The sequence below is a fragment of the Dendropsophus ebraccatus genome, chromosome 3 (assembly GCF_027789765.1).
Source record: "Dendropsophus ebraccatus isolate aDenEbr1 chromosome 3, aDenEbr1.pat, whole genome shotgun sequence".
Taxonomy (NCBI): domain Eukaryota; kingdom Metazoa; phylum Chordata; class Amphibia; order Anura; family Hylidae; genus Dendropsophus; species Dendropsophus ebraccatus.
Genome location: NC_091456.1, coordinates 60,411,698 through 60,700,055, shown reverse-complemented (window position 1 = coordinate 60,700,055; position 288,358 = coordinate 60,411,698). Strand labels below are relative to the sequence as shown.

The 288,358-nt window shown below is 42.0% G+C and overlaps 1 protein-coding gene across 3 annotated transcripts; it reads right to left on the bottom strand.

Moving 5' to 3' along the window:
- Positions 1 to 71,824: 71,824 nt before the first annotated feature.
- TRPM3 (transient receptor potential cation channel subfamily M member 3) lies at positions 71,825 to 219,538 on the bottom strand. Of its 3 annotated transcripts, XM_069961856.1 has the most exons (24): positions 219,464 to 219,538; positions 218,198 to 218,411; positions 210,382 to 210,506; positions 208,668 to 208,839; positions 196,285 to 196,459; positions 182,038 to 182,161; positions 171,818 to 171,890; positions 167,345 to 167,445; positions 164,400 to 164,534; positions 159,181 to 159,231; positions 143,359 to 143,499; positions 142,316 to 142,345; positions 138,188 to 138,480; positions 134,160 to 134,388; positions 133,122 to 133,289; positions 132,461 to 132,541; positions 123,270 to 123,410; positions 122,087 to 122,215; positions 108,843 to 109,094; positions 97,190 to 97,364; positions 81,012 to 81,162; positions 77,472 to 77,671; positions 74,809 to 74,941; positions 71,825 to 74,067 (listed from the first exon to the last, which is right to left on the bottom strand). In XM_069961856.1, the coding sequence occupies exons 1-24, from the start codon at positions 219,464 to 219,466 to the stop codon at positions 72,651 to 72,653; spliced, it is 4,713 nt and encodes a 1,570-aa protein (XP_069817957.1). In that variant the 5' UTR covers positions 219,467 to 219,538; the 3' UTR covers positions 71,825 to 72,650. The 3 variants fall into 3 exon arrangements, with proteins under 3 accessions (XP_069817957.1, XP_069817958.1, XP_069817959.1); XM_069961857.1 differs by lacking the exon at positions 132,461 to 132,541; XM_069961858.1 differs by lacking the exons at positions 196,285 to 196,459; positions 208,668 to 208,839; positions 210,382 to 210,506; positions 218,198 to 218,411; positions 219,464 to 219,538 and adding an exon at positions 187,088 to 187,167.
- Positions 219,539 to 288,358: the final 68,820 nt, after the last annotated feature.

Here is a 288,358-nt window from a genome sequence, read left to right as displayed (position 1 = left end):
GAATAGAAAACTTATTGTTGCAGATGTCTAAAAGCAAGCCTCCCGAAAAGAATGGAAGATGGTGGCGGACCCACAATATTATGAATACATGTGATACCTATCTATCTATCTATCTATCTATCTGTCTGTCTGTCTGTCTGTCTGTCTGTCTGTCTATCTTTCTATCTATAGAAAAGATTGACATGCAACCAACAGCCTGAATGGTTGCCATGAGGAGCAATAGATTTATGAATACATATGGAATATGCCAGGTTTCCCAGCCTTCAGCTGTTCAGTTTTGGTAAGACAGTGGGGTTCCCAGGAATGGAGACCATTGTGGTCATACAACTACTTGAGACTGTTGTGAATGAAGACACATGTGTTGTAGCCATAGCAACTGCTTTGGGGCCCATAGATTTAGGGGGCCTACTCAGGTGCAAGAACACTGTACTTTTATTGTTGGGAATAATAAGGTGGTGGCTTTTTCCACCATGTGGATCCTGAGATATATATTATCCATACTTTTATAGCATACCTGTCACAGTGCTGCTACTACAATGTTTAGAAGCAGCTGACTAAGGTAATGGGGCTCATGCATGTTACCTGCTGAAGTGTAGGACATTTCTACGGCGACCCGAACTTCAGCTGTCAGCTGTGTCCACACACAGAAATTTTAAAGGCTGTAGTGTGACAGGTACACTTTAATTGTTACTATTTCACTAGTAGATGGTGGGGGCCTGTCTTATTTTGCTATGGGGTCCTAATGCATTCTAGTTACCGTACTAGAATAAAACAACCCTATCTGACACAAATAACCATTCCACAGTTACTTAGTTCAAATGTCATACCTATTCTTATGTCGTGTACAAATAGTGTGTCGTAGCTATAAGGGTTGCAGAGGTAGCAGCTCCAGGTCCTGGTGCCTCAGCAGTCAACAGTGCATTATACAGCAGGTGATATTTGGTTGGCCAAGGATCAGGTTATACAGTCAGGCTTTAGGCCCTGTTCACACTACGGAATCGGCACCGAGATTCCATGAGAATCTCGCCTTGAATCTGTTTGTGCACCTTCGCTCTCTGTGCCTCTCCGCTCAAAGAATCGACATGTCAATTCTTTGAGTGGAGAGGCGCAGAGACGCGCAAGTGCTCCCATTCAATGTGAATGGGGCCTTAAAATAATAAAATATACCTCGGGATGTGACAGTAGGTTCACAGAGTATCACAAGGAATTTTGTAAAGTTCTTCACAATATATAGTACATGTTTTACATTGTTTCATTCTCCTTTAGATTTTAAACTACTTGCATGAAAGTCTTTTTTTTATTTTGTGTTAGTTCTCCTACCATACATGTATTTGTGTCTTGATTTGGTAAATTTGATAATCAAGTAATAGAACTGTTACTTGAATGCATGCATGTTCCATACTGTGCTTGCATGTAAAGTTATATAAAGTTTCTCTAGGTGCAGTTTCATGATTGTGTGTGGACTATGCCAAAGTACACACTCTGACTGCCAATGTCAGGCATTCTCTCCTCCCTTGTGTTAAGCTTTTACAGCTTAGGTTATCCAACCCATGTACATAATTTATTGGGAGATGTGAAAACAAGAAATAATGTTTATTTTTGTGGTCAGCTGAGGGAGAATAGATATGACACTAAGTCGTAGCATGTATAAATAATAAACTCATCAGATGTATTGGCCGTATACACTAAGTGGCAAAATGGTCAAAAGATTTCTTCATACTGAGAACAGTTTTCTATTGTAATTTAATGCCCCACAACTGAGTGAACAGAAAACTATTTACAGAGCTCTCTTATGCCACATGCTGCTCTGAAGTGCACAAAGAATACAGAATGCCATTCACATCCACAATACAAACTCATATTGTAATTTGCGTGGCTGTCTCCATGCGCCTCCATGTGTCTCAGAATTCTCTCCAATACTGTACTTAAAGCATCAAATGATAAGCATGTAGATTTTTTTTCTTTTTACATAAATACAGCCTAATAATATAGCCTCATACAACAGGGATCCCATATATGCTGGTATGCCTGAGCCTTCAGGCTGGATTCTCACATAGGTCATCACATCAAAACCATCTCGGGCTTGTTGCCCATCACAACCAATCAGTAATTTCATTATTATTTTAAAAACTGCACTGTGAAAATTATACATGGGTTTAAAGCGACTATGTACCCACAATCTGACCCCCCCCCCCCAAACTGCTTGTACCTTCGGATAGCAGCTTTTAATCCAAGATCTGTCCTGGGGTCCGCTCGGCAGGTGATGCAGTTATTGTCCTAAAAAACAACTTTTAAACTTGCAGCCCGTGCCAAACGGGAGTATCTGTGCCCTAACTTTGCACCCCCCCTCCGTCCCTCCTCCCCACCCTCCTCATCATTAGGAATGCTCCAGGCAGATTGCCTCCTATTCCCCACCTGTGGCAGCCCGGCACATGGGCTGGATTGTTAAGGACCTGTGCAATGTTCAGCATGGAGAAAATGTTCCAGTGGCATTCCTAATGATAAAGAGGGTGGGGAGGAAAGACGGAGGGGTGGTGCAAAGTTAGGGCACAGATACTCCTGTTTGGCACAGACTGCAAGTTTAAAAGTTGTTTTTTAGGACAATAACTGCATCACCTGCCAAAAGAGTCACTTTAATTGGCGGATGCAGCCTTTCTTGAAAAAAGTTTTGACACTAGAGGCCCATAAGTACTACAGTAACAGGGTTTTCAGCAGTATATTCTTTCCTTTTCTTGTTAAAAAAACAAAAAACAACTAAGGTGAACAATACAGTTCCCAGAAATAACTAGCTTTTATACAGGTAATGCGTTCAAACAGGTGCAACAATATAGGACTTTTTATAAAAAACTAAGGGTCCTTTTACATACACAGATATCTCAACCATGGTGGCAAACAAGTGACGATCACAAGATTGGCGGCTTGTTTGCTGTGCCTCTACACAGCATAAGAAATTGAGAATGTGGGCTGCATGAATGATTCTTGTATTGTTCATCCACCCTTGGAAACTGACAGCACAGATATGTATATATCCATGCTGTCAGCTTTCAGAACACACGCAGTCTATACTTGCGAGCCATGCTGTTTGTGATCCAGCATCTGTCCCGATTCTCACACCAGCTGATTTTTCAGGCTCTGCCTTTTCCAACTGTTAATCATATGGGAGGTGGCAGCCTGAAGTTCCAGCGGAGGACCAAAGAACCAGATGCCGGATCACAAGCAGCATAGTTAGTATAGACTGCTTGTGATCTGGAAACTTTGAAGTTTGTGCTTCTCTGTGCTATTCCCTAGGTGCCTGGAAAATTTGCCGGATCCAGTCCTGGGAAACTTCTCCCAGTTTTCCAGGACTGGATCCAGCTTTTCCCGGCACCCAGAGCAGAGCGGCATGGCACAGACTTCAAAGGCAACAGGCTGATAAGCCGACTGCTGATATAGTTTATACATACCTCTCCACGCTCCCCGGTGCTTCTGCCTCCTCCCTGGTGTCTTCCTGGTATCTGCCTGCTCCCTGCAGCCACCAGTGACAGTCCGCTCAGCTAATCACTGGCCGAGACATGACAGTGCCACGGCCAGTGTTTGGCTGAACGGCCTGACACTGGGGAGTGGCAAAAAGCCAGGATGACATCGTACATCGGAGCATGGACAGGTATGTACATACTTTATTATTTTTCACTGCAAGCCAAGGGCTGCATGGACATCGCCGATGATATATAAACACAGCCCTTGCTAGTCGAGCTGTGTCAGGGCCATATTAACAGCTGCTGCTGTCCTAGGCACTAAACCTGAAGATGCCCCATCTTGGGGAGCGTGGGGGACAGTGGTTTCGACCACATGTATTTCTCTACATGTAGAAACATTGTCTGCATCGCGTTTTTCATGGTTTTTAGCTGCTTAAACAAACAAATTAATCGTCACATTTCACACCTCCACACCAGACCTAAACAATACCTCCTACTGTAACTGGATAACACTGCCATACCAGACCTGAATAATTTCACCATACACCCCCCCACCTTTGAAAAGACACCAGATTTACTGTCAAGTCTGAATGTTTTCTTCCCCCTGTTCCCTGGTGCTGCCCCCCTAAAAGGTGCTGCCCTAGGCACCGGACCACGGGTGCCTAGTGGTAAATACGGCCCTGAGCTGTGTAAGAGGCTCAGTAAACGAGCGCTGATCTAGCAGTTCGACACTCGTTTACATTACAGGGTCGTGAAATATGGCACTAAGAAACATCTCTGCAATCATCTGCACAGACAGCAATCCTTAAAGGTCCACAGCAGTCATCTCCAGCAGCTCATCACTCTCTCATGGCCCAGCATGACACTCTGCTCCCAAGCTGGCGGTCTAAAAGCCGTCAGAAACCCTCCCATTACAGTGACACAGTCACTTTACCATCAATCAGCTCCTAGCTAAGGAGTTCTCCATGCGGGCACCTGCTGTCTTCTAGCTGGAATACTCCAGCACCATCTCACTGTCCATTAAAATAAAAACTAGAAAATTAATAATCTGAAAACTGGCAGTTGGGGAATGGACAAGGCCGGCTCCAGGTTTTTCTGGGCCTTTGGGCGACAGAGCCTCAGCAGGCCCCTTTGTGGAGCAAATCATGTGGTGACAGTAATACTAACATCCCCTGTACAAATATCAGTATAACCCATACACCGACCCATTTGGAGGTAGATAGAAACCTCCTCTTAAGGGGCCATCTACTACGGATGGCCCCCAGTATATCTCCCTTCCATGGCCTCCCTTCCCTGACTGTGCACGCCTGCGGGGGTGGTGGTCACTGACCGGCACAGTGTGGACTTAGTGTAGGGACCCATGTGTATCAGATACCTGCACGCGGTACATGGGGCAGTGGGGCTTGATCAATTCATACTCAAAATTCTGATGTTTTTTATGCAGCCGAGAGGCACTAGTGTCAGCCATAGGTGTGAGGTGCAGCGCTCTTTTCTCTCCTGTATCGCATTTTGCTTTCTTTCTTTCTTAGTGTTTTGCACTCCTAGTAAGACCCGCATGACCGCAATTAGCAGGAGACACCTGAGTGCACATGCTTTTAATCCCTCCTGTCTTTTCCCATTCTATCTGCAGTAGCTATGGTGAGCGCAATACCTCATCCAGACTCGTGCTGCTTGGGGGCAACCTTCTCCGCCGGCGGTGCTGGCCGGGTTCTGGCGTGGCATTTTTGGGTCTGGTCCTGTGATATGGGGGTCTCAGGGCCATTCCATGGCCTCCCTTCCCTGACTGTGCACGCCTGCGGGGGTGGTGGTCACTGACCGGCACAGTGTGGACTTAGTGTAGGGACCCATGTGTATCAGATACCTGCACGTGGTACATGGGGTAGTGTGGCTTGATCAATTCATACACAAAATTCTGATGTTTTTTTATGCAGCCGAGAGGCACTAGTGTCAGCCATAGGTGTGAGGTGCAGCGCTCTTTTCTCTCCTGTATTGTATCTCCCTTTAGAAGATTGCCTCCAGTCAGTAGATGGCCCCCACTGTAGCTGCACACCACTTGGGTTCCCATGAATCATCTGGTAGGCCCGTAGTTGTGTGCAGCTGCAGTGAGATCAGATGCTGACAGTTTGGATGCCCGGCCCCCCACATTTTAATCCACCACTGGTGGGCCCCTAGTGGCGTATTTGGCCCAAGCACTTTCCCAAGTAAGCTGGGTGGTGACACCGGCCCTGGGAATGGATACACAGTAGTTACATGATTTCCCATGTTTCATACTTTTTACCTGCAAGCTTGTGTGCAGGTAAAAAGAAGACCCTAGCCCAACCAGCCATTCTTTTCACATTGCTTGTTGCAGCAGTTGCGAAACACCTTCCAACATCTGGTGTGACACGTTCCCCATTCTGTGGTAACTCAGCGACATCAGCGTGTAAATGAGTTATTCACACTGACCACCTACTTGGGGGTCAGGTTGAATATCCGTTCTGTAGCTTAGCTAGAATCAAATGACTGCTAGAAAAAATCCTGCAGTCCTCAGCATTCTGAGCATACATAAGCCATGGAATAAGGAGCGATCAGTCAATGACCTCCCTTCCATTATCAGCAAGAACAAGATGGGTGAACAAGCAGTTGGGTGGACATGATAAATATCAGGACTGTTTTGCTGTAATGTCTCAGTCTAACAGGGCCAATAGTGCAACCTCACATCTGACAGTATTCCTATCTCCAGCATATTATTATTTATTAGGTTTTCCATAAGGCTTTTCCCAGTACTTAATATATTATATGCTGAATATTCCTTAGTTCATTGTAATATTTTGGCACTTTAAATTTACAGGTATGTGTGGTCCATATAGGCAACATTGTATTCACTACTAGAGCAGCAAAAGCTGAGGATGGGGGATTAGTAAAATTCCATATCTTTTATACAAAAGAGGAGTCCGTGGAGCCTCATTGAAGAGTCTCAAAACACAGGGCTAGCCAGATATCCCTCCGGGAAGGACCCAGCCAAGTGGCAGCTCCTCTTAGGAAACCACCAAATCCACCATATTAAGTGGCCCTATAAGTCAGTGTAATGACTAGGGATAAACCAAGGCTAGGTAACCATCCACAGACAGCTGTTTCGGGGTGTTGCCCCTCATCAGTGTGGAGCAGGATTCTGGCTAGGTGGGAGCAATGCCTAGTAGAGCCATAAGAGAAACAGATTGCTGAACTCAGGGAGAACAGCCAAATGACAACACTGCCGGCTGCTAATGAAAGCACTCAATGCAGTGAAGTCCTAGGTGCATTGCCCCCTGGGAAACATGAGTATGCAAAAGAGGAGTCCGTGGAGCCTCATTGAAGAGTCTCAAAACACAGGACTAGCCAGATATCCCTCCGGGAAGGACCCAGCCAAGTGGCAGCTCCTGTTAGGAAACCACCAAATCCACCATATTAAGTGGCCCTATAAGTCAGTGTAATGACTAGGGATAAACCAAGGCTAGGTAACCATCCACAGACAGCTGTTTCGGGGTGTTGCCCCTCATCAGTGTGGAGCAGGATTCTGGCTAGGTGGGAGCAATGCCTAGTAGAGCCATAAGAGAAACAGATTGCTGAACTCAGGGAGAACAGCCAAATGACAACACTGCCGGCTGCTAATGAAAGCGCTCAATGCAGTGAAGTCCTAGGTGCATTGTTCCCTGGGAAACATGAGTATGCAAAAGAGGAGTCCGTGGAGCCTCATTGAAGAGTCTCAAAACACAGGACTAGCCAGATATCCCTCCGGGAAGGACCCAGCCAAGTGGCAGCTCCTGTTAGGAAACCACCAAATCCACCATATTAAGTGGCCCTATAAGTCAGTGTAATGACTAGGGATAAACCAAGGCTAGGTAACCATCCACAGACAGCTGTTTCGGGGTGTTGCCCCTCATCAGTGTGGAGCAGGATTCTGGCTAGGTGGGAGCAATGCCTAGTAGAGCCATAAGAGAAACAGATTGCTGAACTCAGGGAGAACAGCCAAATGACAACACTGCCGGCTGCTAATGAAAGCACTCAATGCAGTGAAGTCCTAGGTGCATTGCCCCCTGGGAAACATGAGTATGCAAAAGAGGAGTCCGTGGAGCCTCATTGAAGAGTCTCAAAACACAGGACTAGCCAGATATCCCTCCGGGAAGGACCCAGCCAAGTGGCAGCTCCTGTTAGGAAACCACCAAATCCACCATATTAAGTGGCCCTATAAGTCAGTGTAATGACTAGGGATAAACCAAGGCTAGGTAACCATCCACAGACAGCTGTTTCGGGGTGTTGCCCCTCATCAGTGTGGAGCAGGATTCTGGCTAGGTGGGAGCAATGCCTAGTAGAGCCATAAGAGAAACAGATTGCTGAACTCAGGGAGAACAGCCAAATGACAACACTGCCGGCTGCTAATGAAAGCGCTCAATGCAGTGAAGTCCTAGGTGCATTGCCCCCTGGGAAACATGAGTATGCAAAAGAGGAGTCCGTGGAGCCTCACTGAAGAGTCTCAAAACACAGGACTAGCCAGATATCCCTCCGGGAAGGACCCAGCCAAGTGGCAGCTCCTGTTAGGAAACCACCAAATCCACCATATTAAGTGGCCCTATAAGTCAGTGTAATGACTAGGGATAAACCAAGGCTAGGTAACCATCCACAGACAGCTGTTTCGGGGTGTTGCCCCTCATCAGTGTGGAGCAGGATTCTGGCTAGGTGGGAGCAATGCCTAGTAGAGCCATAAGAGAAACAGATTGCTGAACTCAGGGAGAACAGCCAAATGACAACACTGCCGGCTGCTAATGAAAGCGCTCAATGCAGTAAAGTCCTAGGTGCATTGCCCCCTGGGAAACATGAGTATGCAAAAGAGGAGTCCGTGGAGCCTCATTGAAGAGTCTCAAAACACAGGACTAGCCAGATATCCCTCCGGGAAGGACCCAGCCAAGTGGCAGCTCCTGTTAGGAAACCACCAAATCCACCATATTAAGTGGCCCTATAAGTCAGTGTAATGACTAGGGATAAACCAAGGCTAGGTAACCATCCACAGACAGCTGTTTCAGGGTGTTGCCCCTCATCAGTGTGGAGCAGGATTCTGGCTAGGTGGGAGCAATGCCTAGTAGAGCCATAAGAGAAACAGATTGCTGAACTCAGGGAGAACAGCCAAATGACAACACTGCCGGCTGCTAATGAAAGCGCTCAATGCAGTGAAGTCCTAGGTGCATTGCCCCCTGGGAAACATGAGTATGCAAAAGAGGAGTCCGTGGAGCCTCATTGAAGAGTCTCAAAACACAGGACTAGCCAGATATCCCTCCGGGAAGGACCCAGCCAAGTGGCAGCTCCTGTTAGGAAACCACCAAATCCACCATATTAAGTGGCCCTATAAGTCAGTGTAATGACTAGGGATAAACCAAGGCTAGGTAACCATCCACAGACAGCTGTTTCTGGGTGTTGCCCCTCATCAGTGTGGAGCAGGATTCTGGCTAGGTGGGAGCAATGCCTAGTAGAGCCTTAATATATTATATGCTGAATATTCCTTAGTTCATTGTAATATTTTGGCACTTTAAATTTACAGGTATGTGTGGTCCATATAGGCAACATTGTATTCACTACTAGAGCAGCAAAAGCTGAGGATGGGGGATTAGTAAAATTCCATATCTTTTATAGATATCTTCCCTGACTATGTGGGTGGTTATGAATTATGGAGCCAGGGCAATAAATACTGGGGTAGACAAGTTCAAGGGCAGTACTAAATGGAAATACTACTATGCCGAGGTCAGGCCCGGAGCATGCCGACCACGCTTTCCCTGGTTCATGACTCAGGCAGTTTTTAATCAGAGCACATAATTTGCATTTTCCATCCAATTTCTGCTGTGTTCCATGAACATTGATTCATTTCTAGTGCCAACAGTACAGCATGTCTCTCTCTGTACCTACTTGGAAAATAACATCCCATTACATTTCATCATCTACAAGCTCACCAGATAGCCAGACACAATAACAAAGCACAAGTACTTTTACTGCTCATTTTGAGACTTTTCAGTTACCACGAATTTCTATTACTTTAGCCTATCACAAAAATAGTACACGGCTTCTATTCCAGGAAAAGAATGACCCTGATCACTCTGTACTAGTGCTGCCTCATTGTTTGCTTTAAGAAACAGAGGGGAAAAAAAGAATAGTCACGCACAAGAAGTGAGAGGGTGTGAGCAGAGGAGGCGAACGAGGGAGGGATGCCTGTGCATGGCTAGTGACGGCACAACCCACCGCCTGCAGGAGATGGTACCAAGGGCTAGGGCCATCAGGCAAGGACTCAATGTACTTTCATATGTACTTTAATGGTGGGCGTTGCTGCATAATAGAGAGGCTTCAGGAAATGTTGTCTGCCTCCTCTGCATGTTTATCCTCCTGTTGATTCTCTGGCCCCCACTCCCTCCCTCCTTTTCTTTTTCCCTGTACTAATAACAGCTGCAGTGTGCTAAGAAAAAACATTAGTCACAAGACTTCTCAGAATGAATACACTGCTTATCACTTCTCCTGAACTGAAGGGGGTGTGTGCAGCAGGTGGATTCTAGTGTGAATGTGAATGTATAGATGTGGCATACACTTTCAACTGCGTAGTCACAAATATTGCAGTCATTCTGGCCTGATCACTTATATGAAATACAAAAAAAAAGATTATTTATATATTGTGGTCTTATACTGTATTATTATTTTTCTCTGAAAAAAGGGCCAAGGCATACTTTGGGGGTTGGTCGTATTTTTGGAGAAACACAGATGCCCCTACACTGTAGCCCCATTCTTTATGGTAGTGAGCCGCCATACTGTATGTCCCACTGTTGTTAGACTCCTATACTGTAAGTTCCCCTGAATTTAGGCCTCCACACTTTATACATGCCCTCTGTGCAGGTGTCCCCTATACTTTATACCTCCCGTCCCCTCTGTAGTTGCTCCCCATACTGTATACATCCTCCCTCTGCAGTAAGGCCCTCCCAATACTGTATACCGTCCTCCTCCCTCTGTAGTTGTCCCTCCATACTGTATAGAGTATCATGGGGGAAAAAAGTTTTTTTTTTTACATGAAATTCACTGTTTTGCTCCAAATGATCACATTAAAATACTTTTACTGAATTACTTTATGATTTTTTTTTTCATTAGTTGTGCAATCGGCCCCCTGCAGAGTGTAACATAAAAAAATATACTTTTCTTTTACTAGCAGATGGAGAGCTGCATATTAAACCAATATTTCTGGTAAAAATCTATTTGTCCTCTCTTTGGGGATGGATTGTGTAACTGATTCAATTGAGGCATATACAATAATAGTGGTTGTGTGTCTAGAGCATTACAAAGTGCTGTATGTATACAATAAAGTAAATGTCCATAATCAATACATATAAAGTTTGCAATCTTTGCTACTACTCTATGGGGGAGATTAATCAAACATGGTGTAAAGTGAAACTGGCTCAGTTGCCCCTAGCAACCAATCAGATTCCAACTTTCATTTTCCAAAGAGTCTGTGAGGAATGAAAGGGGGAATCTGATTGGTTGCTAGGGGCAACTGAGCCAGTTTCACTTTACACCATGTTTGGTAAATCTCCCTCTATGTCTCTGGATTTAAAGCACGGAAATGCAGTCCCCACTCCCTGAAATAAAGACTGACACCATTTTGCTAAAAAATTGGCCATGGCACTTTAATAAGGGTTAGCATAAAACATAACTGTTAAGCAACCATAATTAAATAATTAAAATCTCAATAATAAATAAACCATTAAGGGTATATTCACACAGGCGGGCTCGCAGCGAGATTCTCGCTGCGAGCCTTGCAGGTCCTGGCAGTTCCCACACACTACATACTTGCTGCCGTCTAAACGACCGCAGCGAGTATGTAATTATACCGCCCTTAACCCCTTCTGCTCCCGCCCGGCTCCCCCGCTGTAAGCATACTTTACCTGTCCTCACTGCACGGGGTCTCGGCGTCCTGCTCTCCGGTCCGGCCAATTAGTGTGTTGCCCAGCTGCAGCCACTGATTGGCCGGACGGGAGAGCAGGACGCCGGACCCGTGCAGCGAGGACAGGTAATGTATGCTTACAGCAGGGGAGCCGGCCGGGAGCAGGAGGGGTTAAGGGCGGCAGAATTACATACTCGCTGCGGTCATTTAGACCGCAGCAAGTATGTAGTGTATGGGAACTGCCAGGACCTGCCCGCCCGTGTGAATATACCCTAAAAGCCTAAGGCCCCATTCACACGTCCCTGTCAGTTTTTACTGTCAGGAAATCCTGATCAGGACACCTCAAATGTCATCAGGAAAGTATCAGGAAAGTAACAGGATTTCCTGACAGTAATCAGTTTTTACTGTCAGGAAACCATCAGGAAAAGCCTTCAGGATTTCCTGATCAGAAGAAAAGAATAGGACATGATGGGAGATGAAGTTCTGCAAACTGGATGGTCACAGCTTGCAGAACTACAACTCCCATCATGCCCGGCTGACATGTCATGATGGGAATTGAACTTCTGCAGTCTGTGGCCACCCAGGTTGCAGGTCATGATGGGAGTTGGAATTTCAAACCTGGATGGCCACAGGCTGCAGAAGTACAACTCCCATCATGGCCTGTCAGCAGGGCATGATGGGAGTTGTCCTTCTGCAACCTGGATGGCCAAATGCTGCAGAAGTACAACTCCCATCATGGCCTGTTAGCAGGGCATGATGGGAGTTGTACTTCTGCAACCTGGATGGCCTCAGTGCAGAAGTACAACTCCCATCATGACCTGTCAGCAGGGGAGGGAGTTTGGCGTGGTGCGGTGATCGTCGGGCAGTGAGGGCAGAGGTGCTGCGCTGAGGTCCGGGGGGTGTTTCGGCCGGCGCTGCCGGGCGGATGTGCAGGGGTGCCGGCGGCAGAAGATTGATGAGTTCCGGGAAAGGGGGGATGGCGGCACGGCGGGGTGATCGGCGGGCAGCCCTGTGCTGGTGTTCGGGTGCAGGGAAGAACAGTGGAACAGTGGTGAGGTCGGTAAGGTGATCAGCGGGCAGCGAGGGCAGAGGTGCTGGGCTGAGTTCCGGGGGGGCTGGAATCAAACAATCCGGAATCCCGGGCACTTTCCTGTACATGTACATCAGGAAAGTGCCCGTGGTTCAGGCGCTCCTATAGGCTTCTATGGGGGCGTCCGGGCCGGAATTCCGGACAAAAATAGGACGTCCTATTTTTTCCGGATCTATTTTCTGGAACGGACACACTTCCGGAAAAATCCGGAAGGGTGTCCATGACCAATTAAAGTCTATGGGTCCGGAAATCTGAAAATGTTTTTTCCGGACGTGTGAAGGGGGCCTAACAGTTCCAAGGACCATGCCCGCCCCGCAAAGCAGGGCGCCAATACCCCCACTACCAAAGTGCCACCTCAGTCCATGAGCCATAACATTAGGGCGGGAGGGCGGGGAACTTGCTTCTTCTTTACAGCTCACACGCTGACTGTTTAGCACCACAGGGACCTCTCCTATAAATCAGCTATGTGTCTTCCCACTCCAGCGGGCTGGACCAATCATAACGCTGTTCCCTTTCTATTTTTAGGCCTTCAATTTCCCGCTCTCGGATCTCCTCCAATCAGCAGGCTGCACATCAGCTGACTCAGAAGAAACATCTGGAATGGTAAGACCATCTGTGAACACAAGAGGGCGAGAAAAAGGGGGGGAGAGAGACAACAGAGGAACATACCATCTAACTACCTATACCTCACCATTAACAAAATGGGGGGGGGGGAAGGGGGGACGCAATTCCGTGTGTCCCCCCTTCTATTCAAATGGGGGGGGCCCTTGCAGAATACCTCTATTAGGCAGCGCTGCCAGTTCTGTGAATGACTTGGAAACGATCTGTAGTTGAAGACAAGATCACTTTCTATTGAAATTCTCTGCCTTCTGCATTTGTATGATGTCATACAAAGTGTATATGAACTGTTCCATAATTCAACATGTCTCATAGGAATTGTGGCTTATACGGGTATTTGGACAACATATAAGGCTTACATATTGCCTAATTTCCATATTTGTCCAATATTGCCCACTTGACCTGGTTAGTAGTTAGTGGTGTATGGCTGAACATGCTCCAACATATTCAGCAGCTAAAATACTACATTCTCCTGCAAACCCTAAATCTTCAGAGGGTTTGCAACAATTTGGCATAGGAACCTTTGCAACAATTTTGCCCAGGACGCCTGTTACGCTACGTGCACACGGAGCAAACGTGGCGGAATTCTCCACCGCGGAATGCCACCAGCCTCCCTGTCATAATGACATCACTTTCCGACCGGTACATCAGGAGAGTAGGGAGGGGGTGTGGAGGGGGCAGAACGGAGGGTGCGGACTCTGAGCTGGCGTAGGTTTCCTGGCGCGCGCACTGGTGCGCACGGGATTTATGTAGAAGCAGTGCGCCTCTACATAAACCTCTGTAGTGTCGGTGCTGCAGGGTCATTTTTTTTTAAATAAATGTCCCCCATAGTATACACTCCGGCCAGGATCCCTAGCGGCGCCGCAAACAACCGACATGTCAGTTTTCTGTGGCCGCTATTCATTGAATAGCGGCCGCAGAAAACCCTTTCAGTGCACACTATGGAGTGAGCGGCTCCGGCCACTGGCTCTATAGTGTACAGTGGAGAGTTTTGATGCAGGCACGCACGGACGCGCCCGCATCAGAACTCTGCGGCCCTAAAGATGATCTTTTCAGAGACCGGCCGTTCTGTGACCCGACTGGGTCACGGAACGGCTGGTCTCATACGTTGTGTTAACATAGTGTATGGAGCCAGGTTAGGATGTTACTAGCATAGGTGCTAATGTTTGAAAATTCTTTCTCTGGACATTTTGGCTTTGACATGTATGTTTTATCAGGGTGTGCCTTGCTGAAGGGCAGGGTTTGTTGGGACGTGGTTTGCAAGAATATGTTCTTTTTTTCCAGTAATTTCCAGTAATTGTCCTCAGACTCCTCACTGTAAGAACCTTATGGCCCTATTACATGGGCCAATATTAAAGGGGTAGTGCTGCGCTAAACATTTATTCACAAAATAACACACATTACAAGGTTATACAACTTTATAATGTGTGTTATTTATATGTTTATTCTCCGCGTTCCCCCCACCCACGCTATACCCAGAAGTGTGGTGCATTATACTTACCACATCTCGTGTGGACCCCCGGCCGCCACCTTGTGACAATGATGTCATCTTCGGAAGGCTGGTCCAGCCGTCCCTCATGCTGGCCCCCCGATTGGCTGATCATAACTGTACCCAGCCAATCGTGGCTGAGCAGCTGATGATGCCGCAGAGGGGGGCTGGCATGAGGGATGGATGGAGCGGTCCGGTCGGCCTCCCGAAGATGACATTATTGTCACAAGATGGCGGCCGGGGGTGGACACGAATAGTATAGTATAATGCACCACACTTCCGAGTCTAGCGTGGGTGGGGGGAACATGGGGAAGGGGGCCATTTACATACATAACACACATTACAAAGTTGTATAACTTTGTAATGTGTGTTATTTTGTGAATAAATGTTTAGCGCCGCACTACCCCTTTAAAGGAGTAAGCGAGTATCCTTGCTTGCTGTTGGTGCTATTACAGGCACTGACAGCGAGTGGGAAGGAGCGGTGGAGCTGCACGGGGGGGGGGGGGGTCCTGCCCTCTGGGCTGGTGCAATAGGACAGTTTATAGCACAGATGGGGAACCTGGTGCCCTCCAGCTGTTGCAAACCAAACTTCCCATCATGCCCGGACAACCAAGCGTGATTCCCCACCACTGGTACAGAGTTAGGGGATTTCCCACAACAGTGATCACCATTTGTTGGTAAAATGTTTTTTTTTTTTTAATAAAACCAGAATATCCCCTTTAGTCCAAAAAAGACTTCCAAATTATTCAAACCCATAAAATTACCCCAGAGAAGACTCTAATGTTTAGAGCTCAGACACCAGACCACATTCTGACCTCAAACTCCCAATTCAACACCAGATGAGACGCTTTTAATTACCCAACTATCCTTGCTCTTGGCTCATCTTCTGTAGGCCAGGCTTCTGTTTGGCTCTGGATGTTAACACAAATCATGTCCTGACATTTGCCAGTGCTAAGAAGTTGGATGTCATGAATATCAAACTCTGGTGCCAAAGAGATATAGGCGTAACAAAGAACAGGGAGAGGTGAGTACCATAATTAATATTAGCCATTACCAATTGGGTTAGTATAATAGGTATTAGCCAATAAAGAACTGCTGCCCCTTCATTTGTAGGACAGTGACAGGGACAAGTATCTGCCAGGAGTGCTCCTAAAAAGTTTCACCTAATTTTAGAATGTTTGCAGCTATATACCTGAACCTCACTTTTACCACCCTTACTTTATCATACAATCTCTAACAGATTTGGTGATGCAGAACTTACTTCTGCCACACATTGCATTAGTCTTGCTTAAATGCATGTGTAAAAATAGTACGTTTGATAAATGTGTTTTGTAACTTAAATGGGCATTGACCAATTGGAGAATGAGCCAGGAGAAAAACAGGTTTAGCGTATTCTTAGTGCATAAGTCTTTAAGGCTGTCTCTCTCATATGGACACAGAACGAAGAGAGAGAGAGGCCTGAACAAACTTAGGAAAACTTTTGACATGTCTGGTTGACCATATATTTCAGATAACTGTTGGCTCATCACTCAGCAGCTATTTCTTTCTATCCCGACATATACATGTATGCTTGACACCCAAACCTGTATGTATTTAGAATGGGGTGAGAGGAAAGCTCAGAAGCCCAGGGAGATTGTAGTAAATGCCCAGGTAAGTCCAGCCCATGTCCTCTTATTCACCGCCACTGTACCTGCTTGCATCTGCCTATGCTATTTGACTAGATGAAGTTGACATGAGCTGGACTAGGCTTTTTCCATGCTAGGGAACACCCCATGAGCTTTTCAGTCACATTTTCATAATAACAAAAAGGCTTAAATCTCATCTCAGTGCTGTAAAGGTCTATAGAGATAAAAGGTATGTCCAGAATCCTGACTGGAAGCCATATGTAGCCATGAGTTTACTTACACCTCTGTTTTCCTGATTACAGATCTGCCTTGAAAGTGCCCACAGTGACAGTATAAAATCTGTATTTACTTGCTTCTGATACTCTGGATGAGCTGTTCTGATGGTGCCAGTCTCTTCACTTGTGTTCTCTGTCCTGCCATGTAGGAAAAGCCTGTTCAGCCAATCACTGGCTGCAGTGGTGACCAGCCTCAGACAGTCATAGGTGGAGCAGGCATTTCCTGTGTCCTAAGAGAGGAAACAATAGGTAGATGGAAGTTAGTGCCTTGTGTGATACTGTGATGTGTAAGAGGAATTACCTATGATTCCCAATTCAAGATTGAACTGTTATCTTTGACATATCGCATCAGTTAGGACAGAGTCTGATCGACCTCCGTAGTTATCACATCAGAGGCCTAAAGTGAGGCCGCTGGTCGTCATGACTTCCATGGGGACTCTGCCATCACTTCCAAGAGGCCCGATGGAGCACTGATTGCAGAATTTAAAGGGTCCAAACAGTTGCAGCGGGTGCCCACCTATGATTGACAGCTGGGACCCCCTGCGGATGGCACAGGCACAGCTCCTTTTGCTGCTTCATCCATGGACATGCTAGCACGTTCATATGCGGGAAGGGATTAAGGTAATATGAACATGTGTGGCCCCTAACTATAATGTACATTAAATTTTAAAAACACCATTCATAATATGAACTTTGACTCTCAGGTCATACCCAGGGAGCTTCAGTGTTGGCTCTTTGGATTATAATTCACTAAAGAACAATTCTACAGCTCCATTATAATACACTGTCATGCTAACAAAATTATTACAACTTTTGTTCTTTATATATTATATTTGTGAAAGCCACTTCCCCGGCACTTTTACAGTTTCTTGGAGGCTTATCTATAGCGGCATTTCCACCTTAATAGAGAACAGCCAGTTAACTTTTTTTTATCAGTGTAGCAGGAAAAACTATGATTGTCACAGGACAAAGTTCAAGCCATTGTGTCACCAGCATTATAGGATTACCTTCTGAGAATTGTAGCTCTGTTCCAGGTATTTTGACATTATCGTTTTCACAATTACTTGGAATTTCTATCTTCATATCAGTATAGGAAGTACAAACATTTTCAAAATAATCATTAACTATCAAAAATATACATAGGAAAATATATAAACTGAGTGTTGCAAACAGAAGCTTATTTAATATTCTGCACTTTGTATAGTGTGACAAATGGTGTTAAAATATTATGTGTTTATTTTGTTCATCTTACCAGTATACAAGGAGGATAAGTATTTATCCTCAGTTCAGCCGCTCTCTGCAAGGGTGCTGCTCACATTAGCCCCACATTGGCCTATATTACAGTTCATAGGTCAGCAGTCTCTTCCATCCAGCTTTATGCCTCTTGGCCCATGTGCCACACATAGAGCACGTAAGAGATACCCCCTGTACACTAGGGTCATAGTATACAAGAAAAGAGACGGTTCTCTCCATTAAATAATATTATTGATTTATTTTCATGCATTTAAAAATACCAATATTATGGTAAAAAACATGAAAATAAAGCAATGGGATTATTTTAAAGAGCTGGAGTGAACCGTTTTTTTTTCTTGGCCTATAAATGTCTTCTTGTGTATTGTGATTGTTACATGTCAGTAGTATTATACGCCATTTTGTATGTATAATTAATTTATACTGGTCCCTTAAGTTACAATATAAATACAATCCAGATTGATCATGGTAGGTTAATAGTGTTATAACTTTAGATAATTTTGTAACGATAGAAAACAAGTAATTGGTATTAAATCCATTAGGGGTGTTGCTAGCACTGGGTACCTGAGGCAAAAGCCCCAGATTTTTGTCTAGGTAGTCTGGATCTCTGGGCTGCTCCACCACTCACTTGTATAGTTTGCAGTGTGACCCCTGCACTTGGCCACTGCAATGATATCACATCATCACGTTTGCCTAGCAATTCTGTCCCTGTGCCTGGTGTAGGCAGGAAATTATAGCTTTTTTTTCTAATTGGCTGCAGTAAGGAAGGGGGCATTATTACCTATATGGTAATAATGCCCCCTGCCTTATTGCGGCCAATTGAAAAAAAATTGATACCATGCAAGAGGGCATTATTATATGAGGGCACAGGAGGATAATACTTAATCAGGGCGCAGGACGGCATTATCACTATATGGAGGTGCAGAGGGACATTATCCATGTATGGGGGCACAGGGGATATTATTACTACATAGGGAGGTGGGATAGGGCATTATTACCATATGGGGGCACAGAAGGACATTATCACTACTTAAGGACACAGGAGGGAATTGTCACTACATGGCGGTACAGGAGCGAAGTGTCACTACATGGGCGCACAGGAGGGCATTTTTACTATATTGGAGCACAGGGGGCATTATTAACATATGGGGCACATGAGGGCTTTATTATCATTTAGGGTCACAGAAGGGCATCAACATTGGTATATAAGGGCACAGGAGGGCATTATTATTCTATGGGAGCACAGGAGAGCTTTATTAACATATACAGGGCCATATTACCTGCTGCTGCTGCCCTAGGCACTACACGTGAGGACGCCCCATCCTCACTCACCAATTATCATTATGATTTTCTAGTTTCTGAACATGATATTGATATCTGATCAGTCTTAGGCCGCGTTCCCACATTTACTGTACGTTACCACATGCAGCCAAAACTAGACACTCATGCGGTATCCAATAGGGGTATGGCCACTAATCCTGGTAACAGCACTACTGGTGGGAGAAATGGGAGTGTGGCTTCGGCCACATGCATTTCTCACCAGATGTGCTGGCAAGTCTGAACAGGATGGTATTATTACTATATGGGAGCACAGGAGGACTTTATTACCATGTAGAGGTATAGGAGGGCTTTATCACTGCACTGGCCCACAGAAGGGCATTATTACCACATGAGGTACAGGGGGTATTGTTAATACAGACAGACAGACACGGTGGACATTATTACTATAGAGGGCATAACACATAACCTGAGGACAGGTGAGATGCTTTTTTTGGAAATAAGTAGCTATCTTTTTCTAATTCTGGATAACCCCTTCTAATTCTGGATAACCCCTTCTAATTCTGGATAACCCCCTTCTAATTCTGGATAACCCCCTTCTAATTCTGGATAACCCCTTCTAATTCTGGATAACATGCAAGCTGAAATAGTTGTGGTTTGGTCACCAACTAAAACTCCGGACTTCCCCATAAACATGAATTATTTGCTGAGCTTGCATGGTTATTTTAGAAGAGAGAATGGAGATAAGACCAGGGCAGTAAAGGATTGGACATAATAAAACCCAGCATGCCCAGTTCTCCTGATAGCAGATGGTAATGACTGTATTTCATTATATCCTGATACACATTAGACTGTCACACAACTCTTTAAAATAAGTAGGAGTTTGCTGACATGTAACTAATGAGTATGTGCAGTTGTTTGTCCAGTGTGATCTACAAGGCACCATACCACTCAGTGAAGGGTCTATAGGCTGTTAACATTCTTTATCTGATAGATATGTCACTCATTGTGATGTCCTCCTCCTGTCTCTTGCTGTAAATTTTAAAGCTTTTTGCATGAACAATTGACTACAGGTGAGTTGCTATGGCTACTGGCCAAGTGTCCTGTGCGGAATACCATGCTGACGGTGTTTCATATCTCTAGGTCTCTTATAGCTAGTTAATAATTCTATAAATCTATCAAATGTATCTAAATATGTTCTGCTTTTAAAATCAAACTGGCCCAGGGGTCTAGCTATTGGGACCCTTGTTATTGCTAAATGATGGAACACAATGGCTCCAAGTGTTTAAGGCATGGACCATCCCAAAAAACAATATAACTGCCAACTGCACACAGGTAAACGGATCCTTTAAACTTTAGTATTCCTATCTCAGCTTGTTAAGTCCTATCCATAAGGAATGTGGCCCCATAGAGAATAGAACATGAGATAATGATATGACATGTGTGGCTCTGCTGTGCCCAAAGCTCAAAGAAGGTATCTAGCTTGTAAAGATTGATGGTTTATTCCCATTAATATTAAATCAACAGGGGCCCTACCCCTGGCACCTCTGCCAAAAAGCAGTGGCCACTGCAACTTGAGTCAAATTGTTCCCCATTAGGCTTATTGCCTATGGCTGTATCCATGTTTTCTGTGAACACAGCCTTAAAGGGGTATTTCATTACAAATGTTGCTGCCCATATGGATAACATAATAGCGTATACTTACCCTTAGACAAGTCCATTTCGGAAGTGGAGGAAGGATTACTCAGCCAGGGACCCAAAGATGATGTAGGAGGACACTGGTGAAGCACAGAAAGGTAAGTTGTACTGTTTGTTAATGTTATCTTTATGGGCCGCAACATATGAAAAGTAAAAGAAAACCCCTTTAAATTCCTCCCTTTTTGCTGTCCTCGAATAATTCTGTGCAGCTGTTCCTCTGTTTCTGGAAAAGCTGGGTAATAACCAATATGGTTCCTGTTACAGCTCCCCAGGGGGTTATAACCTAGGTTTCCTTGACTTGTGAAAGGCTAATGATGTGTTAAATTTACTACATGTTATTATTTACATGGTCCTGTGTTTGTTACTGAACTATTTTGTATGAGCGTTGTAGACCAAATACAAAACCTCCATTCACATTCTCCAGTCTTAATACTCCTACCTAAACTGCTCAGTTTTCGTTGGCACTGTGCTTTTTCATGAATACGGTTCCCATCTAATAAAAAGCAGTAATATTTTAGCTTGGCTTTTCCAGGCTCAGATGCTATAACTCAAACCAGAAACAGAGGGGAAAGTAAAGCATCTTATAGGAAAGTTTTCTGTGCACGTATTCACCTCATTTGACCCGCAGATTGGTTTCAGCAAAGTCTGGAACATTACCTTGTGTGCACAGGGAGAATAACCGCTCTGCTTTGTCATCACATGTGCTTGTGTTATGATCGTGCTACCTTAGATAATGAAACACAATTGCAGTATTTATTTCCTGTGTTTATGCTTCCCCATGGTATTCTGAGATGTCTGCGTTGATCATTTACTATTCACATGGTTGAAGACTGTGAAAACAGAGTTCTGACTAATTTTCTTAATGTATAGTCTTAATTGCTTTGTCTACAATTGCCAGTGCAACTGTTCCAAAGTGATATCAGCAATAATCATGTAGTGATCAAATCATGCTCAGTAGAGATGAGCGAACCGGGTTCGGGTTCAAGTCGATCCGAACCCGAACGTTCGGCATTTGATTAGTGGTGGCTGCTGAACTTGGATAAAGCTCTAAGATTGTCTGGAAAACATGGATACAGCCAATGACTATATCCATGATTTCCACATAGCCTTAGGGCATTATCCAAGTTCAGCAGCCATCACTAATCAAATGCCGAAAGTTCAGGTTCAGATCGACTCGAGCATGCTTGAGGTTCGCTCATCTCTAATGCTCAGCCGAGTAGCAGAGAGGTATCAGAACTAATGCAATGAAAAAGTGGAGTAGTTACCCATGGCAGCCGATGAAGTCACTGCTCAAAGAAAAATAAGAGGTGGAATCCGATTCACTGCTCCACTTTTTCATTGCATCACTTTTAATACATTTCTATTGTCCTCAAATAGTTGCTAGACTTATGTTATGTTCATTTAATATACAGTCAGTTAATAAATGGCTTATTGGCTACTTTGTGTAGTTTACTGGCTTAGAAGAAAACACAATAAATAATGAATCATATATTTTGAACATATATTGACTATGAATATATGTTTAAATATGATTTATGATTGATAAAGATGTAGCTTATTATTGTGACTAGGGATGGTCCGAACCCTCCGAGGTTCGGGTTTGTATGAACCCGAACGCTCGGCATCATATTCCTGCTGTCTGCCTGCTCCGTGGAGCGGGTGGATACAGCGGGAGGACCGCCTGGAAAACTGGGATACAGCCTATGGCTATGACTGTATCCCAGTTTTTTCAGGCGGTCCTCCCGCTGGATTTGCCTGCTGCATGGAGCGGGCAGACAGCGGGAATCATTACCGAGAGCCGAATCAGAACCGAACTCGGTTCGGACCATCCCTAATTGTGACATCAGTGTTGGTGTCAATTGCTAATGAAAAAAATTCCTGAGATTTTCCTAAATGGGGGAAATCACATAAATTAACTGAATATACTATGTCTATGCTTGTTTGATGTGCCCATGTGCATGACCAGCTCTACTGTAGTTTGGAAGAGTTTTCCTCCATTTTCATAAGTTTGTTAGAACTTTGCAAGTTGGCAATACCTCTTTAAAGCGTAACTGTCATTTCAGGGTCATTTTTTTGAAAACATTAAATATCAACAGTACAAGCGATTTTAAGAAACTCTGTAATAGGTTTTATAAACCAAAAGAGTTTCCTTCTTTACTGAAAAAGCAATCTCCCAGCCTCCCCCCTCACATCAGAAGAAGCAGGATTTCTGTCTCCATTATGTGGCTATGGAGAGGGGAGGGGCTGTTAGGAGTGATGGAGCATGGAGCAGTCCTGCAAAGCACAACACCCTGCAATCTTCTCAGTAAGTTCATAGATAAGTACTGACTTTTCTGACCCCAGAATCCAGCGTTTTAGGTGCCCAGACAGTCTACAAACAGCAGACCTTCATGTCACCTCTTCCTGCTCCCTCATCTCCCTCGGCCCCTCCCCCCTCCATAAGGATAGAATGGAGAGCGCAGAGCCCGTCTTCACTGGCTTCTCTGTAATGAAGACGTGTTTGCCTGATAATGCACAGATAAGAAGTCGGGGGGGAGGCTGGGAAATTGCTTCTTGAGTACAGAAGGAGGCTTTTTTGGCTGATAAAACCTATTATAGAGTTTCTTAAAATCGCTTATACTACTGATTTCTGCAATAAAAAGAAATATGACAGATACGCTTTAAACCCTTCACTGCTGACGGCAATACCTGACACAGAATGATTTCATACAAAACCAAGCACTACCAGTCCCAACCTTACAACCCACAGGGATCCTAGTAGGACACTTTTAGGCCAAAAATGTACAACAAAGACAGTGCATTTTGTACATTTAAGCCAAGCCTGTCTATCAGGGGCTGGCTGGCGAATTTTAGCCTGGGGGGCAAGCATACAGCACTGGCCCATGAGTAGCCGGCTAGCGGCCCATCCTTCAAGGACCACTCTAGGCCCTCACTTATTACACTCCCCACATCAGTGCAGGGAAGGTAGATGCCACCCACTCCAATACTTTCTCCAGTAGCACTGTTCTCACACTTCGGATAACACATTCAGCCCTTCCAGTCATTTGTAAACAGGGAATTCCTACTGCTCGCTGTGACGGGGTCGGGGATCTCTTTACTGTATAAGTATATGGGACGGCTCAGCGCTGACACGGAACCACCCCATAGACTTACATTGACAAGGTGACTTCTGGCCCCTTCACACAGAGCAGTAGGAATTCCCTGTCACAAATTACCAGAAGGGATGGAGACGTTACCCCAATGGTTGGAACATCGCCGCTGGCAGAAGTACAGTCCCGGGGTGCCATCTACCGCCCCTGCACTGATGTGGGGAGGGTAATAATAGGTAAGGGCTGGAGTGTTACTTAAAGGGAACCAATTATCACAAATGTGATGATATGGTTTTCAGCTGCACAGTATAGATATACTATGCATTTCCCCGAGGCTACCAGCCACTGAGTATAAGATGGTGGGAAAGCTGGGTGACCTCCATCTTACTGAGTATAAGATGGTGGGAAAGCTGGGTGACCATAAAATACTGAGTATAAAATGGTGGGAAAGCTGGGTGACCATATTATACTGAGTGAAAGATATTGGGGAAGCTGGGTGACCTCCATTTTACTGACTACAAGATGCTGGGAAAGCTGGGTGACCTCCAACATACTGACTACTATACAATATGCTCCAAAATACCCAACAAAATGTGCATATTGTTCTGTATCGGTGTGTATTGTTCTGTATGAGTGTGTATTGTTCTGTATGGGTGTATATTGTTCTGTATGGGTGTATATTGTACTGTATGGTTCTGTATGGGTGTATATGGTTCTGTATAGGTGTATATTGTTCTGTATGGTTTTGTATAGGTGTATATTGTTCTGTATTGGTGTATATTGTTCTGTATGGTTGTATATTGTTCTGTATGGTTCTGTATGGGTGTATATTGTTCTGTATGGTTCTGTATGGGTGCGTATTGTTCTGTATGGGTGTATATTGTACTGTATGGTTCTGTATGAGTGTAAATTGTTCTGTATGGGAGTATATTGTTCTGTATGGGAGTATATTGTTCTGTATGGTTCTGTATAGGTGTATATTGTTCTGTATTGGTGTATGTTGTTCTGTATGAGTGTATATTGTTCTGTATGGGTGTATATTGTTCTGTATGGTTCTGTATGAGTGCATATTGTTCTATATGGGTGTATATTGTACTGTATGGGTGTATATTGCACTGTATGGTTCTGTATGGGTGTATATTGTTCTGTATGGGTGTATATTGTTCTGTATAGTTCTTTATGGGTTTATATTCTGTATGGGTGTATATTGTTCTGTATGGGTGCATATTGTTCTGTATGGTTCTGTATGGGTGTAAATTGTTCTGTATGGGTGTATATTGTTCTGTATGGTTCTGTATGGGTGTATATTGTACTGTATATTGTTCTGTATGGGTGTAAATTGTTCTGCATGGTTCTTTATGGGTGTATATTCTGTATGGGTGTATATTGTTCTGTATGGGTGCGTATTGTTCTGTATGGGTGTATATTGTTCTGTATGGGTGTATATTGTTCTGTATGGGTGTATATTGTTCTGTATGGTTCTGTACAGGTGTATATTGTTCTGTATAGGTGTATATTGTTCTGTATGGGTGTATATTGTTCTGTATGGTTCTGTATGAGTGCGTATTGTTCTGTATGGGTGTATATTGTTCTGTATGAGTGCGTATTGTTCTGTATGAGTGTATATTGTTCTGTATGAGTGCATATTGTTCTGTATGGGTGTATATTGTACTGTATGGGTGTATATTGCACTGTATGGTTCTGTATGGGTGTATATTGTTCTGTATGGGTGTATATTGTTCTGTATGGTTCTTTATGGGTGTATATTCGGTATGGGTGTATATTGTTCTGTATGGGTGCGTATTGTTCTGTATGGGTGTATATTGCACTGTATGGTTCTGTATGGGTGTATATTGCACTGTATGGTTCTGTATGGGTGTATATTGTTCTGTATGGTTCTGTATGAGTGTAAATTGTTCTGTATGGGTGTATATTGTTCTGTATGAGTGCGTATTGTCCTGTATGGGTGTATATTACACTGTATGGTTCTGTATGGGTGTATATTGTTCTGTATGGGTGTAAATTGTTCTGCATGGTTCTTTATGGGTGTATATTCTGTATGGGTGTATATTGTTCTGTATGGGTGCATATTGTTCTGTATGGGTGTATATTGTACTGTATGGTTCTGTATGAGTGTAAATTGTTCAGTATGGGTGTATATTGTTCTGTATGGTTGTGTATTGTTCTGTATGGGTGTATATTGTACTGTATAGTTCTGTATGGGTTTATATTGCACTGTATGGTTCTGTATGGGTGTATATTGTTCTGTATGGTTCTGTATGAGTGTAAATTGTTCTGTATGGGTGTATATTGTTCTGTATGGGTGTATATTGTTCTGTATGGGTGCGTATTGTTCTGTATGGGTGTATATTGCACTGTATGGTTCTGTATGGGTGTATATTGTACTGTATGGTTCTGTATGGGTGTATATTGCACTGTATGGTTCTGTATGGGTGTATATTGTTCTGTATGGGTGTATATTGTTCTGTATGGTTCTGTACAGGTATATATTGTTCTGTATAGGTGTATATTGTTCTGTATGGGTGTATAATGTTCTGTATGGTTCTGTATGAGTGCGTATTGTTCTGTATGAGTGAATATTGTTCTGTATGAGTGCGTATTGTTCTGTATGAGTGTATATTGTACTGTATGGGTGTATATTGTTCTGTATGGTTCTGTATGAGTGCGTATTGTTCTGTATGAGTGTTTATTGTTCTGTATGAGTGCGTATTGTTCTGTATGGGTGTATATTGTTCTGTATGGGTGTTTATTGTTCTGTATGGGTGTTTATTGTTCTGTATGGTTCTGTATGAGTGCGTATTGTTCTGTATGGGTGTATATTGTTCTGTATGAGTGCGTATTGTTCTGTATGGGTGTATATTGTTCTGTATGGGTGTATATTGTTCTGTATGGTTCTGTATGAGTGCGTATTGTTCTGTATGGGTGTATATTGTTCTGTATGAGTGCGTATTGTTCTGTATGGGTGCATATTGTTCTGTATAGGTGTATATTGTTCTTTATGGGTGTATATTGTTCTGTATGGGTGCATATTGTTCTGTATGAGTGCGTATTGTTCTGTATGGGTGTATATTGTTCTGTATGGGTGTATATTGTTCTGTATGGTTCTGTATGAGTGCGTATTGTTCTGTATGGGTGTATATTGTTCTGTATGAGTGCATATTGTTCTGTATGGGTGTATATTGTTCTGTATGGGTGTATATTGTTCTGTATGGTTGCGTGTTGTTCTGTATGGGTGTATATTGTTCTGTATGGGTGTATATTGTTCTGTATGGGTGCGTGTTGTTCTGTATGGGTGTATATTGTTCTGTATGGGTGTATATTGTTCTGTATGGTTCTGTATGAGTGCGTATTGTTCTGTATGGGTGTATATTGTTCTGTATGGGTGTATATTGTTCTGTATGAGTGCATATTGTTCTGTATGGGTGTATATTGTTCTGTATGGTTGCGTGTTGTTCTGTATGGGTGCGTGTTGTTCTGTATGGGTGTATATTGTTCTGTATGGGTGCATATTGTTCTGTATGGGTGCGTATTGTTCTGTATGGGTGCGTGTTGTTCTGTATGGGTGCGTGTAGTTCTGTATGGGTGAGTTCTGTTCTGTATGGTTCTGTATGACCGTATATTGTTCTCTATGAGTGTGTATCATTCTGTGTGTGGGGGCACAGCAGTCGGAAGTGTGTGTGTGTGTGTGTGTGTGGGGGGGGGGGGGGCAAAGCAGCCTGAAGGGGGGGCACAGCAGCCTGAAAGGGGGGGAGGGGCACAGCAGCCTGAAGGGGCTGCAGTCTGGGGGGAAGCAGCAGCCTTAGGAGGTACATATCAACTACAGGTGCAAAGGGCCAATGCAGCCTGTGGAAGAGGGTGCAGCTATAGGGGGTAAAGGGCAGCAGCTACAGGGGGTTGGGGGAACAGATGCTAGTGTGTGTGTGTTTGCCTCTGTCAGCCCAGCTCAGCAGACAGCCCTCTCCTCTCTGTCCTGACCTCCCTCCTATCTACAACCCGAAGTACCTGCATTTATAGCTGCTGAGCACAGAGGACACTACGGGGGATGGTCAGGAAGCAGGAGCCTGTAGCTGGAAGTTAGCAGCCAGCCCAGCCTCCTCCTCTCCACACTGTGTTATACAGGAAGTCCCGGGCCAGGAGGAACATGGGACAGTCCACAGGGGGCGGGGCTTAACGGGGGCTGGGAGCAGCTTCAGCTGCCACTGGCATCACAGACCGGCCCTGCAGCACAGGCAGAGATGAGAGCGCTGGGGCGGTAAGCAGCCTCAGCGCGGCCCTGTAATCTACTGGGGAAGGCCGGCCCCCCCGCCCAGCCCGCCCCTGCTGTCTATAAAGCCATACCTGCTTTCTGGTAAGCCATGTCCCCTTGTTGAGGAGGTTTACTAAAGGTATACTAAAAAATTGACAAAGAATATTTTCTTTTTGGACTAGCCGGGGGTTTGCCACAGCTTTGTTTAGAAACTTAAAGAGGTTATTCCTTGAATTAAGCTACAAAATGTGTATATATGCTCATTGTGCTTAATGTTCAGAAACACTTTCTTGTTAAGTGTCCTGGCATACTCCCTCCACCACTCCTCCTAGCAGTCTTTAAGAATGCAATGGTTCTACAACAATACAGGAACAGTATATAGAGATCTGTGGGTGGGTATTCAGTGCAGCGCAAGAACAGCTTGGCGGCCTCCATCATTGTCTATTATAATAACAGCACATGCGCTATTGTAAAGTGGCCCTTGGGCAGGGAGTGATGCTGCTGACCTGCGTAACGGCTGTAGGAAGGCTAAAGAGGGCCCTGGGTGGGCTAGCTCTCCTTAGATAGTTACCTTACCTATAATGGGTCTACCATAATGACTTTGCATCATCACATGATAGATGGACAGCACCTGATATACAAGAAAACCAGACGACTGCTCTGGAGGCCATGGGACTGGATTCTGCAGCACCAAAATGATATGGAGCTTTAAATACCTGTAAATTACCAGTTAAGGAGGTTGCCATAGGGGGTTTATGATTGAGGGTATATGCACACTAAGGAAATCACTCAGATAACTGGGATTTCATCACTCGCCGCCCCCCCCCTTTATCTCTCCGCCCATCCTATAGACTCCATTCTATACGCAGGCAGATTCCGCTGTCCGCTCAAAGAATTGCAATGGAGTCTATGTGGAAAGAGAAGTGGTGTGTGTGTGTGTGCAAACAACGGAGTTATCGGTGTATTTTCTATAGTGTGCATATACCGTTAAAAGAAAGAGGAAAAATTAAGAAAACCCTGTTAAGTAGTTTTCAAAAATCCCTATATCAGTGATAGAAATGACCAGTCTATGTTCTCACAGCGTCTTCTGATCGGCCTTGCCGTTATCAGGGCTGGTCAACAAGAACACCATGCCTTGCTGCCATCTACAGTGGTCCTGATTATGGCAAGGACAAACAGCCAATATAGGGGCAGGAGCACTGGCACAGTTGGCGCAGGTATTCCACGCTCTCTCAGCATCTGCCAGTGACAGGCACCTATAATTGTCACCAGCATTTCTATTGTATTTTTCTTCTCCTTCTGACTGTTTGCCTGCCTGCTCTTGACTTCTTTGGGACTTCCCGGATTGTCATGGGGGTTATTCTGGTGTTGTCTCTGTTTCTGATTTTGTACTTGTACAGTATGTCCTGGTTTTGACCCCATGGCATGTTTCAGGCTTTGCCTATGTGCAGTAGTGGAGTATAATAGGGGCGTTTCGGACGGCAGCCCAGGGCCCCGAGCTCCTGGGGGGCCCATGACCACCCAAAAAGACTTATACTTTCAGTGGTGTACTGTCTCCTGGCTACAATTCTGCCATGATTTGCAAAAAAATCACTGTTTTTTTATGGCAATTTTGCACAAATCAGGACATCATGACATTATCTGTTCTGTACTGTGAACGCCAGGCTAGTGCTGCCATAGTTACAATGGGGTGGGGGCCCAGGCTTGGTGAACAGCCCGGGGCCTATGGTAAAGTTAATCCGCCCCTGCCTATGTGTTTCCATTTGGCCCTTGGTGTTACAGGTTGGTCTTGGCCTGGACTGTTTGACTTCATCTTTCTCCCCTGACTGCCCATTTCACTTAGTAGTGTAGGGCCTGTTGCCGACTTGGGAGCTGCCATTTAGGGCAGGTCATCCAAGCAGGCAGGGACAGTGGACTGGGTTCAGTTGACTGTTCCTCTCCAGTTACTTCTATTTTTGCTAATTATTTCAGGATTTCATTTATTATTTTCTTGTATACTATTTATGGGGTTGTCTGGAAAAAGTTTGCTTCTTGGCTTGGGGCTGTATAACAATAATAAACATGCACTAATACTATTGTATAATCTCACCAAGGAGGGAATCACCACGGCACACACAAGGTCCTTAGAACAGACCACTGTTTTTAAAACAGAATGGTGGTTGGTAACCTAGGCAAGGAGCTGTCAACAATTGAAAGAGGAGCACATCCGGAGATGGAGACATGTTTTCTAGATGATTGTATTTGCAAAAATTTTTAACTTGGCGAGCTCTACAAGTGTAACTATATTAGAATGATGGAGCGTCTCGTAATAATAATTTTATAAGAAGATTGTACAAAGGATGTTGCATAGGTTAGCATCAAGGTGCTAGCATTATGTTCTGTCAAATTAATGCAGCCTAATATATAGCAAAGTAGTTATAAAAGACAAAAAACAACAATAAAGAAGACCAATGGTAAATGTTATTGACTATAATAGATGCATAATATACTGTTTTACTCATATTTTGGCATGAATAAGCCATAGATGTCCCAACCTTGCCACTATGATGTAGAATATTCTTTGAACACAAGACATGCCACAGGCTGACAAAGATAAGGATATTGCTCACAGCTGTGTATACATTCTACATATGCATGTATTTAGCTGAATAAGTCTTTGTCCTTACAAGTTCTTAAGGCTGTGTTTTGTCACAACTTTGCTGAGATTGAGGAAAAGTGCATCAAAAACACAACAATGTATAAACACAGCCTAAGGGCCATCTTAAACGGAACGATTCGAAAATCGTTAGATCATTCGGATTTAAATTGTTTTGTGTAGTAGCAGGCAACAATTAAACGACCAACGAGAAATCGTTGATCGTTTGATCGAATCTGGACCTATTTTCATTGTTGATCATTAACAATTCGTTTGAACATCGTCTGGTGAAATAACACGTTGTTCGGTCATTCCCTTGTCTATCAGCCAGGAAAGGACGAGCACAAGAATGACCGTAAGTAACGATCATTGTCCTGTTTAATAGGGTGAACGATTTAGGATAGTTTGTCACAGAGGTCGTTTGAGATCATTTATCGTTAATCGACCAAAAATCATCCAGTGTAATACCACCCTAACACCTCCACAAAAAAGCAAGGATAGTTAAAAGTTGACAGACTTCCCAGAGTCAGCTGCTTGCAGTCAGGGTGCCTTTAGCCTACACCACTTAGGTGATGGTCCACAAGGAAAACTACAAGCCATCCACTTCCACAATCGGCCCCTCAGTAGCACCAGGATAGTAGAGTCACACTGTCTGTCCTGTGATGACCAGGCTCCACTTGACAAAGCAGCTTCTTCTCTGCACAGGTGACCCTCTTGCACAAATTTACACTGGCTTCTCCTGTCTCCCAATCCAACAATGTCTTTCCAGCTTCTCTAGTCCACCTGCCTGTCCTGCAGAGTAGTAAGGTTCTAATGTCCAAGCACCAGGCCTACTTCACAGCACACGACTAGTAACTCCTACTGACACCTAACAAGGATGTTGACCTCCTGTCAGATGGGGATGGTACAAATTCTAGCCAAGGACTGGCCACAGACCACCCAACAAATACTAAGCTGGCTGCCCAGGTGCTGCGCCTGGCCCTTTAACTGTATGCATGATGAGCAGCCGCTAGTTAAATGCATTGCTCAGGCAAAGTGAAGAGCATTAGCTTTCCGCCCTGCCAATCACTGCGTCTTCGTACTGCAGGAATTTAACTACCGGGGGAGAGGAATTACCTACAGGCCAATGCTACTCACGGGTGGGGGGCTCAGGATGCTATCACACAAAGCAGTTTGCTTTGGAAAACTGCCACTGCAGTTTTTGAGACAAAACCAGAAGTGGATTCAGCAGAAAGCCCTTCCTTTATATGTCCCATTACTTTTAAATCCACTCATAGTTTTGGCTCAAAAGTTGGAGTGGCAGCTCTCCAAAAAAGAGCCGTAAGGTGTGACAACACAGTAAATAGGAATTCCTTGTTCACTGCTGACCTTCTGGCTTAACTACTTGCAAAATATAGCAGGATTCATGGTTCATTACCAGATGTAGGGTTGGGGATTTTATATTTTTCCTTATACCTATTATTACAACACAAAAATACTTAGGATCATCATCTGGACTTTGTACTAACAACTGTTGCAAATAGATTTTCAGGAACTGTTGGGAAAGTATTTAGACTTGGCATGAAATATGTAAATATTAAAAAAAAAAAAGTAAACCGAAATGGTTGGCTCGCACATCCAGTCCCTGCATCTGATGTTTACTCTGAATTGTTTCCATTTGGTAACTTATCACACAATGAACGTAAGAGCTATAAGACTTTAAAGTACACGTACCTGGCATTTTAGTTAGTGGAAAGTACAAATGTGTATAAAAGGGGCTCACATTGTTTTTGTGTTCCTTCCCATAATCAACCTATCATTTCTTTGGGTGAAAAGCCTCTGTTAAGCACTTTTTCCCAACCTGTGGTTCTTCAGCTAGCCTGAAACTACAACCCCCATTATGTCACCTGCAAGCTGACGAAAACAGCCCTTGGCTACAACCACACAACATATTGTTTTGGCCCTTTTATGGAAGGACGCCCGTCATTTCATACCCAAATAATGGCCCATATTTCAAAACAATGGTCATTATTCCAGAAATAATGGACGTTATTTGGGGATGAAATGTCGGTTCAAAAAGAACAGCCAAAAAAGACGTTATGTGGTCATGGCCTTAAAGACGCATAGACAGTTATAAGACAACCTAGAGTAAATTGACTACTACTGCCTCATGCCTTTTTTATGTGCTGGAAAACATGTGTCTGCCAGTGGTCGCATAAAGTTATCACAATAGCAATCCTGGTAAATCCAAGTCATTGTGGTTTCAGACACGTTCTTCGAGTGGAGAATGATGGAAGCGGAGGAGCGCAAGCTCTCCCATAGAGACACTGTGGGACACTGAGGCAGGCAGGACTCTCCGCCACGGAATTCCACTGCTGAACATACCCTTACAGTTCAAGCGAATATATTTGAATACTTAAAATCTCCCATTATCATCACAGCACCCTCCTGGACAGCCCACTATCTCCTCAGTAATGGTGGCAGGTCTATAGGTTACATCAAAAATATTTTCTTTATTGTTTATTTCCCTATGTAAAACTACTCATAGGGTAGCTTCACACTTACCGTATCGCTGCGTATTTAACGCTGCGTATTTATCGCTGCGTGTTTGGTGCGATTTTTACATGCGAGTTTTGATTTTTACATAAAAATCATGTGAAAATCAAAACTCGCATGTAAAAATCACACCAAACACGCAGCGTTAAATACGCAGCGATACAGTACGTGTGAAGGCGCCCTTAAAGTGAATGTACCATCAGGTACATTCGCTTTAACATGACCCACGGATAGATCGGCGCAGGGAAGCCAGTGCCGCGGTCCATTTTTTTAACCGCAGCCCGATTCCTGTGTACGGCGCTGTTCTATCCACGGGTATTGCAATGGAGCCGCGTCATAGAGGGGCAGGGGATTCTTCCCACTGGGGGCAGCCCGACCCACCTCCATTGCTTCAGCCCCGGCCTGGTACTGGTGGATAGAACAGCTTAGTACACGGGAACTGGGCCGCGGTTCAAAAAGTGGATCGCGGCACCGGCTTTCCTGTGTTGGCACCGATCTATCCGTGGGTCATGTTAAAGCAAATGTACCTGATGGTACGCTTTAGGGCTTCAAAATCCCTACAATTGTCACCCACTTTGCATCTTTCACAATTACTTTTATTCCTCTTATGGAAGATGAGATCAGGAGAGAGAAGGATTGGAAGAATGTTGGATTTCAACTGTTTTTTTTTTTTTTGTTTTTTTTGTGAGATAAGTTGCCAGAGCAGTCTGGCATCAACCCTAAGAATTCATGTGTATGGAGGGATTAGGGAAAACTATCTATCGCATGTATATGGGCGGCTTTAGTCCTCTGATACCTCTCCTAGTCTCTATGCATTTACATTTGCTCATGAGTATTTCTTTGCACTCGTTTGACTTAAAGGATTCAGTAATGCCTAATCGAAAACATTTCAAAACAAGTCATATAAGAGGACAGAAAGGTCAAACGAGTACAAAATGTGTTTTCTGCCTTGGGCAAAATACACCTAGCGATTAGACAAAGAAAACAAAGCTGGGTCTTGTTATCGTGTCTGTTATGCAAAAGTTTAAGTGCTTAAGGGCAGGGGCCTTGTTAATACCTAAAAGCAGAAAAGAGGGATCAAAATAGCTGCAAAGCCAGGTTCATTTTTAGGAAGACCGTACATTTTCTAAACAGTTGAAGGTTCAGTTGGGTCAGCAAAATGCAACAATAAATCATTGTGTACATTTATAGCTCGGAGTATTAGAGTGGGGAGAGGCACGCCTTCCACTTGACAACAGGCAAACTTCTCAGGGGGTGTACTGAGCACTTGACATAAGTATTATACACAGGGAACAGGCTGTGACGTTAATTGTAGCAGTTGTGTCTGCCTATACTGCCAGCAAGTGTTTCTGAAGGATCAAGGAGGAATGCCTTCTCATTTATAATTATTACTGCGCAATGTAAACACATACTCTGAAGATCACTGTAAATATCAATTGAATATTAACTTTTACTGTTTTACTGATCTTATTTTTTCTGTCATTTACATTATAAACAATTATTACACTCAGGGATCAGTTCATACCTTTGGGGTGTAAGACCTGTGCGACCATACAGGGCATGTCAAGACATCAGTCAGAAGGGGGCACCAACAGTGTTCCCTTTAAGTTGCATGCGGGCGCAGCCACACAGCTTAAGGGGAAGCCCCGCTCACTGAAGCTCACTCAGGATCCCATACCTGCAACCAGATTGGAGAGCGCAATGTGTCTGTTGAATATTGTCTTTTTATTATTGACATTGGGGCTGCACAGAGGAGGACAATACTATATGGGGAAGCAGGGGTGGACACAGACTGCAAAGGGCCCCTGTGCAAAAAATGTGTTTGTGCCCCCATAACCTATTCTTTTCTCCACCTTTCTGTCTTAAAGGTGCATACATATGTACGCCCAGGTATCCGATACGCCCATGTGTCCTGGTTTCTCAGGAGTATCCTACAGCGCAGCACAGATGCCAGGGCCCACTAAAGGACTGTACTGCAGTCTGTGCAAGCCCCAGTGTGGGACTTAGTTACCTGTGGCCAACTATTAGAACTGATCATGGGGGGCACCCAAATAAAGAACCCGTCAGAAGTGACATGCTGACCTGGTCCCATTTGGACTGATGTATCTGTGACCACAACTCCCAGAATAACAATAACTACAACTCTCAGAATGCCTTACACTTATGGACAGTTGTTGTTTCCGAGAGGGCAACCCCTTGAGTCATCTGCTCATTTGTACTTCAAACCCCAGCATATCCTGAGGGCTGAAGTAAATGCTGGGTGTTGTAGTGTTTGCAGCTGTTGTACTTGGAGGGTCCTAAGTACATTGTACACTGGATGCTGTGTGGGGGATGAGAGTGTGGAAGTGACCCCAGAACAGAACTAATAGGGGATAGAATAAATGGGCCCTTAATCACTGTTGGGGCACAGGTGGGAGACATATACTGTATGTGGCTACTTAGGGGGGAGATGAAAGAGAAAAACAACCATGCTGCAGGGTGGAGGGGGGCACAGTTATTGGCATAAACTTACAATCAAACATCAGCATCCGAGGGTGGGGGGCTCTGTGCTTTCTCTTACACAGTCCACCCTCTATCCTACAACTTCCAGCAGCCTGACAGACACACTGACAATAATCACTCACTGTCAGAGCTGCTGCTGTTGCTCCTCTTCACAGTCCTGTCCCTGGCAGCCATAACCCTGCAGGATCCCTCCAGCCCCTGTCACCACATGCTCTCTGTTTTCTCCTCCTCACACAAGGTATGCTGGACAGTGGAGTGCAGGAGGGGCTGTTAGCCGTAGCGTGCAGGAGAAGAGAGAACAACCAGCTCCGGCTAGGCACAGCATCCAGTCACTAAGTGGGCCCCACAGGTGCAGGGGGCCCGCACTTCCTGGGTGCTGATTCCTCCTGGGGGACTCACTACAGACATGTGCCATGCTGACCTGACACTTTAGAGTCTGTGCCTGGTGGGCCCCTCTATTGGCCTGGAACCCTGTGCAGATGAACAGGCTGCTCAAGTGATATGTCTGCCTTTGTGGGGGAGGCTGCACAGATGGGGCTATATTATATAGAAGAAGGCTGCACAGAAGTAGCCTATACTTTATAGTGGTGGGCTGTACAGAGGGGACCTATACGATATTGATGGGGGGCACAGAGGGGGCCTATACTATATGGGGGCTGCACAGTGGAGCCTATACTATGTGAGGGCTGAACATAAAGGGTCTATACTATATGGGGGTGCGCAGAGAAGCCTTACACTATATGAGGACTACACAGAGGGACCTATACTATATAGGGACCTTACTACTATATAATGGCCCAGAGCATACCTATTATGTGGGGGGAACGGGGGGGGGGGGGGGGGGGCTAAAATTATACACAGAGGTACATAACTACTTTATGAACTGTCAAAACAGCACTACCTACATGAGCATAGAGTCATTCACAATTATATATATTAAAAAATATATTTTATTGACAATTTAAATAATTAAATGTAAGGTACCTAATATATAAACATACATAAAACTTACATGGTTCAATTATTGTTGGACAGTGCATGGCCACACAATTGATTACCAGAGGATCATTCCTGCTCTTCTCCCTTACATCATTATTGAGAGCTTCCTCTTCATTGGCTGATTGTTGTTTTTTTTACATGGGGCAATAATTGGACGATTTGGTTAATATTTGACCTGTGTAAAGGTTTGAGAATTAAACAATATTAGCAAATATGGTCCATTGTGTTCTCTGCATAATAAGAAACAGAATGAGGCAATACTAGCGTGAACGACCCATTTGCCTTTAAATGTGTACTGTTGTTTCAAACAACTTCCCTCCATTTCATAGCATATATAATTCTTACATAATTGTAGATCACTTCATTTACTAAAAAAATATTATTTACCCCAGAAATACAGCTTTAGGTCTTGGCCACTCTTAGGGTGGTATTACACAGGCCGAGCAGGGCCCGATAATACCTGTAAACGAGCAGCGACCTGCTAGATCGTTGCTCGTTTACTGGACCTATTACACGGCCCGATAATCGTTTGACAAGAGCTGCAAGGACATCGTTACCGATGTCCTTGCAGCCCTTGCTAAACTGGCATACATTACCCATCCACATTCCAGGGCTGCTCCTGCGTCCGCTTCTCCCGGGGGTCCCGCGCGCTCTCTAGCGTCACAGCAGCCTGTCAGCTGGTAGGCCGCTCAGCCAATCACAGGCCGGGACCGCCGCGGCCTGTGATTGGCTGAGCGGCCTATCAGCTGACAGGCCTCTGTGACGCTAGAGCGCGCGCGGGACGCAGGGAGAAGCGGACGGCAGGAGCAGCCCTGGAACGTGGATGGGTAATGTATATCGTTAGTCGCCGGCCACGCACCGCTATTACACGCAGCGGTGCGCGGTCGGCGCCCGACGAAAATAGGTTCTAACCTATATCAACGATCAGCCGATGATCGTTGTCATCGGCTGATCGTTGCATTTATTACACGGAGCAATAATCGGCCGAATCGGGCCAATTCGGCCGATTATCGTTCCGTGTAATACCACCCTTAGTATCTCCCTTCTTTGCAGTCTGTAATGCAGTTTGGCAATACAAAAGAGAGAGAGAACTTGAAAAAGCCTGGGTTGAGTGCTTGCAAACTCTTAGGCCCTATTACACCAACAGATCTGACAACAGATTATCTGCCAAAGATTTTAAGCCAAACCCAGGAACAGACTATAAACAGAGAGCAGGTCATAAAGAAAAGACTGGATTTCTCCTCTTTTCAAATCCACTCCTGGGTTTGGCTTCAAATCTTTGTCAGATAATCTGTCATCAGATCTGTTGGTGTAATAGGCTGCATTCACACGTCTGCAATTTTGGAGGAAGTGCTTATGTGTACTACTGGCAAACAGCTCAACCCTTGTTCTGCCCCTTAGAATGTAGACAAAAATAGCACCATGAAAAGGGCTCTCAGGAGCTCAGTAATAGAAGTGAGAGCACTAAAATTGCCAATCTAAGGTCCTCATCTAACCAAAACACTACTGACAGAGGCTGCTCCCCCAGGTGTGATGTCTACTTTAATGCTAACATACATTAGTGTGGTGTCCCACTAGGAAAGTTACTGTTGTTCACACCCATCGCAAAAGTCTGTACTTTTGTGGCCTTATTGCAGCCAAAGTAGTATTAAGAGATGACCACTAGATGTTGCTATATTATTTATTAAAGTCTAGTAGCTGCACAGCTGAAGTGTCTCAAAGAGTTATTGTGTTTGTGTGCACCAGAATCTGTGAACCAGTAGGATCTTTACTTTCTTCTGTCCTATCACCTCTTCTCTTTCTACTCTTCTGTTGCACTCTTTCCACCCAACCACAGCACGTCTTACAAGCTGGATTGGAAGTTAGTCCCTTGGGTGAAGGAGGAGTCTTAGACGAGATTCTGTGGAGAAAGGGCGCAGACCAGATAACTCTCAACAGTGGTCCTACCTGGGCCCTTGCCCTCTGCCAGGTCCCCTCTAAAGAAGAGGAGTAGTCTTAGTGCCCCGCATGGGTAGGACGCAGGACAGTGGTCTCTTACAAACTTCTCCCTTAGTGCCTATACCCTGCATGATGCAGTGTTAAACCTCTCAGGAGAGGACTAGCCAACAGACAACCTCAACCCATGCCGCGGACTCGGAGAAACAACAGTGTAGTACAGTATCCACTAAAGAGCCCAAGAGCTAGGAACTGAACTACGAACTCCATCTCGCAGCGTGAGTGTCAGCCAGGGAACCCTCAGCACTCTGCTAATCCCAGGTAACAAGGTCTGGGGCCCGTGTCACCAATTAGTACGGTTCAGCCAACGCTAGTGGCCATCAGGTGGTGTGAAGACTCTAGAAAGGTCAATACCCAGGCACGGGTTTTCTCATTCTTCTTCTACAAGTATTCTTCTCTACAATCCAACATCCCGGAAGAGCACATTACTACTTGGGTTGAGACTTTCACGGCACCCTCCTCTCTACTACGCTATCTCAGTACAACTCTACCAACTCCACTATATCCTACTCAGCACTTATCACACAGATCTGGTGATTCTACGTTTAAGTATTTATTGGAACTTTATCTAATGTATATATATGCCCATCTGTATTACCTGTTGCACATTTGCCAATAGTAAATCAACGTTATCCACAGAGTCTGTGAGTATTCACTACCACCTACACAGCATATACACCACAACCTTGGGACATCTCCCCTTTCTGTGGGTGGCGGGTCCTATACCATCTATACTATCGATACTATACCATCCGTGACTACACTATCCCAAGGGACCCGGTAGCAACCCAACAGGACACCGACCACAGGGGAAAAAGGTACAACCAGCCTTACTCCTTAAAAGCAGGCATGCCATCACACCTGTGTGCCCACCAGGTACTGGCGTCATGGGACAAGATCTTAAGATCCGGCTGTATCTTGGCCATCCACCACAGAAGTGGCGTCACACTTCCATCTAGCAAGTGTCTGGCCGTCCCACCACTATAACACCATCCGGGAGCTCACCACATTAGAATAGACATCAGAGGAGGCTTAGTATTTCTATTGCTGCTGCATATGCAACTGTCGGACTTGGCTATTGATGATAGCAGAGGGGCTAAGTCGCCCTTAACTGCTACCACTAGAGTGTAAGGCCGGGTTCACACTCAGTATAACAGGGTCATTCTGTGACACGGCTGTATCTCAGAATGGCCGCTGTCTGTGAAGTTCATCCCGGCTGGTACTGCAGTATCGGCCGGATGAACTTCATTTCTTTTGAATTGGAATGTGGTTGTGCCCGCACTCTAATTAACCATAGCACATATTGGATAGTAGGGCTGGAGGCTGTACTATCCATTGTGAACAAAGACTATTTTGTGCGGCTGCAATTCAGTGAATTGCCTAAGTGTGGCCTAAAAATGTAAAAAAAAAATTTTATGTTTTCTCAGTAAAGTTGTATTACAAAGTTATATAACTTTATTAAAGAAATAAAAAAAATGATTTGCCTGAATTCCCCCTTAACTAAAGGGTAGGTATAACACAATGAGAGGTATTTATGAAAACTGTCTGAAAAAGAAAAAGGACTTGGTTGTCCATAATAACCAATCACAGCTCAGCTTATACTTTTATTCTATTCCTCCAGTTTTACTTGGAACCTAATGTTCCTTTAAGAAACACTCCCATATAATGCAAACTCACCACCATTATTCCTGCATTGTCATCTGTTTCATCCCAACTCTGCTGCATTCATTGGGCAAGAAAGAAAGTTTTCCTTTTAGACAGATGTTCTAAGTCAGTACCAGTTTTACTTGGCAGTGCTCCTTTAAAAAAAGGGCTCCAAGATTCTTTTTCTGTTCATATAATGCACACTCACCACCATGTTTCCTGCTGTGTCCTATGTTTCATCTAAGCTCTGCTACATCCAAATGTTTAGTTATTGTAGCAGAGTTATATGACTTCTAATTAGAGAGGAGGCAAAGAAGATCCTAAATAATCCTAAAGCCTCAAAAGATGAAGCTGCTTGGAATAAATAGATGTGGTTGATAAATCTACAGTACCTTAATCTAAACATGCCTGGGATAAACATATATCTTTCGTAAGATAGTAAATTAAAAAAATAAATAATATAAGGCCAGACTAGATGGAGCAGATGCTCTTTTTAGGATGACAATCTTCTATACTTCTATGTTTCTATGAATCAGGCTTAGGGGAGTCAATATAAGGCTATGGGGGCAGGTACATTTCCCTTAGGCACACTCCCACAGAGCCTAGTATCCACACCCCCTTTTAAATGAAGTTCACACCCATCTTACTATTCAGGGCAAAATGAAGTTAGTTAACCAAATAGTAAAATATCTTGGGGACTGGGAATTGTTTAGCAACAAAAAATAAAACAGTGTTGGAATCAGGCACCAGAGGCTACAAAAATAGAAATCTTTATACTGACCATAAGCCCTTCTCAACCTCCCAAATATTTACTTTTGCCCTACATTTTCTTCCTTCTTACTTTCTTAGACCCCTAACGGTTGAATGAGGTTTTATTTTTGAGGGACAAGTTTTCTTTTTTACTGGTACCCCTTATAATGTAAGGCGCAGCCAGAAAAAAATATTTGCAGGGACGCAAGGGGTTCCCTTTAATTTCATATGTCAGTAAGGAGTTTTGGGCATGTGGGGTGGTCCTGCAACCCTCAATGCATTGATCCGCCCCAGCCGACCCACCCCAATGTTCATTACCCAATATTAAGACTACTAAATGAACCTCTAATATCCTGAAAACGACGCTGAGGATGAAGGTGAAATGCTTCTAACCTGCTGATAGCTTCCCCATAAGGTTTCCATACAAATCATATGGTTGGTTGGGCCATTTGTTTAAAGCAACATTCATTTTTTTAAATTAGGGCAGTCCAATAAAAACAGCCATCATTTCAATGGTGTATGAACATATCTTTAAAGTAAACCGAGGAACACAAATAATTATAGCACAGTTATCAGAAAAAATCTTTACCCTCAGCTAAGGGCCCTTTTACACAGAAAGATTATCTGACAGATTATCAAAGATTTGAAGGCAAAACCAGGAACAGACTATAAACAGAGATCAAGTCATAAAGGAAAGCCTGAGATTTCTCCTCTTTTCAATTCCATTCCTGGCTTTGGCTTCAAATCTTTGGCAGATAATCTGTCAGATAATCTTTCTGTGTAAAAGGGCCCTAAATGTGGAATACAATATTATTACTTATGAGTCTGTTTATAGCATAAGGTATAGGCAAGCAAAGTAGAAAACAAGTTGGCGTGAGCATTGCACAACACGTAAACTTGCTAAGAACGTGTGCTATTTCTGGTAACAGCTGTGTTGTGTCCAGGAGAGAAGTAGGGGCTTTCTTAGAAAGTAGGATATAAGTCATTGCTGTCATAGTGTGACCATGGACGTGTGCCAGAAGTAAAAAGAATAAAGATGAGGTCCTAGGAATTGTTTCCATTAAAATGTTAGACATTACATTTCAAAATGTGCTCCTGTGGTCACACAGATACATGGCTTGTTACAGGAGAGAAGGGAACACGAGCTGTTCACTATTGTTAGAAGCACGAGCCAGGTAGCTTTCCAGGCTTTGGCCACTTTCACACGGGAGAACTTTGGTCAGTGTTTTGCATTAGTATTCAAAAACCAAAACCAAAAGTGGAAAATAAGCAGGAAAAACTATCATGGGAAGATCTGCACCTATTCTACATTTTGGACTCACCCCTAACCAAATGTTCCCACTCACTGACAGTAATCACAGATCTTTAACTCTTTTCCATGATGTACAGCTGAGAGTTGCCACTCCTAAATGCACATTTATGTCATGAAGATCTCAGGGGTACTGTCAGTTCCCCTGCACTGGGGGCAGGGCTGCAGTATACAACCCAGCTCTTGCCATAACTGCTGGACACACTCCAATTCTACCAGTAAGCCTCTTCAGTGCTGAAAGGGCCACCTTGTATTCCCCCTTGTAATATTTGCAGGGTAATACTTGCAGGGTATTTCTATGCACAGGTGCAATATGCTGGTATGCAGAGATATAAAAATATACATGTTGCTCCCTACTTCTCAGCATGCTCTGGGGTGTTGCTAGGATTTATAGGCCCCATACAGAAAACTGTACGGGGGCCCCCTCCCCTATGCACAATGCAAAGCACTATATTATACTATAATGATGTGGCCAAAAATAAAATCTCTTGTGGTCAGAGCCACAAGAGTGACTGGCAGAGCAGAGAGCCAATGGCTGCTTGTTCTGTCAGTCCACTGTATTTAACTATAAGAGACTATTAGGAGCCCTTATGGTTAAATACATAGGTGCAGGAGCAGAGTACCTTCGGCCTAACCCCTTATGTTCAGCAGTGTGTAAGTGATCCAAAGTTCACTTACATGCTGCAACACAAAAAAGGGTTAATAAGCAGAAGAAAATATCTCTGCTGCACTGCTCCAGCAGTGATAAGCCCTGGCCTCTGCACAAAGGTAAGCACATTTTCCTACTTGATTGTAGAAGCAGAGAACAGAGGTCAGGAGTTATCAAAGCAGTGAAGCAGAGATCTTCTTGTCTTTTGCTTTTTAATCCTTTTTTGTGTAGCAGCATGTAAGTCAGTGATGGCTAACCTTGACACTCCAGCTGTTGCAAAACTACAACTCCCATCATGCCTGAGCAGCAAAATCCATATCTTTGGTTGTTCAGGCATGATGGGAATTGTAGTTTTGCAACAGCTGGAGTGTCAAGCTTAGCCATTACTGATGTAAGTAAACATTGGGTCACTTACACACTGCAGTACATAAGAGATTAAGCAGAAGGACACAGGACGACTCTTACCTTCCCTGTGCATCTCTGGGCCCCCCCCTCCCGTACGTGCCCCATAGAAGCTGCGTGGCCTGCCTCTTTGGTAACTATACCACTGTGCTCTCCCCTTCTGAGCACCGTGTGAATACATAAGGCTTGGTAAGTGGAGTAATTGGCCAATCCAACCAGAGCACAGCAGAAACAACTCACTCACATACTACTCACTCACATTCCCAGTGTCTATTGCTAATAAATATATATAATAAAATGCAACAAATGGTGAAAAGTAAAGGTTTACTTTCTACCATAGCATTCAGCTAGCTCAGTCAGTTGCCCTTGTTGTGTTGCTGTCTTTGGGCTGGTGTTGTTGATCTTGTTTTACAGCAGCGATAGAAGCTTCAGTCCTGCCTGTTGTGATCGAGAACAGAATGTTCTCTTCCCTGAACTGAGACTGAACTTCTGCAACCTCAGTGTGTCACAGGAACCACAGAGGTACAGCACACACGCCATAAGCAAGACCAGGACTTAAACACAAGGTTCAGCTGCCCTCCTGCTGCACAACCACTTCACTCTGAACTATAGTTACCTAGCTCTGCCTGTGCGTGTTCGAAGGAACAGAATGCAAACTTTTCGAAAAGAGAGATTAATAGGTTTATATGTCTGCAGTGATTTCTTATAGCACATGACTTCTCTGGAAAATAACCCTCTATATTGTTATACAACTAGTTACCAAGAAGCAGCATCGGTTTTGAAGAGACCAAGTGGAAAAATACAGTTTTTACAGGAAGTGTAGTTTCAGATCATTTCTGCACATGTTGCTACATAGTTGTTTAGTAATACATGAAATCATACGTGTAGGTTATGAAATGTTGTCGACTATGGGGTGCACCTGTGCCCAGGGCATAGATTATAGAACATTTCACAAGGACTGTGGGCGGAGCCAGAAAGAACTGGAAAACCTATCTAATAGGACCCTCAACCTATTGTGCTCTGTATCACAGAGCCCCCAGCATCATGTATCATTATATTCACTTCCAGTTAGTAGTAGTTGTCATAGAAAATATGCATTATAAAATCATTACTACATCCTTGATCCATAAAGTGGACCTCCATGATAGACCTTTGTTAGTGCCACTGATTATAGAATTGTCTTGATCATGACCCAGGGCTTTCATTTACCCTCCCTTCGAGATCTTTCCTTAGTTTATACGTACTTTGGCAGAGCATTATGTTTCATCATGCTTGTTAAACAATTCAGTAAGTGATGGACTTCATACCGATACACAGAATCCAGGGGAATATGATGCAAAACACTGCCACCTATTAGGTAAAGATTATACTTACACTGAGTGTCGGTATAGCAAAACCTTTCTATAAAAACATTCTGGCCTGACTTTGCTGTGCAGTCAGTACCAGGAGAGCTAGCACCAGGGCTCTCTGTTGGCATAATATACTATAATTTGGATATAGGTCGGCCTTGTGTTCAAGTTTGATACTCTTCAGACTTTTCATCAAACTCTTCATGTCATCAAAGTAAGACGCCATATTCCAGAGATTGACATTACTTGCATCAGTCTCTGTGAGGCTTACAATCTGAGTTCACTGTTTAAATACACACAAGGTCAATGTCATCAGAAGCCATTTAACCACTAGGTATATTTTAGGAGCCTGGAAGGAAACTGGAGGAAACATCCGGAAACAAAGAGCAAGCACAGATGGCACAATGTAGGGAGACCTGTAGGAATGCATAGGGTAGTGAACCTTACATTGGTCGGGGTCACTATGGTCCCAGTGGTTAGACAGGAAGTCCCACATTCCTTGGACTTGCACAGTGATGGGGGTTGTATATAGGGTGGTATCTGTAGTTCCCCCAGTTTCTTTGCTGATGATGTTTGGAATGCCATTGGTGAGGAGGTAAGGGGATAAGTGAGAGATTGGGGGGAAAGGGGGGAGTCAGACCTCTGTACCCCCCGCCGATATCCACATTGTCCCTCGGTTTCTTTGCTATGAATACAACCGTGGGTACAGCACATGACCTGCAGCTCTATTTATTTTTATGGAGATGCCGGAGAGTTCTGTACTCAGCTCTTCCTGGCAGTTTTATAGAGAATGAAGTGAGACTCCAGAGAGAGCTGACTACAGCACTCGGTTCTTTCTTACAGCTCCATAAGAATGAATAGAGCCACGTCGGCCCCTGTCTTCTTTTTTTATGAATACAGCCGCAGGTATGGGTCACCCACTGGTGTATTCATAACAAAGAAGCCATGGCCCGATCTGGAGATCACCTGGGGTACAGAGATTGGACCCTCTGCGATCTCTTACTTGTCCCCTATCCTGTGGAATCCTGAGGTAAACCCTAGCTCTAAACCTTGCCTGATAAAATTCACAGTTTCAGTGGCATAACATGATAAAACGCTATAAAATCCAGTGCATATTAAATAAGGCACATAAAACATAGGACATGTAACATATGATACCCAACCACAGGTCCTGCAAAGATCTTAGTGGATCTGCAAACACAATAATTTACGGGGAGAATGTACAAATGCCTTAAATATGTTGCCATTGATCAGCTCAAACCCCAGACTCTAGTGCTGTGAGGCCATAATTCTATCTATGTGAAAAAATCTGATCCTTTCTTTGTGGTGTCCCACTAGGGGTGTTGCAGTTGTATTACACACTTCTCAAAAGTCTGTAATTATTGTTATTAACGTGATGAAAGTAGTTCCAAAGTTCACCACTAGATATCGCTATATTGTGTATATGTATATGGAAACTGCACCGCTGAAGGATTGCCAAGGGTTATTGTTTTAGTGTGTGACCAGAATCTGTAGACCAGTAGGAGTTCTGCTTTCTTCTTTCCTATTATCTCCTCTCTATTTTTTCTTCTATTGCACTCTTTCACCCAATGACAGAGCACCTTACACGCTGGGGAGGAGTCACACAGGAGACAGGAAGGGAAGGAGTCTTTTCGTTATGGACATTGTAGAGAAAGGACATACGCTAGATAGCTCTCCACAGTGGTCCTATCTGGGCCCTGGCCCTCTGTCAGGTCCCCGTTCAGTCTTAGTCAGTACCCCGCATGGGAAGGACACAAGACAGCACGCCTCTCACAACTTCTTCACTAGTAACACTACAAAGCACTATGCACTGTTAAACCCCTCTTAAGAGAGGACAAGCCAGAGACGACAACAACCCACGCCTTGAACTAGGAGTCACAGAGCAGGACAGTATCCACTACAGAGCCAAAGAGCCAGGAACTGATCCGGACAGAGCAAAGTTGCTAGGAGCCTATGAACTCTGTTTCGCAGCGCGGGTGTTAGTAGGGAACCCTCAGCATTAAGCTTAACCCAGGTAACAAGGTCAGGGGCCAGTGTCACCCATTAGGAAGGTTCAGCCAAGTCTAGTGCGCATAAGGTGGTGTGAAGACTGAAGTCAAAGGTGTTCTTCTTATTCTACTGATTCTTCTTATTCTTCTAAGTATTCTACATCATCCTCCAAAATCCCAGCAGAGCACAGTACTACATGGGTTGAGACTCTCATGGCATCCTCCTCTCTGCTACTCTACTATACTACAGTAGAGTAGTGGTCGTTATTCTGTCAAGTGTTTATTGGAACTTTATCAAGTGTGTCTCAGAGACTTTATCCATGGAAACCTCATATTGTCTATTCTGTATTACCTGCTGCACATTTACAAGTAATAAACCAACTCAACTATATTCTCAGACTCTGTGATTATTCACCACCACCACAGCACACAACGCAACCTTGAGACATTCTCCCCTTTCTGTGGGTGGCGGGTCATACTATCCGGGAGGGTCACTATACCACTCTGGCCATCCATGACATAACTCCAAGGGACCCAGTAGCAACTGGCAGGACACTGACCACAGGGGAAAAGGTTACAACCGACCTAATAAAATAAAAACAGATGTGCCATCACACCTGTGTGCCCTCCAGGCACTGGCATCACGTGACAAAATCCCAAGGTCCGGCTGTATCTCGGCCATCCACCATAGAAGTGGTGTCACACTACAACACCTAGCAAGTGACCGGCCGCTCCTCCGATATAACATCACACTGGGGGTAAACCACATCTTTGCACTAAATGTACAGCTGTACACAGAACTGCTGTTACAAGTGGGTGTAATGACAACTCAGCAAATAAGAGGTGGGACCTTTATGTGTGAGCGCTGCTTTCAATTGTGTGACTGCAATGCTCAACCCAAATACAATGTCGTGATATTTGGTAATTGTATATCTATTATTTAGAGGTGTACTAAAATATCTTTATTTAACCTAGCAATGCCATAGCATAGTAGAGGCCTTTAAGACTCTACTTACACCAATGGTTAAGACCAGATGTGCTTGGCTGTATTTGAGATTTTGGGATTATAATGTGTCCATATTTAAAGCACCCAGGGTTGTATTTACCAGGGGGGCAGCACAAGGGAGCAGGGGGAAGGAAACAACTTTTTTTTTTAGTCTCCCACCTCCAGTTCAGACTTGCCAGTAAATCTAGTGTCTTTTCGAGGGGTATGGTGCTATTGGTCAGGTCTGGTATGGCAGTGTTACCCAGTCACAGTTTGGTGGTAATGTTCAGGTCTGGTGTGGGGGTGTTATCCAGTCACAGTATGGTGGTATTGTTCAGGTCTGTTATGGCAGTGTTATACAGTCACAGTATGGTGGTATTGTTCAGGTCTGGTATGGCTGTGTTATCCAGTCACAGTATGGTGGTATTGGTCTTGTCTGGTATGGCGGTGTTATCCAGTCACAGTATGGTGATTTTGTTCAGGCCTCGTATGGCAGTGTTATCCAGTCACAGTATGGCGGTGTTGTTCAGGCCTGGTATAGCGCTGTTATCCAGGCTCAGTATGGTGGTTTTTCAGGTCTGGTGTTGCAGTGGTAAATGTGACGCCTTGAGCTATTAGCTACCAATCTACCAATCCTGTGGTAAGAATTCCATTAGACAATATGCAGACTGCTCTAACCATTGATTCAATGTGGAAATTTCTTTATGTTTTAAGCAGTTATAAACCATGAAAAACGTGATTCAGGCAAGGTTTCTACATGTAGAGAAATGCATGTGGCCGAAATCACACTCCCATTTCTTCCCCAGTAGTCTTGTGCTGTTACCAGGATTACTGGCCATATGCCTATTGGTTACCACATGAGGGTCTGGTTTTGGCTGTGTGGTGAGCCCCTGGTGTGGTGTTATATCGGAGGATCGGCCGTTCACTTGCTAGGTGGTCAGGTGTGACTCCACGCCGGAGGTGTTTGGCCGAGATACAGCCGGACCTTAGATTGTTGTTTCGTGACGCCAGTGCCCGTGGGGCACACAGGTGTGATGGCACGCCTGCTTTGAGTGTTGAAGGCTGGTTGTACCCTTTTCTGCTGTGGTCGGTATCCTGCTGGGTTGCTACAGAGTCACTTGGGTTAAAGTGATCATGGATGGCCAGAGTGGTATAGTGACCTTCCCAGAATGTAGGACCCGCCACCCACAGAAAGGGAAAATATGACACAAGACTGCGGTGTGTGCTGTGTCAGTGGTTTACGAGGAATCACAGAGTCTCTTTAGTGTCAGAAAGGCTGGTTTACTGTTTGCAAATGTGCAGCAGGTCATACAAAGGTAACAGTATGAAGTTTTTCTGGAACTAGTACTGGACAACACACTTGACAATAGTTCCCAATAAATACTCAACAATACAGGAACCTGATCAATAGTAGAAGTGCAGTGTAGGATACAGTCGTGCTGACTGGATAGTGCGTTGAGTAATACGAAGAAAACAGAGTAGTAGAGAGGAGGATGCCTTCAGAGTCCCAACCCATGTAGTACTGTGCTCTGCCAGGATGTTGGAGGATGAGGTAGAATAATAATAAGAAGAACACCTGTGCCTGTGTATTGACTTTTACTTATTCTTTACACCACCGTATGGCCCACTAGACTTGGCTGAACCTTCCTAGAGGATGACACAGGCCCCAGACCTTGTTACCTGGGATGAGCAGAATGCTGAGGGTTCCCTGCTAGATTTCATAGGCTTACTGCAACTTTGCTCTATCTAGATCAGTTCCTAGCTCCTCGGCTTTTGTGGATATTGTCCTGCTTCGTGACACTGCTTGTTCTCAGCGGGGGTTTAGGTTGTCTCTGGCTTGTCCTCTCCTAAGAGGGGTTTAACGGTGCATAGCGCTGTGTAGGGTTACTTGTGAGAAAGTTGTTAGAAGTGTACTGTCTTGCGTCCTTCCTATACGGGGTTCTGACTAAGAGTGACTTACTCTTCCTGTCTTCCATGTGACTTACTTCCCAGCGTGACTAGCGTGCGCTGTGAGTGGGTGAAGAGTGCAACAGAAGAAATAAGGAGAGAGGTGATAGGAAAGAAGAAAACAAGGTCTACCCTTTACATCCTTCAGCTGTGCAGCTTCAAAATACATATACATAAGACAGTGACATCTAGTGGCGAACTTTAGTACTACTTTCATCACCACACAAGTACAATAAGTACAGACTTTTGCAAAGGGTGTATACAACTGCAACACCCGTGGTAGGACACCACAGCTGCATGTGGTGACGTACAGTAAATGAGGGAATGCTGCCTAAGGGTCCTATTCCACGGGCCGAGGAGGGCCCGATCAACGATGTAAACGAGCGGCGATCTGCTAGATTGCCGCTCATTTACTGGGCCTATTCCACGGCCCAATGATCGTTGAGCGAGGGGCCTATTTAGCTTGCAATATTCTTAAGGATCTTGTATAGGAAAATAACAGGCAGGGCCTATAGTTTTTAGTCTCCCAACTCAGGGCCGGCGTCAGCGCAGGGCTTACCTGGGCAAGTGCCGAGGCCCACAACACCTCTAGGGGCCCAGAGAGTTGAACCTGCACAGTGAGAGAAAAGGGTGAAGGACCTGATCACATGACCTGAATGTGATGACCTCCTGTGGTGTTATGGAGGAGGTATGGCCGGTCACTTGCCAGATAGTTAGACGGGACACCACTCCCGTGGTGGTTGGCCAAAATATTGCCAGGCCCAAAGATGTTGTGTCGTGTCGCCAGTGCCAGTTGGGCACACAGGTATGGTGGCACACCTGCTTTTATTTTAGAGGGCTGGCTATACCTTGCTCCCCTGTGGTCAGTGACCAGCCGAGTTGTTGCGGCGTCCCTTGGGTTGTAGTCATGGTGGTCCGGAGTGGAGCAATAACCCACCCTGCCACCCACAGAAAGGAGTGTTGTGTACTGTGTTGGTGTGGGGTGAGAAATCACAGAGTCTCTTTATCATAAATAAGGTCTGCTTTACTTGGGAGACACTTGTGTGTAGTAGGTTATACAGCTTTGCCTTGAAACAATACTTCACGCTTAATAAGACACTTGATAAGTTAGGATCCAGATTTGTAGTGAGTGGAGAAGGAGCAGTACAGTCGTGTGGACTGAGTTGCGTGCTGAGAGTATAGGAGTCAGAGGAGTAGAGAGGAGGATGTTGTGAGAGTCCCAACCCAATTAGTACTGTGCCCTGCTGGGATTTTGGAGGATGAGGTAGAAGAATACTTGAGAAGAAAGAGAGAATACTTGTGCACGTGTTTTTACCTTTGGGTCTTCGCACCAACTATTGCCCTTCCAGTGTTGTGGGACCCGTCTTAGTGGGTGACACAAGCCCCAGACCTTGTTACCATGCTGCAAGATAGAGTTCATAGGCTTCTAGCAACTTTGCTTTATCCAGATCAGCCTTCTGCTTTGAGGATACTGTCCTGCACTGTGACTCTCCTTGTCCACGGCGTGGGTTGAGATGATGATCTCTGACTTGTCCTCTCTAAGGAAGAGTTTAACACTGCATAGTGACGTGGGGAGTTACTTGAGGAGAATAGGTTAGCTGCATCTTGTCTGTACACCGAGACTGGGGAACTGGCAGAGGGCCAGGGCCCAACTAGGCTGCTATAGAGAGTGTTCTGGCTTGTGTCCTTCCTCTACAGAGCCCAGTGACAAAAGACCTCTACACTTCCTCTACCCATGTGACTTCCTATCTACAGCCTCTCTAAGGTGTGCTGTGAATGGGTGAAGAGTGCATACAGAAGAAGTAAGGAGAGAAGGGATAGGACAGAAGAAGAGAACATGCTCATTGGTCTACAGATCCATGTGACATACCAATAAACAATAACCCTTACAGTTCTACAGCTGTGCTTCAACTAAGTATATACACTTACAATAGCAACATCTTGTGGCGAAACTATAACACTACTTCATCCCCACTAACACACAAAAAGTACAGGCTTTTGCAAAGGATGTAACTACAAGCAACACCCGTGGTGGGACACCGCACGGAGGTCCTCAAATTTACAGTGTGGAGAGCGGCCTGTGGAGAGGATGAGGGAGAAGACTGAGCTATAAGTGCTGTGTGTCAGTGTCTGAGTCTCTCTGTATCAGTCAGTGTCTGTGTCAGTCTGTCAGAGTCTTTCAGTGTCAGTAATGTGTGTTTGTGTATGTTAGTGGTGTCTCAAGTGATTGTGCATAGTGTGTGGATGGTGGGTGCATAGTGGATGGATGAGGGGCCCACTGAGGCTCTTTCGCCTGAGGACCCACAAAAACCTAATGCCGGCCCTGCTCCAACTTATACTGAAAGGGCAATGCTGACGTTGCAGAACCAGCTAATGATAGGCTGAAACAGAGACATAAACAGAGACAGTCACTGGCATACAGTAATCGTCTCAAATTCCTCTGTTACCAAACATTACGTAGGATATTTCAAGTGTTTGTGTCACTGAATACCCTAGAGTACATGACTCAGCGTTCACCTATGTCCTCATACTGTACCTGCAACGAAGGGTGCTGTGAGGACTCTATTATGTCTGCTGTGCTTTCTAAGGTAATGTTACTGGTGATGTCTGGGGACAGAAGAGATGTAGATTGCAGTTGTTTTACTGTAATGTGATGTTACTCTGGCCAACAGAAAATTCCTGAAATGATAAGTCTGACCTGAGATCATCTTTTTACATAAAACATGCATACAGTATGTATGCTGTCTGTTACAAGACGTTTAGTTCCAATGCTTTACACTTTTATATATGTTTCCAGACTATGCCAAGGAAATAGCAAATAATAAATGCATCAATCATAAAGGTTAGGAAATATTATGAATGCTCATAAATGACAACTGCTAACAGCAAACAGAACACCACATATGTCTGTTCAACAACCGGCTCTGACCACCTGCTATGATTTATAGCCACAAAATAGAAATATTATGAAAGTATAGGCATCTAAACGCCTCAAACATTGGGGTCCAAATGTGGCAGGATGGTTTAAAAAAAAAAAATTCCTGACTCGAGTGGATATATACAGTACCATTGTTCCCTTTTATCAGCCATTATTACAACTGGCCCTAATTAGGCATACACATGCATGGACCGTTAAACCCCAATTTTGGCACAGAGGTACATTGGGTGCCTAGGAAGGTTTATGTAAACATCCTGACTGTCCTTGATGTATACCGCCAGGGGCATAACTGAAATGGCTGGGCCCCATAGCAAACTTTTGATTGGCCCTTCCCCCTGAGTGACCACTACGCCAACAACACACCCAGCTCTACATAGGTTCTGTACTCCAAACAAATTACAGTGCAGTTATATTAAGTGACTCACAGGGGACGTCTTCTCTGATCAGAGTTTTCTTTTCATTTTCTTCTCCATCTGCCCTGGGCCATTTATGAGAACTTCACTGAGCCACGAATCCACAGAATCTGCCAGACGAACATATTAGGATCCTCAGGCTGGCACATCCTCTTCTCTTTTGCCCCTTTACACCTATTTAGTGGGTTTGGCTGACTCTATGTGATGCCCCTTATAGTATATGCCCCCCTCTGTGAAGCCACCTTATAGATGGCTCCTTGTTCAGTCTTCCATATAGATGGCCCCATGTGCATTTCCTTGTTAGCCCCCCCTCTTTGTAGTCCCCCTTTAGTAGATGACATCCTATGTGCATCGCCTATAGTATATGGCCCATCTCTCTGTAGCCCCCCCTATAGATGGCCGCTCTGTGTAGTCCACTATAGTAAATTCCCCCCTCTGTGCATGCGCTATTGTATACACCCCTCTGTGTAGTCCCCCTTATATATGGCTCCTCTGTGTAGTCCACTATAGTAGATGCCCCCCACTGTGCATCCCCTATTGCATACGCCCCTTCCAGTGTAGTCCTCTGTATAGCTGGCCCCCTTGTTTTCCCCTTATAAATGGTCCCCCTCTGTATATCCCCTATAGTATATGCCCCCCTCTGTGTATTCCCACTTATCGATGCAGCCACCTATGTAGTGTGTAGTGCCCCATATATATGGCCCCCTATGTATAGTCTCTCTTATATATGGCCCCCTTCTGTGTAGTCTCCCTTACAGATGGCTCCATTGTGTATTCCCTCTTTTAAATGCCCCCCTTTGTGTATTCCACCTGATAGATGGCCCCTCTGTGTAGTCCCCCTTACAAATGCCCATCTATGTTGTCCTCCTTTGCCCTCCTTATAGATGGCCCCCCTATGTTGTCCCCTTTATAAATGCCCCCCTGTGTTGTCCATCCCCCTTATAGATGTCCCCTTATGTTGTCCCCCTTTAGATGACTCCCTTATGTTGTCCCCCTTATAGATGCCCCCCCCCCTGTGTTGACTATCCCTCTTATAGATGCCCCCTTATGTTGCCCCCCTTGTGTTGGCCCCCTTATGGATGGCCTCCCTATGTTGGCCCCCTTAAGTTGTCCTCCTTATAGATGACCCCCTTATAGATGCCCCCGTGTTGTCCCACTTATAGATGCCCCCCGTGTTGTTAACCTTATAGATGGCCCCCTTATAGATGGCCCCTCTATAGATGCCCCCTTATGTTACCCCCTTATAGATGGCCCCCTCTGCAAAGCAGATAAAAAAAAAAAAACACAACTCACCTACAAACTCGCTCCCCCGTCGAGGCTGTCTTCTCCTCTTCTTCCTCAGCTGATCCACAGTTCCCTCTGGGTTTCCTGGGGATTCCTGGGCAGCGCAGGTACCAGTGAGCTCAGTGTCCACCTGAGCTCACTGCTGCTGGCGCACACTTAGCTAAGCTCACTGGTGCCTGCGCTGCCCGGGGATAGGACGGGATGGCAGTGCAGTGGCAAGGGGGCCCTCTCCCCATAGGTGTCCCATTCTATCCCTGTGTGGGGCCCTGTGTGGGGCCCTCTCCCCATAGGTGTCCCAGATGCTCCCTGTGCGGGAAGTACCAGCCCCGGCGGACACTGAGTTTGCAGGTACCTGCGCTGCCGGGGAATCCCCTAGGGGACACCCCCACCTCTGGACCCCAAACAGCTGTAGCACCTGGAAACAATGGCACATATGTACATAAGCCGGCTCTGTCATTACAGCGTGGGGCATATCTGTACAGTTCCCCCACTCCCAACAGCATATTAGAGATGCTGCCGTGTGGGGGACAGACTCTGGTATAGGCCTTCCACGTTATAGTTCCATACAGAACGTGTGAATGCAACCTTTGTCTGGTGCAATCACCATGAACCCAAGCGTCTAAGTAGTTTTTTTTATTTTTAGGTTTTTATCTGGCAGAAGAAGTAGTGCACTTTACTACATAATCCTTGGTGGGAAGGTACAGTGAAGCCATTGCACATAGCAACAAGTCCCATTACTACTTTCATTTTCAGCTGGACCTTTCATTGATGAAAGCTGGCATGGGGCTGATTGCTGGCAGAAAATGCCTGACTGTTCTTTTACACAAGTTCAGAGAAATAATCACTTTTATGAGATTACAGTTTCCAGATAACCTATCTTTTACAATGACAATAAATAAGGTCCAAGGCCAATCACTGCAGGCGGCTGACATAAACATGGATGTTGTGTGTTCCCCACATAAGCAATTGTAAGTTACATTGCTGCACCTGGCAATAAAACTGCCAATATTATCAATCACTAGGCTCTGCCATAGGCTACGTTCACACAGAGCAAAAGGAGCGGATTACGCAAGGAAATATTTCCGCCTGAAATCAACTGACGCTGAATTCCGAGCAGAATATAAGCAGAATGCAAGCAGAATCCCTGCGTATTCTGCTAGGAAAGTGTTCAGCTCGTAATCAGCTCTTGACAAATTCAGCGCGGAATACTCGAGGAATCCGCGCTGAATCCGCATGCATTCAGCGCTGAAATTCAGCGAGTATTTGGCGAGTAAACTAGACTATACCAGAACATATACTAGAATCCTCCTCCCCCCCTTTTCCCCATTTCCGCGCTGATTCAGCGAGTAATTTCCGCTTGTATTACGCTTGTATTCCGCGCTGAATCCGCGCTGAATCCGCGCTGAAACAGAAAATCAGAGCCCCATTGATTTGTATAGGCTTCCGCTAGCGGAAGAATGAACATGTTCATTCTTCTGGCGGAAAGCGGATTAGTTCAGTGCGGAAATTCCACTGTGTGAACTGCAGAGCAGAATTTCCATTCAACACAATGGAAATTAGCTCTGCACCTATTTTAACGGCTGAAATTTCAGCGCTGATTCAGCGCAGAAATTCAGCTGCTTTTGCTCAGTGGGAACGAGCCCATAGAGTCCTATCAATTCATATCCTACCAGTTTGGCTGTTTGACTGCGCATTCCTTTATACTGTGAGGTCATAAGTAAAAAGGGACAGAATGGTTTGTGTTTTGATAATGAAGTGATGTCACAGAGTGAATGCTTGGCCTTTAGCATTGTGTCTGTTAAAGACTGTGGTGTCATGACTATTGTGCACATAGAGTATGCAGTCTTTTTATCAGATTCGTCTCTGGAAGGTCCCAAACTAAGAAAAGCAATGGGTTGATGGTGTATTACAGTCACTGTTGCTCCTTGATTAATGCACAATTTGAATAACTCCTCCCTCTTTTTGGAAACTTCCCTGTAACATAAAACAACAGCAGTAATTTAAGCAGCCTGTAGGTGGCACTGTTGTCTAAACAGCTAGGTATATCAGTGTGAAAAGAACTTTCTCTGCCTGCCTGCCAGCTACACTGGAAAAGATACAACGCACAACACTATAACACATTTTAGCTTTAAGCTACACACATTACAAATTTATAGAACTGTAATGTGTGTTAATAAGTTATCTAGCCCCCCCCCCCCCCCCCGGAAGAGAAAGAAAGTATACATACCCAATAACTGTTGACCATGTCCTCTTCTCTCGGCCGCCAACTTGTGTCCATGTCGGCAGGGGGGACTACCTGGTCTTCTTCCTCCTCTGCGTCTCCCACAGCTGTATATGGGAGAGGAAAAGGCTTTTCTCTTACATTGACTGCTCTGCAACCCGGAAGTGAGGGAGATCTGAGGATGGTGGACAGAGATGACGAGGATGCGGCCGGCGGGAGTTTCAAGCTGCGATCATTACTGGAGGGATTGTAAATCTATAAACTGTGTGTCTGTGTTTTTTTTTGGGGGGGGGGGGGTTTCGAGCCAACGGAGTTGTCCTTCAAGCCCAGCCACATGCTCTAGGACACTGCAGAAGCAAATTTGAGTTTTGTTCGGCAAGGGTCTTTGTTAGCTCATGGCAGCAACTGGAATGTGCCAGGGCCAACTATGTCAGAAGAGACTGTTTTTCTTCCTTCAGGGGGTATTCCCATCTAGACAAGTCATGTCCTATGCACATTATCGACAGGATAAGGCAATACTAAGAGATCAGAGGGGGGCTGACCCTTTACTGTCTGTAGAGACCCTGGGGACAGATGAATGCAGCTTTTTGCCCTCTTAGGTGGCTCTGAAGAGGATTCAGCAGAGATTTTGGGTCATTGTGCTACTAAAGCTGTGGTCCCAGTGGTAAGACCCCCACCATCAACTAGGTGTGCCCCATCCTTTACATATATTTATATGTTCCATATATATTACTTACATGTTACTATATGTTCCATAATTAATCCATAATTAATGACTTATATGTTCTGTTATGTTGAATGTAAGCACTGGATCACTTATCCGCAGAAGATAACTAGGAGTGAACGAGCATTTTTAGGTTTTCCTAGCTGATTTGCTAGCCTTTAGACTCTCTTTCCCCCATAAGCATATGAGCCTAATTGATAATACAGTATTAAAAGATACCTCTTCTCAGACTTTCCATATAATTAATACTCTCCCTACTGGCCAATATATCTGATGTGTTCCTTTGTAGAAGAATATAAATTCTATGCTAAATACTTAACCTATAAACTGAGTTTATGAGGTTATAAAGAATAGAATGAGAAAATGAGTATGAAGCGCCCGTATGCAGGAAGGGATTTGAGTTATTCCATGGTAAATGCTGTAGGAGCAGTCATAATAATAAATGTCACCCTATCATTACCTTGGGTGCTCACATGCTGTAATACATTATATTGTAACAGTGACACATCATTTCACACAATCCTGTTTGTAATTTAATAAATTCAGTCTCAAATCATATGTAAGGTAATGTATAAATAAAATTAAATAAAGCCAAGAAAACATTTATAATTCCATGAAAGGTCAAATTGTGGTTTACTGCTGTGAATACTGTGAAATTATAGCAAAATAAAGTGGTTTTGCCACATAATCATGACAATAAAGGGAAAAGACTGCACCATATGAATAGACCCTAATTGTTAATTATAGTGTGCTATATATTTGGTTCACCACTAGAGGGCGCTGGAGGTTAAGTAACCTACAACCTTATTAGGGCAGGGTGACACAAGGTGATAAAAAAGCAGTTAAAATGCATGTCTAACAGTTTTGCTGCAATTTTAGGGAAATATATCCTTGTAAGGCTGCGTTCACACTACGTATATTTCAGTCAGTATTGTGGTCCTCATATTGCAACCAAAACCAGGAGTGGATTAAAAGCACAGAAAGGCTCTGTTCACACAATGTTGAAATTGAGTGGATTTAGTGGCAAATTTAGTGGCAAATTTAGTGGCAAATATTTGCTGTTATTTTAAAACAACGGCTGTTGTATTGAAATAATGGCCGTTATTTACTGTTATATGGCGGCCATCCACTCAATTACAACATTGTATGAACAGAGCCTTTCTGTGTTTTTAATCTACTCCTGGTTTTGGTTGCTATGAGGACCACAATACTGACTGAAATATACGTAGTGTGAACCCAGCTTAAATATACATATGTTAATACATACATATGCATCTCTCTCACTTGTAGCATCAACTGTATTGACCATAACATAATAAAGCTTTATAGGTAGTAATATGTTGTTCTGTCTTTCACCATTGCAGTGCTGTTTTGCATTTTATGTAATTTTGGAATTTGCTTATTTCGGCACAGTTATAGCTCAGGTGGTTAGTGTAGGGGCAGTGCCAATGAATACTGTGAAGGTCCAAAACTGGACAAAAGGAGGACCAGCCTAAGTTAAAGGGGTTGTCCAGCGAAAATCATTTTTTTTTCAAATCAACTGGTGTCAGAAAGTTATATAGATTTGTAATTTACTACTATTAAAAGATCTCAAGTCTTCCCATACTTATTAGTTACTATATACCTTGCAGGAAATGTTTTATTTTCAGTCTGACACAGTGTTCTCTGCTGACATCTCTGGCCCAGACAGGAACTATGAATCCCCATAGAAAACCTCTCCTGCTCTGGACAGTTCCTGTCTCGGCCAGAGATGTCAGCAGAGAGCACAGTGTTGGACTAAAAATAAACAAGATGATATATAGTAGCTGATAAGTATGGGAAGGGACTTGAGATTTTTTAATAGAAGTAAATTACAAATCTTTATAACTTTCTGACACCAGTTGATTTGAAAGAAAAAGATTTTCGCTGGACAACCCCTTTAAGTACCTATCTATATGCACCAGGACATCTAGTGCAACCTTAAGACACATTAACCTTACAGCTTCTTTTCTGCAGGAGTCCCGTTAGTTGACCACATGTCTTGGGAACTTTAGACTTTGTTGAATTTTACAGGAAAAGTCTGTTTTTTTTCCCGTTTTCTCTGGTGTGCTAGTTGTTTGTGGAGGTCATGAAAGCTTTAGGTTTGTACATTGTATGTTTATGTATTACATTTTTGATAGATAGAAAAATGTCCCAATAAAGTTTAGTTATCAACATTGACCTGAGTCATCTGCAGTTATTTTAGTATCACACCCTTCAAATCTTTGGCACCCATCTACAATCTTAGGCATGTTTATCATTATATTTTATATTCTTGCCTTTTGCTTTCCAGTGAGTTAAACATCATTGTGAAGCCAATATTTACCAAGGGAATAAGTCAGTGAAGCACAGTTGAAAGTTATCTGTAGTGGTGGACTGACTAGCCTGAAAACGGGTCTCATATCCCCTCATGTATAATTAGAGTCTTTTTAAATCTTGAGGTAAGGGCCCTATTCCATGGAGCCATAATCTGTCGAATCACTTAGTGAAATAGAGACAATGATCAGCCAATGACAACGATCATTGGCTGATCATTGATTTAGGTATGGACCTAAAATCGTTGGGCACCAACTGCGCATCCCTACGTGTAATAGCGATGCGCGGCCAATGGCTAACGATTGCCCAAACACCTTACCTTTCCCCGCGCCCAGTCTTCTCTCCTGTGCTCCGCAGCTTCCCGATCCTGGTGGCTGCAGCATCTGAGTGTCCTGTCAGCTGACAGGCCGCTCAGCCAATCACAGGCCGCGGTGGTCTCGCCTGTGATTGGCTGAGTGGCCTGTCAGCTGACAGGCTGCTTAGACGCTGCTGGCGACGGAACTGGGCAGCTGAAGAGCACAGGAGAGAAGACTGGGAGCGGGGAAAGGTAAGATGTCAGGTATTTGGTCAAGGGCTGCATCGCCAAAGCTAATTATGTCCATACAGCCCTTGCTGCCCAATTATTGAGCTGTGTATTAGGTCCAGTAAACTGCTTATAGAGTGTGCCACAGGCAGTCTCAATGAGTAGAGAGCCTATTACACTGATCAATGCTATGCCTATGGATCAGAGTATGCAATCTTATGATTGCTTGTAAAAAGTGTAAAAAAAAAGTAAAAATGTTTTTAAAAATACCCCAAAGCCCCTCCCCTGAATAAAGAATAAAATCTCCCCCCTATCCCATTATACAAATAAAATATATAAAAATAATTAATCTATTCGATCTAATAAAATAAAACAATTGTCATCACGTACGGTGAACGGCGTAACAAAAAGAGGGGAAAAAGCGACAGGAATACTGATTTTTTTGTTACATTATACATATAAAAAATTTATAAAAAGTGATCAAAACGTCCGATCTACACAAATGGGGTGATAATAAAAACTAGAGACCATGGCGCAAAAAATTACACCCCATACAGCCCCGTAGGTGGAAAACTAAACCCGTTATAGGAGTCACAAAAGGGCCATCTTATTTATAACTAATTGCAAAAAAAATTTAAATCTGTGAAAACCGACACATGGTTGTGTTCGGACTGACCTATAGAATAATAATATCATGTCGCTTTTACCATATAGTGCATTACGTAGACACAGGAACCCCCCAAACGTTACCATATTGAATTCTTGTTTCTCAATTTCACCAATTTATATTTTCATAAATAATAATTTTGGGGTTCCATCATACATGTTATGGTAGAATGAAACACGCCATTACAAAGTACAACTATTCCTGTAAAAAACAAGCACTTACATTGCCTTGTAGATAGAAAATGAAAGTGCTAGAGCTCTTAGAAGGGGAGGAGGGAAAAACAAGAACACAAAAATCTAAATTGGTGCAGTCATTTATGTCATTTTGGGCCTGGTCCTCAAGGGGTTAAGCGAGGTGTCTTTCTTTGCATAAGGGCGCAAAGGACTTCCTGTGTTTAGTCTCTTGTTTTGAACAGAAAAAAGACCAATTTTTGGCACAGAGAAAACATGGACAACAGTTTGGCCATATTTATAACATTGATTTAAACATAGAAAACTTTAGAAAAAAGCAAGGATATTGCAAAACTTCTTCCAATGACAACCCTGCATGGACAATGCTAACGATGCTTGGGCAACCCTTGCCATGTGATTCTTAAGCCGTGTAATACAGAGTGTAAGCAAGCGCTGATCTAGCAGATCGGCCCTCACTTGCTATGATCTTTGGGCCATGTAATACCACACTATTTAAGAGTTGGGCAATGCTTAGTTTAACCAGTTTACCCCTAGAAAATATAAAATTTTCTCCTGGACAACCCTTTTTAGGGAAAACTTACACACCCCAGATCCGCAACGGATTTCACGCTGTGAATTCGCAGCGAAATGCGCTGCAGATTCCTTGCCTGTAATTTTCAATCAGATTACATACTCGCAGTGAGATTGACATCCCGCTGCGAGTATGTAAGTGACAGCCCCCTCAACCTCCGCCGGCGGGAGCATACATTACCTGCTCCATGCTCCGGCTTGCTTCGGGGGCACCCGGCATCTGGATGTCCCGCTCAGCCAATCAGTGCCCTGTGGCAGGGCAGCGCACTGATTGGCTGCGAATTCGCAGCATGAAATCCGCTGCAGATCCAGTGTGTGTGGGTTTACCTTTAGGCTAAGTTCACACAATGTAAATTTTCAAGTTAAATTTACGTTGCACTGCAGTCAATGGGATCCTGGTTGGAGTGTATACACATACATTGAATAGCGGCTGCACAAGCCTGACAGGTCACACAATGGAAAGTGCAGCTCTGGCCGCACGCTCCATTGTGTGCTATGGTGAATTGGGATGCACAGGATGAGCCCACATCACAATTCAGCACAAATTAAGTTAATCCGACCGATACTGCAATACCGGCCGGGATGATTTTCACAGACACCGGCTGTTCTGTGACACGGCTGGATCACAGAGCGGCCAGAGTCTTACGCTGTGTGAACCCGGCCTTAAACTTATTTTCGCTGAAAGCATTTGCCAACCAGTCAGGAAATCCTAAATAAAAAGTTTATTTTTTTTAAAGCTTTTATATTAAAATACTAGTCCTAACTTTTAAATCCGCTACAGCACTGGTCTAGGCGTATATCATTCTTCAGTGTACATGGAGATTCTGCTTTTTACATGAAATATTCAGCAGGTTCTGTACTAAAGTTTGTGTACAGTGATTTACAGAGATATGAAAGGCAAATAGTTGGTTGTGGATTTTATATGCCCACATTTTGTTTTTCAATTTAAAAGATTCCTTTTTTATAGTGGCAAGCTCCAGCACATATATGAGCCATATACCTATGGCTCTCCTGAGCCTCACAATATCATGCTGTAGTAAAACATCTTGTTTCAGTATTAAGTTCAGCGTCTGCTAGAAGAACATATCAAGGGGACCTGTCATGTGCAAAATGTATAATAAGCCTTAAAGGGGAAGTCCGGGCAAAATAATTTTAAGATATGTTATTGAGTATGAGTATTCAAAAGTTATGAATATAAGTAATAGACACTTATTATGGGAAATGCACCTATAGTGCATTTTCCCTGCACTTACTACAGCATGGCGTGTTCAGGTCTCTGTAATGTTGGTGATGTCACGTCACATAAACTGCCGACACCTGCTGCAGCGGTGGGACAGACTGGAGCAGCAGGAGTTTATGTGACGGGGTATCAATAACTTTACAGAGACCTGAACACGCCATGCTGTGCAGGAAAAATGCACTAGAGGTACATTTCCCATAATAAGTGTCTATTAGTAATTTTCATATCTTTTGTTGGGCAATAACATATCTTAAAATTATTTTGCCCGGACTTCCCCTTTAACTCTGGCTAGAGTGTTCTTATAGTGCACATTATTAGGTGTTAATGGGGTCTTTATGAGGGATACAAAGGATGATAACTGTACCTTACTTTGGGCCATGGGTGTACACTACTTTTCCAAGCTTCTTTATAGCTGTAAATTGGACTGCCTCCTCTCTCCCCCCTCACTGCTTGATTGACACCTGGAAGCTTAGTCCCAAGCACAGTCAGATATGGATGGGGGGAAAAGAGGTGTTCCGGTTTGATGAATTTCAGGAGCTTGGGAAAGTAATTTCATCTATGAACTATCAACTGTTTCAACTTACTAAAATAAAATCATTTTTCTACATTCTGGAAGCACAGACAGATATATGAAAGGTAGTACCATATGTCTCCTTGTCCTAACAGCTATCTAACAGTGTTAGCAGTTTGGAAAATGATCTGCAGCTGACAGATTCCCTTTAAGAAGGCCTTTTATTTAGTGTGTTTAGATGATAGTATTGTTCTGACTTTAGAGAAAACCTTGAAAGTGAATGTACCATCAGAACATAGAACATTTGCTTTAATGGTTGTATATCAATAGAACAACCAGTATTGGATTATAATAGGGCGTTTCAGGCGGCAGCCTGGGGCCCTGAGCTCCTGGGGGGCCCATGACCACCCAAAAAGACTTATACTTTCAGTGGTATATTGTCTCCTGGTTACACTTCCGCCATAATTTGCAAAAAAATCACAGTTTTTTTAATGGCAATTTTGCACAAATCAGGACATCATGACATTATTTGTCCTGTACTATGAATGCAAGGCTAGTGCCGCCATAGTTACAGTGGGGTGGGGGGCCCAGGCTTGGTGAACAGCCCGGGGCCTATGGTAAAGTTAATCCGCCCCTGAGAACAACGCTGGCGCAGGTAAGCCCGTGCTGCGGTAAACCGCAGCCCAGTTCCTGTGCACGTGCCAGTCTATTACCAAGTACCGGCCGGAGCTGAGGCACTGGGGGCAGGCCGCCCCCAGTGGGATGAAACCCCCTCCCCACTGTGCGTGAGAACTGGGCTGCAGTTCAAAAAAGGACCACCGCAACGGCTTTTCTGCGTCGATGCCGTTCTATTGATATTCAACCCTTAAAGCAAATGTAGCTAATGGTACATTTGCTTTAAAGACATAATCAACACAGCATAATCTCTACTTTTCGGATCTGTCCCCCATTGCAATTAATAAGATGTTATAAGATTATTTATTAGTTTGTATTGAATGAATGAGCCACAGGCAACAACAAACTTTTTAAACACATCCTTTTTTATTGCAAAACATTTGTTACATAAAGTCCCGAAATGTCTACAGCGGTATTACTCATCTCTAAACACACAACCTAAAAGTGCATTGTGAATCCAGTAAACCATTTAAAAGTAATCTCTCTGTAAAATAGTTCTATATTTACACAGTCATTCCATGAAGCAGTTTACAGCTTGCCACAGTCATTTGTTATAGCATATTCAGAGCAATATAATACACATGGCACGGACTGCTCTGTGGAATAACTGCATATGTACATGACATGTAGCTATTCAACACAACAAACAGCTAGAAATATTGTAAGGGGATGCCCTTAGTACATCCTCCATTCCCTTTTCCTTAAAAGCTATTGATCATCATCATCATCATCATCATCATCATAAATAAAATCCTAGTTACTATGAAATAGTATTGCAAACACTGTTCCAGACAGCAGTAGCAGCAATGGTTCTCCTTGTCTATGGCCTGGAGAACAAGACACTCACACCTTGAAGCATCACTTCATAGTCAATGACTCCACACGTTATGATTGAGCAATGGCCAATAGCTCATACTGTCACATCTCTCATCCACATACAGCAGCTCTTCTCTTGTAATCCCTTGCTGATGTTTCATGACATAAGGACTATTATCACAACATAACAATGGTATAGACAATAATATAAGTGGGAAGTAGTCACATTTTCTAGGGCCAATCTTTCATGGGATTGTTCCATTTTCTTTTGGCTCTCCCTCAAATGAGAACTAACTGGTTATAATACTCTAGAATCCAGCTCCAGGTCCAATTCTGTAGGGCAGGGGTAGGGAGCCTTGGCTTTTCAGCTGTTGCAAAACTACAACTCCCATCATGCCTGGAGAGCCAAAGCTTTAGCTGTCCAGGCATGATAGGAGTTGTAGTTTTGCAACAGCTGGAGAGCCAAGGTACCCTACGCCTGTTGTAGGGCAATGTAAAGAAACATTTTATACAGCTTCCTACATGCATCATATTAAATTGATAGGCCGACAATGAAATAAATTTTTAACCGTTTAATGATTAAAAATATATTGGTAAGTACAGTACAGTCTAGCCAGGATTTCAGCCAACTTTTATCTCCCTCCCAGTATACTTTCTTGACTATAACATTTCCTACAAGGTGGGAGGGAAATAAAGGTGGCTAAGTTCTTGGCTAGAAATGAAAGCAGAAATGTAGTCAAATATTTTCATTTCACATTACAGCTCCATATAGGTAATGTACAGAGCTGCAGAAAAACATCCATACTGCCACATCTATATGCCACTAATTTCTTACATGATATTGCCCCAGATTGCCTAACAAGCCATATAATGCAGATATTTATTGCAATGTGATGTATGGGGATATTACATAGGCCTTGAGAATGGGGACCTGAGTCTTCTGAAATAGGCTGGAATAACTCTTTGATGGGAAAGTAGTTTATAGTATTTTCTGGTTTACAATAACTTATAATGCATTTTTGATATATTTGATGAGTAAAATGTAGTGGTCATAAATAAAGAATACAAATATATTCTTGATTGTGCTATTTTTCGATTGCCTATGGTATTGCATCTTAGTTTTATTAAGTCACTATGGCTAAACTACAATATCAGAAAGGAACAGGTTTTTATCAGACAGTAGTAGAATTTTTTTTATATAATCTTCAGAGGGGGATATATATATATATATATATATATATATATGACTGTTGCATGTGAGTGACCTACCATATAGAATATGCCAATCATGTACAATATTTCTACAATAAAGAAGAGAAAACTCCAGGCATACAATATCATTGATTGCTCACAGCCACCTTAGACAAATGATTATATTACAGTGTTTTTGGTCCTGCTCTTACTGTACATAGCTAACAAGTATAGGCACACGCACCTGAGCACATGGACCATATCACTTCTGTAAAGATTAATAGCAATTTGTAGCTAACTGTATAAAACTAACATAGAAACGTAGAAAATTAACATAGTTTTCATCAAAAGTGCCAATTCAGAGTTCTGTACTATATTTTCAGATGTGCACTGAATTCATAGTTATTACATGTATATGTGAAAGATATATATATATATATATATATATATATATATTTATTAGTATGGTCTACTGTTACCAGTATTAGGCCATTAAAGTCCTATTAAGCAAAAAAGGGAAATTCCCAATATAACATTGTAAGGTTATGTTCACACACCGACAAAATGAAGTCTGTTTTTATTGGACAGCTGTGAATAACGGCCATTGTTTGAAAGCCTTATAATGTGAATAACGGAAGTTTTAAAACTATTTCTTTGCACTGTCAGTTATTATTATGCTAATTGTATATTGTGTATGTATATGTATTTCTTGATCGATGGCATAATTTGCAGATTTTCTGGTTATTTATTTCCCTTCCTTACCCTCTTTTTTTCTGTACCCCTGAAATCTTCTTTAAGAAATTTAAATATGAAATAATAATAATAATTTCTTTGATCTGAGGTATGGGTTGGAAGAACTTCTGATATATAACTGATGGATGGGTGCATCATAGTGGGTTGTATTGCCTGCTCCCAGAAAGGGAAGTCTCAGGGAAGCACTGATGACTGTCTATATATGCTCAGTCTATATATGGTGACTGGATGGACATCATTGGGTTTACATGGGAAAACAGTAGTTTGGCTGTGTAGAAAGTCTTCCTCTCCTCCTCTGAACACTCTGTAGAGCAGTAGTGCTGCTGACTGCTACCTGACACACATTAATAATGCAAAATCTGTGCCTGGGACTATCTGCAGTACCACCTAGAGTGGGTGCAAGAGAGGAAGGAGTTCCCTAAACTACTTCTGTTAAGTATTTTTGGGACTGCATGCAACCTTCCAACTACTGCAAATGTATGTATAAAGACATGTGGTCTGAGAAGTCTAATAATGGCAATCCCCTCCCATGACCAACACACTATGGAATGTTAATAAGTGATATAAAGATATTGAAATAGACTACATGCATTTCTGCATATGTAGCATATTTTAGTTTTATGTAAGTCCCTAGCTTTAATAAACATGTGGGAACAATCCCTTAAAGCGAATGTCCCACTAAGTACATCGCTATTGGATTTTTACATGAACAGACCAGTGCAGGCACGGGGATCCTGGTGGTGCAGTCCTTTTTGTTGAACAGCCACCCGGTTCCTGCACATGGCAAATATTTATTCCCGAGCACCAGCTGGGCATGATGCACTCCCCTCTGTGATTCTAATGGAGCTGCATTAATGAGGGGAGTGGTTGTCGTTACACTGGTGGCCGGGAATAGACTGGCGCCGTGCACTAGAACCAGACGTGGGGGCTCAAAAAAAGGACGCGCCACCGGCATCCCTGTGTTGGCGCCGGTGTGTTCATGTAAGAAGCCCATAGCAATGGACCAAGTGCTACATTCGCTTTAAATAGATTAAAGGGTTAAAATAGGTTCAGGTGGCAAGAGTTTTTGGCAAGAAACCAAACACAAGCACAAGGGGGCACAATTTGAGGTCAGTTGGAGGGGGGGGGGATTAGAAGTAATGACAGGAAATATTATTTTACTTAATTAGTAGTGGATGCCTGGAATAAATGTCCTATGGATGTGATTGGTAAATCCACAGTAAGAATTAAAAGGTGTATTCTGGGATTTAAAACTTTTCCATATGTTGCTAGGGGGCTACTAAAAATAACAAAAAAAGTTGCATTTTTTTATTTAGCTTTTTTATTTTTTATTTCAGAAGCCCTATAGCACCATTTTTTAAATCAGCCTATTCATGGTATGACCCTTATGTACACTAAAGTATTATATTGATATATAATAATACGACCTATACTATGAGCCTGCTAGCCTGCTTGTAGATACTTTCCAGGTAGCAGCAAGATATTTATTCTACAATGCACAAAGTAAGAACTCATGGCACTTGACAACAGTAAAAAAGAAAAAAAACTAAACAAAAAAAAGTTTAAAAATGTGTAAAAGCCTATTTTCTCATATCTTTATAACTTTTTAGCACTAACACATTTACCCCAAATCTTTAAAAAATATATATTTTTTTATATTTGCCTCATTTCATTTTTAGTAACATTAACAGATAAAAAGTGACAATAAAATACAGACTTTCAATACTGAAACAAAAAACAAAACCTGTGTGTAAAAATAGCCTGAAACTCATGGGCCCCAATGTAAAATCACCTACTTTTTGCTTTTGTATTAGGCCAGGGATGGGGAAGCTGAAGCTAAAGCTTATTACCGTATTACCTTATGGTAATCCCTGGTAACTCACCCCACCCACCTTCTTTCTGTCAATACCAGGCAGGTAAAAGCATATTCTAAAATATCAGCTACACCAGCTAGATATAACCTACTGATCTAACCATAATGGCAAGCTGTTTTACAGGGACATGGTGGTATGCCTGGACCATGACTTTATTTCTGCCCTGTGTGAATATATGACCACCACAGTGACTGGTGTCTCCTCTGACCTGCAAATCGTGGATTTACTGAAATGATTTGAAGGTGAATTTTTTTTTTTAATTAAATAGTGAAAATAAAAATGAAATTTCTACTGCTGGGCAATTACATAATAGTAATATGTGAACAAAGGAGAACGGGAATAGTAACTGATTTCCCACCGCTTTCATAAATTACTACACACTATTTACCAGGGTACTGTGCTATAATTCTGCGTTTATGCTTCAGCATTAAATCTCCCTTTCTATTTTCTACTCTGAACATAAAGCATGCCTGATGCATGGACTCTATTTCATATAGAGGCTCATTTTACAATAGTATCTTCTCGTATCAGTAATCGGTGCTCTTGGGATAGCTGCCTCTATGTCCATTCTGTGGTTCCCTGCTTACCACTATTTCTCTTCGATCTTTATACTATCCACCTATACTCTACAGTGCAAATCCTTGAATTAGCATAGCTGAGGTTATGTACTGTGCATATATGCTGGATATGATCTATCTGACAGCATATCAGCATTGAACATCAGCCTTCTCATCTCCAGCTAAATTTATTGCACAGTTATATTGCACTTCTTTCTTATGGGTAAATCAGTTTATTCTATAATATGCTTTTGTAAGCATTAGTGGCACCTATACACCACGCTTCCCCCATGTGGTGTAATAGCTGTAAAACTGAAGCTATATATGACTGATATAGTTTCATATGATTAAAATAATAAATATAATATATTCAGACAGTAAACATAACATTAACGTATTTGTCTATGGTCTGAACAATGTTTTCAGGCTCATTACCATTTGGTTTTATGGTTTGGAGTGTTTCCAAAGCTATTTCTATCTTCTTTATATACTCTAAATAAGGCAGTATTATAACAGTTACCGTAGCTCAGAAAATCTTTATTTTTCTTAGTGTGGCAAGGATATAGTTCTGATAGTAAGTATTAAACTTTGCTGCTCTATCCAGTTTGTGCAGGAAAAAGATTCTATAGTAAGTCTATGGACCCTGCCCCCTGCAAGGAGTAGGATAGAGGAATGAACTGGGAAGTAACTCATTTAGCTGTGTACTTCTTCTGGCTCCATGTAGCGATCAGTAGGGGTCAGCACACCCAGACCTTGGAAATCAAAACTTTTGACACATGAGATGTCAAAAGTTTTGTAAAGTGAAAGAAACATGTATTAGGTTATATATAGAGATGAGCGAACCGGGTTCGGGTTCGAGTCGATCCGAACCTGAACATTCGGTATTTGATTAGCGGTGGCTACTGAACTTGGATAAACCTCTAAGGTTGTCTGGAAAACATGGATACAGCCAATGACTATATCCATGATTTTCACATAGCCTTAGGGCTTTATCCAAGTTCAGCAGCCACCGCTAATCAAATGCAGAAAGTTCGGGTTCGGATCGACTCAGGCATGCTCAAGGTTCGCTCATCTCTAGTTATATATAGTACATTTTATACAAACAAACACTGGGTTTTAGTTTTTAAAAAAATATATATATATGATTTTTATTATGTATACATTGGTACCAAATACAAAATATTTCTCATAAGAAAAAAGTTTAAAAATGACCACAATAAAAAAATGCAATACCATAAAAAGCTGGTGTCAATTTTTTTATTGTGGTCATTTTTAAACTTTTTTCTTATGAGAAATATTTTGTATTTGGTACCAATGTATACATAATAAAAATCATATATATATTTTTAAAAAAAAACTAAAACCCAGTGTTTGTTTGTATAAATTTTAGTGTGGGTTGTTTTTTCGATAAGGGGACATCTGGTGGTGCAGGGTGGTACTGCAGCCTGAGTTGTGAGATTACCCCGTTCCCCTTATCTCAAACCTTGTGTGTAATTATATATAGTACATGCCTATTATTTCCAAACGCTGTCCACCAAACAGTGTCCGGAAATAATAGCTGTTCACACAATGTAAAGTCGGTCGGTGGCCACACTTTACATTGAAGTAAATGGCAAATTGTTTTGCAGGCACGGTTCCCACAAGTCAATTGTAAAAAAAAGAATGTTCTGCAGCCGATACAGAAACGTGCTGAATGCAACCTGGCGGGTGGCAGTTTAACAGCATCTGTTGCTATGCAACGGACGCTGTTGAACGTAGTGTGAACATAGTCTAAAGGTGTAAGATATGATCGATTTGGATTGCAGTGCATAGATGAAAACCATGGAATGGAGAACTGATAAGCTATGAGAAAATGGAAGTTCTGTACAAAGGAAAATTGAGATTTCAATAAGAACCTAATACCTTTACTATATGATGCATGTACTGTTCTTTGGTGCTTATATAAGAAAGGAATCTCTTAGAATACCAAGATTACCACATATGTACTTTGGGGGGGGGGGGGGGGGGCTTATATGGTTGGCTGTGTGTACACACATTGTAAAGTATGCATACATTGTGACCTGCATGTTGTCCAGTGAAAGGCATAGGGAAATATACAGTGTTCATAGGCAAGGTTACTGTGGTCTTATACTTTTATACTGTTTCAGAACTCTGATAGGATAAATAGCTCTTTACAAAATGCACAAAGTGTATATCTGTATTATTGACCTCTTAAATGACTTTCTATCTCTTCAATGTGGGAAAAACATTCTCATTTACGTGCCCTGAAAGAACCATTTCTCTGCCCTGTGACTTTACACTGGATAAGTTACCAGAAAGAAAAATATATATTTACATTGGTTGATTATAGTGCATTATTGTAAAACATTAACAAAAAGGTCCATATATGAAATTAAAAGTAACTACAAATATTCCTATTCAATGGGTTTTTTTTGTGTGTGTATCGGCACCGTAACAATGATATAAACTGGCAGTGAATGCGAAGTACAGAACCTACCATAGAAAAATGAAAACCACTGAAACAAAGCAGTGAAAGTTAGCATACCATACTCCCCACACAAGCATATATCATCTTATTATTACTGCTTTATAAGCATGCATTTACTGAGGCAACTGCATTGACAACATATTGTATAAAAATATATATTACATTACACCATGAAATTACATTCATCCTGAGCTTGCTTGACTGTGCTAGAATGCCCATGAAACACAAACAGAATATTTGGATAAATATTTTATAGAATAAAGTTCTTTTCTTGTTTGTGATACAAAAGGCATATTTTCCTTTAATAAAAAAAAAAAAGAAAAAAAAAAAGGAGAGACGCACCGTCATGTGGCACTGGAAGCTAATACAGAACAGACAGGCCAGAAGTCATGCCACAATTATGTTGTCATGTTTGTTCTTCGGTCATGATCAACAGCCTTGTTGGCAGAGCAAGATTCAGACCTGAGAGCTCCTGTTGTGGAATACATTGAACAGGACGAGAGAGGCTTCTTAACAAAGAGTAAACACAAAGAGATATCAAGTACATTTTATACAGTGTGTGCTCCAATAGAAAGGTCCCTCTGCAGCGTGCAAATTAATAAACTCTTCCTAGTAAATCAGGAAGAACTCATCCCATGAATTCAACATTTCAATTTAGTATAACAAAAACCTGGGAAAGAGGCCTTATACAGTATATAAGTCGAATGACATTAAATGCAAATGTATCCTATTATCTTGTCCCAATCCAGAAGCTATTTTGCTGCCAGGTTAAACAAAGTGATTGCTTGGCAAGTGGTTAGTGGTGGTTTCTGTTCATGGTCCACATTGTGAGGTCACTGTATGGTGAGAAAAATGCTGTGGGTGGGAAACTTTTTAACATAAATATATATCCAAAGAAAAGAGTTTTAGATCTAACTATGCTTGCTTTCAAAACTACGGAAGGCCGATGTTCTCGAGAGTCTTCTCATGGATAAGGTGTCACCTCGACTTTCAGGTCTTGATGACTTACTCCTTTGGAATGGATTTCTAAGGCTTGTAGTGTTACGTTGCCTATCAAGTTTATCGCTTATTGAATAACTCATCTTTGTGTGTTGGTACAACACATGGGGCTCCTCTGCGGTATAACTATTTGCCCTTTCTATTTTTGGGAATGAGAGGTTATTCGAAAATGTTTTTGAAGTTGAACTTTCATGAGAAGGTAGACCTTTGCTTTTTCCTTCTGTATCATGTTCTTCATTATCTGAACTTGGATGACTTAGCTCAGCTTCTCTTTCCGGATGACAACCGATAAGATCTTCTACTTTTTCTCTGACACATCCTGGAGATGTTGACCTCTCTGCAGTGGCCTGTGGAGTGTTGCTTACACACCTTGTATCAATACAGTCTGTAATACTTGTGTATTCCGCAGACTTTACAGGTACACAAAGATTACTATAGTAGCTTCTAGATGGAGAAAACATAAAGCTTTGAGATTTTACTATAGGTGTCTCTTCTAAAACAAAAGGAGCTGTGGCAAGTAAACGGCTGCTTTTTGAACGCTCTAATGCATGGTATGTAGGAGGGTCCGAATCCCAGGGATTTTGGCCACTTAGTACACCTGTGTGTTCGGGAAGATACCCAATTGTGTCCATTGTTGTTCCTTCCTCATAACTAGGATTACGACTACAACTACTTCCACAATGGGAATAGGAACTACAGCCTCGACCTGCTCCACTTACATCACTACATCCAGCAGTCATTGAGCTTTCTCCACAGTCCATACCAAACTGTGCCTCATCCATAGCGGAAACATAAATATCTATGCATGATGACGGCCTTCTAGAGTCTGGAGCTACTGATAAAGAATTAAGTGGGGAAGAAGGAGGCTTTATATCTTTTGATATAGAATGTGAGCTAATAGCTCTGTGCAGATTTACTGTCCTCTCTTTAAAAAAACCTTCAAATTTTTCCAACCCACTCCTGTCTTTCAAGTTTGTTGCATAAAATGATTGACTTCTCATTCGAGGCAAAAGGGTTGGAGATGTAGGAGACAATGGCTCTTCTCCAACTGGGTCTATAATATCATGCAATTTATAAGTGTTCCCTTCTTGGCTGTTAAAACTACTCTGCCTGATAATATAGGCGGCATCAGTGCAATCTGAGGAAGTTCTAGATCTTGCTTTAGTTGTCTCTACTCTTTCCACTCCAGCAAGCTTTTCCATGGCTGTAGCCATTCTTCCCAGCATCTCTTCAAGCTGAGCCAGCCTTATATCCACTGTCTGAAGGGATGCCTTCATGAAATGTTCCCGTTCATTGACTTCCTCAAGGCGCATGGCCATATTTTCCACTCTAAAAAAAAAGACGTTATAAACTAAATTAGAGCGAAGTCCACATAAAATATAAGATAAACAGCAAACATTGCATTATTCTTAAACGATTTTAATGAAGAGCCTTTTTCAAGCAAGGCACTTTGTTATAACATGCTTGAGAAAGGCTCCGTTATATTTAGGTGCTGAAATGTGTTGCGCTTATTAATAAATTATTTGTGCTCCTGAATTGATGGTTCATCTCTACTGCGTCTATCACAGACTGTGATAACCACTCACCTGTGCTTGGGATTTCATAGAGGATCAAGTGGCACGATAGGTCTGGATCGAGCCGTTCTGTCTTACATATTCCTGACACCAGTGAACATGGGTGGTGATCCCTCTTCCTTTGAGCTGCGTCGACTTATGTATACCACAAGACACTTCTATAGAGTTGTCCCTATTTCTGCACAACTCGACTAGGTGAGTTCATTTCAATACAATTTTCTGTGTGCTCATCCTTTGCTGATTGTATTGCACTAGGAAGCTCCATCTTGTTTGTTTTTTATAGATGCCTTTTTCTGTATCACATAGGGATATCATTTTTTTTACTTGTGAGATTACTAGTCCTGAAGTCCTCAAGCGAATAGTATACTCAAACAAGTATACTGCTCATCTCCATACATAACTGGTCTGACTGTGGTGTTAATTGCTATTTGTAAATCCAGACTTACACAATTACAGCACAAGGTGGAAAATTAGATTGTTACAAAAACTTTCTTACCTCTCTGCAGTTACTCGAATTCTTTCATCATTAGAAGAATTAAATCGATCATCCTTTTCTCTAAAATACTCCTCTATGCACTGTTCTTCAAAATCATGTACTTTCTTAAGTTCATCTTCAGTTATAAACAATTCTGTTGTGGAGAGAGCACAGACAATGCTCATTGTGGTTTCTCAAAACTTTTTGGTGTAGAATTTACCATTAGTAAGCAGTATTTTATTATATTTAGCATGTGGTTATACTGGCCTTAGAACCATCTAATGAGATAAGAGTGCATTTGTACATGTAAGTGAGGTAAACTTTATTCCACCCTTCCAGTATTTTTTATATTCTTCTCATATTTACTCCACTTTTATGTGCCTACCTGTGTGTTTCTGTGGTGTATGCCTGCTTTGCTTTCTGTACAGTGATGTACTGTATGGCTGGCCACTTTATGTTACACTCTGACAATTTCAGAGCGCTGGGTAAGTATTAGAATGAGTATCATCCCATGTGAGAGTACCTTCTACTCATCACTAGTTTGCTACATCAATCATACATCTGCCATACATACATACGTCAGCAATACCCACTGAAGTACCAGAGAACCCGCTATTCATTATGACTTGACGTCCCTGGATAATCATCGAGCACCTCTATACTTTTTCATACCATACATCCCTTTACTTTTCCTTTGTTAATCACCCCTCCTTTCAAGATGGTAGACACCATCTGGCTCTTATGGGTAACAAGGGGCCTCTCATGTTTTTAACGCTAATATTTCTCTCCTTTTCTTATACACATTTAACTTTTTGTGACCCCATCTTTTATTTTCTCCAAGCACAAAAGCATTTACAAAAATTCCACATACATGTTGAACTTATCCAGCTTCTTTATAATTGCATTCAGTGCTGTATATGTTGTCACAAATATCCATTGAATACAGTCAGACAATAAACACCTTAGTCTGTTATTCAGTAGAATGTGAAGACAAGGTCAGAATGACAATTAACAGAGCAATAGTAGTCTCGCTGTGCATGACACCTGGCATTCAGAGTCAATACAGATGACACAAAAAGGACACACTGCGTCTGGATGTTATTCATTTACTGCTGTCTGAAGACAAAATGACGACAGCTACTTTATCTCCACTTCAAAACTCTTCTTTTATTAGGCTTCTGGTTTATAATACAATCAGTAACAATATTGGTGTGTGCTATGGAGCATTGGCTGGTACACACTGTTCTACATGTAGCAAACATGAATTAAAGCCTTCAAAAGCCCCGCAGTAGCTATTTAAACATGGACAAAAAAAATCAATATAGAGGTCTGTTCAATTATCTGTTTACACCCACATTCACTAAAAAAAGGACTTTTTATTTTTTTTTACTAGCTATGAGACTGTGTAACTTTGTGCCAGAGGAAGTTGTGAAGCTGAGATGTATAAGGGCTCAGCCTACATGGAATCCTTCATAACAAGGATGTGGTAAAGACATTTAGTGGTGTTTCATAAATAGGGAAAGAAGCCAGGACTAGGGGCATAAAACAAAACAAAAAAAATAAAAAAATCTTTTAAATCAACCAGAAAATACTAGAAAGTGCCTGAGATTTGTAATTTACTTCTATGAAAAAATCTCAAGTCGTCCAGTACTTATCAGTTGCTGTATGTGTAGTGTCCCAGTACAGGGGTCACTAAGTTTTAACCGCCTGTCAGAATGTAACTCTCTCAGGTGTCACACCAAGTGCTGTCAGCTGTGATTTCCACTTCAGCCACTAGGTGTCTCACTCTCCCCAGCTGCAGTGTGTGTAAAGGTTTTAGCTTTGTATCTGTATGTTTGTCCAATCACAGGTGCCTTCACTCTACCCCGCTTACACTGTCTGACCCTCTTGGGCACACTGTACAGCCTTAATCGAAAGACAATGTAGTATGCTGAAACTGCAGTGAAAGTGGTAAGTCTTTACTGTAAACAAGAATGAATGTGACCTGATCATTACGCAATAGGAATACCACTACCAGTATATCCTAACTAAAGTTAAGTAAAATGACATAGTACTGTATTTCTTTAGCCTTACAATAATAATAGGGCTTAAAATGATAGCATAACTTTGGGGTAAGACATTACTTTGTAATGAGTAGGGGGTCTGACTTTCAAAACTACGGAAGGCCGATGTTCTCGAGAGTCTTCTCATGGATAAGGTGTCACCTCGACTTTCAGGTCTTGATGACTTACTCCTTTGGAATGGATTTCTAAGGCTTGTAGTGTTACGTTGCCTATCAAGTTTATCGCTTGTTGAATGAGTGTTGTGGACCCTTCATAGTTGCAGCCCAGGTCTATTGAAGCCAGTGCAGCTCCCTGTACAAACAGGTGAATGGGAAAACTGCTGTTCAGTGAAAAACGCGGAGGGGGCTGCAGCACTAAATCAGCATTGTGGTGCTTTCTTTCTAAGGTTTTTTGGAGGTCCCAGACATTACGATCTTCTCACTCATAAAGTGATGTCACATCCAAGCAATCTCCCATCACTCTATGGGATGTGAATACACCTTTAAACAAATATTTGCTATCGCTAAGTGATTCCCTATTATGTTTTGAAGACTTTAGACTCCATATCCCAATCTTTGAATGTTTTCCTATATTGTTATGTGAACAGTGGTATGTAAATGTGGTATATAGTACAAGTCTTACTTAATCCATAGTCTCTTTCATCTTGGTCACTTTCATGTTTCCTCCAGCGACAACAAAGGTGTTTGCAAATCATAGTAAAATGGCTAAAAATAATTAAAGGAGGTGGCAAGACAGGCCGTTCATGAAATGTCATAATCAGCTGGTATCGCTGGAATTTCCAAACCTGGTTTGAGATGGACTTGACTTCAAAGAATGTGTTACTGGAAAGAAATGCAAGGGAGACAGTCAGAAGTTTATGGTAACCACAAGAAATATAACACACATATACATGCCATGAATACACGTTTATGCAGGCAATCGTGTCTTAGACTAGAGTATAAAAAAGCTATAAAAAAAGAAAACATTTGCTTTGATGAAAGAATCACATTCCTGGTAGCAACTTCACAGTAAGCTGCACCTTTGCAGCTGAAGGCTATGGGGGAGATTTATCAAACGTCTAAGTCAATATACAACTAACCATGTAGTATATCCACACAGCCTCGGATGGCTAACAACAATGTCAGCCCATACCCGCAAATACTTAGAATAGTCTAATAAGACGCTTACCCATCGTGGTGTCTGTCATCAATAACCCCGACGCACGTTTCGCGTACAGGTCGCTTTATCAAGGGGCGTATCTAACTCCTGTCTGTATAAACAATGGCTGTTCCCCATGAGTATGTGAATTACTCCTAAGAGCCATGTTTAAATGTTAAATGAGTAAATGTTTATTATTTATATTTAAAAGAAAAGAAAAAAAAAAAAGAAAAGAAAAAAGTGATGGAACACAGCATCAAATCTGCTGCAGAACCTGTACATGTGCACGGACCCTTAAAGGGGTTAACCAGGATTAGAAAAAAATTGCTTTCTTCCAGAAACAGCACAACGCTTCAGGTTATGTGTGGTTTTGCAATTAAGCTCCATTCACTTTAATAGACCTGAGTTGCAAACCACACCCAAACTGCAGACAAAAGTGGTGCTGTTTATGAAAGAAAATAGCCATATTTTCTTAAGTCTGATTTCAGGCCCGGACCAAAAGATATGATCAGCTGATTATCGTTGTCATCGGCTGATTATTGTCTTTATTACATTGAGCGATAATCTGTCGAATTGGTCTGATTTAGCAGATTATCACTCCGTCTAATAGGGCCCTTACATGGGGTCCTTATAAAGGAGGCACAAAGTCTCCCCAATGATTTTAGTAAGAAGACATGCACTAACCAACCAAAAGAAAGAAACTGAACCTCAAAAAGAATTATCACAAAATGAAAAAACTTTATTGATTAAGAACATACATGGAAACAACAAAAGACAAGCAACAATGAATTGTGACTGGAAAGATGTTAAAAAAAACCACAACGACAACGAACATAAAAGTAGGGGGAAATGCAGGTGGACTACATAGGGCGTGAAAGCAGTCTAGCTGTATTCTTTCTATTCTGGATATGAAAACACACACCTATAGACTTGTGTAGCAATAAATAGAAAGTGCTACTATGAATAAAGGTATATTACCAATGTACAGATGAAGTGTGATGTCCACCGGCGGCCCCCACAACATACCAATTTTTTTTCTGATGGGTTCTTAGAGATGAGAGAACCTGGAGCATGCTCGAGTCGATCCGAACACGAACTTTCAGCATTTGATTAGCGGTGGCTGCTGAACTTGGATAAAGCCCTAAGGCTATGTGAAAATCATTGATATGGTCATTGGCTGTATCCATGTTTTCCAGACAACCTTAGAGCTTTATCCAAGTTCAGCAGCCCCCGCTAATCAAATACCGAACGTTCGGGTTCGGATGGACTCGAACCCGAACCCGGTTCGCTCATCTCTAGTTCTTACAAAATCCATGTAAAAAATATCAACCAAACCTGTGTGTGCTTACACACAAAATATAAGGGGCACAGAGGAACAGTATGGCCCATAGAGGGCCGTGTGTATGAGACTTAAGTCTGCTCACTGATTTACTAGGCAGCTATGTACTTAAATAATTTACTTCTCTATTGGTGATATTCTGATAATATTATATAAGGAGAGTCATATTTAAAGGAGTATTCCCATCTCAAATAATATAGTTACACTTGTAGGGCACATCAAGTAAAATGTTTTAGCAAATATATTAATTTAGAAAACGTGTCTCCTTCTTCTGATATGCCCTGATACATACTAGTCAGACCACTGCTTTTAGAGTAGAGCAGTGGTCGGTAACCTAGACAATGGGCCGCCAACAATGGAAGAAAAAGAGAAGCATATCAAGAGAAGGAGGCAAGTTAGCTAAATAAATGTTTAAAGAAGAAGTTCAGTGAAATTTTAAAAAGGGAGTTAGGCAGTATTTGCAAAAGTATTTGAAGGAAAAGTTCAGTGGAATTGAAAAAAGGGAGGAAGGAAGGGGGTGCTGGGTCCCGTTGACAGCCGCCAGTTACCTGTTGCTCCTTCCGCTGCAATGTCACATACCCAGGTGATTGATTGCCCACTTAGCCAATCAGTGACTGGAGTGGGATACTGACTGGCTGAGCGGGCAATCGCTTTGCTGGGCCTTACATTTCAGCTGGAAGAGCCGGGTATGTGATGTACCCCGATTCAGGCCCAAAATGACATCCGGTGGCCATCAGGTGCACAGGGATAGGTAGGTTTACTTTGTTTATTAATTTTCTGCACCACCCTGCCTTCCTCCCTTTTTTTTTTAATTCATGGGACTTCTTAAACTTGATGTGCCCTACAAGTGTAACTATGCTAGTTGAGAAAGGAATGCCCCTTTAACTGATGGATATGGATTCTTATCAAAGGTAAACCTGCCCTTTCAGACACATGGCAGTCTTTTTTAACATTATGTAAAAAAAAAAAGTGAAAATCCTTGAATACCACTTTTACACAAAATGTAGTGTCATAGTATATTCAGATGAAAACCAACTAGAGACTATTTATCAGTAAATATAATAAGCATTCTAAATCCAGTTATATGCGCTCCAGTCATGCACAGCTTTCTGGCAATATTACTTCACACACTCATTGCAATGTATACAGCTTAAAGGGGTTGTCCAGCGAAAAATCTTTTTCTTTCAATCCAACTGGTGTCAGACAGTTATATAGATTTGTCATTTATTCCTAGTAAAAATCTCAAGTCTTCCCATGCTTATCAGCTGCTGTATGTCCTGCAGGAAAAGTTGTTTTATTTTCAGTCTGACACAGTGCTCTCTGCTGACATCTCTGGCCGGGACAGGAACTGTCCAGAGCAGGAGAGGTTTTCTCTGGGGATTCGTAGAAAACCGAGACAGAGTTCCTGTCTCAGCCAGAGATTTCAGCAGAGAGCAGTGTCAGACTGAAAATAAAACATTTCCTGCATGACATACAGCAGCTGATAAGTATGGGAAGACTTGAGATTTTTCAATAGAAGTAAATTATAAATCTATATAACTTTTTGATATTAGTTGATTGGAAACAAAAAAGATTTTCGTTCGACAACCCCTTTAATATTAACAAAGTTATTCAAAATTTGATGTAGGTTGTACTGGTGGAATATTGTAAGGAACAGTGTAATGATATCAGAAATGCTAACTTACTTGAATACTGCTATGAGAAGGTTTACTAGAAGAATATTGGCCACTAAGAGGTAACAAGCCATGATTGCAGGGACAATCCATGCTCCCGTCTTGCATGGAGGAAGCTGAACTATTTTCCCATCTTCTCCAGTCTCATTATATCCGCAGGGAGCTAAAAGAAATTATAACAGAGTCAGCCTTAGATTTATTGTGTCTTGTCCAATCAGGCGTAAGAAGATTTTCTGGGGAATGAAGTCACAAACTTCTAGCAAGGCCTCCATGCTGTATTCATGCACCAGTCACATTTATTTACAGCTCAGACTCTGATATGACACTGTAGATGGCCACCTCCTGAATGGAATGTATGAGAGGCAGTGACTTATATGAACAAAATCAGTATTCACCATGAGAGGCATCTCGTGGGACAAACTAAAATAAATGGGATTTCTCCAGCAGACAGCAATATGTTTCCATCTCCACATCAATAAATATCCCTGCTTACATACACCTGATCTAGCATAAAAGAGTACATTGCCATATTTCTCAATTGCCACAAGCATGTACAATCTGTCAGTCCAGAGTGTAAGATATTTGAACCTAGATGCATATCTGGAGATAAGCAAACTGCACTGTGTTATACTGTCTATTCAGCAGAGCAAACTGCCTCTGGATAGGTTAGGCACTACTTTTACTTATAGAAGTAATTTCTCCCAATTGGAACCAAGAGGAAACAACACTATAAATCTATTATTTCAATTCTTTCTTTTCTCCCAGCCACCAGTTTCAAACAGGTATGTGTTATATCTAGGTTGTAATGGTGTTTTACCCATAGTACCATAATGCAGAGATATAGCTAGGCCTTCTATTTTTCAGTTTAGTGCCATTATCCTATATATAAATACCTTGGCCAAGGCATAGTGCAGTGTCCCAGAGAGGGTGTCCACTGCTATTGTAGCAGCATGTATAGGACGGTACTGTGCGTTATAGACTCCGGAGCTGTAGAGTTCTGCTCCCACCACCAGATGTCACTGTATTCTTTGCACAGCTGAAGGTTAAAACTATGTAAGGGTTAACTGATTGCTCTATTATGTGTATTTCATGCCAATGTCTCCTGATTTCTGATTAGCCAATCTCTGAGCCTACAGGGGATACTGCTCTATCACATAGGGTTATTATGTCTCTTGCCCAATCAGACCATCCCTATAGTGGGGTTGGGACTGAGTTGAGTTAGGGAGAGTGTGTAGTCTGTGTATGAGAAGCAACACTACTTCAGAGAGCCTGCTGAGGGATTCTTCCTGGGCCTGGCTAGGTTGCCAGGCCCCATGAACGGGACTATTATCTTTCTTCTATATCCTAATACCCTAGCCATGTCCGGCTAGAGCACTCCGAGTAAGGGGTTGTCGACCTCCGGGACTAAATCCTATCCTTGCTGGGCTGCTGTTTTATTCTTTCTTTTATGTGTATTGTGTATTAGGGACCCACAGTACAAAACTTTCTCTTTTTTCTCTCTTAATAACATTCAGCCACCGCAGCCCTTAAACTGCGCTGGGGGGGGGGGGGACTTGCCCGAGGGGCATATTCCACCGTGTCCCTCATCCCACCCCTGCAGAATAGTCTGGATAGGATCTCATGTTCACCCCCGTCAGACCCCAGTGTACCCATACCACAGGGACACGGGGCACTGGGGGCAATAGAGATGAGAGATGAGTAAGTACTTTGGAAGTGTCTTATTACTAACAAATCACAATGGTTCTTTTGAATCCCTCTAGATTACAGACAACCTCTCAAAAGTATTAGTTCGGGTAGCTTCACACGTACCGTATCGCAGCTGATCTTCTGCTGCGGATCCGCAGCAGATTTGTCTAAATGAATGAACACAGCATTAATTCCGCACTATAAAATCTGCTGCGGATCTGCAGCAGATTTGATGGTGCAGATTTGATACTGTGTTCATTCACTTAGTCAAATCTGCTGCGGATCTGCTGCGGAAAATCAGCTGTGATACGCTACGTGTGAAGCTACCCTTATAGAGAAAATCTGAGCTTAAAGTGTCTTGCTGGTACACAAGCTGCAATATTTACATCCCCTAAAATGTTTTTACTAGTGGATCAGGGAAAGTAGATAGAGGCCTTTTAACATCCAAGGAAGATCTGATTTGTGTAGGCGAACCATAGGCCACTGTAAACTGTGGTTTAAAGCCTGTGAAGAAGCTTCGAGGGCAGCCAGAAGAATTAGATTTTTCCATGGCTCGTACTGGAACTTGCTCCATGATCTTAAATTCAACTTCCTAATGTATTAGCCTGTGTACCTCTAAATCAAACATAGTCCCCGAGAAACCCTGAGTTTATTGGATAGAGCACATAATAAGCTCCCTTACCAGCATGCAACTCAATAGACTGTACTGAATTGTGTATTTTCCGAAGAAACCCTTAAATGTGCTACATATATGAATATAGCAGAGATGGGCTCTCTAACCTGCACTATAAAATAGCTGCTACATTCTGATTGGTTGTTATGAACCAGTTTACACACAATACAGTGAAAGGAGAAGTCCCATGACCTAAATACAAAAACAGAAAGGGGGGTGGGAGTGGGGTTTGGGGGTGGAAGTGGATAATAATAAAAAGTTTACTTAGGGCCCTATTACACCAACAGGTTATCTGACAGATTTTTTTGAGCCAAAGCCAGGAATGGACTATAAACAGAGAACAGGTCATAAAGAAAAGACTGTTATTTCTCCTCTTTCCAAATCCATTCCTGCCTTTGGCTTAAAAAAACCTGTCAGATAATCTGTTGATGTAATAGGGCCCTAACCTATCCTCTTGCCACCAGCCGCAACATCATGTACCAGGCTGACACCGTCCCAGTCAAGGACTGGCTAAGTTGGCAATTGCTCAGCCAAGCCGTGACATTGCTGCTGGAAGAACAGAAAATGACAGCCAGTGGCCACCAGTGGGAGCGGCACTAAGGAAGCATGGGGACAGGTAAGTATATATAGTTTAATAATTAAATGCACCCCCCTGCTGGGCTGCCTGTTTTTATTCATGGTACCTCCCATTTAAGTTTACTATTTTATTTGTTTTAACTAATGATGTCATATTAACTTAAGGTCAATGGTTCTATATCCCCATTGAAGGAACAAAAGCTGCTTCAAATATCATGTATTTATCATGTTTTACATATGATTGTTCCATATTTTGCTAGTTGATGTTTGTGCACGTGTACAGGACATTTACACTATATAAAATGAAACATATACATGTCCTTTTCTGTTAGTTTGTTAAATATTGTAGTATTGTAATGCAGGGTTGAAAATTTGATGGACTTTATTTTACAGGCAATTATAATTTTTTTAATATAAGTGAAAACGCAAGTTAAAATAATCCTATCAACATTGTAATTTCATTATAGAAGCTTTTCAGTAAATTTGCTGTCTTTGGAACCATTTATTTTATAGAAGGATTTTAATGGTATGATTTATGTAGGGTTTTAAGTTTCTGGTATGAACCACAAGGTAATAGCATTCTTATAGCTGTAGGCTACTGGAGCACTTCATGGTGAAGCAAACCCTGCTCATTTAGTTTAGGATGATTATGCATTATTAGAAGTGATCCTCTTTTTTTCTTCACCAGAATTTTAGAGTATTTAGAGCAAAATAAAATTGTCTTGTGCCACATTTACTGAGTTTTAGACACCTTTTTGTAACTTCAGAAAAGGAGGTGTGGCTTCACAAAAGGGGTGTGGCTTAATATATGACCCACTGCACCAAAAATACACCAAAAATCTGGCACAATATGCAGACAAAATTTTAGGCTTTGTTTCACTCAGTATTTTGCAATCCAAACCAGGAGTGGATTGAAAACACAAAAAGGCTCTGTTCACACATTGTTGAAATTAAGTGGATGGCCGCCATTTAACAGAAAATAACGCCCGTTATAACAAAACAACTGCCTATGTTTTAAAAAAACGGCAATTATGTGTTTTCAATCCACTCCTGGTTTTGGTTGCAAAATACTGACCAAATACTGTGTGGGAACATATCTTAAAGCAAGCAATAATCACTAAATAAACTTAGCAATAATCACAAAAAAATTTTCAACTAGACAGTCTAATAGTATGACAAATTTATCAAACAAAGTCTGATACACTTGGATAAATCTGGAGCAATCTTAGACCGTCTAGTATAATAATTGTAGATCTGCAACTACGGACAGGATTACAGATGTGTATTCGTAACCACTGTATGTGTATACATAGTATGATCACAGAATCCATCCTGGATCTGTAAATACTATAAATGTGTGTATGGGGCCATATCCATGGATCTAAAATCTGTACACAACTGCTGATCAGCAATGACAGACAGAATATGTTGATGTGTTTAAGGGACCTAATAATTAAACAGTTTTGGTAAATCTGGGCCTATGTTCCTTCAAAGCAAAAAAACAAAACTATTTTGAGAAATGGATGATTTTTGACCGTATTGTCAGACAGTTTTTGGGCTGCAGAAAAAGCTATATCCAAAAAGTAAATGTCATTTTTCAATTTTCATGTGTTAAATTATGTGCCAAAATACAGCTGTAACACCACCAGGTGGCATCTGTTGCAGTTACAATGCTTTCCACCTGCACTATTCTGATTCCGGTCCTGAAACCACCCATCACCACCTTGGGCTCAGTACTGCCCCCTCCTCCACCACACTCCTTGTTGGTCCAGGGTCTGCTGGTGTCCACCGATGTCTTCACCTCTTCCAGTCTCAGCTGTTGGCTTCCAGCAGCCACAGCAATGACGCCCCCATCCACTAGGGTGCACACAGCCGCTTTTCTGAGATTTAAAGGGCCAAAGTGTCCATATCTATTTCTGTCCAGACCAATCCTGTTCTATCTGCACCAGGTTAGAGATCCTCCGCCTGTTCCCCCTTGCCTAAGTGTTATTGAGCAAAGGTTTGTCCTGTGTTTGTTATTGAGCAGCTGTTCTGTGATTTCTGATCAGTGCCTGTTCCTCAGATTATGCTTGCCTGTCTCACCCTTTCTAAACCATTTGCCTCTCCTGTTGCGGACTCGGACTGTCTGACCTGCATCCCAATCTGCCTCCCATAACAGCTGCTCATTACAACAGCCATATCTTAGCACACAAACAGCTGTAAAAAGAAGTCCCACACCTAATTTTACAGCCACAACAAATATGGCACTAAAGTTAATATAAGTAAGCATTGGGGCCATTTTTTTTATTGAGTGCAATAGTACGAAAAAAGTGGCCAAAGAAAACTCATAAAGGACATGACCTGAGGACCTATAAAAAAATATATATGTAGAGTATACGTCCCATATACAGGCATGACTGGACATTTGGATTCATAAAACAAAAACAAGTAGATAAAAAAATATGTGCATCATTCCAAAATCTTGCTGGATTATTTTTAGTTAAAAAATATAGTGTTGTATAAAGCAATACAACTGTATATATTATATAGTTTAAAGGGGTACTCCAGAGAAAAGTTTTTTTTCCCAGTAATTGAAACACATTACAAACTTATATAACTTTGTAATATGCTTCAATCACCTATCTGCCCCCCTTCCCTATCTTTTCCCCCCTCAATCCCCCACCAGGAAGTGTAGCAAACTCATTCTTACCTAATGACTGTTGACCCCAGGCTGTTCTGTGGCAGCCATTTTGTGACAATGATATCATCAAGAGGGAGGAGGGTCTAAGCCCTGTTAAGCCAGCCTCTTTGTCAGATGACACAGGTTGCTCAGCTCTGATTGGCTGAGCAAGATGTAATCCATCTAACAGTTTTAGAGAGTCAGTTAGACATCACAGGAGACAAAGTGCATCTTGGGAAAACCCAAACCAGGAGGCAAAGAAAAAATTAAGACACCAACTGGAGCTTCAGGGACCTGTAAACAGCGGGAAATTCAAACGGAGACAGACTCAGGAGGGATAGTAAGTGTGAAAACTATGTTTATGATTGATTCATTTTTTTTTTTATCAGCGCCGGAGTACCCCTTTAATACAGTGTCAATGTTCACCCACACAAAGGTGACCAGCTTTATATGCCCACTGGTTAATAGATAACAGAAGACATTTTGTAGTGATAAGTGATAAGTCTTAATTAGCTTATAAAAGAACGCTGGTTGACCTCATGGAGATCAACTAAAACAACACGGAGACACCATTACATGTTTCTCAACTTTAGGGAATCTAGGACATTGCCCCCTGGGAAATCAAATATGCAAAAATACTGTGGAAACACAACGTCAATGGGCTAGTCAGACCTTCCTCCGAAAAGGAACAACCAAGCCAAGAATGGTCTCCAGTCAAGGAAACCACCCCAGCAAGATATCCAAGATATCCACAGACAGCTTTTTCGGGTATTTGCCCCTCATCAGTGTGGAGCAGGATTCTGGCTAGTAGGAACAAAGCCTAGTAAGTGCATGCAAAAGAATGCTGGTTGACCTCAGGGAGATCAACCAAAACACCTACAAAAAACCTACTCCACACTGACATGGGGCGAATACCCCGAAACAGCGGTCGTCGATGGATACCTTGCTGGGGTGGTTTCCTTGACTGGAGACCATACTTGGCTTGGTTGTTCTGTGGTGTCCCTAGCCTTTACACCCTTCGCAAAAGTCTGCACTCTAAAGCAGAAGTGGTAATGAAGTAGTACCCAAGTTTTTCCATTAGATGTCACTGTTATGTGTATTATGTCCCTAGGTATTGTACGGCTGGATGTAACTAAAGGCTTATTGTTTTAGGATCTGTGCACCAATGGGAGTTCTTTCTCTTTTCCTCCTATCTCTATCCTTGTCTTTCTCTTGCACTCTCTTCTAACCCACTCACAGCACACCTTATAACTGCTGTAGAAGGAAGTCACATGGGGAGAGAAAGTGTAACTACACCTTAGTGAGTCTTACTCTGGTCTTTGTAGTGAACGGATGCACATGAGACACCTTAGCACTCTTTCCTTGAAAACAGCACTTCCACACACTATGCAGTGCTGAACGCACTCTTAGAGAGGACAAGCCAGGAATCACCCCAACCCATGCCAAGAACCAGTCTAAAAGAGCAGGACAGTACCCAGCAGAAGAAAGAAACTGATCTAGATACAGCAAAGTTGCTAGGAGCCTACATACTCTATCTCGCAGCGTGGGTGTTATTGGAAAATTCTGACCTGTCTGTTTATCCCAGGTAACAAGGTCTGGGGCTTGTGTCACCCTCTAGGATGGGTTGCCCAACACAGGTTGGCAAAAGGTGGTACAAAGACCAAAGAGTCAAAACACGGGCACAAGTATTCTCTCTACTCTCAAGTATTCTACTTATTCTCCTTTTAAAGTTCCGGCAGAGCACACTTCTACCCTGGGTTGGGTCTCTCTCGACATCCTCCTCTCTACTTCTCAGAACTTTTACTACCTCTCAGCGTGCAACTCAGTCAGCACGACTGTATCTCTGTCTCATAACTTCCCAGCACAGTTCGAGTTACTAAAGATATTAACAAGTCAAGATCCTAATATATATCACTATATTAAGTCTTCCTACAGTAAGGCTGGGTTCACACATTGGGAGGCATTTATTAAGTCCGGCGTTTTTACGCCGGACGTAAAAATGCCCCCGCAGCTCCAGGGCGCTACAGAGATTTATGTAGAGGCGGACTGCCTCTACATAAATCCCGTGCGCGCCGTTGCGCACCACCGAAAACCTACGCCAGCTGAGGACTGGAGTAGGTTTTCGGTGTACATTTTGGCGGAACGGATGATAAATCCCGCGGACTGTGAGTCCGCGCCCTCCGTTCCGCCCACTTTCCGCCCCCTTTCCGCCCCCTGGCGTACTCGGCAGAAAGTGCCGATTTGCGAATATTTTATTTGCAAATCGGCCATTTGCGTATAAAAAAATACGCAAATCGGCACTTTCCACCGAAAATCAGCCGTTCGCCGGATGATACATGTGGCCCTATGTATATTTGAGGCTGTATTTGGTCCTCATGTCAGGTCCTCATAGCAACCAAAACCAGTAGTGGATTCAAAACACAGAAAGGCTCTGTTCACATAATGTTGTAATTGAGTGGATGGCCGCCATATAACGGTAAATAACTGCCATTATTTCAATACAACAGCCGTTGTTTTAAAATAACAGCACATATTTGCCATTAAATGACGGCCATCCACTCAATTTCAACATTATGTGAACAGAGCCTTTCTGTGTTTTCAATCCACTCCTTGTTTTGGTTGCTATACAGCCTCAAATATACAGCCTCAAATATACGTAGTGTGAACATAGCCTAAAGAAGAGTTTATTTATCTTAACTGGACTGGACACCTACACAGCCAATGCTTCCTACTTGGGTCATATGCCCCTTTCTGTGGGTGGCTGTACCAATAGTCCGAGTTGGTCATAACTACACTCCGGATCACCGTGATGAGCACCCAATGAACCCGCTTGCATCCCAGCAGGTCACCGACCACAGGGGAAAAGATATAGCCAGCCCCTTTAAAGTAAAAGCAGGTGTGCTAGCATACTTGTGTGCCCAACCGGGTCATGACAACCTAACATCTGGCTGAGCTTTATTCCGACCAACCACCATAGAACTGGCATCACCCTTTACCAACTAGCAAGTAACTGGTCGAGCGTACACCACAGTTCCTTCAAGAGGAAGGTCTGGCTAGCCCACTAATGTGAGAAACATGTGACGGTGTCTCCGCAGTATTTTTGCATATTTGATTTCCCAGGGGGCAATGTCCTAGATTCACTGACGTTGAGAAACACGCAATGGTGTCTCCGCAGTGTTTTGGTTGATCTCCCTGAGGTCAACCAACGTTCTTTTGCATGCACTTACTAGGCTTTGCTCCCACTAGCCAGAATCCTACTCCACACTGATGAGGGGCAAATACCGTTTATTCAATATTGAATTTTGGGCCAAACCCCCCTTTACATGTGTTTCAGTCCATCATTGTTCCTAGGACACCTAGCCAAAATTTCAGATAATTTTATTTGCATGCCTGTATTTTATAAGTTACTGTTAATACCTCTTATATTTTATATCACGTGCACAGTTTTATCTGACCAAAGAACGAAATAAAATACACTGAAGCTTCTTGTTTTATAAATGATTCAGCTGAAATACACAGGAAGTAATATAGTAAAGGTAACATACCCGTGGCCTATGATAACGCTCAGTTTTGCTACCTGTACAGTGTCTGGAACACAATGTATCATCTTCCCTATCTGTTATTTATTGCACACTATCACAGCATGTGCTGTCCACTTTATTCTGGAGGATTGCTTCTTATAAGTAATGATGCAATGGGTCACAATGGATGCACTTATGTGTTTTACTGCCAGATTTAACATTTGGTTTTGTAAAATCACATAAATTATGTAATGATGAACCAGTTTAACTGTATACTTAAAAGTAAAGTTCAGTGCTGTGTAGAAATGGAAAAATCAGACTTAGTAGGAAATTCAAGCTGTCGGGTGTATATATATGTATATATATCTAAATGTCAGGGCAGGTCAGCATGAGTGCATGCTTAGTTATTTAGAGTATGTACAGGATAAAACAAGAAAATGCAATTGTTAGCATACCATATGTGAACTGTACATTTCTCAAATACACACGGTTTTTATCTGTAACAAATGCAACCACATTAGAAAGACAGATTTACTGCAATAGAACAGCATTGAATGAATATGTTGTACATCAAATTTATTTTCTGATGTCCCTTTACTTAAATAGCAACAATTTATGAGTAAAGATCTAAAGAACAAATAAAATTATATCAATGCTAAAGTAAAGGGTTCTCTGCTGTTCCCAATGCCTTTTGTGACAGGTATCACCAATACCTTGATCACTTATAATCTTAGTAAAGGAACCTGGCAGCAAGTGTTCAATTCCCAGAGGGGATATGAAACATTAGACAGTGCCCATGGAAACTGATAGACAGACCATGTAATGTGTGGATACAGGGCCATAATGACATCGCGTGCTGCCCTAGGCAGTGCGACTGAATGCGTCTCCCCCCCCCCCAGCCCCCCATTTACATTTAACAATTCTCAAGATTTTTTTTCCCTTCTAAGCAATCGTACTGATAATCATTTTAGTGGTACAAATGGTAAATCTAAATCCTGCTCATAGTGACCTTTACAAAAGGCATTATTGCCTAGCGCAAAGCCTGGTGGCCAGTGGTGTCGACTGTGTTCCCAAATACTTGTGGGTTCTAGAAGGTAATACTGAGTAGCCCATTCCCTAAAGTAGTAACTACTCAGACTAGCACCTGGTTAGCCCCTACTGGATAATACCCCCACATTGTTGTAACACCACCATATTTGTATTGAAAAACACCACCATACCATGACTGGATAATACCCCCATATTGTTGTTGAGTAACATCTCCATATTTGTATTGAATACCACCATACCATGACTGGATAATACCCATTAGATGCAGATCGGAATCTTCGTGGTTATCCACGGCCGCCTAGGGCCGGCTGATGCAAGTATTGTAGGTAGGGACAGTTGGTGGGTTCCGCATTAGAGCTCACTGTGGTGTCTTGTCCCTGCCTCCCCTGTCCTGACAGGACCCAGGAGAACGCGGGGGGAGCGCGGTGAGGCAAGAATAGGATGTTTATTCTTTTTTTTAATATTTAATGTTTTTTATTTAATATAGTTTTAAAACTATACAGTAAACACTACAAACAGTGCGCTAACATGAACCGCCAACAAATGTAAAATAACATAGAGGATACTAATATTAGTCCATTACAAATACAGAGTGGTCACTCTTGTGTAGTGCATACATTTCAATGTTTTGTCTTGGTATGAACTGAATGTTTACTTACCCATGCTCCTTTCCCCTGCATTTTCTGCTCCCCGTAGCTGCCTCTGACAGTTCTGGCCCCACCTCACAGTTCCGTGGCCAGTGATTGGCTGAATGGCCTGTCAGTTCAGATACGGGGTCAGAAATGTCAAAGGCAGCTGAGAGAAGAAGGAAATGCAGGTTAAATGCTGCAGTAGCGGTACACCTAGCGGGAAACCTAGACACGTAAGTATAAACGTTATTAGTTTCCTTACAGTGTCATCAGCCGCCGTCCGTGCATCGCTATTACACATATCGATGGGCGGTTGGCGGGCAATCATTTTTCAACATGTTGAAAGACAACAATTGGCCAATTGCCCTGATTCAACATATTATCACTCTGTGTAATAGGGCCTTAAGCCTATATTCACTCTGCTGTAGATGGCTTTCCTTTAAGGCCCTAGTACACAAAACGATTATCGTTCGTATCGTTCGTATTGTAATAGAAGACACCAATCAGCCGACATAAACAATGTCGGCTGATTGTTGCTATCGTTTGTCTTTCAACATGTTGAAAGACAAACGATTAATATAGCAATGATTTGCTGCCGTCACTCCGTGGAACAATCAAGCGATCACCTGGGCAACCTTCCCGAAGGGAATCAGGAGCAAGAGAGCGCTGACAGCGCTAGTTTGCTTCTGTTCGTCGCCCAGTGTAATAGAACAGATAAGTGATGGGGGGGGGGGGGTGCTTTGTAAGTTTACAAGGAGGCTCTTTTGTCTAATAAGATATATAAGAGTTTATACTTTCACTTGTGCTATTGATTTCTGCAAAGCTGTTGGGGATGGAAGTTACATTTGTCAACTTTATATTTTCTGTGCCATTCCATCAATAGACGGAAGTTGTAAAGTGGTAAAGGGGTCAGAGCAGGATGCAATATAATGCAGGACTAAAAATAATAGAGAGTTAAAAGAGACTTTTAAAAGCTGGCTTTAGACTAAAGGGAGAAAAGGGATAATATGGGAATATACAGGGCATAGAATATGGTGCTTGTTTCTGGCAAACAACATCACATATGACAACATACATAATATTGTATCAAGCTTACCGAGTGCCTGCCATTTATGAAATGAAATATAGCCCCGTGCAGATGTCTCTCTTCTACCTGTCTGTATATATTTTACAAAGAGCAGCCAAGAATGCTCTGCCTGGTCCATCTGTACCTTAATAACCCACAAAAAGCTCCTGTTTTCACCTCTCAGCACATTGGCTTCTTGCCTTTATTCCCTGTCGTCATTACCAGGTACATTGTGCCCTCTTTTCTTCTAAAGGTCTGTACAACCTGCTATGATGACCTAGATTAATGTCGTAGTTATTATATGTTGACATTTCACAAGTTCTTGCCAGGAGACCTTGTCCTGCAGTAACTATGTGGAGCAAAACAGATCCAGACTACAATGTTAGCACTACATTCATTTCATTCAGATGATTGTCTAGGAAACATCTTACTCCTGGTGTTCTGACTGCATAAAGTATATACAGGTGTTTTATGGCATACACAAGCTGTTACTGTAAGGCATGGCGTTTACACGCTTTTGCAAGGATCTTTAAATTTTTCTTGCTCAGCAACATACCGCAGCATGATACAGCCATGTAACTAACTCTGGATATTTGGGTCTGTAACAAACATGTTTACCTTGTAAAAGGGCTATTTTAAGATATGTTCTCCTAATAAAGCTGAAAGTAAAACACCCGTCTCCTATAGCACATGCTACCATGTTCTACCATGTTCCAACTACAAAGCATGACTGTTCACTGTTAGACCATGTTCACACTATGTATATGTTCAATAAATAACGTCCGTTGTTGCAGATTGCAACACCGGCCGCTATTTATTGATAGTGTGAAATAACGTTAGTTTCAATAGAACAACGGCCATAGTGTATACACACTACATACACTACGGCTGTTGTTCCATGCGGCCGCACAAAAAACTCACATGTCTGTTTTGCGCTGCCGCTATTCAGTGAATAGCGGCCGCACACAATAGGCTGTGCACACAGCGTAAAGCTCGGCTCCTGGCTGTACTTTACATTGTGTGCTATGGTTAATTTGTGCACGAGCACACCTGAATATGTCTGCATTCCAATTACAATTCTACATTGTTTTTCAGAAAAACCTCTAGCTCTGGCCAGAGAAGTGTGAGGCTGTCTTCCAGCTCTGCTTTTGAGCAGATAATCAGTTTTAGTCCTAGCCTTTGCCAGTAAAGAAGCTCCTGAGCACTTCTCTCCTCCAGCATGTTTACTGTGCAGAATGCTGGTTACCCTAAAACCAGTCCAGTCATTAATCTGCTACTCAAGTTATCCCTAGGTTGTTCATTGTGAATCTTAGGTGTAGAATAAATTATATACCCAGAAGCTGCATACAATGTATGTTGAGGGGATATATACTATGAATGAGAGGGAGAATATTGTCAGAAGTGACAAGAAAAGAACAATTGCCTTCTAATAGGTCCCTTACTCTACTCAAGTAATGCCTACTACCTACACTCCAAGCACCCAAGCAAAGTCTTCGGTGTTGTCCATCAAGGGAAAGGACATTTTCTATTTTTTGAGATTATCTTTTTGTGCATTTCATTCTTTAAGCTTTATTGCACTGAAGATTTCTAAGTAAAGTGTTATCCTGGTTAAAGAGTCACTGTCGTACTTTTTTTTTTTTTGCAGAAATCAATAGTCCAGGCGATTTTAAGAAACTTTGTAATTGGGTTTATTAGCCAAATATGCATTTATCTGCATGTAAAAAGCCTTTTCCCAGGTCCCCCCCCTCCCTCCTCTTTTCCATCCACTGCAAAAAATCTGAAAATTGTGACTTGTTGCATCAGACATACTCTGTCTGTTCTAGGGAGAGGGGAGGGGGGAGGAGGAAGGAGGGAGTTAGCCGGCAGCAGAAAGCAGATAACAGAGGATTACAGGCAAGGAGCTGGGTGACAGCTGTAATAAGAGCTCAGAGAGGTCAGTGGTGACTGTCAGAGGAGATAATGGGTAAGGGATTTGTAGATTAACTCTTTGTTGTCCTGTTTTGGTCTTTTCTTTAGCTCTCTCCATAGGAGAACAATGAAGACAGGGGGGAGAGCTTCAAACTGCTTTTTCATGATAAAAATGCATTTTTTGGCTAATAAACCTAATTACAACGTTTCTTAAAATCACCTGGACTATTGATTTCTGCAAAAAAAATTTCACGACAGTGACTCTTTAACCCTTTGAGGACCAGGCCCAAAATGACCCAGTGGACCGCGCAAATTTTGATCTTAGTGTTTTCGTTTTTCCCTCCTCCCCTTCTAAGAACTCTAGCACTCTCAGTTTTCTATCTACAAGGCCATGTAAGTGCTTGTTTTTTACAGGAATAGTTGTACTGTGTAATGGCGTCTTTCATTTTACCATAACATGTATGACGGAATCCCAAATATATTATTTATGAAGATATAAATTTGTGAAATCGTAAAAAAGAATGCAATATGGTAACGTTTGGGGGGTTCCTGTGTCTACGTAATGTACTATATGGTAAAGGCGACATTATACAATTATTCTATAGGTCAGCCCGAACACAACCACATGCAGGTTACACAGATTCTCTAATGTTATATATATTTTTTAAATGAAATCCTTTTTTTTTTGGCAATTATTTATAAATAAAATGGGCCTATTGTGACGCTTATAACAGTTTTATTTTTTCACCTACGGGGCTGTATGGGGTGTCATTTTTTCCGCCATGAACTCTAGTTTTTATTAATACCATATTTGTGAAGATCGGACGTTTTGATCACTTTTTATAAATTTTTTTATATATATAATGTAACATAAAATCGGTAATCCGCGCACATTTTTCCCTCTTTTCGTGTACGCCGTTTACCGTTCGTAATGACTCTTATTATATTTTAATAGATCGGACAATTACGCACGCTACGGTATATTATATGTTTATTTGTTTATTTATTTTTATATGTTTTATTTATATAATGGGAAAGGGGAGTGATTTCAGCTTTTATTGGGGGAGGGGTTTTGGGGTAGTGGGTTAGTGTTTTTGACTTTTTTTTTTTTTACACATTTGAAGTCCCTTTGGGGGACTTTTACATCCAGTACTTTGATTTTCACACTGATCATTGCTATGCCATAGGCATAGCATTGATCAGTGTTATCGGCGCTCTGCTCATTGAGCCTGCCTGTGCCGATCGGACCGCACGGAGGCAGGTGAGAGACCTCCGGCGGTCCGTTTTACCGATCGTTACTGTTTTACCGTTTTACCGTTTTACTGCGGGGAACCCGATCGGTAAGTGACAGGGGACTCCCCCTGTCATTTACACTTAAACGCCGCCATCGCGGCGTTTAAGGAGTTAATGACACGCGGCAGCGCGATCGCTGCAGCGTTTCATTACCGGTGAGGCCCCCACCTGCTATGAAGCGCGCTCCGCTCCGGAGCACGCTTCATAGCGGGAGAAACACCCAGGGCGTACAGTTACGCCCTAGGTCGTCTGGGGACAGACTTCCATGGCGTAACTATACGCCCTGGGTCATCTAAGGGTTAAGTACTGGACTCTAAGCTCATTTTGCTCTGTACCTGCACCCACACACACCTGGTTCTACCTTTTCAGAGCCTAGTGCTAGTATACCCAGGGGTGAGCATAGCACTCCTGGCCACCATGACAAGTGCCTAGTAAGTACACCCCAACACCTAGCCCACTGCTAACAACACCTTGCAACCCCAGGTTACTGCACAGGCATTTTCTATTTGGTGTACTTTAAATCCCTAAGGTCCCTCGCCAAGCATAATACTGTAAATTGTAAATTTCACTCAACGTCCCCCTATCAGATAAAAAGTTTTCCTGTTTTTGCAACTTATGAGCATTCTGAGACTCTTGGATGTACTTTCAATATGCCATTAATGTCTCAAATGGGGATACCCCTTTATTATTGTGGCCCCTATGTGGTTCAATGGTTCAATCTGACAGTATGGTTCCTCAACCAGCAAAGGCCTGATTTAGGTGAAGGGTGAGCCCTCCTCTGTTAGGCCTAAGGACCTCTACTCTAACACTGCGCAGAAGAAATTAGGGTAGTGGGAGATCTACCTTGAACCTAGTATAGAAGAGACTGTATAAGCTTTGTTGATCCCTGGACCCTTTAAGAGATCTTCCTACATCTCAAGCTTGCACAGTATACCTTTCTGGATTATTTCAACCAAAAAGTCTGATAAAATGAGACAAATAATACACTGAGGAAAGATTATGTTCTCATCAGCAATGAGAACTAATATTGTACATAAGAAAATGAAAATATACCTTCTTATGTAACGTCCTCTTTGCTTGAACAATTTTAAATACCTGAATAGTTAGCTAGAAATCATGAAAGACTTACGGTCTATCTGGTCAGCAAAGACTTCACCGTAGATCATCCAGTAAGGCATGTAAAAAATGTTCTTAGCCAGTTTCCATGATGGTTCTTCATTGGGAAAGAGAATGGATTGTCTTGCCACACCGAAACTCATCAGCACCACCAACATAATGATCACAAAGTACATCATGTCTATCATCTGTAAAGTAAGAGAACATAAAAAAAAATAGATAATGACCAGCAGAGAATGAGAAGAACAACAAGGTAAACAAGATTTAAAGTGGTTACCGACAGTTAAAGGGGAACCCTATTTAAAAATCTCATGTCCTGCAGAAAGTGAAGCATTCTTTCCAGTCTGTTGCAGTGCTCTCTGCTGCCACCTTTGTCTCAGGAGATGTTTTCTATGGGGACCTGCTCCTGCTTTGGACAGATACTGTCACGGACAATGGTTAGTCTGGAGAAGAACACTCCACTTCCTTCAGGACATATAGCAGCTGATAATTACTGGAAGACTTGAGATTTTTAAATAGAATTCAATTAAATCTATATAGTTTTATGACACTAGTTGATTTAAATGTAAAAACATTTTTTTTAGCAAAAATAAACAACAAAACAAAAATTCATAGCTGTTTTGATTAGAAGTGCTCAGATGATGTCGCATACATCAGTATTTTGCTGTATGTATGTACATGTGTGCTGAAGCCAGTGTTTACCTGCAGCATCACATGCATGAGCCAATCTAAAATCCCTTTTAAAGGAGAAGACTGTTTATTTTTAAAATCTGGCAGGGGGAATTTGATCAGGAGTAGGAACTTACCTCTTTCCGTGCCTGCGGTGAGCGGCGGAACTGGCCTAGTGACCCCGCCGGATATGATGACATCACAACTTGGGGGAAAATGCCTGTCCCGACTGATGGAACTGGCCGCTCAGCCAATTCCTCCCAGTCACTGACTGGCTGAGCGGCCAGTCCATCAGCCGGGTTGTGACGTGTCAGCTCAGGAGATGCTGCAGCCCAGCAGGGGTCCCGAGGTCGGTTGCACCACTCACCACGGGGAGAGGTAAGTTCCTACTCCTGACCAATCTTTATCCTCTCTTTGTTCTTCTTCACACTCATTTAATGAACCTTTTAAGGGCCTTTAACATGGGGTGATTATTGGCCATGCAGGCCAATTACTGACCTGTGTAAGGGTCGTATTACACGGCCCGATAAGTGTAGCAAGGGCCTTCACGGACATTGTTAGCGATGTCTGTGCAGCCCTTGATTTCACAAAGAAAATAATAAGGTTTATACTTACCTGTGCTCCCCTGGTGTCCTGGTGTACTTTTCCTGCTCCCCACAGCCACCTCTGACACTTCTGGTCTTATCTCTTCAATGACTGGCCACTCAGCCAATCACTGCCCGAGTTGGGACAGCTCTGCAGCCAGTGATTGGCTGAGCGGCCTGTCAGTACAGATACAGGGACAGAAGTGTCAGAGGTGGCTGCAGGTAGTAGGAAACACAGGGTAGAGGCTGCAGGAGACCACGGGAACCTGAACATGTGAGTATAAACTTTACTATTTTCCTTACAGTGTCATCAGCCGCTGTCCATGCATCGCTATTACATGTAGTGATGTGCGGTCGGTGGCCGATGATTTTCAAACTTGCTAAAAGATAACATCAGCCAATGATCGGCTCTTCGGCTGATCGTTTTGTTTATTACACAAAGGGATAATCTGCCGAATCAGCTGATGGTTTTTAGAGTCACATGATCACAGCAATCAGCCGACGATTGCTTATTTACACAGGGCAAAAATTGCTCTGTTCAGCGGATAATCATCCCAAATATAAGGTCCGTGTTTGAAAGCCTTTTTCCCATTGAAATTTCAGATGTCAGTCATCATTAGTGGTCATTGATGGATGCTTTACATTATAGAACTGACTTGTATTTTAAAAAAAGTTATTGAAAGGTCAGCAATAAATCTGCAACTGCTTTCAGGCGAAGCATCAATCTACAAGGTTAGATGCTTAAAATGTTATTAACCATGAAGAATAGATCCTGACAACGCAGCCCTTATGCTGCACCCTGCATCTTCACATTTGTTTAGTTGACAAAGACTACTTTCTCTTCTTTTTTCTGATCATACTTGTTAAAAGGTGTGAATTTAGCACTGTGTTTAAGAGACTGGCAGAACTAGTGTGGTGTAATGTGTGGGCTCTGATGACTTTGAGATGTGTGGGCTCTCACAGTGATACAGTTTATGTAGGAAGAGAACTTGATGTCACGTATATGTAAATCCTACTCCTATCTGATGACTCCTTGTGATTAATGTCTGAGATCAGAAGCTAAAATCTGTGAAAGAAAACAGTAAATCCTAAAAAGTTATATTTAGTGATGAGCGAGTACTAAAATGCTCGAGTGCTCGTTACTCGAGGCAAATATCTCCCGACACTCGAGTGCTCGTTTCGAGTAACAAACTCCATTGAAGTCAATGGGAAACTTGAGCATTTTTGCAAGGGACTCAAGGTCGGTATAGGGAAGGTCGTGTGAAAACCTGTCGACCTCAGAAAATGATGAACACTTCTTAGGGGTCTGTGTCAGTAGCGAAATTTGGTGGGGGCAAGGGGGGCGGTCGCTCCCGGGCCCACTCAGACAGGGGCCCACTGAGGTCTCAGACAGTTAATGCTATCTGCAAAAGCTATTGCTTTTGCAGACAGCATTAACACGTCAGTAGTGGCCGGAACTGTATGCGCTCGCACTTCTAATGAGCGCATACGGTTCCGACTGGGCCAGGATGTGATTGACACAGCATCAGGAGCCATTGGCTCCCGGCTGTGTCAATCATTCTTGTGGCCGGAGGCAGCGTTATGCCTCCAGCCACAAGAGGCTGCGCTCCGCATCGGTGCATGCCCCCTGAACTGCAGCGCCCACCCCCTCCTTTATACCTCTCTTGCGACCGCAAGCACGGTCTTGCTTGCGGCCGCAAGAGGCAATCTTGCCCCCGCCTGATGCGTCGCTTCCTGGGGGATTCCCAGGCAGCGCACGTATCATTAACCTTAGTGCGCGTCGCTGGGACTTCCTGTACCGACACTCAGCTTCCTGGTGTGTGCACTGCCCGGGAATCCCCCAGGGAGCGACGCATCATCCGGGGGAAGAAGAAGAGAGGACAGCAGCGACAGGGGAGCGCTTGTTAGGTGAGTTGTGTGTTTGTTTTTTTTAATCTGCTGTGCAGGGGGCAAACTATACAGGGGAGGGGAGCCATCTATAAGGGGGGGATACAGGGGGGGGGGAGCCATCTATAAGGGGGAATACAGGGGAGGGGAGCCATCTATAAGGGGGGGATACAGGGGGGGGAGCCATCTATAAGGGGGAATACAGGGGAGGGGAGCCATCTATAAGGGGGGGATACAGGGGGGGGAGCCATCTATAAGGGGGAATACAGGGGAGGGGAGCTATCTATAAGGGGGGATACAGGGGGGGAGCCATCTATAAGGGGGAATACAGGGGAGGGGAGCCATCTATAAGGGGGGATACAGGGGGGGCATCTATAAGGGGGAATACAGGGGAGGGGAGCCATCTATAAGGGGGGGATACAGGGGAGGGGAGCCATCTATAAGGGGGGGATACAGGGGAGGGGAGCCATCTATAAGGGGGGGATACAGGGGGGGGAGCCATCTATAAGGAGGAATACAGGGGAGGGGAGCCATCTATAAGGGGGGAATACAGGGGAGGGAAGCCATCTGTAAGGGGGGGAATACAGGGGGGGCCATCTATAAGGGGGGAATACAGGGGAGGGGAGCCATCTATTAGGGAAGATACAGGGGAGGGTAGCCATCTATAAGGGGGGGATACAGGGGGGGAGCCATCTATAAGAGGGGGATACAGGGGAGGGTAGCCATCTATAAGGGGGGGATACAGGGGGGGAGCCATCTATAAGGGGGAATACAGGGGAGGGGAGCCATCTATAAGGGGGGAATACAGGGGAGGGAAGCCATCTATAAGGGGGAGCCATCTATAAGGGGGGGAATACAGGGGGGGGCATCTATAAGGGGGGATTACAGGGGAGGGGAGCCATCTATCAGGGGGGATACAGGGGGGGAGCCATCTATAAGGGGGGGATACAGGGGGGGAGCCATCTATAAGGGGGGAATACAGGGGAGGGAAGCCATCTATAAGGGGGAAATACAGGGGAGGGGAGCCATCTATAAGGGAGGGATACAGGGGAGGGAAGCCATCTATAAGGGGGGAATACAGGGGAGGGAAGCCATCTATAAGGGGGGAATACAGGGGAGGGGAGCCATCTATAAGAGGGGAATACAGGGGAGGGAAGCCATCTATAAGGGGGGATACAGGGGGGAGCCATCTATAAGGGGGAATACAGGAGAGGGGAGCCATCTATAAGGGGGGGAATACAGGGGGATAAAGGGGGGAGCCATCTATAAGGGGGGAATACAGGGGAGGGGAGCCATCTATAAGGGGGGATACAGGGGAGGGGAGCCATCTATAAGGGGGGATACAGGGGGGAGCCATCTACAAGGGGGGAATACAGGGGAGGGAAGCCATCTATAAGGGGGGAATACAGGGGAGGGGAGCCATCTATAAGAGGGGAATACAGGGGAGGGAAGCCATCTATAAGGGGGCATACAGGGGGGAGCCATCTATAAGGGGGAATACAGGAGAGGGGAGCCATCTATAAGGGGGGAATACAGGGGGGATACAGGGGGAGCCATCTATAAGGGGGAATGCAGGGGAGGGGAGCCATCTATAAGGGGGAATACAGGGGAGGGGAGCCATCTATCTGGGGGGGGGGGATACAGGGGGAGCCATCTATAAGGGGGAATACAGGGGAGGGGAGCCATCTATAAGGGGGGATACAGGGGGAGCCATCTATAAGGGGGTAATCCGGGGGGGGGGGACATCTATAAGGGGGCAATACAGGGGGGAGCCATCTGTAAGAGTCAGCCTACCCACTAAACAAGGGTGTAAAGTGGCCAATACAGATGTGCAGTATGTAGAGAGATGAGGATGATGACAGAGTTTGGAGACTAATATGTCTGTCTGGCAGATTCTGCGGATTCGTTGATCGGAGAAGTTCTCATAATGGCCCAGGACAGATGGAGAAGAAGATAAAAAGGGAAGAACTCCGTTCAGAGAAGACATCCCCTGTGAGTCACTAAATATATATGCACTGTAATGTATATGATGTATAGAACCTGTGTAGAGCTAGGGCTACCGCTAAATGACTGGAAGAGGTGATATTGGTCTGTGTACAGTGGATTATTCAGTAGCAGCGGTGGGGTTAGTCAGTATGTGGTGGTATTAGTCAGTATCTGGTGGTATTAGTCAGTATGTGGTGGTGTTAGTCAGTAAGTAGTGGTGTTATTTGTTACTTGTAATCTGGTACTGTGTTTTATTGGATTTAGTATAGAGGATTTAGTCAGTAACAATATGGTGGTGATGGTAGTGGTTGTGGCAATAATATTTCCCCCTTGTATACTGGTATTATTGGTAATACCATATATATATACCAGTAGCATGCACTTGGTCGAGGAAGGGGGGCTCCAGGTTGACAGTCTGCAGCCCTCAGGGTATGCTGGGAGTTGTAGTACAGTAGTACAATCCTACGATACCTGCCGCTGTAGACAGATGTATTGCTGGAACTTCAGGGCTGATGGTTGTCACCCACAGGTTGCAGCCACCAGGAGAATCAAACTGAGGACAAGAGTGGTGCTGTCTGTGGAAGAAGGCAGCTATATTTTTCTAATCTTAAGCACTTTTTTGTGGCTCTATATTCCAGATGTAGAAGCCTCTTACACTGCTCTTTATCCTTATTCACTATAAAAAATGTAGAAGAATATTCCCTTTATTATTCAAAAAAATCCTTGTCACCTGCTGGGGTTCCCTATGGGTAACGTTGGTTGGGGGCCCACTCAGCCTCACTCGCCCCCCCTAGGCTGAACCCCTAGCTACGCCCCTGGTCTGTGTGCAACACCTAATGTCCCCTTTCTGCAGCAGCCGATCACCACAGTGTACTGCTGAAATCGTGGTAGCTGCACTGCAAGTCCCAGCCAGCAGTCTGTAGTAATACAATTTAAAAACGATTTGAAGCCCTGAAAAGGGCTGTGTGTATTGCTAGTATTCCCTGCCTACTTAAATGCTAATTCCCTCCCTAATGCTCTCCCTGACCAGCAGCAGCTCTGTCCCTGATCTCTCACAGCATGCGTCTGAAGCGAGCACTGCCGGCCGCGATTTTTATATGGCAGGGTCACAGGGGCGGATTAACTTTACCATAGGCCCCGGGCTGTTCACCAAGCCTGGGCCCCCCCACCCCACTGTAACTATGGAAGCACTAGCCTGGCGTTCATAGTACAGGACAGATAATGTCATGATGTCCTGATTTGTGCAAAATTGCCATAAAAAAAAATGTGTTTTTTTGCAATTCATGGCAGAAGTGTAGTCAGGAGACAGTACACCATTGAAAGTACAAGTCTTTTTGGGTGATCATGGGCCCCCCAGGAGCTCAGGGCCCCAGGCTGCCGCCCCAAACGCCCCTATTATAAGCCACTACTGCAGGGTCATCTGATCTGGCCAACCAATCGCTGCTATCGACATGGATGGGTCCCACGTGATCGCAGGATGTACCAAAGAGTCTCCTGCATGTTTATCAGATGAGAAAAAGCGCCCAAACTTACAGGAAATGGATGATGAGATTTTCTCGAGTATCCCGAGATGCTCGTCCGAGTAATGAGTACCATCGATTACCCTAATACTCGATCGAGTACCAAGCTCGGACGAGCATGTTTGCTCATCACTAGTTATACTGCATATCCTTTAATTTTTTTTTATGTAGAAGTTCTATGTATCAAAGCTATATATGTATCAAAGCATTACACTTTATCCCTATCTACTATTCTGCTTACTAATTGTCTTTATTACATATTCTTGTAATAATGAAATGTGTTTATTAATATTAGCTTTAATGTATCACGTCATGCAAAGCACTGATTAAATAAATATAAGGGGGCAGGGCAAATCAGTGCACCAAACCACCTACTTTACATTATGATTAAATGAAGATTTATTGAAAATCGCACTAAGGTAAGAAATTTTCCTTCAGTCTTACAGTTCCATGAACTATTTACAAGCAAGAAGAAAGCGTTTATAGGGAAAATATGGATATTCTTTATTTAAAGTTAAAAAAGATATAAACACACACACACACACACCTAAACCGGGGTCTGTGTAATGTCACATGTAAAGAATTCATTACAAATCGGACACATATGACCACATGAATGCAAAAAAATGGGATACCTAGGCTCACAGGTTTGTGGCAGGGGACGTGTGAAAGGTGTACTGGGCCTTACAGTTAACCACTCCCTCCTTATGCTGTTGCATATTTTATATATTTTTTCTTCCACAAGTTACTGTTTATTGGCTGTGTTACTCATTTGAGCCGTGTTACTTAGAGCACTTGCATTAAAACTGTATATATACTTTTTTCTCTATTTTGTGTGTTGGGGGGAACAGTGTACAATGGCAACATCACTATGCAAAGCATATTCATTTAGAGGTGTCTTGGTATTTTTGCATTCATGTGGTCATATGTGTCGGATTTGTAATTAATTCTTTCCATTACACAGACACCGGTTTAGGTGTCTGGGTGTGTGTGTGAGTGTGTGTTTTTACATCGTTTTAAACATTAAATAAAGAATATCCATATTTTATTGTGAATGTTGAATTGTGCATTGGGATTTTTTTATTGCATTGGGGATTTTTACTTTTTTTGTTAATTAAGTTCCATGCACTATACAAACATAAAAGGAGGTTAGAGTCTTCTAACCTACTTTTAGTTTTCCTTGAACTGTCAATGCTGCCAGCTTGTCTGTTTTAGTAAATTCATGTATTTCTTGCAAATTAATTCTGAAGCACCATGTTCAGAACTTTATGTTGTACCAGTTTTCTCTTATTCCTTCTAGAAAATTTAATAAACAAAATGACAACTGGGTGTTGTATGAAGTTGGAGTGTGGTTTAGCCATCTGCTATGCGCAGTTGTCAGAACTCGGTGATACGGGGCTGTGCAGGGACTACAAAAAGTGCCAATCAGTGAGATTCGTGCTTGTTAGCCTTAAAGAGTCACTGTCGTATTTTTATTTTTTGCAGAAATCAATATTCCAGGCGATTTTAAGAAACTTTGTAATTGGGTTTATTAGCCAAATATGCCATTATCTGCATTTAAAAAGCCTTTTCCCAGGTCCCCCCTCCTTCCTCTTTTCCATCCACTGCAAAAAAATCTGAAAATTGTGATTTGTTGCATGAGTCACACTCTGTCTTTTCTAGGGAGAGGGGAGGGGGGAGGAGGAAGGAGGGAGTTAGCCGGCAGCAGAAAGCAGATAACAGAGGATTACAGGCAGGGAGCTGGGTGACAGCTGTAATCAGAGCTCAGACAGGTCAGTGGTGACTGTCAGAGGAGATAGAGGGTGAGGTATTTGTAGATTAACTCTTTGTTGTCCTGTTTTGGTCTTTTATTTAGCTCTCTCCATAGGAGAACAATGAAGACAGGGGGGAGAGTTTCAAACTGCTTTTTCATGATAAAAATGCATTTTTCGGCTAATAAACCCAATTACAAAGTTTCTTAAAATCGCCTGGACTATTGATTTCTGCAAAAAAAAATTCACGACAGTGACACTTTAAGAATTCTCTACTATTTGCACAGCTGGGCTGCACAAATGATCGCTGTATCATTTGTGCAGGCATTTAAATATTTTTGCTATTGGCCGCTCATCCTTTTTACACAGGGAGATATGTGGTTGATAGTGATAACATTTTCCTTTGCACAAAAGATGCACTCCTCTCCAAGGGGCAATGTTCTGCAGCTGTGATCTCTCCAGGCTTGTGACCACACCCAGGGAGACGTTTTGCTAGAGGTTTCAGAAGTAAAAGGTGAAAAGCCCCTTTAAACCTGTTTGTGTCTGTTTGCTGTGCCTATGATTGTCATACAGTTGCTGACTAGCATTCCACAAAAAATGTTGCTGCCACAAAAATGTAACACTAATGAAAGGTCCAAATAAATTAAAAAACACTCTTACTTTAGCTACATTACTATTAAGTATTCTTTCTTTGCCATCAATTAATCTCATGAACCCAAGGGCTGTTTAGATCATCTCTATTTACAGCACTACTAGACCACAAGGCAGTTGGGAACTATGTTGCCTCTAACTGATTGCTTAAAGGGAAACTCTGGATAGGGAAAATGATTTTCTATTAAAAAATACATTGAAAGTTATATATAATAATTGTTTCTATATAATATATTACGCAGTTCTGCCGCACTGTTAGTTGAATAACATTTAGGAAGTGAAGATAACTGGTCTATGTGCAATCCACTCTGTCTCCTGCTTCCTCTGCTCTCCTTCCGCAGGAGACACAGATCATGTGACCACTGCCTCACATTCAGTTTGTTTGCTGAGCACAGACTGAGAATGCAGATGTGTCACGGGACAAAGAGGGGTTGAGAGTTGTGGGACATGGGCGGTAGAGCCCTGGGAGGGGCATGGGCAGGAGAGGCGGGGTTATGGGGTGGGAGAAATAGGACATTCTGCGCAGTGCACAGGAAGAGGAACAGCAAGAGAGACAGAGCAGGCAGAAAGCTGCATCAGAGGAGAAGGACTACTGTACAACCGCATGAAGAATGTTAGGAGGAGGCATTGTATTGTTTGGAAGTTGTTTTTTTTTTTTTTCTAACAATGCTGTCTGGAGTTCCTCTTTAAGGTTATGTCTCTATTTTGTTTTTTTTTGGGTTGGAAGAATAAATCTAATTTAACCTCAATTATTTCTTCAGCTCAGTCGGTTGTGCTTAAATTTAAGCAGAGAAGAAGAAGCATTTGTTTAGGAGTGCCACTGTCATTTCATTTCATGGTGTCAACTTTATTCTTTGACACTGCTCATGTGAAATAGAAACTGGCACCAGAAGGTAAAAATAAAGTCGTAAACCTAAGCTTAACCGTGTTTCCCACACCTTAGATCTCAGCTAAACGTACCCAAGCTGATTTGCTAATAGCATGATCCTTAGGTCTTTAGGCTGCTGTATTTTTCATAAACCTTAAAGTGTGAGGTCCCCTAAACCTTTACACTTTTGCCAATTACCCCTTTAACCCTTAGAGGACCCGGCCAATTTCAATTTTTGCATTTTTGTTTTTCCCTCCTTGTGCTTAAAAGGCCATAGCACTTGTATTTTTTCACCTAGAAACCCACATGAGCCCAATGACGGGCTGAATTTTATCATAAAGTACACTGCGAAACCAGAAAAAAATTCAATGCGTGGTGAAATTGAAAAAACCCTACATTTCTTTTATTTGGCGGGTATTTGTTTGTACGCCATTCACCGTGGGATAAAACATGTTATGTTATGCATGTTCCTCAAGTCGTTACGATTACAACGATATATAACATGTATAACTTATATTGTATCTGATGGCCTGTAAAAAATTCAAACCATTGTTAACAAATATATGTTCCTTAAATTCGCTCCATTCCCAGGCTTATAGTGTTTTTATCCTTTGGTCTATGGGGCTGTGTGAGGTGTAATTTTTTGCGCCATGATGTGTTCTTTCTATTGGTACCTTGACTGCGCATATGTAACTTTTTGATCGCTTTTTATTACAATTTTTCTGGATTTGATGCGACCAAAAATGCGCAATTTTGCACTTTGGGATTTTTTGGCGCTTACGCCATTTACCGTGCAAGATCAGGAATGTGATTAATTAATAGTTTGGGCAATTATGCACGCGGTGATACCAAACATGTTTATTTACATATTTATTTATTTTTATTTATAACATGGGGGGGTTATTCAAACTTTTATTAATAGCAACACATTTTTTTTTGTTTAACACTTATACTAGAAGCCCCCCTGGGGGATATCTAGTATACGTACTCTGATCTCTCATTGAGATCTATGCTGCATAGATATGCATCATAGATCAATGAGATAGGCACATTGATTGCACCCGGCTGCTGCAGCCGTTACGGAGCAGACCCTGGACGGCGTAAGATGTGTGGATCGCTCCTCCGGGACAATGTCCCCTACTAGACACCAGGGATCGGCTGCATCAAGTAATCGGATGCAGCTGTCAACTTTGACAGCTGCATCCGATTACTTTATTAGCGGGCACGGCGATCGGACGGTGCCTGCTAATAGCCGCGGCCCCCGGCTACCAGCGGCACCCGGGACCGCGGCAGTTCAGAACGCGGCTGGCACGCGGCCCCGCTCTGAACACATGGAGGCGGCCCTGGACGTACGGGCATGTCCAGGGTCGCCTAAGGGTTAAAAACACAAGAGGACAATCCAAGTACCCTTCACTCATGTTGTGTACCTAATAGAAAAAAAAAGACAAATTTGATCAGCTCCCCTAGAACACTATTCACACTAGGCAGGAGCACGTTGCGATGGATGAAATTGCAAACACACAAAAACACTGAGAAATGCAACAGCTCACCGCAAAAGCATTTGTGTTTATACGCATACAGTAGCACACCGTTGTCACTTAGCCCTTAGATCAGTGTTATATGTGAAGGTTCTTATTCTGGTTTCCTGATTTATATTACTGGCTTTAGGTTATTCTAAACTTTAGATTAAAAACTTTGAATGTTCAGAATGAACCCCATTATGCTCATAAATGTGAGAGATCCTGCTCACCATTTTGCCAATCATCATAACATAGGGTCCAAGGTACTTATTCACACCGAAGATGTCTAGCAGACGAATATACCAGTAGATAATGTTAACACAGTATATTACTCTCCCGTAACTGCTGAAGGGCTGCTCTTGTAAGCGAAGTATCATGCCAATGGAGAACAGCAGGATGGAGATGAGGTCCGTAACATTCCAGTATTCCTGCAACCATACTTTAAACTTCTGTAGCAACTTTCCTGGTTCAGACATCAAGATCTGTAAGATATTAAGAAAAAAAATATTGGGGCAAACATCAGCAAATAACCTAATTCTTTGTCAGATTTAGATAATACTTTGCAAGTATAAGGTTTAATAGCATTGTTTTTGCACACAATGAGGTGAGTTATGAAAATTAATTTTTTTTTTATTTAAAAAATCCATTGGTGTATACATGACACATACAGGCAATTCTTTGTTGGAAAAAGGTAGACTTATCTTCAAGCTTCCGATAGAAAAGAGACTTTGCCCTCTGGAGATGAGCTAACATCTTTAAGCTGGGTTCACACGCTGTAACTGTGCGGCTGTATTTTTTATGCGGCTGTAAATGTGCGGATGAAACTACGGCCGTGGGAAAAAATAGACATGCGGCTCAAAACATACGGTCATTTACTTGGAAATCTGGTTCAACTAAAAATAACAAATAAAATGTTAAGAAAGTGATGCAAACACCTCTGGATGCATCTGGGAAAGCAGGGAACACAGTTTACATGAATCGCTATTACCGGGGTTTGCGATCCTCTGCACTATAGCCGATGTCTCTCATGGTTAATATATTGAATTAATAAAACACATTTTCTGTCTAATAAAGTCCCTTTTATTGTTCAATAATTAAATGTAAACGATTCCATCATTTTGCAATTAAATATACTGTTAAAATAAATATATATATAAATAAATGTATATTTATATATATATTTATTTTTTGACAGTATATTGAATTGCACAATGATGGATTCGTTAGAATTAAATTATTGAACAAAGAAACTGTATTTATTTAAACGAAAATGTGTTTTCTTAATTAAATATTAATTAGTACAGGAAGCTCTATAAGCCGGTAATTCATATTCCCGGCAATAGAGCATTCTGTACTAATCATCACTTTACTTTACTCAAAACATCAAATGTTTCTTCTAATTATGTTGTGACAATAACATTATTAGAAGAAACATTTAGAATTATATGTGCGCTCAGCTGATTGGCTGATCGGCTCAGCGCACATATAATAAACCGGTCCGCAGTACAGTGACTTCATTGTGCTGCGGACCAGCGAAGAGGACACATCGGGGTGAGTATAGAGCTCTCCACACCCCCTCCCCAGCACTGCACCCCTCCCAGCAAGGAAGGGGGGTCAGTTAACCCCTTCCTTGCTGGGATGGGTGCAGTCTGAAATCAGTCTGGCCCCCCGGGGGTTAAGGGGGATGCAATACATCCTCCCTTAACCCCTTGGGGGTCAGACTGTAAGCAGCGATCTGTAAAGATGCTGCATACTGTAAGGAGCACAACACCGCTCACAATGATGGGTGTTGTGCTCCTGTTTGTGTGCTTTTTGTGTGTTTCTCCCTTTTTGTTTTTCAGATATCGGTATCCTGGGGATTACGTCGGATTCCATGGACTACGTCGATGACCAGCGGTTGTTCTTTGAATTTTTTAAATAAAATGGTCAATGAGGGGTGTGGGGGTGTTTTTATTTGAATAAAAAAATTTTTAAACTTGTGTCTTGTCTTTATTTCTTTACTTTTTAGACTTAGTAGTGGAAGCCGTCTAATAGACGGAATCCATTACTAAGTTGGGGCCTAGTGTTAGCCGGTATAAAATGGCTAACACTAACCCCCCATTATTACCCCAGTACCCAATGCCACCAGGGGTACTGGGAAGAGCCGGGTGCCAGTGGTCCCGGAGCGTCAAAATTGGCGCTCCTGGACCGGGCGGCAGCAGGCTGGTAAGATTTAGGCTGGGGAGGGCCTAAACCAATGGCTCTTCCCACCCTGGTGTTACCAGGCTGCTGTCGTTTGGTTTTTAACCGGCTGGTTATAAAAATAGGGGGAACCCTATGCGTTTTTTTTAAATTATTTATTTATTTAAAAAAAAAACGCATAGGGTCCCCCCTATTTTTATAACCAGCCGGGTTAAAAACCAAACGACAGCAGCCTGGTAACACCAGGGTGGGAAGAGCCATTGTTTTAGGCCCTCCCCAGCCTAAATATTACCAGCCTGCTGCCGCCCGGTCCAGGAGCGCCAATTTTGACGCTCCGGGACCACTGGCACCCGGCTCTTCCCAGTACCCCTGGTGGCATTGGGTACTGGGGTAATAATAGGGGGTTAGTGTTAGCCATTTTATACCGGCTAACACTAGGCCCCAACTTAGTAATGGATTCCGTCTATTAGACGGCTTCCACTACTAAGTCTAAAAAGTAAAGAAATAAAGACAAGACACAAGTTTAAAAATTTTTTTATTCAAATAAAAACACCCCCACACCCCTCATTGACCATTTTATTTAAAAAATTCAAAGAACAACCGCTGGTCATCGACGTAGTCCATGGAATCCGACGTAATCCCTAGGATACCGATATCTGAAAAACAAAAAGGGAGAAACACACAAAAAAAACACAAACAGGAGCACAACACCCATCATTGTGAGCGGTGTTGTGCTCCTTACAGTATGCAGCATCTTTACAGATCGCTGCTTACAGTCTGACCCCCAAGGGGTTAAGGGAGGATGTATTGCATCCCCCTTAACCCCCGGGGGGCCAGACTGATGTCAGACTGCACCCATCCCAGCAAGGAAGGGGTTAACTGACCCCCCCTTCCTTGCTGGGAGGGGTGCAGTGCTGGGGAGGGGGTGTGGAGAGCTCTATACTCACCCCGATGTGTCCTCTTCGCTGGTCCGCAGCACAATGAAGTCACTGTGCTGCGGACCGGCTCATTATATGTGCGCTCAGCCGAACAGCCAATCAGCTGAGCGCACATATAATTCTAAATGTTTCTTCTAATAATGCTATTGTCATAACATAATTAGAAGAAACATTTGATGTTTTCATTAAAGTAAAGTGATGATTAGTACAGAATGCTCTATTGCGGGAATATGAATTCACGGCTTATAGAGCTTCCTGTACTAATTAATATTTAATGAATAAAACACATTTTCTTGGAAATAAATTCAGTTTCGTTGGTCAATAATTTAATTCTAACGAATCCATCATTGTGCAATTCAATATACTGTCAAAAAATAAATATATAGATAAATATACATTTATTTATATATCTATTTTTTTAACAGTATATTTAATTGCAAAATGATGGATTCCTTAGAAATAAATTATTGATCAACGAAAGTGTCTTGATTACAAATAAAATGTCTTTGATTAATTTAATATATTAACTATTAGAGGCATCGGCATTCGGCATCATTGCCAGCTATTTTTGAAGTACTCCGTACGGACCGCCTGTCAATCCACGGCCGCATGTCCAGCCGCAAACAATGGTCTTGTTCATTTTTTACGGGTCCGTTTACGATAGGGCCGTAGATTCAGACATAGTGTGCTTCCCAGCATACACACGAACCATCAAAAATACCGCCGCACAATTACAGCCGCACATACAGCCGCACTCTTACAACGTGTGAACCGAGCCCCCACATGAAAACAAACAAACCAATGGTTTAAATTACCTTTCAGCTACATTGCTGGCAATGATATCTCTAAAAAACGTATTAGACGGCCTGACCAGTGGGGTTAGGCGTGGTTCACACTGCGTTTTTGCAATATGTTCAATGTATCCCTTTTTAATTGGTTAACGCACAGAAAAAAATAGTCAATGCTACTTTTGTGTCCGTTAAAAAAAACAAAAAACAAAAACAGCATCCATTTTTATCCCTTTTTTTTCTTTATGATGGGAGTCAGTGGAAAATGGATTCAAATGGATGACACGCAATTGCATCTGTTTTTGCATCCGTTTTTCCATTTAACGTATACTTTAAACGGATTGCAAAAACACAGTGTGAACCCAGCCTTAGCAGTAAGCAGTAAGCCATATATATGGCAAGTATTTTTTTGCACAAAAATTTGTGACCTTTGGCCCTCCTGCACTGCACTCATTAATTTCAATAAAAAAGGTGAGTCAAATTGGCACAAATTACATCTGAAAGCTATGCCAGGCATGCACCTGTTCACCTGACCGATGATTTTCACTGCCGCCGAATTCGGATGTGGGCGCATCAGTGGCAAGGGAAATTCAAATTCCCCACTGCCAATGAATAGCGGCCGCAGAAAACTGACATGGAGTTTGAAAGGGATGGGTTCCTGGATCTAGTTTAGTCACTTAGTTTATACTTACCGTTTAGTGACTTGTAGATATAAAGATAAAAAGATACAGATAAATATTCCAATCTGTAAATCAGGATTGTAGGTAAGAAAAATACTTGTGCATATATTATCTGTAACTGTCTTCTTGTTAATGCTAAAACATACTTGTTATAGCAGGTGTCCTTTGTTGTTTCATATCAATCAGAAGCTGAACAGTTAGAGGTGTGACGCTGCTTCCAGGTCAGCCAATTACATGCACATTGTAGAGAAATGTATAATTCCACCTTAACAGATGCAGTTCACATTATAAGCACTAATGCACAAAAAATAACCAGGAATAAGGGTAAAAAGGGACAGAGTACTTTTGCAATCTGTCCAGTCTCCATAGACACAAATTATATTGTATTATTTAGTGGCACATATTAGGCATTGCATATACTTGGTAGGCCTGTATTTGCATTTCTGTGACTAATTTCCATCAGAGTTATTCAGTACATATCCACAGGAAATGCAATAAATGGATTCCCTTCAGCATCAGGGATCTATAAAGTTACTGTAAATGTGGTGGATAACTCTGTGGGAATTATGCCGCTCGTCCCCGCACGCTTGGCTCTCTGTCCGCCCCATAGGCTCCATTCTATGGTCAGGGGGATTCCGCTGTCAGCCTAAAGAATTGACATGTCAATGTAATCCCCCATATTTACTCAGTGTGCATATACTCATATACATATATGTGCTGTCAATTTTCTTTTATCATTATTGGGCTCACATTACCCTGTTTACAGAGGGAAATGTTTGCCTGACATGAAGACCAGATCAACCAAGGATCAGACATTTTCCCCATCCTCGGCTGATATGTGTCACTCTTACACTGGCTTGTTATTAGTGTTTCTAGCTAGTGTTACATGGCCTGATGAGCAGTGTAAGCGAGCGCCAATCTGGTAATTAAGCGCTTGCTTAATGAACCTATTGACGGCTTGACAATCATATAGCAAGGGCTGCACGGATATCATTAGCGATGTCCATGCAGCTCTTGCTTTCAGAGAAAAAATAATAAAGTTTATACTTACCCATGTTTACTGTGTTTACTGCTCCCTGCAGCCGACGCTTACACTTCTGGCCCCGTCTGTTCAGTGACAGGCTACTCAGCCAATCACTGCCATGGCACAGACATGCCATGGCCAGTGATTGGCCGAATGGCCTCTCACTGAAGAGATGGGACTAGAAGTGTCAGAGGTGGTTGCAGGGTGCAAACTTTATTATTTCCCTTATTGCAGAATCATCAGCCGTTGGTCGTGCATTGCTATTACACATAGCGATGCATGGTCAGTGGACGATGATTTTTAAACTGGCTAAAAGACAACGATGACATCTTGCTAAAAGACATCGACATCAGTTGATGATCAGCTCCTCTGCTGATTGTTCTCTTTATTACACGGAGGAATAATCTGCCGAACTGGTCTAATTCGGCAGTATATTGCTCTGTGTGATAGGGCCCTGAAAGGCCCTTTACAGCTCAGCAGCACTTATACATGCTGAGGGGCATAATCACCACAGTCACAGAGGGTGCATCTGTAGTATCCCAGCACAGGGTGCTGTCCTTATGCACCTGTGTAAAGTTTTCACTCAGTTTTACAGAGTTGGAGATGCTGTAACTATATTCTATGTTTTCCCCTACTAGGTGTCACTACTGTGTTTGTTTGCAACCTATTACTATGCACAGCTGAAGTCTTCCTAGGGTTAACTATTGTATGTCACATGTTGCCTTTTGTCCACTTACAGGTGCAGGTGCTTCCCTCCTTTCTCCAGCCTATCCTATCCTTCCTTTCTCTCTGCACACACACACAGCTCACCAATCACAGTCAGGGTTAGACAAACCCCTGTAGTTAGGAATTAGTTCCTGGTGGGTGGAGTCAGTCTGTAGTCTGGTTTCAGCGAGAAAGGTAGCACGACAAACAGGTATCTGCAGAAGCCAAGCCAGGGCTTGGCTTTGGCCAGATCCTCAAACAGGGACACAACAAGACAAGCCAGTTTTCTTCTGATGAGCACCAGAACAGCTATGCAGTTCTAGAACCCTATAGGGGGGAGAAACCAAACAGGGATCACCTTGTCCATGCTAGTGGGTCCCACACCACTCCAGGCTACCATGACAAGTGCCCAAGTGACCCTAGACCCACTCAGCCATCACACCACTGTACCAGCTGGCCCAGCAGGGAGACCACCAACACCAACCTCCCTCAGGCCCGCGCACCACACATCTATGACTGGGTCCTGCAGTGAGGGGTACCCCTGAGCACAAACACAATTGAAAACTATTAGGGTTATGGAATCAGAAAGCCAATGGCTCTTTGCCCTGTGATTTGCGCCATTTGTGGTATACACAAGAAGCTTAGGATTGTGGATAGGAAAAGTTTTTTAATGCACTTTTAATGGAGAGCTAATTATGAGTATGGGGGCACAGAGCAGGCCTTAATAAAGTGTTGGGGCATAGAAGGGCTTACGTATAATGTGGGGGCATTTCCCATTTGGGGAGCTGTGGGTGGAAAGGATGCTATAAATGAAAAGGGCCTAAGAGACTGGAAGAAATCTTTATGGCAAGATGGAGATGATGAAAAAGACAAATCGAGTCAGAAAAGATGTCACTTACAGTCACTGAATGTAACTGTACTATAATATTTTATATGGTCTGCGGAGCCTGTGAAGAACTGGCATCTATCAATATAGTGTATGTTTACTTTAAAACGGTGGTATAATTCAATAAGTCCATTAGACTGGTTCAATGGGTTTTATTAAGGTTTTTTGAATAACGAAAACAGTAGTAAACAATCAGTATACAAGAAAACGGTATACACATGAGATGTACTGTTAAAAGTATACATCAATTTTCTTAACATTATATAAAAACTTTCTGCTATTTTAAGCAGAGAAATAACAATAACAACAATAATTTACACCCACAATGAGTAGCATGCTCACACATGCATCAATTAGCTTCCACCTGCAGGGCTCCCCATGATAGCCGCTGCTACCTTCATAACAGCAGTATGGCGTATGAGATGGCAAATGTCAACCGCACATCAAGTAGGGCACGGTAGTTATAAGAGCTGCAACCCTAGGAACATTTGTCACAAGATCTTTCTTTTAACCTATTGGATTGATTTGCAGCACCTGATAACTACACACAAGTTATTCTGCAATAATATAAAGTATACTGACATTGCACTCACAAGCATGGGAATGCATTACCTAGAGCAATAAATCATGGCTCAATAACTGGCAGTGGCATCCTGATGGATAATGGTTAATATTACAGATGCTGGATATGTTTTGAGGATAAAGAATAATGATCTTGGACTGTATTTCATGCTGCGGATTGGGCCAGTGAAGGGAAATCTTGCTACTTTTATACCGTATGTACTTTTAACTCTGTAACAGATTGCTTGAAGGCCCTTTCTTGTCCAACTTGATGGATTCCCTCTTCACAAAGAGAACTTTAAAGGAAACGGGTCAACTGTTTCATGCTGCTTAAGCCACAGGCAGCATGACAATTACAATGAGCTATGATTTTCTCTGAAAGGCTTTAGAGATGGCTTTCCTTTGCATCTCCCCATCTTTTTAGGCTTGACTGACAGGTCTCTTCACATGTACATATGTATTAGGAGAGAGCCGTCAGTCAAACCAAGTGAGGGCGGAGCAGTAGAACAATCCTGGGCTTTTCCTTGTCAATATAAAAATTTTATAACCCCAGGTACCCTTATTCCGGAATCGGTGTTAATCTATATTTGCTTGACCTGTCTGTAGATTTTAGTGACTAGTCAGATGGGCAGGAACTTTATTGCACAAAGAGGTGTGAATGCTAGGCCATATTGATGTGATTATCACAGGTCCTCTTTATAACTATGATTTCTCTGATATACTGCAGCATTTCAGAGTAGTCATGGTGCAGTATAGTGAGGGTGTCCTTGACTATTTCATACTTCCCATGGTTGGTAGCAGGGGCGGACACAGACTACAAAGGGCCCCGTGCAAAAAATGTGTTTGGGGCCCCATAGCCTATTCATATTTGTATCTTTCTGCCTCAAAATCGCAAACATATTTACCAGGTATCTGGTACATGTGTCCTGGTTTCTAAGGAGGGTCCTACAGCACAGATACCAGGGCCCACTAAAGGACTGTACTGCAGTCTGTGCAGGCCCCAGGTGGGACTGGGGTACCTGTGGCCACCCAATAGAACTAATCATGGGGGCACCCAAATAAAGAACCTGTCAGAAGCGACATACTGACCTGGTCCCATCCTGCATGGATGTATCTGTGACCATAACTCCCAGAATAACAATAACTACAACTCTCAGAATGCCTTACACTTTTGAAGCTTTCAGAGAATGCTGGACGTTGTAGTTTTCGAGAGGACAACCCCTTAAGTTGTCTACTTAATAGTACTTCAAATCCCAGCATAAGCTGAGTGCTGCAGGCTGTCAGTAAATGCTGGGAGTTGTAGTGTTTGCAGATTTTGTACTTTGAGGGTCCTGGATGCATTATACACTGGATGCTTTGTGGGGGATGAAAATATACTGTATAACTCAGAGTCTGGAAGTGACCCCAGAACAGCACTAATAGGGAAAAGAACAAATTGGCCCTTTTGTTACATGGGCCCTTACATGTACTGTATGTTGCAGCACAGGTGGGATACATGTACTGTATGTGGCTGCACAGGTGGGATACATGTACTGTATGTGGCAGCACAGATGGGATACATGTACTGTATGTGGCTGCACAGGTGGGATACATGTACTGTATGTGGCAGCACAGATGGGATACATGTACTGTATGTGGCTGCACAGGTGGGATACATGTACTGTATGTGGCTGCACAGATGGGATACATGTACTGTATGTGGCAGCACAGATGGGATTCATGTACTGTATGTGGCAGCACAGATGGGATACATGTACTGTATGTGGCTACACAGGTGGGATACATGTACTGTATGTGGCAGCACAGATGGGACACATGTACTGTATGTGGCAGCACAGATGGGATACATGTACTGTATGTGGCTGCACAGGTGAGATACATGTACTGTATGTAGCTGCCTAGGCAGGAGATGAAAGAAAACAACAACAACCATGCTGCAGGGGGGGGGGGGGGGGCACAGTTATTGCCAAAAAAGATATAAACTTACAATCAAACATCAGCATCCGAGGGTGGGGGGCTCTGTGCTTTCTCTTACACAGTCCACCCTCTATCCTACAACTTCCAGCAGCCTGACAGACACACTGACAATAATCACTCACTGTCAGAGCTGCTGCTGTTGCTCCTCTTCACAGTCCTGTCTCTGGCAGCCATAACCCTGCAGGATCCATCCAGCCCCTGTCACCAGAGAGAGAAGAGAAGAACCAGCCCCAGCTGGGCATAGCATCCATTGACTAAGTGGCCCCCCAGGAGTAGGGGGCCCGCACTTCCTGGGTGCTGATGTCGCCTGGGGGGGGCCACTATAGACATGTGTTATGCTGAGCTGACACTTAAGAGTCTGAGCCTGGCGGGCCCCTCTATTGGCCTGGGCAACTGAACAGGCTGCACAAGTGATGTCCGCCACTGGTTGGTAGGTTCCCTTAAGAATTATTTATATGTTGCTGCTACAGCCCTGTATGTTGCCTATTAAAGCAGCAAAATGAAAGGTTCACTATGTCCCATTTGTATGTAATGTTAAGGTGTCTACAAATTTTAACCATGTACTGTAGCTAGGGGTTCTTTCCAGGCACGCTGTCTCCAGAATCATTTATGGTTATCTGGAGTCCTCTAGTGGTCAATCTGGAAACTTCAGCAAGCCTTTGTCACTACTCTGATATAATAACAATAGTAATGTATAAAGGTACAATTTTAAACAATAGGCAAGGTAAAATTTTATTTGCTTATGGAGAGTACAAAACCAACATTAAACATCCCCTTTTGAGGATGTTAAATACAATAAAAAATCACTTTTGTGATGTCCCACACTTCAGCCTAGTCCATAAGCAAAAGCTGATTGCAACAATTACAAACAATAATTATTTCCAACAATTTAAATAACAAATTACCAATTCAAAAAGGTGAGTAAATAGATTCATGGTAAATGCAGCCAGCAGAAACTATGGATCCATATCTCCCCCAAAGAAGTACTGAAAATTAAGTCTGTGGCTATGTTCACACTACGTAAATCTACGGCCGTAGTTCTCGTTGCAGAACTACAGCCATAGATTTGCGTGGTGGAACATAGCATTGTTTGCTATGGGATCCTGGCCGGAGCGTACAGACATCGTATACGCTCCGGCCGGTTCCCATGCGGCGCCGCAAACAACTGACAGGTCCATTATTTGCGGACGGAATTCAATGAATTCCGTCCGCAGATGGACCTGGCAGTTCACACAGTGAAGCGAGCGGCTCGGGCCGCTCGCTTCACTGTGGGCTATGGGAAGCTCTGATGCGGGCGCGTGCTGATGCGCCCGCATCAGAGCTCCACGGAGGAAAGATCATCCGGCTGTGATGATCCAGGCTAAGACCGGCCGTTCCGTGACCCGGTCGGGGTCACGGAACGGGCGGATGTTCACGTAGTGTGAACATAGCCTAAACCTGGGAATCAGTATTGCAGATCAGCACTAATAGACTTAAATGCCTGTGATGCAAATATATATATATATATACTTTTTATTGCCTGATCCTTGTAACTTGTACTTTTTCCGGTAATACATTTGTTCAGTTTTCTTCAGTTCAGTATTTTGGCACAATAGAAACTATTTTCTTGAGAAAAAACAAACAAACAAACAAAACTCTCACTACATTCAAAGATCCATAGCTTTCTGATATTTCTCATGATGGATCTGATTGTGGCTCATTTTTTGTGGAAGGATGTACTGTATATTTTTTATTGATATAATTTTTTATTTACTTATATATGACTTTTTGTTCTCTTGTATGTTTTTTTTTATTGAATTGATTAAATACAGCAATTGGTGCTGCATTTTTACTGCATTTTTTTTTACTCTCCTGTATAAATATTGGTATACTTTTACTTTTTTTGTACTTAGAAATTTAAGCAAGTTGGAGGGGAAATTTAAAAAAAATTTTTTTTTTTTTTGGCAGATATTCTAGTTTAATAATTTTTTCCTCTAACACAGCAAATACTAACTTAGAAATACCACTCACTATTGATTCCCCTTATTTCAATGTTTCTAGAAATCCCCTATATGTGGCTGCAGTGCATCACCAGACTCCAGACATGACAGAGACCTGGTGAATTTTGGGGCCTTTTTTTATTTTTTTTTAACCATTATACCATGTCACAGAAGCCTTGCGGTGCCAAAATATTTGTGTAAGACAAGTTGACGTTTCCATCGGTACAATTCTGGGGGACATGTGACACCCTCATCATTTTTTATTAAACTTTTTATAAGGTGGTATGAATAAAAAACACCATTTAGAAGCTGTTTTTCATCATTTTTTTGTATGCAGTTTACTATATGTTACATATTACATGTTATCATTATTCATCTGGTCGGTACGATTACAGTGATATCCATTTTATATAGCTTTTGTTATAGTTTATGGCATTTATACTATAATAACTGTTTGTGTCTTGCATATTATTAGAGGAGTAATATTTTTATTTTTTAGCCAATGGAGTTATGTGAGGGCTTCTATTGTGGCATAAGCTGATGCTCGCGCGGCTTCGAGGGGGGGGGGGGGTGAAGGGGGGTCGGAGGGAGCAGATCTCCCTCTGGATTCCCCATAGATGCTGCTTTACCATGGACCGCCGCTGCTTTACCATGGCGCCTATGGGGACAGTCTCCTCCCACTGCCCGATCGTCGTTAGGGACATTGGGGGAGGCAGGGACAGCATCACGTTAGGGAAATGTCATGTTGTAGGAACTACCTGCATTACATGACGTTTCCCAAACGTCATTTTGCGGCAAGGGGTTAATCTAACCAGAGCAGAGGATACAGTGGGATCCTGGCTGTTAATCCTGGTCGGTTTAAAATAAAAATCTGGTGGCGTGTAGTGTGCATTTATTTGTATTGAGTCTCCTCTACTCTCATCCTCCTAAATAAAATCCAGTGAGACCAATCCCCTTGAGAAGTCTACAGCTACAACTACAGCTGTTCTGTGGGGACTCAGAGGTTTGTTAGAAAACATTAGCGATCAAACAACATCTTAAAAACTAAAGAACACATCAGACAGGTCAGGGATTGAAGAGGTTGTCCACCTTAAACTAACTTGTCGCTTATCCACAGGATAGGGGACAAGTTGGAGATCATTAGGGGTCCAACCTCTGTACCTCCCGCCAATCTCCAGAAGGGCCCCCTTCAATATCAAGGGGGCATATTTTGGGTATTGTGAGCTTTTAGGCACATTTATTATATGCAACGTTTATAAGGCGCAACCTCACTCCACAAATTTTGTGCAACTGAAACTGACAAAAAAAAGAGACAGTGTAAGCTTAAAAGAAGGTGTGAAAAAGACACAAATGATGAATTCTCTCCCCTGTATCCCACATGGGAGTAAGCACTTGTGTGGCAGTGGCAGCGATGCTTTTTTCCACTTAAGTAAAAATGTCTACCCCTGGTTTCGAGTGATACTGTAATAAACAATTACTGTAGCTGTACACAACAATCACTAGGTCCGCTTGACTCTCTGTTCACTGAGAGCAAGCAGAGGTACTTCATAACTCTTCATCACATTTTACATAAAATAAGGCCACAGTCTCACATACTGCAGATAATAGGTCTCATATATAGTTTTTAGTTGATATGTTGTATACCTTCAGCTCCAAGGCTTCAAAAACCCTTGAGAAAAAAGTCAGCAAAATGTGGCAATGTACAGTATCTATGAATAGCTAGAAACAAAAGAACATCTGATTTCTGTATATTACCTCTCTCATTTTTTCTATTCCCAGTGTGAATATGTATGAGATGACAATCCACTCCTGTGTTGAAGGCCACCGATCCATTTTTACCAGAACAATGTAGTTGAAGAGCATAAGGTAGCCCATGTAAGCCATCTGTAGAAACAGAAATATAAGAATATTGGTTGTAGTCTCATCCACACATTGGTGTGACCTTTTTATGTTGTACCATGTAACCCCTCGTTCACAGGAGGATTTGGTACGGAGAAGTGGTTAGGTGTGTATTCTGCTGCTTCATAAACACTTTATGAGAGTAAGGTTCATATCCGAGCAGGGGCGGATTAACTTTACCATAGGCCCCGGGCTGTTCACCATGCTTGGGCCCCTCCACCCCACTATAACTATGGCAGCACTAGGGTGGTGTTCATAGAGGATAGATAATATCATGATGTCCTGATTTGTGATAAAAAATTGCGGCAAAAAAGCAGTGATTTTTTTTTTGCAATTCGTGGCAGAAATGTAGCCAGGAGACAGAACACAACTAAAAATATATGTCTTTTTGGGTGGCCATGGGTCCCCCAGGAGCTCAGGGCCCCGGGCTACCTCCCAAAAAGACCCTATTATAGTCCGCTACTGTATCCAAGCTTAGAGTTCTATAAATAGAAAGAATGCCACACTAAACAGCCCAGCATAAAGCAATTCTTAAGCATCAAAAATATCTGACACCATGACGGTAACCTGATGATCCAATGGTCCATGAGGCGATTGGTTGTCCATTGGGCACACTAGGTAACTGATATGCAGGGAATCTCACTAGTGACAGTTTTGTTAATTGGCTCCTATGACAGAACAGAACAGCAGCACATGCTGCTTTTGGTGAAAATTTTTCTGACACAATTAAGCATATAGAATAAAGTGGCACACAGGCTTCATAAATAAGCTGTTCAACTAAATTCAATGCTTAAAATGCCATAGGCTGTATCCATCTTTTCATGGCAGCCCTAGGGTCGAACCCAACTTTTCCAGATGCCAGGAGTCAAATGCCAAGTGTTTGGGTTTAGAGAATGTTGCCGAACCTGAACAGTTCGGCAAGTCTGCTCAATACTATTCGGGACCACTGTAGGGGATCAAAGATAATATATATTCTAGCGATGTACACCTGCTAGGTCTTTGTACTAAGCTTTTATCTGATAGTTGGCAGGTCACTTACTGTATAGAACCAGAATTTAACAATTGGAGCATTGTAGAATTCATAGATCTTTCTCCCCAGCGGTATCAGTCGATGACGATGTGGTTGTTCATCATCTTCCTTCTTTCGGACTGTATCACCATTGCCTCTGGCCAACATTGCCTATAAATGGTGGAACACTGTTATCTTTGTATTTTTTAGACAAGTTATTCATTGCTTAAACCTCAAGACAATAACATAAAGTGGACTTTCTAAGCAAACAGTTATAACTCTATAAATATAATGGGTCTGAAACAAAGAAGTTAGCAATTTCAGCATCAAATTTGGCAACTGTGCTGATTCAATGCTACGTGTATATAAAGCACCAAATATAAAGAATATTATATCTACTTAAAGGCTGTTATAAATATTTAGCATTGTGTATGTCGCTTATTTAGAAATTGTTTATTACCTAAGAACCCCCCCAACACATACTGTACATGTGATATGTGTGAGTGTGTGTATATGTCTGTGTCTGTGTACATCTCTACCTATCTGTTCGGTGAAACCCCTGTTAACCATCTTTTCTTTAGGGCATATGAATTTCATAAGGAAAAACGCTATATGGAAAAAAGCTAATGGGGCATCTATACAGTCAAGTTCTTCCACACCAGAGTCACCCAACCATGCTTTTATGGACGTTGATTTGCCCATAGAGAAAGTCATGCTGGGACAAAATGGTCCTTCCCCACACTGTTCTAGCAAAGATGGGAGCATACAATTGTTCAAAATGTTTTACTTTTATGAAGCATTAAGATTTTCTTTTACTGGATTTATGGAGCCTAAACCAACCATAACATTATCCCTCCTTCACCAAACTTTGCACTTGGTACATTGCAGTCAGACATGTAACATTCTCCTGGAATTCACCAAATCCAGACTCATCCATCAGATTACCATAGAAACATAGAAGATTATTGCAGAAAAAGACCACTGGGTCCATCTAGTCTGCCCTTTTATTATTTCCCTTACTATTATCTTAGGATACATATATGTTTATCCCAGGCATGTTTACATTCTGTTATTGTAGATTTACCTACCACATCTGCTGGAAGATTGTTCCAAGCATCTACTACTCTTCAGGAAAGTAATATTTTTTCACGTTGCTTCTGATCTTTCCCCCAGATAACCTCTCACTGTGTCCTTTTGTTCTTGAATTTAGTTTTTTTCTAAAAACACTTCCCTCCTGAACCTTATTTAGTCCTTTAACATCGATCATGTCCCCCTTTTCTTTTCTTTCCTTCAGACTATACAGATTCAAATTCTTAAGTCTTTCCTGATATGTTTTATGCCCCACACCCTCCACCATTTTTGTAGCCCGTCTTTAGACTCGTTCTATTTTATCAATATCCTTTTGTAGGTGAGGTTTCCAGAACTGGACACAGTATTCCAGATGTGGTGTTACTAGAGCTCTATGCAGCGGGATCACTATCTCCCTCTTCCTACTGGTTATACGTCTAGCTATACAGCCCAGCAAACGATTATGTATATACAGCCCAGCATACAATTATGTATATACAGCCCAGCATACAATCTGCTTTCCCCACCGCCTGGTTGCACTGGTGACTCATTTTAAGGCTGTCAGAAATCACTTCCCCTAAATCCTTCTCCTCTGAAGTCTTTGCCAACACAGAACTGCCGATATAATACTCGGATAGAGGATTCCTCCTCCCCAAGTGCATTATTTTACATTTGGAAACATTGAACATCAGTTTTCATTGTTTGGCCACTTATCTAGCAAAGCTAAATCATTTTCCATATTGCAGACACCTCCAGGAATATCAACTCTATTGAAGACTTTTGTGTCATCAGCAAACAGACAAACCTTACCTACCAAACCTTCTCCTATGTCACTTACACACATATTTTAACCCCTTAAGGTCAAAGCCAATTTTCGTTTTTGCACTTTTGCCTTTTCCACTTTATGCCCTTATTTTTTGCGAAACCAATTGTACTTTGCAATGACAGGCATTATTTTTTCTGACAATGCAACTTTATTAGTAGACCATCTTTCTGCTTTAGAGCCCCACATGCAGTATTCACTAAACTTATGTTTTAGACAGCCCCCTGGTTCATTTTGGTCATGAGCTGCTCCCCTGAATTGTTTCAATCTACCCTTTTGCACCTTTGTAGCTGACGTTCATCAGTGGCATGAAGTGCTCTGTAATTTCCATACTGCTTATATGACACATAGATAGAAGAAAACAATGTTACAGTGGGCGTAAGAGAAGTGATCATGGATTGTAGATGGCAGCTCTTTGACTAAGGATTGCTGTAATAGAACATATAACGATGACATCTGAAGAAAACAATTACATTCCCCCACTCTTTCATGATATAGGGGCTGCATGTCAGGTAAAGAAGCAGGGGGAATAGAAATCATTTCCTCAACAGTCAATACACATATAATAATAATCTTACCACAAAGCAAAGAAAGATAAAGCATTTCTTTGGGAAAAGTGTATCGGCAAGTGCAGGAAGTCTAGAACTCTTGAAAATATATGGTGGAAATGAAAAAACAATTAATGACAAGGCGCCATTCTGCAAAACTGATCTGTCAACCTCTCTTTGAGAATACTAGAATCGGGTTTGATTATTTATTTACTATGATGTAAAAAAATTATTGGGTGAACATCCTCTATGTGTGATGATTCCATATTTTTCCTGCCATGGGTTGTACTTAGAATGGAGAGCTGCTGCAAAGAGTATCTCTTAATATGGGTGACATAAATATATATATATATATATATATATATATATATATATATATATATGTATATATATATATATATATATATATATAAACATATATGTTCCTCCTTGTTATGTGTTCCCAAAGTCAGGTCTCCAGTGTCAAGAAACAAATACTGGACTTTTTTCAAACAGGCATCTTTTGCCTGCCTTCTCTAGCAATAACGTATCCAAGATTGCAATATTTCAGTATAATCTATAGTGTAGAGACATTAGAATTTCTTCTGACCTGCACCGTCATGGGGCCACCTGCCAATATGTATGTGATAATAATATTTGACACCACTTGTAAACAGCATTTATGCATATTCCCGCAGGAACATGTGCATCATATACAGATTCATCTATTTCTTCCCTAACAAACTAATTTAATTCTGACTAAGGCTGATGGGTTCAGTTTGAGTGGTAGAATGTTCGTCTTTTGACAAGCTCTCCGGTCTGTTTTGGTTTGTTGTGCCGCCTGTGATCAGTGTAGTATAATATTAATCATTACCTTGTAATTGAACAATTTCAGCGTAAACATTGATTTCATTGTTCTTTTTTTCAATTTTGCACTGAATGAAAATTCTGACAAGTATTATTTTATAAAATGAGCTTTGTGTTGTGCTGAAAGGGGTCTATGCATTTCATTAATTCTAATTACTGCCTGACACATCCTTAGTATAACAGAATTTACATTGTAAATCAGCCCAGAACTACTTGCAGAGAATTAGCCTGATTTCCACCTTATTTGCAGCTTTTTCATTTTATAATTTTAGTGTTAGTTTGTAAATTATGTAATAAGTTTTTTTTTTTACAATTTTGCTGGAAAAAAGCAAGCCATATAATTACAGAATGGAGCTGAATCAATGTATTTAGCTTAGAAAATTTACCTTTATCACAAATGTTATACTTTATTTCGTTTTAGAAGTTACTTCAGTATTTTAGCTTACATGACACCAAGGCTATAAGCAAAGGTGTAACAATATGGGGAGCAAAGTGTCACATCCGTGGGGAGCAGTAAGCCCTAACTGAACCTAACATACTGTCCCTGCTTACTTGAACGTACAGCCCTAGACAGCAGTCTCCAACTGGGCAACAGCCCCTATAGTGCTGTGTACAAGAGAGAAGTCAACAGTCTATGTCACAACAATCGGTAATGTCACAGCCACAAATCAGAACTGAAAGAAAGGTCAGAACCAGGGGGGAAACCGTAAACAAGCCAAGGTAAAACACAGACAGGAACGCAGGACAAAGGGAGAGACAGGTTGAAGGGTCAGAGGTAACAGGGACACAGAGGAAACACTATAGAATGTGGGTGATACAGTTCTAGACTAACAATCACTGGTGTCTGCTGTATGTATACACCACTTTAAACACCCCCCACCATTACCCTGCTGGAGCGCTGGGCCGCTAGTGATTAGCCCAGTGCTCCTGAGGGTGGTGGTGGTGGGACTATAAATGTAATATTTTCACTTTTGTAGCTTTTATTGGTACCATTTAGAGGTACATACAATTTATTGTCACTAGAGATGAGCGAATAGTGAAATTTAGAATTCAATTCGAATAGCTCGCGATATTTGTATATTGGAACGAATATCGAATATGGGAGAAAAATACTTGAGACCTGGAAATCAATATTCGACCACTAGGAGGTTACCAAGTGCACAATGACACCTCAGGAAATGATGCCAACACCTCTGGAATGCATAAAGGACAGCAGGGAAAGCATGGCCAGGTGCATCTAACACTAGTGATGAGCGAACCTCCCAGTTTTCCCAAGTGTACGCTATAGATTCACGAACAAATTATGAACGTAAAGTAGAAGTGTAGGTTTTGGTCTAGCAGTACGCACTTATACGCATACGTATCAGGTCAGGTGCAGTTTAAACTACGTAATAACGAAAATTAACGATAACTACAAATCAGTAGTAGCAAGATAACTGGTATTATCCCACACTCACAGTATACAGCCGTATACCGGATATATAATTAGTTTTTAAAATAATAAAATTAAAGGGCTTGTCAACTCCTTTCCAGGACGCAGACTGCGCAAATCATTAGTAGCAAGATAACAGGTATTTTCCCCCACTCACAGTATACGGCTATGTTCACACAACGTATATTTTCGTAAAACCACGGCCGTCGTACAACGGCTGGGATTATTATGGAAATATACGTTACATAGCCATCTATGGGATACACATAGTATAGGCTCCGGCTGGGATTCCTCACAGCGCCGCAAAAAACTGACATTCACTAAATAGCGGCCGTAGAAAACCATGTCAGTGCACACTATTTAATGAACGGCTGCGGCCGCACACTCAATAGTGTGCAGTGGAGAGTTTGAATCAGAACTCTGCGGCAGGAAAGATCATCCGGACAGTACTGCAGTACTGGCCGGGATGATCTTTTCAGAGACCAGCAGTTCCGTGACCCAACTGGGTCATGGAGCACCCGGTCTCTTACTGCATGTGAACATGGCTAACAGCTGTATACACTATCAGTAGATGTCTGAACACACAGCCTGTCTCTTCTAAATATATGGTTTTTATACTTTTGAGAAGGGCTTTTGGGGGTCCCTTCCTACCTGACTTTACCTAAAAGCTTTCTCTACCTGGTGAACAGTCTGTCCCTCTCTAGCTCCAACCAGCAAGTGACACGAATCTGAAATCATTATTCTTATATTCAGGAGGTGACGTAGTTTAGCTAGCCAAAAACAGTTAGAGTTTTTTTTTTAAAGTCCTGCCTATTCCTAGTGCCTGTCCCTCCCCCCTGCATGTTTATTGGCTGGAAAAAAGCGCCAGGGGATGTGGGAGGGCGAATCGAATTTTTACTGCATTGGCGTTTGAATATTCGAATGCATTCGAATAACTCGAATAGCGTACTATTTGATCGAATAGCTATTCGATCGAATAGTATTTGCTCATCACTAATTATCACCTTTTATTTCATTTGCAGGAAAAATAACATGATATTTTTAATAGTTCAGAAATTTCCAGACATGAAAATGGCAATTATGTTTTTTTTTTTTCTGTTCAATATTAGTGTGTTTAATTTTTCTTTTTCAAAAACTTTATGAAACTTTTCCCACTAAGGGACTAAAACATAGTGTTCTGATGATGTTGCTCGAGATCAAGTCAGGCCAGAAATGAAAAGAAAGGCGGGACTAAGATAAGAGAAGGCTTGCGGCGACTGGGGGAGGATATGTTGGTGCACCGGGGGCTCTGGGCTTTCCTCCTGTACACCGACCTCATTTCCACGATCTTGGGAACGTGTTGGACCATTTGAAAAAGGGCCACACCAAAGTAATTAGTGCAGCCACAACACCCTTTAGGTCATAAGACAAGCTTATTATGCAGATTGACCTGGTATATTTGCTTTAAGGGCATATTCTGTTTACTCTAAATCTTCTGAACCTGGCAGAATAAGTTTTTCCAGGTTAGTGTCATGGTCCATGGTTTTGTAACCAGGGAAAGTGCATTTCTCAATACAGTAATGATTAATGGTCAGGAAAAGACTTCAAGATAGCCTGGGCTGGATTAAGAGGTAAATGAAAAGTGAACAATGCTCATCAGAGAAGACTCCCCCTGTGAGTCACTGGATGTAACTGTAGGATGTGTCCTGCTGATTCTGAGATTTTGGTAGCGCTTGCGTCGGGGTGTGTGTTGGGTACATCGGGGGGGGGGGGGGGGGGGGGTGGGGGGTGATGAAATCAAATTCTGCCTACCTGGTTATCAGTCTACCCCGATCTAAACTTAAGTAGCCTTCTGCAGTTCCATCTATTTCTTAATGTTTTTGTTAGCCAATAAGGTGATGGGACATACTAAACCCTTAAAAAACTGATATTCTATGATATGGCCGTGTTACAGAACAGCCGTTGTCTTACACAGTGTGAAGGTGGCCATATGGTACAAAGAAACAGCTTAAAGAGAATGTGTCACCTATATTTTTTACTATTTAAGGCCAAGTTCACACGCTGTATAACAGCGGCCTTTCTGTGACACGGCCGTGTCAAAGAACTGCCACTGTCTGTGAAGTTATTCGGCTGTGCCCATCATTCGGCTGTGCCTGCACTTCAATTAACCATAGCACACAGAGTGTAAACAGTGCGACTGGTGTTCCATAGAAACAAATGCAGCTGGCCACAGTCAATGAACAACGGCTGTTGTTTAAAGTTGTGTGAACTCAATCAGTTATTTTCTCATCTATTTCTGTACACACCTATTGGGAAGTCATCCAGTCTGAGTTGCTGTTAACAGCATTAAGATATGTCCTTACATTAACCACATGGCCTAGAGCAGGGGTGTCAAACTCAAATAGACAGTGGGCCAAAATTAAAAACTTGGGCAAAGTCGCGGCCCAACCATGATATTAATTGAAGCACAAAAGCAACATATCTGGAACTTTAAGAGGGAGTGCAGTGGCACTGTCTGAACGTTATGTGTCACCAAGCACTTTGCACTACAATAAATTATATGGTAAATTCCCACAATAGTGTCCCACATAATAGCCCCCACAATGGTGCTGCATATAGAAGTCATCCCCCCTCAATAGTTTTCCATATAGTGCCACACATAGTAGCCATCCCATACAAGTGTCCCATATAGTAGCCATCACCCCACAATAGTGCCCCATATAGTAGCCATCACCCCACAATAGTGCCCCATATAGCAGCCATCACCCCACAATAGTGTCCCATATAGTAGCCATGACCACACAATAGTGCCCCATATAATAGCCATCCCCCACAATAGTGCCCCATATAGTAGCCATCACCCCACAATAGTGTCCCATAAAATAGCCATCCCCCACAATAGTGCCCCTTATAGAAGCCAGCCTGTGCCCTGAACATCACTGATACCTCTGATGTTGGGGACAGGGGCACAGTTGGTCCTCTTGCCAGTGGTGAAGGGCCATGGTGATGGCATGCTGCGGCCGCTCCTAGCGTGGTCTCTGGTGCCCGGTGTGCACAACAGCCAGACGCTGCCAGAGACAGTAAGGGTCCTCGCGCGGTACTGCAGTGGTTTATCTCCTGCACGGAGCTTTGGCTCACATGCCTGGAGGGGAGGAGACGGCTCTGCCTGCGGCCTAAAAGTTAAGGGAACCTGCCACCCCTGAACGGCACCCGGAAGCCACCCTATCCCTGCATAAGGCCCCCATGCTTACCCCATTCTGCCAGTGCCGCTGCGGAGATACGGCCGCCTACTCATCTGACATCCGTATGTCAGCGGCGGCACCTGCAGGATGGGGTAAGCATGGGGGCCTTGTGCAGGGGTAGGGTGGCTTCCGGGTGCCGTTCAGGGGTGACAGGTTCCCTTAACTTTTAGGCCGCAGGCAGACCCGTCTCCTCCCCTCCAGGCATGTGAGCCAAAGCTCCGTGCAGGAGATAAACCACTGCAATACCGCGCGAGGACCCTTACTGTCTCTGGCAGCATCTGGCTGTTGTACCGCCGCAGACATACGGATGTCAGATGAGCAGGCGGCCGTATCTCCGCAGCGGCACTGGCAGGATGGGGTAAGCATGGGGGCCTTATGCAGGGGTAGAGTGGCTTCCAGGTGCTGTTCAGGGGTGACAGGTTTCCGGCGCACATCGCATCAGATTATAATATGGGCGGTTCAGAAAACCGCCCATATTATAATCTGTTGTGATGTCCTATCGGCGGGCCAGCTCTAGGGAATCAATCGATTTCCTAGGCGGGCCAAAAATAATGACGCCGCGGCCCAGATTTGGCCCGCGGGCCAGAGTTTGACATGTCTGGCCTAGAGTATCCTGTGAACAGGAGCTGACTTTTATGGGAGACTATTCTGAACATGCTAATTAACTTTGGCATAGGACATTGTGCAGGAAGGGGAACTCTGACTATCACCTGTTGTGAGTGGTGGGGAGATTTATCAAGACTGGCATCCTCATACACCAGTCTTAAATAAAGCCCTGCCCCATTTACCTGTTCGGATTTACAAAGAGGTAGGATTTACTAAGAGGCGGACCTGTGCCTGAGGCAGGGTTGTGCAGAAATCTACACGCTTCTAGACATAAACATGACAAATTAGGCACTGGGTGGAGTCTACGCCTCCTCCACGCCTTGCTGCCCCCCCCCCCCTTGTGTTGTGAAAAAAAACCTGTTAAATAAACAAAAATGTAAAACATTAAAAGAGATTGATTTTAAACAATAGATCATTTTCTGCTAACACATTCCCTTTACGTTACATTAATTATTCAAGGTTTATAAAAAATGTCCATATTTTATTTTGAAATGTTCATCAATAATAACATTTTGTTCTCATATGGTGAAGGATGGGAAAAAGATAAGGATGTGTAATGATCTGGGTAATATCATCAAAACACTGGGTCAGGGCAGTGAAGGAATGATACGAGGAATTAGGGCAGTTATCCATCCTGCTCATTCTCTGGCCATACCCTTGGGTTTCCAGGTACTTACAGCATTTAATTTTGTCTTGAAGTCCACCATTCTTTCTTGAATTGTTTCCTCAGGTGGGCGATTCCACACCCTCACCACTCCCTGTGTAAAAAAGTTGTGTTTTAAACTGCCCATCCCTTAGAGTTATACTTATTATCCTTCATGTAGATCTTGAAATACTGTAAATACCTCTACATTAAAACAAATGTTGTCTGCTCCAGAAATCTAACATAGGGGCTCAAATAGAGATAGATTGGGGATATAATATATCATTTATAGGATAAGCACAAAAATGGATACAATTGATTTTTGGAGAAAGTTGTGACACTAAGTCATTTATAAACTAATTCACCAAAAAATATACAAAATCTCATGATAAAATTGATAAAATGTTTGAAAACTCAATTTCAATGCATGAAGGGGAATGAATTCAAGACACATACAATAAAGGATTCAGTATTAGAAGCGTACAAGACAATTTGTTTTGAAAAGGGTATTAGTAGACTTCAACGTGTTCAAGGAGAGAAGTGAGGGACTGAGCAGGATGGTTAAGTGTGGATGAAACATGTAGGTAAGATGACTGGACATGTGATAAGTTGCAACCTTTATCTAGACTGACATTTTATTAAATATCTAGGGAAGATATACTCTAAACAAGAGTCTACTGATGTCTCAATCATACCGTCAGCTCCATATCATCATCTTCTTTGTCTTTCACAGTCTTTTCTGGCTCTTCCACTTCCTTCTCCTGCAGATCTATTTCATTTGCCTGAGACATATATGGCATCTCATCTTTGTTTTTGAATTCTAGACTAAGAATTGAAGGAGGGAGGAGAATTCCTAGAATCACCTTAAAGAAGAAAAAAAAGGTTGAAAGACATGGAAAAAGTATTCCGGAAAAGTATGGAATTCATTTTGTCGGCTAAGAAGACTTCAGAATTTATGAAACTAAAGATCACAAATTTGTTGGTTTGCATTTTTTTTTAAGCCAGGGCAAGACCACAGGTGGGAAGTGATTGTTGTCACAATTGGGCAATAATGTCTGAGAATCTTAAACATCTGCCAGTTTTTTTCTCCTCTCTCGCATTTTTTTTTTGGCTCTGTGGCCGTTTTTTCCAAAATGCAACATGGTGAGAGTTTGGCATTTTTTGTGCGCAAACTGTGGCGTTTCAATTGAATTTTTTGTGTTCTTTTCAAAAACGCCAAAGGCAAAAAAAAGCCAGTTACACCTAAAGTCAAAGACCCTAGCAAAGAAAGTCCAGGTAAACTGGCAGTTTTTGGGTGTTTTTGGAGGCCAGAAAAACAACACAAAAAGCTGTGTCTGGGGGCACCCATACAGCTGTTTCTTTTGTTAATAAATAAAAGACCTTTAACACCTAACTTACTGTCTACAATGTAATGAAAGGCCATCCTTATTACCATAATTCCTCCTACTCCTTTAGAGCTCATTTTGTCCTTCAATAGCTACATGGCTACAGAATGTATAAGGAGAAAATGGGGAATTCAAATTGCCCCAACCATAATCATACGATCAGTGCTCACAGTGTCAATCTCTGTAGGAGCACACCTATTAACATGGTAACAAACAGTTGTTATTTATACATTTCCACAATGCCAAGTTCCAAGGAACTGTCCCCCAGATTTGTTACTTTATGCCAGTATTTACTTTAACGGACAAATCCTATGTAGTGGAATATGAAAGTTAACAACAATTTATTACCTTAAGACCAGAATTCTTACGCATCCGGAGTCGGCCCATCCACATATCTGTCAGAAGCATTTGGCTGCACGTGTGAGCAATGAAGTCCCGATGCTTGGCTGCCACTGCAAGCTGCAAGCACGTGGCATTGCTCCAGTTCTTAAGTTCATAGGTCAGCAGTTTCATTGCCAGATGCTCATCCTGCTTGTACGACTGGTCCAATAACTCCACAGCCAGCTGCCCAAACTCCCTGAAACATAATGCTCTTGTTTACATATTACATTTAATCACAGAAGGCTTTGCTTTAAATGCCTGTTGTTACAGAGCTAGATGTCGCCAATGAAAACAGATAAGAAGCAGGTACAAGAGAAATAACAGCCAGGATCAGTGTGTAGTGATGTTAACCTTTAAATGGCCAAGCCTCATTTGGTGTCAAGGACTGCACAATCTCTCCACATTTTGTATTTAGAACAGTAATATATTATTACTTTTTTTTCACTTTTCTGTCACTGTACACAGTTGAGTGACATTATTGTGAATAGTTCCTACTTTTGATGTCAGGAGCATATAGCTCATTAAGGAAGTTATGTGTGGTGAGCTGGGTGGCTATAATTACGAAACTGCAGTTTGTGAACTGTTGGCACGTGGTTGTGGTGAAAGTGTATGGTGTGTAGACAAATGGCACGAGTGCAAATAAGTGGTATGGAAACTATGGAGCACCACCTGCCACTGATGTGAAAGCTGAATGTTGGCTACAAAGGTGTGGGAGGATGACACAACACGCTACAGTACAGTAGCTCATCTCCAAAATGAACCAGGGAGTTGAACCCTTTTACCTATTAATAGTGAGACTGGAATACTGTGTGCAGTATTGGGCTATGTTCACACTACGTATATGTCCGGCCGCATATTTTTCGCGGCCGGACATATACGTGTAAAACTCCGGCCGGGATTTACGCAAGTTGCGGCCGGCTACGTACGGTCCGCGAATTTACGCCCGTAATCTATGTACGCTTCCCGGGCGGCGTACGTAGCGATCTGAACGCGGTCTTTTCCTTTGAAATCTTCGGCTAGCCCCGGACACCCCACAGAACCTTTTGGATCGGCAAATCAAAGTGTAAAAATCAAGAAATCACCACTCCGTCCGGGACCGCATGTTACGCTACGGGCGTAAGTTACAGCATTTCCGTCCCGAAACAATGGTCTGGTTCTTTTTTTAAGGCGCCGCATACGATCCTGGCGTAAGTTCTTACGTAGTGTGAACTGTGCAGCCGTAGATCCTATACTTTCCATTGTACGCAAACTACGTAAATCTCCGGCCGCTTATTCACGGAGCGCGCTATGGCCGGAAACTTACGTAGTGTGAACATAGCCTTGGGATGGGTGCACTGCAGTACACGTTGAGCATCTTTCTAGGCACTGCAGTAGATGGATTTTCAAAAGTGGGTTTATTTTTCTTAAAAAAGACAGCTTAGGCGTGTCCTACTAACTATGTATAAATATATCAAAGTTCAAAGCAAAGATCTGACCTTACTTCTAAAGGAGCATGGAGGCAATTTCTTTGCTGGAAGAGCAGTGAAACTATTGAAACAAGTGAAACTTTCTCTGCCTGGTGAATTTGTAAGATGTGATGACCATTGTGGACATTGGACAGAATCTTTTATTTAAACTTGACATCTCCAGATTAATGGGTGAACTGTTGTGGTGTAACTGGTCCCACTGAGGCTTGTAGATCTCAACCATTATGGAAGGTTCTACTGGAGTTCATCCATGCCTAGACACTCATCTATAACAACCATTGTGTCTCTGCACATCACTGAGGAGAGGGGAGGCAAGCCATTACTAGTGTCTTGCCATTAAAATCCAACAAGTTTTAACAATCTAAGGATTCTAATCCAATCATATTTAAGCCCATTGGTTTGCTGCAGCCACTCCTATTAGCTTCCGTTCACATGGAGTAAAACTGGTGTGTCATACTGGGAGTCTATGGGAGGCTTGCGTGCCTCCTCTCTCCACACTGAAGAATGGACATGTCTCTTCAGTGCGGAAAGGCACAGAGAGAGGAGGCGTACAAGCCTCCCATAGACTCCCAGTATGACACGGAGGCTGGCTGGATTCTCCGCCGCGGAATTCTGGCAGTTTTACTCCGTGTGAATGGAGCCTTACACAGAATGACGCCCATCAGACCGTTGCTGACATATTCGTAATCTTTCAGCATGTTGAAAGACCACAATCAGCTAACATTCTGCATGTTGGCTGATTGTTGCTTTTCAACTTGCGCTGTTACACTAATCATTATCAGCCTGAACGTCTGGTTATCGGGCAAGTAAGGCCGAAAGTTGTTTCGTGTAATAGGGCCTGTACTCTAAGTGCTTGTTCTGTTTCAGACTTATCATAGTTGTAACTTCAGCTAAGAATAGGGCCCCAAGTCATTCAGGCAGTCTACTGGTTCTGATTGACCGACCTCTCACCATACACAAATAAAGAGGGATCTGTCAGTCAGGGCTGGTGGACCGACAGGGGCTCAAACCCTGGTCTGGGTCAAAGTTACAACAATAATTACTCTGAAACAGCACAGCTGTTCTGAGTGAATCATAGATTGTTGTAATAAGTAAATCTGACAGGTTCCTTTAAATAAATACTGGTGACACCCGCAAATTATATTAAACTGTTCATTATGCAATAAATATTATTTATTTGAACCTGGAATAAACATTTAGGTGGGTCTGACAGATATTACAGTATTTTCTGTGGCTTCCAAATTATTTGCCAATCATAGATTAAAAGGCCATATAGATTGCTCGGATGCGGTCAGATGCAGCAAATTATTGTCGCATCAGTGCTCTGCATATCAACTAAATACACAAGGCTGAATACCACACTATGCATCTCACACATCCTGGCAGGTAGGCCTCCTCAGTAGCCAAGGATATTTGAGATACATACTTTTTGCAAGGACCAGTGGTTGCCATCTGCTGATGTGTGGCTTGGTCACAGGGAATTTCCATCCGCCCCCTATCACTAACCACATAATATGTCGGTGGTCGTTTGGGAGAGCCCCATATAGAGATGAGCCCTTGCACAGCCAATCACCTCTCTACATCTAATCAGGCGTTTATCACAAAGTTATGTGAACAACATGTCAAGACAAATGTAATTTTCATGTTGCCTGTTTAGGAATTGTACAGATTTTTCAGGTATACTTTCTTGTTTCTTTAATTGTATAGGTTTTCACGCTTATAATTTTTTTTTTTTTTTCTAAGATTACAGCCCTAAAACAGACTTTTGGTATTCAGTTCAGTTCTGGTGATTTAATGAAGATATGTGCATGCACTATCTTGGCCTGAGAGGGATACAAATTGGACTGTGATTTTTTTTTTTGGTCACATTTGCATCCATGGATATAAATTTGATGCCTTTACATATAAACTGCTGGATGGCATTTTTACACAGGCATTGGTGTTTATCATTATTATTATTATTTATTTATTTTGTAATTTAGGTTGCTACTGTATATGAGGTTAAAGGGCTGAAGGGGTTAAAGCCAATGTACCATAAGGTACATCACTTTTTTTTAATCTGAATAGATTAGTGCCAGCATGCCAGTAGCACATTCCTTTTTTGCACCACCATGTGGTTACTGTGCATGGCGTCGATCTATTCCTGAGCACTGGCATGTAGCACTGGGGCGGGCCTGCCAGCCCCTAGTATGATTATCTTTCTTCTCCTCTGTGACTCGGCTCCATTAGAATCAATGGAGCCGTGTTACAGAGGGGGTTTTGCTACACCGCGGGCTGGCGGGCTTGCCACAGTGCTTCATGCCGGGCTGGTGCTCAGGAATAGACCGATGCCATGCGAAGAAACCGGGTGGCGGTTCAAAAAAAGGACTGTGCTACTGGCATCCCCCGCCAGCGCCAATCTATTTAGGTAAAAAAACAAAGCGATGTACCTGATGGTACATTCACTTTAAATAAAACTTATGTCAGAAACATAGCATTCTATCACAATTCTTCATACAATAATTCTTCACAGCTTATTACAATATGAACCTGGAGTTGTGATTCAGCTCCTGTGATATGTCATCAACCATATCATTTTCAGATGCCTCATGCGCCATTGCTTTGCAGAGCTTGCATGCCACCAGAGCTTTGGCCATTGCCTCTTCTCCATGCTGCCAAAAGAATAAAGCCATCTTCTGCCTCTTCATCAGAACTGCCCATACCATCAGCTCATGGAATGGGAATGGAAAATGATTGATTTCTGGATCATCCAAGTCAATGTCTACCTCCTCTTCTCTCTTCTTGGTGGTAGTCTTCCTTCCTCTTCTCATTGGTATGTCATCCTGTTATAGAAACCCAAATTATTTGCATGGATTACAGGGTAAGACTATGTTCCCACATCTTTTTTTTTTCCCTTTAAAATTCCAAATAACGGGCATTATTTCATAATAACATCCAGGTTTGTACAAATTACTGCAGTCATGAAATAACGGCTGCAAAAAAGACCTTGTGGTAGCATAGTCTAATAGTTGTAAGTACAATGTGCACAGAATCTGTAAGGCACTCATTGGGTCCCTACCTACCTATGTTATGAACATGGTCTCCATGTGCTCTGGCCTCTGTTAATCACTTACCTCTATAAGAAGGTATATTACATTTTCTTAGAGGGATGTGACTGACTCACACTATGTGTGTACGTGTAAGTGTATGCTAATGCATAACCAGGATGAAGTGCAAATAGAGTGAAACAGACAATTCTGAGCCAGTTTAAGGCTATTTTCACACAACCTTTTTCAACTAACCTCATTTGATACTCATAATGACGGCCATTATTTTGAGTATCAACTAACGGCCGTTGTTTACCATACTTTGGAGGCCATCATTGCAATGACGAACGTTGATACATTATTTAGTTTACGTTGAATGATGGCTGCTTTCAACACCCTTTTGAGTGTGGTTATTTCTAAAGGTACATTGAATTTTTTTTAAATGACAGTAAAAGGACGGCCAAATAAATAAATATTTGTGAACAACTAAAAATAACAGGCACTGTTTGCTAAATAATGTCCGCTAATAAATGTCCTGAGCATTAATTTGATGGCTGTTGCTAACATCTTCCATTATTCTATGGATTGTGTGAGCTAATAACCGTTGTTTCCATTGACTTACTTGCTGTTATTTTAGTAAAAAAGACAGTGTGTGAACATAGTCCTACCAACATGTTAACTAAATAAAGACAGGAAAAAGAAAAAGTGAGGGCCACCATTGTTTTTTTGGCATTGAATAATCCTTGAATGTAGAGTAACACTAGCGGCAGGTGGTAAGTATTCTCCTGATAGTAGCAGTGCTGCTCAATCCTACCTATTCCATTGTAATAATAAGGTATATAATAAAGCAAGCTACTATCTTATTTTAGGAATGTGATTTTTCTTATCCACAGCATGTTTTATAATACATTTTAATATATGCATCAGAATCTGCATTAAGGCTACACTGCAGGAACCGTTGTGTCACTGGTCGCTCAATTGGCAATCGCCCTAGCCTTAGGTTATGTTCACACTACGTATGAGACCGGCCGTTCTGTGACCCGGCAGTTCCGTGAACCAGCTGATGGCAACAACGGCCGTACTTTTACGTAGTGTGAGCATAGCCTTAGGCTATGTTCACACTACGTATCTTTCCGTCCGTAGTGCGAACCGCGAATATACGCACATAGTTTTGAGGTTGATGCGTTCGCTTGAAAGTATATGATATACGGCCGCACAATACACACTACGTATGAGCTTACGGCTGGATCGTATACGGCGCCGTGAAAAATGAACAAGACCATTGTTTGAGGACGGAAATGTTCCAACTCACGGCCGTGGATTACAATGCGGTCACGTACGGAGTACTTATTTCAGCCAAATTGAACGTGATTTTTAGATTCAAAAGGTTCTGTGTGTTTTATTGGGCTGGGCGAAGATTTCCAAGTAAATGACCTGCTTCAGATCGCTTCGAAACAAGCTAGGGAAGCATAACTCTACTACGGGCGTATGTTTGTGGTTCGCACGCATGTTCGCAATCCGGCCACATGTCTATTTTTCCCACGGCCGTACTTTCAGCCGCACATGTACGGCTGCATACGAACTACGGCCGGACTCATACGTAGTGTGAACATAGCCTTAATCTGCATGAGGATCAACTAGTGCACTTCTCATAACATTTTCTTTTATGTACTGTAGATAAATAAACTATACAGATAAATGTAAGACAGCTAAAACACTTTGCTTTCATGTCACTTGAAAGCTATTATATGTCCAAAGGGAGGAAATAAAATAATTCAGGCCTATGGACAGGTTTACTGTACTGTAAAGTATGTAGTAAGTACTAACGCGGGATATGTACATAAAAACGGGGCATAAATATTTCAGATACTAGTTGTAACCCTTTAGCTACCAAGCCAATATTGGTCCATTTAGCAAAATAAAAAACACTTTTTAAAACAAAGCTAGAAGTGGGTAGTAAAGGAATAGTCAATATAGAGGAAATAAGTCTAGTTTTGGTTATAAAAAAAAACTGCATCAAAGCAGTATGTATTAAAGCACAATTTAGCCACACCTAATGTGTACCTGTTCTGAGGACTCAGGAACAGTGGTGAATTCCACTCTGGGGTGCAAGTTTGGGTCACACATGGCTACGAATACTCATGATACCGTAACATGCACAACTCCCATTGGATCAGAACTTCCGAACTTTCGCCCTCAGCATGAAATTCCCTGCTGATCTGGCAGTGGTCCTCATGACAGGTACAATTTAAAGAGGACCTGTGGTCTCCCCTGATCTGTCTGGTTTGGTAAATGCATGTTTCAACAATGAAAGTCAAATTTTGGAACATGTCTGATACTGTAGTACTCTAGGTTACGTCATTACGTCAAGTTTCCATCTTAGTATTATCAGTTGAGGATGTGTCCCTACAGTGTCTGGCAGTGTCCACTTTAATTGGATAGTCTTACACAGTATATGGACAACCCCCAAAAGGGGTAATGGCCCAACACAAGGCATACAAAAAGATGTTCCATGTTCCAGGTTATTTCATGAGGAATACAGTGGTACCTTGGTTTAAGAGCATTGCTTTGGTTTAAGAGCTCCCTGTACTGGGTGGGAGCGCGAGGGGAGAAGGGACATGACCTGCATAGCCTGGTCTACTGCCCTGTACTCTGACCCAGGAAGTCTCCCTCACCATCCAAATCATAGCAGATCCACTTCAGGCTGGGGCTTTCATCAGGGGACAGGACTGTGGAGGTAATCTCATAGCTATAACCCCTCTGTACCCGGGCAGAAAGTGCTGCATGTATGTGCGCACATCTGTACTGCTCATTCCTTCATGCTCCCTGCAGTCTCTGTACACCCTTGTGTTTCCTATCCTCTCCATTATTGTACAGTAACTTATAATATGACATATTCTGCTGTTTCTGAATGTTTGTTTCCTTAGTTTTACATGTTATTCAGAATAAGAAATCTTTATTTTTGGGGTGTAGAACCAATTGTCTGCATTTCTATGATTTCTTATGGGAAAATTTGCTTTGGTTTAAGAGTAGATTTGGATTACAAGCGCGGTCCTGGAACAAATTATGCTCGTAATCCAAGGCACCACTGTATAAGGATTTACAAAAACAGATCAGGAGATGCCTCTTTAATGCTAACATGTATATAAAGTTGAGCATATTTAACTTTATTGGATAGAATAAAAATTTCAGTAACTTATAAAGTCATTGGAGAACCTGCCACCAACAAGACATACTGTGGTTAAAAAAGAAAAAAAACACCATAATGTCACAGTTGACCACAAATCAATTAACATTGACCTTAACAAGAATACCAAACTCAAAGAGTCTTCTATTACATTTCAAATTAGGTTTCAATGGAAAAAGTTTTAAAAAATCTTCATTTTTCTAAAAACAAATCAAAACATTCCTCTAGCCACAACCATAAGATCTCATATGATTTTTGGGTATTAGGGTATGTTCCTACAATGCAAAAATAAGTGCAAATAGCCATTGTTTTGCAACAAATGCCATTATTTGCCCTTATTTTTACATTGTAGGAATAAAACCTTAGAGTCCTACAGTTTTTGGCCAAATCCTAACTACTTGTGTTTCTTGCAGAAGTCTGGAAGAAGAACGAGTAGAAACTTACCTCCATTCCTAGTAGCTTCAGGGCTTTTGGCTGTTAGATAGGAAACATCAAATAAGGTTAATGAAGAAAATGTATTGCCAACATACAGTTATAACAATAATTTCATTGTATTTATGATTTGCCCCCCTCCCCCCCCCCCTCATTTATTGTTAGCACAATCAATTTAGGTCACATGATAAGTTAACTAAAAGGCTGAGTTTGCATTTAGCTCATAACAAAAAGAAGCAAATGGAACAATAAAGTTAACTCCAGGAGAGGAGCGAAGGTGGAGCTGTGTGTGGGGAGTTTGATACAAGATTTAATGTGCTCATAAAACATATAAAACAAGGTAATCGGAAACTGTTAATATGATTTGGGATTTGGGGAGTTTGATTCATTGCTGTAAAGGGAGACAGAAACAAGTAATTTATGTTGTCTTCCGTTTTTCTTACTCCCTTGTGTCCCGAGGGCAAAATAGTTTTTAACAGCTGGAAATATACTGTATTTGTTTTATGTAGGGATACACTGCTCTCACAATATATTTTGTTTTCTTCTGTAGTTTATGCAATTATATAACTATGTCTTGTTGTGATGTGGTGTGGATGGATGTAGCATTGCCTTAATTGCTTTAATATGACCCATGTATAGAATGGCGCCGGGGTCCGTTTTTTGAACCGTGACCCGATTTACGTGTATGATGCTGTGATATCCACGGGTACCGGGCCGGGGCTGAAGCACTGGAAGCGGGCCAGCCCGCCCCCAGTGGGAGGAAATCCCCTCTATGACGTGCCTCCAGTGCTTCAGCCCCGGCCCGGTACCCATAGATAGAACAGCACCGTACACGGAAACCGGGCCACAGTTCAAAAAAATATATATAGTAAGGCTATACCCACTGGTTATTTTTGTTCCCAATTTCAGGCATCAATTCAAGTGAGAAACCCTAAATTTTAAAAGATTGTTCCTCAGGTCAGTTTTACAAAGAAAAACTCCAAAAACTATATAGTTCATGTACATGAATGTACAAGGAAATATACAGATGCTGTATAGCCAGACTATTAACTTACTCTTTTTGGTCCAAATAAATTGTGATACAGAGTTCGAAACCGCTTTCTGGTGTAATTACAACGATAGGCTCCCCCCATTAGATACTCGATAACAAGTCCAATATCGATCAAACTTATCCTGTAGTCGGGCGGTAGATTTCCCTGTGAAAAAGGCACACACACAAAAATGGAGGCGCACAAACACAAAAACAGGAGGTGACAGCAACGTTTATAAAGAGACAAGAACCAAGTATTGTAGCAAATATTTAAGTTAATGAACTGAAATGTATGGAAAGAAATGAAATATATTAGGCTATGTAATTCACCTTAAAATAGATCCAACCGAAACCTGGATATTCTCGCTTGGAAAGAAGACATAAATGAAATAAGAAGATGTAGCAATCGGTGAACATTACAGATGTTTACAACGTTTAACTCCAGTCCACTAGCACGCAACTGCTCTCACTCACCTAAACAGCTGCCTATGGATAATAGTGGCTCTGTGCCGTGAGTGCAATGATAAAAATTGTCATTATGTTATGTATTACGCATGATTTTTCATATATTATAATATTGAAGTACGTGTTTTCTATCCTCTAGGTATCAATTATTCAATTTCTTTTAAGTACCAGTCTAATTACAGGCAACCCATTAGGTCTCCATCCTATACATACCTTATGGGAGACAAATCAAAGCCTTTTTATAGCTACCCTGAAAGGCATATTGCAAATGTATGGAATAGATTATGAAGTGTATTGCTTTCTCATAGGCAATGCTGTAATAACTGCGTATATATCTTGCAATTCAAGTTTCTTATATAGTGTGTGTTAACATTTGGCACATGAGAAATAATAACCGGGAATGTGGTCGGAATCGGAAGGGATGTTTTATATATATATATATATATATATATATATACAGTACACTGATATAAAATGACATGGATTTCTAATGGACAGATTCCATCCAGAGATCTGCCAGGATCTAAGTGACCAGTCCAACTTCACCTGGAAGATGTGATTCCAGAGACAAATTTTGGCGACCAAAGTTAACATACAAAACATATGGAACTTGGTGTTCAACTCTGCTTTTATACAGTGTAGTCCGATAATGAATAAGATTCTGAAGGCTCTTCCATTAGAACAACTTCTGACCTTGCAATCAAAAATATAGCAAAAACAGTAAAGCTAGAGGTCAAAATGGAATTGGACATACAATATGTGGTTAACACTTTTGAAAAGCATTTTTTATTCCTGCTTTGCACTATGGCTATAAAATGCTTTCTTCCTAGGTCTTTTTTTCTACTGTTCTACCCGAGGGATATCTGGCTAGTCCTGTGTTTCGAGACTTTTAAATGAGGCTCCACGGACTCTATTTTATTTTTATTTTTTTGCATATTCTTCTACTGAAGGAACTTCTAAGCTGATTTATGACCACAAAACTAACCATATGAGGCCAGTGGTCTGGCAGAATCAATGCTGCTATCTTACAGTTTGTTTGCAGATAAAAACCATAAGAAATCAGGTGTAAGAGAAGGCCATGCCCCCTCCCTCCGTATGACCGACTACCGGGCGAGTGGGGATTACTCCACGGAAAAGGGTAATTTTTTCCAAAAAATGAAATTTGCCTCTATGTATCGATCCTCATTCTTCTCGGCATGCTACCCACATACATCATATTCAAGTTGACAGTTTACACTAAAAATAACCATCATGACCATTTTTACATTTCAGAAGTTGGTTTAATGGAATACCTCCTTTCATTATTCTCCCTAACATGGTCCCGCCCTTACAGTAAAGTAATAATCTGTTATGTAATGGACTAGAGTATGCCTTTTTGAAGTTTGGGAATCCTACCAAGAGATTTAGAACAATCTAGTCTCATCAGATACTACTGTCTATAGTTTTTGCAATCTTAAGTGTGATATGACTGACATCGGGACAGGTACTCTCTAACTACAGTCCCAAGTTACATTGAGTCTATGTTGTTCACATTCAGTTTACAGTTAAGAGATAGACTATAGCTTACCTTTCCACTATGAATCTTCAGTCAGGTCATAGAGAGCATATCCTGACCACAGAGAATCTATTGCAAAATAACTTAAAATCTTTCTTTGGGTTGTGTCACTGATATGAGACAGGACAATATCAATATCACAACCACAACTGTGAAGGGGAACATCCACAGTACTGGGCAACTTACATTGCAGACAGAAACTGAAACATTATTCCGGTGGTTGAGTTGAACTTGCAGCATTGACTGCATTTCAACTACGGGTTTGGGCAGGAAACAACAATGTTACCAGATATGTTTTAACATACCTGTCATATGTGGATCCTTCAAAAGAAGGCACAATAAGGCAACGTACATATATTCCAAAAGACAAAACCACAGAATTCTACTCCAAGGAGAAAACGTGCAGGTTTTCATATATTTGGGTGAAATATATATTTTCCAGCCCTTGTCTGTATCCAGCCCTTGATGCATACCTGAAGCAGGCCACTTAGAGCATGTTTGGTAATGAGTAGTGGCATTACTTTCATGGTGTTGGCACTGGTGGCTTTTCCCCACCCCAACGACCTTGACTAGTAGATATTTTCGTGTTTGGGTAGCTACTTCAGACTACCCCAATAACTTGTGGTTCAGGCAGCATATAAGTGATGACAGGTTCCCTTTATTAGACTTGATGTCATCTACTAATGACTCTTGAACAATTTGTTTACCAAATGTCAGAATTTTTTTTTCAGAACTCAAAAGTACAGCAGAGTATGATTTTGAGATGCCCCAAAAAGTATACTTTTGGGAAATTGCAGAAATTGTAGCTACAATCAAATCTGCAGACATAACATTATAGAGCAGGAGGAGCTGAACATGATTGATATATGTTACAGAATAACTTGCTGTTTGGTAATGAGTAGTGGCGTTAGTAGTCGAGTGGGCAGTCTTATTCAGTGATTTACAGATATCTGTGTTCAGATAGAGAGCTGTCAATCACTGAGTAGGACCACCCACATGACTACGTAGCCCAGAGTGAGCAGAGATTTTCATGAAGGTTATTTTGGAATTTTTTCCCCTACAAAACTATATATCAGTCTTCCTGGCTTCTTCTGATGTATAACATGTTGCCTGCAGATTGGACTACATTTTCAATATGAAAAATTCCCTGTAAAGGCAGCATTCAGCATAATGGTGGACAAATGGTGGACACCAGCGGCATGGTAGAAAGTTTTCTCACTTCTAAGACACATAACCTACTATTCTCTCTCTAGCTATGCCCTTGCAAATAATATTATTTAAAGTGACACTGTCACCCCCTATTTCCATTTTGACTGCTCTCCACAGATGTAAAGTTCCCACTGAGCAAAGTTCCCACTGAGCAAAACTAGCAGAATTATAATAGGAACATGTTCATTCTTCAGCGCGGACAGGGCAGGAGCGCGCGCCTCCCATAGACTCCTATTATGAGCGAGAGGCTAACGGCATTCCGCGGCGGAATTCCGCTGGTTTTTCTCAGTGGGAAGGGGGCCTAAATGTTACAGTTTTCATTACTTATTTTATATTATACCTCATGGTGCTTGTTCTGGTAAAAAGTCATTTTTATCACCTGTGGATTGGTATATTTGGGCGGGACCTAGCGGCCTTTGTGCCACATCGTTCCGCCCCTAGCACCTCTTAGCCCCGCCCCCATCCTTGACATCATCACCGCATAGGCCCCGCCCCTCAGCAGCCATTGGAAGGGCCAGCCTAAAGCTCTAGGCCCAATCCCCCTAAATTGTCACACACCAATAACCGCTGAGGGGGTGGGGCCTATGTAGAGATGACATCACGGATGGGGGCTAAGTGGCGCTAGGGGCGGAGCAAAGTAATGAAAGCTGTAATATTTACCCTTTACACCTGTGGAGAGCAGTCAAAATGCAAAAAGGGGGTGACAGTGTCACTTTAAGTAGTTTTGTTGGCATAATATCATCTGGTGCTATAAACTTATGCACAGCTCTTCCTGAAAGCCCTAATATCAGAACCAAGAAATAATCAAGTGGCCGTTTGCTTCTTTCTGCTCACTCTATAATATAAGAATACTGACTATGCAGACCATGTTGTGGCCTGTAGTTTTCTTGGTGGCCACTATATATATATATATATATGTATATTGGCTCAGTGCCTGCCACTAAAGCTTTATTCACATCTGCCTTGGAGGCAGGCCCGTTCCTACCATGAGGCAGAGTGAGAATTCTGCCTCAGGCGGCAGCTTCCGAGGTCCCTGAGGGGGGCGACACAATCCTGCCCTGTCATTGTAGTTAAGTCATTTCTGACTTAACTAAATGACAGCAGCCGCCCAGCAACATTACAGGACCCCCCTCCTGCTGCCTTATCTGGGTCCCAGCTGCCTTATCTCCAAAGCAAACAGTGGAGGATGCACAATATCACAAAGTTTCCCTGTGATCCCCATGCTTCCTCCACTATGTGCTGCCTGAGCATCGGGACTGGAAGCAGGTGGAGGAGGGGACTCAGCACGGCAGCCTGCAGAGGTCATAACAGTGAGAAGACCAGGAAACTGACCCTGCAGAGCTGTGTGTCCTGTCCCCCCTCCTCTGTGTGTGCTGCCTGTCCTGTGCCCCACTCCTCTGAGTGTCCTGTGCCCCCCTCCCCTCTGTGTGTGCTGCCTGTCCTGTGCCCCCTCCCCTCTGTGTGTGCTGCCTGTCCTGTGCCCCCTCCCCTCTGTGTGTGCTGCCTGTCCTGTGCCCCCTCCCCTCTGTGTGTGCTGCCTGTCCTGTGCCCCACTCCTCTGAGTGTCCTGTGCCCCCCTCCCCTCTGTGTGTGCTGCCTGTCCTGTGCCCCCTCCCCTCTGTGTGTGCTGCCTGTCCTGTGCCCCCCTCCTCTGAGTGTCCTGTGCCCCCTCCCCTCTGTGTGTGCTGCCTGTCCTGTGCCCCCTCCCCTCTGTGTGTGCTGCCTGTCCTGTGCCCCCCTCCTCTGAGTGTCCTGTGCCCCCTCCCCTCTGTGTGTGCTGCCTGTCCTGTGCCCCCCTCCTCTGAGTGCCCTGTCCCCCCTCCTCTGCACCATTAGCTCTGTCTTCTGAGGTCCTGACTCTCCACAGCCTCCCAGGACCTGTGTAGCCAGGAGACAGATCAGAAACAGAAGGTATGGTGTGAATTGCATAAGTGTGTGTGTGTGTAAATGTGCATGTGTGTATTATACAGTAGATATATGCTGAGGTGGGTATGCAGTGTTTCTAGGTGCTCACTGTGGGGGTGACTGGTATTAGGGGGTCTTTGCTGAGGGAAGGGTATGGGTATTTTCTATTAGGAGGTCAGTATCACCAACGAAGATGCTGTTTGGGGGTATTAGGTGATGTCCACCATTACAGGGGGCACCATGCTTTATAGGTCACCTCCCCTGATCATATGCAGTAATCCTCTACTGGGCACTCTGGAGGATTACTGCATTTGATCAAGGGAGGTGACTTATAAAGCATGGTTAGGGTACAGCGATTATGCAGATCCTATCCTTTATAGTTCATCATCATCTCTCCATCTCATTCATTGAATACCGGCCGCAGAGAACCTGTTAGTTCACACAATGGGGTGTGTGGCTCCGGCCGTACGCTTCATTGTGTGCAGCGGTGAATTCGGATGTGAGCGCCCGCACCCAAATTCAGAAGGAATGAACATCATCCATCCGGTACTGTGGTAACTTGATGATCTTCAGTAACACCAGCCGCTCTGTGATCCGGCTGGGTCACAGAACGGCCGGTGTTATACATAGTGTGCACTTGGCCTAAGGCACAGAGACAGGGGGAATGATGGTAACTGATCACACAGCTGCTACATGTGTTTGCATGCAGTATACGCACTGCTGGTACCTACTATGCAGTACATACACTGCCGGCATATACAGTATGTTTATGTGTCATACAGTGACTGCTGGTATATTTTTATGTTTGTGGTATATTTATAGCTAATATATACCTATATGTGTGGTATAATTGCTGCTAGTATATATATATGTATGTGTGCGGTTGATCACTAATTATTGGGGGGGGGGGCACCATTTTAATTTTCGCCTCAGGCAGCAGAAAGGCTAGAATCGGCCCTGCTTGGAGGGTCTACTCATGGCCTCTGTTTCAGAATTTATTTGGCAGCACCAAACAGTGTTGGCCAGTTTATAGGTGGATACCAACAGTTCCTGAAAGACCCAGTTGACATCACTGGGTATGTTGGGTTTCCCATGAATGTCCACCATTATGCTGAATGCTAACTGGATAATAAATGCTGCATGAGTCTCTGATGAAGTATATAAGAGTGGGCTGTAATATTTCCACATAATTTTGCAAATGGTTATTCGTTGTATAATGTATAGTTAACGATTTCGTTTTTGTCAGTATATGGAAATATTATTGGTAAAAATCTCTGCTGGATATGCTCAGTTAAAATGACTTGTATTTATCTATGACTTTTTCCTATGTATTTTTGTCTTGCTTCCACAAGATGGTGCTCATTGTTCTTCTTACTGTAGTAGATTTCCAGCCCTTTTTACTTGTAAGACTCTCAGCAAACAATGAAGTGAGAGACCTATAATGCTTTTGTAAACTACTATGTGGTCAGCAAATATTTAGCTGACCTTTATATGCTTACTGAACCTGCTCCAGGAACCAAAATCTATCTAGCAAAATCTATCAATCATCTATCTGTCTATCTATCTATCTATCTATCTATCTATCTATCTATCTATCTATCTATCTATCTGTCTATCTATCTATCTATAAATATGCATGTAAGATCTGCTTGTATATTAAATATATTTTTTATTATGTTATTCAGATGTATATTCCTATTATTACTGTACGTGTGAATGCACCCTTAAGCCCCGTTTACACTGAGCAAAAAGGGCGTATCTTGATGGGAGGGTGCGCACGACCTCTCCTCTCCGCTCCGCTCATAGAATTGACATGTCGTTGCACGTCCTCCCATTGAGATACTGCAGGACAATAAGCATGGCGGGATGCCGCGGAAATACAGATTTTTTGCTCAGTGTGAACAGGGCTTTAGGGTGCCTTCACACGTACTGTATCCGCAGCGGATTTCACGCCACGAATTTGCAGCGAAATCTGCTGCAGATCCAGTGCCTGGTAATCCCTATGAGAATACATACTCGCAGCGGGATTGACATCTGAAGCAAGCTGGAGCAGGGAGGAGGTGATGTATGCTCTGGCGGGGGGTTAATTTACATACTTGCAGCAAGAGTATGCATTCTCATAGGGATGAACAGGCACTGGATCCGCAGCAGATTTCGCGTGAAATCTGCTGCGGATCCAATTTGTGTGAAGGCACCCTTAGGGAGGAATTTTTCAACACCCTGGGGGGGATTTATCAAAGGGTGTAAAGTTCACACTGGCGTAAACTGCCCACAGCAACCAATCACAGCTCAGCTTTAATTCTAGTAAAATGAAAGCTGAGCTGTGATTGGTTGCTGTGGGCAGTTTACACCCGTCTATATTTTACACCCTTTGATAGATCTGGGCCGGCATGTCTGCACTTTGGCATACTCACAAAATATATGTGGTGAAAACAGTTGTGACTTTCTGCTGTTTTTTACACCACCCATGCCAAGTCTTAAAGTGGGGGAAGGGAGCATGACCTCAGCATCAATTTACTATAATACTTTCTAGAGAGCTAGTGTATATTGTAACTAAAATGTATGTTAGCTCTTGGGAACTGGCATACATTACAAATTGCCACATGTGGGACAGGCGTTTATTCACTTATCAGCTCTTAGTAAATCAGCCGAATGCTAAGGTCGCGGGATTGTGAGATTGTGAGTTCTACTTCTCCCCTCCTTCTCATACAGGTCTCTTGGCAGCATTAGTAGAAGATGTGATAAATAGTTGAATATAACCACATCCTTCCTGAGCGCTGCTGAAGTACACGATTTAGGTCGTAGGTTAAGGACCTGTGGGTTCTCTGATTACCGTATCTACAGCTGGAGCATGCATGCACGCAGGTCCTTTAGCAAAGTAAGGGCCCTATTACACCAAGCAATTATCAGCAGTATTTGGCCAGTTACAGACCGTTCCGGACGATAAACGTTGGTCATGTTAAAAGGCAATGATCAGCCAACATGCACAATGTTGGCTGAATGTTGTCTTTCAATGTGTTGAATTAAACAATCAGACCGCTGTTCTCTTCAATGAGCCACCTGGATGATCTAGGGATCGCCTGGGCAGCCCCTTCTGCAGCTCCCCCATGTGCTCCTCCTGCTCGCTGTCTGTGTGTGTAATAGCACAGGCAGTGAGCAGAGAACAAGGAAGGCCCTAAAGGCACCACTGGACTTTTGTCCTTTTTTACCCTTGTAATAATGCCTTGCATTTTAAACCTTTTCACTTGCTTTTACTTCCATTCATTCTTTTCTGAATGTGTTTTTTTGTGGCATTTTTTTTAAATTCTTAAATTTTTTAAACTCAAATAGGAAAATACCATAATAAAAGCTATACCCATAGTATACTGCTTTTTAAATATAACAAAATGCCAAAGACAAAAATGTTTTGTATGTAGTGTTTTATAGTACTAGGTTACTAGTAACATCTGGCCATAATAATTCAATGAATAAAGCACGGCTGTATGACAGTGTTATACAACCACTGAGTTAGTATGAAGTTATAATACAAAAGTCAAAGAGGGCATACTGTACCTAGGCGTGCTCCACAAATCATACAGAGCCATAAAATCTTCAAGTGCAGCCATACTAGATAATTCATTAAAAGAACACTCCAGATCCCCCCCATATAATGCATACACACCACTATGCCTGCAGTGTCATCTGTTTTATCACAGCTCTGCTGCAGCCACACATTCCATTACTGTAGCATGGTCATGTGACATTTGGTCAGTTACCATTTTGACATTCAGATTTAAAACTGCATCATCTCCCTTTCAAATCTGCTACCAATCCCATGATGCATCAGAACAACATCAAATGGGCAGCTAGAGCCAGGACCATCTCTGCCTGCTGGAAGGACGGTTGTAATAATCCTGGTCTCTATATATCTGTAAATAAGCTAAGAGACTGTCATCTTCTTCATTTTAACTATGTGATTTAAGTCGCATAATCATCAGCATTTCTTAGTTTTTGGCCCTTGTGAGTTACATTTGGATTTATCTGAGAGACGAAAATCGTGTACTAGCCATTCATTACTATGGAGCTAAAAAGTCTCAGCTGCTTGTTTAAAACAACCAGTGAAAAAGAGACGACTTTACCCAGATGATGATGAGGATGTTACCCAGCAACATAGATTACACCTCTGGACACAGAACACCAATAATTCCTAACCATGGAACACACTTTTGAAATAACTCCAGAAAGCACTGGAAACATGTCAATATACATTATTCACACATGATTTACTGTTCTTACTCATGAACAGCAAAACGGTTCACAAAAATGTAGAATGTTTCAGTTCCCACCAGAAAAAAACACAATAGCACAACTGGGATGCTCTTTATTAGTGTCATCACTAGATGGAAACGCTCAAGGGGTGGCCTTGAACACATGCATGAAGAACATCCTGTATTGACGCAGTCATGAGGTTAACCACTGCTTAGGGATATTGTAAAAGTGGATTTAGTTGCTTTATGAAACCCATGACCCATGGTGCTGTGTGAACTAAATGATTTCTGAGGGTGATTGCTCAAATATATATCACAGAATTGGATCCCACTTTATTATAGTATGTGGCCAGGTTCACGCTATGTGAAATTGACCGCCGTCTTTCACGACAGCAGCCACCATTGTTAAGATAACGTCCAATTGTTTCAAAAATATTTACGCAATGACGGACATTACTTACATTTTTACATGGTGTGAACCTAGCCTGATAGTAGCATAACAAAAGAATCCATTGAATTTGAATTCTTGTAAAGTACCACTTGCATTTAAAGTGCCATTGTGTCTTCAGCTTCAGTATGACCTATGAGCTCGTAGTCTGAATCTGTCTTTTTTAAATAATATTTGCAATAGCAGTGGGTGATAAAAATTTAAGAATGGTGGGGAATAAGAAAATAATATTGTATTGTATTCCCATCAGTGATGACCTAGAAAAGTAGCATACAATAATCAAAACAGTTACCCCAGCAACAACGATACACTGTTATCACATGTATCATGTATCTGATCATACACTTCCAGGTTGAAACTGGAAAAAAGAACCCATTCAACTCTAGCCTTAGACTCTCTGCTCATTGGGCTTTTCTCACTTTTTCTCACTTTTCTCAAGATTAGAATATGAATATGATACCTCTGATATACCAGCAATTGCAAATATGTACATGTGGGCTCCAGACACATCACAAAGTACATGTTCTTTGAACAGCAGTAGTCATGTACGCAATGTAACATATAATGATGTAGCCAATCCAATGCAGGTCGTAATTTACCAAGAAAAAACACTGGCCTGTCAGTTTTTTGGGGGGGATTTTTTTCAAAGCTAATGTATCATACTAAAGGATTTCTATTCTTAAAGTAGGTTAGATGACTCTAGTCTGCTGTTAGAATTCATAGTACATGGGACACTAAGAATGAATTTTCATGTAAATTGGGCAGTTTGGTTCACTGGGGGTAGGACTACAGGCCTTGGTGCACTGATATGCTGCCTGCCCCTACTGACCAGTGGCTAGAGTGATGCCACTGCAGAGAGCCGCCTCAATATTCATAAGGAGGGAGCAGGTGGGCAGGGTGAATTAGAGGGCTATAGTATTAGCCCCCGATCAACAATCCATCTAATTTACTACCAGCACTAAATGGACTAAAGCCAAACTCTTATTGTTGATCATTTCTTGAAAACCCATCATCATCTTCTTAATAGACTATAAATCACTATAAATCATAAGTCTGTAAAAATAGATAGAATGTACTATAAATTTTTTTCTTATTTTATTTTTTTAGGTGATGGCTTGTCAATGTTAAAGGTAAGCACTGAGGTTGTAAGTAGGAATGAGCGAATATACTGTAATAAGAAGCGAATTGCTTTGTTAGCCTGGCAGTAGGTTTTTCAGCCTGCTGCCTTTTTAACTCAGTGCCGCTCCTCTTTGGGTGCCTGGAAAAGATGGATCCAGTCCTAGGGACCTTCTCCCAGTTCTCGGTTCTCCCAGTTCTTGGCACACGGAGTGGAGCAGCATGGAGTGGCAGTGAGTTAAAAGGCAGAAGGCATATCAGCCGACTGCCTAGCTAACAAAGTGTTTTGTTAATACTGTATATTCATTTGCTCATCTCTAGTTGTAAGTGCTTTTGGGTATAGTGTAGATTATACTGTAATCTTGTTTTTTGGCAAATTTTATGACTTGAGCATTGTTACTTTTCCATATGGGTCACCACATTACTTGACTAGAGATGAGCAAACCTCAAACACCTCACCTTAACCTGTGTCATGGCCAAAATTGGTCTGTTGCCCTAGCTTTATGGTGACATTATGGCGACATTATGCATTATGTAGGCTTTGGTCATGTTTATCTAGGGTTAGGAAATAGATACACGCATGGTTGACTGTATTCCTTCGTGTTGAGAAATATTACTTCAGAAAGCGTTCTACTATATCTATTGGGATATAAAGATATTTTTGGGGGACACATGTATAAAATAATACAGAACACTAACTACCCCTTGCCATGGCACTGCCTGGCCTTGGAGTTGACAGTCACATGTTTAAGGCCCCCACAATGGGACAGGTTTACTGCTACAGGAATTACATTACATTTTGTTTATATACCACCAACTATTAAATGTGAAAAGTTTGCAAATAAGAAAACATTTAAAGTATTTAGATATACTGTAGTTAGCAAGGTTCAAAGACTAGTTCTATTACAATGTGGTAGGAGCCCAATGTTTTCAGTACCTGCAATATGGAAGCATACAAAGTGCATAGATGCTCACTTACATCTATGTGTATCCAACAAGGGGAAACATTGAAATGTATATTTTATGTGAAGGAGTAAAAAACTGTAGGTCATTTTCAGCTTTTCCCAATGGTATCTGTCTTCAACATGTAAAGCAAACCAGCGAATACAAAACCTAAGCAAAACATGAATACTGAACGCATTGCTACAGCTAATCTTTTCGTGTGAATATATGGAATAGGAGGTGACTCAAAGCATTAACTGCTCAAATGTGCCTCCTCTGTAATATATTTATATGCAAAGACTTGTCCTTTGAGACCTGTGCCAAGGCATTCCGCTATCTCCAAGTCATGGCTGTGACTCATGTAGCTCTAAGGATTCACAGAATAGAAACCTAGAAACTGTGATTCAGCGTACAATGCAAGCACCTCTTTATAGTGCTTTATGGAAATTAGAGCAATTGCCTGCTCATGTAGTCAACATCTCTTATGGCATCTTGTAGCATTTATTTTTATAAGATTAATGTCAACTGAATAGAATGTATAAAAGTGGTGAAACCCCTAATAGCTTGCTGCTTCTGAAAATGCCTTTTATCTTGTTCCATTTATAACTATCTATAAGAATACTACTACTACTACTACTGAAAAGATATATATATATATATATATATATATATATATATATATAATTTTATTTTTTTTCTCTCACAACTGACATCAATAATATTATATTGGTGCATATATACAGTTTATACACTGTATATTCAGTAGTCATTGAAACCTTTAATAATATATTCTAGACAAAATCAGACTTTATGTGGCAACATAACAAGAGTATGCTGTTGAGGAAGTCTCAGCCTTTATAGAGATCAGGTGTCTGCCTTCTAAATAGTGCAGCCTGCGCCTCCTTTTTTTGTAGGGTCACCTCCCAGGGTCTTCCCTCAATGGCTACTGCCTAATACACACGTAGCCTCACTTAATCATAAATAAAGTCATTCTATAATGGTTAAATTTTTTTATTATTCGTGTCAGTTGTGCATTAGGATGACATATATATATATATATATATATATATATATATATATATATATATATATATATATATCACATTAGTAACACACAGTAATTATGAAACTAAATTTAACAATCTTAGATTTGTGAATATCTCAGTTCCTGGACAGACCAGATATATTAGAAACAGGTGGAGGTATGTATAAAATGACGATATAGGGGTTATTCACCCCGGTTCCCACTGTCATTTTATTTGCACAAATATAAATTTTCTTACACTGAAAGAACTGAAGATTTCTTCACAAATCATGTTTGCTGGTCTAGTAACAATCTTGTAATAAGCATCTATCTTTGTTGAACAAAAAAGTCTACAATATAGTTTAATGGTGAATGTGTCCAACAACACGAAAAGTATGTATCAAGAAGTACTGTACACATATTTTTTTTGAAACAGGTTCCAATACATTTAGCCAATCCATACAGTAGAATTCTCCTGCTATATTGTTTTAATCCACTGAGTGTTTGTTTACTATTTTATTATAAGGCTGGGTTCACACTGCATTTTTAGCATACGTTTAACGGATCGGTTTGTTTTAACAGACAAAAAAAATAGTGTCAGCAACGTTTTTGTGTCCGCCAAAAAAAACTGATCCGTTTTGATCCGTTTTTTTTTATAATGGAAGTCAATGGAAAAACGGATCAAAACAGATGCACACAAATGCATCCGTTTTTGCAATCCGTTTTTCAACCGTTTTTTTTTTTTTTAAATGGATGACAAAAACGGATTGCAAAAACGCAGTGTGAACCCAGCCTAATATGTCTGCAATATTTTTATTGAGGTATCTGTAAATAATAATTGTATAACCATCAGATGTCAGACTCTGATTATTGTAGAGTTGAGTGGTGCTATATAGACATTTAAAGGGGAAGTCCAGGCATAATAATTTGAAGATATGTTATTGCCCAACAAAATTTATGAAAATTACTAATAGACACTTATTATTAGAAACGCACCTATAGTGCATTTTCACTGCACTTACTACATATTATTAAGTACATATTACTATTAGTAATTTTCATAACTTTTGTTGGGCAATGACATATCTTAAAATTATTTTGCTTGGAATTCCCATTCCTTCTAATTGGCTAGGTTCCCACTTTGAGAACATATCTTGGAAAAATAATCATGATCAATATTAGCGGCCGTCTATTTATGAGACAGATAGGCTTGCCCAATATGTTCCTGAAATGGGAACATAGCCATAGACTGACAGGTAGTTTTTTTCCCCTTAAGTTCATGAGCAACTGCAGTCTGTATTACAAGGTTGAGTCACATTATTATGAACACACCCTACTTTGGACATCAGGAGCACATAGCTCATGAAGGCTGTCACAGGCTGTAAGCTGGTTTGGTGGGTACATATATTTCTTATTGCTGTCCTAGTTTAAAGGGGAGATTTATCAGAATTACAAAAAGGGAAGATTATTGGCTTCCAAGTTAATCGTAGTAGTTTTTTTGAAACTATGCAGTTAGTGACCTGTTCACATGCTGCTGTGGTGAAAGTATATTGTAATGGGACAAATATCACCAATGCAAATAAGCACCACAAAAACTTTGAAGCACCATATGCCATTGATGTGAGAGGTCAAGGTCACCTGCAAAGGTCAGGAGGAACCAGAGGGCTATCAGACATGTGTAGAGAACAATAGTTTACCAAACCTTACTGCGTATGGGGCTCCAAAGCAGAAGGATGGTCACTGTACCCCCGCTAACAAGGTTGCATCAGCTGGTTATCCTCCTGATAAGTCATGTTTTCTGCATCATCGAAAGAAACATCAGAGAACAAACAGCCTACAACCATTGCTGGAAACCACAAGCTGGTGGTGGCTGCGTTATGGGCTGAGGAATGTTTTCATGGCATTTTCTAGACCCATTCATTGATGTGCAACTGATTTGGGTATAAATCCATTCTTGCAGATCATGTACACCCAAACATGCTGATTCAGATACCTGTGACAACCTATCAGGACCTTATTGAGTCACTCCCAGCCCGACTGTACATGCGGCACATAGCTGTTTCTCTGGATATTTGCTGCTGATTATAATAATGTGACTCTTAACATATATAAATATATATAATATATATATATATATATATATATATATATATATATATATATATATATAGTATATAGTTCTTTAGCATAAGTAGTCTATAGCCTTATAAGAAATAGCATACTTCCTACTATAATAAGATTTTACAATAGTCCTGAGGTCCATGTCCTGTACAAATGCACTTGGCTGCAGTTTGGCGCTTTATAGAGATGAGCAAACCATCCGAACCCGATCACTCGGCATTTGATTAGCGGTGGCTGCTGAAGTTGGATAAAGCTCTAAGGTTGTCTGGAAAACATGGATACAGCCAATGACTATACCCATGTTTTCCATATAGCCTTAGGGCTTTATCCAACTTCAGCAGCCACTGCTAATCAAATGCTGAACGATTGGGTTCGGATGGACTCGAGCATGCTCCAGGTTCGCTCACCACTAGTGCTTTAATGTGGTTACAAAGATACTAAATGTTATATACTGTATGTAAAATATGCAGGCGTAACTATGCATAATACCTTATGTGAGCATAAACCTTATGATATGCCACAAGTGCTTAGTCAAAATGACTCTTGGTTCACGGGTAGAAGATTATCTTGTGGTTAGGAGCAGGTTTTATTTTGACCTTTTTAAAAGACATTTATTAATGGTAGTTTCTAATAATCATCTTGATACATACGGTAATATAACCACATGGAGATGAGTGGTGGTAAAGTGAGGCGATATACATGGTAAATAATAGTCACACTCAGGAGAAAAGCTCATGCAAAATAGAGAGTTACTAAGATCTAGGGATGAATGGAGATTGAAATTACCTTTTCTTTTTATGGTATCTAATTCTTACCTTTTTGACATCCCTGACCAAATGGTATAAGGTATTTGATGGTCCATGTCTCTGAAGTAAAGAAAAAAAATACTAAAATTAGTAACACAATAAAATATAAAGTCCTGCACAAAGTAATAATCTTCTTATACTACACATGATCTCAAATCTAGATGAAGACACATTTTTAGACAGATTGTGGGACATTTACTAAGGAGTCTAATCAGTGCAACTATTCTAATGGGGATTGGTGTGTATTTTGTTCTAATATCTTCTGACTGATTCATTAACATGTAGCACTGCTATGGTAAATGCATCTAAATAAAAAGGCGCAAAAAAGGCGCAACTATGAAAAAATCGCGCAGTTTTATTCACCTGGTTCTGACCAGACGTAAGCTTGCGCCTGTTTATGCAACTTTTTCGCAAATGATAAATTGGGCGCTAATCCCGGATTATGCGAACTTTTGGGTGAATACTTTAAAAAGGCAGATTAAAAAAAGTTTCATCTAAAAATATTCACCTGTCGAATACTGGTTGATAAATAGAACTTACACCAAAAATGGGTGAAAAATGCAATTATTCACCAAAAATTAGGCGCAAACCCCTTGATAAATGTCCCCCATAGTTTTTTGTTTAAGAAGTTAAATGGTACCTTACATAATATTGAGCAATGTTCAAATGGATTATTGTATGTGTGCCCAGGGCCATACAAAGGCAGGCGATGCGACGGTTCTGGCATCCCATAGTGAGAGGTGGCCTAATACTCAGCCTACCCTGATTCATGACACAATCATAGTCCTCTTGGAACTCTTCCACTGAGACTAGCAGTAGCTGTATAATGCCATATGCACTGAGCATATGACCATACACTTAGGTTGAAGTCACTAAAAACTCTTATTTACTCCACAGATTTCTAGACAACTACAGTTTTAGCAGTTTTCTTTTCTGTTATCTACTTTGATCATGACACAAGCAAATTGACCAATTTTATTTAAAAATCACAATATCAAAACTTCAGAGGGTCATTATATATATCACACTGATTGTAAAGAAAATCTATTAAAATATAACTTTTATTTTTCTATTTAAAAAAAAATACAAACAGTTACCCTCAATATGTTGCACTTTTATTACTGCAGCCATCGCTATTACACCATGTAATTAAGTTCATTTAGTCCATAGTTCATATTGCACTCTATATTTGTAATTGCACTTAAGTTATTGCACTTCTTCGTATTGTACTTTTTTTCCCCACAAAAGTCTTTTAACCTTTTTTTTATCTGCAAATAATGTGATGTGCAAAATAACAACAGTCCCAAAGTTTTTTTTCTCTCTTATGCACTCAGCCGTTGTCGTGAGAGTTCAGATCATGCATTCATTTTTCATATGCAGAAAGAAATGAAGATTTTTTTACTTCTCTATTTATTTCTCTTTATTTCCTTGGATGTCCTTCACACTTTATTTTCTTTGACCCAATGTATTTCTTACACCACTAATCTTCAGCGGCTGTAGGGTAAATCTCACATCACGGTTCGGGACAAATTACGATCCATGTGCATGGCACACTGATGTGTACCATTTGACTTCCTTTTATGTGACCCATAAGCCCTCCCTTTCTTTGATTGACTGCTCTCCTAACCACTTGCTAAATGGAGACATTGCAGCCCAGGGTTAAGCTCATATGATCTGATACTCCCCGTAATTGTTTAATTTGCCCGGAACGCAAACTGCGTTCTATGCCTCCGTTTGATAAACATCGCTTATGCAGTCTTGTTTCTAAGTTACCTGAGGCACTTTTGCGTCTCAAGCCTCACTTTCCGATCATTTTGCACAACACATTATTTGCAGATAAAAAAGGCAAAAAGACTTTTGTGAAAAAAAGTGCAATACGAAGAAGTGCAATAGCTTAAGTGCAATTACAAAAATAGAGTGCTATATAAACTATGGACTAAATGAACTTGATTGCATGGTGTAATGGTGATGACTGCAGTTATAAAAGTGTAACACATTGAGGGTAACTGTTTGTTATTCTTTTAAACTTTTAAATAGATAAATAAAAGTTATATTTTAATAGATTTTCTTTACAATCAGTGTGATATAATATTAGAAGAGAATACAATAAAGCATAAAAAAATTCTATCAGTGATTATGTATATATATATATATATATATATATATATAATCACTGATAGAATTTTTCTATGCTTCCTATGCTTCTTCTAATATTATATCACACTGACTGTAGCATAGAAATGAGTAGGCCTTGAAATTCGGGACAACTTTATATATATATATATATATATATATATATATATATATATATATAGTTATATATATATATAGTTGTCCCGAATTTCAAGGCCTACTCATTTCTATGCTTTATATTATGGAAAAAACTAAAGAAATCACCCTCCTGCCCATTGACTGACTGCCCTCCCTGCTGTGACATCAGTACAAGCTGCTCTGGGGTAAGAGGGGCTGTCAGTCATTATGCAGGAGATGTGCCTGCAGCAGGGGGAGAGCTGACTCGGAGATGATGTGCAGCGCCTCAATGGTTCCATGCACTTCATGTACATACAGCACAAATAAAATTAATATCTAAAACCTATTACTCCACCTTTCATGCACATATATCGAATTGCTCTTAAGTGACCTACATCCCACTGACAACAGCTTCACTTCAATAAAGCTGCTGACAGGTTCCATTAAATGTCGAGAATTGTGAAAAACGAAATAATAATGCATGTGGTGTACGGAAATTTATGACTGCATCTCTGTCTGTTTATCCATCTATATCTATATCTTCTAATAACGGAATTCAGGCATTCATTACATCATGACATTTGTTTATGATGTGACATCTTATTTCCATAGTACTGTGTTTATCATGATACGCTTGATATGCAGTATATATGCTGAAAACTCAATGGCAGAAGCCGAGCTTTTAAAATATTGCAGCTATTACCTATAAATCATAATGCTACGTGGAAAGAAAATAAAAGGCCTTAGAAGCTGATCCAAAGATGTGTTTAATTTTAGCTTTCCCTTCTTGTATAATTTGTAGCCTCAGCAATCGATATCTCACCTACCCTGCATTTTTTTTTTGAAGAAACACATTAGAATTCTTCAATATTCATGAATCACTGATATTTTTATGCACTACACCTGGGGACATGTACAAGGCAAAGAAACAAATTGTGTATAACAAAGGAGCTCAGAAGTATCATGTTAGGGTTCGCAGGCATTGTGATTTACAAGGGAAGTAAGAGGTCACAATCAGAATTCTGGGAACACAGAATGCATCTGAATAGTAACTGAGCCAATCAGCCGTATTTGCCACATTTGATAGGAATATATCAGTGAAGTGAATAATTTATAGGGCTTAAACTTCAGTACATAACAAGCCATAATTATTTATTGTTCTATATTTAATTACTGTTGGTTACAAAAGTATTATTCACTTAAATGGGAGCTGCGCTGCACTTACACATCACCACCGCTATAAAATAAGGCAAACTACTATTCTAGCCCCTGAACATTGCCAATTAGAATAGTATACTTCTAGTATGTCATACATCGGCAAATGTTTGCAATTTATTGATTATTTATTTTTTTATTAATTATTTTTAATCATTTAAGATGTTATGCAGGGATGGGGAGCAGGAGAGCTTTAAAATCAGCTATGATGAATGACCTGTCTTATCTATATTCTGGTGTCACCTTTCATTGTAACCCTGCCTGCTATGATAATGTTGAGAATGAAGGCTCACTGGCCAGAATAAAAACTGCAAAATTTCGGTATTATTTTGTAATATACAGCCTATGGCAATGTTCACACATGGCAAAACAGAGGCCGTTTTGTGACACAGCCTTGTCACAGAACGGTGACTGTCTTAGATGTTCAATCCAGCCGATACTGCAGTATTGGCTGTGTGAACATCACTTCCTCATCATTCGGGTGTGCCCGCACTCCAATTCGCCATAGCACACAATGTAAAGTATGTCTGGGAGCTGAACTTTTATAGTGTACACAGACTATTTCTTGCGGCCGCAGATCAATGAATAGCGGCTGCACAAAATAAGCATGGCAGTTTTCTGTGCGGCCGCATGGAATCCCTGCCATACTGTATACAGTGTGTATACCCTGTGGCTGGGATTCCATAGGGGTTAATGCGATCGGCCGCTGTGATTAAACAACGGACCCTTGTGTTAGCTGTCTGTGACACAGTTTTGCTTCTAGGACCAAGTTTAAATAATGTTACGACATTCTTGATGCCACAGCCATAGCTAGGGAGTAACATGCCTGCTTCTGAAGAAACGTGCATGGCATGAATATTCAGGGAACACCAAAGAGAAAATCAATGTGTTCTCTGCTGCCTGAGAAAGTACACTATTCAGAGTGTTCCTATAAATTAAAAGAGAGAACTCAAAGTTGCCTTGGTGGCCACTTTCTGTTCTCCTACTGGCTTTATTGTCTAGACAATCATGATGCTGTGCAACTCCCATCAGGCCTGAACAGCAAAAGCCAAAGCTCCAGGTGTAATGAGGATTGTAGTTGTGCTAGAAGGCTGCAGGTTTGAAACATGGCAGTATAGCATGCAGAAGGCCAGAATGCCTAAGGCCTTCTTTACATGACCATATATTTCTATCTGTACACTGTCTGTAATTACGGATCAGATAAAACCTATCGATTTCTGCAGGGAAATGTGCACAACCTTTTTTTCCAGCTTCTGTATATTTTTAGAAAATCCTGTCCACATAAAAATAAGACATGTACTTATACTGCCTGTAGTAGCAGAATGAAGTCACCCATAAAACTTAGTGGGTTCTTTTAAAAATGCAAAATATAAATATATATATATATATATATATATATATATATATATATATATATATATATATACAGTATATATATATATATATATATATATACAGTATATATATATATATATATATATATATATATATATATATATATATATATATTTCTCTGGCAATCCCTGGGTCCAGAGATTGGACAAGCTTGTGACATCATTCATACCATTCAGTTTTTGTTTACGCACACTTCTCTTCATGTTGCACAAATATGGATTCCATGCAGATGTTTTTTTTTTAATCGCAAAAGAAGACTGCGGACTACAGATCTGCATTTTTTCAGTCTGCAAAGCCCTTACCCTTGTATGAAGGAGATTGAAGATTGAAAAAAGAATTTAAAATAAAAAAAAAGTTTCTTTCCTTACCGTGTTGTAAAGTTCTTCTAGCCTGGAAATTGTAAGGAAGCGGTGCATGCTGACTCCATTCTCTATCAGTAATTTCACAAAGTCTACTCTGTCCAGCACCAAGGCATCTAGCATGGCTTGTTCCAGAGACCCAACCTAATGGTTGCAAAATCAATAATAAGAAAATCTGAGTTATTCATAATTATCAAGAATAGCGATCAACAGAAATATTCCTCAGTTGATAGATGGTTTATCTGTTGCAATATTAAAAATGTGGTAGTTGTGCTAATGCAGCTGTGCCATAATGCAGTGCAGCAATGCCCCAAACCTAATGCACTGCAGCTATGCCATAATTCACTGCATCTATGCCCTAATCCTAATTTACTGCAGCTGTGACATAATGCACTGCAGCTGTGCCATAAAGCACTGCAGCTATGCCCTAATCCTAATTCACTGCAGCTGTGCCATAGAGCACTGCAGCTATGCCCTAATCCTAATTCACTGCAGCTGTGCCATAGAGCACTGCAGCTATGCCCTAATCCTAATTCACTGCAGCTGTGCCATAGAGCACTGCAGCTATGCCCTAATCCTAATTCACTGCAGCTGTGCCATTATGCACTACAGATGTGCCATAATTCACTGCAGCTATGCCATAATGCCCCTCAGCTATGCCATGAGCCTAATGCAATGCAGCTATGTCATAATTCACTGCAGCTGTGGCAAAATTCACTGCAACTATGTCATATGTCACTGCAGCTATGCGATAATTCATTGCAGCTATGCCACAATTCACTGCAGCTATGCCATAAGCCTAATGCACTGCAGCTATGCCATAATTCACTGCAGCAGTGCCATAATTTACTGCGTGTATGCCATTATTCACTGCAGCTGTGTCATAATTCACTGAAGCTAGGCCATAATAACTGACAATGTCATTAGAGTGCTTTATTCTCTACAATACTCTACTAGAGTCCAGTCTCTGTTGGGATAACTGGCCCTGGGGTTAGTAGTAGGGTTTTCCTAGGTAAAACCTGATGGACTCTTGTCTTCTTTCAACCTTATTTACTATGTTACTATGTTACTATAATGCACTGCAACTATGCCATAATTCACTGCAGCTATGCCATAAGCCTAATTCACTGCAGCTGAGCCATAATTCACTGTAGATGTGCCATAATTCACTGAAGCTAGGCCCTAATTCACTGCAACTATGCCACAATGCACTACAGCTTCGTCCTAATCCTAATTCACTGCAGCTGTGCCATAAGCCTAATACTCTGCAGCTGAGCCATAATTCACTGCAACTATGCCACATTGGACTGCAGCTATGCCAAAATTTATGCCTTGCATCATATTTACTATGTATTCTACAAACCTTTTACACCATTAAATGTGGCTTAACTAAAGATGGTGTGTAGCTTAATGGGAAGGGGGAGTGGGCTGAGAATTGATACTGTGCACCCAAATTTTCTGTCAAAATTGTGCCTCAAATGAATCCTCCCAATAGGTGGTTAGAGGTGCAGAGAACAAACTGCTCCAATTGGCACTTTCAGATGGCATTCCCAAGTAATGGACACTTTTCCAGTCCACTTATCCTATGCAGATAGAGATGGATAACTGACAATGTCATTAGAGTGCTTTGTTCTCTACAATACTCTACTAGAGTCCAGTCTCTGTTGGGATAACTGACCTTGGGGGACAGAACGGCCCACTCACACAGTATTACGCAAGGTGCTTCCCTCTTTTCCCTACAGCCTAAGGCTACGTTCACACAGAGCAAAAGGGGCGGATTATGCGAGGAAATATTTCCGCCTGAAATCAACTGATGCTGAATTCCGAGCAGAATGTAAGCAGAATGTAAGCAGAATCCCTGCGTATTCCGCTAGGAAAGTGTTCAGCTCGTAATCAGCTCTTGACAAATTCAGCGCGGAATACTCGAGGAATCCGCGCTGAATCCGCATGCATTCAGCGCTGAAATTCAGCGAGTATTTGGCGAGTAAACTAGACTATACCAGAATATATACTAGAATCCTCCTCCCCCCTTTTTTGCCCATTTCCGCGCTGATTCAGCGAGTAATTTCCGCTTGTATTACGCTTGTATTCCGTGCTGAATACGTGCGTATTCCGCGCTGAAACAGAAAATCAGAGCCCCATTGGTTTGTATAGGCTTCTGCTAACGGAAGAATGAACATGTTCATTTTTCTGGCGGAAAGCGGATTAGTTCAGTGCGGAAATTCCACCGTGTGAACTGCAGAGCAGAATTTCCATTCAACACAATGGAAATTAGCTCTGCACCTATTTTAACGGCTGAAATTTCAGCGCTGATTCAGCGCAGAAATTCAGCTGCTTTTGCTCTGTGTGAACGAGCCCTAATATGTGGTTTAATGTTGGATAGAAGTGTCTAAAAATGCACAAGTTTATTAACCAGCAGGCATCACTGATAAATCTGGCACATTCTTAGATAATCTAGTCTAGGTAGACACTGTCTAAAAATTAGATGGTTACAGAAATCTGCCATAATGTGTCTAAAAACAATGTACAGTATACAATCAAATGCACGGCATGAGGGTGCAATATTTGCGTTGTGCCTTGTGCATTATTGGCCTAAGATTGGGATTTAGCGACTACATTTTTGAACCAGTTTGCAGAGTTATAAAAGCTATAAATGTCACCCAATACTACAAAATTGCTTTTTATGTCACAACAATTATACATAGCCAGTGCCCCAAAGTAGTGCCCTTCTGACTACAGGCTGCAGTACGACTGTCATGGTCTGTAGTCTTTTTTCTGCTCATGGTAATACTACTGAATGGGACATAACACATATACATGTGCAAAGCAAGTCCATAAATAAACAGCAGAATGTCTGCAAATCAAGACAGGCTCCTTTACTACATATTGAGGTCTGTTTAATCTGTAAAAATGAAATCCATTTAGTAGCACATCATAAAAATATAAAAATGTACCGGCCACTGTTGCCCATAAATAAAGATCTGGCTCCGAGCGATATCCACTCTGTTCCAGGCTAATGCGAGGCTCAGCTGGTCAGGGGCAGAAGCATTGGCACCTGATTATCAGAAAGAAAATAGCAATGTAATATAAATAAAATACACTGTAAGACACTTGCTTTTCTTTGCATTTCTGCTATGTCTACACTATAATAGTAATGTACTCAATTCTTCTCATTCATAAACAACAACAATAATAATATTATTAATGTAAAAGTTCTTATTATTCTACTTGTGCTGTAATAAAAATTCAGCTATCAGCTTATGCTCTGCTAATACTAGAGTTATGGCTTCCATGAACATGACCATTATTTACAGCTTGTTTTTATTAAAAATAAAAATAACATTTTTTTTTACCTGTTCCCACTTGGTTATACAGTATTTTGACGTCCATAAAACATTAAAATGTCCAAATTTATAACATCAATTTAAAAAAGAAAATGCCTCTCTCAAAAGATAATAATACTGCAAAGAACACTTTGTGAACATAGCCAAAAAGGCTACTCTGGAATTATTTTTTGCTATTATGTTATTATTGTTATTATTTTTTTCTTATGTTGCTGGAAGGGCTGCCAAAAATCAAAATCAAACAATACTTACCTACTTATTCCCCTACAGCAATCGGGAGGTGAAAAAGTTTTGGACAGTAGCTGCATGGCAGGTGTTTAGGGTGAGATTTATTAATTGCGCCCTTGATGTATGCCAGGGAAAAGGTGCAAATTTTTGCAAAAACTACACTGTTTTGTGGCGTACACCACGCTCACCTAGCTTAGCTGGGAGGGTGGTGTGGCGGGGAGGAGGTGTGACTTTATCCAGCGCCTAATTCATCATGATTTACGCATGCAAAAAATCATGGCAGGAATCTATACCTGCTCCGAAGGCATGCCGAATTTATTAAGAGGCATGCGCTTCTGGCAGGGGGAATTGGGGTGGGACTTTATTTAAGACTAGTGTACGTGTATGCTGGTTTTGATAAATCTCCCCCATAACGCAGGAAAATATTTAGAAATGTAAATATAGAGACTAGAGAATGAAAAAGACCACATGGTCCATCAGCTCCTTGTTTTCTGGTTCTCTAAAATAAGCTTTAACTGATCTAGATATGTAGAGTCAATGAGTCAATTGTATAGAGACTTGTCTATTCTGACTTCCAGTTGTAGACAGGTAATGGTGGAAAGAGACTAAAGTGCTGCTGGTATGTAGTAATATCTTATGTACTGTAAAGCCATGTGGAATAGGTGGAAGAGACAGTAATGGCCATATACATGCAGTAATGAGTTTAGAGGCTGTATATATATGCGTATGTCTTCTGGCCTGCGAGGTATGTTTGTTTTAGATAAACAAATCATCCTTTATGAAACAACTATATAACATTACTTTTACAGTCAGAGAGACTGACAGCTACCGGAATGGTAAGAATCATTGGGTGCTAAGTTCTGTTAACACTGCCCTCTACCATTACTGTACTTTTTTTTTTAACTCATGTGACATCATGCACATACTAAGTGTTAGGTTTGGGGACAAAAGGGCACAAGACACGCTAGAGACTGGAGTCCAGTTCCAGATCACATCACTAATCTGACTGGCGGTGCCGGCCGCCAGTCAGCACATATATATATATCTTGCACCTGAGCCGATCGGCTGGTCCAGCAGAGCCCTAACCGCTGTGGCCCTAGCAACCAGTCAAGCCAGTCATCAGGGATGCTGTGGGCATGCTCCCCACACAAAGGGCCCTATTCCACGGGACAATTATCGCTCGCATAATCGTTAATGATAAACGATCTAAACGACCGCTAATGCGAAAGACCTGAAATCGTTCACCCATTTACATGGAACGATAATCGATTCTTATGATTGTTCTTGCGGTCGTCTTCTCGTCGCTATTGCATTCGTCACTACTGCGAACGACCGAACGATGTCTTATTCAATGCGAACAATTTGAGAATGAGCAACGATAAAAATAGGTCCAGGTCTTATTAAACGATCAACGATTTCTCGTTCGGTCGTTAATCGTTAACTGCTATTCAACTGAACCATTATTGCTTAGATTCGAACGACTTAACGATAATCTGAACGATAATCGTCCCGTGGAATAGGGCCCTAACACTGCATATGCAAAGATTTCTATATCGGCTGTGTAAAGCATGGGTCTCCAAACTGTGGCCCTCCAGCTGTTGCGAAACCACAATTCCCATCAGGCCTGGACAGCTAAAGCTTTGGATTTGGCTGTCCAGGCATGATGGGAAATGTAGTTTTGCAACAGCTGGAGGGCCGCAGTTTGGAGACCCATGGTGTAAAGCATCGGTACAACATGAATCTACAAGACGATGATGTGCAAGAAGCTTTATATCTATTATTCCTGGTTATGGGACATATGACCATCCTTTGACTTAATAGTAGTGTTGCACACAATTTATGTATTTGTTGCATTCAATAACTTTTATTTAGACATTATTCTCTCCTCTCTACATCATTAAGGTTATGTTCACAATTTATTAATTATTAATATACTGGAGAAAAAAGCCTAATAAAAAGAAACAAAATACATACATAAATCATTTTAATTATGTTCTTTGATATTGTATAGGACAGGCTTATCATTTGAACATTTCACCTTTTTGCACCACCACTCATATATAGAAATTAGTTTACAACCAGATCAATTGCTTGTAACATTAGAAATTCTGGAGACAGTGGTGCATGTTATTGCCAGGGGATTTCCTGGGTTCCCTTTGTAATCATTCACGGCCTATGATTACCATATCTATTTCAAGTGCCTTAGATCTTACACTGATTGCTAACAGTTTTCTTGCTTTATTACAGTCAAGCTGTCATGGCTGGGAGCTCAAATCCATCTGTTATTACAGACTTACTGTGTTATGCTTCCAGAAGTGTTGCATTTCCAAGGATACAAGGAATTATCGAAAACTGTATCCCTTCACAAATAAGATATGGTAACAAAAAGGACATTTTCTACTTGCTTGGGGACATAGAACACAATAGGAAATACACAGCATAGATGGGTTTGGACTGTTGATTCCAATTCCCTTGTTCAGGGATTATTATAAAGGTAATTAAATATATTTTGTATAATTATTAATTAAAAGAACACTCAGCATTTCTGGTTTCTGTTCACACTGTGTAGAAAAAACCCCAGAAAAGGCATCTGTTTTTTTTTTTTTTTTAAGTAATGTCCATTATTACAATTATAATTGAAGTCAATAGAATGATGGCTGCCCAATACACACTGCATTAAATAACAGGCACAGTTTGGATGGATGTTGAAATAATGTTCATGCCAATTACTCACAGTGGTTATTTTGCAAACAACGGACATTATTTTAAGTTGTTCACACACAATTTTTTTCCACCGTCCTTTTATCGTTTTTACTACTAAATTCAAAGGACCTTCAAAAAAGAACCACACCCAAAAGGGTCTGAACTAGAATAATGTACCAACAGCCGATATAGTAATGGCAGGCACCCAAAACGGGAAATAATGGATGTCATTTTGAAAAAAGAAAAACAGACTGAACATAATTTTATATTGCAGTCTAGTCCGGAACTGAAGGCACAACCTTAGAGTCAAGCGCTACCTAAAGCACCAATGCAAGCTCATAGAACTGCAATCCAAGGAAAATGGGACACACTGGCCCTGGAAATGATACAGGTGAGCAACATTAGCCTTTAAAGGGGAACTCCATAGATTTGTAATTTACTTCTATTTACAAAACTCAAGTCTTCCAGTATCAGCTGCTGTATGTCCTGCAGGAAATGTTGTGTTCTTTTCAGTCTGACACAGTGCTCTCTTTTGACATCTTTGTTCAAGACAGGAACTGTCCAGAAGAGCACCAAATTCTCATAGAAAACCTCTCCGGCTCTCTGCCAGAGAAGTCAGCAGAGAGCACTGTGTCAGACTGAAAAGAAAGCAACATTTCCTGCAGGACTTACAGCAGCTGATAAGTACTGGAAGACTTGAGATTTTTAAATAGAAGTAAATTAAAAATTTATATAACTTTATAAAACCAGTTGATTTTTCCCATTGCAAACCATTGAACTACAGGATAGAAATAGCCAGTACCTACAGAACCCAACAGGATGGATTGTGCCAGCGAAGGATAGAAAGGCTATTACTGGGCTAAGTGCTATAGGTCTCTCATTTTCTGCTTTTCATACACCTGGACGTTAGAAAAATACACAAACCTACCTACATAATGCTAACTATAACAAGGGTAGACTTAGTTTTCTCTTGCTATGACCTACCTGCTGGCATGTGCAGCTACATACCTCGAGGATGACAGATTCTCTTTAAAAAAAAATTATGAAAATCAATAAAAATCTGATTTAACCTATATATCCCTATTATATCTATATCTATAAAGACATTGTTGAATTATTTTTTCATTATTTATATTGATGTCTTCTAATCACCTTTTAGCAGAGCTGTCAAGATTGCTAAATCAATATCTTGATGACCTTCTGATCCCATTCGGAACACTGTTATCTGGAAGATAAGGAAATTAAGGGTATGATTAGACAGATTCCTGTAATCAGTGCGCTAATGTCTGAAACCATATTGCAGAAATCTACAATTATAATCATGTGTTTGATGATCAAGGCTGGTTTCATCTCTTCTTCAGACATGAAATTGGCAGCGGTCCACCTAAAGACTATCATATCACATTCTTTTATATGAATGTATATTTATCTGCATTAGAAAAATCAAACCAATGTGCATAGAAAAGCATATACAACAGTAATCAATGTATAGATAATAATAATAAACCAATTTTGTACTCCAATAAATACAAAAATTTCACATATGACACAAAATGATGCTTAATAGCTGAACATTCTGGATTCATGGACCATCCCTCAAGTTATTTACAATAATTATTATTAGAATGGTATGTATTATTCCAGATCATGTAGAAGAAAAAAAAATATATTGAATTATTCAGTTTCGAGGAAATTCCCGTGAAATTATCTGCCTTCCCTGATAGTAAACATCATTCTACATTGAACTGCTTAAAACTTTCATTAAGAGATGTTGACAGATCAGCTATGCAGGATGAAGCCTTGCCGTTTGCTGGTCATGTCATTAAGTCAATATGCCTTTCATTACCAAAATAATTGAAAGAATCAGGACCAAAATTTTTATATGTTTCTATATTGTCTGTTGAAGATGAGTACCACCCCCCATCTTTTACCAGGCATGCTACCCCATAGCATAAATGAGTGGGGAAATTCTTCAGGTTTCTTAAGAATGGCACCAGATAAAACTTCCAGCGCTATCTTATTGGCCAATGCAGATTGGTAATTCATCTCCTAATATCACTTTTATCCAATTTGTCACACTCCATTCCTCTACGTAAATCTCATTTCAGTTAGGGTAAATTCACACGGATGGATCCGCAGCGGATTTTACGATGAGAATTCGCCGTGAAATCCGCTGCGGATCCTATGCCGTTTACTTTCAATGAGGATACATACTTGCAGCGGGATTTAAAGGAGCGCCAATTAGCTTTTTCAATGCAGATTTTGCTGAAGAAGTTTCTGAGCACCAGGTGCGTTTGCAGTGCCCCTGTAGTGCCAGCGGAGTAAAATCTCGCCATAAGTCACCCCATTTTGGAAAATGCACCCCTCAAAGAATTCATCTTGGTGTGTGGTGAGCACAGGTATTAGAGGAAAGTATTCAAAAGTAGACAGTAAAAATGAAAAACTCGAATTTTTCCAATAATATGTTCCTTTAGTTTTAAATCTCTCAATTTCACGAGGAACAGGAGAGAAAATTCACCACAAAATCTGTAACGCAGGTTCTCCTGAGTAGAACAGTACCCCATATGTGGGCATAAACCACTGTATGGGCACACAGCCGGGCTCAGAAGGGAAGGAGCGCTAATTAGCATTTTCTGTGCAGACTTTTCTGAAGAAGTTTCTGAGCACCAGGTGCGTTTGCAGAGCCCCTGTAATGTCTACAGAATAGAACCCCCCCAAAAGTCACCCCATTTCGGAAAGTACACCCCTCAAAGATTTCATCTTGTGGTAGGATGAGCATTTTGGCCCTACAGGTATTAGAGGAAAGTATTCAAAATTGGCCAGTAAAAATGAAAAACTTGAATTTTTCCAATAATATGTTGGTTTAGTTTGAAATTTCAAAATTTCACAAGGAAAAGGAGAAAAAATGTACCCCCAAATCTGTAACACAGGTTCTCCTGAGTACAACGGTACCCCATATGTGGGCATAAACCACTGTATGGGGACGCCAATTTGCTGGAGCAAAACCGCAGCTAGTAATAGTTATTAGAATAGCACAGTTACTAAAATAAAATAAAAAAATTAGATTACAGGTAATGTGGGGTGGTTACGGACAGTCTGGGGTGGTTACGGACAGTCTGGGGTGGTTCCGGGTAATCTAGAGGTGGTTACGGGCAGTCTGAGGTGGTTATGGGCAGTCTGAGGTGGTTACGGGTAATCTGGGGTGGTTACGGGTAATCTGGTATGGTTACAGGCAACCTGCTGTGGTTAGAGGCAACGTGGGGGGGTTACGGATAATCTGGGGTGGTTATGGACAATCTGGGGTGGTTACAGACAATCTGGTGTGGTTACGGACAATTTGGGTTGGTTACGGACAATCTGAGGTAGTTACAGGCAACCTGGGGAGGTTACAGGCAACCTGGGGTGGTTTCAGGCAACAAGGGGTGAATACGGACAGTCTGCTGTGGTTACAGACAATCTGGGGTGGTTACAGACAATCTGGGGTGGTTACGGACAATCTGGGTTGGTTACGGACAATCTGGGGTGGTTACAGGCAACCTGGGATGGTTACAGGCAACCTGGGGTGGTTTCAGGCAACAAGGGGTGAATACGGACAGTCTGCTGTGGTTACAGACAATCTAGGGTGGTTACAGGCAACCTGATGTGGTTACGGGCAATGTGGGGTGGTTACGGACAATCTGGGGTGGTTACGGACAATCTGGGGTGGTTACGGACAATCTGGGGTGGTTACAGGCAACCTGCTGTGGTTACGGATAAACTGAAGTGCTAATAGGTAATCTGAGGTGGGTACCTGTAATCTGGCGTGGTTACGGGCAATCTGGAGGGGGTCACTGGCAATTTGGGGTGGTTAGAGGCAAGGTGCGGTGGTCAGAGGCAAGGTGCGGTGGTCAGAGGCAAGGTGCCGTGGTCAGAGGCAAGGTGCGGTGGTCATAGGCGACGTGCGGTGGTCATAGGCGACTTGGGGGGTGGGGGGACATCACTTTTTATCCCCTGTCACCAATCATTCATGGTGACAGGGGATAAAAAGGGCCTGGAGCAAATGGCACAAGCGATCAGCGGTATATAGTATATACCGTTGATCGCTTGTACCGGGACCCCACAGGGGGGGTCCCGATGACGGCCCCATGCTCCCTGCTACCTCCGGTGGCGGAGAGCATGGGGTTTTCATTCATTTTTCTTTTTTGATCACTGTGAACAGACATTAGTCTGTTCACAGTGATAGCGGCGGCCATCTTGGATCCGATGGCCGCAGCGGGAGGGGGGGTTAGTGACTGGAGCACTAGGGGCGCTGGTCTGGGGTCTGATTTTACTTATTTCATCTCCCCCCACCGTGGATTCACGGTGGGGGGAGATGAAATACAGCGGCAGCACCGGCCCATTAGTGACCGCCGTTTCGGCGGTCACTAAGGGGTTAATGGGGGTCAGCTGCGGGATCGCAGCTGATCCTCATTATCTCCGGTGCTGTACTCAGATGAGAGCGGGATCGCTGTCCCTGCAGCGATCCCACTCTCATCACAAAGCCCCTGTCAGTCAGGAACGTATATGTACATTCCTACTGCACGGGGCATGTGCAATAGGAACGTATATATACAGATTGCTGACGTGAAGGGGTTAATGAGCCAAGTCCAACATTTTGGGAAGGTCATTAACCCCTTGCCTCCGCAGGCTGTTTTGGCCTTTTGGCCTATTTTTCAAATCTGACCTGTCTCTCTTTATGTAGTGATTACTCTGCAATGCTTTTAACTGTCGCGGTTATTCTGAGATTGTTTTTTCTTGACATATTCCTCTTTATGTTTGAGGTATACTTGGGTTAATACACTCAGTAAATTTTTGTAAACACATTGGCGCAAAAATTTCCGTTTCTTTATATTCACAATTCTCTTTTTCTAAGAAAAATAGTCATGTCACATAAACTAATTACTACTGTAAAATCTTCAACATGTCTACTTTATGGTAACGTTATTTGGTGAACATCCTTTTACTTTTTAGGATGTTAGATGGCTTCGAAATTTTGCAGCGATTTTTCAAATTTTCAGGAAAATTACAAATTCTGATTTGATTAGGGACCAGTTCAGTTCTGAAGTGGATTTGTGGGGCCTGTATATTAGTTACCCCCATAAATCCCTCCACTGTAAAAACTGCACACCTCATAGTATTCAAAGTAGCATTTTATACGTTTATTAACCCATTAAGTATTTTGCAAAAATTTAAGCAAAGTGGAGGAGAAATTTAAAATTTTATTTTTTCCCCCTCTAACACAGCAAATAGTAACTGAGAAATGGAACTCAATATTTATTACCCTTATTCCAATGTTTCTATAAATCCCCCATTTGTGGACGCAGTGCGTCACCTGACTTAACCACCATGTCACAGAGGCTGTGCGATGCTAAAATATTTGTGTAAGACAAGTCAACGTTTTCACCTGTACCATTCTGGGGGACATGTTACACTCTGATAATTTTTTATTTATTTTTATATGAAGTGGTACGAATAAAAAACTGCTGTTTCTCACCATTTTCTTGTACGCGTTTACTATACGTTACATATTACATGTTATAATTATTCGTCAGGTCAGTATGATTACAGTAATATCCATTTTATATAGCTTTTGTTATAGTTTATAGCATTTATACTATACTGTTTGTGTCTTGCATATTCTAAGAGCAGTAATATTTTTATTTTCCCATTCCCCATAAACTCTGCGGTCACACGGCGCCTATGGTGTCAACTGCTTGGGGGAGCGCGGCTCTCCCCCGGGCAGTGGCAGCAGGAGGAGGCTGTGTGAGACAGCCTCCTCCCGCTGCCCGATCGCTGCTAGGGACAGCGTGACTTTCCAGAAACGTTGTGTTGCAGGAACTACCTGCTTTACATTACGTTCCAGGAACATCATTTTGTGACAAGGGGTTAAAGAGGTACTCTGACATCAGGTAAAAAAATTATGTTACAGGACCTGCTGCTTTATTTAACACAAGGCAGCATGCTGTAATATATATATATATATATATATATATATATATATATTATAGTAATAGTGTAATAGTATATCTTTTATCTATGTATTGCACAGCTGTAGCTCTCAAGGGGTTATTGTTGTTTGTGATTTGTGCACCAATGAGAACTCTTTTCTCTTTTCCACCTATCTCTGTTCTCCTTCTTACGCTCTCTTCTCACTCACTCACAGAAGGTATTACATACCCTGTAGGAAGTTGTCACATGGGAAGAGGAAGTGTAGTCTCACACTTAGTCAGTCTTAGTCTGGTTCCCGTACAGTAAAATTACATTTCATATTCATTTGCGTCAATGACTATGTAAAAGTGATGGCCATTATTTGTGAAATGTAGTATAGGAGCAGGACGGCACTCTGTATTGAAGTAGTGCTCCTGGTTGGATAGGATCCAAGCAGTTAGGCTCATAGCCTTCATCAGCTTCCTTGATGTGACACTTAATAAATTTTGATAAGTCCGAGGATACTTCTTCTCTATTATTTGTGCAATGATGGCCACTGTTAAGAATAGCTGTTATTTTTACATAGTGTAAACCTAGCCAATCACTGTAAAAACTTTAGAAAATGCAACAAAAACTTCCAATGGATATCAATTGAATATTAGAATTTTTTTGCAACTGCAAGTCTGTTCCATACAACTAAATGCGGTTGTATTTGTCACATGTTCACACATTTTACCAAACCAAATGAGATAAATGTATCTTACTAGTTTTAATACTTGGCTCCAATGTTATAATGAAAATTACCACCATAAAAAATTCAGCCAAGCCATAAATGTGCAGAAAATGCAAATTAATGTGAATATATTAATATCCCATTTATTATGTGATGACAATGTGAATACAGATTTACAGCTTCTTTACTTTGAAGAACCCTTCTAAGAACAATAATGATGATTGTAAATGACATGTTCTTTTGTCTGAATAAACTGCAGCTATACAGTCTTTATGGCATCTAAATGCATATATTGTACTAATAAATAAACATAAAGTTCTTATAAGGAAATGAATCATACACATTGGCATGTATGGCAGCAGAGTATTTCCATTAATATTTATTCATGAGATGAAGGAATATTTCTGGAGGTGCTAAAACTGAGTGTAGAAGATTAACATTGACAAATCTACTGTATCTATCTATCTATCTATCTATCTATCTATCTATCTATCTATCTATCTATTTCTATATTTTTAATACAATACAAACAAATGTAATGCAATGCATTTTTTGACCTATTTCTGTTACCTGAACTAACAAATTCTCGGTGTGTGACAGAAAGATTCTGTGATATAGCTCTCATGAACACTACCTTGTTACAAGGTCACAGCCCTGTGCAAGAATGAATCCTGTTATTGGATTTTGAGGCTGGGTCATTAATCAACAAGCTCTGAGACCTTGCAAGACGTTGTGTTCAGATCTTTTCTATTCTCAATGAAGCAGAAGGCGTAGAGTAAAACATTTGTGATGGATTGGAAAATAGCAACAGACATGATCACAAAATCCCCAGCAAATTGCTATCAAAAGCAATGTATGTATGCAACTATATGTGTAAACAGGAGCTGAAATAGTGCTTTTACTAGAATTACACTAAAGTAGACAATTGATCATTTCTGTATTTTTTACTTCACTTTTTCCCCCTATGTCAAAACGCCACTTGCAATGTAATGATAATTTGGTGCAATTTTTTTTAAATTCAATTTAAACATTTTTGCCTTGTGGATTTCTATGGCATCCACTAAGATGGACAGAATTTTATTAAATTTAGTTGCAAATAATAGCCATGTTGAAAAATGCAACTGCAGGTGCTCGCTTCATAGTGTAAACTGACATGGTTTTCTACGGCCGCTATTCACTGAATAGTGGCCACAGAAAACTGACATGTTAGTTCTTTGCGGCGCCGTGAGGGATCCCGGCTGGAGTGTATACTATGTGTATATGCTCCGGACGGGATTCCATAGACACCCGCCTAACGTATTTTTTTGCATTAACTACGGCCGTTGTTGCCATCGGCAAAAACACAAAAAAATACGCTGTCTAGTTTTTTTTGGTGCAAAGTTTACACCAGCTATTACCAGAATTTTTCAGACAGAATTTTTAGTGCAAAGTAGGCCCATCCCTCTTTTGTACTGGGTGGGAAAGTGTGTAAAAGTGGTGGAAAAGTACTTAAAGGGGTACTCCAGCAGGGAGGGGCACTTTTTCGCTGGGATCGGGGACCAGGTGGCTGAGGGAAAAGATGTCCACTCACCTCCCCGGTTCCAGCGGCAAGTCCCGCATCACGGCGCTCCGGTGCCCAGTTCCCGACCGCTTCCTGGTGTCTGACGCAGGCCCGAGATGTGACGTCTCAGGTCCGCTCAGCCAGTCAGTGAAGGAGGCGGGATCTTAGCAGACTTGAAACGGATCCCGCCTCCTTCACTGACTGGCTGAGCGGACCTGAGACGTCACGTTTCGGGCCCACGTCAGACACCAGGTAGCGGACGGGAACCGGGCACCGGAGCTCCGCAATGCGGGACCTGCCGGTCCCAGTGAAAAAGTGCCCCCCCCCGCTGGAGTACCCCTTCAATAAATGTGGAGAAAAGTCCAGTGCACCACTTTTTCAGCCTAATTCCATCCGAGACAGATTAGTAAATCTGGGCCACATGGTGCAAGTTTGTCCCCAAGAAAAAAACAAACACGTTTTTATCAAATTTTGTAGTAATTTCAACTTTTTTTTAAATAAAAATTATAATAAAGTAAATAAACAAGAGTGCTTTTGGAAAAATAAAAAACTTTTTGGAAGCAGAGTTTGCCTTCAAAAACTTGGAACCAGTCATTGATTGGTGACTGGTTCAAGCACCTTTACCCCCAGAAAGAGCTGCAAAATATGTTGGTGTTATGTAAAGTTAATATTGGAGGAATTGTGTTTTCCATTAGATTAGCTATGATCATTGCCATTTTGCATTCAGAATGGGGATGCTCAATATAAATAGCAGGGAAGGATAATAAGGAAGTTTAATAATTTCATAGACACCTAAAATAATTTTAGACAGAAAAAATGCCAAAAAACTGCCAGCAGTTTCTGGCATTTTCTCATTTTAGTGTAAATTACTATAGACATTTTAACCTCTGTTATTTTATTTTATTTTTCTCCAGTTTAAATCAATATCCCCCACCAAAAAAAAACAAAAAAAAAAACACTAATATAAGATAGACATGAGGTTTTTTTTGTGTTGTTTTTACCCCCTACAGAAGTCTATGGGGAAAAACACCAACATCTCTATAGAAAGAACCAATCTTTGGTCTATTCAAAGTCTACTGGGCATTGTTTGAATGAATCAGCAGAGTGCATGCTTGACCACTGCTTCACAAAACATGGGATCACTATTGTCATGTGGTTGGACCTCTGTCCATCAGACAGTTTTCATTTATTCTATTAACAGATGATGTTTCCATTATGGAAAAACCTTTCAAAATGAAGCTGTCAACTACAAAAGACGTCTTAAATTGCTTTCATGGCTGAATAAGTATGTAAGCATTGGGACTATCTCTGCCTTTATTGTAGTTGTCTTAGGCTGCAGTCGGTAAAATGTTTTTTTTTTTGCCACTCTAAGGTTACATGGACGCATGGCCAGGACGTTGGAGTGCAGTGAAGTGCTCTGCAGCACTAAAAATATATATATTTAGGTGACTGCAGTCTGGGACAACTACAATAACGGTATAAATAGTCTCACTACTTACATGTAGCTATGTCGCCATGTAAGCAGTTTAGTATGACAGTTTCCCTTTAACTTTATGGTGTGTACTGTAGGTGGCAACATTAACTGTACTGGGAGAGGCAAGTCTGACAACATCATTCATACTCTGAGTAGATGGTTACATTAACTTTACGGCGTGTGACTGGATGAATTGTACTGTGTGCCATCATTAACAGATCACTCAATAGCCACATTCAAGCGAATGTACCACTAGGTACATCCCTATAGGTTTGTTACATGAACAGACCAGCACCGGCGCTGGCATGATGCCGATGGCGCTGTCTTTTTTTTTTAAAGACGCACAGCGCCAGTCTATTCCTGAGCACTGGCCCACCCCAGAGTACAGGGGTCAGGTTTGCTGGCCCCCAGTGTGAAGATCTCTACTCCCCTCTGAGACGGGACTCTATTGATTCTAATGGAGCCGCATTATAGAGGGTTTTCTTTCACACTGGGTGCCGGCTGGCCTGCCCCTAGTGCTCCGAGGCGGGACGATGTTCAGGAGTAGACTAATCTTGTTATGCATAAGTGCCACCGCTTCATTTATTCTTTATGGGAGCTGCTGAAGGGTAGTTGTGCATTGTACTTGGTCATCTTCAGCAGATCCATACACAATGAATGGGTACAACTTGCCAATCCATTCATAACAAAAAGCGGGGGCTCTTTTCTCGAGAGTGCACGGGGTCCTGGAGGACATCCCTGCCCTGCAGTCTGACACTTACCCCCTATCCTGTGAATAGGGAAAAAGTAATTTTAACTTAGAATACCCTTTAAAGGGAACCAATCACGCAGAAAATCAATGTAAATCTAAGGATACGTGCTGGTAGATCACCCAGCACACTTCCCAAATATGCCCCTGTAACCTCTGTGCCCCCCTCAATTAGACAGTATTCTTACTTTGTTCAGGTCACGCGCTGTATGTAAATTTTTGGTAAGGCGTATTAATATTTGGTGGGCGTATGTAGTCAGGGTCCGGGGGCGTATGTAGTCACGGTCCGGGGGCGTATGTAGTCACGGTCCGAGGCTGTAATCACACCCAGAGGGAACGCAAGCCGCCGGATGACGTCACTGGACCGCAAGCCTCCGAATCACGCCCACCTGGGCGTGATTACAGCCCCGGACCGTGACTACATACGCCCCCAGACCGTGACTACATACGCCCCCGGACCGTGACTACATACGCCCACCTTGACTACATACGCCCACCTTGACTACTTACCAAAAATTTACATACAGCGCGTGACCTGAACAAAGTAAGAATACTGTCTAATTGAGGGGGGCACAGAGGTTACAGGGGCATATTTGGGAAGTGTGCTGGGTGATCTACCAGCACATATCCTTAGCTTTACATTGATTTTCTGCGTGATTGGTTCCCTTTAAGGCAAATGCCCTTTATTCTACAATTTTAGAAAAAAAATAAGGATAGTAAAAAACTGAATTATTTATTAAATTATTTATTATAAAGCAGTATGATGAATATGAATTATGCAAAGACAGTATTAGCATAAAAGCCTATAAAGTGAAGTTTTACAAAGATGTGTGAATAAATGGGCAATAGATGATTTACTGTCAAATAGAAACATGTTTTTTTAATGTTTTGTTAGAAGTCACAAAAAGAGATAAAAGAAGCAGATACGTACCAACTCCTTTTTCTTCATACATTCCATAAGAATAATAAAAAGGTGTTGTGCCTGGGTTCGAGTGTAGGTGAAGGTCTTCTGGATAGTAACTAGTAGTTGGTCCCTTAATGATTCATTAATAAGGCTGAAAAGAGACACAAAACAATGTAAATTACTATTACATGGTATAGTGTCCTCTTGCTTCATAGACGTATTTTTTTAAAACCCCATAATTTATGCTCAAAGTAGCAGATGGCATGATAAGGCTACGGTCACATACAGTATGAAATACGGGCGTATTTTTAATGTAAGAATGTGTTTTATTATAATCTGGAGAATTGGGGATTAGTGCACATACAGAAGAGAAAGACGGCCATAATTGAGTACGGCATAAAAATAATGAAAGTTAAATATGAAGATTCCGAGGTCCAGAAAAAAATGTAGATCTCTTTATTTTAGCATATAAAAAAGTAACAAAAAGAATGAAAACACAAATTAAAATAATGAACTTTGTAAAAAAAAAAAAGGCTGTTTCTTCCTATTCATACATTTTCAGGCTCTGTTCTTACACAGTATTTTTGCTCAGTATTTTGGTCAGTATTTTGCAACCAAAACCAGGAGTGAATTGAAAACACAGAAAGGCTACAGTATGTTCACACACTGTTTGAATTGAGTGGATGACCGCCATTTAATGGCAAATAATTACTGTTATTTTAAAAAATAGCTGTTGTTTCAAAATGACGGCAATTATTTGAAATAAAAGTGACACTGTCCCCCCTTTTTGCATTATGACTTCTCTACAGAGGTGTAAAGGGTACATTTAGCTGTTTTCATACCTTGTTTTATATCATACATCATGCTGCTTGTTCCAGTGAAAAGTCATCTTTTATCATCTGCAGATTGTGTTATGTGGGCGGGGCTTCATGGCAACAGTGTCGCTTAGCCCCGCACACAACACCACCGTTGGCACCACCCCTCTATGATGTCAACACATTGGCCACACCCCCTCGAGGCCCATAGTTTTTATTAATATCATATTGGTGTAAGAAAAAAATTTTGATTGCTTTTTATAATTTTTTTCCTGATATATAATTTTAAAAAATCAGAAATCCTGGTGTTTTTTTCCGTTTACGCCATTCACCGTGTGGGAACAAATTTGTTATAATTTAATAGATCTGTCAATTCCGCATGCTACAATATATATGTTTATTTATTTATTTTTACATATTTTTATAATGGGCAAGGAGGTATTTTAAAATTTTATTTGGGGGGGGGGTTACTTTTTTAATGACACTTTTTTTACACTTATTTTTTACTGTAAAACATGCAATAATTAGATGTCAGAACCTTATCCATGCAATGCCATAGAATAGCATAGATCAGTGTTATCGGTGATCTGTGCATAGAGCCTGCCTGAGAGCAGACTCTATACATAGATGGCTGATCCGACAGAACGAAGGTAAGTGATTGGGACCCCCACAGCCATGCCTGGTCCCGATCAGTCAGTGACAGGTGCTTGTCCTGTCACTAATTACCCTAAACACGGCTATAGATTGCTGCATTTAAGGGGTTAATGATGGTCATTATCTCCGGCTGTGGACACACTGATGTGTGTGGGTCCGCTCTCACTGCAGTGTTCCCACACACATCAAAAGCCCTTTCACTTCAGGAACATATATATACGCTCCTGCTGCAATGTATATATACGTACAGTATTGTGGACGTGAAAAGGTTAACGATGAACCTTATGGGATGGGGGGAGTGGATTTTTTTTGTCTATTCTCTAGGCGTAACACAGTAAGTTACAGAAACTGTAATTTCAAACAACTTTGCAGAAATCAATAGTAAAAGCGAATATAGTCAACTCTGCAATAGGTCTTATTAAGCAAAAGAGCTTCCTTCTGTACTTACACAGATGATATGCCCTGCGGATCCGGTGTAGCCTGAAGTAGGATCCAGAGTAAATGTACCTGTTTACTGTAGTCAGCAAACTCTGGTAATACTAAAGACTTTGCTGATTTAGAAATATTATTCACATAGAACCAAGGGGTGCAAACTGTACTTTTATTGTTGTTCATGTGGGTGGATTTTGAATTCTCCTTTGAGACTAAACTGATCATTGATATATATGGAAATAGGTTTGCTATACTAACCTTACTCATCTATATAATTTAGTAAATTATTTACTAAGCATTTCAGAACTGCAGTTTCTAGAGAAAATATTCTTCTTGCATTTTTCATGGTTTCACTGTGTCCCAGATTTCACACACCAAAGATCTTAGAGGAAAAGTACAGGCTTATGCATAAGTCATTTACTGTAGTTTCTATGTCTCCTGACCAGTCATTGTATTTACAGCAGTCTGTGCTTTGAATATTCTTTAGACGCTACCAGGGGGGATGTATGGCAGAATACAGCAGTGACAATCCAGTAGGGCAACTATCTAGAACTTCCCTCATGACAACCCTGGGGAACTGTTTAATACCTTCAACTTCTTTCTGCCTCCCCCCTCAACTTTAACCCCCCCCCACGTCTCTCATCTTTGCCACATTCTTCAAACAGAAAATTGATGAGATCAGAGAAAAATTCACCTTACAGTCCTCTCAGCTCCACTTCATGCCTGTTCAGTGCTCTTCCCCACTAACTCCCCTCTCCACCATTTTTGAAGAACGCCTTTCCAAACTACACTTCACATCACACCTCACCACCTGTGCACTTGACTCAATCCCATCTCACCTTATTCCTAACCTTGCATCAAAATTTGTCCCAGCACTAAGCTATTTCTTCAATCTATCACTAACATCCTTCCCTCTCCATATAAACATGCAACTATCACACCAATCCTAAAAATCCATCCCTTGACCCTGCCTCCTTGTCCAGCTACCACACCATCTATTTTCTCCCCTTTGCCTCAGAACTCCTTAAACAACATGTCTACCTTGAACTGTCTTCCCACTTCTCGACCCCCTGCAATCTGGTTTCTGCCTCCCTCACTCCACAGAAACTGCACTCACCAGTGGTTTCTGGTTAAGTGGTTAATGACCTGCTAACTGCCAAAGCCTCACGCCAATACCTTGTGCTCCTTCTCTTTGACCCATCTTCTACCTTTCACACACTTGACCATTGCTTCCCTTTACAAACTCTCTCATCCCTTGGTACCACCAGACCACTCCTGGATCTCCTCTTACTTTTTCAACTACACTTTTAGCAACTTCTACTTCTACACCCCCTCCTCTCCTCCCCCCCTCACTGTTGGTGCCCCCCAATACTAGAATCCTACAGCTTCAAGTACCACCTCTGTGCCGATGACACTCAGATCTACCTCTCCGGACCCGATGTCAATTCTCTGCTATCCAGAAACCCAGAGTGTCAATCATGATCAATGGCTGCACTCTGTCAACCGTTCCCCAAGTCTACTGCCTTGGGGTCACCTATGATTCTACCCTGTCTTTTAAACCACACATTCAGACCCTGACTACCTCCTGCCGCCTTCACCATAAAAACATTTCCCGAATTTCCTCTTTTCTCAACCCTGACAAAACTGCTGGTACATACTCTCATTATTTGTTGCTTGAACTACTGCAACATCATCCTCTTTGCCTACCATTAAACACCGTTGCACCCCTTCAGGCAATCCTTAACTCTGCAACACTACTAATTCACCCCCCCCCCTCCCTCTGCCACTTCACTCTGCTTATCCTTTAACTGGTTCCCAATTGCCCAACAAATTAATTTTAAATTGTTGACTATGACATACAAGGCCATCCACAACCTGCCCCTTCCATACATCTCTGACCTGATATCCTGCTACTGTCCCTCATACAACCTCTGACCCTCTGATGACCTCCTTTTGTCCTCCCCCCTTCTTCATACCTCACAGAACTGGCTCCAATATTTTGATTGAGCCTCCCCCATACTCTAAAAACTCTTTACTTTGACACATCCGGCCCTCTTCCACCATGAAGACCTTCAAAAGCAACTCTTTAAACTAGGCTACAACCCACAATTATTCTGCACCAAACTTTGACTAGCTGCCCCCTTTACCTTCTGTCTCCCTTCCCATTACCTTGTACAGTAGATTGTAGGCCCTCGTGGAGGGTCCTCCTTCCCTATGTACCAGTCTGCCATTTACTTTATTTATGTAATGTGTATTGGTTGTGGAATGTTCTGTTTGTCACCCCTATCGCTTGTATACTGCTCTGGAATCAAGGGCGCTTTAAAAATAGTAATAACTAGAGATAAGCGAACCTCGAGCATGCTCGAGTCGATCCGAACCCAAACTTTCGGCATTTGATTAGCGGTGGCTGCTGAAGTTGGATAAAGCCCTAAGGCTATGTGGAAAGCATGGATATAGTCATTGGCTGTATCCATGTTTTTCAGACAACCTTAGAGCTTTATCCAAGTTCCGCAGCCCCAGCTAATCAAATGCCGAACGTTCGGGTTCAGATCGACTCGAACCCAAACCCGGTTCGCTCATCTCTAGTAATAATGATAATAATAATAATGATAGTATGGAAGCTGCCACCCTTTAACAGGTTTAAATTAAAAAAAAAAATCAGCAAATGAACTTTTTATTTTATTTTTTAATTTCTGGAAGAATTTTTCTCTAAAAGACGCTGTAGGATCTAGGAAGTTTGTGACACCAGTAGAAATTGTTTTTGCACATACGTTTTTTCCAATTTATTTATCTTATGATCAAGCTTTATTTCACAGGGGATTTCATTTCTTTTTATTGTTTTCACATTGATCAGATCCCTAGTTTACTGGTTTCAGCTGTGTTTGTCATGTACTTATTATTTCAGCAGAATGGGAAGCAGCAAGGCAGCAGGTGGTAAGTTGCAAAATACAGTCTCCAGGATCCTGCGGTGGAAACATTTTGAGCATAATACTTAGCCTCATAGTAAGTTACCCTTCTTCCTCCATTTGGATTAATTTGAGCAAGAAAACACAGCGACATATGAGATCCGTATGAGGGTAATAAAGATCTACTTTATGTGTATTGAGACTGAATAATGAAAGAAAAATGGGGGATATTATTTGAAGTTTGGAGTAAAGAGAAATATGTCACCATACCGATTCCCACCATCTCTGTATTGATGTAATATGGCTGCATGTGGGGGGGAGGGGCACAAAAGCCCGGACTAACAGCTGGCCCTTATATGGGGGCATGTGGCTGCTTTAGGGTGCGTTCACACCTACAGGATCTGCAGCTGATTTTCTGCAGCAGATTTCAGTTAAATAACTGAACACAGCATCAAATCTGATGCTGTGTTCAGTTATTTAACTGAAATCTGCTGCAGATCCTGTAGGTGTGAACGCACCATTAGGGGGCACACATGTCTGGAAGTACATATGAACTACATGGAACTGCCATTGGATTTGTGGTAATCCCAATAGATATATACAGGGCAGGTTGCCTATTTCTTTGACTTGGGGTAGGCTCCTCCAATGGCAGATTAAAAAAAACTAAAGAGGACTATTTGTAAAGTTGTTGTTCACTCTGTCAAAGTGGACCTCCACTTCGGAACACCATTTTTTTTTTACTTTGCATAGGGTTTATCTGCATAATAAAGTTAAGATTGTGTAAATTTATGTCCATATTCTAGTCCAGAGCCATTTTTCCAGATCAAGCTTTAGAACTGAAGTTGCAGTCTCAAAGATTTCTGCATTCATGTATCCAGCTGAGGAGTCATCCGTTGCAGTTGATCAGTATTTTCTGTCCATCTAATTCATCCAATCCATCTAAATCTGTTCTAATATGTATTGCACAATATCACCAAACTATTGGTCACAGTATTTCTGTAATGCTCCACAAAGAACAATTATTTTTCTTTGTCCATTAAATTCCCAAGTAATTGCTATATATACGGTAATTTATTTCCATTGTGTGTTTTTTTTCTTTTTTTTTTACTTTAGTCTTTCACAGATACATGTATAGTTTCTTCCCAGTTTTTGCCTCAAATGGGTACTGTCATTAAAAAAACCTTTTTGACATGTTCCAGGGAAATCTAAATACCAAAAAGAAAGAAAAAAAAAAAAAAACACAGGAGGAGATTTACTCAGGTGTCTAATTTGTGCGACAATTCTACTGGGAAAACGTGTTTAATTACTGCCAATATGTTGTGTGTTATTTATTATGAAGTCGCATTGTCTTTGTAAATGCATTTAAGTAAAAAGTTGCTAAATAGTCCCAAACAAATTCACCTGGTACTGACCAGACGTAGGCCTGCACCAGTTTGTGCTAGTTTAAAAAGTCGCAAATGATAAATTGGGCGCTAAGGTTATGTTCACACTACATAAGTTTCGTATTAATCATGGCCGTTGTTGCCGATTTACAACAACGGCCATGATTAATACCAATCTTATGTAGTGCTGCCGTCCATTGAATTCAGTCCGAAGTGTATACACATAGTATACACTCCAGCTGGGATCTCTAGCGGCGCCACAAAAAACTGACATGTCAGTTTTCTGCAGCCGCTATTCATTGAATAGCGGCTGCAGAGAACCAGTCAATTCACACTCCGGCTGCACACTCCATTGTGTGTATCGGGGAATTCAAATGCGAATTCAGCAGCAGTGAAGATCATTACTGACTAGGATGATCTTCTCTAACACTATCCATTCTGTTACCTGGCCGTCACGGAACGGCCAGGGTCTTACAACATGCGAACATGGCCTAAGGCTAGGTTCACACTGCGTTTTTGCAATCCATTTTTTTCATCCGTTTTTTGCAAAAAACAGATGAAAAAAATGAATGCATTTGTGTGCATCCGTTTTGATCCGTTTTTTTCTATTGACTTCCATTGTAAAAAAATAAACAGATCAAAACAGATCCGTTTTTTTTACGGACACAAAAACGTAGTTGACACTACTTTTGTGTCCGTTAAAAAAAACGGATCCGTTTTGATCAGGTTTTTTTTTTACAATGGAAGTCAATGGAAAAACGGATTAAAACGGATGCACACAAATGCATCAGTTTTTTTCATCCGTTTTTCATCCGTTTTTTTGCAAAATTTTGGGGTGAATACTCAAAATATTCCTAACTATTGTATGTAACATAATATTATTTCATTTCTAGTTATGCCCCTGGCTGTGACATGTCAAAAGTGTTTTCATAGCAACCCTAGGCATAAATAACAGAATCACCACATGAAATCTCCGCTAATACACAAATCACATATAAACAATATTTGTCTTAAAGCTGAACATTATGGCTTCATAAAATAAAGCTCTTACAAAAGTAAATGATTGTATTGAATGACAAGCTTCACTGGATCAGGTAGAGGAAAAAAATGTAGAATTCCATAAATTATGGAATCTCCTGGATGTCATGTCTGATCTCCTGGGACACAGAGATTTCTTTCTTTATTTAAAATGTAAATGTAATATTGTGCAAAACAAGATCACAGAAAAGGAGGAGAATAAAGAAGGAAGAAGGATTCTATTATTTGTGCATTATCTATGTTGTGTTTCTTTATTGCTACTTCTCATGTAACCTTACAGAGGAAGTATTTTCTATTTTTATACTATCGTGAATGATTTTAAACTAGTACAGACCATAGGATATTGTTACCATATAACAATGCTGTCAGTCATCCTTAGTTATATTTTGCTGTTATTGATTCTTTTTCTTCATGTTTCATACTTCGTTGATAAAAGTCTAATCATTCTTCTTTAAAAGCTACCAACATTTTTATAATTTGTGGGCAGTTAAATCTTTCCTGTTTTTTTTTTGTTTTTTTTTGTTCTGTTGTTTGCTTAAGTTTTATAACCTGCAACATCTGAAGTTTGCTATCACATCCTCTTATACAGTACAGTGAATACACTTTGAGACAATGACCGGAAATGGCGGCAAAAAGGTTAAGGTATTTTGTAAGTCCCATGAAACACCATCTTCTCTTCCTCTGGTAATGTTGCTCCATTGATTTTTATTTTTCTAAAGTTGAGGCAATTGCCCTAGTGACATAAGATTTTTTTTAGTTTATTTAGGTATTTCTGATGTCTTACAACATAGGTTCAAAAGCGTTAACAGAATGTGACCAGCCCTGTGGTGCATTAACGGAGAAGTCCAGCAAAATTTTTTATTAAAGTATTGTATTGCCCCCCAAAAGTTATACAAATTACCATTATACACTTATTACGATAAATGCCTATAAAGTTTTTTTTCCCCTGCTCTTACTACTGCATCAAGGCTTCACTTCCTGAATAACATGGTGATGTCACGACCCGACTCCCAGAGCTGTGCAGGCTGTGGCTGCTGGAGAGGATGATGGCAGGGGGACACTGAGGGACACAGGGCACTGGAGGGACACTGGGCATCCCTCTGCCATCATCCTCTCCAGCAGCCACAGCCCGCACACCTCTGGGAGTCGGGACATGACATCACCAAGTCATTTTTGCCAGACTTCTCCTTTAACCCCTTAAGGACAGAGCCTGAAATGGCCTTAATGACAGAGACAAATTTTATGAATATGACCTGTGTCACTTTAGTCATTAATAACTTCGGGATGCTTTTACCTATCTGGCTGATTCTGAGATTGTTTTCTCGTGACATATTGTACTTTACATTTCTGGTAAATTGGAGTCGATACTCATAACAAATCTTTATGAAAAAAACCCAAATAATGTGAAAAAATGTGAAAAAATGCATTTTTCCAACTTTGAAACTTTTTTGCGTATACAGAAAGTGGTTATACCACATAAATTATATATTAAATAGCATTAGCAACATGTCTACTTTATGTTGGCGGCATTTATTAAACTATCTTTCATTTTTTTTAGACAATAGGGAGCTTAAAACATTAGCAGCAAATTTCCAAATTTTCTGTAAAATTTCTAAATCAGATATTTTTAGGGACCTGTTAAGGTTTTAAGTGTATTTGAGGGGCCTGTATGTTAGAAAGCCCCACAAAGCACCCCATTTCAGAAACTGCACCCCCCAAACTCTGCAAAAGCATATCCAGAAAGTGTTTTAACCCTTTAGGGGAGTCACAGAAATAAAAGCTAAGTGTGTAAAGAATTTGAACATTTTAATTTTCTGTGCAGAGATTTTATTGTAATCCAATATTTTTCATAATTATAAACCTATTACCAGATAAATGCACCCCAATAATTATTGTCCCGTTTCTGCAGTTTATAGAAATACCCCATATGTGACCCTATTGCGCTATTTGACGCAACCACAAGCCTCAGATATAAGGGAGCGCCTAGTGAATTTCAAAGCCTCCGTTATATTTGGTCATTTTTGACTGTACCACTTCAGGTTGGCAGAGGCTCTGGGGTGCCAAAACCTATAAAACACCCCTAAAGGGACACCATTTAGAAAACTACACCCCTCAAGGAATGTAACAAGGGGTGCGGTGAGCATCTGGACCCCACAGGTGCTTCACAGATTTTCCAAACAATATGGTGTGAAAAAAGAAAGATTTATTTTTTACACTAAAACGTTGTTCTAGCCTTCAATTTTTCATTTTCTTGAAGGGATAAGAGGCAAAAAAAGACACAAAATGTGTAGCGCAGTTTCTCCCGAGTACGGAAATACCCCACATGTGGACATAAAGTGCCAAGCGGGCGCAGGACGAGCCTCCAAAGGGAAGGAGCGCCAATTGGCTTTTGGAAGCTGAATTTCACTGAAAAGGATTTCAAGCGCCATGTCGCATTTACAGAGCCCTCGTGCTGCCAAGACACTGGAAACCCCCCACAAGTGACCCCATTCTGGAAACTACATGCGAGCATATGGACCCCACTGTTGACGGGCACAAATGTGGAACAATGTGACGTAAAAGTAAAAAATTTCATTTTTTCACTTTCATGGCACAAATGTGCCCGTCATCAAGGGGTCCATATCCTCACTACACCCCTTGTTAGATTCCTTGAGGGGTGCAGTTTCCAGAATGGGGTCACTTGTAGGGGGTTTCCAGTGTTTTGGCAGCACGAGGGCTCTGTAAATGCGACATGGCGTTCATCATCCATTCTAGCCAAATCCAACCTCCAAAATCCAAATGGCGCTCCTTCCCTTGGGAGGCTTGCCCTGCGCCCACATGGCGCTTTATGTCCACATGTGGGGTATTTACGGACTCGGGGGAAATTGCTCTACACATTTAGTTTTTTTTTCCTCTTTTAACCCCTTGTGAAAATGATAAATTCAAGGCTAAACCAACATTATAGTGTAAAAAATGTAATATTTCATTTTCACGCCACATTGTTCCACATTTGTGCCAGTGGGGTCCATATGCTCACTACACCCCTTGTTACATTCCCTGAGGGGTGCAGTTTCCATAATGGGGTCACTTGTGGGGGGTTTCAACTGTCTTGGCAACACAGGAGCCTTTTGAATGCAACATGGCCCCTCGAAATCCATTCCATCCAAATCCAGCCTTCAAAAACCAAATGGCGCTCCGTCCCTTCGGAGGCTTACCCTGCACCCGAATGGCGCTTTATGTACACATGTGGGGTATTTCCGTACTCAGGGGAAATTGTGCTACACGTTAAATGTTTTTTTTTATCTTTTAACCCCTTGTGAAAATGAAAAAATCATGACAAGATTAATGATTTAGAGTAAAAATTTTACAAAAATTACACTAAATGTTGGTCTAGCCTTGATTTTTTTCCATTTCCACAAGGGGTTAAAAAAGAAAATGAACACAAAACGTGTAGGGTAGTTTCCCCTGATTAAGAAAATACCCCACATGTGGGCATAATGTGCCATATGGGCACAGGGCAAGCCACCAAAGGGACAGAGCGCCATTTAGAGGCTGGAATGGAGGATAGAGGCCATGTCGCAATTACAAAGCTCCTGTGCTGCCAGAACAGTAGAAACCCCCGACAAGTGACTCCATTCTGGGAACTACACCCCATAAGGAATCTAACAAGGGAAGCAGTGAGGATATGGACCCCACTGGTGACGGGCACTTACGTAGAACATGTGCCGAGAAAATAAAAAATACAATTTTTTTCATTTTCACGTCCCAAATGTGGCCGTCACCAGGGGGCCATATCCCCGCTGCCCCCCTTGTTAGATTCCTTATCGGGTGTAGTTTCCAGAATGGGGTCACTTGTGGGGGGTTTCTACTGTCCTGGCTGCACAGAGGCTTTGTAATTGCATCATGGCATCCTCTAATGGGAATGGCGGCCATACCTACTTAGCTGGGGAAAAGGGACAATTCTAATTTATTTGGGGGTATTAGGCCAATTATTAGTTTATAAGGTTGGAAATGACAGGTGTCCATCAAACTCAACCTGTGTTGATCCAGAGGAAGGCAAAACCCCCTCGTGAGGCAGACGACAGTAGCCTCATCACAGGGGGAAAAATCCTTCACGACTCCATAATGGCGATCAGAATAATCCCTGGATCAACGTGACCCCTGAAATAGGAATAAGGGACAGAATTTAGATAATGTAGAACCCCAGTGACGTGTGGTGCGCCTTGAAGCGATCCAGTATGCAGAGGCCGGGGTGATCAGGACAGGTGTCACACGGGAAAATGGTGTCCTTCCTGATCCCCCTGTTACGCCACACTCTGCACTTCTTCTGGGGTCTCACGTTCTCCAGTGTGGGGGACGTCACCTGGAAAATGTTGCCCTGGTGCGATACGGGGTCCTTCATATCCAGAAGCACTGGGTCCGCTCCATGGCTGCGAAATATTAGGGCTCTATTACTACTTCTGATATGTTCGGATCGTGCCGCAAGCTACAGGGCAGCGAGGGACTGGAAGAGGGGGTGCTGGTATAAAAGTTATCCCCGTACAGGTGGTAACCTTTATCCAGCAGTGGGAAGATCAGTTCCCGGACGATCTTCCCACTTGTTCTGAGGTTGGGGGGGGAGGGGGCATCTGGGGGCATCTGGGGCTGGATTCGGGTGTCCCTTCCTACATACACTCTAAGGGTACGTGCACACTGCGGAATCGCAACAGATAACCCTTTGTGCATTCCGCAGTTGGCACCCGCCGGCGGACTGATGCAGGCGCACGTCTCTGTCCGTGTCATAGACTCCATTCTATGCACGGGCGGATTCCGCTCTCCGTCCAACGTGTTCATTCTTTGGACGGACGATGGAATCCGCCCATGCATAACATGGAGTCTATGACACGGGTGGAGACATGCGCCCGCATCAGTCCGCCGGCGGGTGCCAGCTGCGGAATGCACAAAGGGTTATCCTTCGCCATTCCGCAGTGTGCACGTACCCTAAATCTGTAAGTGTACCCTGAGGTACGCTCACACAGTTTGTAGAATTTCACACCATACCGTCATCTCTTATTGGGACGGTACTGGCGGAAAAGACGTGTCTGGGGGGCAGCGTACGCTACGCTACCCCCAGACACGTCACTGGATGATGAGGATGATGAGGATGAATGGAGGAAAGAAGGATCCCCCCCATTCATCCTCACTGGCTGTTTTGGTGTCGGAGGCAATAACATATGCGTCCGACACCGAAAACACCCTGGGGGTCATCTTTATATGGGGACTAGTATATGGGGTATGTAGTGGTGTAGTGTCAAACTTTATTCAATGTAGTGTGGTGTAATGTAGTGTTTTTTACGTGTTTTTTTACAGTAAGTATAAAAAAAAAACCTACGCCAACAAAGGAGTTGCTGATAAATGCCGCACTTATGTGTGGCACTTATCAGCAGACCGTGGCAGTAGAATATAGAAAAAAAAACACCCTACGCCAAAAAGGAGGAGTTGCTGATTAGCAGCGCACTTTCGTGCGATGCTGATTAACACTCAGCGGTGATAGTGTGCGGAAAATAGAAAAAAAAAAATTTGAAAAAAAAAAACTTTCTACATTCTGAACATCCCTGTAGCTGCTGATAAGTGTATTACACATATCAGCCGCTAGAGGGCAGCAGAGCGCAAAATACGGAAAAAGCCGACGCTGGAGCCGAAAATAGCCGAGAGAAGCCGAACGTGACGTCACGGAGGAAGCCGAAGACCCGAACGAACACGAGGACGCCGTGAACCCGGAAGACGCTGATCAGGAGCCCGGGACAGGTGAGTAATGTACAAATACCTGCTCTGGACCTCTCGGCTACCTAGCTGAGGGGTCCAGGGCAGGTATTTACTATTTTGTGGGACTCTGATTGCCGTGCCACCGGCCCGATCGCCGTGAACGGCCGGCCGTTCATGGCGATCGGGCCGGTGGCACGGTGACCACCATTACTTTTTACAGTAATGGCGGTCGGTGCCGTCCTCGGACAGCACCGACCGCCATTTTTTTCCGGGTCATCGGGTCACCGATGACCCGGAAAGGTTCCGATCGCCGCTATTGGCTGATCTGAATTGATCAGCCTATAGCGGCGATCGTAAGCACGGGGGGTGTTAACCACCCCCCGTGCCGTGAAGCTAAGATGGCCTGCTATGATTTATAGCAGGCCATCTTCCCCGACCGCTGTGTGTGAACACACAGCGATCGGGGAAACATCGGGCGTACCTATACGCCCGTTTGCGTTAAAGTCCACCCTGCGGGGGCGTATGGGTACGCCCGATGTCGTTAAGGGGTTAATATCACTTTAAGGCTATGTTCCCACACAGTATTTTTGCTCAGTATTTTTCAACCAAAACCTGGAGTGGATTGAAAACACAGAAAGGCTATGTTCACACACTGTTGAAATTTAGTGGATGGCCGTCTTTTAATGGCAAATAATTGCTGTTATTTTAAAGCAATGGCTGTTGTTTTGAAATAACTGCCATTACTTGCCATTAAATGGTGGCCATCCACTCAATTTCAAGTGGTTTTGGTTGATAAATAGGGACCAAAATACTGAGCAAAAATACTGCATGGGAACATAGCCTTAATCTTTAAATACTTTCCATTTGAAGTTCTTCACATGATCACAGTCATTAGTAGTAGCTATTATTAGTAGTGTCAAATGAACACAGCTAGTCACATTAACCTCATATAGGTCAGTTTCATTTTGGTTGAAAAAATACTGATCAAAAGACTGATGTAAATACTATGTGTGAACACAGCCACCTTCTAATTATGTACTGGGGATACCGAAGGAAGTGATGCAGAGTCAGGATCAACTACTATCTTGAAGCTACTATGTATTTTTTACAAAAAAAATTGTATGGCTTCTAGACATATATCTATATGTAACCGATAGGCGGTTGGGTAGCTAGAAAATCGCATAACTGCTGGGCAACCAAAATTCCTTCAGTGGAGCAAGACTTTAATGAAAACGTAATAAACATGATAATAAAGACAATATTAATAATAATAATGATAATAAAATAATGCTTCACAAATCCAGAATGTGTCGATCAGCCTACCCTCCTTCTTCTGAGTATTTATGACCAAAGGCAAGAATATCGGATGCACGTCCGCTTCCATCACACACCACAACTGGAACAGGGGGGCTGTCTCGCAGATATTCCAAAACAATTGATATGACATTTGGTCCTCCTTCCACAATAAGCGCCACCACTGGAACCCCTTGACCAATTCCTGTAGAGGAAAAAATGATAGCCACATACCCAAATTGGCATAAATACATTGACCAAATGACAAACATTCGATTTCAAACATTGTAGCTGCTGTATCTCAGTATTTCATCCATCTTTTTTTAACACAAAAAAAAAAAAAAAAAAGCTTTAAACGGCCCGAAACAATTAAAAATAACAAACAACCAGAAATTCACCTCTCCCATCCCACGCTGATGCTTCATTCAGTCGGCATCAACTTCTTCCTTCTGGAGCTGACATCGTGTTGCGGCCCCAGCCTGAGTGGTCATGGCCTGTACTCTTGGCATCACTGCACAGTGATGGGAGCCATGATGCCATAAGTACAGCCCAGAGATCTGATGCCACTGATTGGCTGCAGCAGTCATGTGACATCTGCTCAAGATGGCTGACCATGGTGCCAGTAGAGGATTAATGCGGGTTGGGAGAGGTGAGATACTGCTCATTTGTTATTTTTGAAAATAAAAATAAAGATGGATATACCCTTTAACATTTATTTTGTCTCTGGTGTCCTTTACTGCATTACACATTGTCAGCTGACTGTATTACAAAGTGACCTATCTACAGCTCTGTAAACAGTGTTACATCTGTATACACAGTAATATAATGCACATGGATAGCCGCCATAAGGGTTTGAATTAAATATCCTAAATCCCATTTTATATGGTTAACATGATTATTATTTCTATTACGCAATGGATTCTGTTAGGATGCATTTCCTTTAAAGCATAAGTTAATTTTCATATCTTAATAGCAGTATCAAGCTGTTAGAAATGCTAGCTAGCATGAGTCTATGCTAAAAAAAATTTTTACACCAGAAAATGATTTGAATATGTAAAATTACTGACATTTAGCGCTGAGTGGCAAATCCACACAACTTTTTATCTTTACTAGTAACATGTAATTGGTTCACTATAAAATACTCTTGTCCCAATTGCAGCCCCTCTTCATTCATTACATGATAAGCTTGTAGGCTGGGAGATCTGACCCTAATATAAACTCGGAGTCTCTAAGCTTTATGATACTATATTCTCTATTGTATTGCATAGCACTGCATAGTTGTTAGTGTTCTCTAGTAGTCTCCCTGTCCAGTGATAGTCCACCAAGTTAAATGACTGGAGAGTCAGGCCACCTTAGGCATTACACAGCTCTCACAAATCAATGAACCTTTAGTATCCTCTATTCTCATTACTGTTTTGGTTACTGTAGCATATTAAAGCGAAAACATTTCTCTTTGAAATCAACTGTTGCCAGAGATTTGTAATTTACTTCTATTTAAAAATCTCCAGTCTTCCCATACTTATCAGCTGCTGTATGTTCTGCAGATAGTGATATTCTTTCCAGTCTGGAGAGCAGGAGAGGTTTTCTAAGGGGATTTTCCTGTTACAGACAGAGGTGGCAGCAGAGAGCACTATGTCAGACTGGAAAGAATACACAACTGCTCTGGCACTTTTTGACACTAGTTGAATTGAAAAGACTGCTTTGAATTGAATTGAAAGACCCCTTTAGGCTATGTTCACAACGTCAAAAAACGACCAGTTTATATTAAAAAAAATGCAGTTTTTGCCGCGATTTAACTGACTGCAATGGCAATGCATTGAAGTCAATGGGAGGACAGACGTCCAATGCACACAATGCATTGAAAAACGTCCGGTTTTTGCTGTGGTAAAAACTGACGTTTTTTTAATGCATTGTGTGCATTGGACATCCATCCTACCATTGACTTCAATGCAGTGCCATTACAGTCAGTTAAATCGCGGCAAAACGGCCATTTTTCTTAATATAAAAATGGCCGTTTTTTGACATTGTGTGAACCTAGCCTTAAGCTTGAGTCATACATTACATTACATCAAAATCTGTAGCCATTTAAAAAAAAACCTGAGTTTTTCCAGGCACACAAATTATTTTAGAATAGATGTTTTTGAAATTAAAAACAAGCCACACTCACCTGCCCAATATCCCACAGCTACTATTCCAATGGCTTCCAGTCCTGTCTGCTCTTGGCTGCCCCCTGCTTCCTGTGAAGTATCATTCCTCCAGGTAATGCCTGCTCAGCTGATCACAGGCGAGGTGGGTTACCACTGTGACCAGTGATTGGTTGAGTGCGCATTTCCTGCAGGAACAAAACATCACAGGAAGCGAGGAGCGGCCAAGAAAAGTCGAAAGTAATGAGGACTGGGAGGCGTTGGAACGGCAGCTGCAAATGCAGTGTGTGATAATAGCAAACATATGCTGATCTTGAGATATAGAATGTTTTATAGTTCAGAGCAGCAATTATAGCTCTGCAATCTTCAGAACTGATATCTCCTTTAGACTTTGCAAATTTAAATAGTCACTGTTAATTCAAACTGCTTAATCCATTTGATAGACAATGTGATTTCTAACAAATTTATAAATTACTCACTTTACCAATAATGACTACTTATACTTTAAAGGGAAACTATCAGCAAATCAGACAAATCTAACCCTAACCCTATAGCACCTGGGACGCTGAGGAGGAAGATATGTGTCTTGCCGGTCCCGTGCTATTAGTCGGGGTAAACTCCACTCTGGAGGACCGTTAGGAGCACTGCCTCGTCATGTGGCCCACCCCCTCTATTAATTATCATTATAAGGGTAGGCCAGATGAGGTGGCAGTGCTCCTAATGGTGCTCCAGAGGGGAGTTTACCCTGACTAGGTGAGAGACATACCTTCCTCCTCACCGACGCTATAGGGGGCTATCAGCAGGTTAGGTTCATCTAACCTGCTGAAAGTTCCCCTTTAAATTATGCATTATATATCTTACATATTTTCTTTTGATACCAGTACTTTACCAATATCAACAATATATTTTGCAATTTACACTTTATGGTTAACTGATAAATAATATAAAAAAGCAGTATTAATTAAATAAAAAAGGAAATTAATGACATAATGAATGAAGCTGGAATGATCACCTCCATAGGTTTTGATGGATCCCATTTAACTCTAGATGTTCCGAATATGTTCCGCATGCACTTTATATTAACTGTTACTGTCAGATGACCATAAGGATGAAGGGATGGCTGAAGTAGATGTCAGTAATGACAGTTGAACGTCCCTTTGCCTTCCCAGCCCCCTTCATATATTCTCAGGCATAGGATGACAAAGGGAAGTCCACGGGTCATATGACTTCTGTTAATAAATGACAATCTGTTAAATGACGTATGCATAAATAGAATGGATGAGAAACAAAATGAGAGCATTGTTATCAGTGTCATCTCATGTTAAATGAAGGGTCAATTATTTGTAAATTGTACAACTGAAATAAATGTCAGCTAGATGTCTGACCTCCAAATTCATACATATATGCCACTAATATTATATAATAGGGCACTGATGGCTAACCTTGACACTCCAGCTGTTGCGAAACTACAATTCCCATCATACCTGGAGAGCCAAAGCCATATCTTTGGTTGTTCAGGCATGATGGGAATTGTAGTTTTGCAACAGCTGGAGTGTCAAGGTTAGCCATCACTGTAATAGGGGATACAGAGTATTTTCAGGAAAAATACTGAATGTCGAATCAGGGTGATTTTAATACAGTTAGCCATACTGAAAAACTGAGAAGAAAACTGTGATGTTTCTTAGAATTGAGGCCTCTTTGCTGTTCTGCTGGTCTGCAATTGCGGACAGACTACAGACCCACAAACACTGGCAGGTTTTGGTATAGTCCTGGAATTGCGGAATGGATCACTAATGTCTAATGATTGGATCAGTAGATTGGGTATGTGTGAAGGCAGGTATTTGTAGGACTGTCTGCAGCTACCGGTCTGCGGCTACAGACAACCGTCCGAAATGTGTGATTCTAGCCTAAGAGGAATTCAAATGGTAATGACACTAATGACAAGAGCGATAAAGGGGCATCATTTTTAATTAGGATGATCTTACCATCTACTGCTTTGTCAGACAGATCCTGATGTTAATACCATCATGTGGCTCTGAAGGAAATATGTCCTAAATACCTTTATTAGTGTGAACCGGCCACCGGGTGATCTTTTATCTAAAAATAACCTCTTTATCTGTGGTGGAGAGTTGGTGTTTCATACAGGCGCAGTAAAAGCAGGTTTAGGGTTCAGCAGTGGACCAAGATGGGGCATTGGGGGAACAATGGCTAATGCACCTCGCCTCCATGGCTGCCTCCACTACAAATAAATAGGCTTTTTTAGATAAAAGATGATGCGGCGCATACACATAGAGGTATTTTGGGGCACATTTACAGAGTTACCTCATAGTGCCAAGATAAAGACCTGCCTGTGTTGTATGGAGGTGTACCTGTCATTTAAAGAAGCTTTTGACATGTCAATGTGAAAAGTCAAAAGTGTGTATCAGTGGGGGTCTGGATGCTCAGACCCCTGTCAATCGCTAGAACAAAGGGGCAGATGCACTGTTGCGAATGTAAGCAGTCTAAGAAGCCTATGAGACTTCTAGTAGATGGAATTGCCAGAAGCAGTTTAATATAAAATAAGCAGGGGCAGAGCATGCTTTGTTGAGCACTTCTGCCCCTTCATTCTAGCAGTTAGCTGGGGTCTTAGTATCTGTACCCCCACTGATACAAACTTCTGACATGTCGCTATGGACATGCCTCCAGAGACAAACTCATGACAGTGTTCACATGGGAAAAAAGTCTTGATCTTTATTAATCCATGAGACAAAAGGTGGAACAGCCTAACAAGTAGCTATATCAGAAGTTTGTTTAAATGATATGTACACTTAAAATCCAAATTTTATCCTAGTTATCCAACTTTTAATGTAATTTCATGCATTTCAAAGTCTTGGTTTCCAAGATTCCCAAACAAAGGCTGAAACTCATTCAAAGACTATGGTGGTCACTTGCATAGAGCTTATTATATTATACCAGCGCTCTCTCAGTACGGTCAGATTGTAATGTGGCACATTTCCTTTTCAGACTTTCAGATGTGCACACCAAAGAGCTGAATCAGTGTAGAACAGTAGTGGCAGAAATGTATGGCAAATCTGTAGTAAAACCCATTACAGTGTTGGCACATGAGGATTTTATTGTATTCTTGGGGCAGATTTGCGGCCAAAACTGAATTTGTTGAAGGTTATAGAATCATGTTTTCCTTCTAAGCTCAAAGCTGTGTTTAGTTGCACGCCTCCTCCCTCCCCACTTCTCCTTGCTCTGCATGATTGATCTACAAGACTTAAGAGTCTGAAAGCCAAACCCTGTGCATAAATCATGGAGAGCAAGGAAGGGTGGGGAAAAAAGGGGGCATGCATCCTGCAGCTCAGCACAGATCTAAGTATGACTCTTGAGCTTAGAAATAAAACATGGCTTTATAACTTTACAAGGAAACAGGTGGGATCTCTGCAGATCTGAGCATGATATGCAGATGACAGATTCTCATTTTTAGGTTTATGATGTTTAATGTCTGCATTGCAGAACACATACTGAACCACACATCATTCTCTGGTTACCTGACCTTATTATAGTCTTGTTTTTTCATTATCACAGAAGACATTACCAGTAATAAAGTTTCACTGCAAATTGAGAACTGTCTAACTAGACTGTACATAGACTAGGTGAAGTTTTACGAAACAATGTCGGAAATGTTATACTTTATTTAAAAAAATAGTGGCATGTAACTTGTAGTATTTAACTAGCACAAACCCATCATGTTACCCAGATCAGGATCATTGAGAAAATATTATATTACTGAAAGAGTAGTTGAAATAAACTTCCAGCAGACGTGGTTGGTAGATCCATGGTAACTGAATGTAAAAATGCCTGGGATAAACATTTATCTATTCTAAGATAAAGGAAACAATATTAGGGTAGACTAGATGGAGCAGATGGTCTTTTTCTGCTGACAATCTTTTACCAATCTATTTTTTTTAAATACTGTATATGTAGATTTTTTTCATTAAAAAATTATGTAAAGTCAGGCAACCATGAACATTTAGACAGGGCCGGATTATGATTAATGAAGACACCTAGACAAATACATTTGGAAGGTTTTGATTTTATACCAGGTGGTATCAGTAACCGATGTAGTATCTGTCAATCACTTATATTATTAGATAAACTACTATATTGCATCTTTTAGAAAATATTAGGAGAATAACCCCCACCATGTGCATGCTAGGAGTTAAAGTGCTAGAAAATATACACACTATAGATAGAAACCTATAGTTACTAAAGCTATAGAGCACAGGGTTGTCAACAATAGAAGGGAAAGGGCCAGCACACTGGTGGGCTTTTAGAGGTCCCGTAGCAGATCTTAAATGACCGTAAATTCTGTCACAAGCTTACCTCAACTGTACATATATATAACTAGAAAATGTACCTGGTGCTGCCCGAGTATAAAGTTTCAATGTGTTAATTAGATTTGTTCCAAGGTCACCCAGAAGGCCAATCTAAACTGGTTGCTAAGGCTTTAGTATACCTTCCCAACTACCATTGTTGTATATGTATGTATGTATGTATGTATGTATGTATGTATGTGTGTGTGTGTGTGTATGTGTGTGTGTGTGAGAGAGGAGGGGTGTGTGGTCAGACAATGACATCTTTGTGAGGCAAAATTTGATCTCTAGAACATTCTAGTTCAAAGAGTTCTTATTCTACAGTACTAGGACTCCAAAATTACCTATCATTGTATGTTGGAGTGTGGGATAAAACCCACACAAACACAATATACAAACTCTTTGCTGATGTTGTCCATGGTGGGATATGATCCCAAGACTTCAGTGCTACAAGACAACAATGCACATCACTGACCGTGCCACCCACAATCTAGCCCAGGCTCCTCTACATTATGCTTCGTGACTGAGGAAGTGCAGAACGCGAAACAGCTGGCTGCTGAAGGGTGTTCGGCGTCCTCGCCGTCTGCTACAGCTATGTCTATATTTCTACAATAAAGTATACAGCACGAATCGGTGAGTGCCCTTGCATTATTCTTCCTACCTTGGCTTCTATGTTTCTATAATATAGAAGTGGAAATTCCCTGGGCAATCCATTTTAAAAAGAAACTTGTCATCTAAATTTAACAGTTCCTATTATAAAAGTTTCTCTCTCCCTAAGTGTGTTCATGAAGATACAGAGTGCCTTTCCAGTGTGTATCTTATACTTTACCTATGTCTTTGTACCAGTGCAGTCACATAAGTGACATCATCAAGATGGCGGCACACGGCCTTACTGCACTGATACAAAGGATTAGGTAAAGTGTAAAAACTCTTAATAGAAAAGTACAGGGACAGTTAGACATACACAGTGATCTTGTGCTGTATAGTGGGAGATCACTGTGTATTGACAGTGCAGCAGGCAAAGGTTCATGGGAGCCCGTTCCCAAAAAGAAAATCATCTGTGATTGGTTCTCTTTAACAACCTAAAAAGTAGAGGTCATGTATTTTACTATATACCACAATTTACTATGCGGTGTGTTTATTTTTTTTAAGAAGCTTTCTAATAATTTAATCTTTTAAATGTATGCCAGTGAATCTAAATAAAACAAATGCGCAGTTGCTAATAGGGTCTTCTTTGCCGTACATTTATATTACAAGCAAAGTGGATGTGTTTGCATTAGAGCTGATACAGAACAACATATAATCAGATGCTTTTAACAAGGACGAGATGTTATAATCCCCTTATCTAGGCAGTTCAGTGTTTCTGAACAGAGATGTTCTTGTATCTAGAGTTTGACCTTGACTTTGATTTGTTTTTGCTCTTCTAATTTACATTAACATATATTTCTCTTTTTCCTTAGCTAAGGTGTCAAAGAGAAATTCTGCCCAAGTACTACTGTGACATTTGTCTTGACATGTAAAAGCATAGTTAGCAAGCTTATTGTCAAGATAAATACAGACATTTTTTGAACAGCATTTTGTTGAGAAATTGGTATGTGGAGAAAAAGCCCAGCGCTTTAAATAAAGCAAGTAAAATCATCTATTTTTCTGAATGGCACCTCTGATCACTTTTCCTCTCCGCCCAATTAAAGAAATAACTAAGCAAGTAATGATGAATTCTATTCTGCCGTATTAAACAGTGTTAAATATAATGATAGACCACTGAACAGACAAAACATCTTTGTTTCTAAGGCTATGTTCACACAACATTTTTTTTTCCAGTAAAGAACGGACGCTGATTGTAATGGAATCAGTGTCTGTTCTTTGCTGTAGGGGCGGCATTGCATTGAAGTAAATGCAATGCCAACCGCTGTATACATACATTGTTATTTTAATGCCGATTATTTTCGGACATCTTTTGCAAACATCAGACGTTATTTTTTAGTTGTTCACACACAGTCTTTTTTTCACCATTCTTCCACAGTTTTTACTATAAAATTCAATTGACTCTTCCATTAAAGATACACCCAAAAGCCAATTAGTCCACCTGAACTAGAATAATGTACCATCAGCTGTTGGTGCACTGATGAGCAGCCAAACCACAAAATAACGGATGTCATTTTGAATTCAAAATGATGGACGTGATTAAAAAAAATTAAAATAAATGGACAGTTGACAAATACTGACCAAAATACTGAGCAGAAATAATGTGTGAGAACATAGCCTTATAGTTAATTATAGCATAAACAAGTTAACAATGTATTCTCCTTCCTTGCAGAGTAGAAGTACTATAAAAAGTACCCAAAAAGTGACTGAAAATGGAACTAGTCATCTTTAATATGTTAATTGGTCGTTGTATCTATCCTAGAAGGGGAATGGGAATTATTTATTGAATAGTGGTTTTAACATAGTGTTAAATATGTGCATTATAAGTCAAGATGAGCGAACCGGACGAGGTTCGGGTTCGTATGAACCTGAACTCTCGGCTTCTGATACCCGCTGTCTGCCCACTCCGTGTATTGGAAAACTGGGATACAGCCATAGCCATAGGCTGTATCCCAGTTTTCTAGGCGGTCCTCAGGCTTTATTCACCCTCTCCACGGAGCGGGCAGACAGCGGGAATCAGAAGCTGAGAGTTCAGGTTCATACGAACCCGAACCTCGGCCAGTTCGCTCATCTCTAATTATAAGCAGAGGCTCATTTGATAAATAAGCTTTCTTATCTGGCATCCCCCAGTCTGTACTTTGAGGGACTGCATCTTTGTCCTACAAGCTTGTATCGAAATGGCGCTCTTCATTTGTGGGGATATTTCAAATAGTTTAATTGTTCAGATACCGACAAGAAATATGAAACAGTGTAGAGGCTATTTTTCTTACTGATATATTATTAGTCTGCTGGTTCAAGGTGTCTGTAAATGTAATGACTATTGGGAATAATATGACAGGAAAAGACAATGGTTAACCATAATCATTATGTATATTGCTAAAGCGATTGTATTGGTAAAACAAGGAAACATTGGTGCCAAGGGAATAATATAGTGGCATATCTAGTTACAGATACAATTGCACAGCTATTTCTTTTTTAACTTTGCGAAAGCATACTTATAAATGGCTTTGTAGTGTGGTGGTGTGCTGGATAAATCATAATGGTGGGAGAACTCCTTTCATGAAAGTGCTTGATTTTGAAGATACAGTTAGAGTAATTTTATCTAAGAGATGTACTGAGCCATAATACAATCCTCTGTACCTCCCATAGAAGCAATGGCTTAATGTGGAGTATCATACAGTGGTACATAGTGTTCAGGCCACAACTGATCAGGAGAATGACCCTGGAGAAGGCCAAGCTTAGCGCATTCTCTGTGTCATGTGACCAAAACATCCACATAATGTAAGTCTATGGGGTTGTGTCACTCACATAGACACGGGGCAGGGAGTGAGGCATATGATCCCCTGATCGGTCATGGTCTGAACACTCAGACCCCAACTGATAGATTTTTTTTTGTATGCCTCTGTGATATGGCAAAAGTATTATTTGGAGATTTCTTTAATGGAAGTGATCCCCCCCTCTCTAGAATAGGTCCTGGTTAAAGTTAGTGTCCTGTTGCTGTAAATGTTCGGAAGGTACATAAATGACAATGTGTATAACATAAGTAGAATTATTAACATGTGGATGGCTAAGCAACCATAGGATGGAGATTCTAATACTAAACCATGCAGCACAGTTAGCGGAAACGAAATGACTTCTCTTTTATTTTAATACATCTCTACTGAAGCCCAAGCTTTCATAGGTTTATAGCTGCAGGAATAATTATGCTGTATTCAGTCTCTGGGCACAAAATAATAGAGAATGAATAGAAAGAGGTCAGGCACAAATCACAGAATTATTACATGTGCGCCTCAATGTGTGTTCTGCGCTATTCTTAATACTCCAGAGTGTGATTGTCATTATTACAAACTTCACATATTGTTATTATTTTCATTTCTAGTTTGAAAATTATGATGGAATAATGATATAAGCAATTCAATAAATAATTATGGTATTTTCAACATCCAGTAAGTTCTGTTTACAAATTCGTCATGGTCTCCTTTATTAATGGAAACCATGAAGCAATGCCAAAGTGTCCCATGATGGACAATAGCAGTGCCTGTCTGACTACACTCATTTTTGGTTCTAGAACACTTCAATAGCTAGAAGTATCATAATGCATCAGACACAAAGCCCATGAGCTCAGTACACAAACTTTTGACAAAGCTGCTTTTTTATGCTTAAGAATGGTCTTTAGACTGCTTGAATTTGGTGTTTCCCATGGGCTCCATGGATAGGGGAACTGGAAACTGTCAGGGTGATAAAGCCCATCTCACACTACTTGCAATGGTGGAAACCTGTAATGTAGACAGCAGCCAAAGCTAAAAATTCCTGGATGTTGGGGCAAGTAAAGGATGCCCATATGGTATTTGCAACATGAACAGAAGGATGGCAGAAGGCTAGGCTATAGTAAATTATCAGCTTTTATAACATTTAGCATCTTGAAATATCTTTTGTGTGGGTTTTGATATCTTTTGCACTTGAAGAAATTTGGCTTTGCCCACATAATGCTACCGTAGCTAATCTCAAATATTCTTGCAGCATCATTTAATCTCTAATTTATAACCAAAGAAATTGCACAAATAATCTAGAAATATAACAAATCCTTTATTTTCATTTTCAAAACTTAAAGATCTCATTCTTTTTAAACATTTTTTTTTTACTTTTTTTTTTTAACATTTTGTATATGATGTATATGAAAATAAAGGATTTGTTATATTTCTAGATTATTTGTGCAATTTCTTTGGTTATGTGTATAGGTTTGGTTGCACTATAGATTGATTTAGGCAGGACTTTGTTTCGTGTAATCTCAACTTAGCTGCATCCATACATTTCATTATTACAGCTGGTATCTTAACTAAATCCCCACCCCCATGACCCATGCTGGATTTATTGAGAAATGCATACCTCTCAATAAATCAAGCAAATCTGTGTCCAGTATAGTAGGAGGAGGGAGTGAACACTCTCTGGACCATCCCCTACTAATGAAGTGGTAGTAGTAACTGTACATTACTCTTACTCTTTGTTGCTTCACTAAGCAAACAAGGTTACACATTAGACACATTTTTAACCCACACAATAAAATAGCAGAACAGCACTGCACGGGTATAGCTAGGATTTATGAAGCCCTATAACAAAAGACTGTATGAGGCCCCATGTAGCCTCCCCGCCCCCCCCCCCCCAGAAAGCCTGAAGCAGCGCATCACCCCACTTTGAGCCGCCTGCCCCTCCTCCGCCGGACAGCCTGTCTGCCCCATACACATTTACTCATCCTATGAAGCCAACATCGTTACTTCATTCTCCTGACTCCCTGAGTGAGTGGCATCACTCATGCACTGTGGACCAGGTTCAGGTGAACATAGAGCATGTGCAGGCCAGTGGCTGTCGGGGTGGGGGTGCTGGTCATGCACTGACAGAGGCTGTCCAAGGGGAGGGTGCTCTCGGCTCTCTGGGGGGTGGGTGTGAGCTGTACTGTGGAGGCAGCTGCGTAGTCTACCTCCATGGTAGCTGTGCCAGTGTGGCACTGTAAAAATATGTAAAGTAAAGTTTGGATGCAGAGCTCCAATAGAACCATTTACGTACACTGATGAGTGAATAAAGATGGACCTTCTCAATCCTAGTTTGGAGTGCTGCCTGTTTGTTTCAATATTATAAGCTTTTAGATACTTTTTTTGCATTTTAAAAGTCTCTTTCAAGACAGAATTTCCATCTAGTTTGAAGTTCTAGTATGAAATAACTACATGATCTCATGGGATGTGGGGGCAATATAGAAACCAAAATGACTTACTTGTATTTATTTTTTGGAGAGAGATGTGTTTTTCCAGTTGCCGTCGTAGTTTGACCTCTGCACCATACTTGCCAGTTGTCCCATTGTCAGCCAGAATAAAATGTGAGTGCATACTGTTTAATACCGTTAATTTACTCATGGGATTGGACATGGTCTGATACGGTCGAACCACCTATAGGATTAATATCAAAATAAAAACACATATATATTTATAACCTTGTTCTACTGTACTGTTCAGTACCTTTTTGTGTTTGCCTGTTAACCAAAAAGTGACCAATTACAAAAAAAACAGTTTATCAGACTAGGGCAACACCTTTACATCTGTGGTCTGCTTTATAGTAGGGGTCCATGACATTAAAAGGGGTCATCAGATTATGAAGCCTATTTTTAACTGTCTAATAAATAAACATATATTGGAAAATAAGGTTTTTTTTTCTGATCATTAATCCTTTGGTTCTGTCTGAGCTGTTGTCTTTATTGCTATATTTCTTTTCTAATGTATATCCTGCAACAGACTTCCTGTTCCTGCTGTATGCTTTAGCTCGGAATTCAGCCATCTTCATCTCCTGCTCCTGTCAGTGTAGTGGGTGGGGATAAAGTAAAGAAGTTATGATGGGGAGACGGATAGAGTTGGCTGAATTTCAAGCTACGATGTACAGCAGGAATAAGAAGCTTGTTACAGGATGTACACTAGATAGGAAGAGTAACAATAAAGATAACAGGCAGACAATTTGTATCATAATCCAAAAGAAAACTTGAAAGACCACAGAAAGGTAATAAAATAACTATTTACCAATAGAAATTGATTTATTAGACTGTTGAAAATTTGCTCCTCATTGGAATTTTTCCCATATATTTATCCAGTCACAGTTAGATTTATTCATGCATACTCTTGCATACATACACATCTTTTACATTACACTGGGGAAATGAATCACTGTTTTGCACATTCCCTCTAATTAGTTTATTTTACTGTAGAGATTATTTCATAAATTATCATTATTGGATCCATGGGTTTTGTATTTTCAAAAGACCTATGTTCTTTTCTGAATGTGTACAAACTGAAACATGTTTCAGTACTTGGTTCTGATCAGTAAAAAACAATTCTAGGTGTTACATTCCCTTTAAGGACAGAAGCAAGATCAGACTGAAGGGACAAAATGTTTGGAATAAATCTATGGATTTGTTGTTCATCTATACCTAGTAGAATAATTATTGTCACACTGTAGACATTGATGGATGATTGGCATTCAGCCTCCAAATTTTAACGAGAAAATTAGCCAGGGAAGTTTTGTCTTCTTTATTATTAGAAGAAAGACTAATAAAATTACAGCTTTATGATCAGTTCAATACTGTTAATAACAAACACATTAAAAAGGAATTCTAGTTGGATCAATGGATATAATGTGTTTATAACCGCAGTTACAGGAACTCTATTTCATTGATATATTGTAAATTGGAAACCTAATAGAAACAATAGCCCAGATTTATCAAGGGTGTAAAATATACACTAGCATATACTGCCCACAGCAACCAATCACAGCTTTTCTCTACTTTTACCAGGGCTGAAAGCTGAGCTGTGATCGGTTGCTGTGGGCAGTTTACACCAGTCTATATTTTACATCCTTTGATAAATCCCCCAATATGTCTGTGGAAGCTGATGTACGTTGAGCAAACAGTGCGTTGAGTACTTACAGTAGTAGAAGTTACTTACATCTTTGCCAATGAGGTCCTCTTGGTTTTCTACTATTCCCCAGGGGGCAATACCAATTGTGCAGATCTTGCCTCTTGACTTGGATGCATGGTCTTTCAATGCATCGCCAACATGGCGAATGACACCTACAAAATTGTAGGATACATAGAAAAATAATGAATAGAAGAATTTATCAGTATGTAAAAAAAACAGACACTGGTAAATGTTGATTTGAAATATGTTCCCCAAAGGGGGTTATTACAAGATTTAAACGTATCTCCTATCTACAGTAGAGGCTAACAAGGGACCCTTATTCTTGTGATCAGTGGGACTCTCAGCAGTCATATAAAGCATATGTTTTACTCTTGGGATAACCCCCTCAAAGGTGGTTGTCTGTCTTTTTTTAGACGATTCTCCAGATGATAAGCTGGCTGCCGAATATGGGGTGCCATACTGCATGTATTAGCATGCATATATTAAAGGGGAACTCAAGCAATTTTTTTTCCCGTTCAAGTCAGAAAGTTATATAGAATTGTAATTTCTGTTTAAAAATCTCAAGTCTTTCAGTACTTATCAGTTGCTCTATGTCCTGCAGTAAGTGGTGTATTCTTTTCAGTCCGGCACAGTGCTCTCTGCTGCAACCTCTGTCTGGGACAATAAGTGTCCAAATCCCTATAAAAACCTCTCCTGCTCTGCACATTTCCTGACATGGACAGAGATGGATCAGAGAGCACTTTGTCAGACTGGAAAGAATACACCACTTTCTGTAGGCAGGGCCGTTTTAATACATTGGTGGGCCCAGTGCACAGGCCTCAAGAGTGGGCCCCCCCCCCCCCCCCCAACCCAGCGTTATCAGTATCGGAGCTCCACACACAGTATAATCCCCTGAAAATGCCCCCACACTGTATTAAGAGCTCCAATACATACGGTAGTTACCTCATAACAATATCACCAATGATACCATTATACCCTATAACAGTTACATCCATTTACTCACAGGGGGCGTCTTCTCTCATCAGGGTCTTTCACCTTTTCTTTTACTCCATCCAGCCTGGGCCACCTTGAAGTCTTCCCCGGCTGTGAATCTCCTCTCCAGAATCTGCCAGAGAAACATTTTAGGCTCCAACACATACAGTAGTAAGGTCCCCTGTACCCCTATACAGTAGTTACCCCCCTCTTTCCCCCTATATAGTAGTTACACCACTATGTGCTCCGCCACAGCTGTGTGCTGCCCCCAGTAGTATATAGACACCTGTGTGCTGCCCCCAGTACTATAGACCCCTAGGTGCTGCTCCCAGTAGTATATATACCCCCTGTGCACCCCCCAGTAGTATATAGACCCCTTGTGTGCTGCCCCCAGTACTATAGACCACTAGGTGCTGCCCCTAGTAGTATATAGCCTCCTCTGTGCTCCCCCAGTTATATATACCCCCCCCGTGCATCCCCCAGTAGTATATGTATCCCCTGTGCTCCCACAGTAGTATATACTCCCCCTGTGCACCCACAGTAGTATGTATATCCCCTGTGCTCCCCCAGTAGTATATAGTCCCCCTGTGCATTCCCCACTAGTATATAGTCCCCCTGTGCACCCCCCAGTAGTATATATATTCCCTGTGCTCTCCCCAGTACGCGTTCCCAGTTATATATAACCCCTGTGCAACCCCCCATTTATATATATATATATATATATATATACCCTGTGCATCCCCCAGTTATATATATATATATATATATATATCCCCTGTGCGCCCCCGAGTAGTATATAGCCCCCATGTGCGCTCCCTGTTATATATACCCCCCTGGGCACTCCTCCAGTTATATATACCCCCCGTGCGCTCCCCCAGTTATATATATACCCCCTGTGTGCTCCCCCAGTTATATATATCCCCCTGTGCACTCCCCCAGTTATATATACACCACTGTGCACCCCCGAGTAGTATATAGCCACCCTGTGCACTCCCCAAGTTATATATACCCCCTGTGCACCCTCAGTAGTATATAGCCCCCCTGTGCCCTCCCTGAGTTATATATACCCCCTGTGCGCTCCCCCTGTTATATATACCCCCCTGTGCACTCCCCCAGTTATATATACCCCCTGCATACCCCCCCCGTGGCACCCCTAGTAGTATAGACCCCCGCTGTTTGCTCCCCCCCCCCGTTATATAGCCCCCCTTTGTGCTCCTCCTCCCATATAGCAAATTAAAAAAAAAAAAACATACTCACCTGGGTCCGCGCATTCCTCTTCTCTTCACCTCACCCTTGTGGCCGCAGGCAGTGCTTTGCCTGCGGTCACAAGAGGCCACTCTCCCCTCTCGCGGTGTCGGCGCTGAGCGCCTGCGGCTACAAGGATGACTGAAAGGGAGGGAGCCAATAGCTCCCAACCTGTCAGTGCCTCTGCTGCTGCCTGTACCTATGAGCGCTCGTTACGAGCGCTCATAGCTACAGTGCAGAGCGTAGCAGCAGGCGGGGGGGCCCTGCAGGGGGCGCCATGGATGGGTAACTTACCCATCCCGATGGCGCCCCCTTGGCAGGCTGGTGGCCGGAGCCCTGTGCGACCGCAATGATCGCACAGAGCAAAGGCCGGCCCTGCGCAGGGTGGGCCCCTTTAACCAGTGGGCCCGGTGCACGTGCACCATGTGCCCTCTGGTTAAAGCGGCCCTGTCTGTAGGGAATACAGCAGGTAATAAGTACTGGAAAGCATGAAATTTTTAAATATAAGTTACAAATCTAAATTACAAATCCATATAACTTTCTGACACCATTTAATTTGAAAGAGTTCCCCTTTAAATGTTAGGTTTGTGTGTATCTATGAATTGACTACATATATGTGTTTATATAATGTTTATTCAAGATCTTTATTGCAGTTTTTATGGGTATTTCAGCGTTTTGGATAGTTTAAAGAGTTATTCCTTTAGTTCTAGTTGATACTGTTATTTCTGCATTAGGTGTGAATTTATAAGTATAATTACTGTACTTACTAAATATTGATGTTTTTTTCTGCACTGTGTGATACAATTTCTATTCTATATAAAAACTCAACTAATCCTATAACATGGTAAATCAAACAATTCAGGAATAATGCAGTAAGCATAGTTCCCAGTTAAGTTAAAATATCAAAAATGAATAAAAATGTGTTTGGAAATCTGTCATCATCTCTGTCAAGTTGGAAAATATCTCTGAGCCAAATAGTTTACTTTGCCATTAGAAATAACAGTGCAGACTACTACTCCCCTGACAATGCCTATGTCTTCTTCTCTGTTGTACAATCTAAGTTTCCAGGTTAGTAAGAAGAGAAAATAGCTCATGTAGATCTCATCTGAGACTCCCTGACATTATCAATCTGACATTGCACGTTGAATTTTTGCAGCAGAAAATGTTCTAAACTCACACAGAATTACTGAACTGTGAGTTCTAATAATATAGTCATATATAAGTCATAGATAAATTTATGACTTGACTTTTGAAAATACACAGTTAAGATTTTGCACTGTAAAAAAAAAAAAAAATAAGTAAGACTTTGTTGCTCCCCTCTTGTCTACTATAGTCTATGGTAGGGATGAGCGAACCGGGTTCGAGTTCGAGTCGATCCGAACCCGAACGTTCAGCATTTGATTAGCGGTGGCTGCTGAAGTTGGATAAAGCTCTAAGGTTGTCTGGAAAACATGGATACAGCCAATGACTATATCCATGCTTTCCACATAGCCTTAGGGCTTCATCCAACTTCAGCAGCCACCGCTAATCAAATGCTGAAAGTTCGGGTTCCGGATCGACTCGAGCATGCTCGAGGTTCGCTCATCTCTAGTCTATGGTCACACAGCGTCTAACAGCGTCCGTTGCCAGCCGCCTGGCTGCATTTAGGACGTTCCTTCAGCCGATACCTCTATATCGGCTGAAGGAACGTTCTTTTTTTTTACTTTTAAATTTGCAGGCACCATCGGGTGTGCCCGCAAATCAATTAGCTATTCACTTCAAGTTAATTACATGGTGTGAACAGCTATTATTTCTGGACGTGGTTTATTGAACAGCGTCCGGAAATAATAGGCAGGTACATTATTTTAATGCCTGTTGTAAAGAATGAATACAGCGGACTGCATTGCATTGGCTTCAATGCAATTCCTCCCCTGCAGTAAAGAACGGATGCTTACTCCATTGCAATCAGTCCGTTCTTTACATAAAAATTACGTAGTGTGAACATAGCCTAATATAGAAAATATATTGTTGCTCCCCTATAGTCTACTATATTTGCAATTTTGTTCATTTAGCATTTTTTTTGCCTTGCTATAAAATGTAATACTGGATTAACGGGGTCTTAGCAAGCAACAATGTCTATATTTATATCACCCATATATAAGACAGCTGAATTGTAAATGGATTACTGGCTGTACCACCTTCACGCAGCTATCACACACAGCAGCTGTTTGAAAAGCTACCACTGCAGCTCTTGAACCAAAACTAGAGGTGGGTTTGAAAGGAAAGGGAAATATAAAGGAAAGACTGATACTTCTACTCCATGCTGGATCCACTTCTGGTCTTGGCTCAAAACTGCAGTCACAGTTTTGCAAAAAAATAAATAAAAAAAATTATTGCAAGTTTTCAAAGGTCTGTACAGTATAGTTTTATGAAGAAGCACAACATTACAGCACAACTGCATCCATGTGTTTCATCACTGTAAGTGCTGGGTCATGTGATCACCAGTCTGACTCACAGAAAATCACAATGCTTAATGTGTCAGAGGAAGTGGTCTATCCTGGGTCATTTGACTTCATGTGAACTACAGGAGGACATTTTTACCTATTAAAGCATAATGGAAGCTCACAGAACTCCCCTCCCAGATTCTTGTGTATACTGCTGTTGCTATCACTATGGGATCAGGATATATAGTACTGTATGTACATACCTCCAATGTGCCTTTGTTGACTCGTTGCATTTTTGCATTCTCCTTATGACAACATTTTCATAACTCCCCCCCCCCCATAAAACAGAACATAATATGAACTGATACCAACTCACTTATGACTCTAAGCAGTTTTACTTTTGTAAACGTAAGCACCAGCAACCTAATGGCACTGCAGTGATGAGACCCATCATTTCTTTCCTCAAAGCAAGAGACTTAACAGGAAATGTAGGCGGGACACCAGGGAGCAGGGAGCCACAGAAGTGTGCCGGAGTGCAGATGGGTAAAGTATTCACCAGGCCACAGCGGGTTAAGGGGGATGGCACTTTACATACTTGCAGCAGAATAAAAATTCCACTGTGAGTATGTAAACCTATTCAAACTGACAATGCCGGGAATCGCAGCGGAACTCGCAGCATGAAATCTGCTGTGATTCGCTACATGTGAATGTAGTATACCAGAGCGTAATCCCTGCGGCTGGGCTGAGGATGGCACCTGTCAACAAGTGTTTTGTTATATATTCTATGAGGTAATATGTCTTATATTGAACTGTTATGTGTATTTCTCTGTACCAATGTAACTGGCAGGCAGAGAATGGGTTACATGCTTTTCACTGCACACCACTCAGAACAGCGGCACCTACTGACCTTAGTGGGAACTGCTTAGGTAGTGTAGTAAGCTTGGAAGTTGCTAGAAGGGGGAGGAGCAGTCTCCTCATACAACCTAGCTGTGACAGGAAGTAGTGTTCAGTTCAGTCAGTGTGCAGTCACTGGCAAGTCCGAGCTCAGTGCTCAGTGTGTACAGTCCCTGGATAGGGCAGCTAGTGGCTGTTCTGCAAGCAGGCCAGTTAAGCCTGCCTGTTGCTAAAGAAGGGGAAGGAGATAAAGGAGGAGAGACTGAACACAAAGGAGAGTGGAAAAGACAGTGTTCTTTAGGAGTATTTACAGAGATACAAGGTATTTCTCTACTGTTAGTGGGAATCCTAAGGGCAGGACCCCTAAGCAAACGGACTTGAGCATACTGGGTAGTAGAGATAACGTAGGCCTCGGCACCCATCTTCCTGAATTCGGGGGGTAAGATTTACTAGGACCCCTGAATACCTCTGGGACCCGAAAGTTGTGGCCTAAGGCCCGGCCCAGTAACTAAAACAGGAAGCTCCCTAGCTGACAGGGAGGGAAAGACAGACTCAAGCACCATTGGGGGAGAGGTCCACAGGATCACAGTGCCCATCAGCGTCCCACACGTACTGACAGACCAGGATCTGAGGCAGATCATCTCTCCACACACCACCAGACTCTCCACAAGTGCAGAAACCTAGTCAAAGCTGCCAGTATTCACCGCTGTATGCCAAAAGACTGTGAAAACACCTGCAAGCCTATCAGTAAAGGAGTTATTGTTACACTGCCTCCCTCCTTGTCTCCCCGTTGTCCTGGTTATCTGCACCACACCACCATCAAGGGCCATTGTACCAGACAGCAGTATTTGGGGTTGGCCCTGGGGGAACTACAGGTCCACACCATTGACCACCTTACACACAGGTGCAGCCCCCCTACAGGAACCGCTGCAGTAGCCCACAGAAGAGAGCGAGAACCCAGGGAAGCGCCAGAGGGTCCCCCTGTACCTGCAGAAGCCTTCATGCCCACCTGTGACCGTGACAAGAACCAGCTATCCTGTAGGTACAGCACACCCTTACTCTGCAGCCCTCGGTGCGTCCCCTCACAGAGGAGCTCAGCGCTACACTCAGGAGAGACTACTACCACCATCAGCCTCTCCTCATTCCCCTCACTCTCTTCCAAGTACCTCGGCTCGCTGCATGAACCCGCCCTAAATGAAGATAGTAATAAACACAATAATTTATTCAAAGTCATTCAACCTCTAGGGAAATTACAGATGGATTCTTTTAGCATGGACACAAGCAGAAACTTTCCTGTGCAGGAAGTTACAGACTGTTACTGGGCTGTACAGAAGACGCTGAAAAAAATAACAGGCCTTCACATGCATTTACAATAATAAGTAGGTAAATGATAATGGATACACAAGATAATCGGTACCTATTGCTTGGCTTATAACTGGAAAGAAGCAGCAATGTAAATAAATACTTGGTAGGTACATACAGCTAATGGTCGTCCTCAATAAAGGCAACTAGAAAAAAGCAAATTGGCTGAGTGCACTAGGGTGTTTGTAGCGGGTGTACATAGGAGGCTCCCAATCTCCACAATCACAGTCCAGTACACAATTCACCACGCTTACAGACAAAACTTCTTTAGTAATGCTTTACTGAAAATATCCTTTCATATTCTTTTGCAACACAACTTCACAATGTTGTACAAAACATATAAATCACCCAAAGTGCTCATGACGCGGACAACATCTGGTTGCTGGATACGATTTCTCTCCTTATGGAGCTCTTGATCCACCATTTGCATCACCAAATTTTTCAGTGAATGCATATGTGTCCACAATTTTTTCTGTTGTTTTAGCAATCTCAGCAAAGGACATATTGCACTTTTCAATGTCCTCAAACAATACTCAGCTCAGGAGCACAACCACAGTCAACTAGAAAAAAGCTAATTGACTGAGTGCACTAGGGTGTTTGTAGCGGGTGTACATAGGAGGTTCCCAATCTCCACAATCACAGTCCAGTACACAATTCACCACGCTTACAGACAAAACTTCTTTAGTAATGCTTTTCGGTGATGCAAATGGTGGATCAAGAGCTCCGTAAGGAGTGAAATCGTATCCAGTAACCAGATGTGGTCCGCGTCATGAGCACTTTGTGAAGTCGTGTTGCAAAAGAATATGAAAGGATATTTTCAGTAAAGCATTACTAAAGAAGTTTTGTCTGTAACCGTCCTCAATAAAGGATCTATCTATCTATCTATCTATCTATCTATCTATCTATCTATCTATCTCATATGTATCTATGTGTCTATCTGTATTTACCAGTGTTGACTCCACCAGTGAATATCCACGCTCCTGTCGTCATGGCCGCTTTGATTAGGCCTTTACCAAAGACTTGTTTAAGTTTTGGTTGAAGTTCAAAATTTTGGAGGCCTCCATGGACTGATATCAGAAGCTTTGGGAGCTCTAGCTGCCACTCCTTTGTCATAAGGTGTAGAAGTAAGTCAGGCTTAGTGTCAAAGGAAACCCGTACATACTGCAAAAAACAGAAACAGAAGATATAAACAAATGGAGGCTACAGTATGTTCACACAACATCTTTTTTGGCCATTTGAAGATCAGTTATTTTGAGGCCAAATAACGGCCATTATTTAATTCATTATTATGCAATTATTATTAAACAATGCCCGTTTTTGGCCTCAAAATAACTCCTAAAAGACAGCTGGCAAACTGAAAAAACAAAAAGACATTGTGGGAACATACTGTAGCCTAAGACATAAGTAGAAATCCTGCAACATTTCTCTCCTTTAGGTTAGGTTTATACACAGTAAAATAAAACATAAAGGCTGTAATCTTCAAATAAATCATGGAAATAAAACAATGTGTGAACAGGTAAAAAAAAAATATTATATATGTATATATATATATATATATATATATATATATATATATTTTTATAATATATATATATTTTCATATTACTTTACTTTGTGTGAATATAGCCTTAAATGTACACTGTCATTAAAAAGAAAAAAAAACTTTGGACATGTCAGAGTTACATTGAGTAGTCAGGGTCTGACTGTTCAGCCTGCAACCGATCAGAAGAAGGAGTCAGGAGAAGTCTGTGCGCAGTGCATTCACTCCTGGCTCAGTGTCACATGACCTAGACAGACTTGTGAGTCTTTGGGATCCATCTAGGTCACAGACACAGAGTGGGGAGACGTGCGTGTGGCACGTGTGGCAGCCCACTTGTCTCCCCGCTCGTTCTACCGATAGGTCAAGGTCTTAACACTCAGACCCAGACTGATAAAAACAATACAGTAGCGCAGAGTTTTAACTGTTTTGAACTTATGAATAATGATGCAGTGAGTTTCAATAGTTTGGTCCGCAGCATGGAAAATGGGAATGGGGCCTATGAACTAAAGATTTAAGAATTCATAAAAACTGTGATGAAACATTAAAATGATGCTAGGTGTGCTGACCAAATAGTCTAAGATATTGATCTGCACTTAAATGCATAGTGTCTGAAATGCAAATACATCCAGTGTAAATAGTTCAGTAAATTAGACAAAGTATAATGGAGATGTACCATGGCCTTATTGGAGTGCCCCCCTCCCTGGAATTCAATTGTCCCAAAGGCATCAGTGGGGCTGAGCTGAGTATGTTTTCCGATTGACCACTTTTCTGACTGAACATCATTACGATTCAGTCTGCCTTCATTCTTCTCATTTTGGATGATGGATATACTTGGAGTTAACCCAACATGCTGGCCTATGAGACGCCCACAACAACACCTACAATATAAGGGAAACAATATGGTGATTGTTTTAGCATTACAACACATTATACTGCAAAACCAGACAACACAATCTGGGCTTCCAGGATCGTATTTGTGCTGTGTTAAGCTTTCTACAGTATGCTGAACTCACACACAGGCCAAGCTATTACATTTCTTCTTCATCTGTGCTTGCTGGCATTAAACTCCACATAACCTTTAAACTCTGTCAAAATGTTTGTACTTATTACATGATCCCAAAACAAAGGGGAAACAGTCACAAGACTCCAAAAAAACAGACTTTAGCCTTGACCTTCTACAGAGGTTATTCAAATGTCTTTGGCTTGGGAACCATACTCTAAGGACAAAAGTTTATTGAGGTCACAAATACACATTCTGTAATTTGAATAGAATAAATATGGTATACATGGTATACAAAATTAAAGTCCTTAAATTCTAACTATCTGTATGCAGACTGTAGGGACAAGGGGTGGGTGGAGTAGGCAGATGCCTAGGGTCCTATTGAGAAAGAAGACACAATTTAGGGATGAATAAAAAAGGTTCACATTCGATTCCTTTTTTACCGTCAAGTTGACATTGTATCTGAATTGCTGTAGCTACTTAGGGGCCTATTCCACAGAGCGATAATCGTCCCGATTCGACAGATTATTGCTCCCTGGAATAAATACAATGATCAGCCGATGACAACGATCATCGGTTGATTGTTAATAAAGATTTGAACCTGTAATTGTCGGGCGTTGACCATGGCTCGCTACGTGTAATAGCTGTGTGCAGCAGGTGACTGACGATTTACTTTACCTATGCAGGCTGCAGGGCTCCTCTTGCGGTCTTCTTCTCCCTGGGTCCTGCACGCTCCAGTTTTAGAGCGGCCTGTCTGAGCTGACAGGCCGCTCTGAAGCTGGAGCGCACGGGACCCGGGGAGAAGAAGACCGCCAGAGGAGCCCTGCAGCCTGGATAGGTAATGTATAAAATTTAAGCAAGGGCTGCAAGGACATCGGTAACTATGTCGGGCAGACAGACCATTTAGTTTAGAGTGTTCATAAACTAGTTTCTCATACTGTGTACTGCAATTCTTTGACTCACTATTTACAGAATTGGGGTGGGTATTAGAGGGGGAAGTCACATGCAGTAGATGACATTTTTTGAGACATCTTCAAATTAAGATGTCTTCCTGGGTACAGTTGCCGTTTAACATGTTAAGAACGGAGTGAAGCAATTTACAGACCTGTAGCCCTTCAAAAAGGGGATATCCGGAGAACAGAAAAGGTCCTACCTAGTCCGCTCTCTGGCGCACCACTTCCTCCACCTGCCCGTCTGTGTGGCTAACTTCCATATATGATAGGGGAGTGGGAGCATGTTGCAGGCACCATGAACATTGTGTGTGGGTTAAACCATGCTTACACACAATGTCCAATAGCTTCTCAATGTCACTGCGACATTGGTAACATCAAGCATCTATTGATCACTGCCTGCAACATGCCTCTTGTCTGCACAACTTATCAGCACAGACTGGCGATTAAGGAAGTGGATCACCGTAGAGCAGAAGAGGTAGGACCATTTATGCTCTCTACATAGCCCCTTTTAGTAACTTGAACATAATGCTGTGGTTGAAGAATAAGACCTCTTCAAGGTTCTTACTTTATAAATATTGACCTGGTTTCATACATGACCACTGATTTACCTATCAAAGCCCCCCCCCCCAAAAAAAAAACTAAAACCCCCTTACCTATGGGGGTCTTTGGTGCTGGGTATGATGTGCACACATTCTCTCTTGTGAAAGGCTCGTTCGATCCATGATTTCTGGGCCTAAATAAATGAACATAGAACAGAAAAGATTAGAAAATCAATATGAACTAATTTTCTGAAACAAGACAACAAATGTAGAAATCATATGGAATACACAGTTATTTATCAACATAACATGCACTCTGAGGCTGATCATACATGGTCAGTTTATTTTCTTCATGACTCAATGGTCAAGCGGAAAATCTGACTATTTAAGGGTAGAAAGTAACTGTTACTAGTAGAAGCACCTTATATTGAGTAAGAAAAATCTTGTGATAACTACATCCTATCATAGAAAGACTGGACTCTAACGCCAGATGGTATAGGTGACATAAACTATTCATCCTAATTATATAGTTATTTTTACACAAATGTGTTTATTGGTGAGATTGATTCAATATTGAATGGTCATTGTGTCTTGGCCTGAAGGCTCGGGACAAATTGGTTTCCAAATTGTGCTTCCTGACAACTCCACTGTTTCTTATGGGTGACAGGATAGTGCCAGATCAAGTGAAAAGCTGGGTCCTACTCAGAAGACTGGCCTGATTCTCTTAAGCCTTTCCTTTTAAAGTCTCTCTCAAATTTGTGACCTTGTTAAGGGAAATAGAAACATTAGCATTAGGCCACATGCTGCTCTGCTATCAATGATACATGTTCTCTAAATGCCTATATAGGTATATATAGATATACAGGCATATGCAATTAATTCATAATCCACTTTAAATAGTATTTTTCATAGTATATTTTAATAAAGGGGTATTCTGGGTAAAGTTCACTGATAAGACTACGTTCCCTGTGTATTGTAGTGCTGATCAGTGTTGGTGCCGGGTGTTGGAACCCATCAGTTACTAATGAGCTATCCTGTTGATAGCTTCTCAGTAGTACATTTGACCCAGAATACCCCTTTAAGTGAACACACAAATAGTGATAGGTATATGGTTTACATTTCTTTTTAACATCTTTTGAATATGAACTTAATGCTAGTACTTTCAAAATGAATATCTTAAAAACACGCCATACAGTTCCTTCCACAGAAAAAAAAAGTTTTTGCTGTTAAAATAGAGAAGGGCAAAAACAGAACACATTTTCCAGGCATTCCAGGCACAAGTACAGCATCTAAACCTCCTACAGTGAAAGGTTAAAGTAACAATGTGACCTGTTGCTGCCTTTCTCGGTCCCTTAGGATATGTTCACATTCAGCATTTTAGTCGTTCTTTGTTAAAAGCGGCAAGAATATATATATATGTGAATGTCATTTTTACAGAAAAAGAGAACAAGGTGATAAAGGCTGTGTTATTCTAAGTTATTTAAGAAATACTGTAAAGTAGTACAGTATGCTGATATCAACCCGACTAGATACATTCAGTGAGAACATTTACATAGATAAGTCAAGAACAGGTCAAGTACTCTTGAGGCATTAACTTGATGCAGGAAAACACTAGCTATTGGCTTTCTAGAAGAACAGAAGGAAGTTAACAATAAACATTTACAAGTGTTATTTCCTGCAACTGTGGTTTTGTTTTGCCCTTAGCATTGTAGACCTGAAGGAATGAAAAGATTAAATTCTTCCCATGAGAGATTTATCTCCAGTTCATTTGTTATTATCCAAGTCTCCTTCAAGGCATGGCTTCTGCAAATCTACATTTTCTATGTGAAAAAAATATATGTTTGAATAGTGTCATGCGGCAATGGAATTTATGGTTCAGCATAACCATACTGAATATTTCATAGGAATAGGGGTAAAATACTATCCCGTGTAATAGATTATTCGTCAACAATGTGCAATTACTAATAACCATTTTTCTTTTAGTAATAGAACATAGGAAAGAGCTTGACCACATAGTAGCGTGACCCAACATCACATTATCTTCTAAATCATACAATTAACTACTAATGTAGGTTATCCAGCATTATATATGGCCACAACACAACTCTTGTCTCCAGTTCAGGTGGGGATTGTAATTAAAGGGGGTTTTCCAATTAAAATGTACTTGTCCCCTAGCCACAGGGGCATTGCAGTAACTGTTTATTAGTTATTTAGTTTTACATATACAGTCACCTGACATTGTTTTTCTGTCTACGTATGTCATTGTATCTTTAATAAATAGATACTACATATCATGGCAGTACTTTATTTTGCTAAAGTTAATTGCAACTACATTTATATCTATGCAGTAATCAGGAATATTCAGTGTAATGTGTCCTCTGGATGATGACCAGTATTGTGGAGCCTCTTTCAATAGAACTGTACGGTATGTACGGTGCTTCAATAGAAGGTGTAGCGGTATAACTCACTTATAGCGGGTTCGAGTTTACATCCATTAAAGTAATATTGTGTGGACTTTTGCTGCGTTTACACGGAACGATTATCGTTTGAATTTTCACAATAACGATCGCATTTGAGCTATAATCATTCCGTGTAAACACAGCAAACGATCAAGCGACAAGCGAGAAATCGTTCATTTTGATCTTTCAGCATGTTCTCAAACCGTTGTTCGCCGTTTGCTAAAAATTCGCAGATCGCTTTGTGTAAACAGTCTTTCAAAGATTCAACGATCGCAATAACGATTCAAATGATCGCAAAAACGTTTTTTCTTACGAATTTTCTAACGATTTATTCGTCTAACCGCTGATCGTTATAAAAACCAAATTGTTGGAAATATACATATGTGGGCTTCCTCCAAACTGTCTTTCTATACAGTAATTTGCTGTATGTTACTTAAAAAACAATCATATTCCTTGATGAAAAAGCTTTATAAATAAAAAAATTTACCTAGAATTATTTTCTTTGGAAGAATGCATTCATTGCCAATCATATAAAGACAACCAACCATGCCTATGTGAAAGTATTGCTTGTGAGAACATTGTATACACTACTGACAATATACCATAACAGACATAAGAGGTACCACTGTCTCATGTTTATTAGATTCTAACTTCTTACTTTATTACTATTGCCATTACAGTAATTGGGCAAGCAAAAAACTACCGGATAATCTACAGCCCTTTCATTTAGATTGCCTTGATGGAGCATATTTAAACTTAGCATATTATGTAAGTGACACAATTTACATCAAGACTACAGAAGTCATAACATTTTTATTGTAACTTATAAGTAAACAGTATACAGAGTCCTTCATGGATTGGAAATTACATATAACATCAATCACATGGAGATAGTTCTAAAGTGAATTAATATTCGAGAGGACAAAATTCATGCATGCATCTACGATCTATCTATCTATCTATCTATCTATCTATCTATCTATCTATCTATCTATTTACAATAGAATGCACGTTTTCTATCTAGTCAAAACTGTACATTGTTTACCTGAGTTGGAAGCAAGTTCTTCCCCAACGCAGTCAGTCAGTCCTCTGTAGCATGTGATGTCTTTGGTACTTTGCTGCTGACCATTGCTCTAATAGCATATTCATGAATCCTGACCGCCCACTGTACAAGCTACTTTTTTCTTGCCCATCTGAAGGTAGGCTAGGCACTGAACCTGAGCCCATTAGCTACTTGGAATGTGCTGCTGTAGGATTAGCCTCATTAAAAGTTCTAGCGACATTCATGGCACCCCCCAAATACACTGCATGATTTGAACATCTAATCTGACGCCATAAGAAACACAAATCCCCTGAGAGCTTGGATTTAACTGGCACAAGCCCTGACAGGTTGTTTTTCCCCCCTTTTCCTTTGGTACAGAATGTGAAAGTGTCATAAGGTGTACTGGCCTCTGAAAGCTTAGCTCTAATAGCAAATTCTTCAAAAGACACAGTGTGCTAAAAGCAGGGAGGAATCTGCACACACAAGAGATATTGTTAATCTGGGAAGAATGAATCCAGTGTGTTTACAGGCAAACAGTCAGGAAACGTTATGCCATAGCAATGTACTGCAAACATCAATATTGGTGGGGTTCAATAAACAGTATGAGGTTGGAGGTGAAGAACTCCAGGTTTACTGGGCCAGAACTCTCCTAGATTAACTTCTAGGACTGTCTATAAATGAGTGACTATTCTTAGAACAGTTTGCGAATCAGCTGCAAGGGAGTAGCAAAGTGAATCAAGGCTGTGGCCAGCTCACCCGGTGCTGGGAAGGTGCATGGCAGAAGTTGGTGCAATCTGTAGGCTGCAGGCAGCTGGCACCCTCCAAAAGATCCATATACCTTATTAAGGGTGCCTTCACACGTAACGGATTCACAGTGGATTTCAGTAGAAATCCACTGCGGATCCAGTGCCATTCATCCCTATGATAGCACATACTGGCAGCAGGATTGACATCCCGCTGTGAGTATGTGAGTTAACCCCCCGCCACCCTCAGCCTGCCGCCGAGAGCATACATTACCTGCTCGGCAACATGGCTCCATGTGAGGATGAGTCAAAAGTGCCACTGAAAACTAACCTGCTAACAGAGAGAACATACACTCTACTTGCAGGACTTGGTGGGATTGAACCCAGAACCCCAGTGCTGCAAGGCAACAATGCCCACCACTAAGCCATTAGAGAGAAGCACGTATAAGTGTACCGGGGTGGGCTCCTCAGGATACACCGGTTTAAACAAAACTGCACTTACTGAAACATACATACTACAGCCCCATATCTGTCCCGAAAAGTTTGGCATGCAGGCATACTGACCCGGGTATCCCTCAAACGGTTACTGACTGAGGGGGCCCCTCATGCCAAAGTTCTCTAGCAAAGATGGCGGTCATTTCTCATCACAACTGGGTTTGACACAGATCCTATGCTGTCTCAGCTTATCTCTTAATAGGACCCAGTCACAGACTAGTATAGCTGCTCTCTACAGTAGTTGGGGGATCCCAGAAGATATAACCTTCACATAGATCGCCTCAGGTCTCTCAGGCTGCATCTACTACAGCAGCTTTTAAAATGGCTGCTCCAGACTTTCCGCAGCACCTCCTACTTCTTCCCTCAGGTCACATCTTCCAGCTGTCAGGTTAGTCTCCATTGACAACAACACAGCCTTAGGGTAGCTTCACACAAACCGAATCCGCAGCAGATTTCACGCTGCAAGTTTGCAGCGAAATCCGCTGCGGATGCTGATATTGTGAAGGTCTGTGGTGTTACATATCCGCAGTAGAATTTTCATTCCACTGCAGATACGTAAGCCGGCCCCTTTAGCCCCCTTCTGCCTGCAGCCCCCAGCCCCCGGCTGAAGCATACAGTACCTGCTCGGCACCACGGCTGTGTGCGAGGCTCCCGGCTCCCCTCGCTCCCAGCCCCTCAGCCAATCACTGCTGCCGTGCCACACACTGGCAAACTCACAGCGTTAAATCCACTGCGGATCCGGTACATGTGAAGCTACCCTTAACAACACAGGCTGTGTACTGCAAAACAGTGACATCTTGTGGTCAAATGCAAAATGTCAGTGTAAAAGCATATATTATATAGAGTATGGAGGAGATTTTTCAAACATGGTGTAAAGTGAAACTGGCTCAGTTGCCCCTAGCAACCATTTAGATTCCACTTTTCTTTCCTCACAGACTCTTTGGAAAATGAAAGGTGGAATCTGATTGGTTGCTAGGGGCAACTGAGCCCGTTTCACTTTACACCATGTTTGATAATTCTTCCCCCCATGTCTCCAGTTCTTCAGTTATTGCCAGGATTATTGACAACATTATGTGGTTTCCATGGAGTTTGGAGTGTATTCCAAACATACTGTATATCTGGAAACATCTGCAAAGCTGAACCCAACTAGAAACCATGTGCATAACCTTTTTTTTTTTTTATTGTAAAACTACAGCATGTATTGTCAGGGGGGATTCACACGTTCAGTTTTCTAATTGCAATTATTGAATTGAAAGCCAGGAATGAATCTGAAAATACTACAGATGAAGGCTCAGTCTTTACTTTATGTATGTCCTCCATTTATGTATGTCCTTCATTTAGGCAGAACTAGTTTTACCCATTTGTATTTCTCCTTCTGCTTGGTGAACTTATCAAAAAATTCACCTGTCCTAAAAAAAATGTGGAGGATGGCAGCAGGAGGTCCTGACATGTAGAGGTTTTCAGGATCCACAGGCGCTGCATGGCTTCTATCGTGCTCCGCTCAAAGTGATGATAGGAGGCGTAGTGATGGTGAAGATAACAGGTTTTATTACTACAAAATGGATGACACGTTTCAAAGGTCTTCCTTCTTCATCAGAGTCCAGAGTGTGGTGGGGTATGAATAGCTTCTATAATATTTTCTATAGCACTATATCAAATGTTTTCTAAGCATACCTACACCATTGACCATCATAGAGACATATCAAAAGTTAGCATTGTTTGGACCCTGAACAATCAGCAGAATGAGTGGGGAGATATGAGTGCTGCCATGTGCTCTTCTCCCTGCTCTTCTTCCCATAGACGTGCATTGTGAGTCCGTCTAGGTCATAGAGATTCGGGAGAGAATGTGCTAAGTGTGTGCTTCTCCTGGCTTAATCTCCTGATCCTTTGGGGTCTGAATAGTCAATGCCTCTATAGAATTTGAAATAGTTTTTCATATCAATTCAATCGTTTTAAAACGACAGCACAAATGAATAATAGAAGTAAACAGAAGTAAAATATACCAGCTCTGTAGATTTTACTAAAACTCTGTTCTAGAAATCTTACAGAATACAAGACTTATTTATATATTTCTCACATAACTGCCATAGTGTGCCACTTGGGATGTTCTGACATCTCTATTTACTGTGTTCACATGAAATGAAGTCTCTTTGGGTATTTAGTTTTATCTTCAATTCCTCTGGAATAATGTGTTACAAAGGCTATAACAAAATGTGGGCAGACCAAACCAAGCAAAACCACTGGTGTACCGTTCAAACTGGCGCAGAAGTAAGAGGCAGCAGAAACATAAAGGCTTAGGGGGTGCCGCTACCATTTATATTATTTGTTGTCGGAATGGAATGAAACCAAAAAGTTTCATTGTTATGTGATGAAAGTGTTCCTTTTTTTGCAGCTCAGTACAACCATATGAGGTTTTGGTTTAAGAGTAACTTGGATTAATAGTGTTTTTCAAGAAGAGTTGTAACTTGTAAATTGTAACTTGGTTTAAGTGCATTGCTTTGGTTTAAGAGCTCCCTGTACTGGGTGGGAGGGGCATGCTTTGCATAGTGGGGTCTACAGCACTGTACTCTGAAAGGAAGTATTAGGAAGTCTCCCTCACCTTCCAAATCACGGCAGATCCACTTCAGGCGCAGATCCACTTCAGGCTGGGGCTTGCATCAGGGGACATGACTGTTTTACTACTAGCCTGTTGTACTACGCTGCTGCATTATGGGGATCTGCAGTTCCATCCTGTACGTACAAACTGCTGCTGTTTTTTCAGGTTTGTGCACTTACTATACATTATACACCACATGCTCTACAGTAACTTATAATACCACATATTCAGCTGTTTCTCATTGTTTGTTTCATCTGTCCTACATGTATTTCTGGGGTGTGGAACCAGTTGTCTGCATATCAGTGATTTCTTATAGGAAAATTAACTTTGGTTTAAGAGTGGATTTGAATTACAAGCAGGGTCCTGGAACAAATTATGCTCGTAATCCAAGGCACCACTATGTATTTGCCAATTATGGCATTACGTTATATATATATATATATATATATATATATATATATATACACACTACCGTTCAAAAGTTTGGGATCACCCAAACAATTTTGTGTTTTCCATGAAAAGTCACACTTATTCACCACCATACGTTGTGAAATGAAGAGAATATAGAGTCAAGACATTGACAAGGTTAGAAATAATGATTTGTATTTGAAATAACATTGTTTTTACTTCAAACTTTGCTTTCGTCACAGAATCCTCCTTTTGCAGCAATTACAGTATTGCACACCTTTGCCATTCTAGCTGTTAATCTGTTGAGGTAAGCTGGAGAAATTGCACCCCACGCTTCTAGAAGCAGCTCCCACAAGTTGGATTGGTTGGATGGGCACTTCTGGCGTACCATACGGTCAAGCTGCTCCCACAACAGCTCAATGGGGTTCAGATCTGGTGACTGCGCTGGCCACTCCATTACCGATAGAATACCAGCTGCCTGCTTCTGCTGTTAATAGTTCTTGCACAATTTGGAGGTGTGTTTAGGGTCATTGTCCTGTTGTAGGATGAAATTGACTCCAATCAAGCGCTGTCCACTGGGTATGGCATGGCGTTGCAAAATTGAGTGATAGCCTTTCTTATTCAGAATCCCTTTTACCCTGTACAAATCTCCCACCTTACCAGCACCAAAGCAACCCCAGACCATCACATTACCTCCACCATGCTTAACAGATGGCGTCAGGTATTCTTCCAGCATCTTTTCATTTGTTCTGCGTCTCACAAACGTTCTTCTTTGTGATCCAAACACCTCAAACTTGGATTCATCCGTCCACAACACTTTTTTCCAGTCTTCCTCTGTCCAATGTCTGTGTTCTTTTGCCCATCTTAATCTTTTTCTTTTATTGGCCAGTCTCAGTTATGGCTTTTTCTTTGCCACTCTGCCCTGAAGCCCAAAATCCCGCAGGCGCCTCTTCACTGTAGATGTTGACACTGGTGTTTTGCGGGTACTATTTAATGAAGATGACAGTTGGGGACCTGTGAGGCGTCTGTTTCTCAAACTAGAGACTCTAATGTGCTTATCTTCTTGCTTAGTTGTGCAACGCGGCCTCCCACTTCTTTTTCTACTCTGGTTAGAGCCTGTTTGTGCTGTCCTCTGAAGGGAGTAGTACACACCGTTGTAGGAAATCTTAAATTTCTTAGCAATTTCTCGCATGGAATAGCCTTCATTTCTAAGAACAAGAATAGACTGTCGAGTTTCAGATGAAAGTTCTCTTTTTATGGCCATTTTGAGCGTTTAATTGACCCCACAAATGTGATGCTCCAGAAACTCAATCTGCTCAAAGGAAGGTCAGTTTTGTAGCTTCTGTAACGAGCTAGACTGTTTTCAGATGTGTGAACATGATTGCACAAGGGTTTTCTAATAATCAATTAGCTTTCTAAGCCAATGAGCAAACACATTGTACCATTAGAACACTGGAGTGATAGTTGCTGGAAATGGGCCTCTATACACCTATGTAGATATTGCACCAAAAACCAGACATTTGCAGCTAGAATAGTCATTTACCACATTAGCAATGTATAGAGTGTACTGTATTTCTTTAAAGTTAGGACTGGTTTAAAGTTATCTTCATTGAAAAGTACAGTGCTTTTCCTTCAAAAATAAGGACCTTTCAATATGACCCCAAACTTTTGAACGGTAGTGTATATATATATATATATATATATATATATATATATATATGTAATTGTATGTGCTGTTTGGGATTGAAAAATGACATATTTTACTTTCCAGATGTGGTGACTTCAAAAGTCTTTATTATTGTTTCTTTTTTCATTATTTGTTAAATAGAAAGTTTTTTAAACCTTTAATATATTTTTTATACAAGCTACTGTATATATTTTTTTAACCTTTTATTTAACCTTTCATTGTTTTTTTTCTTAGTTCTACTAGTGGATTTAAACATATGCTCAAATATTGTGCTTCTGTATTGTAGTTTATTGCTGCTGCTGTGTGTAATATGGAGAGGAGAGAGGATGCTACTGTGTGTAATATGGAGAGGAGAGAGACTGCTGCTGTGTGTAATATGGAGAGGAAAGAGGCTGCTGCTGTGTGTAATATGGAGAGGAGAGAGGCGGCTGCTGTGTGTAATATGGAGAGGAGAGAGGCTGCTGCTGTGTGTAATATGGAGAGGAGAGAGGCTGCTGCTGTGTGTAATATGGAGAGGAGAGAGGCTGCTGTGTGTAATATGGAGAGGAGAGAGGCTGCTGCTGTGTGTAATATGGAGAGGAAAGAGGATGCTGCTGTGTGTAATATGTAGAGGAGAGAGGCTGCTGCTGTGTGTAATATGGAGAGGAGAGAGGCTGCTGTATGCAATATGGAGAGGAGAAAGGCTGCTGCTGTGTGTAATATAGAGAGGAGAGAGGCTGCTGCTGTGTGTAATATGGAGAGGAGAGAGGATGCTGCTGTGTGTAATATGGAGAGGAGAGAGGATGCTGCTGTGTGTAATATGGAGAGGAGAGAGGCTGCTGTGTGTAATATGGAGAGGAGAGAGGCTGCTGCTGTGTGTAATATGGAGAGGAGAGAGGCTGCTGCTGTGTGTAATATGGAGAGGAGAGAGGCTGCTGCTGTGTGTAATATGGAGAGGAGAGAGGATGCTGCTGTGTGTAATATGGAGAGGAGAGAGGCTGCTGCTGTGTGTAATATGGAGAGGAGAGAGGCTGCTGCTGTGTGTAATATGGAGAGGAGAGAGGCTGCTGCTGTGTGTAATATGGAGAGGAGAGAGGATGCTGCTGTGTGTAAAATGGAGTGGAGAGAGGCTGCTGTGTGTAATATGGAGAGGAGAAAGGCTGCTGTGTGTAATATAGAGAGGAGAGAGGCAGCTGCTGTGTGTAATATGGAGAGGAGAGAGGATGCTGCTGTGTGTAATATGGAGAGGAGAGAGGCTGCTGCTGTGTGTAATATGGAGAGGAGAGAGGCTGCTGCTGTGTGTAATATGGAGAGGAGAGAGGCTGCGGTGTGTAATATGGAAAGGAGAGAGGCTGCTGCTGTGTGTAATATGGAGAGGAGAGAGGCGGCTGCTGTGTGTAATATGGAGAGGAGAGAAGCTGCTGCTGTGTGTAATATGGAGAGGAGAGAAGCTGCTGCTGTGTGTAATATGGAGAGGAGAGAGGCTGCTGTATGCAATATGGAGAGGAGAAAGGCTGCTGCTGTGTGTAATATAGAGAGGAGAGAGGCTGCTGCTGTGTGTAATATGGAGAGGAGAGAGGATGCTGCTGTGTGTAATATGGAGAGGAGAGAGGATGCTGCTGTGTGTAATATGGAGAGGAGAGAGGCTGCTGTGTGTAATATGGAGAGGAGAGAGGCTGCTGCTGTGTGTAATATGGAGAGGAGAGAGGCTGCTGCTGTGTGTAATATGGAGAGGAGAGAGGCTGCTGCTGTGTGTAATATGGAGAGGAGAGAGGATGCTGCTGTGTGTAATATGGAGAGGAGAGAGGCTGCTGCTGTGTGTAATATGGAGAGGAGAGAGGCTGCTGCTGTGTGTAATATGGAGAGGAGAGAGGCTGCTGCTGTGTGTAATATGGAGAGGAGAGAGGCTGCTGCTGTGTGTAATATGGAGAGGAGAGAGGCTGCTGCTGTGTGTAATATGGAGAGGAGAGAGGCTGCTGCTGTGTGTAATATGGAGAGGAGAGAGGATGCTGCTGTGTGTAATATGGAGAGGAGAGAGGCTGCTGCTGTGTGTAATATGGAGAGGAGAGAGGCTGCTGCTGTGTGTAATATGGAGAGGAGAGAGGCTGCTGCTGTGTGTAATATGGAGAGGAGAGAGGATGCTGCTGTGTGTAAAATGGAGTGGAGAGAGGCTGCTGTGTGTAATATGGAGAGGAGAAAGGCTGCTGTGTGTAATATAGAGAGGAGAGAGGCAGCTGCTGTGTGTAATATGGAGAGGAGAGAGGATGCTGCTGTGTGTAATATGGAGAGGAGAGAGGCTGCTGCTGTGTGTAATATGGAGAGGAGAGAGGCTGCTGCTGTGTGTAATATGGAGAGGAGAGAGGCTGCGGTGTGTAATATGGAAAGGAGAGAGGCTGCTGCTGTGTGTAATATGGAGAGGAGAGAGGCGGCTGCTGTGTGTAATATGGAGAGGAGAGAAGCTGCTGCTGTGTGTAATATGGAGAGGAGAGAAGCTGCTGCTGTGTGTAATATGGAGAGGAGAGAGGCTGTTGTGTGTAATATGGAGAGGAGAGAGGCTGCTGCTGTGTGTAATATGGAGAGGAGAGAGGCTGCTGCTGTGTGTAATATGGAGAGGAAAGAGGATGCTGCTGTGTGTAATATGGAGAGGAGAGAGGATGCTGCTGTGTGTAATATAGAGAGGAGAGAGGCTGCTGCTGTGTGTAATATGGAGAGGAGAGAGGATGCTGCTGTGTGTAATATGGAGAGGAGAGAGGCTGCTGCTGTGTGTAATATGGAGAGGAGAGAGGATGCTGCTGTGTGTAATATGGAGAGGAGAGAGGCTGCTGCTGTGTGTAATATGGAGAGGAGAGAGGCTGCTGCTGTGTGTAATATGGAGAGGAGAGAGGCTGCTGCTGTGTGTAATATGGAGAGGAGAGAGGCTGCTGCTGTGTGTAATATGGAGAGGAGAGAGGCTGCTGCTGTGTGTAATATGGAGAGGAAAGAGGATGCTGCTGTGTGTAATATGGAGAGGAGAGAGGATGCTGCTGTGTGTAATATGGAGAGGAGAGAGAATGCTGCTGTGTGTAATATGGAGAGGAGAGAGGCTGCTGCTGTGTGTAATATGGAGAGGAGAGAGGCTGCTGCTGTGTGTAATATGGAGAGGAGAGAGGCTGCTGCTGTGTGTAATATGGAGAGGAGAGAGGCTGCTGCTGTGTGTTATATGGAGAGAAGAGAGGCTGCTGTGTAATATGGAGAGGAGAGAGGCTGTTGCTGTGTAATATGGAGAGGAGAGAGGCTGCTGTGTGTAATATGGAGAGAGGCTGCTGCTGTTTGTAATATGGAGAAGAGAGAGGCTGCTGCTGTGTGTAATATGGAGAGGAGAGAGGCTGCTGTCTGTAATATAGAGAGGAGAGATGCTGCTGTGTGTAATATGGAGAGGAGAGAGGCTGCTGCTGTGTGTAATATGGAGAGGAGAGAGGATGCTGCTGTGTGTAAAATGGAGTGGAGAGAGGCTGCTGTGTGTAATATGGAGAGGAGAAAGGCTGCTGCTGTTTGTAATATAGAGAGGAGAGAGGCTGCTGCTGTGTGTAATATGGAGAGGAGAGAGGATGCTGCTGTGTGTAATATGGAGAGGAGAGAGGATGCTGCTGTGTGTAATATGGAGAGGAGAGAGGCTGCTGTGTGTAATATGGAGAGGAGAGAGGCTGCTGCTGTGTGTAATATGGAGAGGAGATAGGCTGCTGCTGTGTGTAATATGGAGAGGAGAGAGGCTGCTGCTGTGTGTAATATGGAGACGAGAGAGGATGCTGCTGTGTGTAATATGGAGAGGAGAGAGGCTGCTGCTGTGTGTAATATGGAGAGGAGAGAGGCTGCTGCTGTGTGTAATATGGAGAGGAGAGAGGCTGCTGCTGTGTGTAATATGGAGAGGAGAGAGGCTGCTGCTGTGTGTAATATGGAGAGGAGAGAGGATACTTCACCTTATTTCACTCACCATTCTATTTCTTGCTGAGGTAACAGAATCCTGCCTCACTGAGACCCCGCCCACCTGTAGGATGGCTACTGTAGTGTATATGTAATCCAGGACTACAACTCCTAACATGTACATGTGTGCTGGGGTTTGTAGTCCTACAACAGATAAAAGTGTGAAAAAAACTAGTTGATTTGATAATATTAGTAACTGGCAGACACTGAGCCACCATGCTGCTCAAAAGGCACTTGTAGTAATACAGACATTTCCTGCCTATGGGTAGAGTGGGTGGAGCTAGATTCAGAGAAGAGGGGGTGGAGCTATAGGCGTGGAGAGCTGTGATGTCACTGCTGACCCCTGTGACCTGGAAGTTCTTTATGTAAACAAACACAAATCCAAAAAGCAGCAACAGAGAAGGAGGATGGAGGCCCAGAGCCACAGAGGAGAAAAAAGGTGAGAGAAAACCACTGAGGGAAAGGGACGAATTACAAATTATTCACATTTCCAATAAGAAAAAAAAATGTTGGACAACCTCTTTAAGTACAATTTTCTGATGCCCCTTTAAATCAGATGTAGCAAGCATATGTAAGTCAAAGACACACTGCATATTCAAGGTGAGGGCGTTGTAGCTGGTATCAGGGCAGTATTTACCATTAGGCACTCGTGGTCTGCCTAGGGCAGCACCTTGCAGTGGGGCAGAACCAGGGAGCAGGGGAAAGAAACAACTTCTTGTTGGGTTTTCATTTTTTTTAGTCTCCCTCCTCCTGTTCGAGGGGGGGTATTGGTCAGGTCTGGCTGTGTTATCTAATCACAATATGGAAGTATTGTTTATGTCTAGTGTGGCAGTGTTATCCAGTCACAGTATAGTGGTATTGTTCAGGTCTGGTATGGCGGTGTTATCCAGTCACAGTATGGCGGTATTGTTCAGGTCTGGTATGGCAGTGTTATCCAGTCACAGTATGGCGGTATTGTTCAGGTCTGGTATGGCGGTGTTATCCAGTCACAGTATGGCGGTATTGTTCAGGTCTGATATGGCGGTGTTATCCAGTCACAGTATGGCGGTATTGTTCAGGTCTGGTATGGCGGTGTTATCCAGTCACAGTATGGCGGTATTGTTCAGGTCTGATAAGGCGGTGTTATCCAGTCACAGTATGGCGGTATTGTTCAGGTCTGGTATGGCAGTGTTATCCAGTCACAGTATGGCGGTATTGTTCAGGTCTGGTGTGGCGATGTTATCCATTCACAGTATGGCGGTATTGTTCAGGTCTGGTATGGCAGTGTTATCCAGTCACAGTATGGCGGTATTGTTCAGGTCTGGTATGGCGGTGTTATCCAGTCACAGTATGGCGGTATTGTTCAGGTCTGATATGGCGGTGTTATCCAGTCACAGTATGGCGGTATTGTTCAGGTCTGGTATGGCGGTGTTATCCAGTCACAGTATGGCGGTATTGTTCAGGTTTGATAAGGCGGTGTTATCCAGTCACAGTATGGCGGTATTGTTCAGGTCTGGTATGGCAGTGTTATCCAGTCACAGTATGGCGGTATTGTTCAGGTCTGGTATGGCGGTGTTATCCAGTCACAGTATGGCGGTATTGTTCAGGTCTGGTATGGCAGTGTTATCCAGTCACAGTATGGCGGTATTGTTCAGGTCTGGTGTGGCGATGTTATCCAGTCACAGTATGGCGGTATTGTTCAGGTCTGGTATGGCAGTGTTATCCAGTAACAGTATGGCGGTATTGTTCAGGTCTGGTATGGCGGTGTTATCCAGTCACAGTATGGCGGTATTGTTCAGGTCTGATATGGCGGTGTTATCCAGTCACAGTATGGCGGTATTGTTCAGGTCTGGTATGGCGGTGTTATCCAGTCACAGTATGGCGGTATTGTTCAGGTCTGATAAGGCAGTGTTATCCAGTCACAGTATGGCGGTATTGTTCAGGTCTGGTATGGCAGTGTTATCCAGTCACAGTATGGCGGTATTGTTCAGGTCTGGTGTGGCGATGTTATCCAGTCACAGTATGGCGGTATTGGTCAGGTCTGGTATGGCGGTGTTATCCAGTCACAGTATGGCGGTATTGTTCAGGTCTGGTGTGGCGATGTTATCCAGTTACAGTATGGCGGTATTGGTCAGGTCTGGTGTGGCGGTGGTAAATGTGACACCAGGAGCTACTACCTACCAATCTACCAATGATGTGGTGAGAATTCCTTCAGACAATAGACAGCTCTATTCATTGATTCATTGTGGAAATTAGTTTATGTTTTAAGCTGTTAAAAACCCTGAAAAACGCGACTCAGACAATGTTTCTTTATGTAGAGAAATGCATGTGGCCGAAACCACACTCCCATTTCTTCCCCAATAGTCATGTGCTGTTACCAGGATTAGCGGCAGTACGCCTGGTTAGGCTAGGTTCACACTGCGTTTTCAGCATCCGTTTAACGGATCCGTTTTTTCTAACGTCCAGAAAAATAGGGTCAGCAACGTTTTTTGGTCCGTTTTGGTCCGCCAAAAAAAACGGATCCGTTTTTTTTTATAATGGAAGTCAATGGAAAAACGGATGCACACAAATGAATCCGTTTTTTGCAATCCGTTTTTCATGCGTTTTTTGCAAAAAACGGATGCGTTAAACGGATGCTGAAAACGCAGTGTGAACCTAGCCTTACCGCATGAGTGTATGGTTACCGCATGACTGTCTGGTTTCCGCTGCATGTGGTAATGTAAAGTAAATGTGGGAACACGGCCTAAGATCAGATATCAATATGATGTTCAGAAACTAGAAAATCATGATTCTAATTGGTAAGTGAAGATGGGGCGTCTTCAGGTCCTGTGTCTAGGGCAGCAGCAGATGTGAATCCAGCCCTGGCTGGTATTATAAAGGCATATGTAATGCTCATATATTACCAGTTACAATGCTCCATAGTATCAAAACTGAAGTGGTCACAACTGCATACAACAAGAAATAGAGGCTCTAGAGACAATGTGGGAGATTTATTAAACATGGTGTTAAGTAAAACTGGCTCAGTTGCCCCTAGCAACCAATCAGATTCTACCTTTCATTTTCCAAAGAGTCTGTGAGGAATAAAAGGTGGAATCTGATTGGTTGCTAGGGGCAACTGAGCCAGTTTTACCTAACACCATGTTTGATAACTCTCCCCCAATGTCAGCTATAGTAACCCCTGCCATAAGGCTTACATATTATTGACCCCATTATACCAATAATAGACCCCTAAACCCCTCATTAGATCCATAATTTTCTGCCTGTCCCTCTATAAAGTCTGAATTTACTTTTGCCAGTTTATGTGACTGTGATATAGTACGTTTGTGATTATATCACATCAGATTTTAATGCGATTTAGTTGCTGGCTTTCAAAGCTAAATCTGCTTATGCTAAATCTATCCTGTAATGTTATTTTATCAGTTTGATGTTATTAATATATTCAGATAGCCTTATTTTTTTTGCTTCTGCCAAATCCATGAAGTTAATAGTGGTTTGAAAAAGAGTTAAAATGAGAAAGAGCAATAATTTAATGACTTACGGAGAGTAGCTCTCAATTAGGATTCGTCAGATATTCATGGTTGTACACTCAAGAAAAATGTAACAAGGCTAAAGTTTACATATCAAGCTTCTCCCACCATTCTTTACGTTGTATCACAGATGAGGTAGTAGAACCATTTCCTTAGCAGGTTAGCAGGTATGTCTTTTACCTTCATGCTCAGCACCGTTCCTGTGCTGTTCATTCTGAAATCCTCTGCCCATAAAGCCATTGGGAGCACTGAGGGTGGGGCTACTGGGGAGTTCTTTCTAATGATTATCAATGTAGGGGGTTGGCTGGGGGTAGGCCGGCATGGTGCTTGGGGGGGTGGTAGCCCCATCCCCAATGCTCCTGTGAATAAACAGTATGGGGATGGCGCCAAGGATGAATGCAAGAGACATACCTTACTCCTCAGCGCCCTGTGTCCACTAGGGAGCTATCAGGAGATTTGTTTAACCTGCTGATAGTTCCCCTTTAAAGGGGTACTCTGATGACTAAAAAAATATTTTAATAAAATTTTTAAATGTACTTCCGTTTGGTGGCAGCAGTAAGGGGTGACACAGCCCCTCTGCTACCATCAACCCTCTAAGCCCTGCAGATCACGATACAAACTGCTGGGATCCGATCCCCTGCTTTATTCTAGTGCTGTCAAACAGTGCTATTACTATAAGGAGCAGGGGGTTTGTTTCCCTCTGTGTACTGTATACTCCTATTCCTACGGCACAGAGAGCCATTATTGCTATTACTGCTCACTGTCCTAGAAGCAGAGGGTAGCAAGCAACGCTCCCTCTACAGAGGCTGCCAGACACCGTGATCATGCCGGGCAGCCTCCCCCCACCCGTAGGAATAGGAATATACATTACATGGGGGGGAACAAACCTCCTGCTCTGTATAGCGATAACGTTGTTCAGCAGCGCTAGAACAGAGCAGGGGATTAGAGCCCTGCAGTTCCCATCACAAGCGTTGGTGGCAGCAAAGGGGCTGTGTCAGTACAAATGTATCTAATCAAATCTACGTTTTTTAAAATAAAGTTATATTACAAAGTGGTATATCTTCATTAAATAAAAAAAGTCTCCTCTCCAGAGTCTGAACAGTTGGCCTAATAATAATTCTTTGACATCACTAACAGAATGCGAAAGAGTCTATGTTACTTTGTGTATCACAGTTTTTATTATTATTATTATTATTATTATTATTATTTTTTTAACAATTGTAATTTTTATTTTTATTTTTTCCAACAAAAAGGCAGACAGACATAAAATTGTACAAACTGGGTGATGCATATGTAGAGGCAGCAGAACATTGTTATAATGCATAACGTAAAATAAATGTCGATAAGACAGTTTAGCCCCTCCACAGGAGCAGGCAGGAAATTCAGAATAATAAACCGTAGCAAAACAGCAGCTACCAGATCCCGGTCAGGGTTCAGAGAGAACAACGTCTGCATGGGTAGGGTTCTGAGACCATACTAGTCCAGTAGCAAAAACAAGACAGGACAAGACATAGACGCGGGACAAGAAGGGAGCAAGAAATGATGGGGGGGGGGGGAGGGGGTGGAGGGGGAGACAAGGACAGGGGAAGACAACGACGGGAAGAGACGGACTAGGGAGGGAACCTAGGATGAACCAGTGGCAGATGCTGCCGGGGAGGAGTACAAGTCCCAAGGGGCCCAGATAGAGTCAAAGGCCTCCAGCCTATTGTTCAGGGATGCCGTAAGGCGCTCCAGGGAGCGTAGCTCCCTGACTCTAGCCTTAAAGTGTATAATGGAAGGGGAGGACGATTGCCTCCAACCTTTAGCGATTAGGGACTTGGCTGCAGTCAGGAGGACCAATAGCAATTTGGCTTGTTTTTTCCTGATAGTTTTAGGGAAAAGGTTAAGGAGGCAGAGGCCTGGGTCCCTATGGATTGTAACACTGAGGATAGTGGATGATATCTCGCACACCTCCCTCCAGAATGGTCGGATAAGCTCACATTCCCAGAATATATGGAACTGGGAGCCTAATTCTCTAGCACATCTCCAGCAGTGAGGGGATATTGAGGCATTGAACTTATGTAACACCTCCGGAGTGCGGTACCAGAACATCAGGACTTTATAGTGGGACTCCTTATAGGTAGTACATATGGAGGAGGTGGCAGCCCTGTCCCATATAGTGGCCCAGCACTCCGGAGGCAAAGTCCTCCCTAATAGCGTTTCCCATTTAGACATATAGGCATGCTGCACCAGGGTTCCTTCTACAGGGGAGCCAAGGATGCGATAGATGTCAGAGATAAGGCCCGAAGTGGAGGTCCCCATTCTGACTAGTTGCTCGAAAGCTGAAGGTTTAGAAACTGTGAGAGCCCCCAGACGTGTCATCATAAAGTGTCGGAGTTGGAGGTACATAAAGTGCGCCGAGGGAGGGAGAGCATATTTGTCAGTCAATTTATCATATGGGAGGAGTGTACGAGATATGGGATCAACGATGTCAGCAAACTGAAAGAGTGCCTTAGAACCCCAGAGCTTGACAGTATGGGACTGAAGACCAGGAGGGAAGTTCGGGAAGAGCAAAAAAGAGTTCAGGGGGGAAGCAGAAGAAGTGAGCTCAAACCTGGCAGAGCACGAGGACCATATGTGGAGGGTGAAACGGATAGGTCCCAGGAGTGAGAGATGTGAGGAGCTAGGCGGTGAGGAGTGCCACAGGAAAGAGTTAGGGTGGAAGGGAGCTAGCCATATTTTTTCAATTTCCGCCCACTTCTTATACGCCAAATATTTGGACCATGCCGTGATTTGGCGTAGGTGCGCCGCCCAATAATAGTGAAGAAAGTTAGGGACCCCCAGCCCTCCTCGAGATCTGCTACTCATCATTACCGAGTTGGGGATCCGGTGCCCCTTGGACGCCCAAATAAACTTAAATACTGCTCTTTGGACACCTCGCAGCTCTGAGAGAGGAATACGGACTGGGAGCGTCTCAAAGTAGTATAGAAGTTTAGGCAAAATGGTCATTTTTACTGCCGCCACACGGCCTAAGAGCGAAATGTAATGGGGGGACCATTTAGTTAGGAGGTTCCGTATATCTCGGAAGAGGGCTGGGTAGTTAGCTGAGTATAGGGACGGATAGGAGGGAGTAAGGCGGATACCCAAATATTTAATGGAGGTAGAGGTCCATTTAAATTTGAAATTTGAGCTAAGCTGGGCAATCAAGGGGGCCGGCAGATTGAGAGGCATAGCTTCAGATTTAGAGGTATTGACTTTGTACCCTGATAGGCGACCATATGTACCCAAGAGGGAATGCAGGTTCGGGAGGGAGATGAGCGGGTCTGACAGGGTGAGGAGGACATCATCTGCGAATAACATGATTTTAAACTCCTTGCCTCTGACCGACACACCTCTGATGTCCGGGCAGTTTCGAATCGCCGCCGCCAGGGGCTCAATGCAAAGGACAAAAAGAAGGGGTGACAGAGGGCAGCCCTGGCGGGTGCCATTCGAAAGGGAAAAGGTCTCAGACAACATATTAGGGAATTTAAGTGCTGCTGTGGGATTGGAGTATAAGGCCCTGACCGCTGTTAGGAAGGGCCCAGAGAAGCCATAGCATTGCAATGCCTCAAACATAAAAGGCCACCCAAGGCGGTCAAAGGCCTTTTCCGCATCCAGGCTCAGCACAAGGGCACTCTCCTCTTGTTGATTAACGACATCAATGAGGTCAATGGCCCTCCTCGTGTTGTCCCCACCCTGTCTCCCCGGCACAAACCCCACCTGGTCTGCATTAACAAGGGAAGGTAGCCAATACCCCAATCGAGTAGCCAGCAATTTAGTGAATATCTTAAAGTCTGAGTTTAGAAGGGCGATCGGCCGGTAGTTGGAGCAGTCCAGGGGGTCCTTGCCAGGTTTGGGGATAAGAGTGATGAAAGAGTGGGACATAGAAGTAGGGATAGGAGAACCCTGGAGAAAGGAGTTGTAGAGGGAAAGTAGTTTAGGGGACAGTTCAGAAGAGAAGGTTTTGTAGTAGAGGTAGGAAAAGCCATCCGGCCCAGGTGCCCGCCCCGATGGAAGGCCCTTAAAGACCTCTGTAAGTTCCTCCACTGTAATCGGTGCATTCAGTTCCTCGAGCGCAGTAGCGGTCAGGGAAGGCAGATTACACTCGCTCAGGAAATCAGAAAGGCATCGGGTTCGGGCCTCCGGGTCCGATGGTAGGGTTGAGGGGAGGGAGTAAAGTTTAGAATAGAATTGGTGGAAAATGGAGGAGATGTCTTTAGGGTGATAATGTAGGGTCCCCTTTCCATCCCTGAGAGCCTGCGGAGACTGTGCGGCAGCCCGGTCGTTGAGCATCCTTGCCAGGAAGGTATGAGCCTTATTGCCCTTTTCATAGAAGCGTTGCCTAGAGTAGAGGAGAAGCTTCTCCACCTTTTGCAGCAAAAGATCTTTGAGTTGTTCACGGGCCGCCACAAGCCTCCGCAGGACACCCAGGGAGGGTCGACGGGCCAGACGCTGTTCTAGGGAAGCTATGGCGGATTTAGCATTCTGAATGGCTAACATGGAGTCTTTTTTCTGGCGGGAACCTAGCGCTATGCAATGACCCCGCACAACTGCTTTGTGGGCCTCCCATAGAACCCCTTCAGAGGTTACAGACCCCTCGTTTTCCGAGAAGTAATTAGAGATACTAGTCTTGATAGAGTCTCTGGTGATCTGATTTTTTAAGAGGGTGTCATTCATACGCCAGTGACAGTGTCGCGTAGGGGAGAGAATGGCCTTGAGGTGAACTATCACAGGGCCATGATCAGACCAGGAAATGGGGTCAATGGTCGCACTCTGGAGCAGTCGGACAGTGGGAATGTTGCCAAAGAGGTAGTCAATACGAGAGTGGAGTTTGTGGGGGTGGGAAAAGAAAGTATACCCCCGCTCCGTAGGGTGGTCAAGCCGCCAAAGGTCATAGAGCTTATGAGCACGTATGAGCTTGCGGAATTCTGCTGATAGTTTAGCCTGTTCTGTAGGGGTAGGCCGGCCGTCTACGGAGTGCCTATCCATTATCTCAGAGAACGGTAAATTGAAATCTCCCCCAAGGATCCGTGGAGCCGGAGGGTACTTTGCCAATCGGTTGAGAACCCTACGGAGGAAGGGTATCTGGGAGCGGTTAGGGGCATAAACGTTGCAGAAGATAAATTGGCGGCCTTGTAGGGTGCCGTCTACAATAACATATCTCCCCCCCGGGTCAGAATAGGAGGAGGAAATCTGTATGGGGCACCTGTGAGAGAATAGGATGGCCACTCCCGCCGTCTTATTGCCTCTAGAGGCCGAAGCAACAGTGGGATAGGAATGGCGTGCAAACCTAAAAGTTGCCTCCTGATCAAAGTGCGTCTCCTGAAGGAAGGCAACGTCTGCATGTAGGTTGCGGAGTTCCCTCAGGAGAAGGCGTCTTTTGGTGTCAGAGTTTAGGCCCTTGACATTGAGGGATATACACTTAGCCATTGGGAGGGGATAAAAGAATACTAACGCAGATGAGGGTACTCACTCCGTCCCAGTGGGTGAAAGGAAGCAGTCTCCGGAGCAGCATCGGCCAACATGGAACCCTAGGGGGCAAAGGAGAAAAAAGGGGGGGGAGGAAACAAGAGGGAAAACACAGAGACACATATACACAACAAAAAACAGGAACGAGAAACCAAGAAAAGGAAGGGCGCAAGGCCCAAAAAACAAGCCTAAGCGGCCTGCAACGAGGCAGAAAAAAATGCCAAAACAGCACCATGGCTGTCAACTGGCAGCCCCATGGGGGAAGAGGGCGCCACCTGAGGGGAACAAAGAACATGGGAATACTCCAAAGAGGAGGGTCAAATACGACCACACAGCTACATATAACAAATGAGTAACGAAAAGAAGGGACCCAGAATATCAGCAACAATGTAAATCACTATAACAGATCATGGAGGGGGGGGGGATCCTCCCTCAGCCAGTAGGACCAGGGGGGGAGAGGGAACTCTCGGATCTGGGACGTCGCCTCTTCTGGCTAGCCGAGTGCCAGATGGATGGTGGGGGAGGGGGGGGGGGGAGCCACCGTCCAGTCAGAGATTTTGGGGACTGGAAGGTCCAGGGTGTCACAAAACACAGGCAAATCCACCAGACTGCGGAGAACAGCAGAGCGTCCATCCCGTCTTGCAGTAAGGCCAAACGGGAAATTCCATCTGTAGGAAGCATCATGGTCCTTGAGGGTAGTCAGCAGAGGCCGCAGGAGCCGTCGCTTTTGGAGGGTAATCCAGGAGAGATCCGGGAAGAGCTGTATTTGGGCACCGTAGAAATCCAGCTCACGGAGGGAACGGGCCTTGGCCATGATGCTTTCCTTCAATGTATAATCATGCAAGCAGCAGATGACATCTCTAGGTGGGCCGGAAGAGTTCCTGGGTCGTAGGGCCCGGTGAGCTCTATCAAACTTAATTTTGTGGGTAGATGGCTCGCCCAGAAGCATATTGAAGAGGCCCTCCAGGGTAGATTCTAGGTCATTGTCCTGTGTCGCCTCTGGGAGACCCCTGACCCTGATATTATTGCGCCTGCCTCTGTTGTCGAGATCCTCAATGTGGCGCTGCATATCATCCAAAGCAGAAGCTTGTGAGGAGGCAGTGGAGTGCAGGCTAGAAATGTATGCCCGGGTAGAGTCATGGTCATCCTCCAGGGTTTCAACCCTTAGTGCAATGTGCTGAATGTCCTTCCGGACAGCGGCGATTTCAACCCTTAACGCATCTTTCACTTCAGTGATAAGGGTTAGTAGGTCACTCTTCGTAGGCAATTGTGAGAGCATGTCCCGAACACCCTGGGGGGATGCAGGCCCCAGTAGGGAAGCTTCAGAGTCCGAGTCAGAGTGCCGTCCCCCCTGATTACGCGGGACCCCAGATCGGGCGACAGATTGAGAGGTTCTAGGCAGGGTGACATCCTGGTTGTTATTGCCAGCCTTAGTTTTGTCCTTTTTAGGCGGTTTTGGGGTCGCCATCATGTAGGCAGAAATGCGTTGCTGGCCCTTTAAGAGCCCGTGAGATTTGGCTGTAAGGTCACTGGGGGGTGATGGAGGATGGTGGGGTTCTAAGGCACTGGGATGGAGAGTCTCGGGGGTGGGATGAAGCAGGGATATCTCCTGGCTGCTGGCAGGCCGCAGGGAAGGGGTTAACTCACCCACCAGGCCGGAGGCGCGCTCCGGAAAGCAAGATGGCGCCGCGGCCTCCTCAGGCTGCACAGAGGACTCTGCAGGGCAGCGTGGCTCCAGGGTCTGGATAGACAGCGCCTGCGGTTGTGGCTCAGCGGAAAGGCCGGCGAATGGGAGCGGGTCTCCAGGCCCCCGGTTCCCAGGTGAGTCTCGGGCCTCCGGAGCGGCGGGGAAAGATGGCCGCGGTCGCGGCGTGTTAGCAGCGGCGCCCCGTGTGAGGTACGGGGACGCCGACGGAGCCCCGGAATCCGGTCCCGCTGGAGGCGGCCGATGTCTGGGGGTCCCCCTCTTGCCCCTCCACATATGCTGGGGGTGCTGGGTCGGGTAAGGCAGGTCTGGGTCCCTGTAATGCAGCTGTGTGGCTGAGGAGCTCCCTCACTGCACGTCCATTCTCCTCAGCGGCTCGCCACGCCCCCCCTATTATTATTATTATTATTATTATTATTATATTTATTTATTTATTTTAACATGTCAGAGTCAAAGCTGTGAGGTGATTCATACTATCCCATTTGAGAGTAGGATATGATAGATTATGAGATTATGAGTTCTTTGATATATAGGTTTATGTGTATTTCTGTCTCTGCTTCTATGTTGTGTCCTTAATTCACTAGCTAGGTTCATATGACCATATTATGGTAACATTTTTGCACCTGTAACACAGCTCATTGTCCTGAATTGACCACAGGATTGCTGACTCTAATGCTGCGTTTACACGGAATGATTATCGTTTAAATTTTCGCAATAACGATCGCATTTGAGCGATAATCGTTCCGTGTAAACACAGCAAACGATCAAGCGATGAGTGAAAAATCGTTCATTTTGATCTTTCAACGTGTTCTTAAATCATCGTTCATCGTTTGCTAAAAATTCACAGATCTCTTTGTGTAAACAGTCTTTCAAAGATTCACCCTATGTAATGGGCTTAAGAGATCTTAAAAACGATCGCATTAACGATTTTTCTTACGAATTTTCTTACAATTTTTCTAACAATTTATTTGTCTAAACGCTGATCGTTATAAAAACCAAATTGTTGCTTCAAAATCGTTAAACGATCGATTGGGCGAATTATCGCTCCGTGTAAATGTAGCATAACAGCATCATACCACAAATTTTAAAATCCTTTGTGACTGGGTTTAATTTCAAGTTTGAATTTCTTATTTTTCCCTCCTTTCTAAAAGACATAACTCTTTTATGTTTCCGCATGCAGAATCCTTTTTATTTTACTAGTCAGTGTGATTACAACAAACTCATTCATTGATTTCAGTGCTTGTTCTGTTTTTCTGTTGTTTTGTTTTGACCCCTGTACTTTTATTTTTTTATACTCCCACTGCGTCATAGAGGGGCGGGGGTTACCTCCTACTTGGGGCGGGCGGGCTGGCCTGCCTCCAGTGCTTCAGCTCAGACCAATGCAAGGGAATAATATGGCGCCGTATGCGGGAACCCTGACCACGGTTCAATAAAAGACGCTTGTTACCATGTGACGGAGCCGTTCTATACATGTGCAGAACTTAAAGCAAATGTTCCTGATGGTACATTCGCTTTAATGCACTGTAGTCCAGAGATATATTTTCAAGCTATGTTGAAATAAACTTTTTATGTTTCATAAAAAAAAATAAAAATAAAACTACAGCTATGTGTATGAGAATAACATAACATAATACTTGCACATGACTAAACTAAATAACGATATATACTTCACATACAGAGAAAACAGTCCTACTACTGTAACAGCGTGATCACTCCTGACCTTCCAGCATACTAAAATGCATTTCTAAAGAATCATATACTATAGCAGGAGTCAGAGGGCAGCAATCACAGAGGCGCAGGCATTGTGCAGTACAGTACTTGTTAGACAGGATAGCAGGCCGTGTTTCTTAAGTCTTCTGGAATCTGATTACACAGGACATTCCATTACTGTTGCCACAGCAGGCTCTTGTAACAAGGCTTGCTGATTATTACTTACACATTGTTTCCATGTGATTTATTGAAGGATTTCATTTAATACAGATTAGGCTTTTATAAAGCTGTGGATAATTGAAGCCTCAAAGCTTCATTAGCTGTCGTTCAATGAAATGAATTCATATAGGCTTTTGCTCAATATCAGTACATAGTATATGACAAAGTCATATTTGTACCCCATGACCTACTATACAAAAGATGGAAATGATGATTGTCATTTGTACAATGTTATTATAAAATAATGGTCATTATTTGGCCTTGAATGGCCAAAAAAGGCATTGCAGCCAACAGTAATCAACTGCTGCACATTTGGGTTTGGATGGACAGAGATTCGCTTATCTCTACGATTTCCTGCTCACTCCAGTACCAAGACTAGTAAATGTAAAAAGTACCCAATACATTTTATATTAAGCACTTGACTTCAATATTAAAGGGGTATTCCAGGGGAAATCTATAAATTAGCAATGGAAAGGGTTAACCAAGGTTAACCCTTTCCTAATATACTTACCTGTCAATTTTTGGCCCCCCAAGGAGATCTCCGGTCCGGTCACGTGATGGTCCGGGCTGCGACTTGCGGATCCTCTTCTTCCGGTTCGGTGACGTCACCATACCGGGCCGGCGCCGGCTCTCCTATTAGCAGCAGAGCACTAAACCCTGACTGGCTTGGTAGCGTGTAGCCAATCAGGGTTCAGTGCTCTGTGTCCCTGCTGTACCAAGTTAGCCAGGTGCTGATGTCCCCGACACCCCTCCTTCATGTATAATCACCCCGATCTCTCCCCCGGCCCCCCTCCTTCATGTATAATCACCCCGATCTCTCCCCCGGCCCCCCTCCTTCATGTATAATCACCCTGATCTCTCCCCCGGCCCTCTGTATAATCACCCCGATCTCTCCCCCGAACCCCCTCCTTCATGTATAATCACCCCGATCTCTCCCCCGGCCCCCCTCCTTCATGTATAATCACCCCGATCTCTCCCCCGGCCCCCCTCCTTCCTGTGTATACAGTCCTATTCAAAGATCGCTCAGCCCCCGGTGTAACTGCTGCCTGCACTGGCCCCGATCTCCGCACCTGTACTCAGCTGACAGGCGCTGTGTACGAAGCAAGGAAGAAATCTCTCCTGCACTCACTTACACAGCGCCTGTCAGCTGAGTACAGGTGCGGAGATCAGGGCCAGCGCATGCAGTAGTTACACCGGGGGCTGAGCGATCTTTGAATAGGACTGTATACACAGGAAGGAGGGGGGCCGGGGGAGAGATCGGGGTGATTATACAGAGGGCCGGGGGAGAGATCGGGGTGATCATACAGAGGGCCGGGGGAGAGATCGGGGTGATTATACATGAAGGGGGGGGGTCGGGGGAGAGATCGGGGTGATTATACATGAAGGAGGGGGGTCGGGGACATCAGCACCCGGCTAACTTGGTACAGCAGGTGGGGGGACACAGAGCACTGAACCCTGATTGGCTACACGCTACCAAGCCAGTCAGGGTTTAGTGCTCTGCTGCTAATAGGAGAGCCGATGCCGGCCCGGTATGGTGACGTCACCGAACCGGAAGAAGAGGATCCGCGAGTCGCAGCCCGGACCATCACGTGACCGGACCGGAGATCTCCTTGGGGGGCAAAAAACGGACAGGTAAGTATATTAGGAAAGGGTTAACCTTGGTTAACCCTTTCCATTGCTAATTTATAGATTTTTCCTGGAATACCCCTTTAAGCTTAAATATTAAAACTACTGTGTCCCAATACAAAACCTGTAGAAAGGTCCCCCACAGACTATAGTTATCTATTGTAATAGCTGGTCTCTTTTCATATGGCATATGTGTTAAGCAGTATTCAGCATAAACTATAGGACCTAAATAATACCAGGCTGCATTCACTCGTTCTGTTTGAGCTGTGAATCCCAGACAACACTGACAGTGGATGCCTGTCCTGGACTGCTTTTGTTGTTGTTTTTTTCTGCCTTACAGTCAGTGTAAGTTATTAATTTTTTTATACTCTGACTTGGCTTGGGAGGATGTTAAAGGGGTATTCCATTAAAGAGCTAAAAAATGAAATGCTCCCAAACCTAGCTGGTATAACTCCCCATGGATATTTTGAGCCATCTCACATCTTTCTAGCATCTGCAATTCCTGAATTACAAGTTTTTCTAGCAGCCGGTCTATATCTAAGATGGGGCCAGCCATGAAACTACATTTCCCAGTATGCACCGCAGAGCCAACTTCTTCTGCTTTAAACTGTAAGCAAAATATCTATCTATCTATCTATCTATCTATCTATCTATCTATCTATCTATCTACATAGATACATTAGAAAGAGAGAGAAAGAGAGAAAGAAAGAGAGACAGAGAAAGAGAGAAAGAGAGAGAGAGAGAGAGAGAGAGAGATGGAAAAACTGTGTTTCCTTTCCATTATACTTCTCGGGAGGCTGTCACTGTTCTGTTGTTTCCCTGTCCACTGTCCAGGTGCTTACTAATTGGTGTTTTGTCAGTGGTGGGTGGGGTTACAGATAAGGTGTTACAAGGAGCAATTTGGAAAGGGTCTGCAATATTTTTGGGGGAGGGCCTTAGCTTTTGGGGTCATGACCTGTTGGATTGAGTCTCCCAGCTAGAACTGGGGGAACTGTGTTAAATGAATTGTGGAAAGGATTTATTGGCTAATAAAATGTATTATATTTGGGATTTTAAATATTTATTTGGGCCCAGATTTATCAAAGTGTGTAAAGAGAAACTAGTATAAAGGGCTCCTAGCAACCAATTAGAGCTCAGCTCTCAGTCCCGGTAAAATGAAAGCTGAGCTGTGATTGGTGGCTTTGGGCAGTTTACACCAGCTTCTATTTTACACTCTTTGATAAATCTGGGTCCTACACTTTGTTTTTTTGGTTTAGCCTCGTTTTCTGGGATTTCTTTGCTGCTTGTTTGTGTTCAATGAATTTTGGTCAATAGCTTTTATTTAAGATGTATTAATAATATTTATTTATGGTTTTAATAATTTATCTAATGTCACCCTTAATAAACACTGTGGCCAATATCGAATATCGAATTATCTGGTGTTTTATTCTTTTTATTGAATTGTTGGTTAGTTTTATTATTGGGCATTGTGACACTATGCTTACCCTGGTCTGCATGGGTCCCAAGGCCAGAAGGCCATAGCATCTACCAAGGTTTTTCTACTGTTGACAGCTGTCACGGGCGCGGTGGCGTCCCGTGTTCCGGCCCGCCGCCGCAACCTCCTCCTGCCCCATGCAGCCGCCGGGGTCCTTGTGCAGGGACCCGGCGCTGCTGCTAGTTTGGCCCCTGGGGGTGCCTCACCTTCCTCCGCTCCTGTCTCTCACTGTGCCGGCCGGCGCGCGTCCCCGCCTCCTAGGGCGCGCGCGCCGACTGTCTCAGATTTAAAGGGCCAGTTCCGCCCCTAATTGGTTGCTGCACATCACACTCTCCTATAAGTTCCAGCCCTGCCCCCTCCCAGGTGTTGAAGCCTCTACATGCTTTCCATAGCATTTGGCCCAGCTCCCTGTTGTTCCTGATTCCTGTCCGCTACCTGGTCCCTAGTCCTTGTTCCTGATTCCTGTCCGCTACCTGGTCCCTAGTCCTCGTTCCTGGTTCCTGCTCCTCTGTTACACTTTTGATCCTGTGTTCAGCCTGTCACCTGCGGTTATGCCTACAGACCTCTGCCAACACCATCTCCTGCCTACTGCTCCTGCCACGCCTCGCCTGCCGTCACTGGCAACCAAGCCAGAGGTAGCGACCTGGGGGTCGCCTGCCGCAGCAAGTCCATCCCGCCTTGCGGCGGGCTCTGGTGAAAGCCAGTGGCCCCTTAGACTCCGCTCCCTGGTGAGGTTAGTGCCATCGCTAGTGACGGTCCAGTGGATCCCCTACTCCAGGCGTTACAACAGCAGCCTTGATAATTAATAGAACATTACTAATATAATGGTTATGTCCACTGCTTTTAGTATGTATATAGCATTATATATATATATATTACTGGATTATGTTTTAGGACCGTTTTGTGTAGCGCGTAGAGTACAAAATTATACAGGAACCTAGATAATTATAGGTATTATACAGCATAAACAAGGTAACTCAATATATAAATCTAATATTCTCACTTAATCATTGTTTTTTCCAGTTATTGTGAACAATATCTAATAAAATAATGAACGACAAATATCGACAGTGGGTTTATATCAGCCACTGGCTATAATGAAGAGAGATGCTACCATGAAAATTGTCTAAATGTTAAGAAAAGAGGGCATTTTTCTATACAGTAATTTGTCCGTGATGCCAATGCCAGGTCGCTTAGAGCAGACTTTAGGGTATAGATACATTCAGTGATTCATAGTACTGCAGTATGCATATATGACCTACATTAACTATTGGTACAGACTGCTGCAATGCATTAAAGCTGCATTAGTCATTAGCCTTTAGCAACAAGTGACCCCTTTTCTGTCAAACGAGAAAAAAGATTAGGAAATTATCATACAGTTTTGCTGCTTTTCATATTATATTTTCTAGAAGTTTTGGCTTACTTCCTCTCTGTGTCACTTTGACTTTACAATTTGTATCCATGCTCATGTCCACTGGAAGTTGTCGGACAGCTTAAAAGTTATGCAAATTGCGTAGCTCCAATTAACTTTAATGGGAGTTACACAAATTGTGTAGCCCATGAGCTACGCCATTTACGTAATTCCTGGATCTAAAAATAGATGTGGCCCAAACTCTGGATATCTTTTGAATATACCATAAGTGTCCCAGATGGGTTTACCCATGATTCTGTGCTGTAGAGGGTATACTTATAATAGTTGGTGCTCAGTTTATATATTCAGTTGGTGTGCAGTAGATCTGTTCTATAGTTCTGAGTGTTTAGTAAAGTCCCTAGTGTTTAGAGAGTCTATGTTCACATCAGAAAACTGCATTGTGGTATACAATGGCATTATGTCGACAATACTTTTTATATTTTTTAAATAGCAAGTCAAATGTCATTTGTTAAAGTGAATCTGTCAGGTCCGTAATAGGTGCTGAGCTACAGAAACAGGCAGATAGGTGGTAAGGAAATAAAACAGGTAATGTTTTTTTCTTTGCTTATGGCCATTTGCAAAGTTATAAAATTGCAGAATGAGAAGTGCCACCGCTATCTACTTTTATCTTTTTCCTTGGAAGCTGAAGTGCCACACCTGTCTGCAGCTCTAACTGGTAGAGACCTGACAAATTCCCTTTAAAGCTGATGGGTTTTTGAAGCAGAAAAATTTTGTAAATGTCAAAAAGCCAAATTGTAACACCTAGATAACTGGGTCACAGCATCTCCCAAACACTCCGTTGTGTGGGGTGTTACTTGTAGGCAGTGACTAGCATCCACCAAAAGTCATCTAAAAAAGGGTAAGGCTGGGATCACACTCCGTTTTCGCTGTCCATTTTTAAATGGATACTTTTACTTACACAAACTTTTATGTACACAAAAATGCGGTCAACCACATTTTCATGTATTGAAAGTCAATGGTTGAATGGATCCAAATGGATGCACACAACTGGATCCATTTTTTGCATCTATTTTACATAATTTTTTCCCATTAAATGGATATTTTAAATGGACTGCAAAAGCAGTGTGAACCCAGCCTAACCGATGAAAGTTTGGCAGGGTCATGGATGTCCATATCTCATTCATGTACATGGAGAAGACAAACCCAGAAGGATTAGGCTGGGTGCATGTGCTCCATTTATCTGGAGAAGAAATGGTACCTAAAGGAGTTATGGGTAGAAGATAAGCTGCACTAGGCAGTGTGATGTTCTGGGTAATGTCTTGCTGGGAAGCTTGACAATCTCATGGATGTTACATTCACCAATTGCCTAAAATTTGTTGCAGACCAAGTAATCTCTTCATTGCACCGGTATTCCCTAATGGCAACAGCTTCCACCAGGCAGTAGCTTTCACCCTGTCACTCTGCATAAACTGTTCAGGAATTGTTTGAGAAACATGATAAAGAGTTCAATGTGTTAATAGAATATTAATCTAGTATTTGTAGAATGTGCTGGCAAAGGGCCAGTCCATGGAGGCCCCAACTTACAGAACTTACAGAGCTTTGCTGCTAACACCATAGTGCTGGATACCACAGAGATCTTGTGAAGTGCATGTCTCAATGGGTCAGAGCTGTTATGGTTAAACAAGGTGGGTCCACACAATATAATGCAGGTGGTTTAATGTTATAGAATAAGTTTATTTCTCTTCTAGCAATGACTTGATGGTGGTTCCTGTACTTTTCTGAGAATTTAAAGATTTAAAAAAAAAATTGCAATATTTTATGCAAATTACTTAATTCTATTAAAGATAAAGAAATACAGTAGAACGAGGCCTTATGCAAGTATTGGATGACAAATGTGAATGTCTAAATTGGTCTACTGGACCAGAAAGATGAGCTTGTTTAGCAATGTCACTTCTAATACATTACAGCAGTAAAGAACAGCTATGCAGCCCATTTCCCACAGATATCTTCAAAGCCCTATAGTCTGCCATTTGAACCATTGTTTAATTACCTTTGGCACAGGCTTGAGCAAGCTAACCCACAGCCAAAGGAAAGGCATATTAATTGCATATTTCTATATTAACCTCCAGTGCGAGCCTTTGATGTATAATTTCTAAGGAGCTTGTCCACTGAGAAAACAAAATAATTATGAAATGCTTAGATATTCACATTTTATTTCAGTCTGCTTCAATTCCAAAAGAACTGCAATCGACTCCAGTGGGAAATTAGTCTCTCCGTGTCTCTCCGTGCACTAGCATAGATACAATTTTATGTGTCACAAACATGTGATGATCCAGAAAAAGTTACTGTATTGTCGTACTTGTGATAACAAAATACATACAAATATACATCTGTTATGGCTTATTTCAGTTTATGACGGGAAAGTATCAGCATAGGATATTATTAACTTTGTAAAACGGCTCGAATATTTGGGACACATTAAAGTTAATGGGCGATTTCAAACAGAAGAGTTGGCAATGCACTGAGATAGAATCAACATTCTGTAACACCAGATGGATAAAACAAACAGGTTGCTAAATCAAAGGAAGCAGAAAACCCAAACATGAGCTCACATTAACTAAACATTTTGTCATTTGGAGTTTTGTGGTTTGAATTTAACAACTTTTATATAAAGCAAATTCAGTGTAAGCAACATTGGTCATTCAATTATTTCTATGCAGCTTCTGGCTCTACTCAGAGTTTATTTCTGCTTCGTAAGCCAGACTCACAGGGTTGTTGCCAGCTAAAATCTAATCAAATCAACACTTTGTGACTCAGGTTGCTTTGGTATTTTACCTGAAGCAACTTCTCTTAGGATTCATTTGTAGTTATCTGGACACATTAAACAAAGTACTAGTACAGCAACTTCAAGGGGTTGAAGATGTTCTCCATGCGTTATTAATAAGGTGCCTTCTGCCAGTGACCTCTCCACAAGCTGTATATAATTGCTGACCCGTGCTGTTTATGTCTGGTCTCCCTACAGCTCCCATAAAAGATCATTAAAGAAGTACAGAAACTATATGTATGCTCTTGGGTTTAGCCCATAGACTATATATTTTAGATCAAACAGGGCAACAATCTTTTTAAAAAGGTGTCTTCAAAACTGGGCAATTCTTTAAAACAAGGAATGGAATCAGAGTTTGAAGGGAAATTCTAGGTGTAACCTTTTTTAATGGGTCTACAGGCAGATGGTAAAAACAAAAAACACCACCTATAACATAGAGCTTTGTTTGCCACTGATCCGCACTTCTAGATTTAGGGTTGGCATTGGCTGCTCAACCAATCAGTGTGATGGTGTTGTGGCTGTTACTAACACCATACTAACCCCAAACCCAGAAATGCTGGGCAGTGGGAACTGGAGCTCTATAATACCGATGGCTGTGGTGAATTTAGATTGTGAGCCCGATTTGGGACAGGCATCAATAATTGGCAAAAATTATGTAAAGTGCTGCGGACTCTGTGTGCACTATACAAATAAAGCATTATTATTATTATTATTATTATTATTATTATTATTATTAAGCTCAGTATAGGTTTTTGTTGCATATATCACCTGTCTGAGCACCAATTTAAAAAGCTTAACCCTTGGAACACCCCTATACAATTAAGTACTCTGTTATTTACAAACAGATCCAAAATGGAAAGCAACCTTTTATGTTGACCTTAAAAACCAAGGAATAGTATTGACACATGTTTTCAGACCATTGACCCAGATTTGCTAAAACTGTCTGATTCTTAGACAGTGTAAACTTAGTCTGATAAAGTGCCAGATTTATCACAGTGGCTTAGGCAGATTGTTAATCTGTTGTATCCATAGTTTGTCTAGGCTAAATTTAGACTAGCTATTAAATGTCTTAAAGGGGAACTCCGGTTAAGAAAGATTTAACTCTGTTCAATCAAAGCTTGTTTGTAATAGGTTTCTATTACATGAATTGGACTGTTTGTCTGCAGCACATCCTGACTCACACCCTGAAGTTGCTGAAAATCCTTACTTCCTAGTCCATTTTGTCTCCGCTTCTTTGTCCTTCTCCTCCCTTTTGAGACAGAGTTCACATGATCTCTGTCTCTTCTGTTTCTACAGGAAAGCTGTAACACCTAATCTGTAACCCCGCCCACCACTGACATCACATTAATCAGTAATTACTTGGCCAAGGGTGGGGGAACCTCCTAAGTAGTATAGGGGAAAGGAGACACTAATGTTTCATCTCTTTTTCTTTCTCTAATCTATCTTTGTAGATGTATAGATAAATAGATAGATAGATACTGTGTTTACTGAGCAAAGCAGAAGCAGAAGATATGGGCAGGTACCCAACAGTTGGTTCTGAGGTGCAATGCATGATAGGAGATGTAGCTTCCCAGCTGGGTGCCATGATGTAAATCTGGGAACATTTGTAAAATTTTGAATCTGGGCTTAGGAGCAGCGTAGACAATGGGATCACTGGAGTTTGAACTGTGACAGAATCCTGCACATTTAACCAAAATGATATCCTCTTTGCTGAGGCCATGATAATTTTTGAGTGTGGTGGGAAAGTGTCTAGAAATCATAATAAATGTCAACTGTAAGCCTGTTTTTTTTTGTTTTTTTTTAAGGAAAATAGTAATGTCTGTCCCATTATTTTTCAAAGTGCAGCTCTAATGGAGAAGTATAAAAAATATTATTCAGCAATTCACTAAAATAATTGCATGTAGCAAAACTTTTTTTGAAAGCTCTTAAAGGGAATCTTTCACTAGTTTCAGGCTGCCTGAAATCATATCTGTCCATGATTGATAGATCTCTCCCTATTTGTGTACAGGGAGAAATCTATTCCTCAAGCCAGACAGGGCGGGGGGAAGATGGTTGTGACCAAATGACTCTAAAAACCATCTGGAAACATAGCTTAAGCTATAATTTCTCTAACCATCTTGCTCATTGCTGCATAAGACGGTCTCCATATATATGTAATAAAGATTGGTACATATGAGATGTGCAATTTTTATGTTCATTGCAGGGTACTTTATGGTCTATTGAGCTGATCTCTGCCTCATTCTAAAGTTGGGTGGGGGATCTGAGTACCCAGATCCTGACCAATTCAAACTTATCACATTGTGACACTACTGCTCTACAGAAAAAAAGGTGGACTGTGCAATTGGATTGGTCATTTTTTGCCAATTTATGTCTTCACAAAAAGGTAGATAAATAAGAAAATGGATAAAAGATATAAAAAATTCTAATCTGGTGCAGATAAGGGATGGTTTTCTCAAAAAAGTGCTCCGTTGGAGAGATTTTAAATTTGAAAGACCATTAGATGGGAACTACATGGTGACTTCTAGAGCTGGAAATACAATAAAAACATGATACCAGCCAAAAGGAGGAGAGCTCTTTGGTATCATCTAGAGATGAGTGAACCTCAAGCATGCTTGGGTTTGTCAGAACCTGAGCATGCAGAATGTGATTACAGATGGCTGAAGAAGTAAGATGCAGCCATTAGACTGCCTAGAAAACATATATACAACCATAGGCTGGGTTCACACTATGTATATTTGAGGCTGTATTTGTGAGGCTGTATAGCAACCAAAACCAGGAGTGGATTGAAAACACAGAAAGGCTATGTTCACATAATGTTGTAATTGAGTGGATGGCCATCATTTAATGGCAAATATTTGCTGTTATTTTAAAACAACGGCTGTGGTATTGAAATAATGGCCGTTATTTACTGTTATATGGCGGCCATCCACTCAATTTCAACATTGTGTGAACAGATCCTTTCTGTGTTTTCAATCCACTCCTGGTTTTGGTTGCTATGAGGACCTGACATGAGGACCAAATACAGCCTCAAATATACATAGTGTGAACCCAGCCATAGGCTGTATCTATGGTTTTCAGGACTCCCTAGGGCTGCATCCAATTTCTTTAGCCACTGGTAATGAAATGCCACATTATCATAAAAAGATGGCTATTAAATGATGGCCACTTCCTGTAGTGGGAACATAGCCTACAGGATTGATAATTAACTTGAAGGCATGCTTCCTGCAATAAATAGCAATAGTTAACTCTCTTCTTTCTGTAGGGGGGCAACTTTGCATGTTTTTGGGCATTGGAGCATTGCATGGCCCATAAGACTCCACACACTATTTTGGGCTCTTAAGAAAAACTTTTACCCTTTTTTGTCCCTCTTCCTAGAGCAGCCTTTCTCAATTCCAGTCCTTATGCACCCCCAAACAGGTTGTGTTTTGGGGATGTCCTTGGTATTTCATAGATGATATTATTATAGTCAGGGCATCAAGTATCACTACAGGTGTTCTTTGTATGGGATATCCTCAAATCACGAACTGTTAAGGGTCAGTAAAAAAAAAATGTTTTAGGAATATAAAATAAAAAATATACAGATTAGGTATTACTGCAGTCATAATGACCCATACTATAAAACTATAATGTTACCGATATCACAAATGAATCAAAAACATTATTAATTAAACATTATTTAATATAAAACTATGCCAGAATTGCTGATTTTGGTTGCCTTGCCTCTAAAGAAAAATAAAATGATCAAACAGTCGCATGTACTGCAAGAATGGTACTAATAAAAAATACAGCTCATGCCACAAAAAAAATGCCCTGACATGTTATTTATATTGCACAAGGTACCCCCCCTTTAAAAGATACATAAATAAATAAAACAATTACAAGATCACTCTTTTTTTCATCTTCCCTTCCCAGAAAACTGATCAAAATTCCCAAAAATGGTACCAATAAAAACTACAGATCATCCACCCAAAAAACTCCCATGCAACTTTATCAACCAAAAAAGAAACAAAAACATTATGGCTGTCAGAATATGACAACACAAGAACAAAGGATTTTACAGGATTTCCCCAAGATTACAATTTAGATAGATAGATAGATAGACAGACAGACAGACAGACAGATAGATAGATAGATAGACAGATAGATAGATTTTAAGAAATTGGTGCAGGTATAACCACTGTGATCCTGATGGATTACAAAAATGAGAATCCTGAATGCCTCTGTGAAAGGAGCAGCAGTTTCCCCACTGGTCCGTAGCCTCATCACATACTGTGGTCCTGCCCAAGAAACTGTAGGCGGATGGCTGATGATTGGTGGGTTTTCTGTAGTTGAGCCTCCATAAATCACTTATTATTTATTTTTTTCTTATAAGCACTTTTGAGGATAATACCATTGAGTCTTTTTATTGTGGAAAAGTTGCAAAATAAATACAATAAAATATAGAAAACAATATAAATTAGGTGTTAGTGCAATTGTATTGCCTGACAGAATGAAGTTATTGTTTCATTTATATCACAAAGAGAACACCATAAAAGCAAATAAAAAACTGCTCTCTAATGACCCCCCACCTCTGAAAGAGATACATATTCAAAACACACTACACTTTTTCCCATATTAAAAAGTTTGGGATCTTAAAAGGCGGGAGTGAAAACACACAAAAAATTTGCGCAACCAGAGAGCAAAAACAGGTGGTTGTATCTGTCCAAAATTGATAATTCAAATTTGCCTAGGCATACTGTAAACCCAAGGTAACTGTATTTTTTATAAAAAAAAAAAGTCCCTGATACATTTTCAAATTAGGCCTGAATTTATGGTATGTGCATCTTCGGTGACACAAGCAGGGCACAACGTATGATACACTGCAATGGCAAATCTGTATAAAAATTGTTGGTATGGAGTCAAAATGCTCATTAAACCCCTAAAAGTATTCCTTGAAGAATGTAGATTACAAAATAGGTTCACTTCTGAGCAAAATCTACTAAGAATGTACCAAAAATTATGCTTCCCCTATTCTGCACCCCGCTGTGTGCCCAAACAGCTACAGTATATGGTCACATATAAGGTACTGCATAACAAATTTTGACATGGATTTACTCATATCTTCCTTGTGAAAAAGAATAATTTAGAACCAAGTGTACAAGATTAAAAAAACACAAACATTTTCAGTTTTGGGGTCTAATACCAAAAACTTTCCTAGAATGTCTGTGGGTCTAAATGCTCACTGTACCTCTACATGGCTTCCTGGCGGTGCAGTTTTACTAATGCGGTCACTTTTCGGGGTTACCACTGGATTCATACTATAGGGTTATTATTTATATGGTCTAAATGTTCATACTCCCCAAGCTGAATTCTTTGAGGGGTGTATTTTCCAAAATGAGGTCACTTCTGGGAAGAGACCGCTGTACTAATAACATAGGGGCAACTGTAAATGTGTATTTTGTTCTTTGTAAAAAAGGAATTTTTTTTGAGCCAAAAGTTAACTTTACTGTAAAAGATGAACTTTTTTTTTATCATGGCCCTATGCTAAAAACATTCCTCAAACACCTGTTCATTTCAAATGCTTACTACATCGCTAGATGAAATTCCTGAGGGGAGGGGTATTATTTATAAAATTGAGTCACTTCTAGGGGTTTCTACTTTACTGGTACCACAGATAGATCTAGCTAAATCTAAGCTAAATATCCTCCTTAGCCCGTCATATGCCCAAACAATAGTTTATGACCTCACATTCATTCTCTATGGAGCCACCAGAAAGAGCTGAGTGCTGTACTCAGCTCTCTCCGGCAGCTTCATAAAGAATGAATAGAGCTGCGGGTCACGTGCTGACCCACGTCTGTATTCAAAACAAAGGACCCAGGGGCCGATCTAGAGATCACCAGGGGGTAAGGAGAGGAGGGGGTACAGAGGCCTTTTGATAGGGGACAAATTAGTTTTAATCGGAGAATCTTTCTGCAATTTCATGATGTATCATGATTTTGAAAACCACATTTTATCACAAAATACTGTATAATCAAAGGAGACATATATACTGTATATAATTATTGGTAGATGTAAGTAAATTGCTAGCAGTAATTGTGGTCTCAGGTATTAGAAAATCATGGCACTTGTATCAATTTGGCAAACGTCTTTTTTAGAATTTTTTTTTATTGGCTAAGGTAGAGCCACTTTAAGAAGAATGTCCAAGTACTCCCTGTCCCTTTATTCCTCAGTGTATTTGTTAAACATACAGTAGGTACTAGTGGCCACTTATAGTTACCATACCTAATACAAGGACAGTGTAGAATTAAACATATCTCTTGTTCAGTCTGAGGTTGTGATATGTGACTTAGAAAGATGATTGATGTTCACAGTTCAGCTCATTTTTCATAATCCACAACATGAACATCTAAAACTTGGCAAAAACATCACTCGTTGTCAACCTGTCAGCAGTCAGCTTACAAATTGATTTGGACAAATCAATACAGTTGAAAAGACATAATAAATTGTATTTTAACATGTACTATACATGAACAGAATTGATTTTATATACTACAGATATTAAAATTATTGCAGCAATGTTGTGCAACCAGTGACTCGGGAGTAACATATATCTCTCAGATCCGCTGTATGTGGCTTTTTGTATGAAGATGAATATACTGGTATGCACCAATGACACAAGGGATGTTATCGCAATACTAAAACGTGGGATCAGAACAGCACCACTAACTTTCAACTGCTGGTTCCAGATCATAAAAACACCATAGGGATTTTGTAACTGTGGCTTGCAATGGTTGGCGATCCCTGAAATACAGCATACCATATTAAGGCTATGTTCACACAATGTAAAACAGCGGCCGTTATTTCACATGGCTGTTGTTTGCGGCTGTTTAACATGTTCCTCTGGCTGATACAGAATTTTCGTCCGGAGGAACATTATTTAAAGCCCATTGAAAACTGTTGACCATATGGGTGTGCCTGGAAATCAATTAAGCATCGGTTTCCATGCACAATCCGGCCGGCATGACAGCCACATAGTGTTTGAACTCTCAATTATTTGCAGCCATTGTATGGAAACAACGGGCGGAAATAACTGACATGTCAATTATCTCCATGGTTGTATTAAAAAGGGGCACTGTTCAATACACTGTGTGAACACTGTTGTTTTAATCGGCAGCAATGACTGTTCTTGTCATAAAAAATACATTGTGTGAAAATAGCCTTAGGCAATGCAACAACGGCTGAAGTGTTCTCGCACAATGTGCACTACGGCCATTGTTGACGTGGCAGTAGGAAAATTTTTCTTCTGCTGCAGTTTGGCGAAAAGCAGCTGTAGTTAACCCTCTGTGCACACAATGTATGGCCGTGCCGCCGGCCATACATTGCACAAAGGTGCCTGCAATCCAAATGGAAATATAATAATGTGCCTGCGTCCGATATAGCAGTATCAGCCACAGGAAAATGTGGCCCTTGTTTGATACTGCAAACAACGGCCATGCCAAACAATGGCCGCTGTTTTACAGAGTTTGAACATACACTCACCGGCCACTTTATTAGGTACACCTGTCCAACTGCACGTTACCACTTAATTTCTAATCAGCCAATCACATGGCGGCAACTCAGTGCATTTAGGCATGGGGAAGAAAGGTGATTTGAGTGCCTTTGAACGTGGCATGGTTGTTGGTGCCAGAAGGGCTGGTCTGAGTATTTCAGAAACTGCTGATCTACTGGGATTTTCACGCACAACTATCTCTAGGGTTTACAGAGAATGGTCCGAAAAAGAAAAAACATCCAGTGAGCGGCAGTTCTGCGGGCGGAAATGCCTTGTTGATGCCAGCGGTCAGAGGAGAATGGGCAGACTGGTTCGAGCTGAAAGGCAACAGTGACTCAAATAGCCAACCGTTACAACCAAGGTAGGCAGAAGAGCATCTCTGAACGCACAGTAAGTCGAACTTTGAGGCAGATGGGCTACAGCAGCAGAAGACCACACCGGGTGCCACTCCTTTCAGCTAAGAACAGGAAACTGAGGCTACAATTTGCACAAGCTCATCGAAATTGGACAGTAGAAGATTGGAAAAACGTTGCCTGGTCTGATGAGTCTCCATTTCTGCTGCAACATTCGGATGGTAGGGTCAGAATTTGGTGTCAACAACATGAAAGCATGGATCCATCCTGCCTTGTATCAACGGTTCAGGCTGGTGGTGGTGGTGTCATGGTGTGGGGAATATTTTCTTGGCACTCTTTGGGCCCCTTGGTACCAATTGAGCATCGTTGCAACGCCACAGCCTACCTGAGTATTGTTGCTGACCATGTCCATCCCTTTATGACCACAATGTACCCAACATCTGATGGCTACTTTCAGCAGGATAATGCGCCATGTCATAAAGCTAGAATCATCTCAGACTGGTTTCTTGAATATGACAATGAGTTCACTGTACTCAAATGGCCTCCACAGTCACCAGATCTCAATCCAATAGAGCATCTTTGGGATGTGGTGGATCAGGAGATTCCCATCATGGATGTGCAGCCGACAAATCTGCGGCAACTGTGTGATGCCATCATGTCAATATGGACCAAAATCTCTGAGGAATGCTTCCAGCACCTTGTTGAATCTATGCCACGAAGAATTGAGGCAGTTCTGAAGGCAAAAGGGGGTCCAACCCGTTACCAGCATGGTGTACTTAATAAAGTGGCCGGTGAGTGTAGTCTAAGCTTTGTTTTGCACTGAAATGGAAAGCTTCTGTTTAGCATTTACTGTACCAGTTACAGTACACTGGACATAGCATTTACCACTTATGGTGCAGGATAAACAAACACAGCTCTAATAAATGACCAGAATCTATCAAGCTGCCTAAACCCCACACTGTTGTTTGTTTCCCCACAGCAACCAATTACAGCTTATGTTTCACTTTTACCATATAAAACAAGAGCTGTGATTGGCTACTGTGCAGGAAACCCTGAGAGTGTGGGTGTTAGTGTTCCTGATAAATCTGGGCCAATAAGTGGCTTCCTAAAGCCCAGGGGTACATGAAAGCAATTTTGAATGCATTACAGTGACTGCAATAGTACACATTTCTCCCACAGTTCCCAGCAGATTTCTCATAGTAAGACCAAGAGAATTGTTCTGGATCTATAAACTATCATACTTGCAGCCTAATGGGCTCAATTACATGACTAAGTCCCATATTTTTTGCTGTTATGTTTTCTATACTATTTTGTTTTTATCACCAACTCTGATGCAGATGTTGTTCTATATCAGATTCCAGACTGGGACTCCCTGCTCTGTAGGGCCACAGTGGTAACCACTGAGCCACTGTTAATAATTATTCTATATGAACACTATACCATATCTTTCAATATAAAAACACTATACCAAATGAAGGTAAAGCATCATACATTTCTTCAGGAAGAATTAAAAGCAATTAATTTTATTAGAAACTTCTTTATAAACATTTTGGGAAATTTATCAAACATGGTGTAAAGTGAAACTGGCTCAGTTACCCCTAACAAAAAAATCAGATTCCACCTTTTATTTTTCAAAGAGTCTATGAGGAATGAAAGGTGGAATCTGATTGGTTGCTAGGGGCAACTGAGCCAGTTTCACTTTACACCATGTTTGATAAATCTCCCCCAATGTGTGCACATCAAAAGCAGAAAACGTCACATTTCAGGCCTTGGTACGGCCCTTATATATTGACAGATTTTTTAATAAAAAGACATTTATGTTTTCACTTCTAATAATATAAAAAGGTGATTTTTACCTTTATACATTTTAACAACTACCAGTGATCTTAATTATAAATGTCATGTATATAAGACTTTCTGTTTCCATTTCTCTTCTTGGGAAGCACCTGCATGTCTCTGATGGTTTGATGGTCATTGTTTTGCCTTGTTTGGTTGGTTATTGCACTGTTTATGGCTCATAGATGTATATGGTATACTTGAATGCTAAAACACATACATAGTCGACTCATTTCCAACGTGTAAGATTGTAGCAGCACCATCACGGATAATGCAGAAGCTGATAGGAAGGATCCCGGATATCCCAAGTATCCCTCATGATGCAATTAATCATAGTGCAATTAAAGGTAGGATTCATAGTATCATGTATGGAAGAAGATGCACTTTATCATATGGAAATGTATGTGTGCGATTGAACAGAGTACTTTGTTAACACTCTGCCTTATCACTAAGGAGACAGTCTAGGCAGACAGGACTACCTTGCACCCTGACCTGTGTGTGGTCATTCAGATAGAATGAGCAGCCATGAATGCTGAGGTCATACATTATGCACATTAAAAATATATATTTAGCAATGAAATAGTATAGATAGTATGCATACGTATTCAAAATCTGAAACTGCACTGATAAAATGAAGCTTAGTGCAGACATGAGTATGGGGACATTCTGGAAGGGTGGATTTTGTTTCAGTCCTATGAAAAGAGCATTTTGAGAATAGCAGTGTATCAACCCCCCTACTTGTATCTACTTTTTAACCCCCTGACTGGCATTGCTGGATAGATAGCAACAAAAGAATTAAGAGCATAACTTTGTTGCCTGTGTTTGTGTTTTTGTTTTCATTTAACAAACAAAACTCCTTTATTTGGGCTGTGAATACTGTCAAAGATGAAGATCATGTTATTTCGTGGGCCTTAACACTGCTACATCTTACTGTGCTGCATTCCCACTGCTTGTATAATCAGCGGAATACACTGTGCATACAACACAGTAAGGTGTAGCAGTGTTAGGGCTCGGGTAACAATAAGCTCCACCACTTTGACCCTATTCATATCATAAGGCTATGTTCTCTGAAAAGATCATCCCGGCCGGTACTGCAGTAATAATAATATTAATAATAATAATAATAATAATAATACAGAAATAACAAAGATCCAAGAGGAACCCTTAAAAATATTATTTACAACAAAACATCTTCCTAAACTAGACATAAGCTAATAAGGTTTGGAGTTGTCAGAGTTACCCAAATATCAAAGCAACAAGAGTTGCCCCAAGTCCCAAACAAGGGAGTTATCAACTGAAACAAAAGGGTTCTACAATGTATAAGATTTCCTATAAGCTGGAAAACAAAATGGAATGTGACGAAAAATGTTGGTTGTTGCCAGTCAGCTGTGGGTAAAATTTGGTGTAGGTATAAACACAATACAAAATTTATAAAAAGAAAATGTACAGGTAGACTATGGATGATGCCAGGATAAGAAATTCAAAGCAATATGCCTTGAGTAAATCAATAATTTCCCTGCTATTGTTATATACTTGTCAGGACGGGGAGGTAGGGACAAGACGAGACAGTGGTCCCTAAGCCTGAACCAAACCACTGTCCCTACCTACATGCCTCAATCAGCCCTAAGCAGACGCGGACAACTACAAAGACGTGCCCTATACTGTATAAGTCTAACACAGAACAAGACAGACAGACAAATACAACAAAGGAGAGTCAACAAGCCAAGTCAGGACCAAATGGGCAATGCAGTACCAAAATCAAGGATCAAACGAATAGTGAAAGGTCAGTCGGTAGGTCAGGTGTCTAGTCGAGCAAGCAGAGCAATTAGGAACCGGGATTGCAGGAGTAGACAGGGGGAGCTGGGATCAGGGTATGAACCTTAATAGCCAGCGATGAAAAACTGGCCACTACTTTCATCCATGAGGATGAAGAGCCTGGTCGGGATCCCCACTGGACCGGCGCTCTGATCCTCAAGGTTTCAGATAGGCAGAGGCATCTGTCAATCAAACAACACTGCTCAGCTGCAGCGATCAAGGCTAGCAGTGAGCAGTGTAACTCCTGCATTGCCAGGAGGCTGGAAGGCAAGCGGGTATGTCAGCCAAAAAGTAAAAACAGGCCTAGTTCACACCAGGCTTACTGCACATTCCTGACAACACTTTTATTTATTTGAGGTATGGTTCATGGAGGCACAATGTTTATCTATTAAAGAAAGCTGGTGTAGATATCTCTGACAGCGCCCAGGGAGCTCCGGTGTGCTTAGATTTATGTAAAGCTGTGCATCTCTATATAAATTCTGCAAGCCTGGGTGCTGGTGAGGGACTTTTTAAGACTGGACTGTGATATAAGCTATTAAGAAATACGTTTTTAGGGGTTGTTTTTGAGCAAATAGGAAAGACTTCTTTGCTTTTCATGCTCGCCCTCTTTCTAGCAAGCAAAGTCTTTGTTAAATCTATAAATCAATAGTTTACCAAGATACATTTATTGAATGCAAAAGTAAAATTATTACTTCATATGAAAAAAAAACATCTAATGTGAGGTTAATGATTAATTTTTTAATAGACAATCAGAATGAATACAAATTAGCTATATCCTTTCATATAGTTTCCTTTTTCAGTTTTGCTGGTACCACTAAAGAAGTAAAACAGGAAAGGTCTCCAGCTCCCTCCTGTGGAACCGAAATTAATTTTATTACAAAGAACAACTTACAAAAACCAGTGCACTAAATACTGGGATACTTGTTAATATGTGATTTTTTTTTTACTATGCACTTTATTTATGGAGCAACAAAGAGAAAAACAATAGTTGAACAATTTAGCGTAATCCACAATCCAGGAGTAGAAGTGCATACTGACAAACAGTTTCATTTAATAAATACGGCCAACAAGAGGATGTTTTCTATGTGAGCTGACATTTAAAGGTCTTATTGGGCAGCACACTATCAAAGGAAATGTATATTTTAAGTGGGATTTCATCATGGTATGACACAGGTTATTTGTGGTTAAAACATTAACTTTATTTTTTTCTCCAAGAGAGGCAGTGCAATACTTCAATGGGCCTGCCAGAGTCAAGTTGTGCCCAGAGTGACTGTCAGCTTTTACCTGTTCAAGAATGACACTGTAGGTCTCTTGTAGGCTACAGACTACCCTACCAACATGTTGTGGGGTTGCAGGTTTCCCGATTACTCAGACTGACAAATATTCTTCATACACATAGCACAATTATATCTTCACAACAGATCTTAGAATGGCAAAGACAAGCCGAGACCAAATCAGTGTTAGAAAGGGTACAATCTCTTTAAGGATTGTTCAACTTAATCTGAAACAGCAATAACTACATAACAGAGCAAAGTGGGGATGAGATGTATAGATTGTTGGCAGCCAGTTGGCCATAATTGTTCACCCACCCCTTCCATCATATTCTCACAAGGCCCTTGTTGGGAGTTGTTCACAAGGTCATAAACAGTTGTAGTGGTTTTATCCCTTATTTGATCTAAAATTATCTACCATTGGCTGCCATCAGCTTCCGTAGTTGAGTCCATTCAGAGATTAAAGGGAATTAATAAATCCCAGTTTTGCTTAATAAGGTAAATGTACACCATAATAACAATTGCTGCAAGCAGGGGCGTAACTAGAAATGGCTGGGCCCCATAGCAAACTTTTGATTGGGCCCCCCCCCCCCCCCGACTGACCACTAAACGGTCAAGTGAAGTCATAACTACATAACTGCTAGGTCTGGTCAGGAGTGCTTGCAGTTAAAGGGACATGTGCAAAACCCAGGAGACCAGCAGGGCCACCCGGTGCTGCAAATGATGACGGCTCAAGGGGCCCAGTGTATTGCAGGAGCAGGCCATGGGGCCCCCTCATGCGGCGGGCCCCATAGCAGCCGCTATGGCTGCTATAGTGGTAGTTACGCCCCTGGCTGCAAGGTCTCTTTACACAAATCTAAAGGGTTTCACATCCTATGTTTCTGCCCGAAAATCATCCCTGTGTTGTATGCTAATTACCTGTTAAATACGCACGAGGCAATGTTTGAATCCCAGCTAGTCACGGCTGGTGGGAAATTTTCTGTATTCATGCCTCTCTGGACATGATTACTAATGCAGGTACCTGCAGAGTCACAGAGAAAGATATAGGGCGGCCCCTTGGTGACGCTGCAGGTGTGAATACAGAAGATTTCCCGCCAACCGCGGCGCCAGTATATGGGATGCAAATACTGCCCCAATACCTACTTAACAGGTAATTAGCATATGGCGCAGGGAAAGAATTAAAGTATGTTTTCAGGCAGAAGCATGGGATGTGAAATGCTTAACCCCTTCGTGCTGCAGCTACTTTGGGCCTTAATGACTGGGCTCATTTTTCAAAATCTGACCTGTCTCACTTTAAGCGCCTACAGCTCAGTGATGCTTTAACGTATGCTAGCGATTCTGAGACTGTTTTTTTCATCACATATGGCACTTTATATTAGTGGCAAAATTTGGTCACTACTGTTTTTTGTGAAAAACATCAAATATCATAATTTTTTTTTAAAAATTGCATTTTATAAACTTTGAAATTCTCTGCTTCTAAAAAAAAAAGTTGTAGCACATAAATTAGTTACTAAGTCACATTACCAATATGTCCTCTTTATTCTGGCATAATTTGGTAAACATATTTTACTTTTTTGGGGTGTTACGGGGCTTAGAAATTTATCAGCAAATTATCACATTTTCGTGAAAGTTTCCAAAACTGATTTTTTTAGGGACCAGTTCTTTTTTTAAATGGATTTAGAAGGCTTGTATCCTGAAAACCCCCATAAGTGACCCCATTTTGGAAACTAGACACCTTAAAGAATTCATCTTGGGGTATAATGAACATTTTAACCCTACAGGGGCTGGAGGAAAGTATTCACCATCAGGCCGTAAAAAAATGGAAAATTAAAATTTTCCAATAATATATATGTTTAGATTAAAGTTTCTCATTTTCAAAAGGAACATGAGAGAAAAAAGCACCCCAACATTTGAAACGCAGGTTCTCCTGAGTAAAACGGTACCCCATATGTGGGCGTAAACCACCATGGGCACACAGCAGGGCTCAGAAGGGAAGGAGCGCCAATTAGCTTTTCCAATGCAGATTTTGCTGAAGAAGTTTCTGAGCGCCAGGTGCGTTTGCAGTGCCCCTGTAGTGTCAGCAGAGTAAAATCCCGCCATAAGTCACCCCATTTTGGAAAGTGCACCCCTCAAAGAATTCTTTTTGGGGTGTGGTGAGGATTTTTACCCCACATGTATTAGAGGAAAGTATTCAAAACTAGACCGTACAAATTAAAAACTCGAATTTTTCCAATAATATGTTCGTTTAGTTTGAAATTTCTCAATTTCACGAGGAACAAGAGAAAAAAAATACCCCAAAATTTTTACCGCAGGTTCTCCTGAGTAAAACGGTACCTCATATGTGGGCATAAACCACTGCATGGGCACACAGGGGGGCTCAGAAGGAAAGGAGCGCCAATTATCTTTTTCAATGCAGATTTTGCTGAAGAAGTTTCCGAGCGCCAGGTGCGTTTGCAGTGCCCCTGTAGTGCCAGCAGAGTAAAATCACGCCATAAGTCACCCCAATTTGGAAAGTGCACCCCTCAAAGAATTCATTTTGGGGTGTGGTGAGGATTTTTAACCCACAGGTATTAGAGGAAAGTATTCAAAACTAGACCATAAAAATGAAAAACTCGAATTTTTCCAATAATATGTTTGCTTAGTTGGAAATTTCTCAATTTCACGAGGAACAAGAGAAAATAAGTACCCCAAAATTTGTAGAACGGTACCCCATATGTAAACCACTGTATGGGCACACAGCCAGGCTCATAAGGGAAGGAGCGCCAATTAGCATTTTCAGTGCAGATTTTGCTGAAGAAGTTTCTGAGCGCCAGGTGCGTTTGCAGCGCCCCTGTAGTGCCAGTGGAGTGAACCCCCATTTTAGAAATTACACCCCTCAAAGAATTCATCTTGGGGTGTTGTGAACATTTTGACCCCACAGGTATTAGAGGAAAGTATTCACAATTGGCCAATAATGTATGGGCACACAGCAGGGCTCAGAAGGAAGGGAGCGCCAATTTGCTGGAGCAAAACTGCAGCTAGTAATAGTTATTAGAATAGCGCAGTTACTAAAATAAAATAAATAAAATGAATTTACAGGTAATGTGGGGTGGTTACGGGCAACCTGGGGTGGTTACGGGTAATCTGGAGGTGGTTACGGGCAACCTGGGGTGGTTACGGGTAATCTGGAGGTGGTTACAGTCAACATGGGGTGGTCACGGGCAACCTGCTGTGTTTATGGCAACTTGGGGTGGTTACAGGCAAGGTGGGGTTGTTACGGGCAATGTGGGGTGGTTACAGGCAACATGCTGTGGTTACGGGAAACGTGGGGTTGTTATGGGCAACGTGGGGTGGTTACGGGCAACCAGGGGTGGATACGGACAACCTTCTGTGGTTACAGACAATCTAGGGTTGTTATAGGCAACCTGCTGTGGTTACGGGAAACGTGGGGTGGTTACGGGCTATGCGGGGTGGTTACAGGCTATGTGGAGTGGTTACAGGCTATGTGGGGTGGTTACAGGCTATTACAGGCTACAGGTTACAGGCATGCGGTTGTCAGAGGCGACGTGCGGTGGTCAGAGGCGACGTGCAGTGGTCAGAGGCAGAGTGCGGTGGTCAGAGGCGACGTGTGGTGGTCAGAGGCGACGTGCGGTGGTTGCATGCAATCTGGGGGGTTGCATGTAATCTGGGGTGATTATGGGCAACCTGAGGGTGTCACTGGTAATTTAGGGTGGTTACAGTCAACGTCTGGTGGTTATGTGATTACGGGCAACCTGGGGAGGTTACGGGCAACCTGGGGTGGTTACGGGTAACCTGCGGTGGTTACAGGTAATCTGCGGGGGTTACGGGCAACCTGGGGTGGTTATGGGCAACCTGGGGCGGTTATGGGCAACCTCAGGTGGTTACGGCAACCTGCGGTGGTTACGGGTAATCTGGGGGGGTTAGGGGTAATTTGGGAGTAAACTGCAATTATTACTTTAATAAAAAGTGTGTTTTATTTTTTTGTATGTTTTTCACTTTTTGTACTTTTACACATTCATTTTCACTGTATTTCTATGATTACTGTGATATTTTCTATCACAGTAATCATAGATCAGTGACAGAGACCAAATTGACTGGGGGGGTGGGGGGCGACTTGGGGGGGACTGACACATCACTTTTTATCCCCTGTCACCAATCATTTATGGTGACAGGGAATAAAAAGTCCCGGGCTGCACATGGCACAAGCGATCAGCGGTATATAGTATATACCGCTGATTGCTTGTACCGGGACCCCACAGGGGGGTCCCCAATAACTGCCCCATGCTCTCCGCTACCTCCGGTGGCGGAGAGCATGGGACTTTCATTCATTTTTTATTTTCCATCACTGTGAACAGACTATGTCTGTTCACAGTGATGGCGGTAGCCATCTTGGATCTGATGGCCGCCGGGGGAGGGAGAGGGATAGTGACTGGGGCACTAGGGGGGCTGATCTGGGGTCTGATGGATACTTATTTCATCTCCCCCCGCCGTGGATTCACGGTGGGGGGAGATGAAAGGCGGCGGTGGCTCCGGCAATGCCCGTTACCGGCGGCCGCCGCTATAACGTTAATTGTGGAGATGGGGCCGGACGGGAGGGACCCCACACACTGCCCCAACCCCTTAGCTACCTCCAGTAGCTGGGGGGATGGGGTGGGGGCCTTCCCGGCCCCGCTATCTTATTCTCTGCCATCGCCGTAAAAAGCTGATGGCAGCAAAATAAGGCCCCTTAGTGACCGCTGTAAAAAGCCGTATCGGCGGTCACTAAGGGGTTAAAGAGTCACTGTCGTATTTTTTTTTCCAGAAATCAATAGTCCAGGCAATTTTGAGAAACTTTGTAATTGGGTTTATTAGCCAAATATGCCATTATCTGCATTTAAAAAGCCTTTTCCCAGCCCCCCTCCTCCTCCTCTTTTCCATTCACTGCAAAAAATCAGGAAATTGTGACTTGTTGCATCAGACATACCCAGTCTGTTCTAGGAAAAGGGGAGGGGGGAGGAGGAAAGAGGGAGTTAGCCGACAGCAGAAAGCTGAGAACAAAGGGATTATAGGCATGGAGCTGGGTGAACGCTGTAATCAGAGCTCAGAGAGGTCAGTGGTGACTGTCAGAGGAGATAAAGGGCGATGTTTTTGTAGATTAACTCTTTGTTGTCCTGTTTTGGTCTTTTATTTAGTTCTCTCCATAGGAGAACAATGAAGACAGGGGGGAGAGCTTCAAACTGCTTTTTCATGATAAAAATGCATTTTTCGGCTAATAAACCTAATTACCTATTTCCTATTACCTATTTCTGCAAAAAATTTTCACGACACTGTACACTACTTTCTCTCTCAGCTTCACTTCCTGGTACACCACCCTATCTAAGAGATGGGTTTCCTGTGTCAGTGCAGTTAGGAGGAGTTCTGTTATAGTTGGGAGGAGTTCTGTTCCAGTTGGGAGGAGTTCTGTTCCAGTTGGGAGGAGTTCTGTTCTAGTTGGGAGGAGTTCTTTTCCAGTTGGGAGGAGTTCTGTTCCAGTTGGGAGGAGTTCTGTTCCAGTTGGGAGGCGTTCTGTTCCAGTTGGGAGGAGTTCTGTTCCAGTAAGGAGTGAGTTCAGCTCTAGTGACAGTCTAACAGCCAATATGCAGTGATGAACCCAAGAGGTGGGGTAACCAGACATTAGGACCAACCCTTGTCTACACTGTGGATTGTAAAGTAAGTCAGTAAAGAAAGACAGAAGGACTGATCCCCAATGTCATCCACTGTCATCTGTTGCATCGCACCTTGCACCTGCATCTCACACCAGCTCTACCGAGGTCTGGTGCTCTTGTGTCCGGTTGTGGGTACTACCACTCCAGGCCACAGTGATAGATTGCATCAAAACACCAGAGCCCACCAGTTGCACACAACTTCTACAACCAGCACTCCGGGCCAAGGCATTTACTTTTTTTTAAGTAAAATTGGGATGATTGGTTCCCTTTAATTCCTGATAATTTGATCTACATCAGGTACAGAAGTGTTTCTCCCTCGAGTAATGTATGTAATTTCTTCCAGATATATAAGGGGCAGTGGGGTGTTCATACAATGCCTAGAAATATGGGGGGAGATTTATCAAAGGGTGTAAAATATACACTGGTGTAAACTGCCCACAGCAACCAATTACAGCTCAGCTTTCATTTAACCAGAGCTGAAAGCTGAGTTGTGATTGGTTCCTGTGGGTAGTTTACACCATATGATACCAAAAGTCCACCAGAATTGTGAACAACATCGTTTAGGAGAAACTAGAAATGTGAACAACAACTTTGTGAGGCTACTTACTACGTAACTCAAGACCAAAAGAAACGCAACTGCGTAATTTAAGCTTCCCACCTGATAATCTGTATGCTTTTGCCTAACTCTAGATCGAAACATATGCAAAGCATAATTTACGCTTTGCACCTGATAATCTGTACACATGTGCGTAGACCGAAATGTACGCTTCTACTGTACTTTCGTTATATGTTCGTGAATGTTCGTCGATCACGAACCGAAACGATCACGATCATTTTTTTCATTTCATATTTGGGATCCGAACTGAACATGGGGACACTCGCTTTCACTACTATTGAATGAGCATTTATCAACTGGACTGTAGGATAACAATCAGACTGTGCCACCAATAATCACTACATGTAGAAGGGCTGTTAGCATCTTAGCATCATTCAATTGAATGGGACTGAGCTTCATAATTATACACGGCACATAGACAGAAGTGTTACTGCTTCTGAAAGAAGACAATAATGATTTCTAATATCATACATGCCTTTATGTATTCATTCAATCTAATACATTTTAATAGGCTGCTTGGTCAGGGAATTATTTTCTATGCAACAACATGGAGCTCTCAATTAAGTAAATTTTTTCTGCTACTCTCAATATTACAGATTTGTTTAATTATTTATATAGTTATAAACTCTTATCATTCTGTGCATTACTCAAAGATATTAGGTTTACTAACATGAAAGAAATATCAGTTTTTCTAGTTGGCACATCGGGACACATTTAACAACTTAATTCTAGCCCCTTTTTCTTATAAATAAAAAGCAAATAGTAGATATTAAAATGGGGTTTGGAAAATATGGCTTTAAAGAGATATTCCAGGGCTTTTACACATAGGGTTTATTCTCAGGACAGGACACCAATGTGCACGCCATGACTATGGCATATACAGTGGCCCCTCAACAAACAATATTAATTGGTTCTGGGGTGACCATTGTACGCTGGGTACATTACTCTAAGAAAAACTGGTAACCAGTTCTGAAGCCACCAAAATGTCAACTGAAAGTAAGAAAGCATGAAATAGCATTCATAAACCATGAAAATACTGTGAACAAAAAAGCCATTTTACTGTTTTTAGACCTTAATTACAAAATAACAGCAGTTTTTTTGGCTGTTTGTCTTCTCTGGTTTCACTTGCTTCTGGTCCATGGTATATCAGGAGACCACTGTATGCAATGTACAGGGCTAGAAGCAGATGGCTCTGGTCATTGTGTAATCGCATTGCTGTGTTACTGCAGCTCAGCTCACTGAAGTGTATAGGAGCTGTGCTGCAGTAGCATACTGCCGCCATTACACAATGACAAGAACCTTTTGCTTCTGGCCCTCTGCATTGTGTATATCCTGGACCCATGGCTTTGCCAAACAGCTAATGTTAAAAAATTCCAAGTGCCAACACCCTCCTGATCACATTGATGGCTTATCCAAATGAGAGACCATCAACGTAAAATGCCTTTGAAAATTAGTTAATGAAGAAAGGTAGGTTCCTTGTAGGACCACAGGAACCTCATAGGATCCACTTCAGGCAGAGCGCAGGTGAAGATGCACATGGGGTCAAAAACCGCTTTAGAACCGCAACTGTAGTAGAGGCATTACAGCTCACCTCAAGCTAGTGTTAAGAAAAATGTTTAATTAACATTTTTTGACACTAACTTGAGGTGACCTGTTGGATGCCGCCACTACAGTTGCAGTTCTAACGCGGCGGGGAATCTTATGCTAGCTGATTAATAGCATTGAGCAAGCACTTGTTACTCGAGTCCAGCATTTTTCAATGCTCAAGTGCTCAACTCGAGTAACAAACTCCTTTAAGATGAATGGGAGACTCAAGTATTAAACCAGGTGCCGCCTGGTGTCTGGTTCACCTTGACAGCATACGGGCGGAGTTGTAATGTGTCTTCCAGTATCACTTTTTTTTCATTCACATTTTTGTGTCTTTCATTTACACATGCCTTTAAGGGACAAAATATACAAAAATTTTGTTCATTAGTTAAGCAGTCAGTTCTTGAAGATGTATGTCCACCTTTACTTGAGCACTTCAAGGTACTCGGTCAAGCATCGAGCTTGATTGAGCACCCCGATGCTCAATCAAGTACTATGCTTGACTGAGCAGGCTTGCTCAATACTACAAATAAAATAACAAAAGTCGAATTGTTTTTTCAAAAATAAAGACCTTAAAACAGCCCCTTAAAACAGTTTGAGGGTTCACACTACGTATATTTCAGTCAGTATTGTGGTCCTCATATTGCAACCAAAACCAGGAGTGGATTAAAAACACAGAAAGGCTCTGTTCACACAATGTTGAAATTGAGTGGATGGCCGCCATTTAATGGCAAATATTTGCTGTTATTTTAAAACAATGGCTGTTATATTGAAATAATGGCAGTTATTTACTGTTATATGAGGGCCATCCACTCAGTTTCAACATTGTGTGGACAGAGCCTTTCTGTGTTTTCAATCCACTCCTGGTTTTGGTTGCAATATGAGGACCACAATACTGACTGAAATATACGTAGTGTGAACCCAGTCTTAACCCCTTAAGGACAGAGCCAATTTTGCGTTTTCGTTTTTTCCTCCTTGTGCATCAAAGGCCATAGCACTTGCATTTTTCCACCTAGAAACCCACATGAGCCCTTATTTTTTGCGTCACTAATTGTACTTTGCAATGACAGGCTGAATTTTTGCATAAAGTACACTGCGAAACCAGAAAAAAATTCAAAGTGTGGTGAAATTGAAAAAAAAAACGCATTTTGTTTATTTGGGGGAAATGTGTTTTTACGCCATTCGCCCTGGGGTAAAATTGACTTTTTATGCACGTTCCTCAAGTTGTTACGATTAAAACGATATGTAACATGTATAACTTATATTGTATCTGATGGCCTGTAAAAAATTCAAACCATTGTCAACAAATATACGTCACTTAAAACCGCTCCATTCCCAGGCTTATAGCGCTTTTATCCTTTGGTCTATGGGGCTGTGTCAGGTGTCATTTTTTGCGCCATGATGTGTTCTTTCTATCGGTACCTTGATTGCGCATATACACATTTTTGATCGATTTTTATTACAATTTTTCTGGATTTGATGCGACCAAAAATGCGCAATTTTGCACTTTGGGATTTTTTTGTGCTTACGCTGTTCACCGTATGAGATCAGGAATGGGATTAATTAATAGTTCAGGCGATTACGCACGCGGCGATAGCAAACATGTTTATTTATTTATTTGTTTACTTTTATTTATAACCTGGGAAAAGGGGGGTGATTCAGACTTTTATTAGGGGAGGGGGCTTTTTATTGACAACAACACTATATATTTTTTTTTTCACATATCCTAGAAGCCCCCCTAGGGGACTTCTAGTATATACACTTTGATCTCTCATTGAGATCTCTGCAGCATAGATATGCTGCAGAGATCCATGAGATAGGCACTCGTTTACTTCCGGCTGCTGCAGCCGGAAGTAAACGAGTGCCGAGCCGGGGACGGCGCCATCTTGGAGCGGTCCCCGGCCGGCTTCAGAAACGGAGATCGCTCCTCCGGGATAACATCCCGGAGGAGCGATCTCCCTACTAGACACCAGGGAGACGCTGGATCCGGTAATCGTATTAGCGGGCACGGCGATCGGACCGTGCCCGTTAATACCTACGATCCCAGGCTACAAGCGGCACCCGGGACCGCCGTGGTTCAGAGTGGGGTCGCTGTGCGGCCCCGCTCTGAACGCCCTTACCGGCAATAGGGCGTATCTATACGCCCTTTGTCGTTAAGGGGTTAAAAGGAAGGAAATTGAGATGGTTAATTTATCTAATTCATTTACTCTGATATAGTTTGACTAGTAGTACCTCAGGTAGATTTTTTCTTCCTCAGAATAATCACAACAGAATAACACTTCAAAAGTTATTTATAACTTTTAATATAGGTAACTATTTAAAGCGAATCTGTATCGCCCAAACACTGCCCCCAAACCCCCAGTGCCATTTGTTAGCGCTTCTCAATCCATGCCTGGTCCTGGTGTGTCTGTCTCCTGGGACCAGTATTTGGTTAAAAAACTACAGGGGCTTTTTAAAAGGGCGGGGCCTAGAGCATCTATGCCCGAGGCCTACAGTGCCTCTTTCCTTCCCTGGGCTGGATCTTCATGTTCTGCTGGTCCAGAGCACACATGCCCCCCTTTAGCGCTGCGCCATACTGCACCTCCTGAATAAAATAAGTTTTTAACCCAAACACCGGTCCCAGGAGACATATAAATCCCCAGACCAGACATGGATTGAGAAGAACTAATCGTACGGTACCAGCGGTTTGGGGACAGTGTTGGGGTGATACATATTCGCTTTAATACTAGTCATAATCTTGTACAACACAAGGTTATCTAAATAACTGTATCAACCCTTATTCAACTCAGTGGATTGTACCTGTGTACGATCAAAGGGGGAAATCATTTCAATAAATTGTATTACTTCCACTTTGCAGAACATCTTACTGACATACAAACCACAGTCAACAAATATTTAAATAGGTGGTAGGGAAAAAAAATAAAAATTAGAATTGGAAACAGATGGCAATTCTTAGAAGAACAGCCATCTGTAGGTCAATTAAACCACAAAGTTGCTGCCTTGCTGTTAATATGCTGTTTCAGGAAGTGAGACGAGATTATGCACTCTAGGCTTTATTCAAGATTTGGTGCCCTAGGCTGAGTTCCAGTGCTAGTTATTTTTGCCTTTTACACCATGTTTTCAGGTTCATATGAAATTCATGCTTCTTAGAATAAGATGATGATCAATTATCTGCATACCTAAACATTAAATAATTGACTGCTATGCTTGGAGAATAGTAATGACACAGTTGTCATAGATCAAATATTTGCTCAGCAATGAATACATTTACAGGTTTATCAGCCTTCTAAAGGCTGAATATAGATGTTGGGATTTTTGTGTTAAATACAGATCTTTGCAAAGTTGGAATAGCACAATAGGAATACTACATATTTAGACATAATGGGGGGCATTTATTAAGTCTGGCGTTTTTTACGCCGGACTTAAAAATGCCCCCGCAGCTCCGGTGCTACGGAGATTTATGTAGAGGCGGACTGCCTCTACATAAATCCCGTGCGCGCCGGTGCGCACCGCCGAAAACCTACGCCAGCTGAGGACTGGAGTAGGTTTTCGGCGTATATTTGGGCGGAACACCCCCTTTCCGCCCCCCCTGGCGTACTCGGTGGAAAGTGCCGATTTGCGAATATTTTATTCGCAGATCGGCCATTTGCATATAAAAAAATACGCAAATCGGCACTTTCCGCCGAAAATAATCAGTTCGCAGGATGATACATGTGGCCCAATGCTCTTAAATCTATTGTAGAAAAATCAGTTGACCTGTAGGTTTGATTGGTAGAAAATTTTACTATGGCTATATGGAGCCTTATTTTGACAATGTTTATGTTCATGCAGAATTTTCAGCTGCTTTTTGCTTTTATCCATTTTTCTCAGCTCTTTATGGCTCAAATGTGACTCCAAAAATGGTCTGTAAGGGTAACCCACAGGAGACTTCAAGGTGTATGATAAGGAGTCAACTTAGCTCTAAATGTAGTTAGGGTCCTTACCCTGGCCCATGTGGAAAAGCCAGTGATCAATGACCAAGCAAACACACATTCATCAGCTAATTTGATCTTTCATGCAGCCAAATAAATTATCGTTATCGTCTGTGCATATCTCTGTCTAAACAGCAATGGCAATGCATTTAAATGGCTGCACAAACAGCTAAAGCTTGGCCTAAAGTGGGTTATGTAACAGGACAATTATCCCAAACCAAGCACAAATCTACTATTGCATGGCTAAAAACAGAAAAGAATCAAGGTGCTGCAATGGCCAAGTCAAAGCCCAGGTCTCAGCCCCAATGAAATGCTGTGGTGGGACCTTATGAGAGCTGTGCATTAACCAATGGTCGCAAGCCTCAATGACCTGAGGCAATGCTGTAAAAAACAGCAGACCAAAGACTGATATGATAATCCATATATTAAACCATCACAGAGGATATACTGTCTTTTTCTCTTGTCTGTATCATTAGGCTGGCCACATACTAAAACATTGTAATGCACCCTATAATGGAAAAAGTTTCATTTTCATAAAGTAAATACCAGATAGAAAGCATAGGGTAGACGCTGAACGTTCTTTCAGTGTTTCTTTTGTATCTAAAGGTGGGCATAGACCTTCAATAACTGTCAGGCAAATAATGATTTGGCTGTCAGTCATCTCTCCCGCCCTCTCTATACACCTAAATGTCCGGCGCTGATGTGAGGCAGGGGGTGGCAGAATAAGCAAAATAGATACAACATATTCTGGCTCCACTGCCTATTGTACACACCTACAGTATGTATTATCTAACTTTTAAAGAAAATGTACCAGTACAAGCAATAAACAAATATTTTCAAACATGGTCACTGCTGTACATATTCTGATGGTGCCTTCCATTTTTCAAAATGCGGTCCAGTTCCCGAGATCTGGCAGTTATTTATATATGCTAATGAAGTAGTTTGGTGCACTAGAGACTGATCCAGCACCCCCATGCACCGATATCGTCTTCCCTGGGTGACGTGCACCATCTGAATCAAGTCTGGTCTGCTGCGTAAATAAGGGGAGGAGATTTCAGCATTGTCCCCGCCTCCAGTTCACCAAACTATTCATTACCATGTATAGAAAAAGGACCAGATGTAGCGGTTTGCAAAATGGATGGCACCATAAGAATGTGCATGGGTGCGCCTACCAAGTTGTAGGAAAATATTTGTTTATTACTTGTACTATATATAAATAAATAAGTACACTCAATATAGTATAAAGAAGCACATACAAAAAAAGTCTGTTTGGTAATGTTCACACAACGCTTTTTTCAGCTTCGTTTAAAATGACGTCCGTTATTTTGAGTCTAAAATAACGTACGTCATTTAGCTGTCTGGCCTCCCCTTAGTGCAATGACGGCCGTTGGCGCATTATTCTAGTTTGGGGTTACTAATTGCCCTTTGGTTGCGGCTTAATTGAAAAGTCCATTGAATTTAACAGTAAAAATGGAGAAAGAACGGTGACAAAAGAAAAACTGTGTGTGAACAACTAATAAAAAACGTCCACTGTTTGCAAAAGAAGTCCGAAAATAATTGTCATGATCATTATTTTGCCGTCCGCGTCGATAACGTCCGTTATTCAATACAATGTATGCATTGGACATCCGTCTTCCCATTGACTCCAATGCATTGCATTGCAGTCAGTTAAATCGCAGCAATAAAGGACATTTTTTTTATTGTAAAAGCGCACACCTTCTCTCTATTTTTGACGTTGTGTGAACATAGCCTTTTACAGCCACAACTGTTTTAAATTCCATACATTAAGCTATGATGCAAAGTCTACAATCAAGGCTCTTGATGCAAAGCCAAGTCGAAGATTGCTATCAGAAGAAATCTGGCACAAATATCACAGGTGGATCCAAACACCCAATATTTCATAGTGAATAGAGGTCAATCAATACCCATCATGTTACTTAAATTTAGCCGACAAACTACCCATAAAAGAGTCACATAAATTCTAGGCATATTCAAATACACATTTTTCCCTCTTCTGCATAAAAATATCCAGCTAAATATTCACTACATTATAGTACATGTTTAAAATAGTAGACTTAATCAAATTGACTCAATCAATGCAATTTTCATTACATATACGATTCTCCAGCAGATGTGCTGCAATCCCCAGGGTTACGCTGAGAGCAATTCAGAATTTTTATGGCATGTAAAAGCAGCTGAGCATTTGGGTATTCCATTGAATGTGTACTGAATTTTAATGTAGAATGGTTTTCTAGGAACAGCGTTATTGAACAATACATGCTAGGTATAGGCACATTAGTATTAATGTAAATCATCTTACCCTCATTAAATATCCGCGGTGCTGTCATCCCAGGTAAGTATCTCAGGCATGACATTTTATATTGCAGAAATTCTATGAATATATTGAAATGTGGCAAGCTAAAACTCTGCGTCATATAGCGTGTATGAAATCAAACAGGACGGAAGCCTTTCTTTTGGGATCATTTAGAAGACACTTAAATAATTACACACTGGTAGTATTTATAAGGTCATGGACCAGGCCTCAGTGGAAAAAGATATATCCCAACATTCACCTTAACATGTTAGATAGAATTTTTTGGTTCTCCTAACATGTCTAACACTATCTAACACACTATCTTGTGTTCCATGTAATACTTGTATTTCTTATGTATTAAAGGGGTACTCTGGAGAGAAGAAAAATGTTTTTAAAGTAGCTGGAGTTTCTTTTTCAGTCTGCTCTCTGCTGTCACCTCTGTCTGTGTCAGGAACTGTCCAGTTACTGTAATTGACAGAGATGGCAGCCAACACCACTTTGTCAGACTAGAAAGAATACATCACATCCTGCAGGATAGACAGCAGCTGATAAGTATGAAAGACTTATGTTTTTTAAAAAGACGTAATTTACAAATCTGTATAACTTTCTGATACCAATATATTTTTTTTTCTTTCTTGCTCTGGAGTACCCCTTTAATAATTCTGAATGATCTTTTTTTTTGGAGCTCTGCCGTTACCATTGATCCTCCTGGGTGTGAGGAGGATCAGTCTGACATATACAGTCCGACATTGTTCTATTAGTGCTCTGTAAGAACAAACCATTTCAGCAAGGGCAATGCTAATGTCAGTTGTCACATGTATTTGTACATCTACAAAAAGAATAACAATAGAGCAATAGTACAAAGCAGAGTTTCAATTAAAAGATGGCCCATTGATATAATAAACAGTGGAACGCAGTCTCGGACTGGCCCCCAGAGTACCAAAGGATCCTCAGGTGGTCCCCCAGCTTTAGAACCTGCACAAACACTGAGTGACATGTTGTTTCTCACTGGTTCTTTACTGGTGGGCCCCCAGGAACATTTTCTCTGGTTGGCCCCCGATACCCCTGTCTGACACTGGTGGAACGTTTTGCAAGACAAGCTAACGATTTAAAAAATGTTTAACTTGGTAAATGAGCAAGTTTTCACAATACAAGCAACCCCTATGACTGCATCCTGATACTGTTCTGCCATATCCGCCCGAGGAGAACCACTGCTCTGCACCACGCTGTCTTGCCCATGTAGAGTCATGAACTTTGACAGACAAGTCCCGAGTCCTAGAGTACACAGACTCACATTATGTAGCCACTTTAAAGCGAATGTACCGCTAGGTACATCGCTGTTTTTTTACATGAACAGACCAGAGCTGGCACAGATGCCGGTGCCGCGGACCTTTTTTTGAACCCCCGCTCAGTTCCCCTTGCAAGGCGCTGACCTTTTCCCGAGCATTGGCTGGTCATAAAGCACCCCCTAGTGTGACAATCTCCCCTTATTAGGTGGCTACATTGATTCTAATGGAGCTACGCCACAAAGGGGAAGGGGCCAGCGAGCCCATCTCCAGTCTATAGCTTTTTCAATTATTTCGTATAGGAAAATGTGCCTTGCTATATGAGTGATTTGGATTACAAGTATGTATTCAGAACAAATTATACTCGTAATCCAAAGTTTTACTCTACAAGTACTGTAATTACTCAAACTGAAAGTGCAGTTCAGAATCTCCAGGTTTTCCACAATATCCTAGCTGGCTAGCATTGATAATAGTTGTGAGAAGGTAAGAATAAGTCTTTGACTTTCTCTGTTTCACCTACTTTAAGACTATTAATATTTTTCTCAAATCAAAGATGATTATTTTTTATGTGTCTGACCTAAATTTCAAAGCAGTAGCTTGTACATTCCTCCTCTTATCAGAAATTTGATTATTAGAATTGAAAATACATTGTGCAGATATTTACGATGCAAAGTTGGGGTGAGATGTATTGCTCTTAAACTCCCACATACTGTAGCAATGTGAACTCTATTCTCTGGTGTTTAGCTCCACATCAGTAACTACAGGATCTCAACAGACATGTATTATGGAAGCAGTGCATCTTGTGAAATCCTGCAGCTCCTCATACAAGATTCTTCCTGACTCTATGATGTCGAGAATGTGTCTAGGAACTGATGCCTTCACTAGCAATGTACACAGTTGTAAGACAAAAAAACAAACAAACAAAAATACTCAGCACTGAGCAGAGCTGCATCCAACTTCTGCAGCCACAGTGAGTCAAATGCTGAGCGATTGGGTTTGGAGAACGCTGCCGGACCCGAACAGTTGGGTTTCTCCACTGCTTTTTAGTGTAGTTTTGGATGGTTTTCTCAAGGTTTCACTTTATTCTTTTTCTAGTGATTTAAAGGGGTTGTCTGTGATAACAGAAGACAAAATCAAAATTTGCTGTCAACTCCTTATTTTCCTTGAACTGACCACTAAACAGGAAATGTAGTATTCCTTGCACACATTTAAATAAATGTCATTCCATGTGATGCATGGAAGTAGGAGTGAACACTATCTTCCACAGGAGTGAACATTATCAATCAGATTCTTGTAAAACAAAAAAACAAAACAAAACAAAAAAAACAAAAACAACAACACGGTTTTTCTTTTTCTAACCCCTTAGTGACTGGCCTATTTTGGGTATTAAGCCCTTAGGGACCAAGCCTGTTTGGGCCTTAATGACCAGGCTCATTTTTCAAAATCTGACCTGTCTTACTTTATGCGCTTATAGCTCAGTGATGCTTTAACGTATGCTAGCAATTCTGAGATTGTTTTTTTTTGTAACATATGGTACTTTATGTTAGTGGCAAAATTTGGTCACTGTCTTGTGTGTTTTTTGTGAAAAACATCAAAATATAATGAAAAATTTGAAAATTTTGCACTTTACGAACTTTGAAATTATTTGCTTCTAAAAAAAAAAGGCACATGACAAAAATTAGTTAGTAAGTCACATTATCAATATGTCCTCTTTATTCTGGCTTCATTTCATAAACATATTTCACTTTTTTAGGCTTGGTTCACACACAGTATATTTCAGGCAGTATTTGGTCCTCATGTCAGGTCCTCATAGCAACCAAAACCAGGAGTGGATTAAAAACACAGAAAGACTTTGTTCACACAATGTTGAAATTGAGTGGATGGCCGCCATATCACGGTACTGCCATTTTTTCAATATAACAGCCGCTGTTTTAAGATAACAGCAAATATTTGTCATTAAATGGCTGTCATCCACTCAACTACCACATTATGTGAACAGAGCCTTTCTGTGTTTTCAATCCACTCCTGGTTTTGGTTGCTATGAGGACCTGACATTAGGACCAAATACTGCCTGAAATATACTTTGTGTGAACCCAGCCTTAGGGTGTTACGGGGCTTAGAAATGTATCAGCAAATAATCAAATTTTCATGAAATTTCCAAAACTGATTTTTTTAGGGACCAGTTCTTTTTTAAGTTGATTTAGGAGGCTTGTATACTGGAAACCGCCATAAGTGACCCCATTTTGGAAACTAGACACCTTAGAGAATTAATCTAGGGGTATAATGAGCATTTTAACCCTACAGGGACTGGAGGAAAGTATTCACAATTAGGCCGGAAAAAAATGGAAAATAGAAATTTTCCAATAATATATTTGTTAAGATTAAAGTATCTCATTTTCATAATAAACATGAGAGAAAATGCACCACAAATTTTGTAACGCAGGTTCTCCTGAGTACAATGGTACCCCATATGTGGGCATAAACCACTGTATGGGCACACAGCAGGCTTCAGAAGGAAGGGAGCGCCTATTAGCATTTCCAGTTCAGATTTTGCTGAAGAAGTGCCAGGTGCGTTTGCAGAGCCCCTGTAGTGTCAGCAGAATAGAACCCCCCAAAAGTCACCCCATTTTGGAAAGTACACCCCTCAAAGAATACATCTTGAGGTGTGGTGACCATTTTGACCCCACAGGTATTAGAGGAAAGTATTCAAAAGAAGACAGTAAAAATGAAAAAATAGAATTTTTCCAATAATATGTTTGTTTAGTTTGAAATTTCTCAATTTCACGAGGAACAGGGGAGAAAACTCACCCCAATATATGTAACGCAGGTTCTCCTGAGTAGAATGGTACCCCATATGTGGGCATAAACAACTGTGTGGGCACACAACGGGGCTCAGAATGGAAGGAGCGCCAATTAGCATTTCCAGTTCAGATTTTTCTGAAGAAGTTTCTGAACGCCAGGTGCATTTGCAGAGCCACTGTAGTGTCAGCAGAATAACCCCCCCAAAAAAAAGTCACCCCATTTTGGAAAGTACACCCCTCAAAGAATACATCTTGGGGTGTGGTGACCATTTTGACCCCACAGGTATTAGAGGAAAGTATTCAAAAGAAGACAGTAAAAATGAAAAAATAGAATTTTTCCAATAATATGTTTAGTTTGAAATTTCTCAATTTCACTAGGAACAGGGGAGAAAACTCACCCCAATATATGTAACGCAGGTACTCCTGAGTAGGTACTCCTGAGCATAAACCACTGTGTGGGCACACAGCGGGCCTCAGAAGGAAGGGAGCGCCAATTAGCATTTTCAGTGCATGATTTTTCTGAAGAAGTTTCTGAGCGCCAGGTGCGTTTGCAGTGCCCCTGTAATGTCTACAGAAAAGAAACCCCCCCAAAAGTCACCCCATTTTGGAAAGTACACCCCTCAAAGAATACATCTTGAGGTGTGGTGACCATTTTGACCCCACAGGTATTAGAGGAAAGTATTCAAAAGAAGACAGTAAAAATGAAAAAATAGAATTTTTCCAATAATATGTTTGTTTAGTTTGAAATTTCTCAATTTCACGAGGAACAGGGGAGAAAACTCACCCCAATATATGTAACGCAGGTTCTCCTGAGTAGAATGGTACCCCATATGTGGGCATAAACAACTGTGTGGGCACACAACGGGGCTCAGAATGGAAGGAGCGCCAATTAGCATTTCCAGTTCAGATTTTTCTGAAGAAGTTTCTGAACGCCAGGTGCATTTGCAGAGCCACTGTAGTGTCAGCAGAATAACCCCCCCAAAAAAAAGTCACCCCATTTTGGAAAGTACACCCCTCAAAGAATACATCTTGGGGTGTGGTGACCATTTTGACCCCACAGGTATTAGAGGAAAGTATTCAAAAGAAGACAGTAAAAATGAAAAAATAGAATTTTTCCAATAATATGTTTAGTTTGAAATTTCTCAATTTCACTAGGAACAGGGGAGAAAACTCACCCCAATATATGTAACGCAGGTACTCCTGAGTAGGTACTCCTGAGCATAAACCACTGTGTGGGCACACAGCGGGCCTCAGAAGGAAGGGAGCGCCAATTAGCATTTTCAGTGCATGATTTTTCTGAAGAAGTTTCTGAGCGCCAGGTGCGTTTGCAGTGCCCCTGTAATGTCTACAGAAAAGAAACCCCCCCAAAAGTCACCCCATTTTGGAAAGTACACCCCACAAGGAATTCATCTTGGGGTGTGGTGAGCATTTTGACCCCACAGGTATTGGAGGAAAGTATACAAAACTAGACCGTAAAAATGAAAAAAATAGAATTTTTCCAATAACATGTTTGTTTAGTTTGAAATTTTTCAATTTCACTAGGAACAGAGGAGAAAAAGCACCCCAAAAATTGTAACGGAGATTCTCCTGAGTACAATGGTACCCCATATGTGGGCATAAACCACTGTATGGGCACACAGCAGGGCTCAGAAGAGAAGGAGTGTCATTTTAGTTACAGCCAATATGTGGGTGTTTACTGGTTATCTGGGGTGGTAATAGACAATCTCGGGGTGTTTACTGGCTATCTGAGGTGGCAACAGGCAATCTGGTGGGGTTATGGGCAATCTGGGGTGGTTACGAGCAGTCTGTGCCAATCTGGGGCGGTCACGGGCAATCTGGGGTGGTCACGGGCAATCTGTGGTGGTTACGGGCAATCTGGGGTGTTTACTGGCTGTATGGGGTGGTTATGGGCAATCTTGGGGTGTTTACTGGCTATCTAGGGGTGGTTACTGGCTATCTGGGGTGGTGATGGGCAATCTGGGGGTGTTCACTGGCTATCTGGGGTGGTGACGGGCAATCTGGTGATGTTCACTGACTATCTGGGGTTGCAACGGGCAATCTGGGGTGGTGACGGGCAATCTGGGGTGGTTGCGAGCAATCTGTGGTGGTTACAGGCAATTTGTAGTAGTTACAGGCAGTCTGTGGCAATCTGGGGTGTTTACGGGCTGTCTGGAATGGTTATGAGCTATCAGGGGGGGATATGGGCAATCTGGGGAGATTACGGGTGATCTGGGGAGATTACGGGCAATCTGGGGTAGTGACAGGCAATCTGGGGTAGTGACGGGCAATCTGGGGTGGTGACGGGCAATCTGGGGTGGTGACGGGCAATCTGGGGTGGTTATGGGCTGTCTGGGATGATTATGGGCTGTCTGGGATGGTTATGGGCTATCTGGGGTGGTTACGGGCAATCTGGGGTGGTTACTGGCAATCTGGAGTGGTGACGGGCAATCTGGGGTGGTTACGGGTAATCTGGGGTGGTTACAGGTAATCTGGGGTGGTTACAAGTAATCCAGGGTGGTTACGGGTAATCCAGGGCACTTGACTTTGGTGACAGGCGTAAAAAAGTGTCGGCACCATTTGGAACAAGCGATCAGTGGTATATAGTATATACCGCTGATCACTTGTACTGGGATCACACCGGGTGGTCACCGATCATTGCCCCATGCTCTCCGCCACCTCCGGTGGTGGAGAGAATGAAGCTTTGATCATTTTTAGGAATCCA

Excerpts from the sequence above, each read along its gene's own strand:
- TRPM3 (XM_069961856.1), bottom strand. Across the intron at positions 133,290-134,159 it reads GTAAGAATTCTGGTCTTAAG|GTGATTCTAGGAATTCTCCT; the intron begins GTAATAAATTGT and ends TTCTTCTTTAAG. Across the intron at positions 97,365-108,842 it reads TTATGATGATTGGCAAAATG|ATGATAGACATGATGTACTT; the intron begins GTGAGCAGGATC and ends CTTACTTTACAG.